Raw genomic sequence first — 250,582 nt, forward strand, 5'->3', positions numbered from 1 at the left:
ACTTAATACAAAGTAGAACGGAACCAAGACTGACTGAACAGAAGGGAACTAAATACAAACACAGATGAACATTGATAAACAGAACACTGGTACAGATGGAACAGATGATGATGATAATGATGATAATTAACTAAACACAGGTGATGCAGATTCACTAAATGACAGAAACCATGGAAACAGATGAGTGGCTGGAAAACAGAACAAATGAAGACATGTGACTAGTGACAACAAGACTCAGACAGAAACACAACTGTGACAATAGTATTCAGTAAATTATGAATAATATTATGGATAAAAGCTTCTGCCAAATATATATATATATAATTTTAATTATTAGCTATTTTTCTCTTTCTAAATATTAATGTGAACATTTATTTTACAATGTTCTTTATATGACCATTTGACTACAAAACACTGTACAACTTAAGTGACATTTCATAATAAAGGTGTAGGGTCAAAACTCTAGCATACAACCTTTTCCTCTTCAATGCAGTTAAGCTGGGTAAAAAATATCTGTCTTGGTTATAGTTACATCTCAGTGTTTGGCAGAAAATGTCTTCTACCCCCTCTAGCTACATTTTAATTATTTACTCCTAGCACACTTCACTCCCAAGACAGTGCGAATCTTGTGAGCCACACTCAATAATTAACAAAGTTCCACATTTCAAGTGCAAACACTCCAACATTTTCTTTCCTTTTTTTCCCCTCCAAGTTGCCATGTTAGCATGCTAACGGATATGCTGTATTAATATGTTGATGGAACTTTAGCACACTGTACTTTAAACGTGGATAGGAAGTAGAAGACACTAGAAGATGATGATCTGTGACATTTATGTAATTGACACCGACACTGGTTGAGTGTAACCGGCAGCCAAACTGAAGGTCAAAGTTTTATGCTGTGAGAACAATAAGTATTCTATATGGGCATATACAGTATGTAAGGGTTATGGACCCTATAGTTTGTATTTCCTTGTGTTTCATTCCAGTTTATTTATGTTCTAGTCACTAGTTTGTTTCTATATTTACTGATTGTGTTGTGCACCTGTTCCTTGTTATCCTGTGTATTTGGTGCTCTTGGTTTGTTCAGTTCTTTGTCTGGTGTCATTTATCTTGAAGGTTAGTTTTTATTCTGCTTGTGTAGTTCGCCTGCCGTAGTGTTTTGTTTTATTTAGTTTAATAAAGTAATACTTCTGCTAACAGATCCTTTACTTGCCTCATTGTGAAACCAACCCGTGACATCAAGTTGTTTTTAAACTTTTCACTCACATTCCACCATAGCTTAGTGTTAGAGCAAACTTGGTTAGTAATGTTTTGGTGTACTTATTTAGGTGATCAATAGCACGTCTATGCACGTCTCTGAGAAATCAGAGCTTTATCAACCAAAATACTGAGTAATTATAAAAAAAAATTCTGTCTATTTAAACACAATAGCCGCTTTTCCACAGTCGGGACAAACAGCAAGGAACAGTTCCAGTTACATTTCCACTTGAGCTTGGTTCGGCATGGCACAATTATAAACTGTTCGCTGTAATTGTCTTTGCTGGTAGAATGCGTGTAGTGATGGCAGATTGCAGTGTGTGAAAGGAAAAGAGAAGGGAATATGACGAGCAAACAGTTTAAACAGTGTGTCCCTCCATGCCCACGTTTCATAACGCCTGGCGATGGTCAGGATATGTGTGTTATCTGTTTTGGAGTGGAGTATGTTTAGGAGTTCAGCCCTCTAGGGGGCTGATTGCATTCCTTGTGATGATTTATCTTCTCTTTCTCAGCTTTGCTCTCGGCTGGCGCTCTTCATGAATGAGGAAAGTCAAGCTACCGAGCCTCGCGACTTGTGCGCCACGCTTGCAGCAAGCAGCTTAAAGCCGTGGGGATCTCAGATGGAGCTGCTTAAGGGGCGTGATGCAAGTTCCCCTCTCTTCTCCCCATAACTCTGCTGTCCCCCTGGCTTCTATCGTGGAACATGAGTATTCTGACGATATAGAAGGCGTGGAGTCAGTAGAGACAGATATTTGTAAAAGATCTGTTTCCTTCTCCATGCAGCAAAATGCCGTAAACGATGAGCTAGTGGAGCTTATGACTTGTGCTACAGTAAGACTGAGATCGAAGCTCGAGATCACAAGCAACCTCTTAGACGAGCGATATCTCTGAAGTCATGAGTGATCTGCTCCGGTGAGCCTTCCATTTCTTCCGGACCTGCAGGTGTCAGGTTTGTGGGAACATCCATACTCTGGTCTCTTGGCCCATTCTGCTTCAAATTATTCAAATGTAGAAGGGCTGGGTGAGTGGGGTTATGGGAGGATGCCTCGGTAGGAGAGGAATTTAGCAAATTATCTTTCCCCGGGGATATCCTCATCGAGGAAGACTCCCGTTTTGCCCTCTAAGCCATGTCAGATGACATTGAGGTTGGTGGGCAAAGCGTATGCGGCTGGTCAGACTGGCGGAGCTTTGCATACTATGTCAGTATTGCAATCTTACCAGGCAGATCTGCTTAAGGACCTGGAACACGGGAAGGATTATCCCCTGAGGTGGTCTATGAACTGCGGATTTAGCTCTCTGTGCTACAAGGCAGGCGGCCCATTCCCTTGGACAATCTATGGACGCTCTGGTGATAACGGAGGCTTAATTTGTTGGGCATCTAGGAGTATAACAAAGTGATCCTCCTAGATGCCCCCTCTCACCCTCTGGACTGTTCGGTGCTGCTGTTGAGGCGATAGTGAACAGGTTTAGAGAGGCGCGGACGCAATCGGCCACCTTTAGGAAATTCAATCCTCACCTGGTGCAGGCTCCTAGCACCGTCTGAGCCCTCGCCAGGGACGAGTTCCTGGAGAGAAGAGCGAAAGGCAAGTGTGGCTGTCCGAGGAGGGGTGAGCAGAGGTGCTGTAAAAGGAGTAAGCCGCACTCAGATAAAAGGGCTTTAAATACATCAGGAAAAGAGGAGAATTCTTAATTGGGGCTGCTATTTAAGTTTTGCCCTGTTTTCGTTCTTTTCTTCTTCTCGTTCCTTTCTGCCATATTTTTTATCCTTTTTATATCTCCTTCTTCCCCCTCTGAGGAGGGTGCTGGGGTATAAAGTTTAGGAGAATAAAGTTTTCCTCCCTACCCCTTTGAAGAGGGTTCAGAGGTGTACCAAACTGCTTTTTGATAAACGACAGGTGATATTTCTGTTTATGATGCAGAATTATTAGAATTCTGTTTATTTCCCTCCGAAGAGGGTGTGGGGTCGAGGAAGTTGTATAATCTCCTCTCGTTGCCCCTGTTGAGGGTGTTGGGTGGGCAGTGTGAGGGAAATACAGGGGTAATTCCCTTCAAGGGGTGCATATAATTGTTATTAGAGGAGAATAATAATGATAAAAAAGAGAGGATCGCTGGCATCAGGTTGAGCAGGCACCAGGTCGACCAGTTACTGGGTGTTTGGCGCCCTGATAATACATTGGAAAGTAGAGCTGACAGATGTTTGAGATAACCGTCTGTAATAATTACACTCTCTTACCTTCCCCAAGTATCTAGGTATTAAGTGAGGTTACGCTCCTTCCCATTGCAACGTTGTTCAGGGAGTTTCCACTCGCTGACTGACTTTTTAAGTTTCAGTGCCTAAGGTTCTAGATTATTTTTAGTCTCCAAGCATGCACTGGTCAGCATGGCATAGTTGGTGCTGACATTGTGTCAGCTGACGTGCCGTTGAGTATACCTTTGAAAGGGAACGTCTCAGGTTACGCGTGTAACCATGGTTCCCTGAGAAGGGATCAGGATGCCACGTAACGTTGCCATGCTTCTGACGTGCCAGTGCGTCTTCATTCAGACATTTGAAGGTGATGACGTGTTTTCATGTGCCCTTTTTATACACTGGGGAGCACCTTGTGACGGCATCACTGTATCGGCCATGATTGGCTAGTGGGTATATGTGCCTCAGATACCGGGTCCTGCGGGACGCGTCCTCATTGCGTCAGCTGATGCGACGTCTCGTTCCCTTCTCAGGGAACCACACTGAGACGTTCCGGCTCTTTTTTTAATTTCTTTGCCAATAGAGCGATTCTAAATTAAGTGAGTGATGTTGGAAGTCATAATGTAAATATTATAATCATTATAACAAAAGACAGCTACTTTCCATAATTTTAATGCAGCAGGACAATTTACATCCCTAAATTATGAATGATAACAAAGATAAACGAACAAACATGTTTTAGTAATCCCATTACAGTTATTGTTGTACAGTTATTAAAATACAATTACTCACATTACATGCTAAATTTTAATTAAACATAGATACAATTACATTTAAATTTGACATTCACCTATATTTTACCAAAATAAATATTTGACTTATGTTGACATACAAGCACACACTTACTTTATGAGGTTTTTGAAGTTTAATGTCTTCATTCAGTGACATTTAATAGCAGAAGAAAATACATTTAAATGCATTTATTAAACTGCTTCAAAGAAGATCAAAAGCTTGTGAGCATAGCATTTTATGCAGGGTGACACGTCAGGAACTTTGACAGATATTTTTATCCCCAGTGCATAACTTACATTGTACTGATATATTATTATCTTTAAATATTATACATTCAAATTCAGTTTTAGAAAATGCCTTTGTCTTATCTGCAGTTGCTTACCTGCAACTTCAAAAACATCATAAACTTCAAAAACATCATAAAGCAAGTGTGTGCGTTTATGTCAACATACATAAGTAAAATATTAGTGGTGAATGTCAAATTTAAATGTAATTGTATCTTTGTTTAATTACAATTTAGCATGTAATGCAAGTAATTGTATTTTAATAAGAATATATTTTAATAATAACTGTAATGGGATTACTAAAATATGTTCGTTTATATCATTTAGGGATGTAAATTGTCCTGCTGCATTAAAGTTATGGAAAATAGCTCTCTTTTGTTATAGTGATTATAATATTTACATTATGACTTCAAACACCACTCACTTAATTTAGAATCGCTTTATTGGCAAAGAAATAAAACAAATGAGCCGGAACGTCTTGGTATGGTTCCCTGAGAAGGGAACGAGACGTCGCGTCTAAACTAAGTGAACTGAACTTGTCCCCTTCCGGTCACCGTGGATAATAAAATTAGTTGTTGATAAAACATTTTTTTTATCAATGTTTAGTTGTTGAAGCCCTCTGGACGTAGACATGTAGCCCATAAAAGTTTCCAAACGCATAATAACTGCTGCCCCTCCACATTGAGTTTTAATGTATTCATTAAATGAAAAGTGATGCAACTAAAAACTAAAAAAAATTAGTTCACTCAACTACGAATCACATTGACCCAAATTCCTACCATAATATCAATCCAATACATTCATTCTGTTTTGGAGAGCGTGTGGCCTCTGTACATAACATGATGCTATCTTGCATCTCCTAAGTTAAGATACCTCTTCAGTTGTCTTAAATAATTTAGGAACCGAGACCAAGTTTTAGCACTTGTGAACGTTTATGCAAAACATGCATTCTTAATTGAATAAGAAATGAAATACATAATGCAAGTGAGTACAAATTTGTTCTTCACTTAAATACTTCACACTGGGAGAATAAATGGTAATCCAATTTAAAAAAAAATACTTTGCTGGGTTAGTAAACATCCTTCAACATGTATTGGTTTTGACAGAATTTTTCTTCGCATTCTGATTCTGACATTCCTGATTTGAATATTTTCAATAATTTTCTATTCTTGACTTGACTTTTCTATTCTATTTTTTTCCGTTATTTTGGCAATAGATGAACTGTTAAAGGCACATTATTTAACATTTTTGTAATAAAATATCCAAAAACTACTTGCACAGTGTGATTTATCTCATGCAGTTCCCAAGGATTTGTAAATAGAGAAATTCCAATTTTTAATAATGGCTCGTCGCTTGGCTCCGCGCTATCCTCAGTATCCTGTCTTTACCTCCAGGTGCCGCGGCTGCCGTGACTGGGGAGAGAGTAGAGCACAGCCTCGTGGGTACCCCCCGGCCTGCGAGGGGTGATTTGGGAATGTGGCAAGCAGGACGCGCCACATATCGGTGGCGAATGATAATGAGCGTCAGCTGCGCGCCGCACCGGCCTCACATCTCACGGAGGAGCTACGGAAGCATAAAAGGAAGAGCGACAACAGTGAAGGATGAGAGAGGACCAGGCCTTGACATTATTTTACTAAAAGTATAATTTACATAAACTTGCAGTATAATTAAACATGATTTAACTTGTTCCCCTGTGAAATCTTTAATGATATTTATAAGTAAAAGTTAGAACAACTTTTATATTGTTTGTAATATTTCAAGATGAACACTTACTGGAATGAAGCAACTTAGGTTTACTTGAATATCCATATTTTTTTGAAAAATGCATATGTGAGTATCAAATATGATACTTCAGGCTTTTGAGGAATGTTTATTTGTTGTTTAATTGTACATCTCTCAATCATTGGTTTTATGTTTTGTCCCCCAGTGCACTATTAAAATGACCATGATCATAAAATTAAGCATTTAAATATCATCTTACTAAAGCATATTATTGGGAGATATTTTTGATAATATCAGCAACTGTATAAACAGACAACATAATTTAGTAGTAATGACTTTAAGAAATACAGAAATCAGCATCAGAAATACAATTGTGAAAATACAACTTTGGCAGTGGTGTGTAATTCGGCCTCAATTATTTCTCAATTATAATAGTTTAGATCGTACTTATCTGACCGTTTCTATTTTGTTTATTTAAATGGGGAATTATCCAATTTAACGTCAGTAACTTATGGAGTGCCGCAAAGGTCTGTTTTAAGACCTCTGCTATTTTCAATATACATGCTCCCCCTTAGTGATATTATTAGAAAACATGGAATTAGTTTCCACTGTTCTGCTGTTGATACTTAGTTATATATGTCATCATGTCCAGATGAAATCCCTAAATTATCCAAGTTGACAGTGTGTTAAAGATATACAATATTGCATGACCAGTAATTTTCTTCTTCTAAATTTGGATAAGACTGAGTATTGGACCAAAATTATGCACACAGAATACAATTTGCATCTAGAAGGATGTACTGTTACTTTATCTTCTGCAGTTAAATACCTGGGTGTTACTGTATATTAGACAGCAACTTGTCTTTTAAAAATCATATTTCATATATTACAAAAACAGCCATCTTCCACCTCAGAAACACTGCTAAGCTACGGAACATGTTATCTGTTTGATCACGGTTTTGTTATCTGTTGCGGTTCTGATACAGAAAAGCTCATGGATTCATGACCTCTAGACTGGATTACTAATGGCCCAAGCCAAAAATGGCAAAATATTTAGTGGTCTTTGAATGGTCTTCATCATTTTAATCACAAATCACTGGTCAGGAAATTAGCAAGAATTGCACAAATACTGTAGATAAAGTAACTTCATTCAGCCTTCCCCAACTTGCAAACAGCTTTTTATAGGAAGAAGTGTCAGTAAATGTTAACGGCTTCAAACAGTTCATGAGTAGTTGAAAAAATGTCTCCCAGTTCGTTTTGAGTTTAAAGTAAGACCATATATTCACTATAGAGTTCAGGGGCCTCATTTATAACCGTTGCGTACGCACAAAACCGGCCCTGAAAGAGGCGTACGCCACTTCCGACGCATAATTTGTGATTTATAAAAACAAACTTGACGGAAAAATGTGCGCACCTGCACGCAAACTCTGACCCATGCGTACGAACGTTTTGGAGACGGAGCAGTTTGGCGACACCGATGGTGAGCTGGAGTTAAATGTCTTTTTGGTCACTTTTAGACAGAAAATCGAAATAAAATTATACATATACAGAAACATAATACAAATATAATTTCACTCACCAAGCCTATCACTTGAAGCCAGGGGCGTAATTTGTGGGGGGGTTGGGGGGGAGATAACCCCCCCAATATTTAAATCTATGCATTACAACCCCCCCACAACCCCCCCAATATTTATACCATGATCACATGAAAACCCCCCCAATGTTCAAACCAAATCTACGCCCTTGCTTGAAGCAAATATCAACACGCCAGCAAGCGCGTTGGGCCGTTTAGTGAAACTGACGCATATCTAACGGCAGATGAAGGAAAACCGTAAATCTTCATTATGAGTCCTAATCATAAATAGGCTACAGTGCATGTTCACAATAACAGTTTAAATAAAATAATGATTTAAACTATGTTTTAGCCTACTTCTGATATAAACATTTAGATTAAATATTCTCATCATTAATGACATTTACCGAAAAGTTAAAATAGATATATATTCAATAAATAGCCAATGCTTTTGAACACTTTTCCTTTGTGTTTTAATGTTTTAACTACAGAGATAATTGCTTATCATGATAATAGCAGATTGTGCAAATGCACAACAAGGTCTATCTGTTTCCATTACAAATATAAATCAATTAAAATACTATTTGGCCAGTGGAATAATCTAATGTGACGGCACATCCGTATTTCATATTTTCCTAATGTCTTGTACCGTTAAACATGTCATCACGTGGAAGAATAATCATATGCAAATTATATGCAGATGAGGATATGCATAGTAAAACTAGGCGTTGTAAGCTCCATATATGGTTATTTCGGGGAGGAGACGCATGTGCGCACAATCTTCCGCTGAGTGGGATTTATAAAGTGAATCCTGCTCAGGTTCTGGCGTACGCACGGTTTTATAAGTCTGAATTTTTTTTTGCGCACGCCATTTTTGGCTTTTGGGCGCACGTACACTTTTAGTAAGGATCCTACGCACAGTTTTATAAATGAGGCCCCAGATCTGGACTCTGACCTGGCCAAAACATGAGCCTGATGGACTTATTCTCAAGCTACTTGGTTGTCTTTTTAATTTAGGCTGGATTTAGATGACCCAACACATGTAAACGATGACGCCAACCCCTGCGAGGACTTCAGATGACGTCAACTCTGAATCAACATACACAACTGCAAAATTATCTATATGACTCATTAGGATCACAACGGTTAATAATTTATTTAATGAGCTCATTGTTTCTGTCTAAATTAATGCATGATGTTAGCTAACTTGTTTTTTACCTTAGAAGTGTAAATTTTTTTTACATATGGACAATACTTTTGACAGTGACTTATGATAACAGATTACTCTAAATTGTAATATATTTTCTGTAAAGGTGCTTTGAAACAATGTGTATTGTGAAAAGTGCTATATAAATAAATATGAATTGAATTAAAATGTAAAAAATTGCATAAATCGAGCAATTTGGGCATCTGTTTTTTTCCCTCCAAAAGTGGTTGCCTATATCATATTAAATAAGCCATAAAAGCCTGATGTATCAAATATAATACTAAAAAAAACACATATGCAAATTGTTTTAGATTTTTTCTAAAAGTTTAATAAACTGTTTCTTTAAAAAAAAAAAAAAAAAACTGACTATTATTTCATACATTTACCAATTATTTAAATTGTTAAAAGTTCCCCTAGTTACTCATGTGTTGTACCTTAATTATGTAACACTGTTAAATATAATTTATAACATAACCCTGTTGGCAAGAGTCTAATCAGCTGCTAAATCACACTGATCAGTTATCACAGAGGATGCTTAATAACTTGGTAGGAATCAGGTTATGACGTGCCGCAGGGCACAGTAGTGTCGGTGAGGGGGTCGCTCTATGAACTGGGCATCATAGGTGCCATCTTTCATCAGCTGGCATCTGCAAAATACATTATTAGCTTTTGTGGATGGTACTATGCTAACAAAGTTCAGAACACTGCATGTTGAACACACATCACTAATATATAGTTACATATAACCTGAGGGTGTGAGCTGACAATATCACATAAATATGGTTTGGAGTGAAATGAAGACTTCAGCAGTTTTGCAAGTGCTTTATGCCGTGTTGTTAGCAAGCCGATAAAATATGCACATACTGTATTTTGTTAGATGAGGCTTTGATGATCTATTTGAAGTGTCTATTAGAAACCATTTGCACGCTCATTAACGTTTGATGAGGAAATGCAAAATGGTGAGAAAGCAATTACGGATGTACATGCCCAAACTATACTGCTCTATTAGTTACATTTGTGATTAGTCTCCAGCCTAATAACTTAAAGTCACTGCAGTGAACCCTAAACCTCATATCATGCAAACAAAACAAACAAACACAAAGTAGAAGAAATAACAGTAACACTTTATAATAACAGCATGCTACGAATCATTAGTTAAGCATTAGTAAATAGTTAATTCATCATTTATAAAGCATTAATAGACATTAATAAATAGAAATACAGCTATAAATGCTTTAATCTTGATTTATATGCATATCTACAATGTGTTTAATAATTGTATTTTCATACTTTATTAACTATTTACAAACCTTATTTAGGAGTTGTCAGTGGTTCATAAGATAATTTAGCAAATGCAAGTAGATGATTAATAAACGATTTAAATGTACATTCATATACATCTTATTATTTAGTACGCACTTTATGGCGTGTAATATGCACACACTCCCCACCCCTAATCCTACCCAAAGGTTTTTTTGCACGCAAAAAACATTTTTGACATATGGTACGAGAAATTAGAATTTCGTGAGATCGTGTTGGGTCATCTAAAGTGAGGACTATTTATGCCTCGTAAAGCTTTTACAAAGGAGATTTGAAGGCACAGTTATCTTCTGTTTTAAAGTTAAAACTGAGGTAGTCTCGCGTTAACAGACCTTCAGACTAACGGCAGAAGGTCTGGACTCTATCGCAGCTTTTCTTGGCCAAGGGCCGTCCAAGAGGACGTTTGACTGACATGTAACGCAACCAATCACAGATCTTTTTTTTCCGCGTCATGTTCAGGGGCGTGGCAATATAATGTAGATATCCCTACAATAACACACCGGTGTGCATCTAATACATTATTCATTCACAACGTTGTGCAAGTTTACTGCAACAATGGAGCCGCGAACTTCACACACTTTTGAACATCCAGCGTTTAGTTGATCCTGGTATGCGCTCATTGTCACAGTTGTAAACACAAAGGCTTTATTCTTTCACGAGGGATTTTGGCATCATGGCATTTGTTTCCAGGCGGACTGATAAAGAACGCGACACACACGTCTCCCGGACATCCTGTAGAATTCAACAAATCCGATCGTGACTTCGAAACTCCTGAAATGTTTCCAGAAATGTGCCAACGGTCCGTGGGTGATACGTGGGTGTCAAAATCCACTTTTCTCGGGATATAATTTTTTGTCTAGTAATTTGAATGTTGTATTCGAAAGGAGATGCAAAGAAATAACACATTGCTGGGTGTTAGATTTCTTTGCTCTTGTTAGATTTCTTTCTTGTGAGTCATTTATTTGCTTTTAAAAGTCTTTTAAAATGTCAATGACGTAAAACCTACAATCAAATCTGAGATTTCTCAACGGCAATCGGGTGAAAGAGACAAATTTAGCCGTCTAGCTCCATAGACTCCCGTTCATTTTGCACTCGGGCGATCGCCCCCAGTGGAACTCTGGTGGAACTACAACCAAAATGCGGTACAATAGGACTTAATAGGGAGTGGCCAGGCTCTCCGTAGATGGGCTCTGGCCATATGTTAAAGCACAACACAAACATCGAGACATGAAACAGAGACAACACAGACAAAGCTGCCAGTGCGGAACCCTGACACAAATGGCTGTAAGCAATGGCTGCCATACAAAAACCATAAAACGTATGTATAATATCCCAATTTAAATAAGTGCAAAAGACTTTTACAGAAATCTTCAATAAACTTTTTAACAGAAACAGTTATTTCACATATATTTCCTGATAAAAAACAAAAAAAAAACAAAAAAAAAAACACTGTAAATAGTGAATCTCTTCAGTTAACTACATGCACGATTAACTTTGAGTATACGTCACTGCATCAGCAACTACACAGTTACTGTCTGTTAAAGGAACACTCCGACTTTTTGGGACTTTAGCCTATTCACCTTATCCCCCAGAGTTAGATAAATCCATACATACCTTTTTCATCTCCGTGCGTGCTATAAGTCTGTTTGACGCACCCACCGCTAGCCTAGCTTAGCACAAAGACTGGATGTAAATGGTTGCAGCTAGCATACTAATCCAAATAAGTGACCAAAATAACGCAAACATTTTCCTATTTACATGTTGTGATTTGTATAGTCACAGAGTCTACAAAAAACAAAGTCACATGAGACAGACATATTTTAACGGTATAAATCCTGGGAACTATATTCTCTGAAGGCGAAGCACTGCTACTTGGGCGGAGTGATAACCGCAGCACCTGAGACGCGCCGTTGTTTCTTCTGTCAACAAAACCAGCGTGACATCTCAGGTGCTGTGGTTATCACTCCGCCCAAGTAGCAGTGCTTCGCCTTCAGAAAATATAGTTCCCAGGATTTATACGGTTAAAATATGTCTGTGTCTCATGTGACTTTGTTTTTTGTACACTCTGTGACTATACAAATCACAACATGTAAATAGGAAAATGTTTGCGTTATTTTGGTCACTTATTTGGATTAGTATGCTAGCTGCAACCATTTACATCCAGTCTTTGTGCTAAGCTAGGCTAGCGGTTGGTGCGTCAAACAGACTTATAGCACGCACGGAGATGAAAAAGGTATGTATGGACTTATCTAAGTCTGGGGAATAAGGTGAATAGGCTAAAGTCCCAAAAAGTCGGAGTGTTCCTTTAAATAAAGCAACATGCAGCATAACATCAGTGTTTCTCTGTTCATCCTGGACTAAAGCACAGGTTCTACTCTTCAGCACAGTGACCCACAAAAAAAGACCATACAGAAACACTTTAAATCCAAACAGACCATTAAACACTAACAGATCTTTCAAGATCTCAGCATCTTCATTTATTATGATCCAGACTTCAGTTCTTCCATACCAACATTCTTATTGAGAATTAACAGAGGTTTAGAAGTTGATGTTTTATTGAAAAGAATGTAGTTTGATGTCACCATTTTGGTGATCAGTATTTGCTTTAGTTGGGCTCTTGACCCAGATTACTTTTTCTTTGGCTGCTTTAACTGTGTGTCTCTGAAACATATTTGTTATGGTAAGAATTCAAGATAAATTCTGATCAGATGATATTGGTCACTTTCAGTGATGATAGTCATGTAGTGGCCTGATTTATTGATACCACCTGAAGACTAATGTTTGATTAAGTCGTTAAATTTTTTTTTTAAATTTTGCATGCCAATATTGCTGCAGAAAATCCTGCAGTGCTGTGATACTCAGATAGATTTTATGAAGTCATTATACAGAAAATGTTTTGACAGGATCATATAGACTCACACAGACATCAATAATTGGTGTATGAATCGCAACCATGGTGACAATGCAAAACAATTCTGATCAACTCTGAACTACTATAAGTCACCATTGTTGAGATTCATGTGTTGATTCTTGATGTATCTATACTCCTAAAGAAAATAAACCAGCTCAAAACACTTTCTGTAATATATATATATATACAATCCGCCTTGCTTGATTTAAAGTTACTTTTAAATGCAAAAAAGATTTGCAGATTACAAAGGCAATGACAGTCCAAGATGAAGCTATTGAAATTGTTGATACTTACAAGTATTTGGGTATCTGGCTTGATAAAAGTTTTACTTTTAAAAAACACATTGAAGCTCTCGCTATAAACTTAAATTTACTTTGGCATTCTTATATAGATTAAAATCTTGCTTTTTTAGGACTGTAGGAAAAAGAATGGTTGCAGGACTATTCCTGTCTCAGATAGATTATGGAGATATCATCTATCAATTTGCTTGTCCATCTACTCTGTCAATACTAGACCCTCTTTATCATGCGGCTCTTATAAATTAATTTAATAATTTGTTACATTTATATAGCGCTTTATCTGAGACCTCAAAGCACTTTACATAGAAGGGGGGGGGGGGGGGGGGGTCATTACTAATGCTGGCTATCAGACACATCACTGCATCTTATACATATGGTAAATTGGCCGTCTCTTATATCGCGCAGGATGCGACATTGGCACATTTTTATTTATAAAGCGATTTTAGGTATCTTGCCGTCTTATATTTTTTTAAAATTTGTTCGTTCTCAAAGTACATATCAATTAAGATCTAGTGATGTGCTTTTTAAGGTACCAAGAATGAGGACGGAAGCAGGAAAGAGGGCACTGTCTTACTATGGTCCTTCGTCCTGGAATGACCTCCAGTCTAGACTTAAGATTGGTGCGTTAATTTCCTTAGCTGCTTTTAAAAAAAGAATATCTGATATGCGGACGGACATGTGCAATTGTTTTATTTAATGGTGGGTGGATATTGACTTCTAGCACTTATTTCGTTTGTTTATATATTAAAACCTCATTGCATGTTCACATGCAAATATTTTGTATATTTTTGCGTAATTCTGCTTTGTATTTTATATTGTAATGTATTGTCTTGTAACCTGTGATTGAACGTGCTACACAGGACTCCCTTGTAAAAGAGACTGTGTCTCAATGGGACTTTTCCTGTTTAAATAAAGGTTATAATAATATACATATTATATATATATATATATCACTGATTCTTGAGAGTCGGGACAAAACACGTTTTAAAAAACTTTTTTTTTAAATACACACTGTATCAATTATAGTTATACGTTTCTGCAGAGAAAGGTCTTAGCTATTTAACCATGTAAAGGAACAGGTTCTAAATAAAAACACATTTTAAACAAATTTACATGTTTCCCTTCAGAACTGGATTTGTGTCAACTCCGTCAGACACACTAAAAAGTAAACTATTTTAATTCTTCCAATCCAACAAGAATCTAAAGTTCGGAAGTACATTGTAATAGTGTTTAGTTACTCTGATATGTAAAAAAACACAATAAATAAACTTAAGTTGTGATTTCACACTATTCTGAAACCTCAGATTTCTAAATATTTGCATTTTCAAACTTTGATTTTAATTTCAATATTGTAAAAACAAATTCCTTAAATAAATAAAACATAAGAGGATGTAGATCAGATGGTCCTTTATTACAAAATCACATAAACTGAAGGAAGAATATTTTTTTCCCCAAAAAATTAACAAAAACATACAAAAACATACATCCAAACGTCGAAGATCTGACGGTGTTGACAAAAAACTGACGGTGTTGACGAAAAACTGACGGTGTTGACGAAAAATATGTGCATTGCTGATTAGTGAACAGATGTGCTCTTTAAACACTACTTCTAAAACTACTCCTTGTTATTAGAGTACTGAACTTACTGTAAAGCAAACTATAATAAACATATTGCACATACACCGTTTCAAACTGTTTTAAATTACACCGTCTTTCCCCCAAAAAAATAAGGGAAACCAGGGGCCGTGATAATTGTTTTTTGGCCATATCGCCCAGCCCTACACTGGCTTCTCATTTCTCTATCTCTGTCTCTACATATATAAATATATATATATATTAAAGTCCTGGCAAAGTTACACGTTACACAATAATAAGCAGACCACTGCCTGCCCATTCTCTACAAGTCAGATGCGTACGGTTAAATAATGTAATGCATGCTGTGTATGTGCATTTATGTGTAAATAAAACCCTGAAATAACAGTTTAACCCTTCACTATATTCACAAATAATATTATATTCGCACATTAAGAGGTTATTGGTGGATTTGTCAACTCCGTCATCTTACAGGTCAACTCCGTCAGACATAGAACCTGACGGAGTTGACGTCTGACGGAGTTGACGTAAGGGCATGTATTTTCCGCCAAAAAATGTATTGTACACTGGAGCTAGGTATTTTTTCCTCAGTTGCTAGCTGGCCCAATAACCTCACTAAAATTCTTAAATTCAATCCACTATGGTTTAAAAAAAAGTATCTTAACAGAAAGATGGTATTGACATGGTGCAGCTGTGACCATAGGAATATTGACATTGTTTGTCTAAAATATAAAAAAATGTACAAGGTACCAGAGCATGTGTGGTAGTACTGCATTCACCACAGGCAGGGAGATGAAAAGGGGTCCTCAGGGATATAGCTGACCATGCTATTTCCTGATTTAAAGAGCTTTATAAAAATATCTGACGGAGTTGACAGAAACCGAGGACACAACTTTAATAGGCAGATTTCTATGGAAAATATTGTTTGATGTTCACTTCATGCATTGTTTTTTATATTTATACCCCTTATTTTTTATTTGATGTATATGTTTTCACAATTGTAGAGCTTTTTTGATATTTTGAAGAAAAAAAAATGTAAATTATATGTATATAATTTATATATTTTTTTCTTCAAAATATCAGATTGGTATAATACTGATGTCACAATATTACAAGAGTCACGTGAAAAATTATGACATTAAACATACACTTGTATAAAACTAAAATCTCTCTATATACAGGTAAACTCGGAAAATTGTAATATTGTGCAAAAGTTAATTTATTCCAGTAATTCAACTTAAGAAGATGAAACTAATATATTATATATCCTTACATGCAAAGTGATGCCAGTCATTTGGCCGTTTTATCATTTATTAATTGTTGTTGTTAAATGTTGTTGTCTACAGAGCAGCATTAAATGCCGTTGTTGAGCTCATTCATTGAATTAGGTGCAATAGATGATGGAAACATAGACAATGTGCAGGGCTAGTGGTGCTTCAGGACCGGTTTGAGAACTACTAGTTCAGAGGATGGAATCCCCTGCCCTGGAGCCAGAACTGGAATGGTCTTATGTGCAGTAGGCCTAGAAAAAAATTAACTTGATTTGGTATGCTGTGCACCCAAAAGCAAACCTGAGAAACTTCCTGCATCTGGCAGAATCTGATTGTGCATCCTTTAGATCTATTGTCACAAACCAGTCCTAAACTGGATTTGCGACGCAATTTACTTCAGGGGGAGCATCTTGGAACTGTAGGTTCGAAAAGTCGGGTGCAGCCCCCCATCCTTTTTGGGCACAATAAAGAATCCAATGAGGAGGTTGTTCTTGGCCAGTTGTTAGATAGCGATCATCGAGTTTAGACTGCGTGGCCTGTGTCTTTTCGTCATGCCACTCTAGATTAAGCTTGGCCACAGCAAGAGTCACAAACTCAAGCACCACAACCTAAGTATCAGACACAGACATCATGAGTTCCAAGTTTTTTTTTATTTTTTTGTTTTTTTTAAGTGTGGGTGTGGAGAGAAAATTGTGAGAATGGAGCTAAAAAAGCCCATAACGACTTATTTTTCCCACACTCCTTAACATCGAAAGGAGAGTTTTAAAAACACACAAGGCCAGGGCATTTGCTTTCACCTTCATTTCATTTTTCATATCCTAATCCATAACAAACACCCTCTGAGAATAGATATCATCTAATATAAATGACTATGGTAATATGTGGCACCGAATGATACCCACAAAGATGTCAGCACAAATATATCTCAGTAAGGATTATGTACACCTGTAATAATCACTTCTTTAAAATCGTCTTTTATAGAGTATAAATGTGTTTGACATGCTTTGACAGTTTTCTGTGTGATGGACACCTAATACTATTCCATAGAAAGATGCAAATCTATTTTTTATCTGTCTGTCACTGCTGGGGAACATCGCAAGGCCTACATAAGGGACAGAAAGCTGGTTCAATTCTATACATGTGTTAGATAAATGATGGGCAGAGCCTCGTTAGGATTCATTGGTTGACAAAAGCCTATCTTATATCACCCCAAGTTCTCGTGACAGGATAAAATAACAGAATCAGCAAAGCTGTGGGCGCTGCTCCAGGAGTTTGGCTTTTTTTCTTCTTCTGGCCCGTTTCAAGCTGACATCAAAGCAATAGAGACAAGAGCCGTTATCTGGGTGACCAAAGGAAAAAAAAGGTGGCCAAATGGGGGGGTGGGGGGGGGGGGGGGATAGATATTAAATCATTAGCATACTCTTTTAAATGCTTGTAATAAACCCCAATCAAAATATTTTTTTATTAGAATTATAATAATAAATACGATATTTACATTTTCTGAAGAATATAAAACACGCTGCCACAATGCTTGGGTGTTCTGGGTGGTTGCCAAGCTTTTGGTGTTATGAATGTTGCTGTGGCGTTCAGGATGTTCTTTTTTTCCTTCGTGGTTACTAGGGTGTTCTTAGTGGTTTTTAGGTTGTGGCTTATTGATCCAACTAACAAAAGCTCTATGATGTTGTAGTGTTTACATACTGTGTGGTTTTGTCCTGTCCTGTCCATCAGTATACTATAAGTCTGTGTGATTGTTTTGCTTGATTTATTTTCTATCAGCTGAAAGTTTTATAGAGTATACAATTCTGTTATTGTCATGTAACTGCTTCGAGACTCGAAGGTGAGATCAAAATGCAGCTTTATTTATGGGCAACCCAAAGGCGTAATCCAAAGTACAGGCAAAGGGTCAAAACACAGGTAGTTGTGTTACCTGTTATCCGTTATCTTTTTATTACAGATATTTTGTTCCATTTCCCCAAGAAGTGATTATTTGTGCTCTTGAACACATGGGATGGAAACCATGCTTTATTCGTAAATGTTTTATTTGATATTATAACTTTTAATTTTTAAATCTGTTGGTCTAAATAGTTTTTTTCCCCTCAGGTAATTCATATTTATTAGTATTTTTGACTCAAAGGGATTTGTTTTAATAGTGCACAGTTTAAATACAGAATTATAAACTGAAATTACACGTTTTTGTGTTCAAGCATGGAGCTTTCATTTAATTTGGGATGGTTTAATGTCACTGTGGTAAAGTGAGGACAAATCTAAATCTGTGATATTCTCATTGAGGAGAATTTGTTGGAATGAGAGACAAAGAAAAGTTGACTGTATTATTTGCACGTCTCTTTATGATGTTAGACACCTCCCAAGTATATACACTGAGCCAAATCAATAGAACGGTGTCATGTTACTCTTGACACCGGCAGAACAGAAACGCTGGCCCTCATCTTGACATTACAACCAAGCACCTCCAGGCATAAAAATGAAGGCTGGTGTCTATAATTCAATGAACCAGACGCTGCCTGCACTGGCCCTACAGCCCTCGCTGACAATTAATAGGAGAGGCACGGCTCCCACCAGTGTGACAGATACGGAGGAAACAATACTGCAGGCCAAAAAATGAAATGGATTCAGAACATTCTGAATGACACATTCATGTGTGAAGCTCTGCAGTCTCTGAGCGTTTAGTTGGGACTTACATAAATTGTGGGTGTTTTTTCTTGCTTAGAAATGTAATGTTTTTTTAAATGTTTTTTTCTTTCTTTCTGGTAAACTCTCTTAAAATACTATTTACCTTGACACTAGTTTATTTAGTAATGGAAATTATTTAAATTTCATTTACACCACATTTCATATAATGCATTGTGTGTAATATCGTTGCTTGTAATGCAAATCACGGTGGTGGAAATTACATTTGAATAATTTTTGGTATGAATTGGCAAGATACACTATTTCGACAGTCCACTTTATACATTCTACTAACTATAAGTAACTTTGTAACTACATGTCATGACTAGTAGTTGACATATACTTGCAAAGTTACTTAAAGTCAGTACACTGTCTGTTGGGGGACCATCAAACTATAGTTTTAGCAGATATTAAGCAGACAGTCTACAGATACTCTAATGACTGCTAATTGACATGTAGTTGCAAAGTTACTTATAGTTATGTCTAAAGTGGACTGTTAAAAAGTGGCGTGCTACTTTGTCTTGCCCAGGTTAATTTCACAGATAGCATTTAATGTACACTGTACATAATGATTTTTCGAAGTTGTAAATAAAACAAAGATTATTGGAGTACATTTCACAAGAAAATACTATTTCAGTCTTTCTACTTCACTTCACAATTCCATGTTTAATTCATTGTGTTACTTGCTGTTTCTTTGTTATTCTGCATAAAATGAATTAGCAGTTTCCGAGTGAACACAATTATATATATATATATATATATTTTTTTTTTACATTAAAAGTACAGTTACAAAAGTACTGTAGGTATATACAGACTCACAAAGGTAAGTGAACCACAAGCAGTTTATTAGCACATTTGGAGACACAGGGAAGTATTCAGTTCAATAGTAAAGCAGCACTTGTGTGAACTAACTGGACTTAAATCTTGTTTTCTTAACCAGGTGAAGACGGAGACTGAAGGATACCAGGAGCCAACAGAGGAAACGAACAGGTGAGGAGCAGACACTGGAGAAACGCAGGATAACTCATTGGAGTAGAAAGGATGCGGGCAGGTGGGACTATTCTAAAACGAGGCCACTGTCTGATAGGTGAGTCCTCTTTTTAATGTGGAGTGAATTGGAGTAATAATGACTGACAGGTGTGGTTTATTATTAGACTGGAGAGTTCAATGGTCGTATGGAAGGAGCGGTGGAGCCTGGTGTACATATGACATTACCCTTCCCTCCACGGGCCGCTCCTGTGGACCGATACTCCCGACGCCATGGTCGACCTCTTACCCTTGGAGCAGGATGGTGTGGATGTGACTCATTGAAGGTGGAAAGCAAGGTAGGATCTAGAATATAATTTTAAGGTATCCAGGAACGTTCTCCTGGCCCGTAGCCCTCTCAGTCTACAAGGTACTCAAGATGATTTCTGTGGTGGTGGGAATCTAGGATCTTGATGTAGGAGGGTCTGCAACTGGCTCTGCGGAAGAGGGTGAGAGAAGAGGGATGGTAAGGTTTTGTTCTAGATAGATGAAATGTGGAATGAATTTGGTACAGAGGAGAGAGCTAAAGCTGGTATGTCACAGGATCTATCTGCCTTTGGATGGTGGCTGTGGCAGAACAGAATTCGTAAGCCACTTTATTATTATTTAAATTTAGTTTTTTCTTTAACCAATCAGAAGAGGATGATCGGTGTGACAAACTATTTAAGGAGGAAATGAAAGTGACATGAAAGGCGGAAGTGAACGGGTAACGGGAAGTGAAGTGTGCTGTTTGTGCGAGGAATGTGCCGTTTGTTCGAGGAATGTGCAGAAGTTGTGTGCTTCGGTATGAAAAGTGACTTCCCTGGGAGAGAAATACGACGGGAGTTTGCAGTGTCCTGGAGGTGTCCTGGGTTTATCTGGGTGCGGATGACGTGACGATGAAAATGAAAGTGAAACTGAGCGGCTCGGACGCTCTCTATCTCGGGTGCCGGGAGAGGTGCGTTGGCTTGGATTACTCTTCTTAACGTGTACATGGATTGTGCTGGAAACGAAGATCCTGTAGCCTACTTCTCAAAGACTCCTACGAAGACCAGCAGTATCGGGTACAGTCTTGGCACACCCACCGTACATGCACATGCTCACAACACACACAATCAGCCGAACTTTTCCCTTGACTGTCTCAGATTATAAAGTTGGACTTTCTTTCACCACTTATATTGTGACTGTCACATAAAATTTGCCGGTGTCACCGCCATTGTTCCCCTGAGTAAACCACGAGAGTTTCCCTCTTATAACGAGGAAAATGTATATTTCTTTATAGTTTATGCTGAATGTTTATTTTCTTTTATTTTTTGTCCCTCTTTCTTGTTTCTTTTCATGGTTGTGTGTTACCGTCACAACGGTGAACGTGAAATATTGTTTTGTTGCTTGAAGTAAATTGGGGCTGCATTCCTCCAATAAATGGTTATGAATCTGGAATCTGTTGGTTTCTATAAGTTTAATTTAAGTCTCCCTTTCCAAATGTCTTCTTCACATGTAGCTGATGGGTTTTTGTGAGAATTTACTTACTGCCAGGATTACATGCCTGGCTGGCGCCCGAACAAACCAAACTAAATCTAGAGAAATAAACATAAATGTTTATTAACGGGTCACCATCGCTACAGAAATGGCGCCCGAACAGGGACTTGAAATGTTAGTAGTAATCTGAAACTTAAATGGGGACTAAATTGAACTGAACCAACAGTAAAAAATCAGTGGAACAGATATTGATATGGGTCATTCAATTCAAATTCACGAAGTGACTATTTACTGATTTTTGGGCTTGAAGGAAGTTAATTTAGCTGAAACGGTGAATGTGAATTGAACTGAACTTTTGGGAAAAATTCAGTTTTTTTTTCTTTTGCTTTTTGCCTGTGATTCTGAATGCAAAGTGTGGACTCTTGTATGAATTTGAATTTCCGTCAGAGTGAACTTAAGCTTTGCATTAGTTATTTGCATTTTGACATTTGTGTACTGATCTGCTGAATTTTGAGGGTTAGTTTATTTTGACCTAGGTTTTTTTTTGTCAGTTAACGTATTTGATTTACAATTTGAATATTGTCAGTTTGTTATTTTGCCCTGAATCAATTAACATTTGTTATTTTCGCCAAGTTTGTTGCCCCCCCCCCCCCAACAAAAGACACACAGACAATTTTGTTTAATAATTATTATTATTTTTTTTCCCTCATACTGACATGGCCACCGGTCCACCCTCCCCCTCAACTTTTGTTGAGGTGGAAGTACCAGAAGTGGAAACCCCCCGCTGGCAGCCACAAATCCCTATCACTTCATATCCCTATATGCCCAGTCTTACCCATATTGATCAACATGGATCACGAGTGCAGTTTGTATCCTCCACCATGACTGGCAGCCCTCCAGTGCAACACCTTACCTGGGAACCACAATCAGATCCTATGCAGATTTGCACAACCCCTGAAACTTCATCTTCTGTGGGACGGCAGGAGTTACCACGTGAACTTCAAACACCCGGCAGAGGAATTCAGCTACTGACCAGACAAGTACAAGAAGACTTGGATACTCTCAAGCAATTCATCAAGCAACAGGAGAATGCAGTTTCAGAACTTAACCAGGAGGTGAAAGCTCAGTTTATTGAATATTCAACAAATTTTTCAACAACGGTGGTTAAAATGGAAGACCATCAACAACAATTACTGAAGAGTATCACTGACAACCAACACCAAATGAAAACTGAGATGGAGCAATGGTCCAAAACCATCAAGCGACTGATCTCAGAAGATTTAAGTAAAGTAGAGGCTTCGGTCGTGTCTGAAGTGCGGTTCCTGGTCCAACAGCTTCAAGCCGAAGTTCAGCAGGACTTTAAAGCCACATTCCAGAGTCTGAAAAACAGTCAAGAACAGTTCAACAAAGAATTTCATCAACACAAAAAACAAATGGATGCCTTTTGCAGTGATACTCAAGAATTTCAGTCAGACATGTCTGACCAACTACAAACCCAGGTTGAAAAGATGAAAGAGATGACTACTAACCAACAGGAAGTATCTCCAGCCGATGTTAAGTCATTACCAAGTTCTATACCAACTACTACTACCACTACATCTGTACCGCTAGCTAAAAGTGATCATCTACGACTTACCTTTCCCACTTTCGGAAAACCACATGATGATCCAGATCCGCTGAATTACTTAACTCGATGTCAAGATTTTCTGGCATTGCATCCTTTGCCAGATGTAGATCTACTAGCTACATTCCGTACAGTTTTGTATGGAACTGCTCGTGACTGGTGGGAAGTTGCGCGTACCTCTGTATTCACCTGGACTGAATTTGAAGCAGCTTTCCTCTCTGCATTTCTTTCCGAAGATTATGAGGACGAGTTGGCAGAAAGAGTTAGAGTAAGAACTCAAGGAGAAAAAGAACCCATCAGAGACTTTGCTTTTTAATACAGAGCCTTATGCAAGAGATGGAAGTCAACATTAACAGAGAATGAAATAGTAAAACTTATTTTGAAAAATATTAAACCTTACCTTGCCAGCCAGCTCCGTAGTCGAGTATCTACAGTGGAGGAATTAGTGAAGCTAGGGCATCAACTGGAGAAGGACAATGAACAGCAACTCCAATACGAGAACAATTTTCAACACAAACAACAGTCTATGTCACCCCGAGCACCTGTGGTTCGACAGATGGACAAGACACCTGTTCAGTGCTGGCGGTGTAAAGGACATCATCCTCCAGGAAACTGCCCTGGTTATGCATCTTCTAATCAATCATTTCAACAGTCACAGCCATCTCAAAGTAAGAGACCACATCAAAGTCCAAAACAAGGTGGTCAACCCTCCCATAATGCTGTCTCAATCGTAAAAACCGAACCAACAATGTCCCATGTTGCTAACAACCCACAATGTACAGTACCACAACAACTAGTTGTTCCTATTAATATTGGTGCCTGGAAAGGTAAGGCTATTTTAGACACCGGAGCCAGCTACACCCTCATTCATGAGAGTTTGTGGAGGGAACTTACACCTCAAGAGAGTCTTCATCCATGGACCTCAGGACCCCTCTATCTAGCGAATGGTGAGGCCGAAGTTCCACTGGGATGGGTCAATGTACTGATTTTGCTCCATAATCAGAGTTTTTCTTTGAGTGCTGCAGTCCTTACCTCAACATCTTTGACTTATGCAACAGTTTTAGGGTTGGATTTCATTTTTTTAAGTGGACTTCAACTCAACATTTCTGATGGGAAATATTTTTTTAAATGTGCACCTGAAGTGGAATACTTTTTCCAACCGGGACAAGCAAGCCTACCTGGAAGTAGAGTTCCATGTCCAAGGAAAAACAGGCAGTTCGAACGTTCTCAACAAAACCTTTCTCTACTGAGCGCTGTTCCTCCACCACAACTTCTAGTGGCATCACGAGAGACTGATTCTACAGAGGATCAAGCCTTAATTGACAAAGTGATTATAGAAGCAATCTTGTCTCACAGTGAAGAATTTAAGTTACGCCAGATCCTGGAATTGCACCCAACAGTGTGCACTCGTCAGCCAGGACGAACCGATGTTCTTCAACACTGCCTATACATGCGCCAACAGGTACCCATCAAACAACGACCGTATCGGCTCACCCCTGTAAAGCAAGCCATAGTTAAAGAACAGATCACAGACATGTTAAGTGCTGGCATCATAGAACCCTCTCATTCTGCATGGGCCTCCCCGGTTGTCTTAGTTCCTAAAAAGGATGGAACTCTACGATTCTGTGTGGACTATAGAAAGGTCAATGCCCTCACCGAGAGCGATGCTTATCCACTGCCTAACATCACAGAGATTCTAGAGTCACTCTCTGGTGCTTCAATTTTTTCCACCTTGGACCTTAAGAGTGGGTATTGGCAAGTCCCCATGGAACTGGAGAGCAAGCTAAAGACTGCTTTTGTTACATCTGGTGGGCTATATCATTTTAATGTTATGCCTTTCGGCCTAAAAAATGCACCGGCAACGTTCCAACGACTTATGGAGGTAGTCCTGAGAGAGTTGCTTGGAATCATGTGTTTTGTCTACATAGACGACATTATCATTTACTCGTCATCTATGGATCAACATTTCTCTGATATCCAGACCGTCTTGCAGAAACTGCAAACAGCTGGTTTAACCCTGAACCTGGAAAAATGTAAGTTCTGTCTTCGTGAGATCACCTTCCTTGGTCACGTAGTCAACAGTCAAGGTATTACTGCAGATCCCAGTAAGGTGGAAGCCATCCATACCTACCCAGTTCCTCGTAATCTCAAGGAGGTCCAGCGTTTTCTGGGATTAACTGGATGGTATCATCGATTCGTCCCAAACTTTTCAAGGATTGCTGAACCACTCAATACCTTGAAGAAAAAAGGTCAAGCTTTTCAATGGACATCACAATGTCAACACGCTTTTGATTATTTGAAAGTTTGTCTTACCACACCACCTATACTGGGACATCCCAACCTACAATTACCATTCACAGTGTATACTGATGCGAGTGACACTGGCCTAGGTGCTGTGTTGACCCAGCGGAAGGAGCAGGGCAATGAAGAAGTCATCGCTTACGCTAGTCGAATCTTAAATAAAGCAGAGATTAACTACTCCACCACAGAGAAAGAGTGCCTAGCAGTGGTGTGGGCACTTGACAAGTGGCAACACTACCTGGAACACCGGTTGTTCACCGTGGTTACGGATCATTCTTCATTGCAATGGGTAATGAATTCCACTAAAACAACTAGTCGACTCATTCGATGGGCTCTTCGACTGCAAAGATTTGATTTTGTGTTGGAATATCGAAAAGGAAAGTTGAACGTTGCTCCTGATGCACTGTCACGGATGTATCATTTACCTGAGTGTAATGTGTACACAAGCCAAAAGGAAGATCCAGAATTTCCCATCAGCCCTGAGCGCATCTGGGACGAACAACACCGTGATCCTGAAATCACAAAAATATTTCAAGTTTTGGCCAAAGATGAACTTACTGAGAAGGAACAGTATGCTGTGGTAGAAGACAAGTTATACCACGTTACTCACCTGACTGATGGTCAAATTCAATACCGTGTTGTCGTACCTCGCATCTTTATTCCCACCATTCTCCAATTCTATCACTCAAGCCCCCTCAGCGGACACCTTGGAATCTTTAAAACCTATAAAAGAGTACAAGATGTGGCCTACTGGCATGGTATGTGGACTGATGTCAAGAAGTATGTCAAGAGTTGTGTGAAATGTCAAACACTCAAGAGTGACAATAGGAAACCAGCAGGAAAACTCCAACCAATCCTTACGTCAAGACCTAATGAAATGCTTGGAGTAGACATAATGGGCCCATTACCAAGAAGCTCCAAACAACACGCATTCTTACTCGTCTTTGTTGATTATTTCTCACGATGGGTAGAGTTATTCCCCATGCGACAGGCTACTGCTCCAGTTATTGTTGAAATCCTGCGGAGAGAAGTGCTTACCCGATGGGGGGTGCCTGACTATGTTTTGTCAGACAGAGGATCACAGTTTGTTTCAGCTTTGTTCACTGAACTGTGTGAAAAATGGAGTATGACACACAAATTAACCACAGCTTACCATCCGCAGACTAACATGACGGAAAGAGTCAACCGTACTCTGAAGTCTATGATATCTGCTTTTGTGGAAGACAATCACAAAGGTTGGGATAACAACCTACCAGAACTCCGTTTCGCACTCAATACTGCCGTGCAGGAATCTATCGGAATGACCCCTGCTGAGCTTCACCTGGGTAGAAAAATTCATAGCCCGTTGGATAAACTGTTGCATGGACGCAACCTGTCGCCTTCTGCTCCTTCCTACGACATTGTCCATCAGTTGTCTCAACTCCAAAAGAAGGCCAAAGAAAACTGTAAAAAAGCACAAGTAAGACAATTGAGAAATTACAACAAAAACAGACGAGATGTAACTTTCCAAGAGAAAGACAGAGTATGGATCCGGAATTTTCCGCAATCTAATGCCCAGCGCAATTTCAGTGCCAAGTTGGCACCGAAGTGGAAAGGACCATACCGTATTATCCAACAGTTAGGTCCAGTAAACTACAGAGTTGCTCTAGAGTCCACAGGAGAGGATGTGCGTAATGTCCATGTGTGCAATTTGAAACCTTGTTTCCCTACTGCGGAGGAATTAGAGTTTCGCAACAAGGAGAAACTGCAAGAGATTTTTCAGGAGACCTCGGATGAGGAAGATTTCCTGGGATTTTAAGGTATCTCTTAGTCCAACAACTAGGAGTTGTTTTTTTCCCTGGGGAAGGGAGTGTGGCAGAACAGAATTCGTAAGCCACTTTATTATTATTTAAATTTAGTTTTTTCTTTAACCAATCAGAAGAGGATGATCGGTGTGACAAACTATTTAAGGAGGAAATGAAAGTGACATGAAAGGCGGAAGTGAACGGGTAACGGGAAGTGAAGTGTGCTGTTTGTGCGAGGAATGTGCCGTTTGTTCGAGGAATGTGCAGAAGTTGTGTGCTTCGGTATGAAAAGTGACTTCCCTGGGAGAGAAATACGACGGGAGTTTGCAGTGTCCTGGAGGTGTCCTGGGTTTATCTGGGTGCGGATGACGTGACGATGAAAATGAAAGTGAAACTGAGCGGCTCGGACGCTCTCTATCTCGGGTGCCGGGAGAGGTGCGTTGGCTTGGATTACTCTTCTTAACGTGTACATGGATTGTGCTGGAAACGAAGATCCTGTAGCCTACTTCTCAAAGACTCCTACGAAGACCAGCAGTATCGGGTACAGACTTGGCACACCCAGCGTACATGCACATGCTCACAACACACACAATCAGCCGAACTTTTCCCTTGACTGTCTCAGATTATAAAGTTGGACTTTCTTTCACCACTTATATTGTGACTGTCACATAAAATTTGCCGGTGTCACCGCCATTGTTCCCCTGAGTAAACCACGAGAGTTTCCCTCTTATAACGAGGAAAATGTATATTTCTTTATAGTTTATGCTGAATGTTTATTTTCTTTTATTTTTTGTCCCTCTTTCTTGTTTCTTTTCATGGTTGTGTGTTACCGTCACAACGGTGAACGTGAAATATTGTTTTGTTGCTTGAAGTAAATTGGGGCTGCATTCCTCCAATAAATGGTTATGAATCTGGAATCTGTTGGTTTCTATAAGTTTAATTTAAGTCTCCCTTTCCAAATGTCTTCTTCACATGTAGCTGATGGGTTTTTGTGAGAATTTACTTACTGCCAGGATTACATGCCTGGCTGGCGCCCGAACAAACCAAACTAAATCTAGAGAAATAAACATAAATGTTTATTAACGGGTCACCATCGCTACACATCGACCACATGGTTTAAAGAGAACGAGAGGGTTTGGGACTTAACTCACCATCATCTCCGACGGACAGTGCAATGCCAAAAGAGACAAAAGAGGGTTCTTTTCCAGAGGTTTAGATTGTGGCAGAGCACCCCAAATATGAAGTTGCTGGCTGACCCAGAGTCGAGGAGAGCTGATAATGAAACAGATACATCAGCAGTGTTTAGAGTAATTCGGGTTAATAAAGATGAGAAAGTAACAATAGGACTGGACACAAAACTCACCAGCGGATGTGGAGGGCGAATGGGACACACCGCTATGATGTGCAATACAAGCAGTGTCTCTTGGTCAGTCGACGGTGATGTTCTGCCAGGGACAGTTGAAGAGAGTCAACTTGCATGGCTTCAAGTCCTGCTTCTGGAGAGATTTTGGATGGTGAATATTGGCTGATTGGAGAGGACTGCAGAGTGGTAATTTCCTGGACGCAGGTGATGATATATGATGAGCAACACTGATGAAGAGTTGGATAAATCTTTCTAGACCCATGGTGTCATCAAAAGCAGAAAGATGCAGCCACAAGGAGGGCTCCAAACCTTGACGATAGGTTCCAGCCACTATTACTGCTAAAGTGCAAAACTTAGAGACTTAGAGAGCATAGTCAGTTAGAAGATAGAAGATTTCCCTCGTAATATATTCCCAAATATTATATAAATGCTCCCTCACAGTTAAGTTAAGTCACCAATAGGATGTCCAAATACTTCTTTGAAGTGAGAGAGGAAATTATCTAGCGACTGAGTTACTGGCTCATCTTGATTCCAAATTGATTGGGCCCACTTGAAGCGCTTTCCTGGTGAGGAGAGAAATTATGAATGATATCTTGGCTCGATCAGTGGGGAAGCAGTGTGTCTGCATCTCTATGGCTAGAGAACATTTACGAAGGAAAACACTGCAGTCCTCCGCTGATCCAAAGTAGGGCATTGGATTGACCATAGGACTGCTAACATAATGTGACGGCGTGGGTTAAGGAGAGCTAGCGGAAGTGTTGGTTGTTTTTGCATAGGTGAGTTCTCTCCGAATATTATCTATGAGCTCTTGAAACGAGTCTTGGAAGTGTTCAGTTCAATAGTAAAGCAGCACTTGCATGAAATAACTGGACTTGAATCTTGTTTCTACTTACCAGGTGCAGACGGAGACTGAAGGACACTAGGATGAGACAAGCCAACAGAGGATTCGATTCGGGCAAGTGACTCTGTATTCCCAGACAAAATGGTTCAGTGTGGTGAAAATTATGCCACAGCTTGTCATGTTTGTAAACTGACATAAATAATTTTCACAGAATAAATACTGAAATGGTTTATGTCTATTTGACTATTTGTTAAAATATTGTCATGGTTTTAAACATGTAATAATTCAGGATTTTATGATGAACTTCCATGGTATTAAAGTTACTAAAACTAAATGTGAAATAAAACTAAATGACAGCTAAATAGAAATATTAAACTAAAAACACAACTAATAAAAATGGCAAAAGCACTTAACAATATTACTAAAACAAAACCTAACCAGAGTTTTTGAATACTATTAATGTAGTGTTGTTTTGCATTTATACAGAGCTCTAGTATTTGTATTATTACAGCATTCTATGGCAGAGTAGTTTCAGCTAGGAAGCATCTGCATTGGCAAAAGAAGCCGTGTTTCATAATAAGCTCCCTTAAATAGCCTACTGGCCCCGTCAGGAAGCCTGGCTGTACACTCAAAACATGGTGATAACTTCAGACAGCTGAGTCCAGCTTTAAATTTTTGTTATGCCTGGTAAATTAGCATGCGGAGGTGGAGACCACCAAATACGGTTTAGGAAGGAAACGCTAAAAATAGACAGTCAGGCAGTAAACTCAGTCAAGGTCTCCAAGACCAGGGATTTAATACGCAAAACATCAAACGGTTGGGAACTTCACATGTCTTGAAAATGGGTTTGTTCCATTTGTAAGCTTTCTGGGCTTGAGTGGGCAGCGTTTGAAAGAAAATTATTAAAAACTAAGGTCATTTGTGACTTTATTCAGCCAGACTGTGATTTGTGATGGCAAATGGTTGGGAGGGTCCACTGGATTTAGGTAACTGTGGATTGTATGTGAGCTTTAGAATAGAAAACTGAAAGGCAGTGTAATGCTCAGAGTTGCTCACCTCAAAAAAGCTGGTTATTGAAAGTATGTGCTACTCACTCTTTTTAAGCTTGGTGGAATCATGTTTTTTTTAATGTTGTCTCTTATTTTCTGTCTTATTATGTAAGCAAATCAGCCTTGAGAGGAGAAACAATGCATTAATAAGGCTAAAAAGGCTTAAGGCCAAATCAAAGCATTACATTTGTATGTTAATACAATTGCATCTTTCACTTTTGATAATAACAGTAATTTTCTTGTTATCAGTGTAAATACACTCACTGACTTGGGTGTAGCATTTATTTTGTATCACACAAAATCAGTTCAGATGCTAATTCAGAGTCCAAATTAGCCTGGGAAAACCCAGACCACTCTCAGTTGTAACTGAGTAAGGGTCTGGCAAAGCTCCATAGACAATTCATTTCCACTGGGGCGTCACCAACGGACGTCGGATAGATCTAAAACCAATCAGAGCGATGAATGACATGACGTATGCGGAGCGACGGAGAAACATCTCGAGACTCTCAGCAATTCTCTGTTTGTGTTAACGAAAATGACCATTTTAAATCGCTTGAAACAGACGCGATAGCTGATTCGAACAAGTGATGTTGTGATGTTCCACGGCGGCATCCATGTCTGTAATGTACAAAATCTGCGTCACCGTCTCTGCTCTGTCGTCATCGTGTAAAACGTTTCTGATTGGTGCCGCGATTTCGGCGGATTGGAAATGGGTTTCAATGGGCTCTTTGCCAGACCCACTTGCAGAGCAAATCTAAATTTGCCGGAAGTGGTCTGGGTTTTCCCAGGCTAAGTCCAAATAGGACATCAGCTCAAGTTACAGTACATCCATTAAACCATATTAATATAAGCTCAACATCTCTGTATGGAGCCTGGCAGTCTAGGAAGTGCCTCCTCTGTGACTGCTTGGGATGTGCAAACTACATATTTTCAAACTGACTCAAGGTTACTTCAAAAAGTAATTAAATACATTTTCTTAACTGGAATTCTTAGGCTGGTTTCAGTTTTTTTTACTAAATAGCTAAAGAATAAAAAAAAAATAGCTAAATGGCGCTAAAGTTAAAAGAAGTAACTTTGCACTGGCTACTTAGAATCAGCTTACATCTTCCTATCAAATAAAAATGTCACATAAAAAATTCAATTCAGTTTAATTTATGTTATATAAACATACAAAAAACTTTCAGATTTGTATTTATTTATAAAGCTGGAAATGTAATCAGATCATGGGGACTACCTTACAAATAAGATTTTGTGCATCTTTTAGCAAAACGTTTGTCTTTCTGAGGCTTCAAATAAAGAGATAATAATATAGATTGCGCTTTCTCTGTGTTTGTTCTGTTTTTTCAAACACCAAACTTATTGACACCACTTCTTAAAATTAACTTTTGCATGTTTTTTTTATTCGATTTGGAATGCTTTCTTGAACTGAACGACGTGTCTGGTGTGCGATACGAGGCCTGTGAGTTGTAGTTGCGTGACTCCCTTGTCCGGTGTGCGACCGCCTAAGTTTTGAGAGGATTTGACTGAAGGGGGTCAAGTCAAGTCAAGTCAAGTCAAGTATGCTTTATTGTCAGTTCTTCCACATGTACAGTATTACATGCAGAGAATTGAAATTGCGTTACTCTCAGTCCCATGGTGCATACAAGTAACACTAACATAAAAGCCTAAAAATCTAGATCCAATATAAAAATATACGATATAACTATACAATAAGTAATAAAAGAAGCAGCGCAAGGCACATGGCAGGTAGAGTGCAAACCATACAAGTCACACACCAGATGAGAAGAGCAGTGCCACACCATGTCTTTGAACACATTAGCCGCGTCTCATTTCTAAGGCATGCGTCCTGTGGAGTTGGCATTTGTAGGCTGCATACGTCATTAAGTCTGCTTCATTTCAGCAAACTGACCACTTCATTCCAAAGTCATTAAGAAATTGCAACAATTATGCTTTACTAGGAATCACGGTCAATTTTACAATGGTTACTGTTCTGAAATAAGACATTCTTTATGACATAAGCAGCCCAAAAATGCGACCTCCGGAGGACGCAACCTTCGGAATGAGACCGCTCCAAAGAACGCCACTCACATAGTTTTACATTAAATCACATTATATTTGTTCCAAATTATTGTTAATAATTGTTACTAGAATAAGGTCATAGCCCTATATGCTTTGTATGGAAAGCTACAGTATAATAATATAGACCATGCTTTCACTTTCCGTTTGCTGTGTTTTTTCAAACACCTAACTTCAAACTCATTGACGACACTTTGTTCATTCTTGACGTGAACTTTTGCCTGTTTGGTGATTAGATTTAATGTTTTTTTGACAGCTATCTTGGACTGAATGAGATGTGCCCAGATATGCTAGACTCTGATTACCAAACTGATTTTTATTAGTGTCTCTTTTGACACTTCTCGCCCAGGAATTGAAACACCCGCACATGTACTCAAAGCAAAGTGATAAAGCGTATTTTTAAAGGGAAAGTCAACTCATTATAAAATGCACGTAACATACAATTTTTTTCCAGTGTCACTGGGGCCCTCCCTCAGCCCGGGGCCCTGGGCTTAAGCCCAGGTAAGCCCGTGCAGTAATGCGGCCCTGGTTGTGTGTGAAAATCTCAATAGTTCAGCAGTTTCTGAAATACTCAGGCCAACCCGTATGGCACCAACAACCATGCAATGTTCAAGAACGTGCCACGTTCTTAAATTACCTTTCTTCCCCATTCTGATGCTCAGTTTAAACTTCACTAGATTGTCTTGACAATGTCTACATGCCTAAATGCTTTGAGTTTCTGCCATGCAATTAGCTGATTAGATATTTGCGTTAAAGAGCAGTTCAACAGGTAATAAAGTGGTCAGTGAGTGCGTATAAACTACAGGTCAACAGTTTGGAATAAAATAAAAAAAATTCTCTTATGCTCACCAAGACTGCATTTATTTCATCAAAATGAATTGGTATGGTATGGTATGGTATGGTATGGCATAATAATAACAACAGGAATTAGAAAATTTATGGTCAGGTTTTTAGAATTTGTCCTTGAATAGGTGATGACGAAAACGTTTTGCGCACCTTGCACTTTATTTGTGGCCTCTGAACAATACAATCTTGTGAGCTTTTTGGCCAATTTTCTTGTGCTGATCTTTTTTTTTAAGATTTTTCTACGTTTCGTTTTTTTTGGATCTATGCACCGCAATAAGTTATTTAATGAATCTGTGTGGGACTAGTGTTTGGCGCTGCGCCTTTCCATCCCCTTGATCAAAATGAATTATGAAATGTTTCTTGAGCAGCAAATCAGCATGTTACAATGCTTTCTGAATCATGTGACACCAGAAGCTGGAGTAAAGCCAGCTTTTGCCATCACAGGAATAAGTTACATTTTAAAAAAGCTCTTTTAAATTGTAATATTTACAATATTACTGTTTTTACTTTACTTTTTATTACATAAATGCAGCCTGGGTGAGCTTAAGATTTATTTTACCATTGGTGTAGAAAATAAGATCCCTCACAAGAGATTAAAAATTCCTGAACTAGTGGATGAATAGTCGACTATCTGACCATTATGACCCAGCCCTAGAATGGCCGCTAACCCTGACCCCCATTCACTGAATAAGTGTAGGTCAGACAGATGGCTTTGAAAACCCCCACCACTCTCCCTCTCTCTCTCTCTCTCTCTCTCTGACTGATGAGTGTTGGCTCGGCATTAGATCTTCTACTCCATCTAAATGAGATCCTAATAAACATAGGAGGCTTTTTCCTGAAGAATTAGGGGCTGAGTGACAAGAAAACCCAAGGTCAAGCATCTTCCATCAAAAGGTCAACCCGAGAGAGTCCCTACTATTGCTGATCAGATGAGATGTGTGAGAAGCATCGGACAGGCGTGTGTCTGCATGTGTGTGTGTCAGGGATATGTCAGCCATAAAAACAGCGAGATAAAACACATCATTAGAGTGTGCCGGGCTGTAATGCTGTAAATATGGTGGCCACATAGGGAATTCTGACATGTTATTTGCTGCTTCAGACAAGTTGGTTAGGTGGTAATGGCCTGTGTAAGGAGGTGTGTGTTTATGAGTGTCTGCACGTTTACAGAGTATGGATGTGCTGTTTGATGTGCTTCCCAGAGGTCAGTCTCCTCACTGCCATTTCAATAGGATGTTTACTCCAGAGTGTTTCATATTGTAAATTAAAGTAATTACAAAAATGTCAACTCAGAAACCCTTGGATTAATACTCTATGCGCAACAGAAATAAACATTCCCCATATGAGCATTTTTGTTATTTCAGCATTTTACATAAATTACATGGTCTCATAAAGTATATGAATCCTTATCATTTTTTTGGAAAAAGTATTTCTGTCACTTAAATTGTTAAATTGCATATTCATTTGTTATTGCATTATAGTCAAAAACACATTGGTTTCATATTAAACTTGTTTGACAGACTGAATGTAAGTTTGTTGGTATTTCAAAATAAAAATTTAGATTTTTTTGAAAATGTTTCCTCCTATCCCAGCTTAGTATGCAGAGACAGGTATATGTTGATGCCCCTTAAAAGTGTAAAACATGCTTGTTGAGCATTTTGACCAACCCATCTCAGCAACATTGACTCAGCCAATGGTATGAGTTTGGGGGTGGGGCTACAGTATCTGAAGGTCTGACCTATGACTGAAAGTGGGATGACATTCTTTGATATTAATGTTGTTGCCCACAAAATAATATATATATATATATTTTTCCTTTTCCTTTTTATCATTTAAAAACCTGTTGTTCTAAACCTGTAGCTGAATAATATTTATTGTGAAAAACATAAAACAAATACATAAGAATGAGAATATAAAATCCAATTATTTAACGTAGCAAATAACAAAGATGTTGTTTTGTTGGAAATCAAACAGTTTCAGTTCGACTCCCGTTATTTTTTTGGGAAGTTAATGTTTGGTGACCAACATTCTTTAAATGTAACATTCTGTAAAAGAAATACATTCATACAGGTTCGGAAAGACACAAGGGAGAGTAAATGATGACAGCATTTTCATTTGCACACATGAGCTTTTTATCTTTATAGTTTTCTATCAATGCTCCTATGTTATTTCAAATATATTAGATAATATAAAGTTATTCTTTAACTGTGACAGGTATGACTTATAACATATAAAAAAAAAAGGTCATCTGAACAGGACTGCTTCGTTCATATGTTACAGTAATATATAGTTTATTATCATGTAATAACTATAAATAGTATTGTGAATATCATATTATGAAGCCCCAGATAAGGTGCCTGAACAGGACTACCATGTTTTTATTGTTACTTCAATATGTAGTTTATTAGAATGTAATAACCTTTATAACAATGTAATAAAGTCTATATACTTTTTTTTCAGGCAGAATCACTCATCACTATGGTCTGTTCATTACGCTTGTATCAGTGCTGAGTGAGTGAGTGAGTGTTGGACTGTCTGTGTAAAATCATTACACAAGCCCTCCAGCCATACATACAAACCCGCCAGTCCAGACACTTCTGTGGGAAGACCAAGAGACTCAGGCAGCTCTTTGATTCTTCTCTCCTGGATAACATTCTTTGAATGGTGCCCAAAGTAATGTTGGCTTTTTTCTATATTTTTTTCTTTTACCTTTAGTTACAGTCTTAGCTAAAAGAGCATTGCCTAAAACCAAGAGTCATGCTGTCAATGCTTACAATATGAACAACTGAAGTTATATACAGACTTACTTCAAAATACATGCTGTGTTCTTACACAGCAATATTTAAGATTCTGAACATGTCCAGCTGAAAGAATGAGTTTATTCACTGTTGTAAATTAAATAAACTGATGATACATTGATGAACAACATGGTTAATAATGGGGGGGGGGGGGGGGGGGGGGGGGGATTACTGTAAGCTGCTTCAAAACCCTTCAAGTATGGCATATATTAAGGCACAGATGTATTTTATTGTGGTTGTATTTATAGGACTGTTCTTCAATACAGTGCATAAATCCTACTGAGATTACTAACATTTATTTATTATTTACTCTTTCACGTACCTTTGCATGTGGTGTGTGCATGTGTGTGTGCGTGCCTGAATGCATGCATTTGTATGTGTGCGTGTATGAAAAAAAGTGTCCTAAATGAAAGCTGTGTAACCCAATGTCACAAAAAAGACTTGTATAGATGTATTATAGCTCATTTTTCAACTTTAAAGTGTTCGTTTCTTTCATTCGTGATTTTTCTGTTTTTTTTTATAAATAAAAATCAGTACATTTATTCTCGTTTTTGTTTTTTTTGTCTATTCTATTTACAATTTCACCACACATAATAATGTTCAATAACTGTAATTTGTTGAAAGCTAATATTTTTTTCTGAAAAAGATGACACCTTGCACATGAAGATAGCACATTGTTTTTGTGTCAAAAACAACTTTACAATTTTAACAAAAATTTTAGTTTTTTTTTAACCATTTTACAGTCAAAAAATCTAAATATGTGAAAAACACAAGCTATTTTAGCTTCAGGTTCTAAAGGTTTAAGGCTTTGCGCCCTTCATTGTATTTCATAGGGGACTTTTCATAATTTGCCGGTAAGGCGTTTTGTCAGTAAATAGTTGACACTGTGCCTTTGAGGACAGAACCACAACATGCCCACAGTCATGAAGTTTGAAGTCTCACAATAGTCATAAAGTTGAAAACATTTATATTGCAATGTTGCAAGGGGTCTGTAATTGCTACTACATTTTGATCAATATGAAACATCAACTGCAAATGATTTCAAACTAAAAGTAATTGGTCTCTTTATGTTTCTTGTTTTTTTTAAGGTGCACATTTTTTAAACATATAACTGGGTTTTGAGGACTATCTCGATGAATTACCGCACAGAGATACACCATAATATAAGAATGTGGTTTTCTTTCATCTCTGATAGGCCACCATCTTCTCTTTAATTTTAAAAACATTATATCTAGCCAAGATTCATACATAACTTTCTCCTTCACAGCAAATGCAAACATTATTAAGACCGAAGAGTATGAGCGTAAGTACACACACTCGCACTGCCTATCTGAATAATGGAATTATTAAATCATAATATAATGAATCATAATAATTATTAAATTAAATCATGAAGACACCAACAATAACATTCCACTGGAGGTCTTTGTCTTAATTCGGGGCAATACCCCAAGGGTCTACTTTTCACTTAAAGGGGTCATGACATGAGAAACCAAATTTGCCTTGATCTTTTGGTATATAAGAGGTCTTTGTGTCATTAAAACGTCCTGCAAGTTTCATAGCTTAAGACGTCCTCCCCATTATAAACGAATCATTTATTTAATCAAGCTCTAAATACAGCTCGTTCTAGATCCATGGTAAGAAGTGACGTCACGGTACGAAGTGACGTACCAGCGTTTGCATATAGACCGCCTCCAGGCACAAGACAGCTACGCTTAAAGCGCAAGACAAGTACGCTCACTTCGTATCGTTGTCGCGCCCGCGCGCCTCACAAGTGTTCAGTCGACGGAGAGCGAGTGGGTCTGTGTACAGGGAAATTACGATGCCGCAGATGTGCTGTTCCTGGCTGTGGACAAACAACATCTTTGAATACGCTGCGAAAGATCCAGTCGTCAGGGAAAAATGGATGCACTTTATTTTTTGCGGACGTCTCAGTCACGGCAGTGTTCTATACATTTAAGGATGACTGTTTTGAGCTTTGCCAGAAAACTGTTGCTCAAAGATAAGTCCGTGCCGTCTATTCTGGGCTCAACAACGACGACGCAAACTGTAAGTAATGTATTTAAAACTTTAAACTACTTTTTAAATACGCTGAAAGATCCAGTCATCAGGGAAAAATGGATGCACTTTATTTTTTGCGGACGTCCCAGTCACGGCAGTGTTCTATACATTTAAGGATGACTGTTTTGAGGAAAAAATCCCAATATGATGCTTGGCTTTGCCAGAAAACTGTTGCTCAAAGATAAGTCCGTGCCGATTATTCTGGGCTCAATAACGACGACGCAAACTTACTTTTTACCATGGCTAATATAAACACATTTGTATAAGAGAATCTTGAAAATATGTCGCCTTTCTAGTAGGCCTACATGTGATAGAAAATTAAAAATGTTGCCTTTATCAATGCTGCATCTTCAAAGATGGCCTGTCTGTGCATGCATTTTTGTCCGTGGTACACCCTATCATTTCATTGGAATTAGTTAAATAATGTTAAACTGTTAGCAAATGAAGCTATAGGATAATTATGCAACAATAATCCGTTTTCAAGTGTCTCGGGTTAATTTTTTTTTATTAATTCAAAATAGTTTCACTTTCCATGTGTACACGGGCTGATCCAGTCTTCGTTGTTGTGGTGATGGTTAATTTTCCTCTGATTCTGGCTCAAACATAATAAGGTTTTATCATTGCAAGAGCCATCGCTTCGCGTGAATCACCCGCTACTAAACAGTTGCGCCGAATCCGCAAACGTTCTGGCTGGGGGCGTTAATAATTGATGCATAGGCACTGACGTTAGCCAATCATAACAGTGGGCGTTAACACTGAACTCTTAAAGGGGAAACACCCCCAAAACAGACTGTTTGAACCAGAGGATGAGAAACAGGGTGGGAAAAGGTCATAAATCACTACATTTTAAAAGTTTTTTGTAAAAAAAACTATAGTAATACTATAATTGCACCTAAGGGAACATAATAATAAAATAAAAAAAACCATGTCATGACCCCTTTAAAAACAAAAATAATATTTTTATGCTACAAATGTAAATGAGTAACTCCACACATTTAATGTTAACAAATACATAAAAAAAAGATGGAATACATTTTACAAACATTGATTTCCAGATTCAAGTCAAGATTAATAAATTCATAAAAATTCAGTAAATGTGCTTAGATGAGATTTACACTAGTCATATCTATGGACGAGAGAGAAAAAAAGTCCTACCCCATCTTTATGGAGCTTATTAATGTGACAAAATGATTTGAATTTGAATTGTGTAAATTTGAATTATTTACAAGTGTAATAATTTAATTTTACACAAATCAAATTCAAATCATTTTGTCACATTATAAGCTCCATACATCAACTATAATTATTAATATGGAGTTTTTATATTTTGAAATCAGATTTTGAAAGGTTTTGCCATAGTGGTTTTGTGTATGCTCGCACGTTGAATTAGTTTAAGATCAATATATTTATTTCGGTCAGTTTGTTCCCAAAGGTCCCTTTACTGGCCACTGATGACCAGTCCTGTTTTTAATGACTTCTGACCACTGCTCTGACTCACCTGTGCCTCCTGATCTCTGAGCTATCAACACCAGATCCTCTAACACTTACAGCTCTGAGCTCACTTCACACCATCAGCAAACACTCATTCCAGTGCACCGCAAGCACACAAGTGTACGGAAAAGAACCATTTTCTTTCTTCTGTGAAACACACAAGGAGAAGTTGAGCAGAATAGCTTGATTTACATAGTCAACAGTGTTTTGTTCTACAGTTAATCACATATGTAATTTAAATGATCAAATTAACATAATGTTACCTATTCTCTTATACTCAAACTCTCTCTGATCAAGGTGGTCTAGGCTGATCATTTTGACAAGTACACATCAGTGGGAAGAATAGAGGCAGACATGAATAACCAGTATACATTTATTTTTGGACTATCTTCTCTATCACGATTATGTGCTCACGTAATGCTGCTGTCAGGAAAGCTTATTTGCATGTGTTTTTAAGCAATGGTGTTTAAAAAACAAGTGAATTTAAACCGCTGAAATGCTCAATTCAATGCGCTGTTTGTGCTCATGCACACTCAAAAAAATGAACTAGGAAGGTTGTGCACTTCACATAATATATTTATATTTAGTTTACTTATAATAATTGTGTTTGTTGACTTGAAATGTTTTTTTCTATTAAGGTCCACGTAATTATGTCTCATCTTAACAGTACAAAATCCTAACGTGTTGTCTAAACACAAACCATTTATGTTAAGTAAAAAAATCTTACATCCAGAGGGTGGCGGTATAATACGACGCCAACTGCCATTTTGCCCTAACTTAATTTGATTGTGTTCAATCTGCTTAAATATAAAATTTAAATTTACTTAATCCGTTTGTGTTGGATTACATGAATGATTTGTGTTGCATTAACTGAAACTGGGCGGTGCTTGTTAGTTCCCAGCATGCTTTGCATATGGTTAAATTAAGAGAGAATAAATGTTCAAATTAAGTGTTATTTTATGTTTTTTGAGAAAATTAGAAAAGGGGAAGACTTGATAGTGTGTAATTGTGTTTAATGTTCAAATACATTGGAATTATTAGAACCATTTAAATTACAGTGGGTTACCATTGTGGAGAAGAGTGGAGCATTTTGTTTGGCTGTGGACTGATTCAGTAACGTTTAACTGCTTTGGTTGAAGAAGCATGTAAATCTTAGCATTTACTAACATGTGCTACTGCTAGCAAATAGCTAGCTATATAGTCTATCGATTTAATTATGTGTCACTAAAATAAATGAAATATTAATGGATGATTGAAAATAAAAAACTCTTGAATCATGTCAGAAAACCTTAAAATTAGTTGGGCTGACACTATTAAATTAAGCTGTGCCAAACCACAGTAACTAAGTTGAATCAACCTTAATAAATTAAGTTGACCCAACGTAAGTACATTAAATTGGAATAACAGAATTGCATAATGCTGAAATAAAGCAAGTTAATCATGTGGAAATCCTTTCCATGATTTTATTATGTTCATTCAAAGAGTAATTTTTTTGAGTGCAGTTTGTGAGTACTAAACTAAGTTATTTTTGCCACATTATTGGGCTTGAACGGTCAAATACACACACTTGCGTGTCAAAATGCCTGTCTTTGCGAGTATCCTCGTAAACAAAGTCATTTATGTCTTAAATGAACGTAAACAGAAAGAAAGCACTGCAACAGTATATTAGATCAGTGCATTCGGTCTTAAAGTGACAGCAGCGTAATATACCTGCTGTTGTCTGTGTCATAATCAAACAAACAAAAGACAAAGAGAAAATCCCTCACTGCTCCTGAAGGAATACATTTTATAACTTTAATAAGAATACATTTGTATTTAATTTTCACAGTGAAGCCTATTCAGTTTTTTTTTTTTTGTTAGGCTACTTTACAATAGTATTTCTTAGTAGGGGTGTGTGTGTGTGTGTGTGGGGGGGGGGGGATTCACATATGACTCCAATTATATTTTCTATCGATTCGAATCAATTAATACATTTCAAAAATATTCTAAACGTCTGATAATGTTTTTACAGGAAAGAACTGCAGCACCCGAACAGTTTAGAGAGCGCACAGGTTTGCAACAGGGACAAATGAAGCTTACTTGACAACAATGGTTCCACATCAGTAGCTTATTTTAAATAATGTATAATTACCGTAGTCTGGCACGCATCAAGCTTTTTTGTACCTTTTTACACACTTGAAGTGCGTTCGACAAAGTGGACCCGCAAGCGTTTGCTGTGGTAGCAAACAAAATGAACATTGTAAAAGCAAATGAACATCCAGTATCTGAGGCTAAATCTCTAAATAGTGAGAATGCAACAGGTAAGCGCTTATTATATTTTTATAACTCTAAACGATCGGAACCAGCTGAAAATCACACATTTTGCTGATGCAAAAGACTCGCGTCAATATGAAAGGCTGAGCAGAGACGGCGTCTCAATCTTCACCGGGCTTGAGTAAGTTAAGAATGCGGTTACAATACGTGTACAATTTAAACTACCTTGTTAAAGAACTAAAGAGTTCTGCGACTCGCTTCTGAACTCTTTCCTCTCTTCATTAAAGCTTCAGTGAAGGGTTGCCAGATATCACAAAAAAAAGAGTAAAAAAAAAGTCCCTTATAAACGCAATATAATAAACAGACATGGCAAAAATTGTACATAAAAAAATGTAAACAAAATAAATAATATTACTAGTATAAAAAAACCTAAAAAAAATTAAATTAAATTAAACCTATGAGTTGTATTTAATATCAATAATTTGGGAACACAGGTGTTCTTATATATAATGAGATTCAAGGACAATAAAATAAATAAAATTCTAAAACAAGTTTAGAATCAAATCTAAAACCAAATCTATTCATACATTGAATCAAAATGATAGAGAATCGTGACCCAATAATTTATTTTAATTGAATCGTGAGATTCCAAATGATTTCCACTTCTATTATTTAGTGCTTGATGTTTTTCTTTTTTTCAGATAGGTTTCATTTGTAATTTTTCAATTTCATTTGTCTTTGTTCTATTGTAGTGTGTTGTGCTTGTAATTATTTAATTTTTCTTATTTTATCACTAACTGTTTGCTTGTCTTCTCTTCAGTAAGCTTAAGAGTTTAGGCTAGTGTTAGGTTTTTTTTTTGTAATATTGAAATTGGTGATGAGAATTCTGACATTTTAAAGGTATCAAATATTTTATATCATAAAAACCTTATTCAAAGCAAATGCAACTAGTGTTATATATTGTTGTTGTGAAATAAAACGATCTAGACATTTAGATATAAGATTCATATCTCCCACCCCAACATCACAGTACACAGTGTTCTTTATGCTGTCTCTGGCTTTTGTTAGGATGGAGCTGCCAGAACTGCATCAGGAAAATACACAATAACAAACTCATCTGTGCCCCAAAAAAGCAGCAAAAGCGGGAATGAGGTTTTTTTTTTCTTATTTCCCGTTTTGCCTCTGCATTCACCTGCGATTATGTCATGTTATGGCCACTCAGTTATTGGCATTCAGCTGAACTGAATTCATAAAACTAAATTTTATATATATATATAGGTTTAGAATACTAAAGTTAAGCAAAGTTATTTCATGGCGGAGATGCATTCAGGTGCATGGGCTGCTTATTGTTGCTGTCAATCATTTTCTGTAGCTACTGTGCAGCAGTTATAGTTTCTAACTTTGCATTATAAACATTATAAATATTTATAACATATACAATTTAATGGCTATACCAACTTAAAATTGCTTACAAAAACAAATAATGATAAGCTATATGCACAGTATTGTGCCAAAAACTATAAAACATTGACATTTTCCAAATTTGTCTTACAGAATCAGCCCGGTCTCACCCCAAAACGTCACATACTGACGGGTCTTGACCATACGTCAACATACGAAGGGTACCCCTATAACGTCAATATGAGACGCAGACATAAGCGCACCAGCAGCGCCTCCTAGCGGTACCCTAACTGTAGATTCAGAATTATTTCTCTTTTCCCCGGTATTGATTCACGGGACGAGACACCAGTTATCTTGCCAAGAAAAATCTTTTATTCTTATATGTCAGGAGAGAAACTTTGAGAAGATGTTGTATTCACGCCAGGTCTATGCGTTTCCGTGTTTCTCTGAAGTGGTACAGTGAAATTCAGCTTATATACATCACAGACAGACTTACAGCTTCCATTTAAGGTAACAAACATGTTGCTTTGAGCTTCTTAAAATTGGAACGTAGCCTATATGTCATCTTCAACATGTCACACTCCACTCCCATATTAAGAACTATCCTTGTTGTTTACATTGGTGATATGCTTGCATCAGTGGAAACTGTTGTACACTGTTACACACCCTCAGCAAAATATAGCTTCCCTCTGTCTGACATGTGATCCTCACATCATGCTATCTATAGTCTCTTCATGCATTCAAACACATGCATTTAAACTCCATAAGATAATACAACTGATCATGAATACCAATAAAGAATAATAATACAGATACACACTATTAATACTGAAATTATATTAAAAGATGAAATTTTAGATCTTCATTTCCCTCCACTGGAACTACGGCCGTAAGTTCCACACCATCAATCCCAGGTGGCCAACCTATAGAAGTGATAGTGAGGAGAAGAAATAGCAGACCAAGAAAAAGATAGAAAGGACAGAAGAATAGAAACAGAAAAGAAAAAACAACAACAAACACAACAAAAACAACAAAGACCCCTTCCCAGGTTATGTTCCCGCATACTATGTGTCATTTAACGTCTATGTGTACGCATTTAAAATGACCCCAAACAACTAAGAAAAGAAAAATTAATAAGTCTTCACCGATGCCTTGACTCGTTAAGTAAGTACTTAACTACTTCAAGTTCCCGGCTCCAAAATAATAAACTAAAATAAACGTTGATGTTAAAGGATCCTATCCCTCGGGTTGAAAATCAGTAAGCGGGTGTTCATTGTTTGTGAGGTTGTGTTTTGTAAGTAATGTAGTATGTAAAATCTCCTATTTTACACTGTATGTCCCATTCTTGGTTCTATCCATTTGGTTAGAAATAATCAATTTGACAGGTTTGGTACTTTTCCTTCCAGTAACACATATCATGAATTGTATTGCTAACATGAACACAAGAACTCCTACCATAGTCAAAACTATCCAATCCGACCATGATAAATTCCCTAGGATTCGTGTTAGTTTCCTCTCAGACATTAATTTAGCTACTCCATTTGCTACGATAACATGACCCATTGCTTGAATTCCCTCCTCTTGAGCTGCTTTTACACTCTTTTTAACTATTCTAATCATCTCAAAGAGTTCATAATTCCGTTCTTCTACTAAATCATTATTCCACCATTGTGGCTCCAACTGCAACAGTTGCACATGTGGAACATGAATCCCTCCCAAGTGAAGAGGATAGAGAATCTCAAGGCAAAATGGATCAGGAGGAATTGGACACAACTTCCCTCCGTATATCATATTTTCACTTATTCCATCATGTAATATACACCACTGTGCTTCTGACACCTGCCATGCACCTGTGGCTTGATCTAAAGGAACTACTTCCCAAACTGCAGAACCATTAAGAGATAGACTAAACATTGTAGAACATGAGCAAATTACCCACTCATGTTCCTCAACACAACAATCTGTGGTAGAAATCATTGGTGTGTCACCTTCAGCCCAATATCCATTCCTACCTAATCTAATTACTGAATTTCCTTGTCTAACCCCCATTGATTGGAATTGCCTGACTGTCATAATATTACGTTTCCCATATTGAGGCCATATCATAATCAAGGGTAACATCCCAGACCCTGACAACGAATTTTCATTAATAGCGATTTTAACTAATGGAATATGTTTAGCAGACGTTAAATTAAGTTGATTACCGAAAACCACTAACAAAGATTCTGTTATTCGCTCAGGAATTTGTCCCATTCGAATAACTTGAATATCCTTTACCATCTGATCCTTTAGATTCTGGGCTAAAAATAAACACGCCGCACGATGTGTCTCAAAATTAGATGATTTTGTTAATGCATCTGCCAATTCCTTCGCTGCGTTATTAAGATGCTGACCCGCTGCTATAATATGCAGAGAACCTTGAAGAGCCTCAGTGAGTCCTTTCCCAGTCATTGTTCCCACCCACTGAGTATACTCGCTTAGTTGATTAAGTTGAGCAGTATTACTAATTGAATTGACAGAACCAAATACCCCCGCTATGTCTCCCCATATACTTCTAGGTTTACGATATTTACTACTCAGAGGATTTTTAGAGGTATAATACTTAATTTCTTTTTCCAACCAACTCCTTATTTGTGTAAAATTACCACAATAAGACTGATCAAAAACAGTAAGAAGGGATTGCAAATTATAATTAATGCGTTGTCGCACCATATGGGCTTCATTTATCAAGGTTTTTGTTTCTTTTGCCAACAAAATACCATGAGCTGGTGCAATAGTTGTATTTGGGCATGTTGTAGCTTTGTTTGTCTTTTCCGCAGACAGATAAAAACACCTTCCAATTTCCCCAGTTTCTAGCTCAGTCTCACAATATTCATTCTCATCTTCTGAATGCCATACTCGTGCATAATTTCCCTTGAATCTTGTTGTTCTTGAGGAAGTATCCCACAGAAACCCTTCACATGGTACCACTATGGGATAAATACACCCTTGGGCCAATGAGTCCCATATTGTAAGCATGTGAGTACGATTCATAACGAAATTAATTTCCACATTAGTAGACGTTATGAGGTCTAACCCCACAACTTCGCATTGTTCTTTTGAACAAATATCTCGTCTTTGAGCACTACCAATATACCCCCCGTCTTTTACCGGCCAAATTACTCTGCTTTTGTAACATTGATGGTAAAAGTTACATCCTCCAAAGATGTCCTTACGATATTTAGCAAGGTCTTTATCATTATGTGGCACCCAATCCCATAATCCCCATCTGGAAATAAAGGGTAGAGTAAAATGTTGACCAGATTTCAGAGTTGCATTCCGAGTGATTCCTTGAACTCGAGGAGTCCATAAAGCTTGGCTTTCTTGATAAATGCCAAGTAAAATTAAAAATAAGCATACCATTGTCGTTGGGTATCGAGAATAACTTGCAACCATCTCTAATCAATGTCAATGGAATTGATTCCTGAAATGGAAGCAGAGAAATAATTAACATCACTTCTTTATTCCCAGTCTTTAAAACTAATGGATGAACATTGTTCAATTTCAGGCCATAAGCTATCATTATCATTTTGTTCATTCACTAGGCAAGGTTTAACTTGTGACCAATGATACCATCTATCTGTCCCTACACCCTTTCCTTTAAGGCAAACACTTGTATCAGTAGTTAAGAGTATCTCATATGGTCCCTCCCATCGAGGCTCTAAACCTTTCCTAAAAATTCGTTTGATCATAACAAAACTGCCTAACTCGGGAATGTGTGGAATATCAGTAGTGGTGTGTTTTTCATCCCATTGCTGTTGAGCTTCTCGCACTTTCTTATTATTGTCTTTAGTAGCTTTATCCAGCATTGCGAGATAGCGTCGTAACTTTTCTTGGAACAAAGTAGAGTCCCCTCCTGTTCCCACAGGTGGCGGAGCATCATGAGGTAGAACCATTGCTCTTCCGGTCATTAGTTCAAAAGGGGTTAGTCCTGTAACTCTGTTTGGAGTTGCTCTCAAGTTCCACAGAATAGCAGGTAATAACTTATGCCACCCTTGGCCAGTTTGCAGAATGGCTTTGGTAAGAGCGGTTTTCAACGATCGGTTCATTCTCTCGACCAGCCCCGAACTCTCCGGCCTGTAGGGGATGTGGAATTTCTGTTTAATCCCCATCAACTTCATTGCTTCCTTCATCAATTTCCCAGTGAAATGAGTTCCATTGTCAGAATCAAGTTCATATGGAAGACCCCAGCGAGGAAAAACTTCTTCCACCATTACTCGTGCTGTCGCTTCAGCAGTGCAAGTTTTTGTCGGGAATGCTTCCACCCACCTGGTAAATCTGTCCATGATTACAAGAATGTATTGATACCCTCCACTGGGTGATAAAGGTCCTGTGAAATCAATTTGGAGATGCGTCCATGGACCTGTTGGTCTGGGTGCATGTGACATTCGCACCTTTACAGATTTTCCCACATTTGCCTTCAGGCAGATCAAGCATCTCCTACAGTAATCATCAATGTCTCTCATCATTCGTGGCCACCACCAAGTCTCACTGATTTGAGCTTTCATTGCTTTTGCTCCAGCATGTACTTTACCATGATACAGCTGCATTAGTTCTCTTCTTGTTCCGATAGGCATCACCACTTGTCCTGTTGGAATTCTCCAGATACCTTGATCATCCTCTTTTGCTCCTGTTTTTATCCATTGTTCTTTTTCTTCATCTGTCTCCAGTTGATATGACAGAAGATGGAGCTCAGGATTATCTTTACTGTTTTCTTTTACCAAGGTAACAGGAGTAAGAGGAAGTAGAGCTGCTTCTCTAGCTGCTGCATCTGCTACCGTGTTCCCTTGACTTTCTTTGGACTTGTCAGATTGGTGTGATTTTACTTTGATCACGGCTGCTTCTCTGGGTAAGTGGCATGCTGCAATTAAGCGACGAATTATGGAAGCATGTTGTATTTCGCTCCCACTGCTAGTGATAAGTCCACGTCTTTTCCACAGGGCAAGGTAGTCATGGACCACGCCAAAAGCATAACGACTATCTGTATAGATGTTGACTCGATCTCCTTCCGATAGTTCAAAAGCTTCCGTAAGTGCTATAAGCTCAGCTACTTGTGCTGACAATTTCCCAGAAAGAGCTCCTTTCTTTACAACAGTTCCATCAACTTTTACTACAGCCCATCCAGTATGTCGTTTTCCATCGACATAGTAACTGGATCCATCGACCCATAACTCTTTGTCTGGGTTTTCAAGAGGGATTGGATTAACTGGACCAAGACTATCTTCTTCTACCTGTTTTTCACACTCATGTGGTATTCCCTCATGTGGTTCCAGCATCAAGGCCAATTTCTCTTGAGATCTTTCGTCAATAGGTATAGACCAGAAAGCCGACAGTACATCTAGTACCGTAAATATTTTAGCATTACCTGGAATATCATTCAAAATGGTGGCAGGATTGGCCACAATAGGATGCGGTTTTGGTGTTACACTGTTAAGTCTTGTGTAATCAATAGTTAGTCGCCATGAGTTATCGGATTTCCTGACAGGCCAGACAGGACTATTAGTGGTAGATGAAGTTTGTCTGATGATTCCTTCAGCTTCCAAGTCTGCCACTATCTCCTCCACGGCTTGTCTTGCTTCAGGTCGGATGGGGTATTGTTTATGAGGGGCATGTATCGGTCCTTCAATAACAATGGGATCAATGTTGGCTTTGCCACAATCCAATTTGTGTTTAGCCCAGACATCCGGATATACACTGCACAGAAGACCCCACACAACGTCTTTTCCCCAGTCTCTGATAATTGGTTTTGCTGTACCAACAGACCTTAGGTTACATGTGCGATCTTCGTGTGGTATTATCCCAGCTGTTGTAGCGATCTGACGACTGTCTGTGAATATGATCATGTTTAACAATGGAAGAATGTCCATGCCAATAAGGCTTTCTTGTGAATTTGGCCCCACCCAGAAAGATGTCCATAAGACTTCATCTTCATGTATTTGCAGAGGAACTTGAATACTTTTGTGAAATTTTGTGATACCTCCTCCAACTCCTTCAACTTCCATTGTTTCATCTGTTGTAGGTAAGTTCAAATCTGTTATTGAAATTGCTGCTCCTGTGTCAACCAAAATGTCACATGGGTGGCCCCCTATTAATGCATTGATGAAAAGGCGATTGTCTCTTTTCTTACCAAAACAGGGGGCCGCTGATTCCTATTGCGGACGCATAATCCCCTCAATGAGCTGACGGACTTGTGCTTCAGTCCACGTCTTCCCTTGAGAGGTTTCATCATGGTTTTTTACACTGGCCTGTTTAAATGATTGACCTTGACCTTCTGCTCCACCTCCTTTAGCCCAGCAATCTCTTCTGACGTGTCCAGGCTTTCCACAATGGAGGCAAACAATCATCTTTTTCCTTGTATCCATGTTGTATTGAGCTGTTGCCACTCCTCTTCGATATGGCTTGTTTCCTTCTTCTTTGTTTGATCTCATAGCCATTTCTAAGCGGCCAGCCCATTGCATAATTTGATCAAATGTCTCACCTGGATTGACTCCAAGTGATAAGGCTTGTTGGTATTTTGCGCTAAGTCCATCCACAAGTGTGTCAGTGAACTGTACATCATCTCTGTCAGGTTGTTTCTTGGCACAGAGAGCCCATCTCTCATAAGAATTCCACTTACGTAGAGCATATTCATCTGGAGATTCATCATCCTTTTGCTTAATCAATGTCACTAATGTGAAAGGAATTTTACCGCTGCCCAAGATTTCTTGGATTTCTTTTCGGAACTCATCTAATGCTTGCCAAAGACCCAGTGGTCGTCCCTGGCCATCAACCCACAAGTCTATCCATTGGGCTGTTGTGATCGATGCTGGCAAGCGTTCCCATCTGTCTCTTGGGATTTTTGCCTTTACAATGGTGTGTATGTCTTTTAATGTCATTTGATGAGCTTCGACTAATGAGTCTAATTCTCGCCAAAACTCTGTGTTTGGATCTTGTCTCTTCAGAGGAGGCAGGGCTGTGAGAATGGCTTGACGTTCTCCTGGTGTGAATGGTCTCTCTTCTGTCATCAGTTCAGATCCTTCCCTTTTAACAGCAGGTGAAGAAAATTTAGGTCCAATTTTGTCAACAGTGATCATGTCGTCATCTCTCGTCTCCTCACCCCAGTCCGATCCATAATTACGAGCTGGTGTACCTCGCAACATGTCTCTGTTTGGCTGAACTGATTTAGATCTCATTATTATTGGAGCGGCTTGTGCAGATGCAATATACATTTTGTCAACTGGACCTCCATTTGATCTCGAAGCTTGAGGCTGTATCAGAGGTTTAGATGAATCTATATATTGTTCAGGCAAAACTGGATAAATTGGGTTGTAAGGGGGCGGCGTTACAGTTGTTGCAGATTTCACTGGTGCTTGAGAATATTTCTTTTCAGCTTCAGTTATTATATTTGTCCAATCTGGATCAAATGAATCATTACTGGTTGTATTTTCTCCATCTGAACATTTAATGGACATAATTTTGTTCAATTTGTTATATGCTTCAATTTGAGGTTTCATGGCTTCGACAAGTGGAGTTGGGCACCCATCAATACCGCAACAAATTCCACCTTGTTTTAAAATCCAATGTGCGGCAAGGATTGGAAACACTTTTGACTTGATGGAGTCTTTCTGGGACTCAAACCAGCTTAACTGCACATCTATAGATGCGTTAATGTCCAATCCTTTCTTCAAAAACTTAGCTTGCTTTTTATTTTTCCTTTCCAGGTACCAAGCAGATATTGTTCTGCTATTATAGGCACTTGCCATTGCAGAGTATTTGTCACTCTGTGTCACTCTGTGTCTTGTATGCTCAAAACAGCAGGGCTATTTTTGTGTGCGTGGGTGTGTGTGTATGTGTGTGTGTGTATGTATGTATGTGTGTGTGTGTGTGTGTGTGTGTGAATTCCAGGGGAGGCCCTCTGCTGCTCTCCCTCTGCTTTTCTCCCTCTGCTTTTCTCCCTTTCCACCTGGCGTCTTTTACTCAAGAACAAAAAAAGGGAAAAAGGAAACAAAAAACAGAAACAAAAAGGTTAACTCTAATAATTTATGTTTTCTTTGTTTGCTTGTCTCAGATCAATTGATTGATTTGTTTTTCCTACATATAATTTTATTTTATTTTTAAAAGTTGCTCTCAGATCAGTCAACCTCCTCAAACACTGAACAGCTTCATTGTCAAAAATTAGAATGCATGCGATTCTAGCTCCTTTTACATTGATTCCCTTCTTCTAAGGGTTCAATCCTCTGCGTATTTAAACGTTTTAGGGTTTCTTTGTATCTCTATATACTGCACTGAGCTAACCCGGAGCACAGACCCGCCACTTTAAACCGCTATAAATCACCGCTTGTCACACTATCCTCGTCCCCTTCTGAAACGATTCTTCGGTGTGTTGAAATATGTAGAGAAAAATCTGCCCTCGGTTTTTACAGTCTCATCATATTCAACCACCTCCCAGTCATAACAAGCTAATTGCTAAATCGCCTTACAGCTAATTCTACAAATTTGACAAATGGCCTTTTTCTAACAAAGGTCCATTTTCTAAAGTCTTTTCAAAAATTAAAAAGACTTCCCCAGCTTCATTCAATATTTCAGAGGTTTACTGACCAGAGCAACTCAAATAAGTCACATCAAATTCAAATTATTTAATTATTTTCCTTTTTTCTGACACATATATATTCATTGGCAACACAACTGGTACTTTGAATCACACAGTTCTTTTAAGCAGTTTCAGTCAATGTCTAATCACCAGGCAGACTTATAATTATTTAGAATAAAATAAAGTCTTACCTGAAATGATGAGACAAATGCCCGATCAGCATCCTGTTCGTGACGCCAAAATGTAGATTCAGAATTATTTCTCTTTTCCCCGGTATTGATTCACGGGACGAGACACCAGTTATCTTGCCAAGAAAAATCTTTTATTCTTATATGTCAGGAGAGAAACTTTGAGAAGATGTTGTATTCACGCCAGGTCTATGCGTTTCCGTGTTTCTCTGAAGTGGTACAGTGAAATTCAGCTTATATACATCACAGACAGACTTACAGCTTCCATTTAAGGTAACAAACATGTTGCTTTGAGCTTCTTAAAATTGGAACGTAGCCTATATGTCATCTTCAACATGTCACACTCCACTCCCATATTAAGAACTATCCTTGTTGTTTACATTGGTGATATGCTTGCATCAGTGGAAACTGTTGTACACTGTTACACACCCTCAGCAAAATATAGCTTCCCTCTGTCTGACATGTGATCCTCACATCATGCTATCTATAGTCTCTTCATGCATTCAAACACATGCATTTAAACTCCATAAGATAATACAACTGATCATGAATACCAATAAAGAATAATAATACAGATACACACTATTAATACTGAAATTATATTAAAAGATGAAATTTTAGATCTTCACTAACGCATACCTAAACCCAACCATACCCGAATCGTCACACATGGACGTTAAAGGGTACCCTTTTCGTCGTATGTTGCCGTATGGTCAAGACCCGTCAGTATGTGACGTTTTGGGGTGAGACTGTGTTAACAGAATATATAGTTGGTTTTTATTTTTATAATATAATTTCTGATTGGATGAGCTATGCTGAAATCCTAAAAATATTGAAGTAAATACATCAAATACGTAAATACGTTTGTGAATGGGGATCGTTCTGACAGTACGCAGAAAATTCAAAGGAAAAAATTCTCAGTTTTAAGCCTATCATTGCCATGTAAATGTACTTTAAAGGAACACTCCACTTTTTTTGGAAATAGGCTCATTTTCCAACTCCCCTAGAGTTAAACAGTTGAGTTTTACCGTTTTCAAATCCATTCAGCCGATCTCCCGGTCTGGCGGAAGCACTTTTAGCATAGCTTAGCATAGATCATTGAATATGATTAGACCGTTAGCATCTCTCTAAAAAAATTACCAAAGAGTTTCGATATTTTTCCTATTTAAAACTTGACTTTTCTGTAGTTACATCGTGTATAAGACCGACAGAAAATGAAAAGTTGCGATTTTCTAGGCCAATATGACTAGGAACTATACTCTCATTCCTGCCTAATAATCAAGGAACTGCTGCCATACCAGCAGGCGCAATGATATTACAAACTTGGTGCCGGTCACGTTGGAAGTTACCTAGCTGGGGACTAATTTCAGGCGCTGTGTAATATCATTGGCCTGCTGGTACGGCAGAAAAGTTCCGAAACTCTTTGATCATTTTTTTTAGAGAGATGCTAACGGTCTAATCAGATTCAATGATCTATGCTAAGCTATGCTAAAAGTGCTACCGCCAGAACAGGAGATCGGCTGAATGGATTCGAAAATGGTAAAACTCAACTGTTTAACTCTAGGGGAGTTGGAAAATGAGCCTATTTCCAAAAAAAGTGGAGTGTTCCTTTAAGTGGCATACCTTAGTCCTCCATAATATTTAAGAACACTTCATACCCGTGGTGAAAGCACTGTAACACTGCCTCTCATGTCTTAATGGGGAATTGGAGCATTCTTGCATCATCTTTATGCCACTTTAAGTCCTTAAAATATGTCTTGCAGCACATTATGACTAAGAGAGAGTCTTCGACAGTGAATTTATTGTCTAATTTAACAGTTTAAGCATTCATATGTATCCCCAGCACTTCAAATCAAGCCTATTAAGAGCCTTCATTTCACAACTTTTGAAAACTGACCTCATAATTCTATAATAAGCAGAAACCTACTGGGGAGAAAAAAAATGAACAAAAGGAGCATACAAGTTCAGTATCAAATAATTATTTAGTTTGAAGGTACAGTCTATCTGGCTCTTACCAGTCACTCAATATCCATTCCAAATCAGATGTGCTTTCTTCTGTGTACTCAACAGCCTGAGGGAAAGTGGCATCGAGTTTCATCATTTCATCATACATAGTTTGTATCAATAAATAAAACTCCCACACCTGGACTTGGAAGTTTGGTGAGGAAATTGAGGCAGTGGCCACACCTGCCTCAAACTCAAACTCTGTAATAAATGAAGGTTCTTTGTCTCAGTTAGATTTCAGGAGATGCAACAAGGTTGAGGTGATTTATTGTTCTGTGCTTTAGTGGCAAGGCCTGAGGGTGGGCTGGAGCCAAGAATTACGGGTGAAATTTAATTGAGTTGGATGAGACGTTAAGGTAGCTCACTCTACAGGCCTGACGTATTGCCTCCTTGCTTAGAATCCTCAATTAAAACAGAACATCTGCACCTTGCATCCCACAGCAGAGAGCTTCTTGTGGCTTCTTATTGAGAGCTTCTTGAGTGAATCACAACATGTAAATAGGAAAATGTTGGCGTTATTTTGTCACTTATTGGGAGCAGTATGCTAGCTGGAGCCGTTTACCTCCAGTCTTTGTGCTAAACTAGGCTAGCGGTGGGTGCGTCAGACAGTTACGGCACGCACGGAGATGAAAAGGGTGTCTAACTCTGGGGGATACGGTGAATACGCTAAAGTCCCAAAAAGTCGGAATGTTCCTTTAACACTAGAACTCCCAAGACGGTCATTTTGACCGTTTTTAAATTTTACAGTGTAATAACTTTGTTAGAATAAAATCAATTTGTCTGTAGGACTCTGACTTTTCCTAAATATGTGTATATTTTATTCTGACACTGCAATTTTATTAAAATCACAAAACACAAAACAGTTCTGACTATTTCTACCTAGAATGGCCATAGCGGTCATTTTGACCGCACGCATGTATTGATACATAAATCCGCTACATTTCCCGCCTATTGGTACCCGTTGCATAGCTTAACTTATTTACAAACAGGGCTGTAGGCTAACGGTATGAAGCTTCGACGTTTCCTAACATTTTTGCATGTCTTTTCACGTGGTGAGTGCGGTGGGGGAAAATAAATTGACGCAACACTTTCCTCACATAGAGAGGCAGCACCTATCGGGGCAATCTTTCTTTTGTGCTTGTTTTAAGGGCGATAGCGTCATAACATGATGACAGGAATTAAAAGCTTCATTGGAAAATTTAAAAAGAAGGTTCCAATGTAGATATGACATGACGAAAATGACGTTCAGTGCGGCCATATGAACGTCAAAGTAACGGTCAAAATGGCCGCTATGGTCGTTCTAGTAGTTTTGGAATTCCGGTAGTTCTAGTGTTAAGGGATACAATTATTGACTATAGGGGGGCTTCAACAAGATATGTTGTTGTAGTTGCATCCGTTGGCTGTTCCATAGACTGAGTGAGAAGTTTTTTTCTAAAGAGAACTTCAACAGTAATGTCCTGTTTTAGTAAGTACCTCAGAGCCAGTCACCTGTCTGTGTCTGCTGTGAAGAGAACCACATGACCCCATCAGCAGGGCAACCCACCGGAGTGTGTGTGTGTGTGTGTGTGTGTGTGTGTGTGTGTGTGTGTGTGTAAGAGAGAGAGAAAGAGTGACATGTACTTACCTCTTAGAGACAGATTGATTCACGGGTCTTGCTTTGGAGTTTCTTTTGGTGCCAGGGTCAGATTTGGCTGCTAGGCAACAGCGATACCCCTGCCCCACAGAAGTTGACTTGAGAAAACACCAACAGCCCACCACAGATTGCCCTGATTATGTCAACATGTACATTTTTATAGTGATTTAAAAGTCATGCCGTTATTATGCATCACAATACTAATCATCACCATCAAACACATTGAGGATATGATAAAATATAACATAAAATACATACCGTTAAGAGCCATTGGATAACATAAATACATACAGTGGCAAAACAAGCATGTAAATATTACATAAATTATAGAAGAAATATTGATTTGATGGAGCGATAATGGAGTATTACTGTTTAAAGCACATACATATTCACACATTATAGAATGTTATAGCTATTCTGTCCTGTAAGCTCAGCCTGTTCTCACGTAAATGCGTCTCTATAGCACGCAGTGTGTTTATCGTGCAATTTATATGCGAAAATTAGTTTTTACGTGCATATGATACGCAGTTTTCGCGTGCACTTCATTGCATGTAATACACACGCACCCCACACCATTAATTCTACCCAAACGTATAATACACACACACCCCACACCACTACTAAACCTATCCTAACCAACCCATGCGTATCCTATGCATGTAAAAACAAATTTTTGCGTATAAATTACACGATAAACACACTGCGTGCTATAGAGACGCATTTAGTGTGATCGGGTTGGTAAGCTCAATGTATCATGCAAAGGAAAGGGATTCATTCAAACTACAGTAAAGTCTCACATAGCCAGATCTATATAGTCTATTATCTCAAATATACTTTATAATCAACCTGTCATAACCGTGTAATTTTAATAACCTCATCAGTGACATGATGATGGTGAATTGCACAGCTGGTACAAATATATCCACATCACTATCAGATGCTTTCTTAACCTCTGTTTTCTCACTGTCATTTTTGTTTATTTTGTCATTGAGAGGAATTTGTTAACAGTATATCATTGCAAATGTTTCTCCTATGAGTACATTGGTGTCTTGCATCACATTCAGCGAGCACGAGCAATAGATTGCTGGCAGCAGTTCACTTTACAGCCACCGGTGTCACTAATACAAATAGCCCCTTTAATAGAAAAATGTTATTTCAATTGTAATACTTTTAACCTAATATTACTGTATTACTAGCCTGGGTTTCCCCATACTGCCTTTGCGCAGCGCGATTTTATTCACGCTGAAAGGCAGTCTGGATACCATGGACCAGATTTTCGCCTCATCTAGGGAACCAATCACAGAACGGGGAGGGAGCAGCAAGACGATGACGACATGTCTGTGGAGTGTCCATATATACCTTCGACCCTCATGTTTATCTTGCACAAACGGCAATAGTCGCTGAACGTCATTGTTTACACAAAAATATCTTACCCATCGTCTTCTTCCTTGTCTAATTTCTGTCGCTCTACATACGTCATCTGGTATAATGGAAACGATTGGCTATGAGCTACGTACAGGCGCATTTGATAGACATTCTTAGCACCCAATAAACGGCGCCGGGCATTCATAAGCCACGCCTCAAATACGAGAAAATGTACATGTGGTTCCCAGACCCAAGTTTCAACGAGAATTGGGTCTGGCGTTAGCCAGGCTACTGTATTACAGTATTTTTGATCAAATAAATACAGCCTTGGTGAGCATAAGAGACTTATCTTACCAACCCAAAACTTCGGAAAGGTATTGTATACAAGTAATATGTCCAAGCAAGCGTATGTCACTAATTCAACAAATGTCACATTAAAACTAGCAACTAGCAGCTATTTCTGAGAGGTTACGAACGATTCAGTGACCCAACTTTGTTTTGTTACTTAATGAATGAGCATCTTTGATCGAATCGGTTGAATGAGTAATTCAATAACTCACTAATAAAGACTTGTTTAAATCATGAATTAATAAGCAGGTTTGAATAAATTGGTTGAATGAATTATTAATTGACTCACTCATTAAGACTCATAACGATGCAAAAAAGAATCACTGAAAAAAACCCACCACTACTGATCTAGTCTCACATAGACAGACCTTCAGACTGATGGCAGAAACTCCCAAAGTGTTTCTCATTTTGTGTGCCATATGCATCAGACGTTCAGCCAACAGTTCTTGGGCATGACGTCTGAGACTGAGATTACTACTGATCTAACACTATGACACAAACAGAGTCTGCATTGAAAGTCTCAGTGCTGTTGGTCTTATAATAGAACTCTTGGAATGCTAATCGACCTATCAGATTTGAAGTCCATAACTAACTGTTGCCTTAATTTATAAATAGTACACTGTCTGCTTGAAATGTCACTGGGTTGACTTTTTGGTCTATCCTCCAAGGAAATAATGCTGATATTGGTTTAGTAATCTCTTATTAATCACTTAGAGACAAATCTAGCGGTTTGAAGAGCTGACATTTGAATTGAGAATATCAGAAACACGGTTCTCTCTTACAGTAATTTGAACTGACCAGCATCAATAGAGAAGTCTTTACTTTGTACAAGGCAGTGATCTATAATTACTGTTTAAGCAAGAACAATCAATTTCTTTGGATATGGTACAGAGAGAAAGTGACTTGATCCTGTTTAAACAACAAAATGGAACAAGTCTGTCCATGTTGAAAACTATGTAGGTCGGTTATACTACTAGGCGTGGTCAAGTGGTCAAAGATCTCGGCTGGTAAAAGTAGGGTTGTAATCCATATACCATAAATTAGATCTGTTCCTGAGCAATACGCTTCACATAAAGATGTTTCAAGGGGACTGTTTCTATAAATGTGCCCTGTGAGCCACTCTGAATAAAAGCATCTGCTACATATCCCCAATGCAAAGGAATTATTGAATTATTCAGAATTCTGGTTCTTATATAAAGTCTGCAGATATACTCTCCAAATCAAACACTTTCTGTTCCAAAGCCTGAGTTTTAAAGCCTGACTGTGCATTGATGATGTCAAATGAGAGAGATGTTTGTAGAATTGTTAAGTCTTATGCAATTGATAAAACCTGCATGGAATCATGACATCAAATATTCTGTTTAGTTGGACAAATTACTTTTAAATTGGCTTCTTGACTCTTACATAGTCGTTATTGACTGAATTTCAGAGATAAATCTATCAGATCATGTAAACACTACTAATTATGATCATTTACATACAGTAATTGGTACATAATGTCACCTCACAGACTTTGAGATCTAAAATAATTCAATCTTTGTTTAGAAACAGAATGAAACCGGGCATTGAAGTGTCAAACCCGAAGCAGATAGTTCTAACCTTCATCCTTCCTACCTTGTATTTGTGTTTGAATACTAATCGATGAGTCAGTGTTGATCTTCTGTAAATGAACATCGATCGATGTGTTGATGGAAAGTTGATATAAGTGAACGTCTATAGAGCTGAGAAAGTCTGCTTATCTCCATTGCCAGATTGCTTTACAAAATGGTCTAGAAACTTCATGTGCCGATCAGTGCCTGTGAGCCTTTGAACAACACTTGATTCGTTTCATGGCAGTAGAATTCTGTCTTCATACGAATAATTTAGACCTCCCCAGTTGTCTGCAAAGCAATTCACTTTTAACATGCTTTGTGAAATGCCCGGGTTCACTCTGTTCCCTTTTAGTAATTCCAAAAATATTCGAAATGTAGAGCCGGTTCTTGTATTCTGTTATATTTTTGTTGTTGTATCATGTGTTATTGTTTTTTTGCGTGTTTTTTGTGCATTTTTTAGATAGTGTCATGTTCTTAGTAGTTCCAAAAAAGAAAAATGTCTTAGCTTTAGGAAAGAAGAATTGTCTACTTTCCTGCTCAATGTCATGCAGAGTTTAGCTCCAACCTGCCCCAAGATACCTGCCTTGTACTTTCGAGAAATCCCAAAGACATTGATTAACTGGTTGAGGTGTATTTAATTAGGGTTGGAGCTGAACTTTGCAGGACAGTAGCCCAGGATTGGATACCGCTTACGTAGAACAAGGGCCTGTCCCAATACCCATACCTGCGGTCTTGGCCAATTGAGATTATGTGCACTCTTCAGAAAATAAATCGCACGACTATCCCAGGTCAGAAAAATTCTCAAAAGCTTAGTGCCCTTTATGCAGACTAAATCTACACTACAGTATCTCTAATAAAGTTTCGGGTAAAATTAATAAATGAATCTAACCTTAATTTAAGGTTAAGTGTATTATATCATTCATCATGTTCAGAAACTCACATGCCCGAAATCATGAGAATTCAAAGAAAACTTTCCATGTGTAAATCAAATTAGGCATTACATATAAATTCATAGTAAATCATAGTGTTGTACATTTTAATGGTGCAGAAATGAGTATGTGTGTCTTGTAAAATGTTTGTAACTTAGAAGTGTCACAATCACTAAACATAGGGACTACTAAACACACATTTAGAAGTGTATTTTAAAGCGCAAAGTATTGAAAATCAAAATGTGTAAATAAATCTCTGTAACAACCAAAAAACACAAAAGACAAGTGGTCAAGTGCACTTGAAATCATATGATCCATTACTAGTCGACACCGGTCAGTTATCCCCCTGCTAGTGGATAACAACACTACACCAACTACACCATCTGATTCTTAAAAACATCTTTCTCCATTGATGGACCAACATTTAAATTACAAGCATTTCATTATATATTAGTAAAAATGTAACCAACTTAAAAGTATGCAATGCACTTTTGTATTAGTTGTTTCCCTGTCTTGCACGTCACATCACAGATCAAGATAGTTGCTAGTGAAGAGTTTGAAACTGGGTACATTCTTGTTGTCTATCAGCCAATCAACATAATGTCCTCCAGAGTAATTTGCTGCATTGAATTTACAGCTCATGTGATTGGCTCAATTTTTCCTATGGTACCAAGATGACAGCACTCTTCCATGCGGTCCTGGGTCAGCCGAGCAGCTGCCATTGAGTTAAATGGTAGTGCTAGCGGATATCTCCTTGACATGTCGACTAGTGGCAGAACTAATTGACTAGTCGACTAGGTTATGAGCCCCTGATGCATTTCTATCCCTCCTTTCTTTGAACCTCTGTGCTACTTTATCCCTTCCTCTGCTTCTTAACCTATTCATGCTGCGTTCTCTCTCTCTATCTGTCTTTCTCTCTCTCCCTCCTTTGGATTTCGAATCATGATCCCCTCTGCTGCAAAGAAAACTCCACCTACTCAGAGCTGCTAATGTAGTCACTGACAGTGCAAGCGCCCTCTCTCTCTCTCTCTCTCTCTCTCTCTCTCTCTCTCTCTCTCTCTCTCTCTCTCTCTCTCTCTCTCACTCTCTCTCTCTCTCTCTCTCTCTCTCTCTCTCAAACACTCACGCTCCCTCCACTCCGGTCCCACATAAATAAAAAGCGTCAGAAGGATGTGGGAGAAGAGAGATGTTGCTGCCAGTGGAAAAAGAACAATGTTGAGGCAACTCTCCCCTGTTTATCTTCAGCGCATGCTTCCAGTCTGGGGATTACAGGCACGTTCCCTCTGGATTTCTTGCCCACTGAAGGATGCTCTGTTCTGACGGCGCTCCTGCCGTACACACAGCGAGGACTACTGGACTTTTCTCACTGTTTCCACCTACCCGCCAGAGAGCCACTGATCTTGCCAGTCAGAGGAGCCCATGGAGTCCATCCCCATGGTAGATGGTCCACTCCACATTTGTGCTTGGCAATAGACAAAGAGGCAAAGAGATTAGAAACATTGGCAGCCGATCAACTCCATGGTTTTCTGACTTTATCAAGGCTGTGATTTTTGGCATCTGATAAAGAGGTAGGACTTCAAAATATATATTTGTCCCTCCTGATTTAGTGTTTTCCGGGCTTTTGACTGCACTTTTTGTACTTTCATTGCTCATGATGGTTCAGTAAATTTGCAATGTGGTATTTTGGGATTTTTTTTTTTCTCTGATGCACTTGAACATGACATTTTATGTATTAGATTTAAAATTAAAGTTTGAATATAATTTGTTATGATACCATCCACCTCTCATTATTCTGTAGCTGTTGTAGAAACTAAGATGACTCCAAAATGAAGGTCCTAACCGCCAAGATGAGCTTTATTGGGTTAGAAGAGACTTAAAGATGTGCAAGAACCCTAATTCGAGCATATATATGTGTTGCTTTAAACTCGCCGGGCAGATCCACATGGTGACTTCTTGCAATATTATGGACGCAGGTGATGTGTGATGCCTGCTGAGGTTGCTCATTACTCTGAGCCAAGAGACTGAGGCTACACATCGGCTGAAACCAGTGTTGTTGCTCTGCCAAAACATCTCAGTCACACTCACAAATGCCAAACACGCCGTGGCGTATTTCCCATCCACAATGGCAGGCTGTATATCTGGTTTCTGAAACAGAAAGATGTGTTGTATGGCAGAATCTTTGTCCTCAGGGAGTTGTTGCTGCATCTCGATGATTTGGTTTAGCCAGAAGGCACTTTTCTGCCACTTTGGTGTCCACGATGTTTTGGTGTTGTGCCATTCAGCCTATATCCACTCTCTCCTACCCACACATCTCTTCAAGCACCTTATCAAGTATTACATTTCCTTTTTTCTCCCACTTAAAAAGGTGCTTCTGGATGCCATAAGGTCATTCTGGCGATGTGTAGGCATCTTAAATGTGTACTTAGAGCCAAATGTGCCGTTGTTGTCTGCAGAGGCAAGATGTAGAAGGAGTCAGTTGTGCTGGAGATCTAATGAGTACTTGAGGGCAGGTTGACAGACTGTCTGGCCAGGGGATGGAAATATCCCTCTATAGATTTGAACAGAATTAATTGTCAGAGAAAAGGAAATTAGCTGCTTTTCTCGCCTGTTTGTGACTGCACGGATCTAAAGCCCAGCAATGGCAATTAAAAACGATTGAATATGAAGTATAAATATGACAAAACCATCATGTGTTTGCAACATTTGTACGTAGAATGTATAGTTGGAGAAGAAGATGACAGAATATAATTGTAAAATGCTCTTTAACTTTTCTTGGCATTACACCTTTCGTCATTTAAACTGCTTGTGTTACCAAATATAAGTGAGCAGGGATCATTTTAACACTTTTTTTTGGCTTATTTGTTTTTACATCAGACATCTTTGACATATTAGCAGTCATTTCTTGAGTCAAATAAATGCATAACTTAATCAAGTCGGATTCAATAAAACTAGAAGCACACAAATGTCAGTATTACATTCAACAGCGGTATGCGATTAAAATAAGAATAAATGAAAAAGTTCTGTAATGTGAATAGCACTTGACATAACTTGAGATTTTGAAGGACAGACTTTGATAGTGACTTAAGACTAAATAGAAACACATAGCATACGAGACAAACAAGGATTGATGGGAAATACATATTAAAATATGCCCATATAGATAATTAGACCTGAAAGTAACAGTTATTAATTGGAAAATAACATGAAATACGACAGTATTGAAAACCACATTCATCTGCACTTTAATATAAAAAGTTATGGCAAATGCATTCTGGGATGCCCTCTGACCATTCTTCATCTGTATTTTCACAGCTGATAAATTCATGCTGAAAGGAACATTGTAATATTTCTAACAAGTCAGGCCCAAAACATAATTTTTAACTTTTAGAGAGAGAACTAGTAATGATTTGATAAAAGGATAGTTCACCCAAAACTTAACGTTCTGTCATCTTTATGATGTTGTTGCAAGCTATGACTTTATTTCTTCTGTGGAACACAAATGAAGAAATGTTATACATATTTAATCATTAAAAGAAAAACCCTGCGGCATTTTATTTCTCAAAAATATTTTCTGTTACGTTTATTAAATGTTACAATTATCCCTGTTGTCCCCCAAGGCTCAGCTATACATTTCAGTCCCTGCTGCTTTCTTTAACTCGTGTGAAATGAGTTCCTGCTGAAATCCCTTATATTAGCCTAAGAGCTCTGTGCCACACAGCTCATCTGTGCAAGGGCTTCTATAGCGATTATTAATTCTGTTTGGGTGGGAGGCATGTATATCAACAGCAGACTCCACAGAGACAGGAAGCGGGAGGATTATTTTTGCACTCTAATTAGTCTACTACAAGCTCCAACTTAATTGGTGGCCCCTAGTTTGCATTTGATGTGTTGAGAAATGAAAAAAAGGCCTAAAAGGAGGGTGAGATGAAATGAATATGTAAAAAACGAAACAATCCGTCAACATTCTTTTTGAAGTGGTTCGGGGAAAGACCAGGCAGGATGTGAAGCCAGTAAAAGCTGGGTCTGTGCACTCAAATCAAGCAGGAATACTGTTTGAATAAATATGTAATCTGAGCCTACAGGACCATGATGCATTAAAAATGAGGACATATTTGGGATGCTCAGAAATGTGTACTGAATTTGGTTGCTGATGTCATTTGCGCTTCGATCCAGCTGAACGCACATGCGGACACACATATGTGTAGGTAGGCTACGTGTTTGTGTGTGTGTTATTGTTTGATTTTTTTTACTTGCAAGCACGGACTGTGTCTTGTACTCTATGTTGTGTCATGCTGATGCACTACACAAACTTGGGTTTCTTTTCAAATATTTATCAGCCTCCATCTCTCATTCAGTAAAAAACAGTGGTACAGTCCCTGGCCACCTATACAGGTGAAAGTGCGTGTGTGTGTGTGTGTGTGTGTGTGTGTGTGTGTGTGTGTGTGTGTGTGTGTGTGTGTGTGTGTGTGTGCGTGCCTGTGTGTACAGTGTGTACAGTGTGTGTGTGTGATTTTTGATGATCTGTTAAATAACTATATATTTTTTTATATTATTATCATCAGTGAGATAAACTATTGATGTGAAAAACATGCAATGATAATTACCCAATAATCATCCAATAAAAATACCTAAACATACTTAAAAAAGGCACATTTACATCTTTACAAGACACATGTATACATTTACTATATACTGGACATGTACTGAAAAAAAGACAAAAATTAAAGATCTCTATTAGTCTTTTTTACATCAATCTAACTAAATTTAGTAAGGTTTACACTTCAAACAAGGAAAACATATATGTATTTGCTAATTGTGTAAGAAAAATAAAGAAATATTATTTTTAAACAAGTATTTAGTTAAGAAATATAATAAAATATGTATAAATAAAATAAATAATATATCTTTTTTTTTTTTTTTTTGCAGTGTAAGGGGCAAATAACAAAACAACAATTACTATTGCTCCTGATCAATTTATATTGGTTACATATGTTGTATCGGTTCTAAAATATACAACCTTGAATTCATAGTGTCTTTGTATTTGGCCAATTAAAATATGATATCTGGCCAATAAAACCCGACAGTGAAGAATGACTTGCACTTATTACCTGTCAAATATTATAGGGATTGAAAGGCCAGTGGAGTGTCCTGTTCTTTACATCCCTTCTCACCCAAACCTCAAATTGATACGTTACCCTTCACATGAGGTCTTATGTTTGCCTTGGGATTTATTCAGGAGAACAACTTTTGACACATCAGTCCCCCAAAGCGGAGAGGAATGTGAATCCATTTTGACAGTCAAAACTGCCACATTTGTCTATTAAAATGCCTCTACTTCCTGTGAAAAGAAGTCCTCCCGCTCTCCCGTTTGGTTATTTAAATCCGTTATCTCGCACAAAGCTGTCCAGCTGCTCCACATGGGAGACTGAAACCCCTGTCAACCTCCCCGTCTGTGTCACAGAGTTGCTTGTTCCTTTCGGAAAGGCGTCACATGAAGAATCGCGACGAGCAGCGGAGACCGTGTGGGTGCAAACGCCTTCATTATTTGATTGCCATCTCATGTGTAAGGCCTGCTGAATTCTCAGCCATAATAAATGCGGCACGTGGGCCTCCGGCACGGCATTAAGTGCACAATAACTCCGCGTATCGTTTTGATGCAGACCTGCACAGCTGCGCGACTGAAATCGGGAGCTCCGGGACTCAGCTTAAGGGCGATCCTCCGTGACTGACACATAATGTAGAATGAGGGTCACCTTATTATACAGCCGACATCTGCTAGCCTCCAACTACAGGATTTGTTGGGGGAAAATGGTGCAAATGAGACAGGGGAGTTTGTAGGGGTCTCAACACCTCAATTAAGGTTTGAACCACCCCACGGGAAGTCAAAACAAAAGCTTGGAGAATCGTAAGGATGTTAAACTAACAAAATAGGTATAAGTACATCATACAAAAAATGTTAACTGTATTAATGGGGGCTAAAATACAGTTAGGGTTGCAGATTGAGCCCTGATAATTAACTCTAGAACACTGTACAAAATGTGGCGTTGATTAGTTATAACAACTTAAAATTTGTTGAGATAACTTAAATATCCAACTTAACTAAACTAAAGTTAACTAAACTTAATATTTTAAGTCAAGCATGAACACATACTTTTTAAAGTTGAAACAATGTTTGATTTTAGGTTGTGATAAATAATCGCAGCAATTTTTTTTTAGAGTGAAGATCCTTTTAACCCCTTATCAAAGCGCCCCCCTTTTTTTAATAGACATGAAAATGCACATTCCGAACTTAAATGGTTGTAATTCAAGAATACTTTGGAATATAGATGTAAGATTGGTCTTGTTTTTAAGAAGACATTTGGCAGATTTTTGTAGAAGTGAAATAAATTAAGACAGTTAAACAGAAAAAAAGTTATAGAAGTTTGAGTCTATGAAAATGTACAGGAACTCTCCACCAACCTGAAGTAGGCAAGCCACCTTTTTCCGACTGAGAACCATGACCTCGGATTTGGAGGTGCTGATTCTCATCCCAGCCGCTTCACACTCGGCTGCAAACCGTCCCAGTGCATGCTGAAGGTCCTGGTCTGATGGGGCCAACACAACAACATCATCTGCAAAGAGCAGAGACGAAATCGTGTTGTTCCCAAACCAGACACCCTCCGGCCCCTGGCTGCGCCTAGAAATTCTGTCCATAAAAATTATGAACAGAACCGGCGACAAAGGGCAGCCCTGCCGGAGTCCAACATGCACCGGGAAGAAGTCTGATTTACTGCCGGCAATGCGAACCAAGCTCCTGCTTCGATCGTACAGGGACCGGACAGCCCTTAGCAAAGGGCTGTTCTCCACCTCCATTGTCGAATATTATTCATATTTTATATAAAATATATATTTTCAAAACCTGGTGGACTCTAAAACTGCAAAAAAAAAATCAAAGGCAAAAATCTGAACAAGTTGTGTTTCAAATTTTAGGTTGATATCTCAAAAAATAAGCTTTCAGTGAGATTGTGTTTGGGTGCAGTACCAAACTTTTTCACTAGTTGAAATTACTGCCCATATAAGGGCGCCTCCATTTCCATATGTTGTTTGAGTGATCTGAACCATTATTTTTACAATTTGCATACAATTTATGAAGTAGACATCCTATTCAGAAGTAGTATTGGAAGTTTGGCAGATTTTGAAATTAATTCAACCTCTAAGAAACATAAAAAGAGCACGTATGTGCATTATACTGTAGCTTGCTGCCACGAATGGTGAATCACAAATGGTGAATCTATAATTTTTTTCTTTATATTTAAAGCATTTTTCAGACATTTTTTTTCTAAAACAATTGAATGGATGCTTTTGAACTCTTGGCATGAAAACAAACTGAGGTTTCTACCATCCTTTCATGATTTTTCATGTTCATCACTATTTCAAAATAAAGGTCTGAAAATATTCTTGTTGCAAATTTATATATTACGACTCCTCTGTAATGTATTTTAAAAATCAAAACTAGAGATTGTAAGCTAAGGTTTAGTATAGGATATTACTGTTTTAAATAATGGCCAATGCCAATATAAGGGGTTAAAAGGCTGTTGATCCCCCCTGTTAGTATTTTCTACATTTCAAAATATAAATAATTGATATTATTTATAATGTTTCAGTTGCACACACACACAGCACTTGGTTATAATGAGCTGATGGGAGCCCTTTGTAAGTACACAAATAATCAGGGGTTTATGCACATTTTCAAGTATGTTAATGTAGGCAGATGGATTATGGATAATATTGTCTGCGTGAGTGATGGTCATATTTACCTGCTGTATGGTCGGCTGCATTGACTAATGAGCTTCTGGAGTTAGATTTATTTAACCCTTTGTTCTGCAGGACTGAATGGTTGAAGAGATTTAACATCCAAACAATGGATTACACTTGCTAAACTGCTGCTGCTGTGTTTTGCTTCATGAACGCAATTTTGTCATCAGCAGTGTATGTGCAAAATCTGAATCTAAATTTAAACTATTAATCTAGCACCAATCCTTTTATTAAGTCAAATAAGTAGCATTTTTTATTTATAACCAATACTGTTGAATGCTTGATTCTGGTTGGTTGATGAACGTTGCAATTATATTTAATAAACGCAGTCACGTCTTGATCGCATTACAGTTATTTTACAGTAAGTCAAAGCTCCTTACAGCCTACAACAGCTAATGAACCAAAACCGATAAAGACGCTGACCAAGCAAATAAATATGGCGAACCCAATCTCCATGGTTTCGCTCAAAATTAGGTTTTATCTATGGAAAGCACACTCTCTTTCTCCGGTTCTCTCTCCCATACAAATGCAATTCAAAATCTTTTGAAAACACTGGATTCAGCACGTCGATAATGTAACCAGTCTGACAAAACAGTTACAATCTCTGCAGGAGTTTTAAAATATATTGTAATGTTATACAGTCAAATAGAATATTTTTTTACTGAACATTAGATAAATAGCTTTAAACATGCCAGTGTCCTCATGCCATGATCCATGATGGGTATTGGTTACACTACAGTATTTTGTATGTGTTTAAATTGGATTGCAAAACCATTTTGAAATAAAAATATATATATTTGCTCAAATACTTTGACTAGGTGGAACTTGATAGTCTGATTTAATGAAATGTGATTGCATGAAAAGCTTCAGAATCAATAGTCTTGGCTGTCAAATAAATAGCCACATCTCTATATATGCTTGCACGACTTTGATCTCCACACAGTTTGTCTATATAATTTGGGAATGTCTGAAACATATTGGAGTGACTGCTGTCTTGTGCACTTACATAGACCCATATCAATGTTCATCTGCACCTTCAGCCTCAGGTGTCCTGTCTAACTGCTAAAGCCTGTCAGATTTGTTGCTGAGAGGTTTTTTATTTTTTTCAACCAGAGAAAATGCGTACTAGCCAAATCTATAAATAACAAATCTGAAATACAGAGTGGTAGCAACATTGATTGCAAAAGTCTTCCTTACTGCAGCTGGGCTGAGTAAGGAAGCTGCCAATTTTTCCACATTACAATGGCACTCAATCAGACGTCTTCCTGGGGTTGACGCAGCTTTACTTTAAAGAACACAGAACAGATGCAAATGGCCTTTTCCCCTGGGACAAAATATCGGTATGTTTGAAGAAGATTTAAAATGCAGTTAATAATCCACTTTACTTCTGCAACCTGATGTTTTATCCATCTGAAAATGTCTGGATTGTGAAAAGTGGGCGTTGCCAAAATACAATATATTTTCAATGTATATAGTATATATATATGTACACAAACACACACAAACACTATATATATATAGCCTATGTACACACTATATAAATATATTGAAAATATATTGTATTTGAAGAACTAATTAATCATACACAAAAGGCCAAAACTGTGTTTAAAATGTCACCGCCTATTTACGTTTAAATACATGTTTTTAGACATTTTGTGGATTATCTTTTTTCAAGTGAAATTTAACTACAGTGTATTTTCTTAAAAAGTGCATAGCGCAATATTCTGAGTTTTTGCAGAACTATGCCACCTCTGGCGGCAAGCGAAACTGCAGCCAGAGATGTGCACGCACTAGACAAAAGTTTTCTTTTTTTTTATCTTACGTGGAGTTTGCGTTGGTGTTTGAAATGAACTACAAGCAGGTCTCTTACAATCCATCTTCTACGGAGAATGCCGGCGAATACACAAACCTGCCAGACACAGCTATGTGAGCGTGCCATGAACGCGCATGACGTCACGCCCAGTCTAAAATTCCGGCCCGAATCCCTCTTATTTATTTTACTTTACAGGATTATAGAGACAATCTCAGTGATCAGAGAAGGGCTCATTCAGCCCATCAGGCAATTGTTTAAGCATGTATGGGTTAGAAAACGGGTATTTTTTAACATGAAAAGTTGCTTAATGCACCTTTAAATAAATTATTTTCTAAAAATCTTTGTTTGTGTTCATCTGAAGAAAGAAAGTATATAATCAAATTGATCAAATTAAACTTTTATGATTTTTTTTACATTTAACTTTTTTAAATTTTTATATGTAGCCTATATATATATATATATATATATATATATATATATATATATATATAAAAATGTACACTCTAAAAAATGCCCGGTTGTTTTAACCCAAGTTTGGGTCAAATATGGACAAACCCAGCCGTTGGGTTACATTTTTAAATTGCATTTTAAATCCAATGTTTGGGTTTGTCCATGTTTGACCCAAAATTGGGTTAAAACAACCCAGCATTTTTTAGAGTGTATGTATGTATGTATGTATGTGTGTATGTATATATATATATATATATATATATATATATATATATATATATATATATATGTTATATTATCAAGCTTGTATGTTTATGTTCAGTTATTTCATTTTAATGGCAATGAAAATTACCTATTAATTGTCATTAAAGTGAAATTACTGAAGTTAAATATACGAGCTTGGTAAAAAATGCTCATTTTAGAAGAAAATTTCAGATGGCACTTAGAGGCTTTTGCAACTGAAGTCTTCATATATATATACAGTACAGGCTACATACCATGTACTACATTTCCCACTGACAAATCAGTCTTCCCATGAAAAAGCCAACCGTTACCGTTACCGCTGGGAATGCTTTAACTTCACACATGAGCGAATGACATTTCTGCACAAACCCGGAACATCAATGGGCTGACACGTATTCCTATGCGTTCTCGTCCCTAGATATTACAACACTCACTTTACGATGTCCTGCCCTATCACACAAACACATCTAGCCAAAATCCCGCCGTCTCCCCCCCAGGGTCTTCTCAGCCTAATGGAATGTAGTCTTCTCACACAGCAGCGCACTCACAGAGCAATTACGCCGACAGATTCATTTAAGGCCGGCCGCAAGCTCTGGCAGTGGACGTGAGGCCAGCTCTGACAGCGAACAGACAGCCCATTCACCCTTCATCAGCCTCGCCGGCTTTCTCACTGTACAATATCCCCCACAGGAAATGATCATTTCAGTCAGAAATAACAATAAGGACTGTATCAGATACTGGATGGACGTCACTGCATTGTCCTCGGCTGAAGAAATATGTTTGGCAGCTAGCACAAGGCGCTTTTTAGCCAATTTGAGGCTGTTTGGAGCCAGCTGGCAGGTTGAGTGTTGAGCTTTCAGTAGCTCTTTCGTTTGTCTTGCTCCTTCTTTTTTGTCGAGCCACAGATTCTGAACAAACAGATCCTCTGGGCCATAGCACAATGCTTCCCCAATGACACAACACGAAAGGTGGGAGAGAGCGGGAATTCAGGTTGAAAACTGCCCACCTTGAGTATCTTAAAAGAGACAGCCAAACTCCCCAGTGAATGGTGCTTTTTAAAGTCACTGGATTCTGATGGGCTGTCAGTGTTTTTACCATTTATCATCTGGAAAAGAAATGATCTGAAAGTGATTCCAACAATATTGGGTAACACTTATTTGGTTACACTTTATTTTAAGGTGTCATTGTTACAGTGTAATTATATATTTAAGTACTGAGGAATATTAAGCAACTACTTGTACTTACTATACAGTTAAGGTATAGGATTAGGAATTGGTTGAGGGTTGGATGTAATTATGCACAATTTACTGTTATTACTATGGTACGTACATGTAACATATGTAACAAGGACACTAAAATAAAGTGTTACCCTTTGTTTTAGTGTCCTTGTTACAGTACATGTAGATACTATAGTAAAAACGGTAGCATTTTAGGTTACACTTTATTTCGATAGTCCACTTTAGACATTTTACTAACTATAAGTAACTTTGCAACTACATGTAAACTAACTCTCATTTGAGTATTAGTAGGCTGTAGTTGCAAAGTTATTTTTAGTTAGTAGAATGTCTAAAGTGGACTATCGAAATAAAGTGTTACCGCACTTTATTTTACAGCCCTTTTTCCAATGTACATACTATGCACTTGTTATAGTAACTGCAATAACTGGATAATAGCAATACTAACCCTGAACCTACCCCTAAACCTAACCTTAACCCATGTACTTTAGTAGGTAAGTACACTGTAAGTACACTTACTGTAAAATAAAATGCAACCGTAATAACTATAAATTATGCAAACTTACCAACCCTAGTAAGTACTATAGTAAGTACTATTACTCAGAACTTAAATGTTTATTCACAGTGTAACATAGACACCTTAAAATAAATTGTAACCCTAATATTGTTCCTCTGAGCTTTATTGTTAGGTATGTCCCTATGTTCTCATAGAATTATGATTATGAAAACTTAGTCACTAAATTTGACCTCATTCCTTCTCCTTGAAATCCTGTCCTAAGCCAACCCGATGTTTGAAAACATGAAAAAACGAGAGCTTTTCTAATTGTCTAGTTTTCATGAGGATAGAAAAGCCAGTTTTTTACTCACCATAGAGCCTATTGCTGTTAGTGCAATTTCCACAGTCACCCATTTCAGTGATATCTGTCACGTTTTCATGTGTGGTATAAAAAAATCACTTACAGCATCTTCAGGTAATGCATTAGTATAATGCAATATCTGCTGCGAGAGTGTAATTCAATATTGCATAGAGACCAATATACCAGGGTGCCTTGACACCTACGTTGTATTAGGCCTTTCTCATCTGGATAATTATGTAACAATGCAATGAATAGGTCTGAGCATATTCATAATTACCCTGTGTAGCCTAGACTTGTAAATTTCCCTTGTAAGCACACTGATGTCTAAGGATTACTAATTCAGCCTGATGTTTCCTTTCCTTTTCATTGCTTATTGATTTCAAATTCATGACTCTGAAATTAAGGAACGGGTGCCTTTGAGTCCAATTAAACAAGCCTGGCATGGTCCTGGAATAAATGATTATGGCAAATAAGAGCATTTTCATGGGATCGGTGTATAGCAGTCATATCACCTCTGGAGGATAATGCTAGCAGGAAAGGAAACCCATAAATGCTCCTCTGAGTGTAAGATCGAGTGGCTGCATAATAATCACACAGTTGCTTTGAGAGACTAGCTGAAAAGCCATAAAATTTACACACACAGAAGAGGCACAGGGTTTTTTATTATTATATGAACTGACAGATTGGCTATTCATGTATCTGTAAGTGTATTGCGTTTTTTTTTTTGCTTTATTGTTTTGATTGTTTGTTTCTTTTCATTTTTTTTTCGAGTGTACAAGTACATAGTGTATAGTGTGTCATTTGGGACACAACTTGTGTACTCTGACTCTTTTGGCGTACTGTTTTTTCGCATAGGGTGAACTTCAGGGTAATTAGGACACTCTTTTGCCACTGAGATGACTTGTAAAAAGTGTCCCAATACTATAGTATAGGGAAGTGTTTGATTTCGGATGCAGTGATTGTCTTATTTGAAGGCTCACATTATGTTGGACTGACATTCATTATCTTGCACCCAGCGCAATTGACTTTGTACACCGATGTATGTATCATTCCTATTTTGCACCCGACGCACAGTGGACTTTTCCCTCCACAGACGCACGTCAGTAAATTAGGGAATGAACTTGCGCTCAGGGCGGTTCAGCGAAAAGAGGTGGTGCTATTTTGCAGTTTCAGAAAACAATTCCGCCTCAGACCAGGAAAAACCTAGTCTAAAGTCAGTGGCGCGTTATTCAGATGCTAGTTTAAGGGCGCATGCTTGGCCATAATGTAGCGTGTGCACAACGGGCATACACGTTGCTTCTCTCATCTACACAGACGCAGCAGTTCCCATTTTTGCAAATCATACATAATTACAAGGAAAAATATTACCACACGAGGGAAATCATTGTGGTGTCCATGAAGATGTGAAAAAATAGGCATAAACCTAGTTTACACATTTACACAAATTATTCATGCTAATTGTAGTAATGACAGATCAAACCTGTTTGACCAATAGTGGCAAGACACATATAAGCACATCTGTCAAAGTGGGTTGTTTGTCAAGAACCAGGAAACAAAATTCTGAAGACTGCGAAATCACCTTTAGCATCATGTACGTTGCGTGCGCCTGGCAAACCCGCCGTTATAATAGCAATCCGCCGTGGAACAAGCGCGCCTGCTCTTAAAGATAATGTGAGATGATGCCCTGATTGGTTTATTTCACGTTACGCCCAAACCACACCTATAAATAATGAAGCTACTTCAGACCAACCCATTTTAGATTTGCGTCGGGCGCAAGAGTCATTTATCCCGCCGGTATAATAGTAACAGCGCCCGGGATCCACCCACAAAGTTACTTGCGTTTCGCGTTTGATACTTGCGTTTTAAGTCGTTAAAATAGGGCCCAATATGTTATGCAGCTGTTGATTTATTTGGTCTTAGCATTTGAATAAAAAAACTGCAGAAATAAGTCTGTCTTGAATCAAAAGGTCTGGATCAGGGTTGTTATAGTTTAGAATTTTTCATTTAGTTCTTATTTATATTTTCTATTGTCTTTCCAGTTTAGTGTAGTTTTTGTTAGTTTTCACTATATCATTGTTAGTTAAATTTTTTTTCAGTTTGCTTGGTTTAGATTAGCGAATGGCGCGAATTGAGCGTCTGCCGCGTTACGCGCAAATGATTTTATAGTGCTTTTTGTGCATTCACGCGTTTGACGCGAATTCGCGTCTGCCGCCCGAGTTGAAAAATCTGAACTTCTGCGTCAATTCGTGCCGCGTTAACCAATCGGAGCCTGCTTGCTGCTGTCACGTGGTGAAGTGACGTGATAAACGGGGGAATGCCCGATGTCATTTTAAATGTTTGGCCTCAATAACTTATGTTTGGCCTTAATAAATGATTCTGTAATGACTAAATGCCCGCGCGAAAGAAGGAATGACATTGTTCAGATGTTAACTATGAATGTGACACGACACTGAACACTTGCAGTCATAGGCTACATTTGAAGATGAAGAAAAACTCATATAACGTTAATTAAAGAAGTCGTTTGACCTACGTTATAACGAGTCATTAATGTATTTTAACTTATGTTTCATATAATAGAGCCGAAGCTATAGATTGTGAATTTTAACATTTCTCGTGCCTGGATCTCACAACTCCGAAACGTCAGATACAAAAATTTAAATAGGCGCTATCTTTATAAACAAACCACAGATTTGAGCTTTAAACAACTACATTCTCGACTGAACAACTCTTAAAACTACATTTCGTGACACAATAACAGTAGTATATTTAAATTTCCCGCAGCACTTGCCACTCCCAGAAGAAGCGGATTTCGCCTCGGACACGCGTCAATTTCCCTCCAAACGCTTGCTTTGGTTCGCGAATGCATTCAAAATGTTCAAGCGTCAAACTAGACACGGCAGGTGCAAATTTGACGCGCTATTCGCGTCCGGTGTGAACGCACAGTAAGGGTTTACAAATTTAGTTTAGTTCGTTTTATTTTAATTTAGTTGTAGTTTTTATTTTCAGTTAACAAAATATATATATATATTTTTTTTTTACTTATTTTTTGTTAATGATAAAACATTTTATTTTATAAAAAGTACCTTTCAGATCAATTGTCCACAACTGCTTAATGTAATTATTACTCTATTAGATTTATTATTATTATTATTTTACATGTTATGTGTAAAATATAACAAAATCAAGTTGGGTTTATGCTTAAAATAAGAAAACAAATGATAATGGGTTTAGAAATAAACTTTATTATGTATTCTTATAAAACAAAAGCCCAGTATTTGGTATTATTCTGCAGGTTTCAGGCACCGAGGAGCCCCAGAGGTTGTGAGAATCTTTCTTTTCTGAATTATGTTGTCACATTTTGAAAATGATGTTTTTCTTTTATCCCTGATGTGCTTTCACAGCCTCCGTCTCTGTTTTTCTGGCTCTTGGCCTAAGCCTTTTGATTTCTTCTCATCTCCCTTCCTGTCCTTCGGAGGAGCTCACATTTTACTTTCTTCTTCCCTCTGTATTCTCTCTCTGTCCTGACGGTCTGTCTTTGTGAAGGATACCCTCTGTCCACTGTCTAATTTAGTTTATGTCTTCTTCACCTCGGCCCTCGCACTGGTCTGAAGGACCTCAGCTCAGGAAAATAACTTGCATAGCATTGCAAATCTTTTATCCTACACGGCTATTGAGATTTTAGAATAGCAGATTTACTGAAAATGATGATTCATGCATCTTAGTCAAATTCTGCATGTATTGTACATACTATAATAATGTATAGCAATGGTTCTTCACTGGTTTTGATTCATGACCTAGATTTGACAAGATATTATCAAGTGACAAACTGACACTGAAACTGTGAAAAAGTAACACAAATGTAATTGAACATGAAACGTTATTACAATTATTACAATTACATTATTACAATCGACTCTTTAAGCCAAACAATGTGCAAAATGATTATACATATATATCATATAATCAGCATATATCAACATCAGTTTATGAGAGTAGTACCACATGGCATTTTACAATCTTGCCTTGTCATAAAATTAATAATAAATCAAATATTACTTATTATTATTATTATTAATATACATTTTTATTTTATTATCTTCTCTTATTGTTTTAAAGTAATATTTATTTATTTTTACAATCATTTACAGTTTTTTTAATTATGCTTTTTAAGATGTCAAGGCATCTGAATATGCTTTCAGAGGAGATCAGACAAATTAATAATGATGACATATCATAAGAGCAAGAAGAAAGGAGTGATTTAATAAACCTGGCTTAATGGAAAGGTGTTACTGTACATTTCATCTGTGAGGACGTTTACATGACACCGTTTTCAACTTTTTGAGGGGGCTTGAAAACGCAGACTTTTGAAAAGTGTTTCAAAGTGCAAGTTTTAAGAAACGTGTTTTGTTACTTTTAGGGTACGTTCACACAATAACGTTGTACTGAAAACCGAAACGTTTTTCCTTTGCGTTTTTTTTTTTTGCGCACAGGCGACAACGTTGTCAAAATGATCCCCGTTGACACGGATCCACAAAAACGCTGTATTCTGGTGCCAGGCTAGTAATTGGCGATGTCTCTTTGTAAAGACACACTACGCGCCTATAGACTGAACACGTAATACACATGGAATATGTTTTTGTAGTTTACACAGAGACAATAACGGTATCATTTTCAATAACTTGTACTTCAAAAGTTTAAATGAACAGACAAAACAGAAAAAGTTTTCAGCTTTTAGTTGAAAACGGTGTCGTGTAAACAGCCCCTTAGTTTGTTATTATTTAAACAACTACTCCGCAAAGATCCTGCTTTTTTGGTTTTTCATCCTTTTCTGCAACCACGCTGGGACAAAAGGATATTGTGACATCATCAATCAAAGATGTCAGGTCTGATACCGCAGAAGAAGATTTAGCAGGATTTGTGTCATTCCACCCCGACCGGTAACATAGAATAAGGTCCATTCCCTTCGACAAGACACTTGATTGACTCTCCCATATCCCAGAATGCAGTGTGCGTTAATGACCGTGAAAGTCGGTGATAAGGGCAGATGGGATTTAAAAACGACCGCCCTGGTTCACACAGGTGTGCTAAACGCACACCCATTGTGCCCAGTTGCCATATAATTAGAATCCCCTCTCCTCTGTAATGTCATACTGGTTTTTCATTTGGCATCCATCTTTCCCCAGGAAAGAAAAGAAAAGAAAAGAAAAGAAAAGAAGTGGTGGAAGTGAAAAGAATTATGTGGAAGATAATTGAGGATAGTGTTAAAGAAAATACGAACTCCAGCAATTGAGAGGAAGGGGAAAAAACATTTCTGAAACGTTTCGGTGTCAGCTCTCTTTAGATTTATTGATGGTATTCTCCAGCCTTTCTTTAGTTAATTGGAAGTTTGTTGGTGTGCTCATGGAGCGGGTGAAGAAAGAAAACACATTTTTGGCAAAGGCTGACAGAATAGACAATGTGGAAGAAGAACTAATGCTGTCAAGGAGGAGAGTTTTCTCTTTCCACTACGTTATTTTTACATGCACACCTGCGAATGACGTACGGCACATAATTTAGCATTTCAATTAGGAATTGATCTGGTCTTTAGATATGTTAGTGTTACTTTGCTACAGCACACAGCTATGTGCAGAGATGTTCCGGCTGTGCATTGGGCTTAACGTGATTTGCACAAGTACAATATATTCCTGGAACAACATTTCTTTCATTTCAGCTCCCTCTGATTTTAGGGTTACAGTGCTGTGAAAAGTGTTTGAACCTATATGATTTTCTGTATTTGTGTATTAGCCTAAATTTTTATACTGAATTTCGCAACATGCTCATTGGGAAAACGTGCCTATACAGGACATATTATTCACTGCAGTTTCCAGTTAAAATAAACACTAGAGGCAGTAAACCACAGACTTCTATTCCTTTTCACACAAATTATGATTATAGAAGCAGATTATCGATTAAAATCAAGCGTAGCGTTAGTTCTGGCAGGTCACGTTAGTCAAGCTCGCATCAGTGACTCTCAGCTGATCCACATCTACAGTACCTATAGGAATGCGACGCCTATCACTGTATACATATATAAGTTCCTTCAGTATTATCAGCAGCTATCGCGTTTCTCAGGAGCGAATTACCCTCCTCCAATCCCCAGCTCCTCCTCTCATCCAGTCAGGATTTGGCTTTCTGATTCCCCTTGAATCAGAATAAATTCTCGAATTACGTTGTACTTTAAAATCTTGAATCAATGATATCTCCAATACATTCATGTTGGTTCTGTTCTGTTTACCCTAAGGGGGTTATTGCTGCTCTCCCTGCTCTTATCCATGCTAGGCTGCATGGATGCGCAGGGAGTTCTCGCCCAGAACAGAACCATACCGCCAATCCAAACTATATGCTAATTGTCAATCATATTTGACAATAGTGGTCCTGACAGAACAAGATTTGTAATCATTTTGGTATAACTTAACAACTCTTGATAACACTATCAGTTGGGTTTGGGGTAGGGTTCAACGTAGGTTGTATGTTATTTTCAAACACAATCGAGCATTAACCTTTTAGCGCCACTCACCGACCGCAAAAATGTCATTTTTGATAGTCAGAAAATAGCTTGTATGCTAGGCAGTGCATGGCAAACTGTTGGGAATTATCTAGACCAGTCAGATTGCCTCATGTCTCACCTTCCGTATAGGGTGACCACCTTTCCCGCATTTTGCGGGAGTCACAAAATTGGGAGCTTTGTCCCGCGTCATGCAAGACGTCAGCAGTGTCCCTCATTTGAATTTTCTGTATTCTTCCCTGAAATAACAATACAACAAGTCTATAATACTGAAAAATGCGATTGCCATTTTAAAATCCATTTGCACAGCCATTATGTTCTAGCTAGAGCGAGAAAATAATCAACCAATGCATTCAAAGGTTTTTCAAATGTGAATGGAGCAAAGGAACCAGTGTGGACCTCATCAAAAAAGCTACACCAGCCATGGACATCTTCTAGACATGTACTGGACAACATCCTGAACATCCAACAAAAAATACAAGTTCAAGGTGCACTGAATCCACATTCATTGTTTTGCATGGTCCAAAGGGAAATAAACAAGAAAAAATACATTTATTTTAGCATAAAATGTGATTTTTATCTACTATCCTGTTTTTCAGTCCATTATAGACTGAATAGGTCCTGTTGAGTAAATCACACTGTATCACTTGAACATTAATTCAAATTGAGTGCCAGTCACAATTAACAAATCTCATTTGGCGATTTAAAACAATTCCATCCAATGTGACGGCTTGAATAGGCTTTCCAGCTAATGTACATCAATACATAGTCCTGCAAAATCACATCTACTGTCCTGCAACAGAGAAATAACCGGGTGGTCACCCTACCCCACCATGTCATTTCAAACCTCTATTACTTTATTTGCACTGTGGAACACAAAAGAAGATATTTTGAAGAATGTCTAATATTTTGTTTCCCCATACAATAAAGTTCATTGGAATCCAGAGTCGTTTTGGACCCCGATGATTTTCATTATGTTTTGAGGCATTTATCAGTATACAAGATAAGGCATGATTCTAATTGTTATACGAATATGGTGCTTAATGAATTTGAAAAGGACAGATTGCTGCAACATTGTTTGTTGAAGTTAGCGATTCGTTTTCAGATTAATAACAAGACATTTTTGGCTTCATCGTAGCTGTGACCGAAATTAATGAACATTAGGTGCAAGGATATGTTATATTGTAAGAAATCCCAGCATGCTCAGTAGTTGAAAATAGCTTCGTAATAATTGCAGATATCAAGGGTGCCTTTGAAGTGCATAGAAATAGTTACATCAACAAATGACCTAACAAGATCCATCTGAGAAGTTTTACTCCCTGGATTCCAAAGGAGAAACACGGTCTTTACATTAGTGAGCTGTCGTCTTCTCTGCTCAGAATGTACAAACAGAGACGCTGTGCTCACCAGTTCAGTGGTATTACAGTATAGAAGTTATATTCTCGACAGTATTGTTTAGATTTAAAAAAATAATAATTTATTGATTAATCAGTGTAAAAGAGAAAAAATAACGATATTGTTTAAAACTAAAAATGGAAGACGCATACACACTGCAAACTGTAAGTGTTAAAACAGGCGTCCTTCTCGAGTATTAAAGGTCCTGTTCTTCGTGATCCCATTTTTTAAACCTTTAGCTAGTGTGTAATGTTGCTGTTAGAACATAAATAATACCTGTAAAATTATAAAGCTCAAAGTTCAATGCCAAGCGAGATATTTGACTTAACAGAAGTCCCCTTTCAAAGCCTACAGCGAACGGCCGGTTTGGAATACATCCCTCTACTTCCTGCTTTAATGACATCACTAGAACAGTTTTTTGACTAACCTCCGCACACAGGAATACACAAAAAAGGGGGCGTGTTCTTCTTGTGCTCCTAAAGAGAAGAGAACGAGTTGCGTTTGTAGAGTGTGTTTGTCGCCATGTCGTCGAGACGCTGTTATTTTCATCCCGGAGTCAAATCACCTTACGATAACACTGAGCGCATGCATCTCCACGTTATGGTAAGAGGCGTGACCTTTCCGGACAACGTGCGCTAAACTGCTGTCCAATCACAACACAGGAACCGCTGGCACAATCAGAACTCGTTACGTATTTCTGAAGGAGGGACTTCATAGAACAAGAAAGTCATCAGCCCGTTTTTAGGACAGTGAAAACAGCGTTATACAGATAAGTACATTTTGAACAGATGTTATATTGCACACTGTAAACACAATTAAAGCTTCAAAAACACAGGAAAAACGGGACCTTTGCATGTATAATGCACGCAGGTGATTTTGAATACATTTTTCCAGAAGTGGACAGTAACAAAGTACATTTACTTGAGTACTGTACTTAAGTACACTTTTTGAGTATCTGTACTTTACTTGAGTATTATGTTTTCTGGAAACTTTTACTTTAACTTTACTACATTTGAAAGACAAATATCGTACTTTTTACTCCACTACATTTCTGTCAAGGACCTTGAGTAGAAAGTAGTAACGTCAGCGATGATTTGGGTTGCAGGGGTTGCATTTTGGTTGCATTTTGGTTGGAAATGAAAGTCTGGTTGACGTCAGAACTCGACTGATGTTGGTTTCTGACGTAAACCGATTTTAAACCACAATACAATGTCTGTCCAACGTTGGAGATCAACGTCAATCTGACATTCGATTCTGGCATCAACCGGATTTTAATTTTCAACGTTGGGTTTGGTCTTCTAAATGTGAATTTTGTCATTGTTTTGGAGCACACTAGCTTATAGATAACAAGGCTAACATACTAAAAGCCAAAAAACTGGGAACAGCCATTTGGGTGTCCGAAACCATTGTGGACGTTATTGAGTGACTTATTCAATCCCACGACTGGAACTGTGAAATAAATGTGATATTGATATGAGGGCAGGCAGAGATTCAGAGGCATAAGGTACTGTAAATTGGCTATTACATGCAACAATAATAAAACAATGCATTGACATTCACTTTTATACTTAAGTACTTTTAAAAATGAGTACTTCTGTACTTTTACTTAAGTAAACATCGGTCTTTACAACTTTTACTTGTAACGGAGTAATATTTGACCAGTAATATCTGTACTTTTACTCAAGTAAGAAAGTTGTGTACTTTGTCCACCTCTGCATTTTTCATGTCGATATACAATGGTTACATAATGTTAAATCTAATTGTGGTATTGATATCTTTGTAAGACTGCCGACTCTATAGTGGCAAGGGAAACTAACTTTACCGCGCTCTGAGAGCCCCCTAGTGGTCAGGAGCATTTTCGTTGTTTTGAGGCTTGATTTCGTCGTGCACTACTGGGCCACAGTAGGAACGGGGATTGTTTTGATAACGTTCTCATCTGTTCAAAGAAAAAATCGTGTCAGTTTTTAGCGCATCGTTGTGTTGTGTTGTGTTTAGTATCTCAGTGTTCATTAAAGTCTCCTCGTTTTGACGTTCTGCGTCACACATCTTCTTTGTATGCTGGAATATATGTGATTGTTCTTACATCATAAACACATAATAATATTTGTATTTTCTCGATTTTTGCTTAAGTCATCAATTCAGATTTGCTCATCTGGTTTATAATATAGATCTGACTTTTCTTAAGCTTTTCTCTTTTTTTGGTCTTTGGAAGGCCATATGTTTGTTATGTAACAGAACACAGCTGTTCATGTCAATTTGCACAGCAATCTAAGCACAAGCTGTGAATTATAAGGTACAGTGTGAGGCAAATTCTATAGTAATTACAGATCACACTAGACTAGAGGCATCAAAGCAAATGTAATATGTTCACTAGCAGTTAAGAATTTGCTTGACGGCTCTCTTTCTGACTTCTAAAAATAAGTTACATCATAATTTTGTCATTTAAAATTGTTTCATTAGCACCATCTGCAAACAATATTCCACAGGTGTTTATCCATTGGAGCGCCAGCAACTTTTGGCTTAAACTGGCCAATTTTCTAAATCACAGTTTATCCGAACTTGTGCTTGTAAGTGAATTTTAAAAATGAGTGGCAAAGTCATCATTCTTGAATTGGAAGTTTCCCCGCATCTGTTTCATTAGCGAGTTTTCAGACAGATCTTGTTGCCAGTCAACAAAGCAAAGGCATTATATCACTGTCTCAGACCTGCGTGCTTTCCTGACAAGCAATTAACTGAAGGAATATTGTGTTGTCTGAATGGAAGTTGGGTGGTATTATGAAACAATGGCTCAGAAACACCCCTCATACATCTTACCTGTCAATCACTGCCCTGTTTGTTTGAATCTATTACTTATGAATATGTATTGCACGGCCCTCCAGTCATGTCATTCAAACATCGATTGATGGAAAATAAATAATCCCAGTTCTGTTTGAGTTAGGCGACCTTTGAACTTATGCGCATATATATATATATATATACCAACTTATATTATATTATAATATTTCAGGCTTGGTGATTTCATTTAAATATCAATATCTCTACATGGCAGAATGCAACCCACATGCATCATATTATTTTGTTTTGTGACTTCTTCTTAATTTGTATCATTTATATGAGTTTTTTTTTTTAATGTTTGCTTTCTCCTCCAGTTATTTTCCCAGCATGAGAATGTAATTTGTGAATCATTGGCTTCCAGATGATGTGTTATTGTGCTCCCACTCTGGAACGAGATAAAGCGGTACACCGGACAACCCGCATACGTAGTGACATTTATAAATGAGTGGTAACTCTATCTTTGAGGCTCAAATTAATTTTTGCTTCACTTTTAAATAAAAAAAAATGTATTCCATGTTAAGGCTGTGAGCCGCTTGGGCTGGTCGTAGCCACACTGCTTTTTAGTAGATTGGATATCTGAAGTTGGAAAGTGTTCATAAAAAAATTCTGCATACCAATAAGTTCCTGTTTTATTTGTGTGGTTATGGATTTGAGGAAAAATGCACCCCCCCCTGCTTCAGTTTAGCGTGGAGAGGCGTTGCATTTCCAGAAATCTTAGCTAACTAATCAAAACTTTTGGTACACAGCACTGTCTTTCAATGAAGTTAATTTCAAACTAATGCCAGAGAATGTCTAATAAGGGGAGAGCTTCCACTCTCAGTAAACTTCCGGCTTCTGAACTGGTTGCAGTTCCACTCTGGTTCCATATGAGGGTGCTCACAGGACGAGTGCAGAATGAATGGAGGTCTATGGAGCTATACCCCTCAAAATCCACTTTTCTCTGGATATATTTTTTTGTCTAGTAATTTAAATGTTGTATTCGAAAGGAGATGCAAAGAAATAGCACATTGCTGGGTGTTAGATTTTTTAGAGTCACTTATTTGCTTTAAAAAGTCTTTTAAAATTTCAATGACGTCATACGACCAGAGATACTGCTTTACGACAATCCTTCAGTCACTTTGGTGCTTTCACGCTCTGCACTTTCTTTCCCCTCGAGGCATCGACAACACAGCTGACAGGTAAATACACATGCTAGAAGAGTTTTTGCTAGTAGACATTCTGGTCCCGCTTCGGATCCCACGATGCCATCAAGCGGTATCTCTGGTCGTAATCAGTCCTTCACTGACCAATCAGCGTTTATTAGCAGAATGCTAGCGGGTTATGGGCAACAACAACTCAACCTGTAAGAAATTGAAAGGACATAAGTACTCGTTTATTAAACTTTCGACCTATAACCCATGCTGAACTTGCAAAACCTACAATCAAATCTGAGATTTCTCAACGGCAATCGGGTGAAAGAGACAAATTTAGACTCCCATTCATTTTGCACTCGGGAGATCGCCCCCAGTGGAACTCTGGTGGAACTACAACCAAGATTCGGTACAATAGGACTCAATAGGGAGTGGCCAGGCTCTCCGTAGATGGGCTCTGCTAATGCAATGAACGATGAATTTACACTGCCAAGTTTTAACCCTTTTCTTGCACAGTGGCAACATATAATATATGGTGTTTAATAAAAACTGATATTCAGAAAAATAAAAAGTATTTTTTTCGCTTCTTGTCTATATGTTTGTGTGTAAAGGGAGCATTTGCACTCCCTTCTTAAAAAAATATAATATAATAGTCACGCGGGGTCTGATGAAGATGAAGACAGACAACAGGATTATAAAATATAAACAAGGTTTATTAAACTAGAAGGCAGCAGGCGTGACAGTGTGCACTAACACACATAACAACTGACCACTGAAGCGTGCACAAGGAGGAACTTAAATACACAGTCAGGTGACAAACTAAATGATGAACAGCTGAGATGAATGGTTAGTGTCCATGGAAACAGATGAGTGGCGGAAAACAAAGACAAAGAAAACGTGAAACTATAAAGAACGGGTCCAGAACACTGACAATAATATAATTAATATAATATAATATAATATAATATAATATAATATAATATAATATAATGTAATGTAATGTAATGTAATGTAATGTAATATAAAACATTAAAAAACAAACTGGTCAAATCTGGAAAAAGCATTAAATGATATGGCAAATATTATATTTGTCGTTGTTACAGTTTGTTTGTTCACGTTTAGAGGTTTTTTTTTATCTCTTCTGTTCATGTCTGTTTCTAGGTTGGTTTTCAGTTTAGTTAATTAGCCCCTCTCATTTGCTGTCTATTTAAGTCCTGTGTTTAGTTAAGTTCTATGTCGTGTTCAGTTGGCTGCTCTTTTTCTGTTTCCTCTTCCTGATATTCTGTTTTGTGAAGATTCGAGTTGATTTCTAAATAAACACTGCTGCAACTAACGTGTGACTAAATTATATGCTGATCTTTTTGTATGTTTACGCAGTTTATTATTTTGCGTTGTAGTGCAAATGATCCCTGCATTTTGACAAAGGATGTAGTATACACTTTTGAAATTGATATTGATTTTACTGAGCCTATCACTTCTGATTGATTGAGGAGATGACCTGAAAAAACAGGATCGATTTAATTTGCCTCGGAGGCCTTTGGGCTTTGACCAACCAATCCGAATTCATCTCAGGTTGATGCTACATTCATCAGGTGTAATGATTGGAACATCTCCTCTGAAATGTGTTCTTCTGTTTTTTTGGGGAGAGTTTTGGGAGAGTTTTGGCGAGCATTTAATTAAATAAAAGGCTTTTCCTCCAGCACAGATGATGATGCTTATGATAGAGTTTTACATCAGCTGAAAAAGGCCCTAACACTTTCCATTGAGTGATAATGCATTAAAAAGGAGTGAATGTCATTTTGGTATCATTGATATACTATATCAACATCAATTTTCATTCTGAGATTTTGACATTTGACATTTTTCCTTAATGGACGCTAAACTATTTAAACCACCAAAGTGGAGAGAGGAACAATGTGTCATAATAACTGGGCTAAACTGGATTCCTACGATCACACAGCAGTTTCCTCCAAATGACATTTTAATGCCTCGTTGTCTTCTGTCATTATTTTGCTCATGCTGGCACTGTACATTAGATGTCCATCCCAGCAGGCCAATCACAGTATCTTCAGGCTGGTGTATTGAAGCTAATGTTGTGCTGGTTGGGCTGACCTGGCTGACCCTGTGATGGTCAGAACAGGAGTTTGCAGGGGGCAGGAGTGAAGTGCTGGTCCAGCAACACCCGCGGCACTTTATCAATCAACAGTGGCATCTATTCCAGCTGGTGCCACCTGGCCCACTCTGTCAGTGACAGCGGTTATTTCAAGACACTGCCAAAAGCAGGGGCTGGATTTAGCTGCTGGCGTGCACCAGGGTTCCGTCATGGGTCATTAGATTTTTGGAGTTGAGACTGTTTTCAAAATTATTATGAGGGGTGCTGGTGAGGGGTGAGGTATTTTTGTGTCTTTTAGAATTCTACATTCTTATTTCATTATATCACTGCTCATGGGAGCATATAAAGAGCTACATAGATTGGGCTTGCAAAGTTGGCACATGATCAAAGACATGATAAAAAATTACCTGGAATCCTTGGGTTCATGTCCCTGCCCTTCTTGCACAACACTATATTTTTGTCCAAATTTATTCAAAAATATGACAGAAAAAATCACTTCATATACTATGACTTGTATATGTATCTTCTAGGACATGTAGGCCTACATGTGTCATCTATATTAAAATAGATTTTTTATTTATATTTTAAGGGGTCATAAGGTCAAGCAGGGTGATAATACCGTCCTGACGTGATACATCACAAGTCTCTAAAAAGTTATATAATTTGACCGTTTTCATGACACAGCACGGTTAGTTCAGATTGTACAGTATATCATCATGTGGTGTGCCTCCCCAAAAAAACTGTATTTAAATGTATGAATAACAGATGATGATTTTTTTTTTTTTTTTGACATCACTGCTCTTCATATATTTAATTGCTGGTTTGTTATTTTGTGTCTACAGTGATTGTTTTGTGCAAGCATTGCTCTAATCATCGATGAATTCCTGCCATTAGACATTTATTACAGTAATCAGCACAATGTAAATACTGTAATTTTGTGATTGCGATCGATAATTAAACCAATTTATTCCATGTCTCCATCTCTCTTAAAGGAAGTTCAGTGAGCATGGGCAAGGTTAACAGCTTTTTGTGATTGCGATTACGCCGTTATAACCCTGTCACCCGATAAGGTAGTCCTGAGGGCCGTGCTCCCCATATGGCTCCGCAAATAACATCTTTTCCGCAAGGGTGGAATTATCAGGGTCCTAGTAGGCTCCAGGCAGACTGAATAAACAGCTGGTTGATAAGAAACCTCATTTAAACGACTGTCTTTCTCCCTTACCAGTGTACAGTTGGGGTGCTTCCCATTTCGCTGAAGCTTTATTCCAGATCAAACGTGCCAGGGTGCTGGGAACACCAGAAGCCAAAGGGAACGTATTCCTTTTATCCCACCAATTTATTTTAAGGTGATAACTTTGGTTGTTGAAGAAGAAAAGGCTGAAAACTGATGTACTTTGACAGATCAACCACGAAAAAAGGAAAGACTGCACAAGGCAATTTGTGTTTTTGGTTGTGAGGACCAACTACTGTTTGAAAAGGGGTTTATCTTGTGGTTGTTTAAGCCTGTTACCGATTGTTCACACTCAAACTGCAAAGACACCCCCTATGAAGACAATCCATTTGCACGCATTTCATTGCTAATTGGATTCAATTAACCCTAGCGCTTTTGGGCAGACTTATGTAGACCGTCGGAAATTGTTCGGTTTATAATCACTCAGTTTTGGACAAAATGGAGGTGGGATGGGGAGACTCACATGATTAATAAGACAGATGGAATGTTTTAGCACCAATTAAATTCCATTCAGGTCACTGCACATGTGAGTCAAATGGACACGGTAGGCTGACCAGATGCAGATGAGGTGTGACTTGTTTGGCAGACGGTGGTAGACATCATCTTGATCGTGCAAAATACACAATTAAAAAAAGCTCAAATATTTCAAAATAGTACATTAAAAAGTGTATAAATCACTCATTTTCTTAAGTAACACTGTCCAACAGCGACACCAGGTACAGTGGGAGTTGCGTGTCTCTTCCCTCCCCTGAACCCATTGAGTTTTAACAGACCCCCTAAAGTGTTCCGTGGGTTTGGTTAGGGGTAATTGAGAATGAATTGGGGGGTAAGTCATGTGAGAGGAGGAAATGCCTCCATCGCGCTATGATTGGATCTGATTGATAAGTGCAATAAATCCTGCCTTTTGTTTTCATGCACGTTCACAAATGAGCAAAATTATGCCATTGATGGAAACTCTAATTAAAAAGTAAGGAAACAACTCAGCCACTTAGATATCAGCTTTATGTCACATCACAATCAAACTTGAAAGGCTTGAAAATCAGCTTGATGAAATTAAAGGTACTGTGTCTGTGGCCAGTGTTTACCGAGCTTGATGATCCGAAAATAAGTTGACTATTAAAAAGAACAGCTGAACATCGTTTCACAAATAAAATGTATTGTTTAAATTGTCACTGCCTTTAGTTATTATTTTGGAATAAATAAAAAAATTCTTAACAAACACTAACTTGATGAGATTGATACATAGAACATTACATTGCTAATGTAAAAATACCAAATACTATTGTATTTGGTAAACTTGCATCATTACTCCAGTCTTCAGTGTCACATGATCCTTTAGAAATCATTTTAATATGCTGATTTGCTGCTCAAGAGGCATTTATTATTACCACCAATGTAAAAAAAAAAAAAAAACATTGTGCTGCTTAATAATTTAGAGATTGTGATTCTTCTAGAAATTCTGATGATTGGGGTTAATATTTATGAAATCATGTTTTCAAGACAAAGATAGTTTTTAAAGATAGATAAATTGTGATAAAAAAATATATATATATAAAACAAAACAACAAATATATATATACTGTTTAGAGTATCCTTTAATTTAAGCACAACATATTTGTTTATTGCATGTGTTGTTGTTTTTTAATCTAATAATTTTAGTTAATTTTCTTGAAGGGTTCCAATAATTTGAGTTGACTTATATACAGCAAAAAAACAATGCATTCATTAATTTAAAAAAAAATAAACCAATTAATTTGACATATTAATGTGTAATAATATTACCAATAAACATGAATATATTCTATAAGTTTTAAATTCCATATACTTCAACCATTTTCTTCTGGTGAAGCATATTGTGTTTCATAGGATGACATTTCGACTCATATTCCTTTAAAAGATCTCTCTGCAGTGGGTGAATAAGTCTTAAATCGTTTGAATAATGTTGGTATATGATTTCAAATTTTCCTGCAGGCACTTGTCTAAAAGTTGTATAGTGTATAAAAGTTAAGCTGGTTTGTGAAGTCTTCCACAATCTGAAGGTTGATTATTGTTGTCAACCTTGCAAGTTACTCATCCTCATATCATGATATAAAACATTTGTGGTTTAAAAATCACATAACTTCTAACTGATATATAAACCAACATATAACTGACATATATAACATCTTTAGCAGCACTAGACAACATTTTAGCGTCAAACAGAATTTCGATTTAGTTTTTCAAAAGCAGCGATTTTAGAATGATTTCATCAATAACTCCCTTGAATATATATATAATGTCTTTCATCTCAGCCCTTTCAATCTCCTTTAGTTTTGATGGATGTTTGTCTTTGAACGTATATTTGAGCTATCTTTTAGAGCAGGCTCTGGATGTTGTTGTACTGTCAAGCTGGTCTCAGCTTCATTGTCAGGATTTTTTATGCTTCTTTAAATCCATGTCTTTTCTGGTGAACATCAATGCCAGGTTATAATCTAAAAATAAGAATGACATGACAGGGTGAAAATCTTCAGGTAAAATGAATGTGCAATGAAAGTCACCTACTCTGTCTTGTCAGAGGAAAAGGAAAGAATAATAACAATAGTCTTATTTGAACAAGAGGAATTCACCAAAATGGATTATTTTATGAGGACACACATTGCAGTGAAACCATGTATTGTATAGAATAATTGAAGATAGGATATCTCGTATTCTTTTAATCAGTGTCAATATCTCTCAACAAAACCCTAAGTTCAATAAATTGGCGTACACAAACTCTAAAGTTCTTTGATTCACTCCTACACCCTCAGGCAAAGCCCCCATAGTTCCCCAATATAGCAAATAATCATATACAGAGCATATTCAAATTATGCACCTGTGCTTTCTTGATGCTTTGATAACAAACATGGAAGGAAATATAACAAGGTTTTTGATTTACTATTGACATAATGCAAATTTACTGTTGACAAGATATCAATTAATTTCGCACTGACTTTTACAAGGTATGACCTCACCACTTAGGTGTCAAATGCATATCCGGTGGAGGTATCTGTGCGGCACAGTCTCAAAATGTTTCAACATTTCAATAGAATCCCTCAAAACAACATCAATCTGCAAAACAGGTGTGGTCTCAAGCACACCTGATGCAAGTAATCAAGGGCTTCATTAGTTGCACCAGGTGTGCTTGAGCTAGAACACATACAAAAATCTGAACTGGCTAGGTTTGTTGAGTTTCACATTTGACTGCATGTTAGAAATATGGCTAGGTCAAGAGTAGATATCGTCGGCCTTCACAAACAAGGAACAGGATACAAAAATAGAGCGAAGGCACTAAATGTTCCTAGAGACAACGTTGGAAGCATAGTTCCCAAGTTCAAAGTTAAAGGAACAGCGGTTACACTACCTGGACGGGAAAGAAAAAGGAAGCTACAGTATCAATGGCTGCAACCAGATTTCTGAGAAGGCAGGTTTTAGAAAAACCCACGAGTGACTGCAAAAGACCTGCAGCAAGACTTAGGCCCCGTTTACACGATGGGAAAACGCAGATATTTCTCTGCGTTTTGGCCTGTCATTTACACGAAAACGCCGTTTTTATCCCAGAAAACGATCATTTCTAAAAACTCCGGCCAAAGTGGAGATTTCTGAAAACGCCGGTTATATGTTGTCGTGTCAACTGGGAGAAACGGGGTTTTAGGTTCTCTCATGTCGATTCTGAGGATTCTGATTGGCTTGCATGGCTTTATCCTTCTCCCTACACTGCCGCCCATAGGTTTAGCATAGTTATAAAGGCGCTCGACGGCGTATTTATGCGGGTTGTGTGCACGATGTTATTATTGAAAACGGAGGGGGAGAAATATTTGTTTCTCTAAATACCCGGCTATGTGTAAATGTGGCCTTGGTGGCAACAAGTCAAGTCAAGTCAAGTCAAGTCAAGTCAAGAATATTTGGTGGGATTTGAAGAAGGCTGTGGCAGCACGCAAACCCAAGACTATTACTGAACTGGAGACCATTGCTCATGAGGAATGGGCTAAGATTCCTCAGAAACACTGCCGAAAGCTGGTATCTGGTTATACATCTTGTTTGCAGCAGGTCATAACAGCAAAATGGTGTTCTACTAAGTACTAAAGATGTTTGCCATGAAGGGGTTAAATTATTTTGATTTTAGGGTTAATTATTTGCATTTTCAGTTGAATTTGGGGAAACCACTTGAAACATTTGTTGTGTTGAGCTATTTCAATTACTTTTGTTTGGTGTATTCATTGTACATTTTGCCAATAAACATGATTTGCAATGGGGGTAGAATCATTTTGATTACAACTCAGAGTTAACAAGGGTAATGAGAAACAGCTGGAAGCAATCAGGCATAATGAGTCCGGGCAATGGATTATGGGAAATGCAGTCTATAATGAGATCACAAAGACTGAAGGAGTGCCCTCTAGTGGCTTGCAGGCGTGACAACTTCAATTCGTACTTCAAAGTAACTATTTTACGTTTTGGTGAATCGGTGGCTAATTCATTCAAATTTTTACTATCTCATGTGTATTTTTTTACAATCTACTTGCATATTGATTGTTATATTTAGGGGTGGGGACTTTCATGCCTACATAAAAAAAATAAAAAAAATGTTTCAGATCACATGCACAAATTCATTCAAAAATCACCACCTCATAAAATAGTTGTTTTTCTCATGAGATTGGGTTCAAATATAGCAGTGGATACTTATCAAATAAAACATGTTTAAAATCACACTGCTTGTTCTCACATGGCTTGTATTCTATATTGTAAAATCTTGTATTCTATATTGTTAACCAGCATATCACCCTGTAGCCCAAGACCGGTTGTCCACTGAAGCTAAGCAGGGCTGAGCCTGGTTAGTGCCTGGATGGGAGACTCCTGGGAAATCCAGGTTGCTGCTTGTAGAGGTGTTAGTGAGGCCAGCAGGGGGTTCACCTTGTGGTCTGTGTGGGTCCTAACGCCCCAGTGTAGTGACGAGGACACTATACTGCCAAAGAGCGCCGTCCTTCGGATGAGACGTTAAACCAAGGTCCTGACTCTCTGTGGTCATTAAAAATCCCAGGATATCCTTTGAAAAAGAGTAGGGGTGTAACCCCGGCATCCTGGCCAAATTTGCCCAGTGGCCTCTGTCCATCATGGCCTCCTAATCATCCCCATATACTGAATGGCTTCATCTCTGTCTCCTCTCCACCAGTAAGCTGGTGTGTGGTGGGTGTCCTGGTGCAATATGGCTGCCGTTGCATCATCCAAGTGGATGCTGCACATTGGTGGTGGTTGAGGAGATTCCCCCCTTCTATGTAAAGTGCTTTGATGTCTCAGAAAAAGCGCTATATAAATGTAACAAATTATTATTATTAAAAATGGTTAATCATCATCTTTCTGAGTTTTAACTTGGTTTTCTTTATCAGTAATTAAATTCAAAGTGTTTTAAGCAGTGTAATGTACTTATCACAGCAGGTTGTGACTTTTGCACCTCTTAATAAATGTATTTTTTTAACTATTTTTTGTTAACTTTATTTTTTTAGCAGTACCCATCCAAAATCTCTGGCAAGTGATGCTTTAGAAGGTTAACATCTAAGTTTATCTGTCATATCTGTTACCTTTGGGCAATATTTCCAGTTTAGGAGGAAGATTGTTTGTGCCAGATTTAAATATGAAAACGCAAGCGACTGCAGGTGCGGAGGGCCGGTTCTACATTATTGTGAGGGAAATCTCTCATCCCTCCATGCTGTTGCCTCCACACTGAACTTACATGCAAATGAGCATCTGTAGAACCTTAGATAGAGAACATCCTATCTAAATCCAATTTGGCAAATGCGTATTTATCAAACGAGGCGAGAAGCGCACCTCTGTTTGCCAAGCCGGCAGTGGATCCCACTTCATAGCATCCTAACCCTGCCTGCTTGTGTGACATTTGGCGGGTAATCTATGCCATTATTGTTTCACCAAAGCTGAGTTTTATTCAGCACTGTGTGGCTCAACATGGTGTTTGCATAGTGCTTAGTGTTTTTTTTCAACAGGTATTAAGCACCTTGTACTGTCAGCATTAAACAAAGCAGGGAGAGTACTCCACTTTGCGTGTAAATTTTATGCAAATATTAGGATGAGATGAATTAGGGTGTAAAATCTATCATGAATGAAACTGTAATACCTGAGATGGTACAAATTGTGGGTTTCATGACTGTATTTGAGCGGCAAGTTCCCTGAAGGGAAAATTCAGAGGCTATTGACTTTGGGCCAGATGGGGCCAGCTAATTTTCTGCTTGATATCACCCACATTATTGCAAATGGCATCCTCCAAAAAACATACCGTTACTATTGCAAAGTGTGTTGATATTCTGAAACCTCAACAGATTTCCGTGTAATTTTCTTCTGAATGTGTGAAGGGGAGTCTGTGACATGGTAATCAGACACACATATTGCATTCAGGACACTGCTATCATACAGCACATCATCTTGGTCACTTTTTGATGTTCTCATGTTACATCGTGATTACAATGTAATGATAATGAAAAAGTGTTTGATATCAAGTACACGTGTAATTGCTGAAACATGCAAAGTATGCTGTCTGTTTTGTTCGTGAAAGAATCCTTGCAATCCTTTTATTATTTTGTTTTGCCCATTCACAGTTTATGTCATCTCTTATGTCTCCATATTTTCCTGCTCTGAATGTGTGAAATTACCCAGAGTTTTCTATGACCCTGGATACTTACACACAACAAAGCCTTTGACAGAACAAGCAGTGGGCCCACAGCACACTGAGGCTTGTTGATGTGAGTCCATATTATTCAAATGCCACAGCCCACTGGGATCTTGCTCTTGGCCTTGTTTTAATTCAACTCCCTTTGAGTTGCAAAGACCCTTTGTCTCCATAACACTTCGTTTGATTGGGGTATGGCCTATGGGGCATGTAAACCCCTCACTCGGGATGTGTGTTCCTCCCCAGCCTAGATGTCTTCCAATCGGATGCCTTTCTGTAGCTCCAGCCACCATTCTGTGGCCCAAAACTTGTTGACTTTCAAACAACTCCAGAGTTTTAATAAAGGACCTTAGTTGAGACAGCACCAGACTCTGTCTGCGTTTCATTACATGGCAGGACGACAGGGCCTCGGGTCTAACAGGGAAGGGTCGTGTGTACGAACAGGTGGGCTATTACTGCCTCGCGATCCCCCTGCGCTGGGTGGACGGCTACTAGGTCATCCAAGGCCAACATGGAGGCGGGAAAGAGTGAGTGTGGCTTTTTTTTTCTCTTTGGTTTTAATTATAGTGCAAGATCGGGTATAGTAGTCACCATCTGGTCAATTACTAGACATGGGTTGTGAGCTATGACTGGTTAAACATATTTGTGCTCGACACAGTATATAAATATAGTTAAAGGAGTGTCACAGCACTTAATTCAGAGGTATTTTGGCTTACTTTATACAGTATGCTACAGAAACAAAATGCAATAATGCAAAGGTCTTTTTTATTTATTTTGTCAGTAACTACAAGATGCTAAGCAAAGCTTGCAATCAAATTTAGTCAGTTCAAATGTACTCAGTGTAATAATACTCTTTGACAAACCATAATTTTTTTGTTTTTTATATTTTCTTACTATACTTAAACTCAGTGGCGGGCCGTGCATTTCACACCTACTGTAGGCCTTCAGTGATGTCCAACCTGAATTAATAACTTTTAATAGTGTAGCAGCGCACGCACATACTCTCTATAATTCTTGTGAAATTCCTGTTTTTATTTTTATTATGCGGTGAGTTCGGGAAAGGCCTGGTAGAGAGAAACGAGCAACTGAGTTTGTCTTTTGTCTTAGTGTACAGTGGTTCTTGCGTTCTGATTATAAATTCAGAAACGGATACTCCCTTTTTTTATCCTTCACTGGTTACAATAGTATTAATGTTTGAAAAAAGAAGTTGTTTCGATCATAAATTCACATGATAGTTATTGTATGCCTGCTAGATGGCCCCGGTGCAGTCAACTCAAAATCTGATTGGCTGATTAAATCTGACTGATTATCTGATTGCTTAAAGCAACAGTTTCATTGCCATTCATTCATTCATTCACAGGCGCCCGGACTATCGATTCTGAAGGCCTTGAGGCAGATATATTTGACCCTGGCAACACATGATGGCTGAAATATGATTGGATAAAAGTGCTAAAATAAATATACACTACTGGAAGCAGCGCAACCAAGAAAAGCTATGAAATTAAGATAATGGACTATTGGGAATAATTTAATACTTATTCATAAAAAATAATAATATTAAAGCTCAAGTCAGTGATTCTGGCCCTGACGGCCCGCCACTGCTTAAAATGTAGAAATACATACCGTACATACACGCATATGTTCAAAAATGGGATCAGTATGATTATTTTTTTTTTTTTTTGAAAGAAGGAGAGAAATCAATACTTTTATTCAGCGGGGATGCATTAAATTGATCAAATGTGGCAGTAAAGACTTACAAATGCTGCTCCATTAAACTTTCTATTCATCAATTAATCCTAATTGCTTCAATCTAATGATTTCTGAAGGATCATGTGATACTGAAGACCGGAGTAATGATGCTGAAAAGTCAGCGTTGACATCAAAGAAAAACGTTATATTTCAAAGTATATTAAAATAGAAAACAGTTTTCAAATTGTACAGTGTTTAGTGTATTTTTTAACAAATAAATTCAGCCAGGGTGTACATAAGATACTTCTTTTAAAAACATTTTGAAAGATTTACTGACAAATCTTACATTTTACGGTGTTTACTGATTTATGGATGGATGGATAGATGGATGGAACATGTTTTCAAAGAGATGACAAATGCTTCCCATATCTTTTATTGTTGATGTCAAAGATCCAATCTAACTTTGCTGTATTTTGGCACAAAGTCTTCCATCACTTGGCAGAAGCAGCTAATTAAGCAGATGCCAACACAGACTTTTTGTCTGACACTCTCTCGTCCTCAAATGCCACGAACTAAACTATGCAGGGTAAAATAAATAAATAAACGGTTTGTTTTAAGAATGTTTCTGTTTGTTTTTGTATGATCATTTCAATTTTGGTACAGTGTTGCTCACTACTTGATATCTGATGTCAGGTCGGTCCAGCAACCGCATAGATTGGCTCATATTACAAGAAACAGTGACTAGAGGACAGTGTGCACAGGCCAGTGGTTAGGGGAATTAATCAGAAAGGTCAGGAAATTTGGAATACAGCCGTTGTTTCGATTTGGCAGGACACAAGTGCAGCGGCCACTCAAGCTTGAAATGATGTTTCCTTCCAGAGCTAGATGTGTGCGTGTCCTATCCTCGCTCACTGTAGGTTAACAGCATTTTTTTTTCTCTATGTGAATGAATATCTCAGTTTTAGGAAGACTTCAGCATCTTCACGCCTGTTTTCTCTTTATTTCTTGAAGATTCATATCCTAACTGCGCCTCATGAATCGAGTGTACTCTGACTTTCTCTGAGGTGAAATTAATTGTCATGAGCTGAAATGACGCATATTTTGTGGTTTGTAAACATTGTTGGGTTTCATTATCTCTAGAGAATGAGCACAACATTATTAAGAAGGCAAATAACAGTCTCAAAATAAAAATCATAGCAACTTACTTCGTGACTCACACCTCATTGACTTTTGTCCCCAAAGCATTCAAACTTACATCATGAACCTATTCAGATTTCTGTTTTGTAATCCAGACTGTCTGTCAAACTTAAATAATAAGATCATCTCTTTTTTAATTTCAATGGACAATTTTTCTGTTTATCCTAAAGGCATAGTTCACCCAAAAACTCTGTAATTATATATTTACCCTCATGCCATTCTAAACCTATGGAAGCTTGTTTTCACAACTGGTTACATTTTTTTTTTGTGTGTGTAATTTAGAATTTATTACAGAGCCCCTAAACTATGGGACCTTTGCAAAAATAAAAAATATAAAGACTTTTGCATGCTCACAAGAAACTACTGCTTGTGCACAATAAACTTTTCGTGTGCGCACAGGATTTTTGTACAATTTACAATTACAATCGTTACAATTTCCGTTTTATGTATAGGCCCACTGTCTATAACATATTTTACTATGAAGAAAATGAGAGTATGGATGCAAATTAATTAATAAAGATCTATTTGCTCAAAATGTAGCTTTTGTTAGGGCAGTATATCACTGATATCACAGCCTTCTGTCCGCTTTAAAGCGTTCTCTGTGATGGCCGAGAAAACCACGCAGTGAATGGCCTGATGGCGCAAAATGGCTGTTTGCGTTGTCCTATTTGCCAATTTCAAGGGTCCATAAAAAATTGGCTGATACTGTAAACAAGTGCTCAAAATTTTGCTTTCGTAAGGGCACTGCGTCATATTTCAAGTGCTTAAGTCCATTTTAACTAATTTAACTCTGAAATAACCAAGAAACCGCGCTGTGAAATGGGCTCAGTGTGCATTGTCATATGCCAAGTTGAATGGTTCATGAAAAAACATTGGTACAGTAAAAAAAATATACACACTTTTAGCAATTATTTTGTGTTTTTGTCATTTTTGTTATTTGTTTTATATCTATATTTCACAAGTTAGTTAGCTTTTGTTTTTTGTTTGGTTAATGTTTGTTTTAGTTCAAGTAATACATTTTTTTTTTCATGTTTTAATTTTTAGTTAATGATAATAACCCTGGCCTTAATTGGAAAGTACTATATCTGAAATAAAATGAGTTCATGTTCAAGTTGTCATGTTTCCCTCTGGGCCCTCACTATTGTCAGGGGCTGTAAAAAAAAGTTTTTGAAAACGGATTGAAAACGATACCGTTATTGTCTCCGTGTAAACTACAAACAAAAAAAAAACGTGTGAAAATGGTAATGTCATATACGCATGCATATTACGTGTTCAGTCTATAGACGCGTAGTATTTCTTTACAAAGTGACATCGCCAACTACTGGCCAGGCAGCAGAATACAACGTTTTTAGTCGTTTTTGCGGATCCGTGTCAACGGGGATAGTTTGTGGACGATGTCATCAGAAATGTTGACTACTTTTTAAATGACTTTTCCAGGCAATCACAATTTTCAAATTCTCTCATATTTACCAGTTTTAATGACAGTAGGAATCCTGCACTCTGCTTGCATGCACACTGTGATGCTGTAACCTGTTGAGATATTAGCGCTAAAATAAAAACACTTACAGCTGTCTGAACAGACCAGGGATTTCTGAAATTCTGAAAAGAAGACAGAATAAATTAGACATATCTGAGTCCTTCAGGCAGGGATGTGAGAGGGGGGAAGTTTTGAGATTGGCGCGGCGAGGCAGAGTGACTCCATTGGCATGCGGGGCAGACGGAGTGATGGCCGGAGTGTTTGTGTGGCCATGCTGACTGAGAGCGCGTCTCAGGCTCTCCATCCACTCTGAATGCTGCGCTGAACGTCGGGCACATACTCTGGGGGTTTGCTTTTGCATCTCATTAGGAGCTCACAGACAGAATGAGAGAAGGAGACGACCAGCTGTGCCAGGAAAACAATCAACATGAACACTTGTTGGGCTAAAACACAAGTGGATCCATTATTTGTTATCCAGAAGGAGAGACTGCAGGTATTGTAGACACTGTAAATTGCAGTAGATCAGTCACATTGAATCCCCCCACCCCCTCCAAAAACATACATATATCCTTGTAGACTTGTTCTTTATACAACATCAAAATTACATGAAGTTTCCATTACAATAAATGTAAGGCTGCTGCAATAGTAAATATCAGTACTCTAGAAATACAGTATGTACTGTACTGTACTGTACTGTACTGTACTGTACTATACTATACTATACTATAAAAAAAAATCAATAAGTTGCTACAAACCAGTAGTACAGTCAGGCAAATATAGTTCTTATTACATGCAGGAAGAAATATTCATGGTCAATTATTATTATTATTATTATTTGTTAATGATGATAATATTCCATTTACTGATACAGTACATTATTTGTTAAAATTATTTAAAATCGAGAAATTACGGTAATGCACCTCAAGCATATCAAGGCTTATTGAGAATAGAATAGAATAGAATAGAATAGAATAGAATAGAAAATTACTTTAAAGGTGACCTATGCAGGTTTTTTATCTTAACCGAACAGCTTCGGAGTCGTTGGAATGGTTATATTACTTTTCTCGGGTTGAATGGTGGTCGTCTCACACCCCCCTATCGCATGTGAGCGGAAAAAACACACTTGCAACTTTGAGCCTGCGGGCCGCCGGGCGCGACGTCAGGAAGTATCGCATGATATCAGGTCTCGCGATGTAAAGAATTGCTTTACGGCAAAAAGAAATCTGTTAAAATTCTGTCATTATTGCGCTCCCTCACGCTGTTCGAACCCGAATGAAGACGACGTTTTAAAGAATCTCCCGTCTGCTTTGATGTCGTTGATCTACTAGCCTCCTGTATCTGAGAGTCGACAACAAGTTTTTCGACAGTGTTGTCAAATATCTATTCCGAAGCTGTAGGGGGAGCTATAGAGAAACCTGCAAGCAAAAAGCGAGAAATTCCCGAACCTGCATAGCCCTGCTTTAAATGACAAGCCTGCTTCTCCGTCAAACTACTTCAGCAATGATCCAGTATTATAAATTATTCAATGGATGTTTGGAAACAACTGTATAATAAAATTATTAGGGGTAATGAATATTTGTCCTTGCATCTGTTCAATATTGATGTAAACTGTAAAATGAAATGGGTTGCCCAGGGACATTTTTTTTCCTAAATATCCACCGAATGATGCACATACTGTAAACAATAATAATTTAAAAAATATCAACCCGATCTCACGGCAATTCGTACGAATTTTACGAGGTGGCTAATTCGTACCAATTCATACGACCTCACTCGTACGAATTTGTAAGTTTTTTGGTAAATCGTACATATTTTACGATTTGCCAAAATCGTATGAAGTCATACGAATGACCTACCCCTGACCCCGCCCCTAAACCTACCAATCACGTGGGTTTAGACAAATCGTACAAATTCGTACGAGTGAGGTCGTACAAATTCGTACGAATTAGCCACCTTTTAATCACTCGTACAAATTCGTACGAATTGGTCGTGAGATAGCGTTGAAAATATATATATTTATATATACAACTTTAAGAAGTAAGCCAATGTGTTTATGAGTTAAACTAGGTGTCGATGAATGTGTTTGAAACATCTGCTCTACTCAAACTGAATTCTGCTTCTACATCAACTCAAACACAACCCCAGAAAGTCAAAAATGAAGGATTTCGCGACCATAAAGAGTTTGGAAGAAACATTTACTACCAATGCACCAGAAATGTTAGATGCTATTTCCGTCTCTGTGATGCTGCCATGAGCTCTAGACAGGCTGTGCTCGTCTTTGAATGTGTGCCAGGCTTAAAGCACACCTGTCACTCTGCCTCCCTCCTGACTCTGCACTCTGGGGCCTTTCTACTTCATTTAGAGGCTCTGCCTCCACTCTGTGATTTGCAGTCACCCTGAACGCATAAGTCTTCTTGCTTGTTTATTCTCTGACAGTCAAGCAGGAGCCATTATCTTCACATTCGTACTTTCCGTCATTTATAAGTATGCTAAGCCCCTCTCTCAGCTGAAATAAAAGCAGCCATAAAAGCAAACTGAAATGGGATCCACCATAAAGAATGTCAAATTGGTTCAATAGATCCAGCAGTGTAAGTGTGTTCTCTGCACTAGTTAGAACCCAGATGTCCGAGCTGAATGTTCCTCGGTGACAATCCAGCATCATTGAGTCATCACAGAACTGAGCCAATGGCAATTTATTTGATTGGGATCGATACCCCTCCAGCCACTGCACTTATTTTCTTGTCGTCGATGGAGTTTGCCAAATGGTGGGCTGATAAACAGCTAGCAGCTTTTCAAATGTGCTGCCTCTGAAGTCTATTTAGATGCGCAGTTAACGTCCGCTGGACTTCATCAGAAGTTGTTTAGTTCTCAACTGGTGGGTCATGACCCAAAAAGGGGTTTTGATAGGTACTAAATGCAAATTATAAGATCCAGCTAACCACATAATCTTGAAAAGTTAGGGGCAGCAAATAGATATACTTTTTAAACCTTTAGTTAGTTCCAAACGAAGCCAAAAAAGAATCCGTTACAGAATCGAGTGACTCAGTGTTTTGTTCCTGAATGAATCAGTGTATTTGAAAGAATTGGTTAATTGAATAATTCAATGACTCTCTCATAAAGAAAGTCACTTGTTTTGTTCCTGAAGAAATCAGAATATTTGAAAAAATTGGTTAATTGAATGATTAAGGGACTCACTTAAAGACAGTCCCACTTATCTAATATCTGTTTTTGAACAAATTATCTAAATGAATGATTCAATGGTTCACTAAAATACGCTCACTAGTTTTGTCCCCAAATGAATCATTGTTTTTTAAAAATGTATTGAATGCATGGATGATTCAATGTCTCACTTATAATGACAGCCACCTTTTTCATTCTTGATATGAATCTGTATTCTTGACTGGATTAATTGATTGATTGATTGATTGAGTGAATTATTCAACAACACATTCATAAAGACAGTCACTTTTTTGTTTCTTCTTATCAGTGTTTTGAATAAATCAGCTTAGTTACAGATTCCACGACTCACTCATAAAAACAGACACATTTCATTCCTGAATGAATGTGTGTTTTTTAATTGTTTGATTGAACGATTCATTGAGTCAGCCATAAACCCTAACCCTTCACCTAAACCGCGAGAGACGTCAAAGCTTACACTATTCCTACATTGCGTTTCTTTTGGCATAAGTCAACATGCGTAGGCCATCTGCCGGAAGCTAGTTATTTTAGGTTTAAATATGTATATTTTTCTTACACAAACACATCGCTCACTCTTTTTTGGGCTTCAAAATCTCGTCCTCTATTCACTGCCATTAAAAAGCTTGGACGAGCCAGGACATTTTTTTAATATATCTCTAATTGTGTTTGTCTAAAATTAGAAAGTCATGTACACCTAGGATGGCTTGAGGGTGAGTAAATAATGGGTTTTATTTTTCACTTTTGGGTGAACTATCCCTTTAATAATGTACATTTAAAAGGCTACTTTTGTGTGATAAACAAATGTAAAAAAAATTATACAGAAGCAAAAGCATGAGAACCATAAACCAACGTAGCACAGTTTTTGCACTGCCTGTGTGGCTTTAGCAGACCTCCTTTATTAGAAAAAGCTGAGTTTAGTCAGTGCCAGTACTGAGGCTTTTCCCAAAGTTAGACAATGCTTCAGAAATCACCCAGAGCAAAGCGAGAAGCTTTTGAAGTGGATGCCGTTCTAATTTCATTCCAAAAGTGCCTGGCAACAAAAAAAAGGAGAGCAGAAATTGAGTTCCGTAAAGGCACAAAAGGTTTTGAATATGTGTGGAATGGCTGATAATGTTGTCATAATGAGGCACGGTTACGCTCTATAACAGGATTAGGCGCCGAAAAGTAAGAACGCAGCATTTTTCAAGGTACAAATACAGGGCAGCAACAGAAAGTTCACCCCTTTCGTCTACTGCACATCCTTTATCTCCAAGATCCCGGTGTGAAGACCTATATTTTAAACCTAGCATTGCCTGATTGATGTGGAAACCAGCTAGTTAAGTGAAAGAGCAATTATTGATAATGGTCTAATGATACATTATTTGAATAAAGCGGCACCTAATTCAATTCTTATGATTGTGTGATGATAAAGCGAGCGCAATTATGTTCAGAGGACTGGCTGAATTTAACCAAATCCATCAATTTTACAATGAGACTGTGGCTTTTTCTATTACTTCGGATCATAAGGACATTACAGTGGCAGATTCTTAAGCTTGCACATCTAAAAGCACATTTTGAAACTCCGACACTCAGGGACTGGAGAAAACATTCAAAGTCAAGGATCGCAAATTGTCTACAAGCTGGTCGGAGGCTGATTAGCTGCAGAAGCCATAAACAGTATGCTCTCTGAGAAGGTGCCAAGCTTGTTGATGCACATATGCATTATGCTTGATTAATCTGGGAATTGCTTTTCCCTCGACAGTTTAAAACAGGTCTGTCTGATAGAGACAAAAAAAAGTTTTCTGGCCCTTTCTTTCTCACTTCAGACAAAAATAAACAGGACCAGATGCTATTTATCAAGTGCTATCTATTTGCGAGATATTTATGTATTTCTACTTGACAGACAAACATGGATAGGGTTAGTAGTGTTATGGCTCAAGTTGACCGTAATTGAATCAATAAGCTCCTTTCCACCCTCAGTGGCTGGTTACTTTCTAATTATGAATTTAAGTTACATGCAATTGAGCAGAATATTTCTAAAACTATTATCAGGTCCAAAGATCCAACGAAATTGTACACTTAGCAGAGTTTACTGACCCATATAAAATAATGGCGCAAAGACCAATAAGGTTAACAAGAAATTAACTCAACAATCTGAGTTCACTGCTCACCTATTAAGGGGGTCATGTCGTGGTAAATTGAATATTCCTAGAATTTTCCCTGATCACACTCTAACTCTTAAAGGATAATTCCGGTATTTAACACCTTGAGTCTATATTGTAGTTTGTTTTGGATGAACAAGAGTGGTGGACAACATTTTTTTGACAATGGTTCCTCTCTCGAGTTTTTGACTATAATAGAATTGGCCATGGACCCATTTAACATTGGAGTCAATGGGCATGTCCGAAAATGTCATTAAAACAGCCAATAATGTTCGTTTACAAAACTGTTAAACTCACCGAGTGGTTAGTGGTGTTCGTTGATGATTATAAACAATATATCGTCGCAATATATGATTCCAATCCGTTTATTTTGCTATAGTGGAACTATTTTTTCAGACACTTCACAACCGTGTAACTTCCGCTCAATATTTGAATCTGAAGCGTTAGCACACTCCCGACCACTTGATGGCGATAACCGATGTTTATGTCTCGCGGGACACTCACGGTCACAGTCGAGTTCAACTTCATATTGCACTGGTCAGTGGTCACGTCTTTCAATATGGTTAGAATTTGTGCGGTCAAAAAATGCGGTAAAGTTCCTAAAAAAATTATTGTTTATTTCGCTTACTCTCCCGGAGCACAGTTGCTCTGCTCGCTAGTCTTATGAGAAACGGAAGCGAGCAAAAAGACTACATCGACCAAATTTAAACAGCTCCCTTTCCGTTTCCGTTAGCGCATTTATATTAACGTCGAGCACTCAGTCCTTCAACAGAATTCAATGGGATTTTACAAAATGACGAATAAAACATGACAGAAACTCTATTTCGCAACACTTTTTGTTTCTGGAACATCAACTAACATCACTAATCACTCGGTGAGTTGCACAGTTTTGTAAACGAACATTATTGGTTGTTTTAATGACATTTTCGGACATGCCCATTGACTCCAATGTTAAATGGGTCCATGGCCCATTCTTTTATAGTCAAAAACTCGAGAGAGGAACCATTGTCAAAAAAATGTTGTCCACCACTCTTGTTCATCCAAAACAAACTACAATATAGACTCAAGGTGTTAAATACCGGAATTATCCTTTAAACCTTTTTTTTTTTTTTTTTTTGGATATTCTGCATTCCATAAATACCACGGAAACATGTTAACAACATCAACATCAACAACAAAGGCTAATGAGGAATAAGAAGGATAGATATGAGTATTATTATTATATTTGAATTATATTATTTAATTATATTTATTATTAAAATACACATCAACTGTGGCGCTCATTACCTGATTTAATTGAATTTTGATGTTAGAATTGACTAATATTGAATGGATTTCTTAAATATTGCATATAAAAGTCCTTCCTTACTTTCTCAAATATTTTCGAAAATTCAGAAAAATAACTTTTAAATGGAATCCTGGCAAAGATGAAGCTCTAACATTATTATGCGGATACCTTGCATGAGAAAGTCCCATCCATCAATTTTGGTACATGTCATAAGCCGAAACTTTTTTGTAGCAAAAGTTGGGTTTGCTGGAGGAAAGAATGCAATATTAAGTTCAATATAATTTGTCTTCATCAGATTCACGCAAGACGTGAGGCTTTAGCAGCTGAAGATGGGAAATTCACTCCTGAACTAGCTGATGTTTGAGTCAAAATAATCATGCAGTTCAATTCTCAAGTAATGATCCCAAACTGTTTTTTCCTCATCTTTTTCTGTGTGGATGGGCGAAGCATCTGAAGATAGCATGTGGTTTATATTCTTGACACTTCTGCTCCACTGTTAGAATTGCCATGGTGCTTGTCTCATTAATTGTTTATATAGGTGCTGTAGCTGTTATGTTCTGTTCCCCTTTATGGTGCAAAGTGCATTAATATTTTGTTACGCTTTAGAGTTTGTGTCAGATGGATCACATCACACTTTTTTTTTCTATCATGAACATTGTAAGTTCAACAACTGGGACAAGCATTTATGTTTCTCGTTTGTTAAACACCCTGTTTTGCTAAATTGAATCCAACTAGATTTCTTTCTTTCTTTCTTCCCTCTTAGTTTTAGTTAACTATAATAACCCTGCAAAGAAAGTCAAACTGGTTTGGAATGACATGAGGTTGAATAAATAATGACAGATTTTTCATTTTTGGGTGAACTATTCCTGGAATGGTGATTTTGATGCTCAAGGTGTTGAACAATGGCTCCAAGGTGATTCATTGCAGTTATTTTGAGGCAAATTGGAAAACTAATGGGTTTCCAGAATTTTTAAACGATGTGATGAATGGATGGTTGATTGTTACAAAGTGTCTCCTGTAGAGATATTCTTCATACTTACTTTTTGATGAACACACATGCACAATAATATCTGTATGTCTCGATGGCGTATTAGTGCAGTGCAAGTGGCGAAACAAGACAGAAAGGTCACTTTGCCCTCGAGTTACAACATAAGAATTGGATTTTCCCATGTTAGAGCTTTTGTTAGGACTTCTGTACCATGATAGAGGAAGGTCAAACATGGTTCTTGGCTGATTACACCATGACTGTGCCATTAATCACGACTGCACCCAGCAGTGAAGTCCTATAGTTTGGAGAAGCACTGAGATAGAACCGAACTCTGGAGGACAGCGATGGAAGGGCAGCTCAGTTTCGCTGTGATTGACAGCTGGAACAACGGAGCAGATGGCAGCAGTTTAGAATAAAAACATCCGATGGAGAGAGGATGTACTGGGTAGTACTTTAAAGTGTCGCCCACCCTTCCTACTGTTCACGTTACTCTAGTGCAAGGAGACATGACTTAAAGATCTACTGAGGTGAACACGGCCACCTTTAGAAGAGTAGACAATAGAGACGCTACATCCACTCACATTCATTTGGATGTGGCTGTCACTCGACAGAGATGTCACTGCTTGGCATCTGTTGTCGTTTGTGTCTTCCATTCTCGGACCACCCGGTGGGAATACTGAGAGGTCCCTGACAGCACTAGTAGACAGAAAATAAGTGCAATGTCGGTTTTTAAGCGAGCAGTGGTGCATGAAATACGGTTTTAACCTTCCCTTTGAAACCTAAAGAAAGAATGCCACTCGAAGACTCTTAGGGAAAAAAGTTACATTTTATGTTGAGAAATGAAGGTTATATTTCTGTCCCGTCTATAATATGAAAGCTCTAACTGTTGTGAAATGCCAGTGAAGGGAGAATTGAGAATAAAAAGTAAAAGTAAAGTTTTAAACTACAGGCATGTCATAATGCATCGTTTGAAACATGTAGCACGGCCAGACTTTTAAGGGAGGTTTTCAAAAAGCCGTCTGTGAGGATAGACTTGGTACGTGGAGGGGGGAAGGGGGTTGGTAATTCACAATTCATATGAATTAGTATAATCTCATTTGTGCATTTTCGTACTATCTGCTTACGCCCCAGTAAGTTTTATAGTTTTTATGCTTACATGGACCTTACAAATTTAATTTTAAAGAACCTACATTTAACTTTGTCCCAGCCATTGATGAGAATTTCTGTAATTTATGACACAATGCTTCCCTACCATTGACAATTCAGGCAATCCGTGTTTTTACTATTATATAGTAGGGGGCGCTATCACATTTACATTTAATTACTTAGCAGACGTGTTTATTCAAATTGACTTACATTTGTAAGTTGCTTTGTAAGGAGAACAATAGAACCAATCAAACCAATAATAGGGTAATACTATGCAAGTGTTGTGACTAGTCACAGTTAGTCTATAGCAAGGTTCAAGTGTTAGTATTAATGGGTCAAGTGTTGACCAAAAAAGTGTCTTCAGTCAATTCTTGAAAATGGCTAAAGACTCGGGTTGAGTTTGGCAGGTCATTCCATCAGTTTGGGACAGTCCAGGTAAAGGTCTGTGAAAGTGCCTCTTTGGGATGGCACTGCAAGGTTCACTTCCAGAACACAAGCTTCTGGAGGGCACATAGGTCTGAAGTTATGAGTTTAGGTATAGGGGTGCAGAGCTAGTGGTTGTTCTGTAGGAAAAACATCAGTGCCTTAAATTTGATGCGAGCGGCGATTGGCAACCAGTGCAATTTTATGAGGAGAGGTGTGACGTATGCTCTCTTTGGCTTATTAAAGACCACTCTAGCTTCAGCATTCTGGATCAGCTGCAGACGTTTGACAGTTGATTCTGGAAGGCCTGCCAAGAGAGCATTACAATAGTCCAGTCTGGACTGAACAAGAGCTTGGACAGGGAGTTGTGTAGCATGCTCCGATAGGAAGGGCCTGATCCTCAAATCTGCAAATCTGCAGGACTCTGCAATTATAGCAATGTGGTCTATGAAGTATAACAGATCACCAATCACAACTCCAAGGTTCCTGACTGTCCTGGATGGAGTTATGGTTGATGATGGTCACATGGTTACGGATCTTCTTAAACAGTACAGCATCTCTGGATCCAACAATAAATTAATAATGGGGTAGATCAAGCCCGATCTGCTGTGACGTCACAATCATCATGCATTGTGGTCTGCATCTGCCTGAAGTGTACATGTTGAGTAGACTCATTCCCTCGGTCAAAATCGAGCGTCTGTCCAAAAACACTTCCCTCAGCAACTTGACAGTGGAACGCACTTTAAAACGGTTTCCCCCGAGGAGAAATGCTCAGGGAGTGTATGTCTAAAAGTGGAGTTAAACGCAGCCCAGAAGGAGCGGATAGTTGTTTGCACACAAGTAAGCTAACGTGATAACCAAACATTCACAAGCATATAAATCAAAACTGCCTAACATAACAGAGAAAAATGGATCACATTGTATGAACTAAATGTAAAATAGTGCAAAATCATAAAACTTAAAAAAATAAATCTGCTTCCAAGTCTGCATGTTAACTTCATTCTTACTGTTTCCTGTTAATTTAAATCATACAGTGTAAGCATACAGCTTATACTAAAAACCCTGCACTGCACAAAGGGAACACATCAGTTCTTATGACCCCCATGAAGGTTAAGCAGTGCTGTAAAACAATCTTATAAAAGGCGCATGATAGCCCCTCTCCATGCCACCGGTGGGGTTCATTAACGCGGCCTTCCAATGCATTCATTCATTTTTATTTTCCCCCTCACTTCACGCTTGTTTATTTGTTTTCCAATCCATTAGGTCAGCGGCCATGACAGCTTCTATTTTTGCCTTTGCTTCTCCAGCCTCACTTTACGGTGGCACCGTATATATGCTCCGGAGAGAGGAATATATTACTGGAAGCTATCTTCGTGTTGCCCTGGCCCTTGCGTCTAATCACATCAAAGGACAGCAGCACAAAGAGCCATTGATATGTGATCGTTATGATTCGTAGAGAGTGCCCTCGTCTAAGGGGGCGTATTTTCCACTTCACTCGCTGTAGGGTCTGATCTCTGCCAAACACAGAGGTACCATTGAGGGTCTCGATGTTCATGTGGAAGATGTTCTAAAGCATAAAATAAAAACCCTCGCAAGTGGAATATTTCCCTTAAATCTTTTCTGGAAACAATACATAATTTACAGTTTGAGGCAGACAGCTGTAGCTTGAAACAGTGTTTCCCACAGGATTTTGTGAAACTGTGGTGGGTGGGCCTCTATCCATATCGGGGGTCCGGGGGTTCCCCGTAAGAAAATTTTGTACGTTTATGTTAAATTCATCATTAAGGTGCACTTTGACAGTTCAAAATTAAGAGCTCCAACCCATATTTAGTGTGCAAGTTGAACACAGAAAAAAGTCTGTTTATTGACTTGAACTTTAAAGGGGACTTAAATCTCTTTTTAGTTGTGGTATACTGTCTCAGTACATTAAACTACAGTAATAATATATATATATATATATATATAAATATATACCGGTATATATTCATATGACAGTACTAGCCATATTTTGGGTTTTATTTTTGGAAAATGTAAAGGCCCTTTCACATCAAAAGAAGAAGAACATTTTAACACTCTTACTTCAGCAATAATAATAATAATAAAAGGAAACAAATGTGTTTATCTAAAATACTTGTTGCTTATTGGTTATGGTTGCACATTGAATGGCAGCATCAAATAAATTATAAATGTAAAAGTACATGTAAAAGTAATTTTATTACTTTACTAGTTACTTGAAAAAAGTTATCTGATTACATAACACACATTACTGGTAATGTGTTACTTCCAACACTGTTAATAAAAAGAGAAACATTATGAAATTGCTCCATTTTTTTTTTTTGTGATAATCTAAACAAATCAAATATTTTAGCATATATTGTGTGAAAATTATTTCTTTAAATTTAAAAACTTCGACTGTCCCACATTTGTGCCATCATTTCCATCTCCACCAACAATAGTAACAGTGTACCTGTGTAACCCGGAGTCACCAGTGTTAATATGAACAGTTATTAACAATCAAATTATGCAAAACGTGGAAAATATTATTGAACTGTGCATAGAATTTATAAACCGGAACATGGAATGTAAAATACAAAATATCTACTTTTATAATAATGAAGCATCAATTCCACCCCCATCATTTCACAACCACAAAATTATATTAAACAGTGTATTATTTGAGGTTGAATTGTTCATGACTTTAAAGATGAAAAAAAAGAATAATAATTAAACAAATAAAATATATAACAGTGAGATTGTGAAATTGTTTATTAGTTTATCCAAAGGGTCACAAGAGTGCACAGTAAAAACAAAACAAACAAAAAAACACCCAGAATGTTCTGCTGCTTAACAATTGTGTCTCTCTGTAAAAGAAAGGGAAACAAGTTGTATCAGCTGTCCAAGTTTTGATTGCAACAGCTTGTGCTTGCAACTCAAAATAAACACAAAATGAACGGTGTAAAATCAAGTGTTAAAGTCTATTACAGTAGCTTTCAGAAAATCTTCACGTTAGATTAGTATTTGGTTTTGTTGAGATGAATTGGATCATGTTGACAAGCCCTCGCCCAGCAGGGCACTCTCTCTCTCCATTCATAACCACCGCGCGACACTGATTGCGTGACACGCGACTCTGCTGGAAAGCAAGAACTAATTACCCAAAGAAGAAAAACATTTTCTCTGTAGTCAGAAAGATACTGTCAGCGGTGTCACACAGCCGCGTTAGATGTCAGTTTACTCTCTTGCGTCTTTGGGATGTGTACATTTCATAACCGAGACAGTGTCACCTTTTCCAGGCCGGTCTCAGGCTTGGCTTTTGATTTGGTCTGTGGGAAAGGTCTCACGACGATCTGGTCAGAGTGATGTTTGTCTTTTGTTTTCATCCGCTATGACTTTTGACATTTTCACATTTATTGGACATCAAAACAAGGATGTTTGCTTGCCTTCCGTGCCCCAACGTCGCAAAACAAAGGCTTTGGAGGATCTCTCAAAAGTTTGCGAACACATGCAGGCGTGGAAATGTCACTCCCCTCACACGCGGATCAAAGCTGAGAGGACGATGACACATGAAGGCATAATAATAAAGACGAGATAGAGTGAGAAGAACGCCTGCACCCTATCCATGCACCCCGACATCCTGGCCTTCTATCCCACAATCCATCACTGTGTCACAGGCTGGGCCACCCAGTACAGTGACAAATCTGCCTGTCAGGAGTACAGGGTCTGTCTTGACAGGCTGGCATTTTAACTACAAAGATTAATTTTGAAACTTACCAGCACTTTCTCCAGACAACATCTCTGATTAATACAGCAGGAAAAAGCTTATGACCCTATCAGAGTGCAAAGACTAGATGTTGTAAAACATCAATAAAAAAGAAACGGGCATAAGATGCACTGGAAGTATGTTGTTTGCAGACACAATAAAGTTTGTCTTCAAAATGAATTGACAGCTGAACTTATTATCTTTCATCATCCTTGTTGAGATTGTAAGAATTGGCTTACAACCATCAACATCTGACTTACCTGAAAAACTTAAAGCCCTGTTTAATCCATTGTACAGTACATAGGTTTTTTTTTTGTTTTGTCCTATTGTTTGTCATTTGTTTCTTTGTTCTCATTTTATTACTGACTGTTTACTTCAAAAATTGTCAGGGAACTTTTTATGTTAGGCTTAGATTTTGCTGAGGTATCTAAACTGGTATCAATAATTGTTCAATTTGCCTGGCATCTAAAGTTACAACCTTACCATAACAAACCTATTTCCGGCAAAAATAACAGTCCCACTTAATATTAAGTGTCTTCTAACTACTATCTACTAAGATTTAAATTAATAATTTGATATAACGCACACATTGTGCACATACATTTGCTGTCAATTGTCAATTATAAAAAATAAAAAATAATTGTGGTAATAAAAATAGACCTAACTGAACAATAACCATTTAAACGACTTAAAATACATATGTATAATAACAATGAGGCAATAGTAATTGGTTCAAAAAAGGATCAAAAGCAAGTAATCATATGGTTTTACTGAACATTACGTATTATAACAAATGCCTGCAGAGGGCGCCAATCATAAATACACATACATAGATGCCTCATTAGCCGCTGTTTCTATCTCAGCATCAGCATCTCCACTGCTACATCGGGTTCCTCCTTCTCTCCGGATCCACCTCAGTCCTCAGGCAGTCTGGCTCTCCCACAGACGCTCGCCGCCGCGACTCCACCTAGGTCGCCAATGCCAGCGATGTTGCTCGAGTCTGCTCTCCGTCTGCGCCCTGGGATCCATTGGCTCCGCCTCCGTCGGTAGTCACCAGGATTTTGTCAGCCACAGCAAAACAGGGCTCCTCCCTCCCTCGAGTCCAATGTGGGCTGTCATCCCTGCTGTGCCCCTTCCATAACCGCCACCGGGGTCTCGTCGTCGTACTGTCACCATCCCTCTGCCAACTATCGCCATCCTTTCATCATCTCCTGTCACCATCCCTTTGTCCGCCTCCTAAGCCTCTCCTCTCCACGCAAGGTCTCGCCTTCAGGAGGGAGCGTTCTGTTATATGTCAATTGGGTTTGGTATTTTCGTTTTCATGGCCTTTTAGTTTGTTTTCATTCATCACGTGCTCATTAGTCATAATTTTTCGACTAATTTTTCATTGTCAAAACGATCCGCATTCAAAACAACTAAAAACCCTGTATTCTGTGGCCAGGCCATTAGATGGCTATGGAAGACTATAGACTGAACACGTTACACACATGTGTATTACTTCATCGTCTTCAGAGGTTCGCGTTTTTGTTGTTTACACGGAGACCGTTTTCAAAAACTTGCACTTTGAAACCCGTTTTTAAAAGTTAGCATTTTCAGGCACCCAAAACGGCGTTTGTCATGTAAACGAACAGCTAAAACGCATAAAAAGTTTTACGTTTTTAGTTGAAAATGGTGTCGTGTAAACAGCCCCTAAGTTCCTCACCATTACTCGGTGTTTGTCCGGGCTCGTTTAAGTTAGCACTTGGCTGTATCTAGCCGTTGGATGTTTATTAAACTTAACATTTGAACTTATACTGATCTTCTTCATCTGTCTGTCTAAAAGCCTTGCTGACAGTTAAAGACACCTATAAAGTGGGACCAAAATATCATAATATCCAGTATATTGTTATTGTTAAATAAAATGACTCATATTAAGGAGTATGAATATTTTATGATTGCCCCCCCCCCCTATGATTCCCCTTGAAGAATACAGAATCAAATCATTAATCGAAGTCGAATCAAATAAAATTTCATTGTGAATCAAATTGAATCATTTTGAATTCCTGAATTGAACCGAAAACATATGAATCGTGAATCGATTCGATGCCCTGTCTACCCAAATATTCACACCCCTATGGCATGTCTAAAATTCTTGGCCATCTCTCAAATCAGAGGCTGGGTTAAAAGATAAGATATAATCTTTTTGGTTTAAATCATGGCTGGAAGCAGACAAACACTTTACTTTCACAGTGATAATTAGTGTCTGATTGGTGAAGGAAACTCCGTTTGAATAATTTTAAAGTAAAATGCTTTTTACAAATGCATATTTCTCATGTAATTATTTGGCTAAACTAAATTGTGAAGTATGAAATACAGTATCACCAACGAGTAGAAACCCAACATAACTTGTTCGAATATGAGAAGTACTTCAACGGACAAGCATAAAATATTGTTCCACAAGTAAGATGTCCATGCAGAAAATTGTTAGATGATCGGAGAAGAATTTGATGGAAATTCTGTAAACGCCTCCCCGGTCAAAAAAGTCCGGACACACCAAGTCCGGACACACCATTCATCCTCATCCACGTGACACTTACGTAATTCATCAGAGGAAGTGCAGAGGTCTAGTACTGTCAGTCACATTGTTGCATGCTGAAAATGAAAGAGTGGTAACCTCTATTGCTGCTCTATGACTGTCGCAGCCTCTGGATCGATGATAATCCAGCTAATTGAAACGGTCCGGTTCTCCCACGGATGACGGACTCTTGTAACCCTCGTCCAGCAGCAGAGAAAAGCCCAGCCGGTCATCTGCACTCGCTAAACTAAAGCTGTCAGCTGCCGGGCGGTGAGAGGCTTGACAGTGACCTCTCTTGATAGCACCATCGGTCCCTACACAAGCTCTTTGCTGAACCCATTTCCTCCACAGATACACGACACATTGACAAGTGAGCTGGAAACTCTCTGTGAATGATATTGCGGCAATTACACTTGACAGGGCTCAACAGACCTGGCCTTTCTACAGAACAGGTCACACAGGACCGTTATGTTCATAAGCCTGACCCGTATTCGGTGGACAACTTCTACCCTGCTAATCAATACTTTATGTTACTTTTTATCATTGTCATAGCTAATTGGACTTTTAGACATACTTTATGGGTCAATTTTTGACAATCCTATTTTGTCTGGATCCGTTAATTTATAAAAAAAAATACAATTCAAACATATTTTGCGCTGTAAACAATTATTGTGATTTTAACGGTAAAAGACTGGTGAAAAACTCTTAATTGGTTATCAGAAAGTTTCCGTACTATACACTGTAAATAACTGTGATGGATCTAACTGAACATTTAAATGTACAGTTTTTGGAAGTGAAAAAGAACAAGTGCAAATTTAGATTCCCACAATTCCCTGCGTGACACTTCACATTTGATGTATTTTTGTTGAAATAACTGTTTCTTCATAGTTTTCTTGTTTGTTTTTTTCTAATCAGTTATGTACATTTGGGTTTTATGTTACATTTAATGTTGTTAAATTAATGTTTATTGCATTTTTGAAAATTGCATGTGGTATCATGGTGGTGTTTAGTGTATGTGAATGACACTTTGCAGCTTCTATATATATATGAGTATATTTAAGTATTAACTTTCCTGTGGAAGAGCTGCTTGTGATGAGCTTTGATTTATCATGTGACTCTCATCATCACTGCGATTTGTGGTTGTCATTGAATTACAATGGTACAAAACCGATATTAATACTTCAATAGGTTTAAGATTTGTTTTCTTTTATGATGGGCACACTTATTTGTCATTGATTGGCCATATATTTTATGAAAGGCAAATGTTCCCCCCCACCAATGTCAAATGCTGTTCTGAAAGGGTCAGTATGCATGTAAATACAAACTGAAAGTAAGTCACTTGTTGGTGGTAACTGACAGCAATGCCACAGCACCTGAGACTCTATTTTGAAAATAATCAGAACATTCCTTTAAGGTTAATAGAAAAAGTGGACTGGTTTGGACAAAGCCTGTCAAAGACAGTGTTCAAATGAATGACTGCTACATGCGGACAAACAGACCTGGGACCTATTCAGGAGCCTGGCGCTCATAAATCCTAAAAATCGATAATATGTCAGCCCCGGGAAATCAGTATCAATGATTTCAGATGGAGACGGGGAGGAGGCTAGGACCTTCTGGAAGTAGAGAGCTTCACCTGTAAAAGGTGCACAGAAAAAAAAACATAAAAAACATCTCAGTGCATTGAGCAGCCCTACTTTAACCAATTACACAACATGGAATCTGAAGTGCCTTGAAATCCTGAAAGGGCTTTGTGTTTCATGCATATATATTGCCAATTCTTGGCACTCTTTAAAGGCTTTGGCCTAGTAGCCTGTCAAGCTTGAAGCTTCTGGGACCTTCCGTGGGTAAATGTCAACAAATAACATTTTGTCAATGTTTTAAACATTACTGAAATTCTAGGGAGCGCACTGTTGCCACCCTTGAGGCTGCGAGGATGTATTTTAAGCCGCGATAAAGCCTAATGCCTTGTATTCACTGTGCGCATATAGTTTCCAGGCATTCATTGCAGCGGACAGCTTTGGCATACACAAGTTAGCACTCGTTCAAAGACTCTGACCTGAAATGTTCCGTTCGCTTTAGTTCCACTGTGCACAAAGACTCGGTCTTCATCGTGCAGGGCGCTGTGAAAATCACCAGCGCATAATGGGACGCTGACGTAAAGAGGTGATTGTGTCAGTTTGCCGTGAAAGGTCATCGGAAAGGCCACATTAGTTGAGGGTGTCGTGTAAAGCTTTCCTGCAACGGCTGGGATTTTTGGAGTGAATAGAGCGAGATGATTTAAGGAAAGCTTCTTCATTTCCCTATGGGCCAGCAGTAATCTCCTGAGCCATATGATCGTGCGGAGAACGAAGCCTCCCAATTCGGTGGCTTCTATCAGTGACTGAGCATTCAGGCAAGATTACTCCACATTCAAAGCCTGCTTCTAACTTCTGAACTCTATAATTATCATGCCACACTGGTGTGGGTAGTGTGATTGCCATCAATATGCCTTTTCAAAATCAATGGCTCAAGAAACAACAGGGCTAGTTAGGCTTACTGTTACAAAAGACACTCTACGAACCTCAAAGGCTGGGCGTTATTTAAAGATTTTCTGCCATGATAATGAATTGCAAACACAATACATGCAATTTCTCATAAAACCACCTTCTTTTGTGAAAGAACAGATACTTGTGTATGTAATTATTGTGGATAGTCGCAGTTGGCAATTATATGATAGGAGTCAAGCAACCCTCTATATATTTCTAAGGTTAATATTAAAGACGATACAAAGTTTACTCCACATTTAACTTCTGTAATGTAGCGTTAGGGATGTAAGCCGAATATCTTAATTTAATGATGATGAACATATCTTTTTTTAAATGTTTCGTTAGACTGATTATCAAATAAAATGATAAAACAATATGTTTTATAACATTCATAATGGTGAGTCTTTAAAGCTATGAGTAAAGTGTGAACATGCGCAAGGTGTGATTTCAAGTTCAAAATGGATGACCATGTTTTTATTGTGTGTTTCTCTGATATATATATATATATATATACATATATATTCACTTTTTACAGGATAAGATTGGATAACAATTTTATCAATTATTTGCTATAGGGAAACTATGATTACACTAAAATTGGGCCTTTGAATTTGCTGATGCTGATGAATTACGCTTGATAAGTCCAGGGACGTTTATTATCACAGTTTAAAAGGAACGGCTCTGATTTCATGTTGTCTTTAATACTGAAGCTGAAATATGATGTTTCCGAGGTTAAAGCCAGCTTCTGTTACTTACGTTTTCAATCAATCACGGGGGGAAGAACAAGGGAAAAAAAGGGCATGCTCAGAAAGGGTGATTAACTTTCATTTAATTTGCATTTCTGCCAAATGGAATTTGCAGGAATGGACATCTGATACAAGGCAGTTTGAAAGCAGTACTGCTTTTATTTCCTATCAGGCCAATCAATTTCCGTCCCTGAGCGAATGACTATAACTCGCTCCATTATTTTTGGTTGTCAGATCTATATCCATTTCCTTTTTATTCTATATACCACTCTACATCCACGACACTGTTAAATCAAATCAAATATTTCTCCTTTGAAAAGGGAATTATAAGCAATCAGGGTTCGAATCGGTTTTGTTTGGTCGCCGTCATACCATATTCATCAAAAGGTCAGCACCGGAAATGAAGAGAGAACAGCGATTCCAGCTGACACTCATTGTCTCTGGCATTTTGCTTAGCTTGACTACCCATGGTTCACATACACCCAGTGCTTTTTGCTCATTGTCTGGCTTTCTTCTCCCAGTCTGCTGCTTTCTTTCAGTACAGTCCTACCTAATGACTTCCTATCAGCTGTATCAGAGCTGAATTTGGGCCTATCTGAGCTGCTAGGCATGTCCTGTGGAGAGCTTCCTCTTCACACAGTGCTTTGAGAGCTTTCCACATACCTTAATTAATGGGTGGGCGACCTATGAAAAGACTGAGGTATGAAGGCCGAGAGCTCCATTAAGAGTGGCAAAGAATTAAATTTTTTATTTCTTATGTATCCAACCGCCGAAGCTATGGCAAGCAACGTGAGGAGAGAGAGAGAGAGAGAGAGAGAGAGAGAGAGAGAGAGAGAGAGAGAGAGAGAGAGAGAGAGAGAGAGAGAGAGAGAGAGAGAGAGAGAGAGAGAGAGAGAGAGAGAGAGAGAGAGAGAGAGAGAGAGAGAGAGAGAGAGAGAGAGAGAGAGAGAGAGAGAGAGAGAGAGAGAGAGGGAGAGAGCAAGAAAAGGCTCTTTAAGAGTTAGAGAAGGCTATTAAATATATCCTGAGAGGGACACTCTCAGCCTCTAACTCAAGCCCTCCTTGTCTTTGACAAGCAATTTTGCAGTGAAATTCAGAAAAAATACCTAAAGGTTTCTGACAGAATGCAGAAAGCGAGAGAAAACTTGTAGGAAAGGAAAATCATATCTCATCTTGAACATCTCAAGAGTTTCAAGACACGAATGAAATGAAATGGAGAGCAAAAGAAGATCTCATGAGAAAATGACCCCAGTAGACTTGCATCTACGTAGCCCGGGAAGGGACGTGAAGAAGAAAAAAAGAGATTGGAGGGAAAAAAAAGATTTGTTTCAAAACTTTTGCATTCGCTCGCAAAACTTTTGCGTTCCCCCAAAGAAACTTTTTGTTCGCTAGCAAAACTTTTGCGTTCCCTCGAGAAACTTTGCGTTGGCTCGCAAAACTCTTTGCGTTCCCCTGGGAAACTCACACAGAACTCGCGATCGAACTCAAAGTTTCTCAGGGGAACGCAAACATTTTGCAAGCATGATCAATGTTCTGTTGTTGTATGGAAACGAGCTGTGTAAAAAAAAATAAAAAAAAATATAATAATAAAACTTCTCCTTTTCTGTTCCACTGAAGAAAGCAAGTCACACAGGTTTGGAACTATGTGAGGATGAGAAATATAGTTTTATTTTTTTGGATGAACTATTCCTTTAAAGCAGAAAATTAAAGTTCTTCAGTTAATTAACCGTGTGTAATTGGCTAGGCTTTTCCTTGTAACTGGTGGTGAATAATTATTTGTGTTCATTTGTTTCTTACACAAACAAGTCTCTTCTTATGAGTCATAAAGCATGAAAGTATCTATTAGCTATTAGTCACACACATGCGCTTTCCTACAGAAAAAGCAGCACTTGGTCCACCGAAATGAGCTCAATATAGTCTCTGTCTTCAATTACCATCACAAATATACTGTATGGTTCGGTGTCAATTTTGAAAGTCATTTTCATTTATGGAATTACTTCATTCTTACAATCATATGTGTGCCATTTTATACCTTTCAATCTTTCATAATGTAAAAAAGAAAAGAAAATAAGTTTAAAAAACATTTTAAATTATGAATTGCTCATACTTAAAGCTACACTGTGTAGGATTTTCTCCCATCTAGCGGTGAAATTGTATATGACTACCAACTGAATATTACTTTCTAGCCCCTCCTATTCCGAGGGTGTTTTAACTCCTACGGTGGCCGTATTATTTAAAATCTGCTGGCAGTCGCGAGTAATCTCCCCCTCGCATTTGTCACGGTGTCACTGAGTGTAAAAACGCGAAAGGCGAAACTTGAATTTCCAGGTATGTCCCTCTTTGGCTAATGTATTTTCAAGATGGATGCGCAACATGGCTTCCGCCATTAGAGCGGCTCTTTCGTACAGTATGTATTCTAAATGGCAGATTCTACGCTTACGAGAATTGATTAGTTGGTAGAAGTAATTACACTTTAATGAGCACATATAATTTTGAAAGAACAAAGTGTTTTTTGCTAAGAATCAACTTACAAAAATACACAGCTTTTATAACCAAAAAGATTTTCCTAAAAAAAGAATACATTGTACAAGGCATATTTGCATATTAGATGTAGGGAAGCATAAATTGAATTTGTATTCCTTACATATAATACTGAAATGAATCAATGAATGAACGATGAATGCTGATGAATTATGCTTGATAAGTTCATGGATGTTCATTAAGACAGTTTGAAAAGATCAGCTTTGATTTTCATGTTGGTTTTATGAAATATGTTTCTGTGATTAAAGCCAGCTTCTGTTACTTACGTTTTTAATCAATCACAGGGAACGAACAAAAGAAAAAGGGTGATTTTGATGTAGTTGTGATCATCATACAATGCAAATGCATTTCACGCAATGACAAATACCTGTACTGATATGCAATATAATGATTACAGAAAAAAGCCAAACACTGCCTTTTTTTTTTACACTGTCAGCTTGTTCTGCCTGTGTGACTTTACGACTGTCGCATATGAGGAGGAAAAATGATGAGTCAACAGCAGTTATAACTCAACGACATGCAGACCTGCCCCTGCGTTTTCATCCAGATTTTTCCAAACATCAAAATTTCTGGTTACATTCCTTTCTCAAAATAATAGGTACCCGAATGCTACAATTTAGATTTTTTGAAACTTTTATTACAGACAACATCCAGTATTTGTCTTGTTTGCATATATACCCACTAGCTGCCTCGTTGCAGTGATTCAGCCTGTCTGAGATGAGAATAACACTTGTCTCTGTTGGACAGCTAAATGGAGATGCCACAATTATCAGGCAATAAAAGACTTGAAAGACTCTAGACAGTGTTGTTCATCAAAAGGCTAGACTTGTTGTGATGTTTTAGTTTGGGAATCTTCTACACTATTTAGGGTACACAAGGAGTCGATATTCTTTTTGTTTCTCCCGAGGGTAAAAACATGCGAGACAATGTTTTTTTCTTATCTCAGGTGAGTCATTATTAGGAAACATCAGCTTGTATTGTGGCACAGCATTCAATGCACCTTATTTAATGGCTTTTGCCTCCACTGGCTTTGAGAAAATTGTGTGATCAAATCAATACTAAAGTTTCTGACAGCGGTATGGTTTACCAAATGATTAAGCACGGGGAATTTCTAAGGAGGAAACTCTACAGACTCAGTCTTGACTTAACGAAGAGTCCCGAGTGAGTTTCCTAATAGTCAACATGTCAGCGGGACTTTATTAAACCACTAAGACGGTGGCGTCAACGCCAAGCAAACAGTTGTAAGATGCCTCTGGTTGTTTGAGTGGCAGCTTGATGATCCTAATGGTGATGTTTAAGTGACTTCCTATCTGGGACGGCATGGTTTTGTTCAACACTCCCTGGACATGCCGGTGGGAGAGGCAGTTTTGAGGGAATAAGACCGGTTTTGATCTGCATGGGACTGGAACGGAGCAACAACTATCAGCATCAGGCCGGGCTGGAGCTGCAGCACTACTGAGGCGGTGGAGAGACAGCTAATGAGGCCACCAGAGAAATAGGCAAAAAAAAAAGAGCTGAAACTTCACTGCCTCGTCTCACTCGCACATGCCAGTCTAGGCCAGTTTAAGGTGGAGCCTGCCTAAATAAAACCAAAGCTGCTTTATTATTATTTGTCCTTACAGACCCTATGAAATCAACAACACAAGCTCATTGGAAAAACGTACCTGTGCTGAAAACGCAAAATACGTACCAATACGCACATCACTGCAGTTTCCAACATAAATGAACACTAGAGGCAGTAAAACAGCAAGCACTTTTGACCGATTTGACACACAATTATGATTACAGGGGCAGATTATGGATTAATAAAGACTTGTTTTCACGCGACTCCTTGCACAATTATGGTATGACCTCAAAACATCACTTAACCAGCTCCATATATTCGGCTTTTCTGCCATGCTTAAGCTTGCTCGGAAGCTTAGGTTTATTGTAGGTCTATGTTATTTTTAAATGGAGCATTAAGCTTTTCCCGCCACTCACCGGACATTTCAATTCAGAACTGCGGTGATATGTACAAACCCCACGCAATAAAATGTTGTTATATTAGCGTTCATCTGAAAAAACGAAACACGCTTTTAGCGCCAGTCACTGGACATTTCCCTTTGAAACTGTCACGAAATGTACACGACAAAACATATTTTGTGTTTTTTTTAAATGTTGCCACAGGTACGTTTTTCTAATGAGCCAAGGCTGGAAATCAAGCCTATGTTGGCTTTTAGCCTATCTGTATGATAGTATACTCTTCTAAGTTGATCAAATTGACTTTTAAGGAGGTGCGTATTGCCATCGTGACTCATGTCCATTCAGTTCATGGGTCAATTTCTGAACCAATCACCTGAACCATAAATATCATGTGACTATCACACTGGAGCTACAGAAAAATGAAGGGTATGCGCGTGACGTCACCGTCGGCCAAAGTGACTGCGGTCACGCCCTCTGAGTGGCAGAAACATTGAGCGGCAGCATTGGTTTTCAGCATGAATGCAGCAAAAAACACACAAAATACATCTAAAATGATATGCCTAAATATAACATCTATATAAGTGATCGCCCGGATTTAGACCTATACCTATATTCTATTTATATAAAGGCTTCACAGACAAATTTGCTTTATGTATTTCCCCAGCGTCGAAATCAGGCACATATAAATGTCAGGAAACACGATTTTGGGTTGCATGTCAAAATCCATGGATCACTGGATCTTTGTTAAGTTGTAGGAACACTATATTGAGTCCAACCTCTAGTTTAAACTTATAATCCCTCGTTTTACTCGCGCTTTCGCAGTTTCCCTTATTAAATTCAGTCATGCAGCAGCTCTTCTGCCACTCAGGCCGGCTGAGGGGGCGTGTTCCGGCGGGAAAGTGATGTCAGCGCATACCCTCTATACTGGTTAACTACATGTTTTGTGTGTGTGTGTGTGTGTGTGTGTGTGTGTGTGTGTGTGTGTGTGTGTGTGTGTGTGTCTGTGTGTGTGTGTGTGTGTGTGTGTGTGTGTGTGTGTGTGTGTGTGGCATCAGCTTTCATTTACAAAAAAACAACAACATTTTTGACACTGCACAAAAACGTTAATCATTGCACACTTGTAATGCTCATAAGCTTTAGTATTAAATAAAAAAACGTAGAAATAAAAATAATTAAGATGTGTATACTCACATGTATTCTAGGTGAAAAGAAAATACGTTATTACTTTTCACCTGATGGTTACACCATGTAATTTATTAGTGATATTTCACTCAAAAAAATAAAATTATGCCTCATTTACTCACCCCCATGTCATTCCAAATCTGCATTAATTTTTTTTACTTCTGTGAAACACAAAAGAAGATATTGTTTAAACAATTGTTTCAACAGTTTTTGTCCATACAACGAAAGTCAATGGAGACATTTTTTTTAATATATCATCTTTTGTGTTCCTCAAAAGAAAGAAAGGAATAGAAGTGACTGACTTGTTTTGACATAACAGTGTAATCTAAGGGGTAAAGCTCAGGTTATAATCAAAAGGTCGTGAGATCAAACGTGATCCTGAACAATGACTGTGCTGTTTTTATTGTGTTGTGTTGCCAAAAATCACTCTTTTCACTCATGAAAACAGTCTATCTGTCATGAATCTTTGTGGTATGTTTTCTGAAAGGTCCAGTCTTTCAGTAATGCTTGAAAGCTTAAAGTTTAGAAGCAGCTGGAATTCGCTCTGCAGTTCTGCGTTCAACCAGAATAAGAATAAGCCTGTAGGTTGGACTTCCAGCTGTTTCCAAACCCTGCTATGTAAAGCCTATTAAAGCTAGCTCACTTCACAGCTAAGTCTGGGAAATAGCTTTGTAAGAAAAAAAAAAACATTTTTGACACTGCAAAAAAAAAAAAAAAAGGCCCCCTTTAATCCTTACACAATATTAATGCTCATGAAACCTTGGCTATTTCATCTGGGTTTTTTTTTTTTTTTTTAGCTTTTATTGCTAGGACTACTGTTAACTTTTAAAAGCTAACAAATATAGATAGAGTCATACAGAGAGACAGTATTTGGACACTTAACGTCCCCATGAAATCATAATTAAAGTTGTTTGGCTTTTAGTATGAATAAGCCTTATCTATATGCTAGTGTGCTCCGAAACAAGGACAATTTGCATTTAAGACATAAGCATTAAAAACTAAATGCCAATATGGATCAATGATTTTGATGTCATCACTCTGCTCTTCAGCTTCTCATCAGATTTCCTGTCCAATCAAATGATCTCTAGAATCTAAAGCGTTCCGCCCCCTACATTATAAATAGACGCTGAAGTGGCTCACTTGTTCACACGTTTACTATTTTCTACATGATGAATGGCACATGGTGCACTATAGGGCAGGGGTATTCAATTAAATTTCCAAGAGGTCCGGTCTCTATATTTCCAGACAATGCTTTTATTGAACAGTTATACATTTCCATTGGGGCAGCTGTACTACTTTGTAAAAGAAAAAAATCCTAAACACTCAAAATACGTCAACACATTGAATAATGCTGTATTCTGAAGGTTATTACAGAGGGGTTTGTTATTAATATAATTTGCCTGATTTCTAGCCTATAGCACTTTATTTTCCCTAAAAACACGGAGAACATTTAAAAAAAAAAGATGGAGTGATAAGTTCAAATTGACATAATAATTTGTTGAAGCCACATGTGGTTGGAACATGGTAATGTGCTTTAAGGCCATGACACACCAACGCTATCTCACGACCAATTCGTACAAATTTGTACGAGTGATTAACAGGTGGCTAATTCGTACGAATTTGTATGACCTCACTTGTACGAATTCGTACGATTTGTCTAAACCCACGTGATGGGTAGGTTTAGGGGCGGGGCAATTTAGCAACTCGTAAAATATGTACGATTTAGCAAAAATCGCAAAAATTCGTACAAATGAGGTCGTATTAATTGGTACGAATTAGCCACCTCCTAAAATTCGTACGAATTGCCGTGAGATCGGGTTGGACACACCAAGTCATTGTCAGCTGCATCTGGGCCAAAAAGCTGGGCTTAAACATTCCACAAAGACTATAGGGAACTGCCAACTACTACCTGCGTTCTGCACCTGTGTGTAAGGAAATCTATTTTAATAGTCTATATTTGTCATTCAAAAAGGGAAACCGTAATTAGGACTGAAGATATACAAACTGTAAACGAAACGGAGCTTAATTACCATTTTGAATATCAATCATGCTGATCACTTTCTTCATTCCAGGCGGCTCATATTATTATTACAATATTCGCATATTGGAATGCTCAGCTAAGATGATGTAAAATTGGAACAGCCTTCTGTCTGTGCCGTTTTGAGGACGTTGCTCTCTTTCATCACTTTTGCTTTTATTGTCGTGCACTCATTGAGCAAAAATTGAACAACAGAATTGAACTCTCACCGAGGTGAGCCCGACGAAAGCTGACATGTGGAACACACCACAAAAACTAGCCCGACACACGCACACCAACGGCCCGAAGTTGGCCAAAGGCTGTCGCGGCGCTTACTCGGAAATCTGACCTTAAGCATCCACTGAAAAACACCAGTCATTGCAAAAAGAGTTCAACGAAGTTATAGAAAAGCTCATTCTTACGTTTTCAGATCTTATGCATGTCTAAGTCCATCTTTGATGAAATGGTTTTTCAAGTGTGTTTTTTTTTCAAGGTCCACTGATACGCTGCAGTAGATTAACTATCTGTTTGACCTTTATATATAAGCTTTGATTCATCCACTCAGCCTCTGTCTCACAAGATTAAGCATTTCAATGCACAGTAAGGTCAAGCTTTCTATTGCGTTTGTGCCAGACGCAAAGCAACAACACTGGGGACGCGGCCTGGTGGGAGATCTATGTCTTCAGCAAATGAATGTGGATTCTCTTCTGCTGTCCCTAAGTGTTCCTTCAAGGGCCTGTCAGGTTGGTGGAAAATCTCCCGCTCTGCTCTCCCAACCAAATTAAGTTGAAGCAAAGAGGGACCCTCTAGAGTGACAAGAAGATGGAACTGTAACTGCCTTAAAGGGCAGTGGTGGAGAAGTACACTGACGTGCGTCGTGTGCCACTGAATGCACAAAGAGTTATTGGCAGGGAGAGTGACACTCAATGAGTGTGTGTGTTTTGTTCTTGAAGACAACACTCCCTCATTGCCTATGGGTGGTCTGGAAGTGAAGTCCACTGGCTATTAGGACGAAAAACTCATCTTACAAGTCATATGTCATCTCAAGGCATACCTTCTCAATGTCACACCCCCACCAGAATAAAGTGCCGAAACTGCTCCACCTTGAGTCCTTCCAGCACAGTAAACCCTGATGTACAATGAACACAAAAATAAACCATTTAATTTAGTTATTTAATTTGTCATGGCAAGTTCTCATCACTTATAGCAAGTAGTGTTATAATATGTGATATATCAGCACCAATGTAGTTATTTATTGTTGTGTGTTTTTCAGTACTCGTTTGCATTGTGATAATCTGAGGTATTTATTCTATTTAGTGGTATTGATATCGTTTGTTGTAAAAGGTTGAGTTGTATTATGGCAAATGCTACTTTGCAAGTTGATGGATGGATGGATAGATGGATGGATGGATGGGTGGGTGGGTGGATATAATCATTAGTGTTATTAAAGAGAAACTTTAAATTAGCATTAGATGACAGCAAAGGTAAATATATTTTTACATTTTTTTTTTATATCTTGACCGATATATTGATTGGTAAGTGATAATACCAATATACTGTATACCTGATAATACCTTGATAATATCGATATATCGTGCATTAAATCTATTAAACTATAATATAATAACATGAATAACACACATAATAAAATAACAGTTAACAGAAAAGCTTTCCATCCAATTAAACACAAAGCATTTAGGCATCTGAAAATGCTCTGCCCAATCTCAGTAATTCTTAGCTTAGCTATTATTGTTTTGAGCCAGTTCAACTGAAATTAAGTGAAAACAAACACCATTTTAAATGTCAAATAGAGCTTACTTACAACCAGTTAACTGTAATGAAACAGTTAAATGTACAATATGTATGAATTTTGTAATAAAAGATCCAAAAATCACTTGCACAGATATATTTCCTACGGTTGTGTACTTACAATATCCCAAAAGTTCCCAAAGATTTTTAATTTCAGAGAAACTCCAATTCCAAGCCTGTCAATGACGTAATATCCGCGTTATCCCTGGTTTTCGGCCGCTCTTTCTGCCATAGTAACCATGGCGACAGACGTGGACAACTGCGTTGTGCGTAACGTGTAGCTGCAACATTATGGACCATGACAAGCAGACTTTGGGGAAAAAAGGAGAACTAAAACAAGGATCAATATCAGCGTGCCGTTTTCGAGGTGCCGAGAGCTCGACGTCCGCGACTAACTTCGACTTGACAGAGACGCCGCTCTTACATGTACTTTATTAGACAGGTGAGCAAATATACATAAAACTAATCAATATTGTATAGTTCAACATGATGAAATGATGAATATATTCTAATGTTGATCTAACTTACTGCTAGTCTCATACAGCCAACAAACTAACACATAGAATAACATTATAACTTTCAACACACTCAAATGCAGTTTAGTGTGATAGTGTAACGTTAGACCAAGTGAAACAGCGCTGCGTTACCTCACAAGTTTAATTTGTCTAATAAACTGACCTGTGTGAGTAATATTTCTGCACTTGCGGGTAGTTCGGTAGAATGAAATGTCCATATTCCTTTATATCCGTGGGACTCGCGTGTAGCGCTGATATCTGTCTCTCATTAGCAATCGTGCCCTGCTTCATACCACAGTCATGATAAAAACATAAATGTAGTCACTCATCCATAAACATTATTAGATCCATCGGCTTGATGAGAAGTTCCCTTATTTTGCAGGAAATTTTGAGTCATCAAACTACGCCTTCGTTATTGTAAGAGGTTAGCGACCCCTAGCGGTGAAAAAAATTACATATTGTATCTTTAAGTGTACAGACCTGTTTTCAATCCTGTCACACTTGTAATGAAAGTTTGCATCATATTCATGGCTTGCCATGAGGAACAACAATCACAGTCAGGCAACTCCTCTAGGAGACACAAGAAAACAAATAATCTCCCTGTTAGCTGTAAAGTAGAATAAACATAAGCATGCATTAGAGCATTAAAACATAACAGTAAGATCGAGGTTGTTTCACTTAGAATTAACACGTTTTGTTCTGGCTAAGTGCAAATGTTACAAACCCACAGATAATTTCTAATGCAGAAAGGTCGACAGTGTGTGTACTACCTGTCAGCCTCCAGACAGTTTGTCAGGTTTCTGAACTGAACCTTTTTGGGATTGACATTTTATGCAAAACCGGCATTACAAATGAAACGTCCAGCACACAAGCTCAAGAGTGGTCCAGGTTTACCGTCATGATGGATGTGCAATGATTTGGCACTTGGCAGCTCAATTGTGACATGTAGGACTACCATTACCTCCTTACAGCAAACTGCAATTATCACTATTGCATTCATGCAATACAAACATACGTTGACTCATGACCACTTTGACATCCCTACGTGCTGCTCACAAATGATTCCTTTTACAATGAAAAAAAAAAAGTCAAGCGTTTTCTGTCAGGCAGCATAACCGTTGCTCTGTTCGCTTTGATCTATCTGTTTGTCTGTCAGTTTGAAAGTCACCTGCTGTCGAAATATTTGGAACCGTAGACAGAAATAACAAATGGGATAGGAAAAGAAAATTCATGCCGGTTAGACTGTCTAGTCTTTCGTCGGAAAATAAAGGAGAGCACTTTGTAAAGAGGGAAAGTAGTATTGACCAAGTGTAGGGCCCTATAAACGATAGAGAATTCAGAGTTGTAGACGGGTACAAACAACAGATGATTGCCAAAACGCCTTTGCTAGGAGAAGATAAAAAGACGGCAGAGATGTGAAAATGAATCTGAAAAGCATCGATTTTCCCTTGATTGCTTTTTTTGTTTTGCGATTCAGCCTCGTTTTGACACGGCGGAGTTCGAGGAGGCCGTGTTTGTCGCTGTTTGCAAATGTGCAAGCGTGGTTCAAGGACGGGCCAGAGGATATGAGAGTTTAACTGTAATTATGTGGAAATTGTATTAGTGTAATAATCGACCTTGGGGCTCCGTCTTCCGTTGTGCGCAATGTCACCTTCCTCGTCCCAGGAAACTAATTCACTCAGCAGAAAGATGAGCAGTCTCGGTCGTGTCATGTGTACCATTAATAGATTATACTGTAGTAGTATTCATGTCCAGGCTGGTATTACGAATGTATTGCTTTGTGCATGTACTGGCAAATTAGTCAAAGTACCCTAACGATCTTGATGAAGCATACAACGAGTTTGCCTTCTTGAAATAAAGCAGTTTAATGGAAATCCTCAAATTAATTTTATTACACAGACGGTCTTTGCAAAGGCTCATGTACTTGAAGAGGCCAATGTCAATGGAATATATAAATCTTAACACGTTAATGCATGTGATTAATTGTTTTATACAATTATACACAATGCATACCATGCGGCAACCTTCCGGTCTCATATGGTCTCACAACTGTGAGGAGGTGATTTTTTTTATTTTATAACTCATCCATTTAAATTATATTAATCCTTAAAGTTCTGCATAATTAAGGTCGTGGCCACTTGAGTGACAGGTGGATTTTTCTGCTGTCTGTTAGCCGTCACATCATCTCATCTAATTCCAGCCGCTGAACTTGGCATCTCTGCCATGTTTGTGCTGTTTTCAGGATCATTTCATTCGATAATATAATAATATAGCTTGCTGTGCGGATAAACAGACTGGCCAAGAAGTCTGGGCTCCATTTATTTCCGGTGAGTGAAATTCCAATATAATTGTATAAATTTATTTTAAATAATTGATTTATTATTTATAATTTTATTTAAAACTTTACTACACTCCAGAATCCGACAGCCTGTGATTAGCTGTAGGCTGAAACTATAGACCATAGACCGTTGTCATATAATGTTACTCCTGCATTTCATAAATAGCGTTACATTTACAAACACAGGCAATATTGGTAATATTTGTTTTAATTGGTGATATGTCCTCAAAAATGTGTGTAGGAAATAAGCCTGTAATTAACATAGACTGTATAAAACCAGGCACCTCAACTCCACCCACATCCTGTCTCTTTTCCCATTTTTGGTTATCCGGGAGTGACACGCTGCCAAGATGGCGACGGCTGGCTCCTCCCACTTTGGGCATCAAACATGCTCTTCAAAAACCTATGTCCATTGTTTTATACAGTCTAGGGTAAATACTTGCAAAAAGTAAAGGATTCGAATTAACATACATCCTACAAATATATTTATGATACAATTGAGTGCATAGTTCAGGTTTTATTTTACCATAAAATGGCTTTTTAGATAAGTTTTCAGAATTTACAAGAAGGGTGAAATCAGCTAAACTGGTTTATTTTTTGATCAGAGGTTTCCAGTCTTGTTCATGGAGGGCCAATATCCTGCAGAGTTTAGCTCCAATCCTAATTAGACACTGAACCAGCTAATCAAGGTCTTCAGAATTACTAACTTCCCTCAAGTGTGTTGAGGCAGATTGGAGCTAAACTCTGCATTGGCCCTCCAGGAGCAAAATTGGACCTCCTCATTTTAAGGAGATAAAATTTTACCCAGATTCACCCTAATGAAAAGATACTGGGTACAGCCATTGATGACATCCAACATTTACAACACACACAAAGCATCAAATTGTGCAGTAACAGTATAAATAGTGCAACGTTCACAGAATCTAAGTTGCCTTTCATTTAATTCCAGAATGACTAATGTCTTGTGATTTAGGCCAACAAAACTCTTTCCATAAATCCAACAGTTGTTCTAACTAACACTTTTTAGTTAACTTTACTTTACTTAACTTAATTGTAAAAATCTAGTAATCTGTAGTATTCACATACTATTTCTTGATGTAGAATCCTTACTCAGAAACCCCAAGATAAGATTACTTGATTGGTTTGAGTACCATTTTGTGAACTGAAGAAAGAAAAAAAATAATCTGAGGGGGGGGTGGGGGGGTGGGGGGGGTGGGGGGTAATTCCTCATAGACTTTTCACTCATTTCCTCCACTTCTGTTGTTATCTTTCTCTAGTTTCATACACTCATTTCCTCCACTTATTCAGTTATCTTTCTCTTGTTGCATTCACTCATTTCCTCTACTTCTGCGGTTTCGCTAGTTGCATTCACTCATTTCCTATAAAGTCATCTTACATGTTGAATTGTCAATACAACTGAAAATTTGAGACATCATCACATAAGCTGACTTCATGAATTGATGTTGATTTTCATAAAATGTTTTTGTTTGAACTCACCATTATGGTGATTAGTGTTCCCTTTAGTTGGGCACTTAGAACTCCATCTTATCTTCCTTTTGATGTAGCGATGCAACAAGAAATCACAGTTAGTTGGTTTCAAAGGAAGGGAAGTGATAAATTGGTTGCTTTTAAAAGGTACCTAACTTCTAACTAAATCATTAACTAGTCTGTTTTACATGTCGAATAATGATCTCTCACAATTGTATTGCTAACACTTAAAGGTGCATAGCGCAATATTCTGATTTTTTGCAGAACTATGCCACCTCTGGCGGCAAGCGAAACTGCAGCCAGAGATGTGCACACGCATGGACATGGATGTGCATGGACCACACGCACACGCACGCTTGCATGAGCACGAGCTCTTCATAACCAAAGGAGCATCAGCCGCAAATCTTTTGTTTACAATCATAATGTCTTCAGAGGTAATAAAGTTATAAATCCCGTTTGAGCCCTAGAGCAGACCGGAGATCTCTCCATTTGTTGAAAGCCTTCCCTATGTTTACTCTCGTCTTATTCCGACGCCTGTCTGAGTCCAATTTGGCCCTTTTGGTTGCACTAGACAAAAGTTTTCTTTTTTTATCTTACGTGTGGAGTTTGCGTTGGTGTTTGAAATGAACTACAAGCAGGTCTCTTACAATCCATCTTCTACGGAGAATGCCGGCAAATACACAAACCTGCCAGACACAGCTATGTGAGCGTGCCGTGAACGCGCATGACGTCACGCCCAGTCTAAAATTCCGGCCCGAATCCAACCCGATCTCACGGCAATTCGTACGAATTTTACGAGGTGGCTAATTCGTACCAATTCATACGACCTCACTCGTACGAATTTGTACGTTTTTTGCTAAATCGTACATATTTTACGATTTGCCAAAATCGTATGAATTCATACGAATGACCTACTCCTGACCCCGCCCCTAAACCCAACCGTCACGTGGGTTTAGACAAATCGTACAAATTCGTACGAGTGAGGTCGTACAAATTCGTACGAATTAGCCACCTTTTAATCACTCGTACAAATTCGTACGAATTGGTCGTGAGATAGCGTTGCCCGAATCCCTCTTATTTATTTTACTTTATAGGATTATAGAGACAATCTCAGTGATCAGAGAAGGGCTCATTCAGCCCATCAGGCAATTGTTTAAGCATGTATGGGTTAGAAAACGGGTATTTTTAACATGAAAAGTTGCTTAATGCACCTTTAAGTTATAAACACCTTGTGAAACTTTTAACTGGGTTGATGTAATCCCTCTATTGTAAGAATTTCTTGCAATTGACCATGCTTGAGTCAAACACAGACAACATTCAGCATGCAAAACACAACAACCTCACCCTAACCCTAACCCTAACAAGTCAAGAGTAAATCTAATGTAAATGATCAAGAACACTCTATAGTTATTTTTTAGTTACTAGATCTCTCATGTAAGTGAACTATACTAACTAAGCAGTCAGTACAACATACTACTATTTCACTTTACTTCGTTTTTTAAGGCAACCGCTTTGGGTTATTTTTTTTAGGTAAGTTTACCTAATTCGATTTTACAGTGTTCTACTACATTGTTTTTGTGAATGTTATGCAAACTCGCACAGGAATAGAGAATTAATTAATTCCAACTTATATTACTGATAAGTGGCTTTTGAACATCTTGCCATTGAATCTTATTGTTGTGATGCGTTAGATATAAACCCCCCCACGCATAGAGGGCTTTTAGATGTGTTGAAGTATCCAGGGGAAACTTTCACAGCACACTGAATTCTTCAGTATTACCACGTTTCAGAGAGGACGAGTAAAAGAAAGAGAGGAGAGTGTTATTATGGCTCAGAAATAAAAGCTGTTAAAAATGCCCTTTAGGACAAATCCACTTGAAAGCTGAATTCCTAATGTGCTTATGTCCAAGGTTACTGAGGGCTTCTTTAATTGATGCATCATCATTTATGAAATGTCTGTTCCAGGTTGTTAGTTTGCTGTTTGGGGGCGGTTCTAACTGTCATCCCTTACGTGATGTTTATGGCTGTGCTGTAATTGGTTATGTCACGTGGTGTTCTAGACAGCGGGAAAGTATTGCCAGTGGCTTTAAGAAGTGGCCTGGAAATGAAGGACCTTTTAAGCCCTCAGGAAGAAAATATCACTTCTGTCACCCCCGATTTTGTCCAAATACATTTCATGTGCCAAGACAAGAAAAACAAAAGCAGCAGACCCACATTGAACATTCTGTGAAGTCAACCTTAAATCAAAACCGACCTCATTTACTTGCTTAATGCATGTTCCCAATTATTTTGTGCATGAAACAATTTTAATTTTGGGGTACACTTTTTGGTAATACTTTATTTTACAGTGTCCTTGTTACATATGTTACATGTACTTACCACAGTAACAGTAAATTATGCATAATTGCATGCAATTAACCCTCAACCAGATCCTAATCCTACACTCTAAAAAATGCTGTGTTGTTTCAACCCAATTTTGGGTAAAATATGGACAAACCTAAACGTTGGGTTAAAAATCTAATTAAAAAATGTAACCCAACGACTGGGTTTGTCCATATTTGACCCAAAACATTTTTTAGAGTGTACCCTAACCCTATACATGTAGTTGCTTAATATTACTCAGTACTTAAATATATAATTACACTGTAACAACGACACCTTAAAATAAAGTGTAACCCACTTTTTTAAAAGTTATTTTGTTACAGTGTAATAACACACATAAGTACTGAGTAATATCAATGAACTGCATATAGGTTAAGGTTAGGTTTAGAGTTACTTGCTTGTAATCTTGCAGAATGTACATGTAATGTGTAACTATGACATTAAAATAAATGGTAGCACTTTATTTTACAATACTGTTCCAACTGTACATAAATTGTAATTCCATTATAGTTATTACAATAACTGGGTAATGATTACTAACCCTGAACCTAAAGCTAACCTTAACCCATGTAGTTACCATATATTACACATTACTTTCTTAGGTAAGTACACTGTAAGTATACGTCCTGTAAAACAAAGTGCAACCAAATCAATTATTATTCTAAATGTAAAAAAAAGTTGAAGATTGAATATTCCGTATTCCTAATCAAGACCTGCCGTCATTACTGCCCTCGTAATATCTTTCTTTCTTTCTTTCTTTCTTTCTTTCTTTCTTTCTTTCTTTCTTTCTTTCTTTCTTTCTTTCTTTCTTTCTTTCTTTCTTTCTTTCTTTCTTTCTTTCTTTCTTTCTTTCTTTCTTTCTAGATCTTTTTTACTAGCAAAAACAAAACAAAAATGTTTCTTAATTTTCAGCAATGGAAAATGATTGACATATTTTATACTGTGGAACAGCTGTGCAGCTCAGTGAATTCAGAACTTTTATGTGAAAAGAAAACGATTCCAGCAGCAAAGAGTTAGACAACTCGCTTGGATCCACTCATAACATGTAATCACCATTCAGCCTCAAACTCCACCAACTCCCGTTTCCTTCCTGAAGAAGATGCCAATGTACCCGTGCAGGCGGCCAAGTACAATCTGCTCAGCCTTTTGAGGCTCGGTGCAGTCATAATCAATGTTTTGTCAGCAAAATAAACACAAATCAATCTTGCAGAAGGTGATTAAAGCCATCAGAGAGAATGAGGCTCTCTCCTGTATCACTCAAGCTTGTGTGATTCAAAGTCTTTAAAGGCCATCAACAGAGGAGATCTGTAGTCTGTCTTCAGGCCCAATCAAGCTCTGATTCTCCTGGTGTGTAATAGAGTCTAATTACAACCCTTGGAGGCAATGTGGGAATTTTACAGTGCTGCTCGTGGTGGGAGGTTATAAAGAATGTAGAGAGAGAAAGGAAGAATAAAGATGATGAAATCAAGTGTTACTAGTAATTAGACCCACACTGAAACGGCACACATTTTCTGCACTGATTGTCTGAGAACCCCGTTTAAAATACATATAGATTTACCTTGTATCTAAACATTTAAACAAAACTCATTCAAAATGCAATTAAAGTGTGAATTAAAATGAACAAACTTGCAAAGAGTCGAGTTTCGTGGACTGCTTGGCTGTGTCCGAAATCACTCTGTATGCCCTCATTCACTGTTCCCTACATTAGTCCGTTGATATAGTTCACTTGAGAGAGTGAATGAAAACGAGTGAGTGAATTTGTGCGCTAGAAGGGCTGTCACTTTTGCATAGTTTTTGCCAAAATGGCAAAGACTGTTGTGGAAACTATGCAACATTATCATATTCAATTTCATAATCAAAATCAAAATAAATTTATATCTGTATGACATAAGACTAGCGGTTTGGAAATGGATGGATGGATAATTCAGCTGCGGGTGGAATCTTCATGTCAGACGCGTGAATTAATTTGGCGCACGACTTTAACAGTGGATTATGGATATTCTCTAACCGTTGAGTGTACATCAGTTGTAGGCTACACTCGTTATTGCGGTGCATTATGGGATTTAATGAGTGCACTCAATAATGTCCACTGTGGTTTCGGGTGCCACAAATGGCTGTCTCCTTTTAAATAGCGCCCTATTTAGGGGTGTAGAGGGTGATTTCGGACACAGCCAATATGTTGTTGTGGTGCCATCAGGTAATCAGTGTTGTCATGGCATCATCTTCTTCAGCTCCAGAGTTATCAGTCATGTGGCATTTATGGCTCAGATGACTGGTTTAAAAAAAGCCAATAAGCCAAGATGGCAGATTTCAAATCGTATACTTCCAGTGGAGCCTGGCCCAAGACAAGCAACTGTCAATGGGATGTTTGTGAATACTAGTGGATAGCTTTTTCCATGTATTATAGATAAGCTCTTGCATCAGCTTTTTAAATATTGTAAATATGTGGTAACACTTTATTTTGATGGTCCCTTGAACGTTCTGTTGACTATAATCTTTGCAAGTACATGTTCACTAACTCTCATTAGAGTATTAGTAGACTGGGTGCAATGTTACTTATAGTCAACAGAATGTGTTAAAGGGACCATCAAAATAAAGTGAAACCAACTATTTTTTATAGTATTTGCACCTTAGGCGATATTACATTTGGTTTAGTTTTAATCAACTGTTTTATTACAGAGTTCAGAAACCTGCTGTTCACATTTATTACCTCTGAGCTGTACTTGGTTACGTTGGTTTTACTTAACGAACTAAACCCTAAAATAAACAAAACTGTATTGTGGGTGGTTTAATGAATAAAATGCAGGTTTTTGTGCTTGTAAACTGTGCGACTGTGCAGTGAGCTGAAGTGTAAATGGACTAAGGACCACATGCCCCAGGGAAAGCCCTATGGCATTTAGGCAACATAATATCTTTCCTGTCTTTATCCACCAACGTCAGTCCTGTTTACACACTGCCTGCTTCTCCAGGGTCTTTGTTAACATTTCAACTCCTTCCCTAGCCAGCCCTCAATTACCTATTGAATGCTTATAGATGTGGCAGTCGGTTCTTTTGACATGGCCAGGTTTGTCAGACCACTGCCAAGCAAATTTGATGCCAGAGATGCTATTTGCTTAGCGATCGATTGGCCCTTTTCAACTATATCGTGCTCCCCAGGCTCCATTCGATGTCCGCACAGAAGTCAGATGTTGGGATAATGGTGTGTCAAAATATGTAGGCCCGGATATATGCGTGTGAGTGAGAGTGAGTACATATGGTTGGGGCAGATGGTATGTTAAAACTCTGTTCCAAAACCTAGTAAATTTTTTAAGGCATCTTAGGCATGCTTTTGGCACAAAAGCTGTTCCAAATGTTAGGCAGCATGTTACTGCCTTCTATTTTAGCAAAATTAGGCAGAAATAAATGTATCCTTTCTACAAAAGCAACAATAGCAACATACTAATGCTAAACTCTACGCTTAAAGGTTGAGTTTCCAGTGCGTTTATCGTTCTAAATCAGTCACCTGGTTAATGAACAGATTTATTCACAAATTATTCACCGATACCAGTGCCTTTGTTATTTGTTGACTTGGTTTTGTAAATTAGGGTTTATCTTTTTGGCTTTAGCTTACTTTGAATGAAACAAAATGACAATAAAAAGCTCTGAAAAGATGCATGAAGCAAAGTTGGGTATAGTGAGTGCTCAAATATGTGTTCAGCCATCCGTACATGCATGAGTAAAGTCCAAAACCTGGGGGGTGATCCCTCGTCCTTATAACGATCAAGTCAATAAAACATGTTTTTGACCCACTGAACAGTTAAACAATAGTTACAGTGCCAAGGAACATTTAACAGCGGCTTCACTCGCGTCGGATGGGTGGATTTTTCAAGCCCTCCCCTTTATCCTCTCTCCCAAGACGACTTGCCCGCAGACGCTGCCTTGTCTTGCAATGCCAGACTGGTCATGTTGATCATTCACAGCTTCTGAGGAACAATCAGCACTTCGACCCAGAAAAGCGGCTTTGCATAATGACAGCAATATGTTTTGCCCAAAACTGTGGGAGGAATGCTTGATGCAATGGCAGGCGTTTTTGATTAACAGAGGCTAATAGCATTTCAACCCTGCAGGGTTATTTTGATAGAACGGCCGAGTTTGTGTCCTCAGCCGTGCTGATATGAAATCTGTCATCTTAATGCCCGTTCTATGCGAGGCAGTTTTGCCCCGTATCGAAACACAGACATCAGATCTGATAACTGTTTTACTCAAAGTAGCTGCATGAATGGTTCCTCAACTTTGCAGAAGTTGTCCTAGGGAATTCAAATGTTAAACAGTGTCACAATTCTTCTTGGTAGCGCTCGACTGCGGATCAGTAGACGTTTGTCATAAAGTGTTTGTGGCTGCATCAACCCAGGCTCATTGGAAAAACATGCCTGAGGCGACATTTCTGCAAAATTACATTACGTTGCTTCTTGCACATTTCGCGACATGAAATGTTCAGTGAGTGGTGCTTAAAGTTTTATTATTATACACAGATGAGTGTGAATGTAACAATGTTTTATTACTTCGGTTGTGGTATGTTTTGCAGCAGTTTGGAAAATAAATGTCTGGTGAGTGGAGCTTGAATGGTTAATGCTTTATTGCGTAAGGAAATAATATACCACTTACACTTAAACCTAGCCTGAACCAAAAAAGAAGAAAATGTATGCATGGTTGGGGTATGGGGGATGCATTTGCTGAAGCAATTTGGTTACACTTTATTTCGATAGTCCACTTTATTAAACATTCTAACTATAAGTAACTTTTCACCTACATGTCAACTAACTCTCATTAGATTATTAGTAGAGTGTAGTAGACTGTTAGTAGACTGTTAGGTTAGGGTTCGAGTTAGGAGAATAAGTTCACTTGTTGTTGCCAAGTTACTTATAGTCAGTAGAATGTCTGTTGGGGGACCAACAAAATAAAGTGTTTTCAAATATTAAGCAGACAGTCTACTAATATTCTAATGACAGTTAGTTGACATGTAGTTGCAAAGTTACTTGTAGTTAGTAGAATGTCTAAAGTGGACTATCGAAATGAAGTGTTAGCTGACATTTTTACTCGCTTCTACAAGTTTTTAAGCTCTTTTATCAGGTGTTGTGACTCGTGTTTTGTGGGACTTGCCTGAGCGCTCTGCATCATAAGTGCACTGCTGTACCAGGTGAGCTACCGATCAGGTTTACTATGTCAGAAAAGACACATGGAGCTGGTTATGTTATGTAAAAGTCAAAATGTTCAAGTTTACAAATCATGCAAAATGTTTTGAGGTATCATAGTATTCTGCAAAGAACAGCATAATTTTTATTTATTTTTTATTAATCTATTAATGCACCTGTAATCATGATTCGTTTGAAAAGAAAGATGTTGCTGTTTTACTGCCACTAGTTTTGGTTTCAGCTGGAAACTGAAGTGAATAGGTATGTTTTTCTAATGAGCCTTTTGTGCTGCTACACGCACACAACAGCACAAACAGGACTAATGTGTGCCCACTGCGGTACCGCTGCGGTAATGGAAAGAGGCCGATTTCATTATGCTTAATAAGTGAGCTCCCTTACTGGTAAACACTGTTTTTTTGTTCCCCTGGTCCCCTTAATTATCATGTTCAGTACACTTTCTGGCCCCCAGTCGTCCCTGCTTTTACCGCATATCGACGTTCTTGTGTGTTTCTTGTCAAGTTTAACACCGCAGCTCACCGCACTGTCACACCCATAGTCTGGCAGTGAAGTAAACCATTCTGACACAAGCTGATGTGATTTAGATAATGTAATATCTGGTAATACATTTACTTGTTCTTTATATAAACACTTCCTGACACTTTACATAACAATTGTACTAAACTGCAGCTGTGGTCCTGTGGAAATTGTTCGGTTTTAGAGAATAACTGAGATGTGAAACCAAATGCACCAAATATTACAGAAGAATAATTTCTCACATTTAGTTGTTGAGATGGAAATCATGGCCTAGTGCTACTATTAAACCACAAAGATCTATAAATTAATGTTTAAAATAAATGTTGCAGTCTACATTCAGCATGAATAGTGAATAGTTGCTGGCCTATTTAGTTCATGACAGTCAATGTTCTACAGCAAAATGCACAAGATACATTTACTTGTACTCAATATAAACACTTCTTGACACTTTACGAAACAATTGAACCATTGCTAATTGTTCCATATAAACTCCATCTCAGTTGGTCCTCTGAGTTTAGTTTGGAGTATGAAGTGTGATTTGCATATAGTGTACATGAACGCAGAACGCTACAGTTTTACTTCGAACACCTGGTTTAAAATGGAAAGTGTATTAATATCATTAGTAAATTCTTCAGAAACTCTGCTGTATGATAAAATATATTATTATTTTGGAGATAAAGGGTATCACTTGCTAGTTTGTAGTTCTTAAACGCCCTATTGAAAATGAGAGCTGTTGTTTCAGTGCGATTTTATGATTTTGTCAAGTCAAGTCAGGTCAAGTCAACTTTATTTATATAGAGCTTTATACAGTACAGATTGTTTCAATGCAGCTTTACAGTGACAACAGGGAAATTATGCATTGCGGCTGTTGTTCAGCTGATGTCAGTTCGGTGTTGATTTAGTTCCATCATAAAGATAGTAAAGATCAATTATTCAATTATTAGTTCATTTCATATATAAAGCAGTTCTGCAAAAAAATATGTCATCGACGAAGTTCTCATTCAAAAGAGTCAGTACAGCTAAGTCAGTGCAGTCCAACTAAGGAAGCCAGAGGTGACAGAGGCTAGCAACCCAAAATCCAGCAGGTGACAGAATGGAGAATAAAACCCTGGGAGAAACCAGGCTCTGTCGCGGAGCCGATTCTCCTCTGGTCAACAAACAAAAACAGTGTGATTATGATTCAGGCTCCATCACAAGTCAGAATTCGGATCCTGATCGGTATTCAAATATTCATCTTCAACCTTTTGTTGGAAGATCTGATTCATCACGCCGGAATGGAGCCGAAGCTGGTCATAGGTTCTGTGCGTGGGACATGTCTGGATCTTGTGGTCTTTGCTGAGGATCTGTGACGATGGCTGTCATGTCGACAAGGGTTTCGCAAGGGGTTTGTCAAGTCGACACGGTCTCTGCTGACATTCAGGGCTGGGGTTTGGATGTGTCTAGGTGCAGGTCCGCCTTCTAATCTGGATATGGACCGGATCGGGCAGACTAGGTTAACCTCAGGATAAGGATGAGACCGACAGACTAATATTAGCGTAGATGCCATTCTTCTTATGATATAACAAGTACATTGGGTGTTAGAGATATAAGTGTTCCAGGTTCCAGTTGACATATTAATTTATATAGTAATTTACATAGTAATTTATGCAGCCTAACACTCATTTGATTGATTTGAATAATAGAAATTGGTAATGTGTTATGTGTATGCTAGGTTAAAGTGATGTGTTTTTAGTTTAGATCTAAACTGACAGAGTGTGTCTGCTTCCCAAACAAGGCTAGGGAGACTAGACCAGAGTTTGTGTGAAAAAGAAAAGAAAAAGGATCTACCGCCTGCAGTTGATTTTGATATTCTAGGTATTATCCACTGGCCAGAATTTTGAGATTGCAATAGATGTGAAGGACTATAATGCGTTAGGAGGTCGCTCAAGTACTGAGGAGCTAAACCATTTAGTGCTTGGTAAGTAATTAGCAATATTTTAATTTATGCATTTATACAATGTTTAATAGGGAGCCAATGCAGTGTTGACAGAACTAGGCAGTGGTGGGCCGTCAGGGCCAGCAAGGCCTTCTCTGCTGGCCTAAACACTATGAGAATCACTGACTTGCACTTTAATATATATTTTTTTATGAATGAGTATTAAATTATTCCCAATAGTCCGTTCTCATAATTTCATAGCTTTTCTCTTGGTTGCGCTGCTTCCAGTAGTGTATATTTATTTTAGTGCTTTTATCCAATCATATTTCAGTCATCATGTGTTGCCAGGGTCAAATATATCTGCTTCGAGGCCTTCAGAATCGATAGTGCGGGCGCCTGTAGCTTAAATGAATGGCAATGAAACTGTTGCTTTAACCAATCAGATAATCGGTCAGATTTAATAAGCCAATCAGATTTCGAGTTGATTGCACCGGGGCCATCTAGCAGGCACACAATAACGTAAGCATTTTCACGCCCTTTGATTGGATGGTCAGAGCGTGTACTATTATTACTGGTAGTCAGAGCTAGCTAACCGCATCTGTAGCGAACTGTGTAAACTAAAATACCTGTAGATTTAATAGTTTTTAAACCCACAAGATAATGTTTATTTCCTTCCTCGACCACCAGCAGGTTCAAACCTACCGGAAAAAATCCCTTATTCAGCTTACGCAGAGTCACGGCACTCTATCGATCTGTCCGGGTAAAAACAGAACAGACTGTAATGTAAAGTTATGCCAGGACTGATTTTGAAGGCAAAAGTCCCGCTGATATCAATGATATCGTTCAAAAATCTGTGTGAGAGCTTGTGTCCGCTGTAACGTTACACATCGTCTTGTTTTGCGGTGTTTTCCCTGTTTAACGTTACTGCTTCTGTCGAGCAGACACTCTCGTCTCAGCACTAAAGCGAATTAAAACTTATGCCAGAAATACGACGGGACAGACTCGACTTTCAGCACATTAGCCTCGATGGCGATAGAAAAGGTTGTTGGGACTGAAAAGCACAGACAACCTGTAACTTTACAACCAAGTAATTCAAGTCTTTTTGAGGAAAGAAATTAGGATGGATTTTGTGTAAAAAAATCAGTTTTGGAGAGTATAATGCATTTTTTGCCCCTGTTTTTGTCCGTGCTGAATATGATTTTCTTCCTAATTTTTCTTGTAAATTTATGATCGAAACAACTTCTTTTTTTCAAACATTAATACTATAGCCATTGAAGTATAAGACAGGGATGAGGATCCGTTTCTGAATTTATAATCGGAACGCAAGAACCACTGTAACTTACACAAAAGCCGAACTCAATTGCTTGTTTCTCTCTACCCGGTCTTTCGCGAACTCACCGCATTAACCCTATAACTGCCGGTGCAAAATAAAAACAGGAATTTCACAACAATTATAGAGAGTATGTGCGTGCGCTGCTACACTATTAAAAGTTATTAATTCAGGGTGGACATCACTGAAGGCCTAGGTGTGAAATGCACGGCCCGCCACTGGAACTAGGCTAATATGGTCATTCGTCCTGATTCTAGTAAGAACTGCTGCGTTTTGCACCAGCTGGAGTTTTTATTTATTTATTATTAAGTGTGCAGGGAAACCACCCAGTAGAGCATTACAATAGTCTTGAGGTCATGAACACATGAACTAACCTTTCTGCATTTATCATTGCGAGCATAATTTAGATATATTTTTCAGATGGAAAAATTTGGTTTTATAGATGCTAGAAATGTGGCTTTCAAATGAAATATTGCTATAAAAGAGCACCCCCAGGTTCCTAACTGATGACAAAGACTTGATAGACTTGAAGTGTTAGACAGTATTCCAGGGTATTACGTGTGGATGTTTTTGGTCCAATAATTCAATTTTTTATTTATTTTTTCAAACATGACTATTAGCGTGAATATTATAATTTATTTTTCTGAATAAAGCGATAGGAAATTACTATTCATAAAATGTTTGATATCAACTATGCATTATGTTAAATTTGTGAATAGATGTTTCATCAGGGTGCAAAGAAATATAGAGATAAGTATCATCAGCGCAACAGTGAAAACCAATGCCATGCTTCCTAATGAAATCTCCCAAGGGTGGAATGTACAGGGTGAAAAGCAACGGTCATAGTACTAAGCCTTGCGGTACACCATACTGAACTTGTGGTCGATTTGATACCTCTTCATTTGCTGCTACAAATTGATAACGTTCAGATAAGTAAGATTTGAACCATGCCCATGCAATTCCACTAATGCCAACATTTTCAAGTCTATTCAAAATAATGTTGTGGTCGATAGTATCAAATGCAGCACTAAAATAGAGAGATAATAGAGAGAGACACTACAACCATAATCGGATGATAAGAGGTTGGGAGATTTTGGTTCTTTTAGTCTTGATGTCAAAGCAGGAGCGATATGAAATCCTTAGTATTTTTTTTTTATATCACAATTAAAATACAAGTTGCAGTTTTTGTAAACAATTGACACAATATAATTTTTTGACCAAATAGTAAACCTAGACATTGGTTCCACTTACTGATACAGAGAAAACACATCTGTTTCTTCACTTGCTTTGCTCCAGTTCTATTTACTTTTGTTGTATTGCCTCTGCCCCTCAGAGGACCTCTTGGCTTCCTGGTTTTGAAGGCGATAGTTGTTTTTTGGGAGTAGATAATATTATTCAGACTGCCAGTACTATTGTTGGCAGTCATTCAGCAGGTTTCCATAATATGTAGTGGAAAATATGTCATATTAACTGTAAATTGATTTACTTGATAATAGGTGAGTGACAAAACTCATACAAAATAAGTATAATCAGGACATTGTTTGTTTTTTCTGTTGAGTGCATCTATTTTGTGGTTAAGCGATATCTGGTGCTGGTGATGAGTATTTACAAGTAAAATCTAGGAGTCACCTCCACCAAAACAACTGTATGCAGAAGGTTTGGTGGTGAATTTATTCGACACAACCACAACATTATTCAGCAAGGTTACATGGAAATGGTCCCTCTAAACCCTGATTCAGAATTCTGACTCTAATTGGTTGTTTTCGAACCCTTGACAAAGAATGTGACGCTAACAACAACTACCTGAATAAATTCAAGCCCAAACATCCCAAACATAATTCTTTGTCACCGCAGTAAGGGAAAACACAGTATGAATACATTTATGGTAATGCTTTGTACCCTAACACACACTATAGTCCAGCACACGTTAGCAATGAACATGCTGATTAATCGTCCTGGGGATTCTGCATATTGATCGCGCATGTGGTCTTGGTTTCACGCTCCCCATGGTACGTCCTGCTAATGCTGAACTGGCCAGTTAAAGGAAGCGACCTAAACAATGATTACTATTATTCATCAGTCTGATGACTTCATGCCTGCAGAAAATGCTGCGTAGGAAGGGCTTTGTGGCAATTTTATCCCTCATAGTCAGCCCGGCAGTAACATCAAGTAGAAAATTAAATGCATTCCCAATTCCCATGGCTGCATGCTGAAACTCACACACACACAAAAAGAGGGTGAGGGGCTGTCCTAAAATAAAAACCCCAGACATCAACCCCCTAACTTCCCCCATGTGTCTCCTAGTGCTATATCTGGCTACAAACCAGGGGGCAGTTACTCAGGCAAACGGTAGCAGAGACTCAGTCGCTGTTCTCCGTGGTTCTGCTGCAGATACCAGACTAAGAGTCCAGGAAATTCCTGCAGACTCTGGGGCAGGGATTTTGGCTTGCGCGTCCGCTATTGGAAAAGCTGACAGTGTCGGAAGAGGGGATTGTAACTGCCTGAAGTCGGAAAAAGAAAGAGAGCGAGAGACAGAGAAAATAGGCCTCATGCCATCTTTAAGTGGTGTCTCGGTCTACTTTTATCCGCCTGTCACACCCTGTGTGCACTAGCTTGGACTTCAGATTGAGAGCCATGGTCAGGATGGTAAGTTTTAAACTCATTGTTTCTGACTTTGTGCTTTGTGCGAGGAAACGCATGTGACTTCCTGGCAGCAGAAAGACAGGGTTGCGATTAATGTGAACTGCTACTTCATTTTTTGGGAAGTTTTCTGTCTGCGCTGGAGCAGTTGGGGTTGCTGCGTTATTTTTGTATCTTTCTCTGTCTCCCTTCCATTCAGTCCCATTGTATTGGAATATTCTGGCAGTGCGTTGGGCTCTCCAAATAGAAGTCTTGTATTTTGGAAGCCAAAAAGTTTGTGTTCCGATTGCAGACAAAGAGTTTTCCCGCTTCTCTCTTTCTCTTTTTCTCCTGTCCAGATGCTACCGCTGCTCTATTTCCCCATCTCACTGCCTCCACACATTTGGTTTCAATTACTTTGGCCCTCTGGGAAACATGCTACTATAAATAAGTAACAACGGGGTTCGCTGTGGAAAGATTGCAGAGATACCGACAGGGTTCGCGGTGCTGTTTTACGCTCACGCTCCTCTGACGAAAGGACACTTTTAGAAAGGTGATTGTTGTGATTCTCTGTGAGGATGCCAGGTTGGAGTGGGAATGGCAGATAAGGAGGAAAAGAGGGGGCAGGACTTTGGCTGGAGAGTGAAGGAAACAGCTGTGAAGGTTATGGGACGTTAGGTTACAGTTTGCCCTTTAGTGTCCGAGTCAAAAACAGCTTCCCCCCGCCCCAGACGTGATCATAGGCCTCTGAGAATTTGAACCAGTCTGAGATTAGCCTATGGAAGCTTTTTAAGATTCCACTAAGGTTTGTGGTAGAGAAGCGAACAGAATGTGGAAGCCTGGAAAAGGAAATGAAAAGATCCTTCTGTAGATTTTTGTTTTGAACTGTCGCAGCCGTGCAACTAAACACTGTGTAACTAAAGATTCTTAATGGTAGCTGAGCAACATTGCCAATTAGGCGCATTAATATAGAATTCAACTGATGTGTGCACACAGATGTGCGTGTATTGGCTTTATACAGCAACTTCAAATGGGGCTCATCCATCATATTTATAATGTAATAGCCCACTGTTTTAAGTCTTTTGTTTTTAACTCAAGTGATGCCAGACTTATGTTCTATGAGTAATCGTTCCATAATAATAAATTAAAATAAAATAATCAAAAGTAAAATGAAGAAACTTTCTTTTGTAAAATAATAAATTAATTGCATTGTCATGTGTGCATATGTAGGATAGGACAGACAGCACTAACTTTTCTATATCCGTACCTTTGCTGTAAGATAAAAACTTAATTCCTGTATGTATACGATCTAAACACTATCCATACTATTTGAGAAGGATTGCTACTATGCATTTTGTTACGTCCTAGGGCATAATTATTATTAAAATTTAAATTTTGTTCGGCTGCTTTAAACTTTGGTGGGTGAGGAAGTCCCATATTGTTGAAAAATATGGATTTTGATTTGATCAAATTTACGCTGTCTCCTACGTTGGAAGAATTCAATCGTTGTAGAAAGAATGTTCAGCTTGTATTAGCTGACTTTTAGAATATAACGGTTTCTAGAGCAGCACAGAAACGGGTGATAAAAGATTAATTATATAAGAAATTAGTAGAGGTACCTGTCTTCCTAGAACCGATATTAGAGCATGTGGTTATACATCTAATATCGCTCATATTAGAGCGATAATAGCACCATTGCACACATAATACTAATTAAGCCCTGGGATGTAACAATATAGCCAAACATGAATATTGTTTACTTATCATTTTAAGTTTTAAGAGACGTACTTGAGGATTTCCTGCCATATTCACTTGGTCATCAGCTCCATTTTTCAGTCATTAACCTAGAAAATGAGAAGAACTAGTTTGGACTCATTTTAAATTTAGTGACATGTAGCACTGAAATCAAGCTGAGTAAATCCATGTTGCACGATTCCAATTTCAGTTACCCGACTGAGTTCTCATTTACTAAAAGCACATTTTATTTCCCAACAAGTCAATTTTAATCAGAGCAGATATTACCTGTGGAGTGCAACAACATTAGCTAAAACACCAGTTTACCTTGGCAAACAGTGAGGCTAATGAGCCATATTTACATTGGATGCTTTGCAAAAGTACTCAAATTGGCAAGCAATTCATTTGTCCAATAAAATTAAAACACTAAAGGATGTTTCACATGAGTTTACGCAAAACATTTGCTTTAATGATGAGACATGTGCCTTGCAATCGGCCTCTACCTGTGAATCATTAAAATAACAAGCACATTTTCTGAACCCCCACAGTCATGGGTTCATTATACTGCTTCTGGATCTGTTGTTAAGGACAGTTGTGAAAATGAAGAGTAAAGTTAAATTAGGGGAAGGGTATGAATCAAACTAACCCAGAGTTCAGTTGCATTTTTTTCCCCTTGTCCATTACAATTGTTGCTTGCCAGGTTGTACGATATGACCGTAGTGAGACTGTGCCAAGTCTCCTGTACGCCAGACTGTACGACTGTCTGTCATCTCAGAATATATCAGATCCATTTTAATGCTCATTCTTCAAAGCAAACTCAACATCATTTTCATGGTATAATTATTATAATGGTCAAGCAACCTATTTAAACGAGTGTTTCTGAGATAAAAAAAATAGTGGCTGAACTTAAGTTACCGGTAACACTTTACTTGAAGGGGTGTGCATAAGACTGATATGACACCTTCATAATCATGAAATGACACGTGTCATTAATATATGAAGGAAGTTTTATGCATGTTTATGACTACTGTCATTAAGTGTCATTCCAGCCTGTTCTCACGCAAATGCGTCTCTATAGCACGCAGTGTGTTTATCGTGCAATTTATACGCGAAAATGAGTTTTTACGTGGATATGATACGCAGTTTTGCGCGTGCATATGATACGCGCTTAATTGCGTGATACACACGCACCCCACACCACTAATCCTACCCAAGCGTATAATACACACGCACCCTACCCCACCCTAAACCCAACCATGTGCTATCCATGCGTATACTATGCACGTAAAAACTCATTTTCGCGTATATATTACACGATAAACACACTGCGTGCTATATAGACGCATTTGGTGAGATCGGGTTGGTCATTCGCTCAATTAACACACCCCTTCAAGTAAAGTGTTACCAACTTACCAAAGTTTCTGACAATTGCAAGACCCACAACTGTATATTGACATTTAAAAGACAATTTAAATGTTAGGGGTCAGTAAGAATATTATTATTATTATTATTATTATTTTTTATGAAATTTAAACTTTTATTCAGCAAGGACACATTCAATTAAATTGATAGTGAAGACATTTATAAAAAAAAGTTATATTCATCAAAAGAATCCTAAAAAAAGTACACTATAAAAAATGCTGGGTTGTTTCAACCCAATTTTGGGTAAAATATGGACAAACCCAAACGTTGGGTTAAAAATGTCATGTAAAAATGTAACCCAACGGCTGGGTTTGTCCATATTTTACCCAAAATTGGGTTGAAACAACTCATTTTGTATGAGTGTATCATAATTAACACACAAAAATGTAAGCAGCACAACAATTTCCAACATTGATAATAATAAGAAATGTTTCTCGAGCAGCAAATCAGCATATTAGTAATGATGCTGAAGATTCATTTAAATTTGTAAAAGGCCTAATAATTCACAGTATTACTGTTTTTATTGTATTCTTAATTAAACAAATGCAGCCTTTGGTGAGCAAAATTCACTTTTTTGTTTTAAAAAGGATTCTGTAAAATATTTGGTACATGCATCTGTATATTACATTTGGATTACCGTATATGTCTCCACAGGCTTCTTTAACTTTTATGTTGATTCTAAAATTTGAATGAACCTGTAGTCACAAAAAAAAAAAAAAACTTTTAGCTTGGAGTTAGCAAAAAAAGATAGAAGCAACTTTATAAGCCATTGGGTAATGTTCTGCCTCTCTTTATAACCTCAAATAAACAAGACTGAGTGGTCTCTTAAACCCAATATTGATATGGTTATGATGATATTTTGCAGGGATCACAACAAAGTCTACCGTAAAGGCAAAATCACAAGACTGTACAGATGACTGCTTTATAGCTCAGAGGAAACAAGCGGCCTCATGAGTCTCTGTGACAAAATCGCTGTGACGCTGAGTGTACAAACAGACAAATACACTTTGTGCTTTTTAAAAACCAAAGTAGATTTTTGTGTTTGCTTTTGGCTCTAAGCGACGTAGAGGAATGGATGAGGGCATGAGAGCGGTGCTCCTGCAACTCTTCCAGTGAGCTGCCAATAAATGCAGGCACCGGGGAGGGAGGCTAAACTACAAGCAGGTGTTTCATATTCTGCGGCTTTCTGACAATCCTCCCTTTTTTTTCTAGAGCCAACAGTAAAGCATCATCCTCTTTAAAATCTCATGCGCTGCAACCTGCCAGACTCACAAAAAGAACAAAGGGAACATATGACATTTGTTATAAAAGCAGGATTTAGTCTTAAATCCTGAGCCTCGGTGCTCCACACTGAGCCTTGAAAACAACTGTTAGTGTAGAATTCAAGATGTGCCCTGCAGACCTGTGTTTTGTGATCTCAGCATATTTAAAGCTTCATTTATTGTCTTAATGCATTTCACTGGTCTTATTGTTACATATTTTTTGCATGTATTTATTTTCTCATAATAAGACATTTTGTAAGACGTATAATAAGACGCTAATAGTGTGGTTCAATTTGTTGATGTTAACTATAGTTAACATGAACTCACAATGAAAAATACTTCAACAGCATTTCGTAATCTTAATTTATGTTAATTTCAGCATTAAGAAATCCAAAACTGGTCTGTTAATATGTTAATATTACTTAATTGACCTGAATTAATATGAAATGTAATGAACAGTTGTATTTCTATGTAAACAGAGATGAATAAATACTGTATATGTAATGTATTTTTGTGTTCAGTATCTGATTTACAGTAGAAAATTTGATTTTTTTTAGCTGCTTTCTCATTTTACTTTAAATACTTAAAAAAATATCAATATTATACATATTTGTTTTCCTGCTAAATTTCACGAATTCAAATAAACATAATTTCATTTGCATCTATTTTCACACGTAACATTACAAATACATTTTGTTTTTTTAATGATTTCCTTTTTGGAACGACCCAACAATATGGCAGCGATTATTGTTCTCTCTTTGAAGCGCCCTGCAAAGGCATTATCTATGCCAGTTGGAATGCACTGTTTATGTGTTTCTGAGCAATATGAAGAACGGGGAGTGTGTGTTCTGTTCTGTTGTGAATTTGAAGAGTTCCTGTTATGTTGAAGTTTTAGTGTGTAGAGAGTGGAGCTTACAATTAACTGCAAGAGATTAAGTTTGATTGCTTTCAAATATATCTAATTGTATATTGATTCCTCAATTCAATTCCTTTTTTTTGGGTAGAGTTTAGTTATTAATAATGTTAAAGGGATAGTTCACCCAAAAAGGAAAATTCTGTCATCACTTACTCACCCTCAAGTTGTTCCAAACATGTATACATTTCGTTCGTCTGCTGAACACAAAAGAAGATATTTTGAAGAAAATGGGTAACCAAACGGTTGGACCCCATTGACTTCCATTGTAGAAAAAAAAAAAAAAAGTCAATGGGTCAATGGGGTCCATAAACTGTTTGGTTACTGACATTCTTCAAAATATCTTCTTTTGTGTTCGGCAGATGAAAAACATTCACAGGTTTGGAACTTGAGGGTGAGTAAATGATGACCGAATTTTCCTTTTTGGGTGAACTATCCCTTTAAGAAAATGTTTAACGTTAAGAAAACTGTTTCTAGTACTGCATTAAATTAATTTATCTATTTTAAATGCAGAGAATGTAATAAAGAAAATATGTGTAAAGGTGTATAGGTGGAGACCATACTAAACTTAATTTCAAATCGTTTCAATGTTGTAAAGAAAGGTTTGGATAAATTACAGTAATATTCTCAGAGTGGCTTAGTGTTTGCTCTTGAGGTTTTTAGATCAATAGTTCTTGATCTTTAACTGTAAGTCCTTTTCCACCTTATTTTGTTACCAGTCCCTGTTACGATACGGCTAACATCTGTAGTGTTTGCCGCTGACAAGGGTAGGACACTAACACTTCAGTTCACAGATGAGTAAGTTGCCATCTCAGCTTCTCCCCGAGGAACCAGCAGTGTAGAATAGTGCTTTAACTTCACCTGACCTGTCCTTCAGCAACTCCATTTACAGTTGTGTGAGCCCAGGCATATCTTCAGAAACAGGGAAGACACTGAGCTTTGTATTTAAGTCTTCCTTTAATTAGAGGCTACGTTTTTTTTGTGGACGGTAAAAGCCTGCCAGTTGTTTTCAGCATACCAAGGACATTTTGCAGAAATGTAATTGAGCTTCCAAGATGATTATGAAATTTTTAATGCAGTTTTATTACTACACTGAACATTCAACATCAAGGTTAAACTGGACTGGAACATATGCAATGATAGTTTCTGCAGTGCTGTAATTGCATCGTGTGATCTGTTCAAAGATATATTACAAATGCAATTCACACATGCAAAGGCTTGAATACAGGAGCATGCCTTTTCATTTCTGACAGGATTATACAAATGTAAGCTGAAGAAGTTAAAAGAATGAAATGCTTGAAAATTAAAGCTTAAGTAGTTTGGCATAACTTCATATAAGTGGAGTGCACAAGCCGCCTCTGAATCTTACTTGTGAGTCGCAAGAACCAAAATGAGGCTTACCGTGATTACATGGTCAAGTACGTACACAACTACGGTATGTCAAAATGTCCATCTTCATTTTGTTTCAGTTAAACACAGTTAAACACAGGCCGTTTTGGAACGTAAATAAAATAGTTGAGAAAGATAACGCAAGTTGTGTAACAGTATTGGATCCGTGCAAAAACTCTTAAAGTGACAGTAGTCTAATATTCTTGTTTCTGTTTGTCATGTTAATCTAAGAACAAAAGACAGAAAATCTCTCTCTGCTCTTGACTTGAATTGTAAGCATTAATCTATATTATTATTTTACAATGAAGTCTGTAGTAATTTCTGTAGTATTTCTTACCTGAATAATAACCTACTGTTAGACCAATCTGAAAAACTTAAAGCAGTGTTTATTTCATAGCTCTCTTTATACTATTGCATTTATTTGTGCTGTTGTTTTTTTTTTTTTTGTTCTCATTTTATTACTGACATTTTACATGTGGTTTATTTCTTAAAAAATACGGTAATACTTTGCATCGAAGAAAAGTATTTCTTCAATATATATAATGTATAATGTTTAAGTGTAAACACATTCAAGGTGGAATCCCAATACTGTATGTTATTAATTTGTCGTTACACCACATGACACTAAATTTCAGTAAATGTGGATCATTTAGATGAACTTAAAGGGTGTTGGTCTGGTTTTGGTCTTGACTCTGTCTCGCCCTGCATTGTGTTGGTCTTGTCTTGGTCTCAACCCCTCAAAGCTTTAGTCTTGTCTTGGTCTTCTTGACTTGGTCTCGGTTTACTGTAGGTGCATGACTACAACACTAAATCAAATATGGTTCTTGATCTAACCGTATTTATTGTTTGAATGACACAATTTGAAAGCTTTGACTTTTTCATTTGAGAAGTAACAAATCACAAAGCTTATTGTGATTTATCGGATGGGAGGGGAGCTACAAACAACCCCGACAGCAACATAGTGTTGGCCACATCTGGTACACGTGGATTCCACATGGTCCAGATGTGGACAGGATCTGAGCCGACACTATGTTGCTGTCTGGGAATGTTTAGTGAAGTTTTGTTGACGCATCAACTGAAAGCAACATCGACTAAAAGATTGATTCTTGGGATTTAAGAAGTGATATTGGTTCACCAATATGAAAATCTGTTAAAATTGAGGTCAATCGAATTGAAACTTTACTTGAAAATGGAATAAAATATGTTTCAAAACCACATGCAACATAAACACAAAGAGTACATTTCTAAGAAAGTTATATTTCTTTATTGTGGTCACTCTTATACTGTATGTCACTGACCCATAAACCAATTTTTTTTTATTAAAAAAATAGCTTTGTTTATTTTACTCAAATGTAGGGAGCAGTTTTCTTCCTGCTGGTTAAAGTAATGCACAACGGTTTGCATTGCCCCTCTGCAGAGGAGTATTAGCAAATGAATTATGCTGTTTTTCCTCACCGAGTCCCATTAATCACTTCACCACTTCTTATTTAGGTTAAATCTTTGAAAGCCTCAGAAACCCCATTCATACAGATACGCTGAACATCAGAATAGCCGAAGGACGTGCAATTATTTATGTGCATATTGTGAAAATATCACAATCAATAATGCAAAGAGGTTTTTATCCTTAATTATGGAGACACCAGATCATTGTCATCAATTATTTTCAATAAATGGTGCGTAAGCTTGCCTGTCCTAGGAAGAAAATATTGCATTTTACCTGTTATTTTTATTTCTTTTTTAAAAAGCAATATATTATTATAAATGTTATATTCATCCGAGATAATCAATGGAATGTTCTTGAGCTTGTGTTAACCACAGACTTTGTTTTAAGCATTTAACCAAAAACCCATATTTAAAAAAAAAAAAAAAACATTGACTTGAGGACGATGGAACCAGAAAATATAAATGCTCTTTTCTGTGGTTTGGCCATAAAACCTCTCCAATGCCTCATGGGATAGTAAAGTGTTCATTAAGTGTGCACTCCAGAATCTCGGCAGAAGTAGTAGATTACTGTTTTTTCCAAACCGGTGTATTTGGACGCTTACTATTTAGTAAGGAAATGTTCGATTTCGGATGTAGGACGGTTTGGGAGTCACACCTGTAAGTTTCTAACATATGTGAATACCTCATGTAAAACAGATTAATCCAATATAATTTCATATTACATAATTTTTTTATACATAAAAACTGAACCCTTGCAGTATTACTGATTATTCTTCACCCTTCTGTGTTCTGAATCAGTCACCTACTGTCACTTACTCATGTGAAACTGGTAGAAATGTCTTGGCTAGAGATAAAATGTAGGTTTTAGAGGTCAGTGCAAAAAACATAGCAAACTTTTCCACTGACTGGGTCAAACTCATATCAGAACATCCAACACTCATGCTGGCTGAGCAGAGATACACTTCCAGTCCACTGATTTCCCTTTATTGACCTCCATTTATTTTGTAACCAGCGTAGATGGTTGTCTGAGTGAATGGTTTCATTATAAATAGGGCAAAAGTGACAGACTATCCCAAAGGCACTGTCTCTCGAAGCATAATCTTCCATTGTTCTGTATTGCAGTGTCTTCGGACACACTTATTCCTCCATTTATATTTACAATACTAGGGTCAATGAGATATAAATATTTTCAAAATCTACATTAAAACACATATATTTGTATTCATGTTGATTTCATATGGTACCATATGATATACATATATTCATATGATATACATATTTCACATATATATATGTTTATTTATTTCAAGATCAAAAGTATTTTTTTAACAAATATAATGAAATCATTGTTTCATAAATATCAGTACGTTTTTGGTGAGATGCACCACATCACATTGTACAACCTGAACTAAACTTGTCCGGTTGTAAAAATATCAAATTATGTGACATTAATTAATATTGCTTACTGACCCTTTCTTACCTGCTCGCTGTGATATTTATATAATTTACTGTTGTGTTCTGCATGTTTCTACATTTTTCTACATTCACATGACTTTGTTGATCACACCAACAAAAATAGGGGGGGGGGGGAAGTAGCGTATTAAATTTTATGTACGAATTGCATTTTCTATGTACTTTTGAGTACATTAGGACACAAAAAGTGTCATTATTGAGCCCTAAATCATGTTTCAATGCCTCTAACAAAATCCTCAATTAACGTTTTATTTGTGTCTTCTTGCAGATGACCCAGGAACAGTGCCCTCATAGGAACAATGTCCAGAGTACTGAAAAACCGCAACTGTATAAAGTGGGGATCTACGGCTGGCGGAAACGTTGCCTTTACTTCTTTGTCCTCCTCCTCATGATCCTCATAGTGGTCAACCTCGCTCTCACCATCTGGATCCTCAAAGTTATGAACTTCACCATAGTAAGTTCAGTCTTTTACTCTGGGCTTCATAACTGCTGCTGGGCATCGATTCTTTGAACGACTTAGAATTGGTGGACCGCTATGATGGAGAGCCGTTATTTCTGCTCACTTCTGTGTGTTTTCTGAGCTTCAGCCAGGCTGCTTTCATTCGCCTCTCAGTGGTCGATCTGTTAAGGTTTCCGCACGTAGAGTCAGTTCTCTGAGGCCAACTGCCTTCCCTCCCTTCATGTGTTTACTGATCTTTTCAACTTTCTCCTACTGTGCTTTGGGTCCTGATTAATTGGATGTACAGCAGGGCCCGATCAAAGGAGGGGCCTGAGGGCAGAACTGTCACAGGACCCCAAACCCACCCAGCGACAAAACGCCCTCTGTAAACAAACTCTCCTAACTTTCATGTAACATTTGTACGGTTTTTAAACTTTGTAGGATTTATATCCTTCCATGATTGGTACTGGTGGATGCAGAGGAACTGGAAATCTGTTGCTGTCTGTTCATGTTTGCTAATTAAAAACATTTGGACTGGAAAACATTTTACATAAGATTGTTTTGGAAGTACATAACTTTTTCAATAATTACATTTGTTGTTTTATGTGCGTACATTAAAGCTACATTGTGTAGGATTTTCTCCCATCTAGCGGTGAAATTGTATATGACCACGAACTGAATATTACTTTCTAGCCCCTCCCATTCCGAGGGAGTTTTAACTCCTACGGTGGCCGTATTATTTCAAATCTGCCGGCAGTCGCGAGTAATCTCCCCTCGCATTCGTCACGGTGCCACTGAGTGTAAAAACGCGAAAGGCAAAGCTTGAATTTCCAGGTATGTCCCTCTTTGGCTGATGTATTTTCAAGATGGAGGTGCAACATGGCTTCCGCCATTTGAGCGACTCGCTCGTATGTATTAAAAAAAAGCCAGATTCTACGCTTACGAGAATACTTGATTAGTTGGTAGAAAAAATTATACATTAATGAACACATATAATTTTGAAAGAACAAAGTTATTTTTTTTGCTAAGAATCAACAAATTACACAGTGTAGCTTTAAATGAGCTGGAATGTGGAGTCTGAATATAAGGACATGACAGGATGATTGACAGGCCAGTTCATGGTGACAAGATGCACAAAGCTGTCCATGTTTGTCCCAAAAATTGCCTTCCCTGTAACTTCTCTCTAATGAGAGTTAGCAGACATGTAGGTGCAATGTTACTTATAGTCAACAGAATGTGTTAAAGGGACCATCAAAATAAAGTGAAACCGCCTTCTCTTCTGCTACACACTCAAAAATATATACTTTGTCATATTTGGCCATTTTTGGGACATACTATATATACTGCTTTGTGCATTCTGTCACCGTAAACTGGCCTGTCCTATTTATGCCAAACTTTTGACCAGTAGTGTATATGAAGACATTGAACTGAGGTAAAATATATATAAATATATAAATGTATTTAAGTTTTTGCATAGAGCTCCTTACTTGTTTCACAGATTCTATTTATCAAAGATATCTTTGCCTCTTGCCTGCCTTAAACAGTCCTCCTCTGCTCTTTTGTAGAGATGGTATATTTCACTGACGGGTAATATTTTATACTTGTTGAGCATCGATGATAATTAAATTCCACCCCACAAAGAATGTTAATGACTTCATTTTAGTTAACCGTCCCATCCGGGACGCAGTCTGATAGATTCCGTCATATTAAACGAAATTTTGACTCGAATTAAACCCCTTTCATTTAGATGTTACCACAGGAAGCATATATTTAGGTTACCTGACAAAACATTTTCACAGTGCATGCCTGGGGCCTGATCCCTAACTGTGACTAAAATGATTTTGCAATGCAGATTTATGCAGATGAAATATGATGTTTATGTGGGGTGATACGTTCAACTCATGCTTCTCGTTTTCGTCAAGATTCTTAGCCTTCCTGTAAAAGGAGTGTTAGACCGGAGTAAGATGGTGTGAAGGGCATCGGGCTCTCAAGGGACCTGTGGAGATCAGGTCCGTGAAGAGTGCAGATGCAGATGAGCAGCTGGATGTTTTGCTGATTTATGTCACCTCAGATTGCAGGATGCCCCATGTGTCAGGGCTGGAACGGAATTAAATATTTAGTGTCCTCAGATGCCAAAGGACGGTGCATATCAATGTTGACATCACGGGAGAATGCGTTAGAAATTGAGATCGCACGTCCTTGTCTCTTTACACACAATATTCATTCTCTAGACAAAATGTAATTAGCATTATATCAATTTAATTTGATTAATATAGTACCATGCAGAAGTCTTAATGTCTTCATTTCATTGCTATTTGGCAGTGAATGCCCATTTCAGGACTAATGAGGCATGTTTTACATCTCAGAGGTGATTTTATAATATTTTTTTACACGTCTCTGCGCTCAGTCAATGCTGAGATTCCAGCTTGGTCTCCTCAGTGTTCAAGCGGTGAAGTGTACACATACATTTTTGTATGTATTTATGTTTGGATAGACACTTTTCTATCACTGTGCTGACAAGCATTTAAAACGTAACCCATTTTACACACGAATGTCAGAGACGTACAAATCTTTATGAATATTTTGAAGACTGCTCGGTTCTAAAATTACCAGATTGGAATCCAATCTCATGTAATGGAGACATTTTGTCCAAATAAATACTATCGAATTGTAAAATGCATTTATTAACAAATGTAACAATATTAATCAAATATTAAACAACTTTTTTCAACATTGATCATAAAACAAATTTTTTAAATGTTTCTTGCGCACAAAATCAGTATATTAGAATGATTTCTGAAGGATCATGTGACACTGAAGACTGGTGTTTTGGCTGCTGACAGTTCACCTTTGCCATCACAGGAATAAATTACATTTTAAAATGTTAACAGAAAACTGTTATTTTAAGTTGTAGTACTGTTTTTTACTGTATTTTTGATCAAACAAATGCAGCCTTAGTGAGCATAAGAGACTTATTTCAAACCATGCTACAATCACGCCGATACTAATACGATTATATTGGCTTTTCAGACCTGGGGCTGTTTTAACAGCATTGTTCTATGCATCCCATGGGTTCAGTTATCAGAGTACGAGAAGACTCTAATGGGGGGTGGGAGGGTTGGACACTAACATGCATGAAACAAAAAGAAAAGCAATTGCATCTTCACATTTCTTTTGAGGCAAAAACAAAACAAACACACACACACACACACACACACACACACACACACACACACACACACACACACACACACACACACACACACACACACACAATTAGGCTGCAGGATTTCAGAGTGTTCCTCGTAGATCCTCTGATTCTGGCAGCTCTATTTATATCAATACAACTGTTAGCTTGTGCTGCCTGCTCTCATTCAAGCGCCGCCTCGTTGACACCCTCCGAAGCTATTATGGAAATGTGTGTCATGACTAACTCTGCCATTTTGTAACGGCCCCACCAACAGCCTGTCACAAGGGTTTTCTGTGAGGCACGGGTCAACCGTGAACATGAATCAGTGAGCTCTAGAGAACTCGCTCACATTGCAGCCATCTTGGCCTGGGGCGGATACTCACACACCAGAATTAATTGATCTCTTGGGGGGAAACAATAAGTGTCAGTTCAAAAGCTGGTGTGGAGAGTCTCTAAATGACCAAGTGATGATGTGATGATGTCCCTGTCCTTTCCCTGGAGGCCTGCCCTCCGATGTCAGTACTTTGAGCTCTGAGTACGGGAGGAAAGTTTTGCCTTATCGAGTGTTTAGTCAGACCTGCCTGTTTCAGTAAAGCCATGTATCATTTCACTGCCACGTGAATGTTTCTGCTTGAACTCAGTGTGATTTGTTTTTTAATCATTCAGATGGCTTATGATCCGATTGAAAAGAATTCAAAAGAACAAAACTTTCTGAATTACCATAGTCTTGATTCGAAAGATCCTGATATGGTCTGTGCTTATTTTCAGCAGCTTAGTGATATCATATTTTTATTAATTTGATTCAGTTTAGTGAATAATAATTTTAGAAAAACAGCATCAATGTATAAATGACACTTTAAAACACAATTTTTCTGAGAATCAAAAAATACATTGTGAAAAAAATATACATACAAAAATATACATTTTTTTTTATGAACAAATGGCTCTTATTAGCCATGCAATGTGACCAGTGTAGTCTGATTTATGAACGAATCACTGTTATGTGCCGGTTCTTTTTGGTCAATAAAAACACGCAACATGACCTGAGTAGTCTGATTCATAAATGACTTAATGAGTCGGTTCTTTTTAGTGAATCAAAAAACCATTCAGTGTGACCAGAGAAGTCAGTAGAAAGTCAATCATGAACGAATCACTGTTATGAGCCACTGTTATGTTATGTAATTTTTACTAAGTCAAAAACACACAGTGTGACCAATGCAGTCTGATTCATTAAAAAATGACTGTTATGAGCAAGTTCCTTTTAGTTTATTAAAAACATGCAGTGCGACAGTGATTCAATATGGAACAACCGTTATGAGACGTTCTTTTTAGTAAAAAAAAAATGAAAATAGTAACATTTTCTTAGCAACATGCTATTTACACTAAGTGAAAATAGAGATAGATTCTATTTACACTATGTACAAATAGCATTTCTTTGCAATATGTGTAGCTATGCTATACTTTTTGCAGATGAAAGACACTATTTGCACTTTGTAAATTAAACTGTATGCAAAAGAGTATGTAAATTGTAAATGTAAATTCAACTGTAAGTAAATTATTATATTTATTACAATTATTGGTAACACTTTATTCTGATAGTCCACTTTAGACATTCTACTAACCATAAGTAACTTTGCAGCAACATGTCAACTAACTGTCATTAGAGTATTAGTAGATTGTCTGCTTAATATTTGCTGACACTTTATTTTGTTGGTCCCCCAACACATCGGTTCCCAACAGGGGGTCGCAGCCCACAAGGTTATTTTCCCCAGGTTTTTTTTCTTTTTCTTAAAATTCGTATTTGAAGGTGCGGCAACTATAGTTGCCGGTGGGCAAATATGTTGTATGCACCCCCTCAATGTAAAATATGAATAGGAGGAGAACATTTGGCATCATGGAAGTGGTGTTAGTGAGATTCTTAAATCTTAAAACACAACAAACAATAAATCCATTTGTCTTAACCCTTGTGCGCTGTTCGGGGTCTTTTTGACCCACATTTATAACTTTCATTCATGGATAACATGGATAATTTGACACGGTTTAGTGTAAGATTTTTGCACATCTTTTGGAAAATGCAGTTTTTAAAGTAACAAATTATCACTTTAACCAGTAGATGGCTATTTGCTATTTGACTAACTGAAAGACATATTTTCACAACATTTTCCAGTTGTATTCATATACATATTATGAATTAATAATAATATGTAGATATGAATCTAACTGGAAAAATTTGTGAAAAGATGTCTTTTAGAGCTCTGCAACCATCTACTGGTTAAAGTGATATATTTTTTTACTTTTAAAACGGAATTTTCCGAAATATGGGCAAAAATCTTACACTAAACCATGTCAAATTATCCATGTTATCTTAATGAATGACATTTAGAAATGTGGGTCTTTTATAAGGTGAATTTGACATAAAAAAAAAATGTCAAATGTTTTTTTTTATATCTTAAAATATTTTTCTATATATTAAAAATATTTTTTTTACATTTATTTATATACATTTTGTGGAGTAAAAATGTCCAAATGTGAAGTAAAAACATTAATAAACTGAGTAAAATGACATTGTGAAAACAAAAACAAAAAACTTTTTTTTTTTTTACAATATTAGCCTACATTTTGTTGCCTGGGGTCTCTAAGACTCCAAACAGCCCGACTGTAAACCACAAACGAAACACGCACAAGGGTTAAAGTGGTGGAACATAGTTCAGAACAAAGTGCAGCCATACCAGGGCATTGTGTATCAAAAAGTTAAATGAAAATAAATAAATAAATACAAATAAATAGAATGAAGAAAAAAATATATCTATATAACAAACAAAAAAACAAATAACAAAATGGCAAATAACAAAAATAACAGTGCATACAGATGTCATTTAAAGGGTTAAGTTATGTTTATGCACTAAACAAGACCAATAACCTTTATTTATTAACCTATTAACACAGTATAATCCATTTTCCCATGATATATGTACTTACAAGGCATTTGCCCACCGGCAACTATAGTTGCCGCTTGGACTTTTGACTAAGTATACAAAAAACTATAGATCTCTTGTAAGATTTGTTTTGTTTGGATGATTCTAGAGACCTTCATGATTATGTAGATATATATATGTCAACAAAAAAAAATCGTATTATTAGCATGAAAATGACCTTTCTTTGGGAGGGTTTGCCTTTGCCATGCTTCCTGGAAGTAGGGATAGGAAGTTGACAGCCTCATGTGACAGGAAGGAAGTGAATACCTTTTTTTTCTTCTTGAAATCCTTTACTTGGTTGTTTGCTTGCATGTCATTGAGACATTAAACATGGATAACATCTAGAAAAATACTTACAAAAGGAAAATGACAACTATACACTGCGGCAATAGTTGCCGGTGGGCTTAAATGGGTAAAGGAGAACTCCGGTCAATTTTAACATTGAGCTCAATTTTTAGTAAATTTGGAGTGCTGTCAATACAGAGAACAATGACAAAAATCGGTGTTGCCTACACCGTGTTATCCTCTTTTTAAAATTTGCACCCTATTGACTTGAATGGGGCACGTTTTAAACCTGCTTTTATTTCTCTTATCATCCTTGATGTGTCATACAAGTGCCCAGCCATGTTGAGTGATTCCTTCAGAGTGAACACGAGTGAATCTGACTACAGTAGATGTGAAAGATATTAATAAAAATGATGTTATATCAGCCAGCGCACATACCTGTATTTACTTCCTGTTTTCGGTCGAAGTCCAAGGTAGTCGATTGTCGAGTTGACGCGCATAGTGCAAATTTTAAAAAGAGGATAACACGGTGTAGGCAACACCGATTTTTGTCATTGTTCTCTGTATTGACAGCACTCCAAATTTACTAAAAATTGAGCTCAATGTTAAAATTGACCGGAGTTCTCCTTTAATAAACTCAAGTTTATTATCGCTCGCTATAGCGCCAAAAGCGTCAAAAATAAAGCCTCACATTGATAAAGCCTCACAAATAACATGCAAGTATTGAGGCCCCAGACAACAGTCATTTAGTAATAGCCTATATTATTTTTTTTTTACCTACACACCAGTGTGAATATTTTTGTTATTGCATTTCAAATAGGGCCAATTTATAGGCTACTCCTAGGCTTATGTTTTTCAATTACAATGGGTCTACTGATGTTTTTGTTATTGTATTTTCAATATTATAGGCTAATATTTGTGCATAAACATATATGGTTATAGTAAACATACCGTTTGTTTGAAAACAACATATTTTGTCATCCTTGCTGCAAGCTTACAAGAGCGATAATATCATTAAATGTGAAGGGGGGCCCTAAAATATTTTCTTGGGAAAAAGGGGGTCTCAGACAAAAAAAGGTTGGGAACCACTGCCCCAACAGACATTCTATTGACTATAAGTAACTTGGCAACTACAAGTCGACTTATTCCCCTAACCCAAACCATAAGTCTACTCACAGTCTACTACAGTCTACTAATACTCGAATGAGAGTTAGTTGGAATGTAGTTGAAAAGTTACTTATAATTAGTAGAATGTCTAAAGTGGACTATCGAAATAAAGTGTAACCAACTTGGTAAATGGATGCCGCAATATAGCCATCCAGACACCTACACCTAACCGATAAACACTTTATTAATGAACACACGTTAGACACTTTATTTCCACTTTTCAAATATTTTATTATTTTAATTTAAAATAATTGCCTTTCCGATCGTATATGTGATGGGAAAAGGGAATAGATTGATTTCGGCAAAAAGCAGATTCAAACCTTGGGTCGCTTCGCGTCAAATCTGTCTGCCGTGCACCTTACCCCTACACTATTGCCGCTGTCAACAATCCAGCATCTTCTGCAATTTTGCCTGGCCCAACCAGACGTCAGTGGGCGGAGTTAGTGTAAATAGCCTCTGCACAAAACACTTTGTGTAAATAGATACTCCTAAAAAGGCATACCAAAAATAAATCAGAATTTAAATCAACAGCTTGCGAATTGCATTCAAATTGAATCTAGCCCTATAATTTCAAATGAAAAGTGAGAACTTTCTATGTACTTCCCTTGCATTTGTCCTCCTGTTCCTGTATGGCACTGCACTCTGTATTTTTCTCCCAGTAAAAAGCTAACGTAAGCTGGAAAAGAATGACTCCAACACAATAAAAAGCGAACAAATCCAACATGCTGTGCCAAAGCCACAGGCTTTTCCAGGGCCCACGAGGATAAAAACATAATTTGCTAGACCTGACACATTAAGCAATGGCGTACTTGGGTTAATAGAATGCAGGAACATTTTCAACCTGCCGACAAACATGAGCTGCCACTGTGGCACCTCAACGCCATCCATAAACTGCAAATAACACTGAGGCTGTAGCTGCTGCACATTCACAACCTCTATAGCCCTCCCCTACAGGGCTAGATAAGAAGCGCACGCACAACATCCCATAAAGCTCTTTTTACAGTGCAGTCATCAATGCGGTAGTTCGAAAATGCTCATGTGCTGCTTTTACATATACTGTAAACTCTCTGGACACAGTAATTGAACATTTAATAGCTCTTACAAATCACTAATTAGCTTTATGCAAGCAGATATTATCTTTTTAAAGCTTATTTAGCAGGATTCATATGTTATGGGTCATCTGAAGCCAAAAATAATATGCCCTGCCCTGTAATAATAATGAATGAAAATGAATGTAGTGGAAATGGCAGTACAAAACGCTGATATACTGATATGAGAAAATAACTATGAGCAGAGCCTCTGTGAAGATCTGATTGCTAAATGGGCGTTTTGGGCTCCTACGCTCTTGAAAATAAAGCTTCTTTATTGATATTTATGGTTACATGAAGAACCTTTAACATCCATTAAACTTTTCCATTCCACAAAATGTTCTTTATAGTGGAAAAAAAAGGTTCTTGATTATTAAAATGCTCTTCACTAGAACTGTTCATTGAACGGTTCTTTGAGAAACCAAAAATGGTTCTTTTATGGCATCACTGTTAAAAACAGCTTTTTCTGTACCCTTGTTTTTAGGGCAGGGCAGGGCAGGGCAGGGCAGGGCAGGGCAGGGCAGGGTGAAACTATGGACCAACCTTTTTGGGTTTTAAGCTGGCAGTGGATTAGGCCGTGTGTCCACCAAAGCGTTTTTAGCCAGCTGAAAACGCTAGGCGCTCTGCTGAAAACGCCTAGCTGTGGGCGCTTGGGAGCATTTTGGCAGCGCAGCGTTTTTTTCAGTTGAAAACTTGAGACGCTTCATTGCTGTGATACAGAATATCCGCGGCACAGTTATTGTTCAGTTAGCTATGCTGGTTGATGGCGTTGTACAGAAAGAATGTTGTGACAGTTGGTCGATGTGGTATTTGTCCCGCCCCTCCTCCACTGTGATTGGTTGGTTGGGTAAAAAGTGACAGTAATGAGCTGACAGTAATTTAGTGTTACCTAAAGTTGAAAATTCTCCAACTCTTGGCAACCTGTCAAAAAAAGCAGAGCGCTCAGCGCGTCAGCGTGAAAAACAATTGAAAAAATACGCCAGCCGCGTGAAAAAACGCTTTGGTGGACACAAGGCCTTAGAAAAGACAACATTGTCCCAATTTGGACAGACCAGGGAGGGTGAAATAGAGACAACTGACTGAATTATGTCAGCCAGTAATAGCACTCGAGGTTATTTGATAATTCACAAAAGGATATCAATTTTTTAAGCCTACATCATAAACCACTACTCTGGCACTATATGAACACTGGAGTATTTCTGTTCTGTCTCTCCTTATCTATTAAGTCCTCATGAAATCAAAATGAGCGTTTTATGGCTTTTAGTCCATGTCTAGTAGCGTTGATGGCATATGCTTGTGTACATCTAAAACCTGACAAATTTTTTACAGAAATATGCATTTACACGTACAGTCTTTCTCTTCCTGGAAAACAGATCACAGTGTATTTTGCAAAAAGACTCAGCTAAATTATTATATTAACTATGTCTAATGTAAATGGAAATATTTTTGTTTTTGAATGTCTTTTATACAACCCCATCTCACGGCAATTCGTACGGATTTTACAGGGTGGCTAATTCGTACCAATTCATACGACCTCACTCGTAACGAATTTGTAAGATTTTTGCTAAATCATACATATTTTACGAGTTGCCAAATTCGTATGAATTCGTACGAATTGGCCATCTTTTAATCACTCGTACAAATTTGTGCGAATTGGTCCTGATATAGCGTTGCTTTTAAGTAGATTATTCACAGCTCAACTGGCACAAATGCAAATGTAAGAGCATACACATTGTTTTAAAGTTTGAGGTCAGTAGTTTTTGAAAGTTTGCTCACCAAGGCTGCATTTATTTGATAAAAAATACAGTAAAAACAGTAATATTACACTAAAAAAAATGCTGGGTTGTTTCAACCCAATTTTGGGTCAAATATGGACAAACCCAGCCGTTGGGTTAAATTTTTTAATTACATTTAACCCAACGTTTGGGGTTTGTCCATATTCGACCCAAATTTGGGTTGAAACAACCCAGCATTTTTTAGAGTGTATGTTATGTAATACAATTTAAAACAACTGTTTTCTATTTTAATAGAAAAGCTTTTCAGCAGCCATTATCAGTGACACGTGAGCCTTCAGAAATAATTATAATATGCTGATCAAAAAAATTATTCTTAGTATCAATGTTGACAACAGTTACTTTTTCAAGTAATACAAGTGATTTTGCATTTTCTTCAGCCTGGAGATTATTCATTTCACTTTTGGTGTGAAAGCGCCTTTACATTTGCCAAAATAAAACTTTTTGTTTGTGAGAAAAAGAAATGCAAAAATGACATAACACTACTTTCCATATAAAGTAATGCAGTTTGTTTATTTTTTTTTAGGGAATAACACAATATTGGAATGCATTACTTTTAAAGTAACTTTCCCCAACACTACATATTTTCATGTCTTTACTATTACTACATCACATCATGTATTTGATGAACTTTGAAAGATAATGATACAAAGATATATATTTTTTATGGCAGGTTTAATACAATTGGTTTCTTTGCATTTGTAAATACAATTTAATATGACAGTGCTTCCAGGTTTCCTCTGTGTTAAAATCATAGTGTGTCCACTTCCCTAGAGGAAGTTGCATAAGATATTAGTTTTATAAGCAGATGAAAGTGCAGCACATTCAATAGAGTCTGATTTGTTTTTGTCCATTTTGTTTGCCTGAAAGAGAAAAGGACAGATTGGGAGATAGAGAAATAGCATACAAAACAATACTTCTTTCGAGAAGCTTGTTGACTTTATTCGGAATGAATTGATCCGATTTGCATCTAAAGAGCTCAGGCGCCACATTGCTGGATTCAGTGCATTTTCATTCAGAGCAGTTTCATTCATTTTTTCGCAGTATCGCCGCCGATGGTTTTCGAAAAAATATCCCACTCAGCAGCAGCATGAAAAGGTCAGGCGTGGGAGCAAAAGGGAAATGTTACAGATTTTACTCCCCTGACTAAAGTAATTAATTGTTTGGGAGCTAAATGGAAATGAGGAGGTTGAACAACCCAGTGTAGCATTCGAGTTTCACAACGACGGCTATGGGTGGAATGTCAAGAGTGTTTGTCATAATGGCAGACCAGATGCAGTGCAAATGAACAATCCTCAGTGAGACTATCAGATGACTTACAACATCTGTTTACATATGACAATCGTTTCATTTCGGACACTTTACACAATTAACGTTCATGTCCAGGTACACATTTCTGTAAATTGCAATTGCAGAGTTTGAGAAGTTTGTTTACTCATCAAATAACTTGGATTACAAAATATAACCTCTTCTTTTCTTATACAAATGCAAAGTAATTCTTTTAACCTGAGAAGAATAGGGAGATTCGAGTTTCTCTGATATTGAAACTCTGTAGAGAATGGGAGGTATAGGGCCCTATTTTAACGGTCTAAAGCGCAAGTGCGCTTAGGCCGTGTCCGAATCCACTTTTGCTAGTTTGACGACGGGAAAAATGGTCGGCGCGCACGGCTCGTGGTCTAAAAGGGTTGTCCCTATTCACTTAATAAGTAATGGGTGTGTTTTGGGCGTAACAACCAGAGTCTCATCTCCCATACCCTTTAAAAGCCAGTTGTGCTTGCGCCAAGGGGGATTCGCTATTTACATGACGGAATTTACAAGCGGAAAAACTAAACGCGTCTCCAGAGAGCAAACGGATCTGCTCATGCGTGAGGTTAAAGCGCGCAAGCAGATCATCTATAGAACAAGCCGGATTACACCATATCTTTATGTGCACAATATTAATCTTTTACATTGTAATCATTTTATTTTTAATAAATGGCGCAGTCTATTTCTGTTGCCTCAATTTTCGCCCGAACACACCTCGTTTTCAGACCAGCGCACAAATGGTCATGGGCCATGGGCGCACAAATTAGTGCAAATGCATTTGCTATTTAAACAACGTGGCGGAGGACTTGAAAATGATAACTGCGTCGGGCTAAAACTAGCAAAAAACACTTGCATCGCGCTTGGTGCTGCATTGCGCTGTGTCTAAGGTAGGGCCCATAGAATCCATTAGTGTTGGCAGGGCATTTCAATAATGTCTTCTTACATTACACACTCTAATAGGCTGCTAGTGGCTTCACTTTAAAATTAAAATTCTGTCATCATTTACTCACCCTCAAGTTGTTTCAAACCTGTATTCATTTATTTCTTCTGCTGAACACAAAGAAAGATATTTTGAAGAATGTCAGTAACCAAACAGTAGTCTGTACCCATTGACTTCCATAGTATTTTTTTTTCCTACTATGGAAGTCAATGGGTACAGACTACTGTTTGGTTACTGACATTCTTCAAAATATCTTTCTTTGTGTTCAGCAGAAGAAATAAATGATTCCATGATTGAAACAACTTGAGGGTGAGTAAATGATGACAGAATTTTAATTTTAAAGTGAACTATCCCTTTAAGTAGCTTTCGAGATTTAAAGAACAAAGAAAATATCAGATACTGTAGATACTCGGCACTCCACTTTTAATGGCAGAAGTTTGAATCCTTTTTCACATGGATACTAGAATTCCATGTCATTCAGTGTTAAATGTATTGTGCCAAACCACAGAACAATGGAAATTCTGTCATCATTTACATACCCTCAAGTCATTCAAAACTTGACTTTCTTTCTTGTGTCAACACAAAAGAATACATTTTGGATAATAAACTGGTTTATTTTCATCATGCAAAGGCAATAAATGACAACTGAGGCTTTCAGATTGCTCATCTCAAACGAGTCTTAAGTGAACACAACCACAAGCCATGTGCTCAAACAAGAAACGAACACGCAGCCAATGAGAGCTCTTCAATGAGAGCAAGCGTGTCCTTTGAAAAACACGACCGTGCTACATAGCACAAGACACAAAACATGACAACATGAAACGCATCTAATGAAAAACATGAGCCATGTGCTACACAGCACAAGACAACAAGAAAGCACGTGGACGATATAAACACACTTCACGCTTACAATGACAAGACTGCATGAGTGTCAGGGCTCAAGAAACGAAAAATAAGAAAACAAGAAACCAGACTGACGTGACAGAACCCTGACAGAACTATTAAACCTCACATTGTGCTAGCATTAGCATTATTTAACACCTTCCTTAAAATGTTAACCTTATTTTTATGCTTGTGTACTCTGAGTTTTTTTTTCCTCTTAGATGTTACTATAATGATATGCTCTTGCACTCTCCCTCTAGTCAAAAATAAGAGAGTGATGCAACTGACTTCTTTTGTTCTATCACAGGCCAACATTAGCAGGCGGGGCCGTTAGCCTGTCTCTACGGACAAACAGAAGCACAGAGGGTAAAGCGCAATGCCTTTTTGTCTCTTGCAGAATACAATTCCATTGATCAAGTCTTTATTTGTACCCCCGAAAAAGATTATGCATTATGAAAAGCATAAAAAAATTGATAGGTCGGCTAGAGGAGCTGGGGTAGGTCAGAATGCCTTTGAAATGTGGATCAAAGCCGGTGGGAGACTCCCGGGGGAAGAGGCAGTTAACCCCTATGTGCTGAGACCAACCTGGGAAATCTTGAGAAAGGATTCTCTGTGAGCCTGTCACAAGTGGTGGGCTATTTTTGGTTTTCATGAAATACATTAAAATGATTCAAAATGATGCAAAATGTGTGCAGCAAAGCCATTATCTTTTTGTATCTGTGACAAAATTATCGGCTTCTGTATTCAGATCTAAGTGTCTCAAAACTAATTCTAATGCCCATTTGAGATGTAATGTTATCTACATACCAGATATGCCATGTGTGACTAATTATAATTTGTCATTATTTTTTTAATTGCAAACTTTATATAAGATTTGTAATATTTCTTCAGATTCCTTCAGATTAGTTTACCATAATTTTCTGTAGGGTACATCGTTACACCAGTAGTCGTCATTAAGTTACATTATTTTTGTGACACATTTCTGTAGAAGTCTTTGAATTATTCACTCGATTTGTAAAAAAAAAAAAAAAACACTGTAGTTTTTATAAGAAACAGGAAACAGGGATTTGTTCACGGAAATAAAACATGATACGTGCAGCCTACAGTGAAAAAAAAATGGGTTACACTTTTGTAAAGGGTTAAGAAATGTTGGTCACATTTTAGATTAGTGTCCAATTTTCACTACTAACTAACTATTAACTATGACTTTTGCGTCAATAGACTTCAAATTACTGCTCATTAATAGTTGGTAAGGTAGTTGTTACAGTTAGGTATTGGGTAGGAGTTTGGTGGGATTAGGGATGTAGAATAAGGTTGTGCAGAATAAGGCATTAATATGTGCTTTAGAAGTACTAATAAACAGCCAATATTCTAATAATATGCATGCTAATAAGCAACTACTTAATAGTGAGAACCAGAGCCTTAACTAAAGATCTGGGCCGACACTATGTTGATGTCTTGGCTGGGTGCGACCTCAGAAGTAAACTGACGCATCAAGGGAACTTTTATTGTTTCACAGGTAAGGTACAAAGTGTTTCACTGCCTTGTGTCCTTTGCTGCCAACCCAGATATCCAGATATCAGAAAAAGATACCACCCCAGTGATCTTGCTCGGAAGGTTTAAACATTGACATACATTTTTTTTAATTGGAGACAATTATTATTATTTTTTAGATGCACACAATAAAATGAGACTGCAACAAACCTGTGTTTTCTAGTTTTTCACTAAGTTTTGAAAACATTTTTCCTTTCTGATGAGGTATTCACCTTCGGGCACATCTCTTATGGTGCATTCACACCGGATGCGAATAGCGAATGAGGCGTAGAGTGCGGCGCGGTAGGCGCGAATGGCGCGAATTGAGCGTCTGGCACGTTAAGCGTGTTACGCGCAAATTATTTTATGTAGTGCTTTCTGTGCATTCACGCGTTTGACGCGAATTCGCGTCTGCCGCCCGAGTTGAAAAATCTGAACTTCTGCGTCAATTCGCGCCGCGTTAACCAATCGGAGCATGCTTGCTGCTGTCACGTGGTGAAGTGACGTGATAAACGGGGGAAGGCCCGATTTTCAGATTATAATGTCATTTTAAATGTTTGGCCTCAATAACTTATGTTTGGCCTCAATAAATTATGTAATGACTAAATGCCTGTGTGAAAGAAGGAATGATATTGTTCAGATGTTAACTATGAATGTGACACGACACTGAACACTTTTGCAGTCATAGGGTACATTTCTGAATGAGAAGAAGAAAAACTCACATAACGTTAATTAAAGTCGTTTGACCTACGTTATAACGAGTCATTAATGTATTTTAACTTATACAATTATGTTTCATATAATAGAACCGAAGCTATAGATTGTGAATTTAAACATTTCTCGTTTACCAGCGGCAAACGTCTGGAGGACTAGCCGAGGTAAGGCTGTTCCATTTCGTGACACAATAACAGTAGTATTTTTAAATTTCCCACCTAGTACTTGCCTCTCCAGAAGAAGCGGATTTCGCCTCGGACGCGCGTCAATTTCGCTCCAAACGCTTGCTTTTTGTCCATTTCGCTTTGGTTCGCTAATGCATTCAAAATGTTCAAGCGTCAAACTAGACGAGGCAAATTTGACGCGCTATTCGCATCCGGTGTGAACGCACAGTAATAATGTCTACATTGTGTTTCTGATTATGTAGTGGCTATGGTACGGTATTATAATATGCTATTGTAGTCTATTATTAAATATGAATTAAATACCTTTACATCAAAGCAGTATGCTAAAAGTAAACTTAAAGGAACACTCCACTTTTTTTGGAAATAGGCTAATTTTCCTCGTTTTACCGTTTTCGAATCCATTCAGCTGATGGTTGGCTGTATCACTTTTAGCATAGCTTAGCATAGATCATTAAATCTGATTAGACCGTTAGCGTCTCTCTAAAAAAAATGACCAAAGAGTTTCGATATTTTTCCGTCGTGTACTAAGACCGACAGAAAATGAAAAGTTTCGATTTTCTAGGACGATATGACTAGGAACTATACTCTCATTCCTGCGTAATAATCAAGGAACTGTGCTGCCGTACCAGCAGGCGCAATGATAATGTTTGTTCATCTATTATTATGGTGGCGACAGCAGCATCCAGACAAATGTTAATACTTGGATGTACTGTAGTATGCTTTAACTGTCCTCCGTTTCCATCTGGAACCATCTAAACACTCTTAACTCCGGTTATGACAGCACCGAGCAGTTTTAAACCTAGGGGTTTACAGTGGCCACTCAGGCAGCATTGATATAAAGTAAACAGTAAGAGTGACATTCAAAGAGTAGATGTTATTATGATTATTATTTCTGGCCCAAAGGGCATAGTGACTTTATTTTTACTTACCGTTCAAGGGGTGAAAGCACTTTTGCCATTAAAGTGGTCTCCCACAGCACTTTTGTCACTAGCTTTTCACTTGCTCTAGACAAAACGGTGCAACGATTTTCCATTTAAAATAATAAAAAATTAAAAGCTGCTTGTCTGCAGTTTGAAACTCTTATGTGAGCTTTTGATATATATCCGACACACTCTCATACAGTGTACACTGCCAGAGTTTGGGTTCACTAAGATATTTTATTATGCAAGGATGTATTAAATTTATCAAATTGACAGTAAAGACATTCAGAATGTTACAAAAGATTTTGCTAAAACTTTACTTGAAATGTATTCATAAAGCATGTTATAATGCTTAATATATTTTCATAAATAATTGTAACCACAGTTCAAATCGATTGTATTTGCAGATTTCTCGTTACATCTTAAATTGGTTGTTTGCCATGTGTTTTAATGCTTTACTTTCTAAAGGTATAACAATTATTTGATTCTGTATTTGATTGTAATATTATAAGATAATGTGCATTCAAAGGCTTCAAATAAATTATCAAGATTTCTATTTCAAACTCAGACTGTTATTTGGAACTTTATATTGGAAATATATATTTTAAATTGTAATAATATTGCTGTTTTTACTGTACTTTGATCAAATAAATGCAGCCTTGGTGAGCATTAGAGACTTCTTTCAAAAACATTCAAACTTTTGAGCAGGCATATTATATGGTGTATATTATACCATAAAAAAAGTGTTACTTATTTTATATATTATTATATATGCCTATTTAATAATATATAAAATAAGACCTGCACCCGGTAACACTTTATTTTGACGGTCCCTTTTGAACATTCTGTTAACTAAGTAACTGTGCAAATACATGTCAACTAACTCTCATTAGAATATTAGTAGACTGTCTTCTTTATATCTGCTAACTCTTTATTGTGATGCTCCTCCAACAGACACTCTACTGACTATAAGTAACTTTGCAACTACATGCCAACTTATTCTAACCCTAACCCTACCAGTCTACTAATGCTCTACTAACACTCTAATGATAGTTAGACATGAAGGGGCAATGTTACTTATAGACAACAGAATGTGTTAAAGGGACCATCCAAATAAAGTGAAACCGAAACATTTATCATGGCATTGTTAGTCTGATCCACATCAGTATACAGTAGACACACTTGGTGTTTTTCACCTTCGCAGGGCACGCAGAATGTGACGACCCAGAAATATAAAGATGAAAGCATTTAGTTGACAGCCACTGAGTTACACCCCCTAGTGTGTGGAGGAATCTTTTAAAGACCTTGAAGTGGACACTCCTCTTTAATGTTGTTCCTTGAAAACAAGGCTATTCAATCTCCTCATGGCCTGATTCAATAAAGCTGCCTGCAGTGTGGTGAGAGAGCCGTAAATTTGCCACCCACGGAATTTTAAAAGATCCTGATCGTCCGTCCTAGATCGAAAGGGGAGAAAGACCTTATCGTACGTGTCTTTGGCGAGCGGACACCTTAGTCAATGTTCTTTCCGCCAGAGAATGGAGGACTGCCGACCACATCCGAACACAAGCAGGACATTGTGTCTCATCAGCGGCCTTGTCACTCAGAGTCCACACGATTGCTTTCTGCAGTTTGAGAGACTCGAGCGAGACCAAGCTCACCTGCTGGTTTGAGCTTGGTCAGTCAGCAATAATTTGCATCAGGTTTGAAAATAGACCTTAAATCTGTGCGCAGCTGATGGTCAGTCGAATAATTCACAACCCAGATGATCATGAGTGTCGGTAAGAAGATTGAACTTCTGTGAGGCTTTCAGATAAAAGCCCAGCCGAGCTCTGTTGACTTTGCAAAATATGTTCACAGTTCTTTGATATTAAAAATGTGTGTTCTGCAATCGCTTGATTTAGCGCTTCTATAGGCAGCCTGAGACGGATCAGTAAAGTCGTGATATGAACTCTATAGGAAATCTATGAGGGCTGACAGTGATTGGTGGTGATGGGGCTCTGGGGAAGCATTAATGAAGCCTCACTCATCTACTGTATGTGGGTCAGATCAGATGAATCCCTCGTGTTTATTCACCTGGCTAATTAAAACAACATGATCAATGGGGGAAAAAAGTGCCTCTACCTAAACTTTTACCAAACTCCAAAAACATACCTATAGCTTATACAATGTATTGCGGTTTGCAGCTGAAATGAACAGTGGAGGCACTAACACACCGACTTTTTTAATTACTGTGGGAGATTATCAATGTGCATATTTCCTTGCTCAATGTTACGACCTCAAAACACTTTTACCGTAGTGCATGATTTGTAAATTAATAATTGTTGATATTTTCATTGCATATCCTCTATACAATGATTGTTCTGATGTAGTAAACTTCCTCAGTAGCTCACCTGGTACAGCATTGTAATTGTGATGTGCTTCAGAAAATGCATTTTTATGTCACGTTTGCTTTTATTAACCCTATTGGAACGGTTTAGAGTACGATATATTATACGTATTTCCAAACGGGACAGAGCAATAACGTTTTAGCTCCAGTCATTGGACATTTCATGAATTTCTGCAATACGTACAGTACAATAAACTTTCCCAGATTCACATTCATATGTTTCTGATAAAACTGAACGTGCTTTAAACGCCACCCACTGGACAGTTCACTTTGAAAGAGTTGCATAATGTGCGTTTTGCAGCAATTGACCCTTCGCTGGGAGCTTGATTGACAGGTGATCTGACCCATCATACTTCACCATTCGCCATTTTGTCCGGCAAAGCAGTCAGGAGAGTTAGTATTGACATGGGAGGATTTGAACTTGAAAAACGGCGTGTACTGACGCCTTTCCGCGTTTAAAACAACATTCCTTCTGATGGTCATTCATGTTTATTTGATGCTATAAATAAACTGGAAGGAAGAGATGATCGGTTCACGAGCAGCTTTAACTGATGCTCTACAGCGATCTGTCAGACACATTAAAGAGCCACAAAACGGTATTTATTGTTTATATATCTTTAAAAAAAATGCCCACATTTTAAAGGTTAGACTTTGTTTAACCCTCAGGGTTTTTTTTTTACATAGCAGCAACATAAACTTAAAATACTTCGTCATTTATGGTCATACAGACTTAAGAAATATGAAAAAATAATCTGTGAGATGTCCACTTACAATCAAAACAAAAAGTTGTCCTTTTGTAAAATAAAGAAAAAAACAGGGTTGCTTTCTGCCTCTCCTCATTTTTTTCTTTGTGAATTGTGAATTGTGAGTTTATATCTCACAATTCTGACTTTATAACTCACAATTCTGACTTTATAACACGCAAATGCAACTTTATAACACACAATTGGGACTTTATATCACGCAATTGTGAGAAAAAAAGTTGCAATTACCTTTTTATTTTATTTTTATTCTGTGCCGGAAACAAGATTCCATAGGTTTGAGATGACGTGAACCTCACAAAATAAATAAATGCATGGACATGAAAAATGTATTAAAGTCAAAACTTTTTCATAGTCTTATCTGTATATTATATCTTACCGATTCTGCTAAGACAAAATAATCAAGATGACAACAGTTTTGTTTGAGTAGAACAAGAGAGAACGAGTGCACGGTGTGATATGAGAGACATGAAAGTAGCGCCAGTTTCAGTTACTTGGATAAACACACTGATTTACTGTTTTGTCTAGGACGATCGCAAATATTCTGAAATATCTGACTTCTAAATGCCACTTCTAAATTCATTTGGATGAGCTATTCCTTTAAATGGAACAAACATCTGAGTCTCCCCCACTTCCATGTGTTCTTCACATTCTTTCCATTTCTCCCTGCACTCCTGAGAAATGTCACGTTCCTATGATAGATGATCTAAAGGCGGCTTCTACGACTTTGAAGAACTCGATCAGATCTCGAGATGGAGCCTCCAGCAAGCCGAGAGGCAATTCCATCGATATGCATCTGAGGGTACACATGGGCTACAGCAGGGATATGGCTATCACCTGTGATCCAAGCGAAATAGGCTTCCCATGTTTTTAGGTTGAGTCCGAGAGGGTGCAACTTCTTATCTTCTCTTTGAGAAAACAATTTACCTGACACCAAGATACAAAGAAGTAGCACTTGTTCTTAAATAAACAACCTCTAAATTATTGAATTTCTTTCTTTCTTTATTTCTAAATTCTGTTTAATTTGGGCCGGACAAAACAACATTGGATTACCCTGCGTTGGAGCAGTCGTCATTAATTTCCTCCTGACTGCTCTCCTCACTGTCCTCTTTTCTTTCGAACATGGTAGATGATGATGTTTTTTATTTTGATTTATTTATTAACATTAAAGACACAGACAACAGCAGGATTATTAGGCTGCTGTCACTTTAAGACCGAATACATGGACCGAATATACTGACACACATCCGGTTTCTTTCTCAACTGTTCACTTATGACATAACAGAGAGAATATTTGTCGTGAATAATTTTGTGTGTATATGTCCGTTCCAGCGCAAGTAAACGTGAAAGAAGAATCAATAAGGTGTTCGAGCACTGTCTGAATCACGTCTCTCTCTCTCTCTCTCACTCTCTCTCTCTCTCTCTCTCTCTCTCTCTCTCTCTCTCTCTCTCTCTCTCTCTCTCTCTCTCTCTCTCTCTCTCATCACGTTGGTTGTTGTACATATCGCGACAGTTCAGAAATTCAAATGTCCAACGACTGGCGCTAAAAGGTCAATGCTCTATCACATCTGAAAATAACGTAACACATACACTAAACCTTAACCTAAACCTAACCGATAGGGTTAACAAAAGCAAACGTGAAATAAAATCACATTTGTTGAGCAACCATACCATTTTAGTTTGCTTCTCCAATGTTTTATCATGACTTTTGTCCTGTGTTTCATGGGAAAGTGCAGTGCTGTACCAAGTGAGCTACCAATGAAGTTTACTATGTCATAAAAACTATGCAGCTGTTTATGTAATGCAAATCTCAAAAAAAATTATTCATTTACAAATAATGCATTATGGTAAAACTGTTTTGAGGTCATAACATATTGTACAAATAAGTGTGAAAATACGTATTTATTCATTGATAATGTGCCCCTGTAATTATAATTTGTTTGAAAAGGAACACAAATAATATTTTACTGCCTCTAATGTTCATTTCTGCTGGAAACTGCAGGGAATTGTACGTACGTGTACGCTTTTGGAGTTTGGCTAAAATATAGGTAGAGTAGAGGCACTTTTTTTCTCCCCAATGAGCCAAAGTTTGAAAAGAGGACATTTTGAAGTTTGAATCTTTTTTTTTTTACTTTAATATCTTCTCTTCTGCGGCCTGCATAAAATCACAGGATGAGGAAAGTGATACCAACCTACAACTATGCATTATTTATGATCACACATCCTCCATTAGATTAAACCGAGAGTGGATTGGCATGGAATTAAATGTTGTAATCCCTCAGCATATTTAAATGCTGCTTCTTAATCTGAACAGGATTCAGACCACATTCATTTCCATGGAAACACTGACACCTAGCTTTGCATGTGTCACGTCATCTTAGATATTTTTCTGCTTGGATACACAATTTCTTATTGGCAGCATCTTTCCTTCACCATACATGCAAAGCAACTCATATAGTTTATACAAATTGGCACGGTGTAGCATCATCCACACTAGGTTGCTGTGAAGTGAATGCTGCTGCCTGTAATATAATTAAATGTAACATAAAAAGTATTTTTTAACAAAGCAAAGACAAATTAGCTAAAAGTAACAGGTAAAACAGACAGCATTAGAAACATTATTTGCATTGCAAAGGTGGTGTGTTTTGAAAATGTCATTTTTCACTGGTGGCATTTTGCCGACTTACTGAACGCAATTACACTGAAAAAATCCAAATCGATTTGGACACCAATTAACCCTGCTAATTTACTCTGTGAATATTTTCCCCTACGAATGAAACAGTAGTGTTCAGGGTGACCAAAAAGCCTCCCGTATGAGCAATTACGGCTCTTTATTTGTTCTTTATTTCTCTCCTCCGGTAAAAAGGGAAAGAATGCAATCCGTTGACGTCTCTCTAATAATTGTTCACCCTCTTGCTCTGACTTTCATGATTCATAGCGATTTTGAAACAAAGATGCATTTGAATCTCTCAGTGGTGAGTCTTTTTAGGGCGCCGTGTTCTGTGGAGAGGTCGCAGTGCTCTGCAGAGCTCACTGGGTGTTGACGTGCGCTGTGTCAATGGCATCAAAGCGTGCACATCAAGTAAGTGCGGAGCCTTGTGTGACTGTAATGCAAATGAGTGTCCGTTCCAGATAGAATCACAGGCTTTCAGTATCACATCTGTCAACAAGGGTGTTCTGGTGATGTAGGCTAATGTGTTGTCCTCATTCATTCAAATGTGGACTTTAATGGTATGGTTTAGACTACATTATATTTTTGTCTGTTACGATAGTCACTGTGTCAGACAAGAAACACGCCAGACTACATGTTGCTTTACGACCAATCTTTGCTTGCCGTCTTTAATGTTAGCGAAAAGGCGGAACTAGCGACTGACTTCCGGAAACAAGAGCGTAAACAAACGGCTACCGAAGCAACATGTTAGCTTAATGCTAATTGCAGTACTCACCGGGTTGCTGAAGCACCTCCGCTATCTTTCGTCAGCATTTATCTTGTTTCACTCATGTGTCGTAGTTCATGTCTGGAGTATTATAGCCATAGTTCCACAAAACCTTTCCTCCATTACATAATTCCAACTAGCAGCACCAATATCACCTGTCTTTCATTCCGCCATGCTTGAAAGCTGTGTACTAAAGAGCTTCTGTCCTCCTATTGGTCCAAAAAAAAAAAAAAGCTAGTCTTTCTGTCTTGACACTGAAGCATTGGCTGTCTTCCACTATGACACGCTATGGCTACCAGATGAAACAATTGATTCTTGCGTCCCGACACCCATTGTCGTTTACGAATCACCACAACACCCTTCGTCAAACGGATCGTGCCAAAATTGGGCTGATATTGTTTAGTCTAAACCCGGCATAAGGGACAATACAATATTGTTATTTCTTAATTATCATGTTGCTCCAAACCTGAATGCTGCAAGAGAAGATTTTTGGAAGAATCTTTAAAGTAAGCATGAAACGGAAGTTGCAATAGTCTTTTCTTCCCTGTTGTGATGTATATCCGTGATGTATATGTGAAACAGCTTCTGGAGCAAGAAAATGTAGGACTGTCCATCGGGGATTAATTGGATCATTATTGTTTGCTATTGCTGTGATTTCATGTGAGTGACAGGTTGCCCTGACCTCGATTGAATCAGTAAACATCGTCAGAGAAGAGAAGAGATGTCACAGATGGATGGTTAGATAGATGTATGTACTGTATGTATGTATGTATGTATGTATGGATGGATGGATGGATGGATGGATGGATGGATGGATGGATGGATGGATGGATGGATGGATGGATGGATGGATGGATGGATGGATGGATGGATGGATGGATGGATGGATGGATGGATGGATGGATGGATGGATATAGATAGATATCGTGATATCGTAGATATCAACGAACTCGTGATATGGCTTAGTGCTTTTATAAAATTGCAAAGGTCGTGATTTACAAAAATATATGTGCTGTGTTTTTCTGACTGAAGCATGGCACTGAATTGTACGGTGGCCAAAAGAGCTCAATGCGCTGCAAATTAAGAAAACACACGCAAATAGAAAAACACCCGCATATTAAGAAAACATCTTCATCAGTTTCACAACACAACACATCTGTGCTCCAAATACTCACAACACAACCAAATACAGAAACGCGCTGCAAAACTTCACAACACAACCAAATACAGAAATGCGCTGCAACCACAGAAAACAACGGAAATGTTTCCAGGGGACCCCAATAAGAGACAAACCCAGCTGGAAAGTGCTCACAGCTCAAAGTGTACTTTATTTTATTTCTTTTCATTTGTATAATTTTTTTTTGCAAAACATACAGAGATTTTTATGACATACAACTTTGTATACAATATACAAAATGTATTAACAATATATTCAATGTCATCAGAATACTAATGAGAAAAGAACAATGAGCTGAAAACTAAAATAAATAAATAAATGAATAAAAAACAGAGAAAAAAAAGAACGATTTTAATCTATACATCAGTTACATTGCACAAATGTTGTCACGTTATGTTTAAATATGTTTTTATAAGAAATGTTAGGTAATGCAGTGTCCAAAGATGAGACACTCACACACAGATATATAATACATATTTTAAAAACTTTTTTGTATAAAATGTACATTTATTTGTTACAGTTAACAGCAATAATGAGATATTTCTAGTAAGAACAGCTATTCAGCTGATGGACACTATGCTGCGTTGTCATGGGAACATCCCAGGTGAAAATAATGAGGAAATTACATTGTCTTTCGTTTCTCCGGCTAACGGCTACATAATGGCACACGAGTGCCCTGCTCACTCCAAAGTCCCCATTTCAAGGGCTATGCCGTCTGCCGAAGGAAGTAGGGCATAGGGATGCTCACGAGCAATAAGCACGTCCCAGCTGGGTTCGTCTCTTATTGGGGTCCCCTGGAAACATTTCCGTTGCGTTCTGTACTATTTGCAGCGTGTTTCTGTATTTGGTTGTGTTGTGAACAGCTTATTTTCTGACAGCATTTCCAGCATCACAGAGCGGCAATAAGATTGCATTTTAAAGCGCAAATCACATTTTTCTATCTGAAAAAATCGCAATTTGTGCAGCTCTAGTTTACATGATCACGAATGAGATGTTGAGATAGCTTTGGTAATGGAAGCCATCATTTAGATATAAATGAGATAGCTTTGGTGGAGGAAGCTATCTCATGGCTTTACAACCTTGGCAACAGAATGACTTTTAAATTGTGGGGAATGAAGATGGTTGGGTTGTAATGTCACTATATGGTGGAGACTGGGCTCATGAATATTAATTAGCTTGCGCTGACATTGCTTGGTAACTTCATAGACCATCCAGTCATGTTAGCTAATTAAGATTCAAGAGCTAAACCTTCACCTTCTACTGTTTCGAAACTGCTATCCTGTGCAGTGTGCAGATGTGCTTGAGTTGTACAGCCTTGCATACTTTCTGTGTTTTTCTTTTGGCATTGAGATGCATTTAGCCAGTTTTATGCTTGCTCTGATATTTTTTTCTCTCGTCATTACCTTTTTGAATAATAATGAATAAATAATCAAGAGATTATGTAGGAGAGCGCATCTCTGAGGTGTCAAAACTCAAATGTCAATAAGTCAACATAATAATCGTAGTTCATCATAATAATCACGAACTCAAATGTAGCACTGCTGTAGAACACGGGTTCTGAAATTGGGCTCTGGAAAATTTAATAGTAAACGGTGTAACATAATAATAACAATAATAAAATAAGTAAAAATTAGCTGAATTTACATTAGTACTGTTTAACAGGGTTTGTCTTTTAAAGACTGGCTGGAAATCATATTACCCCTTAAACCCATAAGATTACGGGATGTTATTCGCTACCATTCCCCTCATTCATTTTTTAGAGTTAGAACATCAACCTTCTTAATATTCCTCAGTCTATTCATTATGAACAATGTAGAAGTAATACAATAAAATAATTTCTGTTTTAAAAAAAAAAAAATGTCTTCGTGTATAGGGTCGCTAGCGACCCGGGTATGTAATGTAAGTATATTTTTTTCTGTGCAAAAACAATTGAATCTCTGAAACAATTGAATGACTCAGTAAGTGCAATTCACCTTTATTCCTCCAGTTGTCTATGTCTGATGCACAATGATGACGTGATGTATCGCTCATAATTACCGCAGGCATAAACAAAAGAATAGACAAGTTTAATCAGCAAAACTTGAAATGGCTCAGCGAATTACTGCAGAGCAAGTATTGTACACAAACAAATTTTAGTGTCACTGTCAATTGATGGTGGATCTGGTGAAGAAGCTGTAAGCGATCAAAATATTGATTTTGAAGACGTTAAAAATGATACCTTTGAGAATATGGTTGGGATCGCGAATGAGCCAGATGCTGAATGTCCTGAGGACAGTGATGATGGTATAAAACACCTGCTCAAATGGAACCCTTCCAACTTCCAAAAGGTAGAAATATGGTTTATTTTATTCTTCTGTAAGTGTTATTAAAATATCAGGAGAGTTCTATACTATTGAGGCAGTTAGAGATCCATCCATGTTAAATATAGATCCAGGTCGCTAAAGACCCGAATATGTAATAATGATTGACGAAACATCAATTATTTTATTATATTGATAGCCTGATGAGTCAAATTCACAAGTGAAACGAATATCATTGATCATCTTCTAACAAGGCCACATATAAATGTCTGGGTAGATTAATTGATAGGCAAACAATCAATTCTCATAATCAACATGTTGGATGCAGGATAAATCTGATTTTGACAAGGGCCAAATTGGTATGGCAAAGCAACTGGTTAGTGTATCTCTGACATGGCAATATTTATGTGTTGCTCCTGGTCAGCAGTGGTGAGAATTTACCAACCTTGGCCCAATAAGGGATGAACATAAACTGGCGACTGGGTGTTGACAAGTTCAGCGATGTGCATGTGCAGCGAAGGCTATCCCTTAATGTTAGTAATGGGAGGAATGTGTCACAGTCGTATGGGTGTGTGTGTGTGTACCCGCAGACCAATCAGAGTGTCTATGATGACCCCTGTCCACCTTTGAAAGCGCCTACAATGGGCATGCTATCATCGGAACCGGGCCTTGGAGCAGTGGAATTAGATTGCCCTGTCCGATGAGTCACCTTTTCTTTTAAATCACATGGACGGCCGTGTATGTGTGCGCTGTTTTAACTGGGGGAGTGATGGCAACAAGCTGGAAAAGGGAGTGTGATGCTCTGGGCAATGTTCTGCTGGGAAACCGGCCATTCATGTGGGCGTAAATTTGACACGTACCACCTACATAAACATTATTGCAGGCCTGGTACACCCCTTCATGACAATGGTGTTCCTTAGTGGAAGTGGCCTCTTTCAGCAGGATAAAGCACATGCCACACATGACGAGTTCAAGGTGTTGCCCTGGCCTTCAAATTCCCCAGATCTCAATCCAGTTGAGCATCTGTAAGATGTGCTGGACCAACAAGTTTGATCCATTGCGGCTCCACCTTGAAACCTACAGGACTTGAAAGTGCCAAAACGTCTTGGTGCCAGAAACAACAGGACACTTTCAGGGGTCTTGCAGAGTCCATGCCTCGGGGGGTCGGCGCTGTTTTGGCAGCATGCGGAGGTGTATGTATCATGTGCAATCATATTTCATGTACAATACTTTATACGTGAAAATATACCGTTGCTTTTATATTTTAGAAAAGGGGTTCCATCATAGCCCAAGGGGAAATTATCACACTTGGAGGTCTGGAACCTAGAAGTAATTTGTCTGCTAATTCCACAATACCTTTCTCCCTTCTTTCTTTCCTTTTAAAGCACTCTAAACTGTCCCTCCCCTCAATGTCAAAGCATCAGATAAAGGAGATTGTTTTTTCACCCGACCCCTCTTTGCAATTCTTGTCTCCTCTTTCTCTCCTCTCTCACACATTCTCTTCCACAATAAATATCAAACAGCCAGTGCAGTGACACTGGTGGTGGAAATCAATTTACTCCTTGATGCTGCATAAACTGTGGCACGCCAGAGGAGGTTTGTTGATTCCCGCATGGTACCGTGCGGAAACACACCTGAGAGTTTTCGGCCTTTCTGTCAGCTGCTGCAAACATGCCTGAATAATTCATCGTATTCTTTGCCTTTCCTCTGCCCATATCCGCCACTCCTTCGATTCTTCTTTGATTCGTGTAGAGAAAGACCTGGAAATATTCACCATCATATGGCGCCTAATCTCATTCTCCTTCCTTCCCCTTCTCCAGTATCTTTACTTAGTTTGCATTCTATCACCACAAAAGACAAGTTTTACTTCCAACCTGCCCTAAATCTCTTCTACTGAAAAAATAATAAGTAATGTGGGATTTTTGGATCTGGTTTTGGAACATGATAGTCGGTTACAAGCTGCTAATTAGCATGATTGTAATGTTAATTTGGTCAACTATCTTTTTATTTGGTTTTAGTCCTTTATCCCCTATCCTGTTTTTTTTTGTTTTTTTTGGTTAGTTGGGTTTTAGTTGACTAAAATTCTGGAAATGTTATCATTATTTGATTCTCTTCTTCCCCTTTTATACACTCTAAAAAATGCTGGGTTGTTTCAACTCAATTTTGGGTAAAATATGGACAAACCCAAGCGTTGGGTTAAAAATGTAATGTAAAAATGTAACCCAACGGCTGTGTTTGTCCATATTTACCCAGAATTGGGTTGAAACAACCCAGCATTTTTTAGAGTGTATAGGCGACTAAGGTACCAAATATTAAACACTGCGATTCCACACACTGACTTTGATTCCTTTAAATCCTATCCACATGCTAATGTGTCTTCTCAATCCAAACAGACCTGCAAATTGCAACAGCATGACTCAAAGAGTTTGTTACAGACTTTCATAGAAGTCAGACATAATACAACTCATTCCCCATATTTGCTCACGTTAATGGCAGTTGTGCAAAGAAAATGGCCGGCGGACCAAAGCAGGGTACAATTGTGACAGGCACTTTGATCCTTTGATGTGAACGTTATTAAATATGGTGATACGAGCATGTGAGGGATAGGAAGTGGCAAAAGATTCCTCACCAAAGGCTTCACACTTCAAAGCAAACAGTCTATGTATGTTTACTGTAAGAGTAATGTTAAAATAGCAAGCTGAGCTATTGGGACCCTGTATCAAAACACATTTGCATGCATTTAATGCTTAGTGCAGGCCCGGAGTGGCCATCGGGAGAATTGGGAGAATTCCCGTAAGGCCGCCCTAAGATTGGGCTGGCGGGAACCTTCCACTTGGTTCGACATAAACACAGTTTCACATGGGACGTGGAAAGCAAAAATCCCTAGTTCATTTTCAATGAGAGGCAAACAAAATCGTCAAATCTCGGGAGGTTTTAGCGGCAAAGACGATGTAAAAGCAGTGCTCGTACACCCGAAAGCCTGTCACTTGCACATGGAGCTCTTCGTAGTTGTTATAAATATTTTAAATATTATTATATGGTGTAAATATATATTACGCTCGCAGTAAGGTTGGCCACATGACCTCTCCCCTGCTTTCTCTCCATGCGTCAAATGCATGTTACAGTATTGGGTGACTGATAAATGAAGTAACTACAGTATCACACATCTTTACTTTGTATATAAAACAGCGCATCAGTTTATGCTATGCATGAAAAAAACTTTTGTTTTCTTGTCACTTGGCAGAGATTATGCATACTCTCTCTCTCACACGTGCACACCCGGAGAGAAAGAGTGAATCCGCATAAGCCTATCTACCATGTACAGAACAGATAATAGTTGTAAAATACAAGTTTAGGTGCTACGTTTAAATGTGTTCTTTCTTGTTTGTTCCTGACAAACTAATGTTTTTAAAATCAAAGTAAATGGTTGACATTTTTTTTACAATATCATGGTTTTTATACAGTAGGGTAACCTAACATGACATTTTAGTCTAATCCACATGGATGTTCAAATACGCGCAATGTGAGTACAGGCCAGCGGGGGAGTGAGGAGGGGGACAATCACACCTGTACAAGGCAACCATGCCTAGTGTGTGTGAGTACACCCCTAAGGGAAGTGCGATGTCTACAATAAATATGGCAACACTAATTTCACATTTCAATTTGGGCACATTAGTGAAATTTGGGCAGATTTTATTTTCTATTGTCAATAGTAAACCAAACACCTTTTTTTGTTGGTCAACGCGGCGAATGACCTGTTGTGACATCTGAGCGGGGAATTCTTTCATTGATTTCTTATTGAAATTATGGAGTTCACGAAAAGTGCTGAAGGTTTGTTGAATCTGCTTGCTTTGTTAAAGTTGTCCTTGTCAATGGAAGGTGAAATATTTGTTATTATATTACTTGATTTGTTACTTGATGTTCTTCTGGGATTTCTGTTGAAGAGATTTTTTGAAAAAACAAATCTGGATTTGGTGTTATTTTTTAAAAAACAAGGGGTGTGTTTGGTGGGATGGGGTATCAGAATAATGAATTTTTCACTGAAATTTTCTGCAAACTGCCTAAAACTTGTTCTGACATGACAACCACTGTTTTATAAATCTCATTGACTTCATATAAAGCACTGTAGAAAAAAAAGAAGGTTAAACAATGTTTTTGTTTTCTTATTTTCCAGACACTGGAAAAGATGCTGTAGATTTATTGAGAAGCACAATCATGCAAAATATTAATGCTTGTTTTCATAAAACATACATTGAATTAATTGTATTATTTTTTTTTTTTACCTCATCTACATTTATTTAAGCATAAATGTAAAAAAAAAGTTTTTGAGAGGTTTTATATTAATTGATAAAGAAGTCTTGCTTTAAATTTAGCTTTTTAAAATGTAATTTTTATTTTTATTTAAATATTATTTAACAAATGTTTACAATTTGTTACTGGACAAAAATACAGACTAAGATATATTTGTTTAAGACAAAGATTCATTCATTCATTGCAGTGAGGCAAATTCGAATTACAGTACATCATTACTTCCAAATGACTTCAACGAAAGTCGCAACGAAAACTCATAAGCATCTTTTTTTCATTCATGTCATTAACCTGTTGTATTTCTCTCTCTCCCTTTCTTTTCCTCTCCACCTCTTTCTGCAGGATGGCATGGGTCACCTGCGTATCACAGAAAGAGGCCTGAAACTGGAGGGCGATTCGGAATTCCTTCAGCCGCTGTATGCCAAAGAAATCCAGTCCAGACCAGTAAGTGCACATCAGGGCCTGTCAGCATGGTGTCTGCGCGATAGCAAGGAGGACATACATTCTCTCTCACACACAATGTCCGGCGTAATAATATCAGTGAGGCTGCAGTGGATGGATGGCTTGATAATGTGTAGGGCGCTGGCGTTATCTCATCTGTCTAGCACGAGTGAGACTAGAGAGAGTGAAAGACAGAGTGATAGAAAGAAACAGACAGAGGAGATGAGGTGAGGTGAATAGCAATGGCCTGATGGGACTGGTGATGAGAGGAAACTCCCATCCACTGCAGTAGGAATAAAAGACTCATGGTATGCATGCATGGTAAAAATAAACTATGCAATACAGAAAATGTGGAGGGAAGCGCTTTTGAGTACAACATTTTTGGGGTCAGGGACACGTTAACTTTTCCGATAGGATTTTTCTCCATCTCTGGTAGGATCGCAATCATGATGATAAGTGTGTTCATTAATTATTAGGGGTGCAACGGATGAAATTGATTCCTCTTTCGCATTTACTTGCACTTGAACGACACATACACACAAATTTATGTCAAAATACCCGTCTCGACAAGTAATTTCTTATGTCATAAATGAACAGTTGAAAAAGAAACCGGATATGTGTCAGTATTTGGTCCGTGCATTCGGTCTTAAAGTGACAGCAGCCTAATATCTAAATAATCAAAATTGTATTTATTTATAATCTATTTAAACTTTTTTAATTTACATAAAAATTATTGCGCTGAAATAAAACAAATTAATATTGATTAAATATTTTAATTTATATTCATTTAAAAACTCATGGCATTGCACCATACCAGCACAGATTCATTTGGATAGGAAATGGTTTGTGAATATTGTGCAGGTTTTGGTACTAAAATAGCATGCGAAAAGTGCCATGAATTAATCCGAGATTTTTCATTAAAAAAAAAATAATTTATAATATAATAATATATATATATATATATATATATATATATATATATATATATATATATATATATATTAAAATGTACAGATGCTTTCATTCAAAGCAATTTGCAGAAGATGCAATGCAGGAACATTCCCATGAAGTGCCACAGGCACAGAACTGTAACCACAGTAACTCACCAGCTGTTGCCACATTTCTATTTCACAGCAACCTGGAGATGCATCTACCAACCAATTGATCCGCTAGTGCTGAACTGACTGCTGCCACATACTGAAGCATACAAAATGTTTAATGGAATTAATTTTTTTAAGTATAGGATATCAAATAATCTACAATAATTATATCAGATTCATGAAATAGAAATTAAAGGGATGGTTCGGAGTAATTTCAACCTAGGGTCCTTTGCCCCATGACCTCGAGCCAATATCTCTAAATAAGCTTTAATTTTAAAGCTACACTGTGTAGGATTTTCTCCCATCTAGCGGTGAAATTGTATATGATTACCAACTGAATATTACTTTCTAGCCCCTCCCATTCCGAGGGCGCTTTAACTCCTACGGTGGCCGTATTATTTCAAATCTGCCGGCAGTCGCGAGTAATCTCCCCCTCGCATTCGTCACGGTGCCACTGAGTGTAAAAACGCGAAAGGCGAAGCTTGAATTTCCAGGTATGTCCCTCTTTGGCTAATCTATTTTCAAGATGGAGGCGTAACATGGCTTCCGCCATTCGACCAGCTCACCCGTATGTAATAAATGGCAGATTCTACGCTTACGGGAATACTTGATTAGTTGGTAGAAGTAATTATACATTAATGAGCACATATAATTGTGAAAGAACAAAGTGTTTTTTGCTAAGAATCAACTTAAAAAATTACACAGTGTAGCTTTAATAATGTTCGACCAAGGGAAAACAAGCTTATGGGGGGTGTTTGGCTCGAGGTAATTGGTGCAAAACCCTAGGTTGAAATTACTCCGAACCATCCCTTTAAACGTTTACTACTATTCTTCTTCATTATTTCACACTCTCTTTTTGTGATGATGCCTTCAAATGTAATATTCCAAACCTTTTGTTTATTTTTTCGATGTACGTTAGATGGTACATTTTAGATGTTTTATTCAGGAGGTCACAGCGTATGAATAATTGAACACCTGTTGCATTCCTGATGTTTCTCTGTGTAAACAACTCTCTACCAGTATCATCATATGATGAATCTGGTTCACATTTATATTACATTGAGACTTTAATGTCAAAATGAAATCAGAATTGACCTTGTTTACTTTGTCATTGCACATTTTTATTTGTATTCTGTACGAATCACAAAAAAATGTTTCTTCTTTAAAAACTTGCTCAGCCTTTAATTTTCCTTTTCGGCTGATGTCACAAATCTTTCCAACTTTTTCTAACCCCGCCTCTTTAACCACCTGGTCTTTTTTTTCTCGTTGCATTTTTTAAATATGTCAGATTTTTTTGTAAAACATATTTTGTAATATATTCAATCACGTATACAGTAGTGTTATAAATTATATATAACCAGGGCTTGACTTTAACACTCACCAACTGCGTGTGGACTTCAGCAGTGGCGTGTAACACAGTCACTCTTTTAGCAAGTTTGGCGGGTTCAATTGTATATATAATAAATACATTTTTCCATTGTAGTCTTTTAAAAAGGCATCTGAAATATCTGAAACATTTTTTTGCAAATGAGATTTATACATCACCTGAGAACTGAATAAATAAGCTTCACATTTATGAATGGTTGTTAGGATAGGAAAATATTTGGCCGAGATGAAATTATTTGAAAATCTGGAAACTGAGGGTGCAGAAAAAAATCGAAATATTTAGAAAATCTCCTTTAAAGTTGTCCAAGTTCACGATTGTGCTGCATTCACTCACAAAAATGTTTTTTATATATATTTACAGTATGAAATGTACAAAATATCTTCATGGAACATGATCTTTACTTAATATCCTAATGATTTTTGGCATAAAAGAAAATTGATAATTTTGACCCATACAATGTATTGTTCGCTATTTCCACAAATGTACTCGTGCGACTTGTGACTGGTTTTGTGGTCAAAACCCGCCTCTCCTCACTCACTAATTGTATTGCTCTGAATGAATATTGTTGCTGTTACATGGCTTGAATTTTGCCGTGGGATTGCACGTATTGCACATATTTGTGCGTGAGCATAAAGCCTCTTCTCAGTACAAAATTGTGTTACAGTATTTATCGCTGCTTGTTGCGCTTAAACAGTCAAATACACACAAAGTAATGTCAAAATGCCGGTCTTGGCGAGTATTAACGTATGTTTTTATGTGAGCGTAAACAGTTGTGTAACAGTATAATGGGTCAGTATGTCAGGTCTTAAAGTGACAGCAGCCTAATATACCTACAGCCAAATTTTGAGATTATATTAAAAATATCTATATGGCAGTTTTTCCCCATGATGTCAAAATAGTGGACAATGAAAATGCTGAGTGGCTAGTAACTTTGGAAAACCACTAGTCACAGTGGCTGGCGAGCGAAAATGTTAATGTCAAGCCAACAACATAAAAAAAAATAAAAAAAAAAACTTTAGAATTCAAGATGTAAATATGTATTTTCCTGATTAAAATTGTCTTTAATGACAAGGAATTTAATGAAAGATTAGTGCATATCATAGAAAATATAGCTTGTGCTCCTCTTAATTAGCCTCACACAACTGCAGGCTTTTTTTTCTGTTTCTGACCTATTTTTTGCAGATGCTCTCACAATAATGAAGAGCATCTAAAAAGAAAGCATTTTACACTTGAGTTAAAACAGAGCAGCAAAACTAAAATGCATAATTTAAATGAACGTATCTCTAGCTTTTAATGTGCAACACAATAGTATCTTTATTTAAAGAGTTAACTGGAGCATGAAATATTGTTCTAGATTAAGACAGATATCTTTTTTTTTTTTTTTACTATTTTCAGCTGTATGCAGATGGATGCCTTGCATTTTATTTTATCTTTTTTATCTATACTTGGAGCAGACCATCTGCCCAACACTTAAATCAACCCAGACATGCATGCTGTGTTAATTTTTGATCGGCCCCTAAGCATAGAGAGAAATCTTTACCAAGTGTTTGCACAGTGCCCTGCCTGGGAGAGACTTCACACATGCTTAATATTGTGCACTCACAGGCAAACGTGTAACACTGCAAAATTATTTTTAACGAGAATTGTTGTCTTATTTTCCTGATACAATATTTAAACAGCCTCAACGCAAGACACATTCACCTGATAAGCATGACTACATAAAATATGAAGACTTGTTTTCAGAGAATGTACTGTATCTTGATTGTGTGTATTTTGCACTGACAGATTTTTTCAGTAGTGTTAAGCAGAATAACAATTGAACACACACACACATATATATATATGAGAGAGAGAGAGAGAGAGAGAGAGAGAGAGAGAGAGAGAGAGAGCTAGTGTTCAGGTAGAAATAGCTCTTTAAAGGTGCAGTAAGCAATTTCTGATAAACACTGTTGAAAGTGGATCGGACCGATCACCACAACAAAACTTGTAGCCAATCAGCGGCAGGGGGTGTATCCACTCATGATGGAGGAGATTTGAAGAAACACTATTGAAGAAGAGACGGCTGAGAGACATTACATTCCTTGTCGTAAGTGCGTCATCTTCGCTTTATTTTTCACAAAGCATTATTTTGCTTTGCTTCTGCTATGATAAAGAGACATCTACTCTTGCATTACATGTTTGAGAATTTTGGGGGCAGAGCAATGGTTTGTTTGTTTGAATTGATTTAAAAAATCAACAGTGTTCAACAATGATTCTCAGAAATCGCTTACTGTGCCTTTAACGTAACAATTGCAGGTTACCACGTTTTACAGTGTGGAAGACAATTTATAATTTTCTCTTCTTTTTTTCTTTTTTTTGCATTACAAGTAAAAAAGTTGAATTTGTTAATTTATTATTTATTTATTTTTTATCTTTTAACTCTTCTTTTTAATGTCAGGGAAGCCCATTGTTCCTGCAGTCTTCTAAGAACGTGTCTATCAACATCCTCAACGAGAAGAAGCAATTAGTATCTCAACTCGTTGCAGGTAAGCACACAAATACAAACACACTTAAGCTAAGAATTGTTTAAAAACCCTCATGCAACCCCTTTGTGCTAATTTCAATGGTCTTGCTCCCCCAAGATTTTGCAGACTATAAATCGGAATGAAGATTTCTCGCCCCATCTCTGTGGGCGTTTATATTAGGGTAGATAGCATGAAATGAAATATTCACTGAACTCAGGGGGCGACTATATGGGCCAATCCGCTCACAGGAGGAAAATGAATCCAGGCAGCTATAATGTTAGATTTTATGGGACAGATGGTTAAATGACTATTTTGAAAGAGTTAAAGGGTTATTTGATAGCCAGATTGTTATAGTCTCATCCTTCTCATGATGTAGCCTTTATAACTGTGACTAGAGACTTCATTACAGCGCAGTAATTGCATGTGCACGGATGCATGTACTATTAAGTCCTGGTTAATAGCGTAATAGTAAGGCTATATTTTAATGAAAGTCATTTTGCCTTAAATGGACTAGTTAAGTGACTTTCACTTGAGTTATGCCGCTAGAACAACTGTATACAAAACAAAAGTAAGTGGAAGTGTAAGAACAAGTATATGTTTCATTCATTTAATTTTAATGTGTATTGTATGCTAGCTGGTCAGAAAAGTAATTAAGTAAATTACAAGATTGAATGTGACAAATGGTAAATATTTTAATTGCTTGCTGCTTGTTTGCAGTAGTATATATTTTAGAGATGTAACGGTACACAGACGTCACGGTTCGGTACGTAGATCGGTTTTGTGGTCACTGTTCGATATGAGTTCGGTACAACAGGAAAACGCAACAAATCCAAATAGCAAAATACAGTTTGTTTGGCACTCAGTCCCCCTGAGGTAGTTGGTACAGTACAGCCTCCTTTAGTGTATTAAGCACTAAGCAGTAAACAGAATGCACTCTTGCATTGGTCATATTGTTTTATTGACTTGACTATATTGGGGTGAAGCACAGGCGAAGCACTGCTACTTGGGCGCAGAGATATCACGCAATACCTGAACCAATCACAACGCGTGACATCTCTGCGCCCAAGTAGCAGTGCTTCGCCCGTGCTTCACCCCAATATAGTTCCAAGTCAATATCTGCCTAGGAAATCACCTAGTCTCACTCTGCATTGCTATTTGTACTCGTTGTGAATGCGCAGGCCAAAATAAGTAATTTGTTTTTTATCACTTTTACTCACAACATGCTATCCGGCAACAAAGGGTTCCATTCATTATGCTAAGCTAGGCTAGCGATGACGCTGCCAGACTAAGACAATAGACATGCACTGAGACAAAAATGCGTTTGCCCACCTATCTAACTGTAGGGGAAACGGTGAATAACCCCTATTTCAAAAAACGGTGGCGTGTTCCTTTAAAAAGCGTCTCAAAAATGTATAAAAACTCAAGCTACTAGCAAGCTCTTGCGTGTAGGGTTTGAAATTAACTGTTTCACTTACCGGCCAATTTTGCTACAAATTTTTTTAGTTACCAGCCATTCAAAACTTTTACTAGCCAAAAAACAAAACAAAACAAAACAAAACGAACCAGATTAGGTACGTAACAGCTTATATATTATTGTTATTATTATACAATTTGGATTTCATGCATTAATTTCTTATTCAAACTAAATCCTGCCATCCAGCCATCTCCTCCCTTCCTCTTTTACCAAAAATGTATTTTAGGTGGACAGATCAATACAATACAATACAGAACTAAGAAAGCAAACAGCGTTGCATAACCGTGCACGCCCCCTTCTGGATTGGAGTTTGGATCGCCTGTGTTCACCGAACTGTGACGTCCATTACATGACAGTTCGGGGCGAATACATGTACCGTTACACCCCTAATAAATATATAATAATAATTTGAGCTAGATTATTTGGGGACACGTGGAAAATGTTCTTCATAAACTGTAAAAAAATATATTTTTTTGTCAGGTTCTCATGGAGTTCATGCACGGGGCAAAATGCTGGAGGTAAAATCAAGTGCAGGAAAACTGCTCTTCTCTGCGGACGACCATGAGGTGGTAGTTGGTGCAGAGAGATTACGAGTTATGGGTGAGTGAACATTTAAATTATTACACATTTGAGGGTATTAAACTTTTTTATGCTCACAAAAGCCTTAGCCCTGTTCCCATCACAGAGTTGTTTGGCACAGTCAACAAAGAGAGAGCTGAAGTGCTAACTGAGCCTCACAGAACTGATTTTAAGCACAGACTGGCATGATACATTGTCCTTCTTGTACGAATTGTGTTGGTAATTGATCCAGTGGTATAATTCGATAAGTATCCTGAGCTTTGATGTCAAAGTCCATTTCACACATTTAACCCTTATGTGCTGTTGGGGCTGTTTTCAGCCACTATGGGGTATTTTTGAGTCTTATTTTGGCCATAACTTTTTCCGTGTTTCAGCAAATGGAATGATTTTTGGTGACAAAGCTTATTTTTACACATATTTTAGGAAAATGCTTTGAAAATTTTCAAAAACTTAACAGTACACTCTGGGCAAATTCACTACCCTTTCGTTATGTTCGTGGCTGAAAACAGCCACTACTTTAAACTGCTGTAAAAATTGATCAGATAAATATTTTTTTGCCATTTTTTTTTCATAAATCTATTAATCAACATCAGTCCTGTTCAAAACTACTAAATGTTTTTAAAAAAATCAAGATTTTAACTCTTTAATTGCCAAATTCATAAATTATGACACTGATTTGGGAGGGGAAAAAACACAAAATTACTTATTTTCAATATAAAATGTGATTGTGGACTGGATTTTTTTTTACCTTTTATCACAGTCTTGGACATGTCAAAGATTAGAAACAACATTGGTTTTGATGCATTGTTAGTTTTTGTGCAGCATCAGATTTTAACTTTTTCTCCCTCATTTACTGTTCGTGGCTGTTTTTGCCCCATTGACTTCCATTATAACCACATTTTTTGATTGCAAAGCCATGACACCATAAAATCATGCATTTTTGATTGTTGGTGGTTTTCCCTGTTGGGAAGAGGTAAAATTTGTAATTTTTACTGTTGATAACCAGGTGGCACCATTAACCCTTTAGATAGGCCTGTGCAAAAAAAAGCTTAGTTTCTGGCTTTTACATGGAGTTATATGGAGTATAATAGCATAATAAAGTGTGTGTGTGTGTGTGTGTGTGTGTGTGTGTGTGTGTGTGTGTGTGTGTGTGTGTGTGTGTGTGTGTGTGTGTGTGTGTGTGTGTGTGTGTGTGTGTGTGTGTGTGTGTGTGTGTGTGTGTGTGTGTGTGTGTGTGAGAGAGAGAACTCACCTTGATGCGTCTGAGAAAATCAAAATATGCACCTCAGAACTACATGGAGTAAACAAAAACAAAGTAAGTGTATTTATGCATCTGCCTTTTGATAATGAGAAATGCAGACTAAACAAAAACAAAGCAAGTGGATTTGAACACTTGCATGCAAGCCTGCTGGTCATTTGATGGTGAGAAGAGCAGGCAACATGAGAAAGGGCTTGACTTGTAGTGAAGTTTTAGAGATGATCATGCAGCCCGACCCCTCCAGCGAGCTGCAGGATGTATTGTCTTCTCCCTCTGACACCACAGACTCAGGAGAGGCAGATCCTGATTTGGATGTGGCACCCTCATCATCCTCTCTAGCTTCCACTGAAGGCGAGGAGGATTCGGAGGATCCTGGGTCTGGGTGGATTGGGAGAAACGGCGAAGTGTGGTTTTCCACCAACGCGGAGACAACTCCCTTTCTTCAGCCTGCCAGAGGCGTGACTCCAGGGCCGACGAGATGATTGACCTCATTGTCAGCATGACCAACCTCCAAAACGCAGAGCTCTGCTGATTTCTTGAATCTTGAGAGGGACATGGTGGCTCTAAAAATCGCACGACCACTGCGATCATCCCACAGGCAACGTGTGGACTCCCCTCTGGACCTGTAGACGCCGGCCAAAATCAGTAGCCCCATGTATGCACGGAGATCTGTGGAGTCCACCCCGGTCCAGTTTCTCATTGTGCGGTGCCCGTAAAAAACAGATTGAACACAGAATCGATGTTATGGACCCTTGCGATGGCATAGCGCGTCGGCCATGAAGTCATGCCTCTGGCAGGCTGAAGAAAGGGAGTTGTCTCCGCGTTGGTGGAAAACCACACTTCGCCATTTCTCCCAATCCACCCAGACCCAGGATCCTCCGAATCCTCCTCGCCTTCAGTGGAAGCTAGAGAGGATGATGAGGGTGCCACATCCAAATCAGGATCTGCCTCTCCTGAGTCTGTGGTGAGAGGGAGAAGACGATACATCCAGCAGCTCGCTGGAGGGGTCGGGCTGCATGATCATCTCTAAAACTTCACTACAAGTCAAGCCCTTTCTCATGTTGCCTGCTCTTCTCACCATCAAATGACCAGCAGGCTTGCATGCAAGTGTTCAAATCCACTTGCTTTGTTTTTGTTTAGTCTGCATTTCTCACCATCAAAAGGCAGCAGATGCATAAATACACTTACTTTGTTTTTGTTTACTCCATGTAGTTCTGAGGTGCATATTTTGATTTTCTCAGACGCATCAAGATGAGTTCTCTCTCTCTCTCTCTCTCACACACACACACACACACACACACACACACACACACACACACACACACACACACACACACACACACACACACACACACACACACACACACACACACACACACACACTTTATTATGCTATTATACTCCATATAACTCCATGTAAAAGCCAGAAACTAAGCTTTTTTTTGCACAGGCCTATATAAAGGGTTAATGGTGCCACCTGGTTATCAACAGTAAAAATTACAAATTTTACCTCTTCCCAACAGGGAAAACCACCAACAATCAAAAATGCATGATTTTATGGTGTCATGGCTTTGCAATCAAAAAATGTGGTTATAATGGAAGTCAATGGGGCAAAAACAGCCACGAACAGTAAATGAGGGAGAAAAAGTAAAAATCTGATGCTGCACAAAAACTAACAATGCATCAAAACCAATGTTGTTTCTAATCTTTGACATGTCCAAGACTGTGATAAAAGGTAAAAAAAAATCCAGTCCACAATCACATTTTATATTGAAAATAAGTAATTTTGTGTTTTTTCCCCTCCCAAATCAGTGACATAATTTATGAATTTGGCAATTAAAGAGTTAAAATCTTGATTTTTTTAAAAACATTTAGTAGTTTTGAACAGGACTGATGTTGATTAATAGATTTATGAAAAAAAAATGGCAAAAAAATATTTATCTGATCAATTTTTACAGCAGTTTAAAGTAGTGGCTGTTTTCAGCCACGAACATAACGAAAGGATGGGAATTTGAACAATGCACAAGGGTTAAGAACCCTCCAAAGGCAATGGCAAAGCAACTACTACAATATAATGAAACATTGACATGTATTTGTTGCTTTCAAAAATAAATTCAATATTTGCAATAATAGTGTCTAACACACAGGTTTTCAAACTGGGGTCTGAGGACAAGGAGGTTTGGGAGGGGATTCTACACATGCATTTCTTTAGCGCTGTTGAAGTTACATGTTAAAGTAATCATTGATTTTTGACACAACTACTGAATGATATTGTTGTTTTAATCAAAATGTTATTCCGTTGATTTTTATTTTATTGCTGTATAGTGGATAGAAAGTAAAACATTTCCAGATATTATTTTAACAGTTTTGGCTTTAGTACAGAGACAACATAACATCTTTATTATTATGATTATTATGATTATTATTAAAGGCATATTGGCCCATTTATTCTCTAGTCCTATTAGGATGTGGAATTCTAATCGTTTTGAAAAGGCCTCTCAGTTTCTGGTCACATTTGGCATGAAAACAAGAAGCACTTGGCAGTGCTTCCCAACATTAAAACCCCAGATGGGGAGAATATATATATTTATGTTTTCCCTCCCCCATTTATCTTCTTTTTTTTATGATTTATTTTGGGAGGTGAAAAAAAAATCCTGGACTTTTCAAGGTTGCTTTGTGCTGTATTTGATCATGGAGCTTTGCTTGTCTCAAGGGTAGAGCTAAACTTCCTTTAAAGTGATTACTCAAGCCTGTGTACATCCATTTTCCCCCAATGATTTTCCCTAAGCCACAGTTCATTACCTTACATCCACTCAAACTCAGCAACGGACTGCAGCGAGAACAGCAGTATTTAGAACTGGATGTTTCTCTTTCGGATTTTATCTCAAGTGTTCCTGGGGTGATGCCAGGCATCTGAATTAGTTTGGTGGACCACACAGGGACGATGTGCACGTTTTAAGGTCAGGAAAATCCTGCTACTCTAATACTGAGATAAATGCCTGTCTCCTTTTACGAGTCTATAGCTTAGAAACAATCTTAAGAGCTCCTGCCATGTAATAGATCTACGCTCTAATGTCATGACAGCTGAGAGTGAGTCTAGGGTAAACACAAATTCAATTGCCATTAGAACACATCTGATCAACTCAGAATACAACTTTACACCTGTCAGTCCAAGCAAGACTCAACAAATACCAGTGTTCACTCTAACATTTGTTCTTCGACAAAACCTCTTTATATTAGGCAGATCTTGCAGGGCTTGACATCTACTTTTTTCCCCAAGAAAATGGAAAATTTAAGCACGCATAAAGAACTTTATTGCAATGCAAATTGATAAAAGAATGTGTTTTTCCTTAAAGGGATACTTCACCTCTGGAAAGATGAATGTGTATTTAAAATGGGTAATTTATGTAGTAGAAATGTGAAATTATTTTTGAATTTGGAGTCTTCTAGACTGAGAAAAGCCAGAAAATGTATTTTTGCCTCATGTGGATGAAAGACAACAACACCCAGAATGCATTTGCTTTGCTGCCCTACGAGGCCACTCCCAAGCCACGCCTTGTAAGAGTGTAGTTAAATAACTAGGCTAGGCTACTAGTTGACTCGAAACTTAAAAGACGCCGTTTTATCGTGAGTCTCCGTGGCAAGTCTGCCCGGGATTGTCCGGAATTGGCCCAAAATGTCCAGGATTCGGCTTTTGTGTTCTACAGTCGCCATTCATTATGTTTCCTGTGGCGAGCAGGACGAGACTGACGGCCGTGGGAGAACGACGCGAGGCTGGTGGCGTGATTACTGATGAGCGGCACCTGTGAGACGCACCGGTCTCGTATCTCTCAGGGAGGAGTGTGAATTTTCTTAGCAATGCTAAAACGCACATCAACCGATCACTTGTTTAGCGTTCATGTAAACACTACATTCAGATTCACCAATCGGAATGAATTCAGTTAGATTTAAATAAAAGGTGTGCATGTACACAATGAATGGCAACTACAGAAAGCAAAAGCCGAATCCCAGACATTTTGGACGATCTCGACGGCCGGACATGTCCGGGAAAAAGGATGTATGGTAACCCCTACTACTCAGCTTTCTCCACAGAACAAGAGCCTGTTAGCTTAGCTTCCTAAAAAAGATGGCTGACACTATTTGTACATTCTGTGAGTGAGATCTATGGGTGGGTTGAAAACATGCGGAACTAGCTACTACTACTGGCTGTAGTCTCTAGCCTCTGGTCAAAAAATCCTCATATGACGCAAAATGACGATTTTTGCGTCATCTGAGAATTTTTTACAGACAAAAAATACGTAAATCTCTCGTCTCAGGGGGACATTAATGGAGGGAAGCATGGTAATTCGAAAATACTACAGGTTTTCTACTGATACAAAGCTTAATGCTAAATGCTGAAGTATCCCTTTAATTAAAAGAGATACTGTACAATGAGACATAGCAAAATTATTTTATTTATTTGAATTCAAAAAAGTAAACCAGGTTTTTAATTATTTCAGCTCCAAACAGTGTTTTAATGTAATAATTATGGGATTATGTATATATTTAAACATTGAATTAAAGGGCTTTGAATTGTAGGACTTTTAATTATAAACAAGCCTGAAATAAACCTGGACTTATTTTTTAAATGTCTTGACCGCTCCACTTCAGGGGGGACTACCCTCACTGGCTTGAGCCCTTGGGTGTCAGGACCTCTTCTCCGCAGCCTTCTCGGAGATAATGACGGTCCTCAGATCCATCTTACCCCTCGAAGACTTTGGCTGAGAGCGCCCTCCCTGTCCCCAGCCTTTCTGTGGGGGAACACAGGAGGCTACGCTCTGCTTCTGGGTGGCACAGTGTGAGGAGCTGGCTTTGGAAGTTTGGGATTGCTTCCGCTCAGCAGCCCCGGAGACATGAGAGCGACGGGGGAGGAGCTTCTGGAAAGCGGCCGCCCGCTTGGCTGCCTCCTGGAACCTCTCGGCGACTGAAAATACAGCGTCGCCGAAGGTGACGGGGCGCATCCATAAGAAAATTCTTGTCCTTCTCTTTAATATTGCTTAGGTTGAGCCACAGATGCCTCTCAGTGGCCACCAGGGCTGCCATAGAGCGGCCGATGGATTTAGCCGTCTCCTTGGTGGCCCTAAGAGATAAATCTGTGGCTCGACGTAGTTCGCAAACATCAGGACCAATTCCCCCGCCCTCGTCCATGTCTCCGGAAGGCATGCTGCAGCCTGACCAGTGGCTGAGTAAGCTTTTCCCACTAGCGAAGATGTGGTTCTGACTGGCTTAGTGGGTAATGCCGGGCCCTTTAGGGAAGATGCCGCCTCGGGGGAGAGATAGCTTGCGAGCGTCTCTTCCACTTTTGGCATCACCCCATAACCGTGCTCTTTATAATTCGATACAGAGGAATAGTTTGATGTTTGTGCACTATACACTCTGTTTGAAACGGTGTGGAGATCAGGGAAAAACTGTAGGCCCCGGCGTTGAGGTTGTGACCATGATGGCAGGAACTGTTCGTCCAGCTTGCTTTTGGAACGAACGTCCTGCTTATCTGCTGGCCAATACTCAGTCTTTCAACTGCTCTTGTCACAACCTCAACGTTGACGTGATTGGTTACAAGGTAGTTTGTGACGTCAGAAACACCAGTGATTTCAAACCGCGTTTTTGAGTCTTTGGTTCACTGCAGTTTTAAGGAGAAAATACTCAGCAATGGTGTTGACTGATGAATTTGCACATAGTTTGTCTTAAAGCATATTAAAAACACCCCATAGACATAAACAACATTAAAATCTTAATTTTCACAGGGGGACTTTACGTGTGTATAAAAACTTTTATTCAGTTTAATGAAAATAAAAGTTTCTATTTTACTTGACATTTACATTTAAATTTTTAGAGGTTGAAACCAGTTTAATAAAGCCTGGTTAAAAAATTTACAATAGGAAACCAACATTAATACAAAGAGTATTTTTACATTTATTACACTTTTATCCAGAGCGACTTTTCATTCACATCCACATTTTATCCGTTTCCATTGCCACACTCATGTAGTAAGCTACAGGAAGGAAGGGTAAATTGACAAGAACTTGACATATTCATTTATTTATTTATTGTCTATTGTGGATACTCTTATATGTTATTAGCCCATTCTTGTCAATTCGTATAGCATGCAGAAAGATAGAATTCACCCCAATTAAGTACTATTTTCTTAATTGTTCTTTGAACAATAAGTTATTTGAGATGCTAGTACAGTGTAAAAAGTGGTAAACTACAATTGTTACAATAAAGAGCTATTTCTACCTGATCTTACCTTTTAAATTTAGTTTTGTTGGTGTGACCTAATATATATTTGTTGATTCAGTTGTGTTTAATAAAAAAAAAGTTACCATTTGCAGCACATCTTTTAGGTTACCATTTTTTTCCAATACTGTGCATTTTCTAAAGAACTAGAGATGAATGTTCCTTGTGGGACTTAAGATTCTGCTATGCCATGAAGGCCTTTTTTTTTTTGCTTCTAATTAGAGGCTTTACTTTTAACAGCGTATCCACAAATAAATGCAAACGCATATACAGTCACTAAATGGGATGAATCATAGTTTCATAAAACAAACCAACCTTAAAGTCTTCCAGGACATGAAGAGCTCGCTGTGAAAACTTTTCTTTTCATTCACTCGCTGACTTTTCTTTCATGTGCTCGTCTCAGTGCTGAGGAGAATCATTCCCAGCTGGAGACATTCGATTACAGTATTTTGCAACTCTTTTATGATAAGCAGTGCTTCATCTGATGAGAGACTGCCATAGTATAAGTGTCGGCCCTGATATAAAAGAATACAGAGCAGGGAAGGAAATTCAAAATGTCTCACGAGGGGCGGGGGAGCTGCGAAATTCTGTTCGTATTTTGTTCAGCTCCACAGGAAGAGCAATAAGAGCAAATTAGGACAGACCCTGCAACATCTGCTCAGGCGCGTTGCCTTATTTCAATATGAGCTACTGGAAAGACCTTGACTATTTTACTAAGGTAGTAGGTTTGTTTTTTGTGCTTTTACACTATACAAAATTCAAGAAAATGTCACCTAACCACGAACACTGAAATGCCAAGCATTCGAATTTACTAATGAAAGGCTGCAATATTTTCCTGTAAGACTGAAAAGAAAGAGTTATTTATATCTGAAACAATGATATGGCCTCCGTGCTGATGTTGCCCCAGGAGCGTTATATTAGTCGGAGCTGAATGTTATTCTTCATTAATTTTAACAATCAGATGTTAAAGAGGGGAAAGCAATTTGCTTGGGTACCAAAGTCACTCCCGAGAGATGCTATGTCAAGCTTCGAGTCTCATAATGTATGAGTAATTAGGCAATTTTACATTAAAATGTTAGATGGTTTTTAAAAATTGCCTTATGTAGCTGTTCGTTTATTCCCTTCTTTCGTGTAATCTTTTTTATGGTTTCTGGGGGCATAAAGAAATATTAAGGTTGAGACGCAGCAGAGAAATAATATGGCGTGAATAAAATGTCTGTTCAAGCTCATTGTGGAGGCCAGACATAATCTGTTGATTTCTTTGTTGGATTTTTAGTAACACTTTGGGCCCTATTTTAACGATCTGAAACGCAAGTGTCAAAGCGCAAAGCGCAAGTAACTTTGTGTGCGGATCCCGGCGCTGTTGCTATTTTCCCGGCGGGATAAATGACTATTGCGCCTGGCGCAAATCTAAAAGGGGTTGGTCTGAAGTAGCTTCATTATTCATAGGTGTGGTTTGGGCGTAACGTGAAATAAACCAATCAGAGTGTCCTCTCACATTCCCTTTAAGAGCCGGTGTGCTTGTTCCATGGCGGATCGCTATTATAACGGCGGATTTGCCAGGCGCAAGCCAGGAGCGGTTCACAGCCGATGAGGCCGACGTTCTCGTCAGGACCGTAAAATACAGAGAAGTGACATTGGGGATGATGTGAGCAACCCACCCAAATTAGCTTCGGTTAAACAGGCGTATAATTTGGGTGAATGTGTAGCCTAATCTAGATTTTTTTTTTTTAAATCTAGATAGATCTTTTTCCACATCTTCACGGACACAACAATGATTTCCCTCGTGTGTTAATATTTTTCCTTGTAATAATGTATGATTTGCAAAAATGAAAACTGCTACGTCTGTTTATATTAGAGAATCAAAGTGGATGCGCGTTAACACGCTACATTATAGCCAAGCACGCGCCCTTAAAATACCATATCACTAACGCGCAACGCGCCACTGTCTTTAGACTGTTTTTTTTCCTGGTCAGTGGCGCAATTGCTTTCTAAAACTGGAAAATAGCACCAGGGCAGTTTTGCGCCGGAACACGCCTCCTCTTTGCACTGAACCGCCCCCGCGAGCGCAAGTTCATTCCCTAATTTACCGACGTGCGTCTGTGGAGGGAAAAGTCCGCTGTGCGCGGGTGCAAAATAGGAATGATACATAGTTAATTCATTAGCTAACAGTAACTAATGAGCACAAATATTTTTAATGCATGTATTCATTTTTGTAAATGTTAGTTAATGAAAATATGTGTACATTATCCCGCTTATTGCACGGCGACTTGCCACGTAAGTAAATAACTAGACATGAAATATTGATCTGAGTTGAAATATTTTATTAGGTCTTTAAAGGCAATGCTTCCGCGGAGAGAGCAGTTCCTAGCATGGCAAGTTCAAACTAGACGGACATTTAAGAGATACGGTATACAGTCATACCACTTATTACACAGCATTTCGCTACAGAAATAATTATGGAGATAAGAGATATTGTACGCGTTTACGTCACAGGCATGCGCCAGTACAGGAAAATAACAAAACATTATCAAACTAAAATATAGTATTAATTTCATTGAAGAAAAAAAAAATCTGTCATTTTTTAGCGACACGCGAAGAGCATCGAGGGTTAAAGCAGCAGCTTTACCGTATTAAACATGAAAAACAGTGTCTCTTTCTCTTTCAGTGCTTCACATTGCCACCTAGCCGCCTGAAGTGCATACTGCATCGAATTTCACACACTTTTGCTTCACCATATGCATGCAGATTCTTTGCGCTTTCTCTTCAGATCGTTTCCGAGCAAACCTATCCTTAGTGAGCATTTGTTGAATTCTGTTCAATTGACTGGTAACACATTATGTTGAATATAAGTAACGTTGCACTTACATATCTACTAACTGTCATTAGAGTGTTAGTAGACTGGTAGGGTTAGGGTTAGAATAATTTGACATGTACTTGTAAAGTTACTTATAGTCAGTAGAATGTCGTTGGGTAGCATCACAATAAAGAGTTAGCAGATATTAAGCAGACAGCCTAATAATACTCTAATGAGAGTTGAAAGGTTACTTCTAATCAACAGAATGATTAAAAGGGACCATCAAAATTAATAAAGTGTTACCTATAAACAGTCAAAATATTCACCACCAAGGGGGCAGGAATGTGTAGAACTTGTAAATGTTGGGAATTTTGTGGAATTCTGCAACGCTGAGATTTCTGTACAGCTCCGAGGTCACGGGTTTTACTTTTTGCTCATTCCTTATCCGTTACCTGCCATTTAGCTTTTACAGTAATTGTAAATAATTCCAATAGGATCTTTAGGCTCATCCCTTGGTTACACGAATATAATCAAAAAAAGCCCAAGCTGCACAATCGCTTGAAACCATATCATTCGCCCATTTCCCTAAAGTCTTACTGGAAAATGACTGTGGAGCATCAGTGATGTTGAGAACCTGAGATGAGACATAGCAGCGCTCCGCTGTGATAATCGAAACGGGCCGTGACAGCGAATTTGCTGAATATGTCAGATTGTGCTTGTAGATCTTCCTCACCAGTATATGTTCAGTTAACAGCAGTCCGTGGGATAATGATATTAGCAGTTGGATTCTTTGCTTTAATTATAATTAACACATGTTGATTATTATAAAATATATAAAATAATAAAAACAAGATAATATTTTTGTCTAATAAAGAATATTCAATTAACTGCAATTATCGCAGCATACAATTAATGTTGCCTGTAATTAAAGCTGTTAATTGAATCTATAGACAAATTCGATTCGCACCTTCTCGACGGGCTTCCATCTCAATGCATTTGCTGGGGCGATGGAGATTAACAGTCTGTGAAATGTGGTACAGGAGGATCCTTTACAGAGGAAATATGGCCCCTACATTTCACTGTTTTATTATGGCTGAATGGAAAATTTGCTGTGCTGAGTGACCATTGGAATTCTGTCAGATGACCATGGTAAGCGGATGATAAAGAGTCTATAAAAGCAGGTAAATTATGGTTAAAGCTCCGCTGTACCCACACACACACATACACACAGAGAAATCATTCAGCTTGTCTCTGGTCACCAAGCAAGATTAGATTTTCACATTGAGTACTGCATATTGGTGCTGTGTGTCTCACGTCATGTCTTGTTACCTGAAACCTCATGGCATTATGAGCACGCAAACATACCAAGCATCATTCTTGCAATTTTGTGATATTTATAAGGGGTTTGATATATGGTTCTTTTTATACAATTTTCTTGGAATTTTCAATAGGAGCTGTATTAGCTGAGGCTACTCACTATTTTGATCATTTAGCCTTACAACAATCATTTCTTCTGTGAGATTCAATGTGAAGTGGAGTACATTTAGTGGTACACATTGAATGAGTATGATGTCTACATGTACACATTACACAAATGCAATAAATGTTGAACACGAACTTCTCCATTCTTTACAGAATCAGAGAGAATAGCTAACTTAAAGTTACTGCTATGAGTTTGACCAATCGCTTTCAGTAGCGAAACAATAGTTTTCAAAACCGCGTTGCACCAATTGAACACACTTCATTGTGCGTCATAGTGTGCACTTAGGAAGTCTGAATCAGTTTGTTTGCACGGTTCATGTAAATCACTGGTCAAATAAATGATTCATAATTCAAATAAATGATTCAATGACTCTTTGAAGTTTAAGCGTTTTTTTAGGGAAAACATTTGGTTAAAGGAATAGTTCAACCAAAAAAAAAAAAAAACAGTCATTATTTACTCGTCCTCATGTCATTCCAATCCCACAAGACTGTGGTTAATTGTTGAAAGAGAAAAGTAAGTTGTTTTTAATGAAACCTGAATCAGTCCCACAGAATAATTTGCTCTCATTGAATACTTAAATAATATAATATGATCGTTTAAAAAAAAAAGATAGTTTTTATGGTAGAAGGACTGACAGTATTTTAAATTTCAAATTACTGCCCTAATACATATAATACATTATACTCTGTATAATGATTTGCTGAAGAAATTGCATCTTAGTCACAGCACCACTCTCTGTACATTTTCATTAATTTGATTAAGGATACACTCCATTTCTCTTATATAAACCTATGTGCTCAAAGCCTCTGTAAACATTTCTTCTCTCCCCGAGGCTGGTCTTCTTTTCTCTTTTGCCCAATGCACACAGTCTTATAGTCCAGAGCGTCACGCTCACTGTAGCGATGACAGATTGCCCTATTGCAGAGGATGATGTTATCTCCCTAACGGAGGGTCTGTTCATCTATGTGATGATGATGCATTCTTGTGTTTGATGTTGCCTCAATTAACACACTATCCATGCAAAAACTGGACAGGCTTTGTGGAGGTAAACACCTGGGGCCTTTATTTAGGGTTGCCATTTTATTTAAAATCCCTGGATTTCAAAACGAACTTTTGGAGCGACCCTTGATAATGAACTGCTTAGATAGTTGTTTGTTTTTCGCACGCTTCTGAGATACAAATGCCACGGCTGTCTCTCAAATGCCTAGTCTGGCGCTTAGAACTGGCGCCAAGATGCACTGAGCTGTGGTGCTCATGCAAGAGATGCAGGTGTAAATCTGGGTATTTTTATGAATATCTAATAAAAATAAAAAAATTTACACTATAAAATAAGGTAGATATTATTTACACTATATGTAATAGAAGGTTGATTTCATTTCTACCACTACAGTATTTACGCTTAAATATGTGTGTGTAAATAGAAGTAATATGCTATTTGTACTATCTGTAAATTGACTTGTTGGTCTATGTACACATGTGCCAGGTGGAAAATTGAGGGATGCGTTTTCTGTCATCTCTTCATGAGAATCAGCAAGCAACACATGTTGAGCCGATGCATTTTGATTCGTGTATGGTTCTTATGGTGTCATTATTCAAAGGTTGTGCGGGTGTATATATTGGATCTGTGCATGTTTTTACATTGTACTTATATTTAGAAAATTCCTGTATGTAATTACAGCTGTATTTAATTTCTGTAATTACTTAATATAATTACACTGTTGACCCCTTAATCCACCCTTAAACCTACCCACACCACCAAACATGTCCTAACCTTACCCGTATCCCACCACAATAGCAGCAAAAGTGTTTTGCAATACAATGAGTACATTGTAGTTAAAGACACCTAGGCCTGATATAAAGTGTGGCCCTAAATTAAAATATATTTTAAAAAGTTACTAAGAAAATACAAAATTGTAATAATCTTGCACAGAAACGTTGGTCTGATTCTATCGTGCTATTGGCTGCAGACAGATAGCTGCGATTTCGCCTCATTTGGCCACCTACAGCGGTGCTCCACTGACACAGTTGCCTGCGTTGCCGTTAACGGATGGTGCCCGGTTGTCTCCATTAATCAGCGGTAACAAGCTGTTGTGCTCTGACCGCACTCTGAGCATTATACAGTCATACCACCCTGCAGTTCTGCCAGTGATTTACTCACGTTCATGTGGAGTCCGTCTAGTCAATGCACAACACATCTCTGCTGGGTACAAACCCATCCAACCCAAACATCCAGCTGTAAGCGGCAACACTACAGTAGCATTTTAGGATTAAAAAGCCTTGTCAATGTGGCCCACTTTAAATTGATGAATTTAAGCTAACTACTATGTAATAACATTTGCTTTAATCATTTGATACACAGAGGTGTAAAGAGTACATAGAAACCATACTTGAGTAAAAGTACAGATACCTCACAGCGAAAATTACCAAATTCCCCAATTCAAATTGACCAATTCCAATACGACTTTACGTTTAGATAGGCTATCTGATTTTAACAGTACTTAAGTACTTTACTTGTACTGAATAGGCTCGTGGATACACTAGCTCTCAACACCTAAAAGCTAGTCACACAAGATTTGAGCATGCAATATTTTTTTCGGACACTGCAACGGTCGTGATATGACTTCACGCTCTGCAACATCTTTTTTTATAAACGTTACTTCAAAATATAACAAATAGTAATACACTCAAAATGGAAAAAAAAATCTTACATTTACTCGACTCGACTGCAAAAATATAATTTTCTTTTAATTCATCCAAGAGGTCACGGCGTGACGTAAAGATATTTTATTGGTCACAAGTCTTGACGTGATGCGAATTCGCAGCTCAGAGTTCACCGAACTGCGAAATGCAAAACCTTTCGTATGGGCTTGCGTTTTCCGGTCTGACGCATTCTCATGCGTTTGAATGGAAGTCAATGGAATGAAACGTGCAGTCTGACCGCCCCTTAAGAGACATGGCAGTGAAAAACAAGAAACAGTGTATTTGTGAGGAGAGCAGTCATGTTTATTTTCTAAAATCATCTCAATAGTGGAATAAACAAAGGTCGACACAACAGCCTCCTAAACGTCTACAAACACTCAAGTCTTAGTTAAGCTCAAGTACTCAAACCAATATCCTTAAAAAATGTCTCTTCAATATAAAGGATAAATAAAATGATGTTAAGTAAAATTGAATAGTCAAAGCCTCCACAGGCCACAGGCTGCAGCCATGTCCTCGTCTCGTATATACAGTATGAAACACCTGCGATCTGCGATTATTCCAACTCATTCTCATCCTTGGGCGTCATATACTGACGCTTTTGACAAATCGTCTACATCCAACGCACATGGCACCCTTTATCGTCAATATGACACGCACTGAGCTTTGTTCGGTTATGGTTGGGTTTAGGTGTAGGGTTAGGGTTAGACCGCTAGGAGGCGCCTTATGGCCCATATCTATCTGTGTCTCATATTGACGCTAAAGGGTGCCATGTGCGTTGGATGTAGACGATTTGTCATAAGCGTCAGTATATGACGCCCAAGGATGAGATCGGGAAGCCTTTTTGACAAGTTTTGGTGGTTAAGGGTAAAACACTCAAGATATAACACCTTCAATGCCCTGTAGATGGTGATATAACTACTTTTGTAGCAGAAATAAACTGGTGCAGAAAAATGTAGGTGCCATGCAAAATGTAACGAGTTATTGCATTACTCATTACAAATGTATTGGAGTAAAGAGTACTTTTTTGTGACATTTCTCTAATCCTGTTCCCCATCATTTCCTGTCATTCCTCTCGACAGTAAAAAATAACTTCATAGTGTATCTGTTCAGAGTATCACTGTTACTTGCACACTGCAAAAAAATACTTAAGGACCCACTATACTCACAGTGAAGTTCTTTTTCATTCTTCATTTAGGGGTGAAACTAAGTTCGAAATATGTGAGCAGTGATACAATGTTAGCGAACATCCAACGCCCCCCAAACTAAACAGGACACAAACTGGACAAACTAAAGAGAAACATTAATGAACTTATACGGTATACAGACAATGGTGAGGTGCACACACCTGAACAGAATGACTCATCAAATTAGTTACTATGACAACAAAAGGAAAGAGGAGACTGAATAGAAATAAACAGAAGTCCGTGAAAAAGAAACCAAGACAAATAACAGAATATGTGTTACACTAACATACTAAAGTACATATAAAGTACTTGATTATAATTTGACCTGTAAAGCTATTTGATATTACATTTAAAGTTAATATACAGTATTTAAATGTACTAAAGTACAACTTTATCCTTATAAATGTGTAATTACGAATATATTTAAATACATGACGTACGCGTTTCAACAGAATTAACATTAATGTGTATTTTAATTTAACCATAAATGTTTGTCAATACTCTTGGCAATGCATCTTGATCATATATTAAAGACAACATAAGTATAAATTGTACATTACTGTAAAAAAGTCCTACTTATGTGGGTCAAAAAAAGCTATTAAAAATTAAATTTATTTGTAAATAATATGCAATTAAGTGTCTGAAACATTAAATGAAGTTTGAATATATTTTTAAAGTATATTATATCTGTAATAAGTACTGTTTTTACCAAAATATACTGAAGTGTACTTTTTTTACAAGGGTTGCCTCTGAAGTAATCTTGTTTGGATACTGCTACTGGAAAAACTCTGACTAAAACAATGATTTGACAGTGTATTTTGAAAGTGTGCCAACTTTTCAGGCAGCAGTCGCTCAGCGGAAAGATTTTCTTTGATCGGACACACTCCAAAGCATTTTACGTGGTGCCACAACTGACAGGTTCATAAGTAAACAAAGCATCTTTTCAGAGAGAGCACCTTCCGGCGGACGGGTCAGATTCTATTGTGGTTCCTGTGCCAATGGACAAATCCATTAAGTGAATCTTTACGAGTGCCCAGAACACTTGAGCACTGGCCCATAACTCCGGGATTGATCAAATGTGACACGGAGGGAAGAGGAAAGTCGCAGCCAATGAAATAGAGACACAATGATAAAATCATTTGAGATGGGGACGGTATGTGGAAGTTAAAGCGAAACTCGAATGGCTTTATCGATTATCCCCTCAATCTGTTTATGAAGTTTATTTTGCAGGGTGTCAGCAGGGACTAGCAGCTGCAGGTTTGTTTGGAAGAATTAGCCCGTGATTATCTAGGGTTTGTCCAAGTCATTGAAAGCATTGGCTTTAATGAGGTGGGGGATTGAAAAAATGATATATCAATACCTCCCCGGGTGGTTTATCGAGCTGATGTTGTTGGAGTTTGCAGCTAATTTGGCTATAACAGTCTGAAAATAATGTAACGCTAATGGAGCCGAAAACCCGGATGCTAATGAACAGTCAATGTAAAAATACTCCTGGGATTATTTATATTATTTCCCTTATCCATTAAATGTACTTGTATATTATGTACACAGATTTCATTAGGCTTGTGTAAAGAATATTTATGCCATGGTACTTCAATGTACCATTTATTGCAGTGGAAGGTGCTGAAATATTCAGGTCATGTATTTGTTTTTAAAACCCTTACAGAAATGTTCATCAGTATTTACGAAGTCCCGTTGTAAGTATTGCTTTTCTTTGTTATTATTTATGTGGTATGTAAAGCAAACTTCATTATTACTATACAGTTCATACCAGTAACGCTCAATGCTACGTCTATACTGATGTATCGGGTCTCCCTTGGGAGCCCAGTCACATTCGGGTAATTTGAAAACGGACCAATGATGATTGGGGAGTGAGATTTGCATGTCAAGCCACTCCCCCGGACATAAGCTGGCTGGCAACTCACTCATTCAGCTTTTTGCTTCGGAGCCAGGCGGTTGTCTTTACTTGCTCTTCCAATTCCCTTCACTAGAGAGGAGATGTTCTTCCGTTGGAGAAAAGGTGCATTCATCTGTGTTTTGCCCCACGAGTGCACAGATGAGTGCAACAATTTTGCCTCTGGGGGCTTCAACACAATAGAGAAGATTCCCTAAAAGAGCAAAACACGGGTGACATTGCCTCTTTTTCAAGATGGAATTCCACCTGTGTTTTTCTGAATGTCTGGATTGGTTAATAAGCAGGGTGATCTGAGGATTTTAGTGGAAGCTCTCCTGCCGGGCCAGTCCCCATGGGCCTCCCACTCACATAGCGAGCTGTGGAGCTTCCCGATGAGTCTGTGGGTCCTTCTCACGGGGGACCCAATGTCTCATTTGGAGCTCCTGCGGAGGATCAGATGTCGATCACTGCATCGGAGGGTGGGATTGAATCCTCTGGGGATGAAGACTCAGTAGTGCTGCCCCCTTCTAGGAGAGTGGTGAAGGTTGAGTCGTACCCAGAGTTAATGGCCATGCTTTCCCGGGCCGCTGCGAGCATTGGGCTTGAGTGGAATGCTCCACCCTGCCCTGCAATCTTACGGTTGGACAATTGGTGTGTTTCACAGCATTGTCCTGCCGGAGTACCTTTCTTCCCAGAGGTACATGAGGAGGTCACAAAGTCGTGGAAGTCATCTTTTACTGCCCAAAGCTGCTTCACTGCTTCCTCCACTCTTACTACCCTCTATGGTGGGGAAGCCAAAGGGTACACAGAGATTCCTCAGGTGGAGCGTGCAATTGCGGTGCATTTATCCCCCGGGTGATCCAGCTGATTTGGAGTCGATTTGGGGATGCACAGATATACCTTTTTATCTCCCAGGAATCCTCCCACTATCCGCTCTTTTTCTTTCTGAACGAGACACAGCTGGCCCTGGGGCCTACACAAATATGACCCTTATAGAAATGTATGGAAAACAATGAACTCTCAAATATAACCTAAAAGTTCAATGTCTGATATATACATAGTTCAGACATGAAACTCCAACCGATTTGCTGATTGGTTCTTTCACCAGCCAATCAGACGTATTTCCAAATCCACGTAACCATATATATCGTACCTGCAATCGGCACGCTGCACAATGTGAAAGTTTTCCCTCCTCCTCCCCAGTGCCACCTGTAGATGTCTACTACAGGGGTTCTACCATTTATTGCAGCAGTCTTTTCCTTGTTTGTTATTTTTAACTAAGCTGAACACATTATTGTATTTCCTCAGCAGCAGTAGTAGTAGTAGCAGTAGCAGCAGCAGCGTAGCAGATCTCATCCGACAAAATCAAGTCATGTATATTTCATGCCCCATGCCAACAAATGCTGGTTAAATTTAATCCGAGGGGTGTCATGACTAAAGTCTGATTCAAATGCATTTTCTCTTTAGCTGTCCTCTGGTGCATATTACTGAAAAGATCCACAATATGTTTTTGCTTTTAGTACAAAGGATTAAGGAGAACTGTAGAAAGTTGATAATTCATATTTGGCGGCTCAAGCTAAGCGATTTTCAGATTGTTGATAGCGATTGGCATTTGGTAATTGTCTGCCATGAGCGTAATCCCCCCGGTCACAACAGAAGCAACAAGTGTCATGTTTCATCAGTGGCTTTGTGTGGATGCTCAGAAAATCTCTTGTATAATTCTGCCTTTGGATTGGCTTTCAGGTGGATATAGAAGCGTTTCTGTCTATTAATTATAAGTCGATTATTTACACAATGACAGAAAAATTAACAGGAAATAAAATAAAGAGCCTAAGTTAGCCATGGCTCAAAAATGGAAGTAGGATCAATTTGAGTTAGTGTTTATTCTTGCAATTCTGGTGATGCTACTGGCACAGAAATTGCTAGCACACTTAATCTTTAAAGGGTAAATCTGCATGGTCATTCAGTAGGTAAAATATCAACGGTATGTTTTGCATCTTTAAGACATGTACATGTATGATGTTGTGTGCTCTTGTATTGCATGGTTTGTGTTTGTAATGCATTAATGCATTTTATAGTGACTCATACAATATAACCTTTGCTGTAAAGCGACCTTGAGCTCTGTAAAAGTGTTATAAATATAAGCTAGCAACTTTAATTAGCATCTTTGAACACCAGCACTTTTTCCGCAAACCAGTGAATTATGTGGTGTGGGAAGTGTCGCATCTACAAGCCACATATTATTTGTTAATAATATGTTAATTATTTTTTATTATTAACTAATATGTGACCCTCCCTGGATCACAAAACCAGTCACAAGTCGCACGGGTATATGTGTGGCTATAGCCAACAATACATTGTATGGGTCAAAATTATCGATTTTTCTTTAATGCCAAAAATCATTAGGATATTAAGTAAAGATCATGTTCAATGAAGATATTTTGTAAATTTCCAACCGTAAATATATAAAACATTTATTTGTGAGTGAATCCAGCACAATCATGAATATAAATGGACAACTTTAAAGGTTATTTTCTCAATGTTTAGATTTTTTTGCACCCTCAGATTTCAGATTTTTTTAAATTCTTGTTTCTCAGCCAAATATTGTCCTATCCTAACAAAACATACATCGATGGAAAGCTTAATTTAAATTTAAATTGCATTGACCCATGTGACTGGTTTTGTGGTCCAGGGTCACATATGTTAATTTGTTAATTATTTATATGCACAATTATTTGTTATATTTATATGCACAGCCACATACTGTATTATTTGTTAATTTGCTCTGTCTAACTGCAAAAAGTGAAAAAGTGAAGCAGATATTCTGTTGAAATGTTTCAGCCATCGGTGCAAAATTATCCGATGTGTAGAGTGATAAAAACTGAATGAAATAGTTTTGCAGAAACTAAAGCTGAAATGCGAGAATCAGTGAGATTTGTTCTTGTGTGTCAAGTACAGTTGAGCTTTTATTGACCATATTTGATGTGCTCTGTATGTGCGTTTATATGTGAATAATAGCCTAATTACTGTTCATCATATAAATCAATCATGTCTCTTCAGAAGATTTGGATTAAATCTTACCAGAAAACTCCCAAGTTAAAGAGAAGCATCTCCATAGCATGAAGCTGTGGCTGCCACCATCGTGCTTCATGGCAGGGATGTTAAGTTTCTGATAAAAAAAGTGTCTGTCTTGCCAAACTGATGGCCAAAAGCTTCATTCTTGTCTCTCCAGATAAAGCCTTCTTCCAGCTGGCTTCATAGTCTGCACATACCCAGACAGCAGTTTTTATATGCAGAGCCTCTCCATTCTCCTTCAGCTGAGATCACGTTCTGCCTTAGAAATCTTCTTGTAACTATACATGATTTGAGCTTTTCAATTTCTGACTTCTAACTTCTTCTTGATATAAGCTGACCCATAATACTGACCCAACGTGAATTGGACTTTCCATATTAATAGCACAGTCCATTTGAACATTTTGTTTAACATTTATGACTTCTAAAGTAAATTGGCAGCACCAGTGAACGGTGTCACATTTAAAGGGGGTGAATACTTATAAAGGAGCGATCTGTTGTTTCTTTTTTGGTAAACTTTTTGATTCAACTTTTTTGAACAAAAAAAGTCATGAAAAAGTCCCAGCCGGCATTTAATATTTGTCCAATTTTCTATATTTCTGTGCATGACTTGCAGCCATGAGTGCCTCTCTGCAAACAAAACTTCTTATAAGCCCCTAAATGAATCCACTGGTGACCACTGAGGTTTTCGTAATCTACTTGCCATTCATAAGGCCCATATATCTGCATGCCATCTCGAAGTGTTGTCTTCTAAAGCTGCCACCATAATCTATGTTATTGTCAGAGAGGAGTAGGTATTTCGATTCGCAGAAGAGTATCATTTTCATACAGTATAGATGATAAACTTGTTTTTCATTTTCTGCAAAACCCCAAGGCCTTCAGGTATGGCCGTTTTGTTGCTGTGCCTTGGAGTGATTCCCGACCTTGATGGAATCTGCCGTGGCCCGCCTCCAGCTATTCTCCATGAACAAGCCCACCCAATGTGCCACAGGAGAGATGTGTATCTGATCACATATGTAGCCCGTCCTGCTTCCTCTATTACTCCAAAGGCGATGTTATCACAGCCACATGGCATGTTGATGTATATACCATTAAGAGACATAGTTCTTCACACACCTCATTTACGTTGAATTCTACTATACTTTTCAGTATTAGCCGAAAAAAACATTATTTCTCTAAGAGCTCGTCTATATATTTAGTAGTAGTAATAGTAACACTTAACACTTTTTTTTCAAAGTAATGCATTTATTCATCAAGAACACACTAAACTGATCAAAAGTAAAGACATTTATGTAAAAAAATAATTATATTTCAAATTTAGCAAATTTAGCTTAACTTAAATATTCATAATCAATCATAACTTGTAAGAATTATGAATATTTGGTCAAAATATAAATCGTAAAATAAACTTTGTTGCAAGCAGAGAATCAGAACCAAATATGTATTGTGCGCAAGTTAAATAACTTACGTCTAACTAACTAACTAACAAGAAAGTGACAAGATAAAACCGTAAAGAGGGAATGAAGCTATGGAAAAGATTAATCTAATTGTGAAAAGAACCATCAGCTTATTATTTTCAGAGCATCTCATTACATGTATACTTGCATGGCCTTTGCAGTGAAAGCATTTTGTTAAGTTCCTGAAGAAGGCTTCTGATGGTTCCATGAGTTTCAAACGATTTATTCCGTGTTGAATGAAGAAATGGCGATGAACTTGCATGGTTTGTATGACTCTGTTCTGCTAGAAAGTTCTCTTTGTCTCTATGAGCACATGGCTGGAGTGCAGATTGTGGCCTGCAACCAGGAGATGGGAGGACGTCGCAAGAGTTAATATTTGTCTATTAAGTAGTAAAGTTGCAGTTTTCTTCTGAGTTGGAATGTTGGAATTCGGAGTCTGACTCTGTTGGGAGAGTGAAGGCGTAGCAGGCTGTGGTCAAGGCCTGCCGGCACCCATTGGCCCCGGTGGGGGTCCCCATAGACATCAACTCGATGAAGCAGCAGTACATAGTGGCCAGAAAAAGAAGAGGGAGGGTCACTGTGAATTTGTCTCTAATAAAGCCTGAGAAAAGTCCCACCTCTCTGGGTTTGCTAGACCAATGAGAAAGGTGGAATTTCCAACCGAGGTTGGCAATTTATGGATCTTTTGTTTCAAGTGTGCTCATTTGCATGTGCAGCTGGATTGATTGCTGATGAAGAAACTATGAAAGATTCTTGTGATACTAATATGTTGCGCAGCTATTGACATGTCATATAGCCTACACGATAATTTCGATCTTCAAAGTACCGATTTATAGAGATCAAACATTGTATAGGTGAGGTTGACCTTTGACCGTTGGTTCGAACAAGAGACCAAAAGTGTTTGTTGATTTTCATCCTTACACATGTTTTTCACAGTGATGCTGGTGTAATACAGTAACTATTGATTTCACAGTGATTGTACTGGTGTTTGAACAGATGCTCTGATGTTTGTTTTCTGATGTTTGAATTCATCCAATTAGCAAAATCATATTTGTGACTCTAAATCTGTCCCCTGCGGTGAGCTGTACTAAGATGAAACATCTCCTTATTGGAATAAAACACAAGCAGAGAACCCTGTTTTGCCCCCCTCCTGATATTTTGGAACAGTTGCTCTCACAACCTACATGTGGGCAACAGATCTTACACCTCCCGGAGCAGCCATTAAGCCAAATGGTAGCACTCCCCCCTGAGATAGGCCTTGAAGCAACCTTTTTAGAAACACTTCAGCCTCCTAGGATGCACTGTAATTTGAGAGCATCGCCACGGGAAACATCGGAGCTGTACATACACTCCTAAAGCACTCAAGCCATGCTATTCTGTTAGTCATGGTCCTTTTGGTGTCAAAAAGTTTTCGTGTTCTTCAGATCGTCCTTTAGAGTCTACAAGAGGAAAATCACACTTACTGTAATATGATACTGCTGCACATGTGTTGAGCTGTAGGTGTAGTTTGCAAAATGACTCCAAATTAGCATTAGCATTCCAAGGAGCACCTCCACAATCCTTACCGAAGACTATTGATCGAATTTGAGGCTGTAACCCGTGACGTAACTGCTTCAGCAAAGCCTAGTGAAAAGGTTTTCGGTGGCTCAACTTTAGGTCACATCCGCAGGGACACAGCCAGACTGTATGGATCAATACAGGAGCTTCACAGATTATGTCCATTGATTTTAGCATGTGGACCGTTGCTTCGTTCAGAGCATGACTGAGATTGTACATGTCGGATTGTGTTTGCAGGAGCGGAGGGTGCAGTGTTCAGTAACTCAGTGGAGACCCCGCATGTGAGGGCCGAGCCCTTCAAAGAGTTACGGTAAGACAGTTAAAAAAATATGATGTCATTATTGATTTCTGGATTCTGATTAGGTGTTCCATCCAAGGTGGTTTCATTTTCTCTAACTACACTGTAATTACATATTACAAATATTTCAGTTTTAAAATAATGTAATGATGTTCAGTTGTTCACTTTATAGGCTATTATTATTTTTTGTATTGTTAATAATTAATTAACAGTTTATGACGTGAAAGACATGTTCTATTGGTTTTAAAATGCACTAGCCTATATAGTAACCTATACATATTTTAAATTAACATTGTCCGAAGTATAATCATGAACTAATAGAGACCCAATTTCAAGTGAGACCCGATTTTTCATGACACCGGAAGCCATTTATTATAGCTTATAAAGTTTTAAATAAGAAGAAGAATATTTGTGTAAGTCATTATGGCTTTTTTATTTAGGGTTTATTTAGACAGTTTGGAAAGTAGAAAGTGAAACAAATCTTGGTGTAAACTAAATTTGGTGAGGAGAAAAAAAATGTCAATAGGCTAGGAAAAATAAACTTCAAGATATTCTCTAAAAAAATCTTCATTTCTCACACAATTTTGTTTCTCAAGTAAATGTATCTTGTTTAAAGTGTGTGTGTTCAATTGTGGACGATGTTCAAATTATGGCAGATACAGATAAGTTGATAATTACTTTCATGTTATGGCTGATTCATAATTGGCTGATATACCATTTAGTCTAAATAAGTAAACAATATATACCATTTAGCCCTAATAAGTTAACAATATACACCATTTAATCCTAATATAGGCTATATACAGTATATATAATATACATAATTTAATCCTAATATATATATCATTTAGTCCTAATAAGTAAACAATATACATAATTTAATCCTAATATATATATAATTTAGCCCTAATAAGTAAACAATATACATAATTTAATCCTAATATATATATCATTTAGTCCTAATAAGTAAACAATATACACCATTTAATCCTAATATATATATATATATATATATATATATATATATATATATATATATATATCATTTAGTCCTAATAAGTAAACAATATATACCATTTAGCCCTAATAAGTAAACAATATACACCATTTAATACTAATATATATCTCATTTAGTCCTAATAAGTAAACAATATACACCATTTAATCCTAATATATATATATAATTTAGTCATAATAAGTAAACAATATATACAATTTCGTCTAAATAAGTAAACAATACAACCTAAAATGTACAACTTTACATTAACAATGTACTTTAGCTGAGCAGTACATGACAGCAAATATATTCTAAATAATTACATGTATTTGTTTTTCTGAATAAATAAAAACCGGGGAAATTATTAAATATCCAATCCAAACAATATTGGCTGATAGTGTTTAAAAAAATGTAATATTAGCATAGAACCAACATGGTACTGATAGCACATCCTTGGTTTAAGTATTTGTTTTATTTTTCACTGAGGTAAAAACTACTGATTACTAAAATCAAAATGCTATTTTGCTGTGTTTGTGTGTGTTTGTGCTTGAATCTAAATCCATGACACTGATGAAAATTATGAACCATTTAAGAACACTTTAGGTATCTCGCTTTTGCGGCTTTTTTTTCTTCTTCTTTGAAATATGCTGTTTATAGATCTGCATCTGCTAGCATTATCAAAATCATTAACAGCAAGCCCTTCACTAAAGTACAGCTGCAGAAGACGCCACATCGGGAGCCGTGCTACGGAGCTGCATAGGGAGATGATTGCACGTCGATTGCAATTTCCCACACAGAGCGTAATGATCAAAGATTGCGGGGAAAAATGATTCTTTTCCAGCAAGCACTACACATGTCTCTGTTGAAAGCTACAAAGGAAGGAAATAAAGCATGACATTTGTGCAAATTCCACTTACCCCTAAATTTAGGTTTTTAGCATATGCGTCTGGTTGACAGCAGATTATAGAGCACCTCTGTAAGCCGTTTCCGACAGCAGAGAGGAAGGGGGGGGGGGGGGGGCACAATTTGGATTACCGTCTTTTAAATGCATCACTATCGGTTGTAAAGACAGTCGCATGGAAATTCGGAAACCTATACACTGCTTATTTAAGAAACACCCAAATGGATGTTTTGGTGCAGACAGTTGTCATGATATTTCAATACTATCTTGTCTAAGGTACTCGTAAAACAAACAGGATGTCAGTGCTCTGTGATTTTAATGGTTTGCAATTGCCTTGAATAGAGTTGATGTCCTTTTCTAAGCTTTCGAAGGCAGTCTAAATCCAGACAAATGTTCTCTATTATTGCAGGCTTTTTTAAATTCAATCAGATACATTGTTCCACGGTTATTATTGGTCAGTGTTATGGTGGGAGAAGATAAGAGTTATACATTAGACCGATGTCGTTGTCGTGTAATAGTGGTTTGGATAAAATTCCATCCTCCTCCAACACGCCGCTTCCAAAGATCAGGCATTACGAGAGTTCTTGAGGGGATAATCGCTCTTGCTCTTTGCTCTGAAAGCTTTGAGCAATTACAGCCATTTTAAGTGTTATTTTCTGCCTTTGTCGCCAAATGTCACAACAAAATATGTCCCTGGTCTCTGCGTAGTTTCTGATGCCTCTTTGGAGAAAGTGCTGGCGCTGTGAAGTACAGTTTACCCGTGGTGAAGCTACTCATTAAGGCCAGGGCTCGATCCAAGTAATGTTGTATACATGCAGACAAAGGAAGATCAATGTGCGTGTCGCTGGCACCTCCTCTCTTGGACGGACGTGCTTTTCTGTCCTGATCGATGCCTGGATGCTCATCAAAATCTAATTAAAGTAGATTCTCATTAACTAAAACAAACACGTGAAGTGCAATGCCAATACCCCAAGCAGTAGGCGAACATGAACGGTAGAGCATTGGCAACTGGGTCAGAAATGGCAGGGAATGCACATTTAGCAGGAAATAATGAGCAATAAATGGCCTGTGGGGAGACGGGCTCCTCCTGAACGGCCCCGCGCACACACAAACACATTACTGGCCCATTCCTGTCTGTTCTGCTGATGGAGCAAGCTGAAGTAAAGCCACAAGCACAGACAGGTGTTGTGGCTTATCAAGCTTTCCGTGATGAACAAGGACAACACACCGACAGCCGTCAATCAAAATGAGGGGTGAAATCTCCCTGAATACCTCTTAACAGGACTGTGTTTAAAGGGATAGTTCACCCCAAAATTTTGAATTTTGTCATCACTTACTCACCCTAAAGTTGATCTAACTCTGTCTGAGGACACAAAAGAAGATATTTTGAAGAATGTTGGTAATCAAACATTTGACGGTAAAAATACTATGGAACTCAATGGCTACCGTTAACTGTCTGGTTACCAACATTCTTCAAGATATCTTCTTGTGTTTAACACAAGAAAGAAACTCATACAGGTTTGGAACAACAGGAAGGTGAGTAAATGATGAAAGAATTTTACACTTGAAATATCCCTTTAAATAGTTCAGGAGAAAGTGTAACAGACAAAAAATTGTCTGGAGAATTAATGGAGTTTGTAATGTTTTATCATTAAAGAGAAAGTTAAAAAAAAAAAAATCATGTTGTTCCAAAGTCTTTCCTTCATCTTCAGAACACAAATGAAGATTTTTTTTAAAATATCTAATATTAAACTAATATTAAAAGTCAGCATAAACAAATATTAAACGTAATAAAGACGTTAAATTTTTTTAACTGAATATGAATCCATTGATTTAATCCATGTTTTCTGAAGAGACATGTCACATTAAATGATGAACAGATATAATTTAGGCTTTTATTTATTATAATTAATATAATATAATACAATAATTTTTCTACCCGCAACCCTACAGTACACTGTAAAAAAAGTAAGATTCAACTCGTTTTTTAAAAGTCAGTTTAATGTAATTTAAGCTGAAATGACTTAAACATCCAAGTTAATTGTACCTTAAAATGTAAGGCAATTTAAAAAAATGTGTATAGTGTACGGAGGATAGGTGGTTTAGAGAATGGATGGATAATACTTCTAAAAATTACTTTTTGTAAAATCTGTTCAATGCTTTAATCATTTTCCATGTTTCTTCATTTGTGGGCTTGTCTTAGTAAACTATACTATTGATATATGCAAATCATGTGATTTAATCAGCATATCATGTTTTAATTGGGAGCCTTAATTATATCCTCAACTACCTTTGAGGGAAAGCAGAGGTAAAATATGTAATCCTCTGATGATAACCTGAGTGAAAGAGAAATATTTTTCTCTTTTTTAAATATTTTTTTAAATAGTATGTCTAAAATGTCCCTATTACTTGACAGAAAAAAATTGTAAATTGTGAAAAAGCATCTGCTGGCACTGTAGATGCTATAACTACCAGCAATGGAAAATCTGAGACTCATTCATGAAAAACACAAGTCTTAAAAAAAAAGTATTTCATTGGCTCTCTGTCACAAAAACCAACCCAAAAGCCCAAAAGCTATATATATATTTATATATATATAAAAGATATTAAGGGCGTAATGGCCTATATGTATTTGTCCCGAACCGTCACGGTTTCTGTGCATACAGTCAGAGGATGAATACAGTCACAGGTGGTCACAGGTGATCCACACTCCAATCCAGAAGGGGGCGTACGCGGTAATGCAACGCTGTTTGTTAACCTCCACAACAGGAAAAAGAGCGGAAGAAGACGAGATGATCTATGCACCAACACAAAACAAGATTTCAGATGGCACACAAGAGCTTGCTAGTATAGCCCATGCACTCAGTTCGCTTTCAGTCAGTCACGTTCGATGCAAATCAGTGCAAATACCGCATGCCAATATGCATTGGCTCGTTTAGTTTACACTCAAAGGTGATTGGGCTCTCAGGTTAGATCCCAATTCGTCAGTTCCGTTCTGACGTAACGTCTCCGTTCCCTTCTTCAGGGACCGGGGGTTATATACGTAACCGAGACGTTCCGATTATTGTTTGGGTCATGCTCCACTAACTTCAAGGAAAATAAACTAAGATAGCATAAAACTGCATCCTGTTGTTTTCTTTATTTTGCAAAAACACAATGTTTTGTTTTTATTTTGAGTGTACAGAAATAAAAATAGACCCTTGACAGTTTCGAATTATGTCTATGACCTGAATGACCATAAATGACGGATTATTAAAAAAAAAAAAATTCCACATATATAATGATGGATGTAGTGGGCAGACGGCATCATCCAGATGTGACAATCACCATAACTAGGTAGAAAAGGAAGTACAAAAACTAATCTTAGCACAAGGTTTATTTTTCATTATTCTATTTTGTACTTCTATAACACAAGAGATACTTTTCAGTTTTGTAGCCAAAAAACTTTTTTTATCAGCCCTAAAAAAAAAAAAAAAAGACTATGCAAGAGTGAATTCTGTTCACTGCTTATTGCTTAATACACTAAAGGAGGCTGTACTGTACCAACTACCTCAGGGGGACTAAATAACTCTAGGTGGAACAAACTGTAATTTGCACTACTGTCTGCTCAAAATAAATAAAAAGAAACCTCGCATTGGGGATTTGTTTCTGTTTGCTGCTGTACTGAACTCAAATCGAACCGTGACCCCAAAACCGAGGTACGTACCGAACCGTGACTTCCTAAACCTGTAGTCTGGAACAATGCTTAAACAAGCATAAGCTGCTTTTAGACCGACAGGACTAGACTCAATCGCAGCTTTCATTGGCCAAGGACCGTCCCAAGATGAGGTCTGACCATTATGCAAGTCAATCAATCACAGTTAGTTTTGTACAGACCAGTGTGCATCTAATAAATTATTCATTCAAGAACATTGAGCAAGTTTACTTCAAAAATGGTGCCGCAAACTTCACATACTGTTTCACATTTTGGCCCAATGGTCCGTGGGCATGACGTCTGAGACTACTTTAAGCTGGTCTTAGCTGCTTTAAGGTGGACTATCTCAGCTGGTATAGATAAAAAGCCACAAAACCTCTCTAAAATCAGCCAAGAAACCAGCTTGACCAAGCTGGGGGACCAGCTAACACCACCAAGCCAACAGATCAGTGCCTGATTCTTTTTTGGAGGAATCTTAAAAGCATGAAATGGACATTTATTTCTAATTGTCTGTTGCCTTTTACATAGGTTCTGGCCTGGGTCCTGCGATAGTCAAACAAGTGCCATTGAGGTAAATGAGAATGCTTACAGATAGCTATTCCTGGGTATTTTCAAATCTTCTTGTATTTGCTGACAGTGCCTTTTTAATTATTTACACGGCAAAGACTTGGCATGACACTTGATCCCTGAGTTTTGTGATTTTAATCTTCGAGTCGAGACTCTCGGACATCATCAATATTTGAAGTTTTTTGAGTTTTTGACTGATGCTTTCAGATATGACGTTTTTCATATACTAGCATCTTTCATGACTGAATATGAAACGAAACTTTGACCCTTTGTTTTATTGTTTTGCATGACGTGCCCTCCATCCGGGCTGAAGTCAAATTCACTCCCTTTTTCATTAGACTGAAAGGCTTGGCAGGTAGCAATTTGGAATTGTGTGACTTTCAGCACAAAACGTTTTTGTCTTTGTAATTCTACGTTGTCGATACGGATTTAACATTTTATTATTCAATTCCTTTCCCCTAATGCAAGAGTGAGAAATAATCACACTTTTAAGACACTGGACTGTGGCAGGTACAGGCTGACTGTGGAAAATTTGCAGTCCATAAAAGTTGGGAAGGCAGTGAGTATAAATGGAGAAAGAGCCATACAGTGAAACAATAGGCCATAAAACACATTTTATAGTGTGCATGTAATATAACAAGAGCGCTTCTGTGGTATCTCTTATCTTTTCTGTTCAACAGCCATGTCCGCTCTACTTTCGCAGCTTAAGGAGGCGGTAATTATTTAAAGATATACGCATGGAATCAAGCTCGCTGCTCATGACCCGTTGGTCATCACTCCAGTCCGAGTTGAAAAGAGCCCAGAACTGTCTTGCTGAGCCCCATTGAGGCCTGTATTTCTGGGGGTAATTGGGTGGATGCTGTGCACCATGCACAGGGTCACAGCACCCTTGGGTCCTTTCATTATCATTGAATAAATGTAGTGCGAATAATCAGCTTAGCCAATGGTGGGCTGGAAAAATGTAACAGCAAGTTTGAAATAGTCCTCAGTGAGAGTGTAAGGCTGTAAAAACTAAATGTATGTAAATTAGTGGCACTGCTGAAAACTGATGGAGCCACCTCTCCCACCTGTCTGCATTGTTGTTTTGTGTTTTGTATGAGGTTTGCTGGTTCGTACAGGACTGAGAGAAGCACACTATGACTAAAATGCATAAAACTTGTAACTTGTAAAATGCCACCATGCTATAAAAACACAACTAACAATAACATTATGCGTTGTTAGGAAAGTAAATAGGCTTAATACCATTTAAAAGGGAGAATAAAACATTTTGTTGTTTATGTGAAAATCTGTGCGTCCAGTCAAAAACTGTAGTATTTTGGCGTAAATTCAATATGGCGAGATATTACAGATTCCAACGTGGACATGAACGGAAACCATTAACAAAATAAATTATGAAAAATATGCACCAGCCAAGCAAATGCCTTTGAGTTGAATGGGAATGCTAATCGCTAACACTAACCAATGCTTTAGGTATTTACATTTGCCACATACTTCTATGAAAAGATGCATTTTGTGTGGTCAGAAATATTATTTAACATCACTAAATCAAGCAGAATGCATAGGTGGCACCAACAAATTTAAGGTAGCTCCTTAAGGTAGCATCTGCAGGTTTATAGAGTAGCATTGTTAGCGCCATGCTACTGTTTAAGCTACTGTACAGGTTTATTTGAGCTGCATTTGTAGGCTATATGGGCTGTATTCCCTTGGCTGAGTAAAACACATGCAGGTTGTGTTGCCTCTGTTCTATTTCTCTCAAACCCAGAGGGGGTAAATTAGATTTTCCCTTTGTTTTTCTCCCTGCGACAAATTAGACAACTTCCTTTTATCCCTGGTAGGGGCGACTGCCGTGCACCAACCTAATGTCACCTAATCTGCTTAAATTTCCTATTTGACAGCACCTGTGTTTCTGCTCCACCTCCCTGTGAATACCGATATCACGCAGATGCTGACTGTTTGAAATTCAAAAGGTTGAATGCCGGGGTCAGGATAATGAAGGATGCTTTCATGTTTCATCAAGCTAATGATCCTAATTTTACTTTGATTTGTAACGTTTAAACTCCTAAATAGCTTTCATATGAGGCGTAACCACCTTAAAAACTTTTAATGCATCCATCTAGGCTATTTTTGAAAAAGCGATTTTTCAATTAAATCTCTACTGAGCTAGGTCTCATCACCTCCCCTATTGTTATTAGTAATTTGCATCAGATTGGCCCTTCACATCTTTTCACTTCTTACTTTCGCTTCGCCTACTAACATGCTAATCAGATCTCTTATACAGCTCATTAACTAGCAGGTCATTGTGTTGTATCATGTGGGTTTTTCATAAAAAGCCCTTTTCAAAAGCGTTTGTTATTTTTTTTAAGAAATTATTTTTATCTCTTGCAATTTAAATATAATATACAGACATGCTATTTTATTATTATAAAATAAAAACATATTTTATGAATATAGCTAAACAGTAATTATTATATATTAGAATTGTTTTATTACATGCCTTATTGTAAAACAATAATTTTGTTAAAATTGAATTAAAAAAAAAAAAATTTTACGAACAAAATGTAACGATACAGTAGCCACAAGAATACTACACAAAAATAAAAATAAAACACGTACACTAGACAAAAGACATATCTTGACATTACATTGACTTGACATATTTTGATATGACAAAACATTTAACAACAGATATAAAGGTTGAGACTTGTTGCATACAGGTTAACTGAAATTACAGGAGTTCAAAAAAATGGCGGGGGCGGGGGGGGGGGGGTAGGGTTAATGAGTGTGTGGAGATAGTTGTGTGTTAGTTTGTGTGTGTGTGTGTGTGTGTGGGTGTATATAAGGAAAAATGTAGGTTTGTAGTTTGGCCGGTAATGTAGAAGCTGGATCAGCTCGGAGGGTTGCAGAGAAGAGAGAGAGAGAGAGAAAGAGAGCGAAAGAGAGAGAGAGAGAGAGAAAGAGAAGAAGAAAAAAACCTTTTAAATAATATTTTTTTATTACTGAATAAACAAATAATAATTTTTATTATTATTTTTATTATTATAAAATATTTTTTTATGACTGAATAAAAAAACTGCCTGGGCACTCATAGAATTAAATTTCTATTAAAATATAATAACAAAAAATATAAATATAATTAGATATTATAAATATATTTATAAAAAAAAAATTAACATATTTTTATCATTGTGTATTTTAAATACTCTACTGTTTCATCTTGCATTACATAAAGGAACCGTATGTAAGACATGTATTTCAATTAATAATAAAAATGGCCCTGATATGTCAGTAGACATTAAGAAATCATGTTCATTACAAATTTATATCACTGACAACAGTAGTCCGGCTAGGATATTGTCATTTAAAAGTGAAGTTGCAGCCCTCAACTGATGTTGATGTTGTCATGTTGTGTTTTGGCCTGATGCGCCACCCTCCACCTATCTACCAATCACGAAGTCAGTAGTGTTTCGGCATCCGGGTTGCCAGCTCTGCTCCATTGGAAGCTACTTGTAGCAGCCTATCTGGCAACCTTGAGTCAGGGGGGAGGGGGAGGGGATACACCGCTCTACAGTAATTTGAAAGTGATTGCAGTACCAGTTTTGGCCACAATCTTACATATGGTTCCTCTAATGAATGTACCAACTAAATGTCCAACCAAAAAAAGTTTTCGAACAAAAGAGAAATTGGGAATTTTGTTCATTAATTATACAATATCTGTTGGGCAAAACAATTGTTTACTCACAATTGTGGGTATGTCGACACAAAGGCCGTATTTACTGTAAACCTGGTACTAAGTACCACTAGATACAGGTGTAAACGGGGTCTAAACCGTTTTGAGCTTGTCCACTTTCTGCCACTTCAAGAGGTAGTTGAAAGTTGAAAACGCAAACGAAACGAAAGTTGATGACTGGATTGCTTTCGTATAGTGTAAACGGTCATGTGGTCAAATGCATTCGAACAGCCACAAAAGACCGCTTACTCTCCGCTACTGACCTAATGCGCAAACATTATGGGAAGCGTGCTAGACAGACGGGAATTAAACTTTGTCAGATGGAGACCCAAATTTGAATGAAGACGAAAAATGATCTCTCACCATTCATGATTTCTAACATGGTCTCACAGCTTTCGGCGTGGTCTTGCAAATGTCTGAGCAGAAATGAAAGCTGGAGCCCGATGGAGATTCTCCATTGTCTCTGTGCGCATTCATATGTAAATTGCGCACGCTTTTTTTGTCCATTAGATCGAAAGATATGAAAAAAACAACGCATTCTCATCCTTGGGCGTCATATGTTGACACTTTTGACATTTCGTCTACATCCAACGCACATGGCACCCTTTAGCGTCAATATGACACGCACAGAGCTTTGTTCGGTTATGGTTGGGTTTAGGTCTGGGTTAGGGTTAGGGTTAGACCGCTAGGAGGCGCCTTCTGGCCCATATCTATCTGCGTCTCATATTGACGCTAAAGGGTGCCATGTGCGTTGGATGTAGACGATATGTCAAAAGCGTCAGTATATGACGCCTTGGAATAAGATCGGGCTGGAAAAAACACATACATGTACCCATCTATAGACCATCCCTTCAAAGACATCAGGGCAGAAGTGGTTGAAAGTGGACAAAAGAAACGGATTAAAACACCAGGTGTAAACGGGAATGTGTCCGTCGTCTACTTGTGATCCGATCGACCAAAACGCATCTTAATACCAGGCGTAAACCGGGCCAAAAGGCCAAAGTGTGTTAAATAAATGTATATTTTAGAAATAATGGTGGAAATGTTATATTTTTAGTTTTGTTTTGATCCCTTTGTAGTAAATGTCTATGCAGAAATTGACTCCAAAAAGAATAACAAACACTCCACTACATATAATTCCCAAAGTGTCTTGATTAACATCTGAATGTTGAACTGAATGTCCCATAATTCTTATACTATACACTCTGGATATTCTCACAAATCATTCAATTACATTTGGTGATAAAAATGAGATGGCATAAATTGCATTGCCTCCAGGGAATCATGAACTTTGAAGCACTAAAGTTTCATCAGCTTCACTGCTGTAACATTTTGGGCCATTTTGATCTGATTTGAAGGTCTATTTTGTGATATCTTCTGCTCAGGCTGGAGTCTCCCACACGTTCGCTTTACATGGAGGCGCCGAAAGGAGTGAAAATAGAAGCCGACGCAGGGGATTTCCAAGCGACCTGTAGGAGCGATTTACGCCTGGAGTCAAAAGACGGAGAGGTAACTGTCCTTCTTTCTGTACTGGGAGTCCTGGTGCTGTAGTTATTGTACTCTGTGTTGTGACACCTCCATCTGCTATTAATTGTCATCAAAACAAGCTCTCCATCTACTGTATCCATATGTCTCCTTCTCATCTTCAAAGGGAAGCAGACGTTTAGTTAAACATTCATGCTGTAGTACAATATGTGTGTCAGCTATCTAACTCAAACATCTGTGCTTTTATTGTACAGACTGGTAATGTGTTGATAAATGAGCTGTTGGTGGTCTTTTAAGAGATACAGTTGGAATCTGTTTACGGGGTTTTTAAATTAATCAAACTAATATGCAATATATGTTCTATGAAAACTAAGTTAAAAGTTCAATTCCAAAGACCTACACACACTGCAAGAATGGTTTTGCCCGATTAGGGAATGATTTCAAAAGTGGAGATAGTTATTAAGGCATGAAAAAGTCATAATTAGGGGAGAGCGCAAATAACTGTAATCTACGGAGGTCCATTTTCAGCTTCAGACTAAATTAATAAAGTGGTTATGACTTTATTTGTCATAATTGCAACTTTATATCTCACGGCTGCAAAATTATTTCTCATAATTGGGACTTTATATTTCACAGTGTGACATTATTTTAAATTTTATTTCATAATTACCTGTTTTATGAAGCTGAAATGTGCTTCCGCGTGCCTGGTATGTATGGAAGCACAATTAAAAAAAAAAATCATTCTTGCAAATTGACAGACAATTTCAGACATAGATATTAAAAAAAATGTTTGAATGAGTAAAAATAAAACCTAATTTTGTTATTTTTTTGTTTCATTTTCATTATAATTCCATAAGAGTGAACATGTTAGCATGCATAATGCACTTTGAAAATATATTTATTTGCATAAAATATAATTTTTTCTTGATTGCTCTCTGATATCACTATACAGCCCATCTTTCAGAGTTGTAAAATATGTTTAGTGTTTGAGGAGGTTGTGCCCCTTGACTAAAATAACCATGCGCAGATAAAATATAATTATTATTTACAGTGCATAACTTTTTTCGTTCGATTTCAATTTGTATACTTCTATATTAATTGTATCAAGTTATAAATTACATTGGACCAGCTAATATCTGCTAATATGCCAAAGCCGTGGAGGAAAAATTTCAGAGCTTTACCAGAAATATTTTTGAATAAATGATCAAAGTGTCACAATTATCCATGCTCTTGCAAAAAAGAAAGAAAGAAAGAATATGAACTAATGCAGAAATTTCTAAAAGAGTGATGGGGGACATGTCCCCCATTTATAATAATTGCTACGCCCCTGGGTTTTGCCATTTGACTTGCAGATTGCTAGATAAACGAGTCCCAGTGAGGTCAAGGGACCGAGCTTGAATCAGCTCTCATAGTTTCAGGTTATGCTTTCTTGACTTTCTCCCGTCTGTCGCATATTCCACTCCAGTACCCCTCAGCACTTTCATTTGTCGCTCTTTTTTTACCAGACACCTCCGCCGGCCCGACTGCCCCCTTGACAGTTCCACCACAATTAGACTGGAGGTTTGCACATTAGCCACCACAGAAGGGGGGGGAAAGCCCTCCCTCACTCGAATTTGCTCGGTAGCAGATGTCTGGGGAAGTCAGCTGAGACCCCTGCTTAAAAAGTGTTTCAGGTCATTTGACGGGAATGCTTCCTTGAGGCTGTCAGTAATGACTCCTCTTACCTTTTTATACCTTGACTAGCTCCTCTCCCAGCCTTGGTGATACATGCTTTCTCAAGGGTCCCATGAAATATAGAAAGTGAGAAATGAGAAAGGAGCAGCTCGGGTAAAGGGCTAAAATTGTGTCTAAGCGAGACTTACTGGAGTGCTTATGTCACTGAAACTGCTACGATTGGTTGGATGTAGGAGGTTAGAGGACTTGGCTTGGATGAACAGGCTGCGAGATGAAATATTTTGTTCAATAAAATGGCAATGCTGGACTTTTTGGGCCTACAATTTGAGAGTTCTAAAGAGAAAAATAAACATGGAACTATTATAAAAGGCACTTTTGTGAATATGGTACACTAAACATAAAATTAATGTAGCGTGAAATGTATCTAGGTGTAAACACATCAAATTTCCTTATCTCTCTTAAAGGACAAGTTAGGTATTTTACACTTAAAGCCCTGTTTTCAGATCGTTTCTCATGAAATAGAACGGTTAAGATTGAAATTTGGACACATGCTGCTGGCCCGAGAATTTTCGGTTTCTGTGGTAACCCCACCTCCTCAATGGCTATAGGTGCAATGGAAATATCCTTCCTAGAACGCATTAAACTTTCGTTTTAAAAAGACGTGAAACTCACCGAGTGGTCAGGGGTGTTCACTATTATGCTCACACAAACATCGCTGCAAAAGATACTTTCCAACAGGTTTTATTGTAGTTTTTGTCCAACTCCATTGACTTGTTTTGGATGTGCTTTGAGGTACGGTATTAGAAAAACTACGATAAAACCTGTTGGAAAGCATCTTTTGCAGCGATTTTTGTGTGCTACCACAGAAACCGAAAATTCTCGGGCCAGCAGCATGTGTCCAAATTTCAATCTGAACCGTTGTATTTCATGAGAAACTATCTGAAAACAGGGCTTTAAGTGTTAAATACCGAACTTGTCCTTTAAAAAAGGTCTTGACCTTCTCTGCTGTATCCAACAATTAAAGTTATACAGTAACAATGTCATAAAATCATGTCGACACACTACCAGTAAAAAGTTTTGAATATTTACGGGTTTTTTTCTGATTTTGAAAGAAGTCTCTAATTCTCACCTAGGCTTATTTGATTAGAAATACAGTATAATAACCTCGCAAAAACAGTTTTCAACATTGATAATAATAAGGATCATAACTAACAATTTAGTATCAATTATAGTTCATAATAATTGGGCAGCAAATCAGCATATCACAATGATTTCTGAAAGACTATGTGACACTGAAGACTCGAGTAATGATGCTGATCTTTTAGCTTTGTGTCACAGTAATAATTGTTTTAAATTGTAATATAATACTTTTTTACTGTATTTTGATCAAATAAATGGAGCCTTGGTAAGGACTTCTTAATTTAAAAAAATCTTAATTATTCCAAACTTTTAACATTATGATAATTATATTCACTGTAGTAAAATATTTAAACATATTGTCTAATTTTATTAACAAAAACTGTAATTTTAATCCGTGTTTTTTATATTTAGACCTAGCCTGGTCCTACCAGACTCCCGTACATTTCATTTGTACAGAGAGTCCGGCCTCTCTCCATTGACAAGCGTTAACTTCCTTGTCAGGTACTCCGTTGAAGTTTACAACTATTGGATCTGCCCAGAGCCACTCTGGATCTGCCATAACCAATCGCTAACGTTTGGTCGTGGCGAAACTTCAACTCAAACTAGCGCACAACCTCAACGTCGTCATTCTCAGCCACTCCCTCTGTTCGCTGATTGGACCGGTAAAAAATTGTCCAGAGAAAACCCGCGAATATACCACAAACCCAGACGGCATACTGAAGGAAAATAAAAATTGAGCAGAAATACGTAGGAGGGCGGAGCCAGGCTAATTTAGACCAACATAAGGTCCCAAAGTAGCTTTTTTGATGTTGATTTAAATGTTTATTGCTATAAAATAACAAATTCATACTTTTAGACATGTCCCAAGTTTTAGTAAGAGGCTTTAAAAAGTAATATTAAAACAAAGAATGTACAATAACGGCCTCTGAGGTTGACAATAAAGGACCTACATTGTACCTTGTTCATGGAAAGTGGCATAAACCGATTGAAGGTATGTTTATTTAAAATATCTATAATGTGAAACAATGAAATAAACTTCAGATCCTCTCGTTTCTCTCTCTTTAGATCACCTTGGATGCCAGGAAAATCAAGCTCCTACGTCTGCCGGAGGGAAAAGCCGCCTCCCCCTCTGGAACTAGACAGACTGTCTTTGAGGTGTGTGTCTGTCCCAACGGAAAACTCTTCTTATCACAAGCAGGAACTGGCTCCACTTGCCAGATCAGCAGCAACTTATGCCTCTAGATACACACAAACTCACTTCCACACACACACACACTACATTACACTCATACGTACAGAGGACTCGTTCCTCTTGAAGAATCCAACGTTGACAAGAACCGAAAAGGATTTCCTCAAGATTCGTGAAAATACTTTGTAAAACAATGTTCGAAACCAGAAACTTTCAAGGTGATCACCAGAAAACCACTCGACACATCATTAAAGTCGCGCATACCTCGCTTTTTCCTCATTAGCGTCCTCTTTTTCAATCAGAATCAATATGTGTTTTGCTGAGGAAAGCACGGTGGGTGCTTTATCTTGCATACGCCACATAAATGCGACAGCGTTCTTTCGTTTTGAGGTCAAAACTATTTGTAACATCTCATTTTGTATTATTACTCAAGTCCTACATTGACAGTCCTCCATGTGGGACGTCTCTCATGATGGTGATCACCTGAACCAAAACTGTGCTTGCACTGGGATGGAACCCATGCACCCACTCTGTTCAAAAAGGAGAACAGCGCCTGTGCCTTAATACAATGCACTCGTGGCAAGAAGCACACCCCACTGACTTTTATTTAGACAAGGAGACATGCATTTAAGTTACTTGCTTTTTGCTCCCACAGATCAACTTTTTTTAATTGCATAAAAAATGTTGAGAAACCCAGTGACCCCAAACTCACACGTTGTGCGCTGATTTCCGCTTTAATTTGGAAAGGTGAAGAGAACATTTCTGATTTTTTGTTTCAAATGCTTTTGTTTTTGGCTTGGCACGGAATGAAGAAAAGTTGAGTTTGGGAGAAACACTTTCTTGATGTGTGGATGTTTTTACTGTTTTTTGTGTGTGTTTGTTAAGCCTGACTTTTGTTCTTTCTCTATAATTGAACACTAAAATGTGCTAAACAAACCAAGACGCCCAAACCAAAAAGCAAAGCTGTCATGTAAAACAAAGCTGTTGAAAATGAATTGAAAGTTCACACTTCCCAATTCCCAAGACTGAAAGAGGAATTGGCTCATTTTGTTGTTTGTTTTTATACTGTACATACACTACCGTTCAGAAGTTTGGGTTTTTTGGTCCCACTTTATATTAAGGGTCTTTAACTGCTATATGTACTAATATTTAAATTAATAATTTGATACAATGCACTTATTCTGTACACACGTTTTGACATTGTACTTATATATATATATATATTTTAAATACCCGCATGTAATTAAATCTATAATTACACATTTGACCTTTTCCTTACATCGTAACGCACCCTTAAACTTACCCATACCACCAAACTCATCCCTAACCTTACCTGTAACCCACCTCAATAGCAGCAAAAGTGTTACGCAATAAAACATAAAAACAAAAAGTACATTGAAAGTGCACATACTGTAAAATAAAGTGATAATTGTTAGGTACAGTGTACTTCCCAACGAAAATACTGAGTAATATAAGGTAACAACATGGGTTAAGGTTAGGTTTAGGGGTAGGTTCAGGGTTAGTACCAGTTATTACCCAGTTAGTCTCTTTACTACAATAAGTGCATAGTATGTATATGCCAAACAGGACAGTAAAATAAAGGGTATCACTAGTAATAACAGTCAATTATGCATAATTACAGGTAACTAGCCCTAAACCAAACCCTTACCGTAACTCTATAATACTGTAAGTGCATGTAGTTAATTAATATTACATATTTGAGTTAGTACAATGTAACTACATCACTTGTCTTAGTTACACTGTAATTACACATTCAATTATTGATATACTTACCATAAGGAAAGGATTGGGGTTTGGTTTGGTTTTGGGTTACTTGCATGTAATTATGCTTAATTTATAGTTATTACTATAGTAACTACATGTAATATACACAACAATGACACTGTAAAATAAAGTGTAAGCAAATTATGTTTTGATGGAAGTACATGGTAGTTAAAGACGGACTAATATAAAGTGTGACCTAATGTAACTGTTTACAACTATTCATAATATCATACAACGCATTAGAAGAGGCATTGCAAAGCATAGTGAATGCATTAAAACATAATTTTATAATGCATTATAATAAAAGGCTTCAAATAAAGTGTTACCAAAAAAAAATCTTACTGACCCTTACTGAAGTTTTGAACGGTAGCATGTATACAATATAGTATACACCATATGCCAGAATGCAAATGGAAAAGACACATTCGCTGCGTCCGAAATCGAATACTTCCCTTCTATGTAGTATGCGAAAACGAGTAGTATGTCCGAATTCATAGTATTCAAAATCAGACTACATAAAGTCCCCAGAAGACCTATACTTCCGGAGAGATTCTGAAGTGTGCATTCGCTGGACACTTTACTATCCCATGAGGCCACGGGAGAGGATTTATGAATGGAAGTGAAGCGACGCTGGTAGTTCACATGACGGTGACAACATGGCGAATGTACAGCAGTACATACTACCCATATTCACACTATATAACACATACTTTTTTGAACAAAGTACAAAGTACATTCGATTTCAAATGTAGTACCTACTCAGACAGTACACGATTTCGGACGCATTGATTGTTCTTAATGTAGATCTCAACTGACCCTATATGAAACACTGAATCTTGTCTCTTGTATAATTACATTTCACACTCCAATGGGTTATATTCCACTGAAATATGAAGAAGAAAAAAAACTGTGAGTGGTTCTCACTGTAATTCATTGCCACTTGCCCACTATGTCTGAAGCAATGAGGAGTGACAGCTGTGATCATTGCGTTTAAATTAACATCCAATTAACATACTCAATTCTATGGGTGGTGAAAGGAGACAGGAACACAGGGAACTCTGTAGGGTACAACACAGCATCACAGAAGGGCTTAATCATATTCATTCTCTTTTGATTTTTCAGGAGAATTTGAAATTTGATAGTGTGTGTGTGTGTGTTTGTGTGTGCTTGATTGCTATTGTAATAAACTCTTGCTTGACACTAAAAGACGGACACCAGTGACATAACTGAATAAGGTTAGAGCAAAAACATTACGTATATGTTACGTTTGTTTGTAGAACAAGAACGACTCAACTAAAAGCGGGACTTTAGGACAGATACTTCTGTTGTTTGGTGTGCTCCTTATATTGTTTGATGAATTTTTGTGCTGAATAAAGGTTTTAATCTACAGCCATTTGAGTGTTCAGGAAAAGATATAGCATTTAGTTTCCTCTCTTCTCCCAGACGTTACTTCAGAACGACGTGTATGTACGATTTTGTACGAGGAGCACAAAATGTTTCATATATTTTTTGATAATAAAACAACACATCAGCTCTTGCGTAACCTAGCTTTCAATGTGTGACAGCTATACCGGATGAGTCTCCCACGTGTATACATTTGTGTAAATAAAATTGAGAATTTGATTACATAAATAGCTAATATTACAAGACTAAATGCCTTCAGTTGAAGCTGGGGCTCACTTATTTTGGTTTTCTTCAAAATGGTGTGCAGAATTGAATGTTTGTTTGGCCACTTTGCAGAAATTCAATGACATTAAACTTTTGTTTGACATTTTGTGATGACTGGAAACTCATTGAACTTGTCTGTGTTTTTTTTTTTTTTTTTTTTTGAGGTAACAATGATGAAAATCCTCGCATATTCTATGCAAAGCATACATGGTTGTTGAGAGAAATTTATTGATGCAAAGAAATGTCAGCTGTCTATATTAAATTTATTAAACTTAATGTATACGGTTTGTATTTATGAATTGATTTGCAACCTAAACTGAACCAATAAACTTGAGAAAAGAAAATATGGATAAGGGCACAATTTCTCTAAGTTGAACACTTATTAACATTTGCTATAGGAATCTTGGTTACGATATCGATGTTGTTACAGTGTAATTACACACATAAGTGCTGAGTAATATTAATTAACCATGCATTTATATAGGGTAAAAGTTAGAGTTTAGGTTAGGGTTAACTTATGCATAAAGTTAATATATAATACATTTTACATACACCTTCAAATAAACTGTTACTGTAATCATAAAATGGAAATATCATTTACACAGTTTTCTGGAACACTTAATTCTGGTTGGTCAATATATATATAATACAGTATATATATATAGTAGTAGTATGTTCGTAGTAGTTTAGTAGTAGTATAGTAGTTCATATCACATATTTTAGTAATCATAATAGATTAGGTATCATTCGAAAGTTTACAAACTCAAAATTCATCCTGTGAAAACTGTTTTGAAATTGGACGATTGAGAGGCGAGCAAGATCTTTTAAGCGAGCAGCTACTTCTACTACTCTGTTGTTCTCTTGTGCTCCGCTCCGCATCTCAAGATAACGTTGGATAAAAAATAAAAAATTAAAAAACTTGCGTGTTTTTGTAGTTTACACAGGACTGGCGGGAAATGCACATTGATGTACCTTTATTCTGTTATGTGGTTTATTTTGATAGGTGAACTGTCTCTGTCTCTGTAGTGTTAAGAGAAGGAGAGCTATGGGCTATGGGTGATTTTTAAAGGGAAAGACTAAATAATAAAACAAAACGCTATTTTTCTGCACTAAACTAGTACATTTTGCAAAGATATATTCAGAGATTATAGACAAGATGTTATAGAATAATAATTCAATGAAAACCCAATTTTGACAAAAAACTGACATTCGATCTATTTTTAGACCTTACTGAAAACGTACCAGCGCGACATCCGACGGGTTTTCCCAGATCGCATCACATATATATATATATATATATATATATATAGCCTATATATAGTATACACACTAGAGACCAGGATATTTAAACTTATATTAATATTTTTGGGGCCATTTTTATCTTTCTATTAGCGAAAATACATGATTGTCTTAATCACCATGGTTGAGTTTATTTTGCGATAATGATCACTGACTGGACACCCTTACATATTTTATTTTATTTTATATGATAATGTCTTGGTGAATGAAGTAAAATATTTCTCAGAACATTGTAAAATCATTATCTAATGTCGGTAGTCCACATTAGACATTCTACTAACAGTAACTTTGCAACTAACTGTCATTAGAGTATTAGTAGACTGTAAGGTTAGATTGTTAAAGTATTACCAGTTTTTGCATTTTTACAAAGCATTTTTTCATGACTCCTGGTAATATTGGAAAATTAGCTGTGTTAGGATGACAACTGTTAACATGTTCAATGTTGAAGGCCAGCAACCATGGCAACCCAACAGAGGAAATGATTTCATGAGTGGCACTAATGGCTAGAATGGATTATGGAATAGATAGGATACCTGCTCATTATACACAGCAGCATGTCAATGACGACTCAAAGACTTGAAAAGGTAATACAGTTCCAAAACTATTCTTAGCTCACTGCAATCCAACTGAATTACACCCAGATACAGATGCAGACCGTGTTATACCTCAATGACTACAGGTGCCACCCACTTTGAAGAAAGTAATAATTAAGGGGACGTTTTTATCCAAAGCAAATTACAGTACGTCTATTCCTGAGACTGTTTCCCTGCTGCTTTGCTTTTGCTTGTTTCTTTGCAGGGCTTAAATCGGCAACTTTCCACTTCCAAGCGTCAGACACTACGCTATACCGCCCACATTCCATACTGTGCTGAATGAAAACTTTCTGTTTGACTTTTAAAGAAAAAGTCTTTTTTTGGGGGGGGGGGGGGGTATGCTACCAAGCTATGCAGACCAAGCTATCTCAAGAGTCAACAGCGAAGAGAAAAGCGCTTCAGAATTCTTCCCTGACAACCATGGTTGCATCAGTGAACCCCACCCGAACCTCGGCATATTCAACCGATAATTATTGTAGCCGCAATGCATTATTCATGAATATTTATCACGCATGATAGGAGGTTCTAATTGTGACTTAGACCTCACATGAATCCCATGTAGGTATTTCCAGAAGTGCATTATTGTTATAATTGTCGCATGTGTAGCTAAATCCATTATTATTGTAACATGTATTCCATGCTTTTGCACTGACCGGCTGTTTAGAGTGGATTTTCTTTCAGGTCACTTGGAAGGTTTCTTTACAGCACTTTGGCCTAATTTGTCACTAATTAAGTAGTCCTCCACAGAAGTGACAGCCCAGTTTAAAAGTTAATTAAATGTAATGGCTCGGTCAAGTTTCTCCTGAATTGTTCGATATGCTCCTGCACATGATTACACAAAACAGCAAGTCATTATGTTTAAAGTGAATATTTGACTGTGTATGATCAAAGCCACTTTGGCCAGCTCTAATACAGGAGATCTGTTCGGAGAACTGTTTCTGAAATATCACACAGCATGTTTTAAGGAATATTCTGCAGAATATACTGTAGTACTTTATATTTTTATGTATTGTACATACATTTGAAGAAGAAAAAAAATCCAGTATACAACAGACCATACTGCAAAAAATACTGTATTCCACAATGTGCTCGAGCATCAATTTCCAGTGTGATAGATTAACTGTCATCAATATAAATTATTTTTTAATGATAGTTATTTATAGTCATGCAATATCTATTATTGACTCATTATTTGATAATTGTGTTTACATTTTAAAATTTAGCAGATGCTTTTATGCAAAGTGACTTGCAAATGAGGAACATCAAAAGATATTGGCATAATATTTATTTATTCATACTGTATATAATACAAATGTGAAATTTAGTTTTTAGAATTAAATACATTTAGACATGTTAAACAAAATTATTTTACTGATATTTTCAGGTACACGCAGGGCCTAAAACTAACTTTTTGCCAGTGACTTAACAAAATGTACCATCCATAATTAGTTTTTTACCAGCCATGAAACTGCAAAAACAGGCAGTTATGACACCAAAATGTAATATGCCTGTGAAAATTCTCAATTTTCAGGTACAGAAATGTAATAAAGTATTAAAATGTTTAAAAAGAAAAGAAAAAAAATGACGGATTAATCCTTATTTAAGTAACAAAGGTTATTCAGTCAAGAGTGAGTTTTTTTCCTCAATTGTGTCTGTCTTTGTTGTTTGATTAACATTAAGTAGGCCTTCACAGATGGCAGTAATCATTTAATCATTAGGCTGCTGTCACTTTAAGAGCTAATGCTGCGTTCCAGACGAGGTTGGACATGGGAATATCCCAAATTAAATGTCCCACTTCAGACCTCAGTGAGTTGTGAGCTCCAGGCAATCAGACATTACGTTCACATGTTGACAACATGATGTCCCCACGACACAACGAGAGCATATCATGGTTTTGTGTCAGTTATGGCAAAAACAGAACAAAAACAACGTAAAATTGCTTTGAAAACAGTTGAGGAAAAGCAAAAACGAAGGAAGTAAACTTAATGTCTAATGTTTTTTACGTTTATCTTGGTCGCGCTGAGGTGGGGTTTGATCAATGTACGTACCCCGAGTTCACAGATCGAATGTCTGACTTTGAGTAGTGTTCCAGACGTTATTTCCAACAACAAGGTGGGAAAAATCCATATTACGAGCTGTCTGGAACGCAGCACAATATGAGCTACTGATACACATACGTTTTCTTTCTCAACTGTTTATGTTCACTTAAGACATAACCGACAATGTTTATGAGGATATTCACCAATTCAGGCATTTTTAAAGGGATAGTTCGCCCAAAAATGAAAATTCTGTCAGTAATTACTCACCCTCATGTTGTTCCAACCCCGTAAGACTTTCGTTTATCTTCGGAACACAAATTAAGATATTTTTGATGAAATCTGCGAGATGTCTCACTCCACCATAGGCTTCTTAAGGGATTGAAACTTGCCAGCCCAGAAAGTTATTAAAAACATCGTTAATATAGTCCAAGTGACTACAGTGGCTCAACCATATGTTTATCAAGCGACGAGAATACTTTTGTGCGCAAAAAACAAACAAAACTAACGACTTTATTCCACTATTCATTATATTCTCCTTTGGCCTGAGCGTGTTTATGTAGTATAACTGCGCAGCGCTTCTGTGTTGCACGTCACCACGTAGGCTCACTATTGGCCGACGCTGGTCATGAGTGTGATGCGTGTGACGTACAACACAGACGCGCTGCACAGATATACTTCGTAAACACACTCAGGCCAAAGGAGAATATAATGAATAGTGGAATAAAGTCGTTAGTTTTGTTTGTTTTTTGCACACAAAAAGTATTCTCGTCGCTTGATAAACATATGGTTGAGCCAGTGTAGTCACTTGGACTATTTTAACGATGTTTTTAATAACTTTCTGGGCCGGCAAGTTTCCAATCCCTGGAGTGAGACATTTCGCAGATTTCATCAAAAATATCTTAATTTGTGTTCTGAAGATGAACGAAAGTTTTACGGGGTTGGAACAACATGAGGGTGAGTAATTACTGACAGAATTTTCATTTTTGGGCGAACTATCCCTTTAAGAGCAAGAAGACTTGAAAGAAAGTTCAATTCCGTATACTTCGAATGCTTGTGCACAGAAATCTTCCCACACAGTTCTTACTACCTTGCATTGCTAGAATTCATACAAATATTACTTGCCAACTGGCAATGGATACCATTTGAAATACTCGCCAATGCTGGTTTTTACTCGTATTTGACGCTTGGTGAGTGTTCATTTTAGGCCCTGGATACAGATACAGTAACTAAAAATGAAAATAGTTATTCACTCTCATGTTGTTCCAAATAACTTCTTCATTCTGCAGAATACAAAAGAAAATATTTTGAAGAATGTTTGGGACTTTCATTGTATGGATGGAAAATTTTGTCATTTTGTGCTTTTGTAAGATTTTCTAGGAAGTGATTTATATGGAAATGTCATTTTCAGCAAAAAGTAAGCATGAAGGTCCTCCCCAATATTGTATGTACATATTTTATGTTGCAGATGAGACAAAGTTTTACACCAAAACATAAAATAGTTACGAACTGTCATGAGAGTGTGTTAAAAAAACAAAAAAAACTAATTATTGTGTAATTTTTTTTTGTTTGGAATGACATAAGGATGAGTAAATGATGAAATAATTTAGATATATTTGATAAACTCTTCTTTTAAGCAAATGTTTGATGATGTTGTAGAGCCTATTGCGTTTAAATGCGCTGATTTAAGAAGTAAAATCAAGCTCAAGAACAGCACTGCGACACTGAAAGCTTAGTAAACAAATGACTCATTGCTGTCACAATGTAGCAATTAATGTCAACCCTCCGTCCTTTACCATTATTAGCTCTGTGGATGTTTTGCTCAACTCCTCCGGCTGCCATGACAGACTTTTGGAGTATACTTTTAGACCGCTTTACTTGTGACATATATTAATGAAGGCTAATGCTGCTTGAATTTAAATTGTATTGGTGCACTGCCTGTTCGTCCATTTAGTGTCAACACAATATTTTATTTTCAAGCAACTCATTTCCCAATGGATTTAAATGTTTGTATAATATCCACAGCCTTTCGCAAAGATGGCTTGTGAAGATAAATAGGTCTCTTGATGAAGACAGATACTGCTGCTAGTAAGATTCAGGGGATGCAGAGTTCCTTAAAGAAACTAACAGACCTTAAATGTTTTATGAAAAAATATGTAATGTTTATATCAAGAATCGTGTGGTTCTTATGGGAGATTGCCTCAAATAGATTTTCGGAAGAACTGCCAGACAACAGAAGCTTTGACTACTGTCCATATTTTTCTTTTCATAAGATCACTGAATAGTCATTCAACATCCACATGAGCCACTTAGCCCTTCAAACCTCAAACAAGGCCATCCATTAGTGCTTATTTATTGTGTGTTTATTTGGCTACTTATCTCAAGTACTGTATTTTGGCGGTTGCCCGCCAGAATAAGACATATTTCCTCCTCTCAATGCTACTGTTAAGGGCTGATCGCAACTCAGTGATGAATAATGTCATGACAGGTATTGGTTTAAGTTTCTTATGCTTGTCATGTTGAAATTCCGTCCGCCTTTAGAGATACACTTTAAACGAAGTGAGACTTTTATATTTCAAACTGCACAAACTGATACTATTATGGGGTCATGACATTAGAAATAAAATTTCGAAGGTCCTTCGTCAGATCTGGATACGGCCTGGATCTGGCAGGTAGCGGGAAAATCTCGGGATAAACAAAGACACTAAAATTAGCATAGATGCCATTCTTCTTATGATGTAACGAGTACATCAGGATTTAAAGGGATACTCCACTTTTTACAACTCCCCCAGAGTTAAACAGTTGAGTTTTACCGTTTTCGAATCCATTCAGCCGAACTCCGGTTCTGACGGTACCACTTTTAGCATAGCTTAGCATAGATCATTGATTCTAATGGGTCCAGTAGCATTTCTTTCAAAATGACCAACGAGTTTCAATATTTTTCCTATTTAAAACTTGACTCTTCTGTAGTTAAACCGTGTACTAAGTTGAAAATGAAAAGTTGCAATTTTCCAAGCCTATATGGCTAGGAACTACTCTCATTCCGGCGTAAGAATCAAGGAACTGTGCGGCCGTACCATGGGTGCAGCAGGCGTAATGATATGACGAAGCACTTGCCGTCAACAAACCAACGTGACAACCTTCTTGCACAGGGAGCGTGCCTTATAGCATGGAGACATTTGTGAGAGACGATTTAGATTATGTTTACTTTGGTGTTGATCCCAAACCGTATTTATTTGGAAACCTAATTTGCCGCCTAAAAACTACACAAACTTAGTCCCGGTCATGTTGGAAGTTACCGAGCTGGGGACTATTTTCAGGTGCTTCGTCATATCATTACGCCTGCTGCACCCATGGTACGGCCGCACAGTTCCTTGATTCTTACGCCGGAATGAGAGTAGTTCCTAGCCATATAGGCTTTTCCGTCGATCTTAGTACACGGTTTAACTACAGAAGAGTCAAGTTTTAAATAGGAAAAATATTGAAACTCGTTGGTCATTTTGAAACAAATGATACTGGACTCATCAGAATCAATGAACCCGTCAGACCCGGAGTTCGGCTGAATGGATTCGAAAACGGTAAAACTCAACTGTTTAACTCTGGGGCAGTTGTAAAATGAGCCTATTTCCAAAAAAAAGTGGAGTATCCCTTTAAGGGAAGTGTTCCCAGTTCCGGCTGACCTAATATATGCAGCCTAACATTGAGTTCTATAATGTCTATAAGTCTATAATGCATTATGTGAATGCTAGGTCAAAGAGATGTGTCTTTAATCTAGCTTTGAACTGACAGAGTGTGTCTGCTTCCCGGACAATGGTAGGAAGACTGTCCCAAAGTTTTGGTGCTAAATAGGAAAAGGATCTACCGCCAGCAGTCGATTTTGATATTCTAGGTATTATTAACTGGCCGGAATTTTGAGATCGCAATAGACGTGAAGGACTATAATGCGTGGTCTGAATAATAGTAATAGAGTTCTTCCATTATTAACCCTTAGGAGATTTTGATATATTTGTAAATAATTACAGAATTGTATTTTTTTTGTGTGAGAATTTTAGTACAAACCAGGGACAATTTATATAAGAGACATGCCACTTCCTCAATCGTCAATACAACTATATGGAAAACCCGTAACGGCAAAGATGGCGGTTGTATGCACATGTCCCGCCCCTCCCGCTGGAAAGCCAATCATCTGCTTTTAACAGTCAAGCCGGGAAACATTTAAGCCTATCGTCTGGTTCCACTGACGCATGCGCACAGTTGAGGTTTTGCCTGTTGGTGTCGTGAACCCTTGCGCATGCGTAGTAAAAGTATAACCTGTGGGGGAAAAGGCGTTTTAAACCTTATTTTGGGTCAAAGTCATCAAAATTTTTCAGCGATTTTTATCATATTTTACGGCTGTTTCTATACATGCAGTTTTTATGTCCCGGTGACCAGTGAAAGTGCAGTTCTGACTCTCTGCCCATTCATTTAGATAGGAGGAGCCTGGTCTTGTTAGTCCGAAATAGCTGCCCGGAGGCGTTGCCAAGATGGCGGCCGAGTGGCACGACTTGCCTAAAAGGACTTTGCACAAACACAATTAAATAACCCAATAACCCAGTTTCTGTTGCCATTGCCTGTAAAATGTCCTGTTGCTGCAACATGAAATTTGGTTTAATAATGAATAAAATAAACAGTTAGAAGCATTATGCTACCATGACAATGCACTGCAGTTTCTTCATCAAATAATCAACAATGTGTTGGATTCAGACTGATAGGCTATTAGCTGGTTTGAAAAGGAAGCGAAAGAAAAACACACGGCTGCCATGTAATTTATTTGTTTCACTCCTCAGTTACCATAGAGACATGTTGACTTCAAATAGAAAAGAAATGGACAAATATAATTACAGAGCATCTTGGAGAGATTTTAGACATAACTTCGTCACTCGTAACTGCCAAAGGCATCTTTATACTGCTATTGTGACTGTACATTTTTATAGCATGCACTCTTGCAGAATGGAGCAGGGAGCCAATCTACAACATAGTTTGCTCTTCAAATCAGATGCTTCAAGGCTCAATGGAGCATCAATTAAGCGGAGCAGCGGCTTTATCATCCATATGTTTTATGTTTATTTCATCATCCAGACTTTGAGATTCAAATTTAAGCCGAGCTCAGCGTAGGTGCAACATTTCCAGGAAGAATTACACTTCATCAGAAAGTCATTTTCTCACCCCTACTCGGTTTCATCTCTGTTTAATACCAAAGTAATCAAGAAGTTATAGAGGAAGGAGCTTGTGAAGGACAGAGCTGTTGCTGCTTGATGATACTGTTTATTCAGCCTCTTCAAATTTTCTTGAGTGTATTAACAGGGGGTGCAAAGACTTTTGCACAGTATGCAATGTCACCGTTTCTAGGCCAGACATCTTTTTTGGCCACTGCTAATGTGAAATATATCAAAGTATGGAAGCTTGTTTCCGCCACAGAATAAAACATTTTAAAAGATCATTTTTATCTCGCAATTGCAGGTTTATATCTCGCAATTCTGACTTTATTACACTCAATTGTGAATTTATATCTCGCAATTCTGACATCTTTTCTCAGCATATAAACTCGCAATTGCGAGAAAAAACTACTAGCCTATAAAGTTATTGCCAACTATAAAGTCCAATTCTAAGGAAAAAAAGACAAAAAGTTTTTTTTCCTCAGAATTGTGTTTATCTCTCACAATTCTGACTTCATAACACGCAATTGCGACTTTATATCATGCAATTCTGACTTTAAATCTTCCAATTGCGTGTTATAAAAGTTATAAAAGAGATAAACTCACAATTCTGAGGAAAAAAAATGTTTTTGTCTTTTTTTCCTTAGAATTGGACTTTATAGTTGGCAATAACTTTATTGTGAGATATAAACAAGCAATTCTGAGAAAAAAAAGTAAATCTCACAATTCTTACTGAATAACACGCAATTGCGACTTTATACCACTCAATTCTGAGATAAAAAGAGATGTAAACTCGCAATTGTGAGAAAAAAAAAAAAGTCTGAATGGTTAGATAAAAAGTCACAATTACCTTTTTTATTCTGTGGCAGAAAAAAAACTTCCATAATAAAGACTATTACATACTCAACATGGATTTAAACTTCCATTTTAATATACCCCTAGTTTCACAGACAATGCTTAAGCCTAGTCCCAGACTAAAATGCTAATGTTTTAGTTCAAATGTGTGTTTGAGCGGTTTTAACTGAAAGCAACTTGCACTGGCATACCTTAACAAATTTGTTATAAGATAGCCTATGTTTTGTCTCAAGATGCACACCAATGTTTTTTCTAGGGCAGGTTTATAAAAGCTTAAGGCCTAACCCTGGCTTAATCTAAACCCTGTCTGTGAAACCAGGCCATGGAGTCTTAAAAAAATGTACAATTGGTTTCCAATTGTAAACTAAACTGAAGTTTGAAATATTGGTGTTTGCGTTGAAATATGGGTGTTTGGTCTTTATATTATATATACAGTATATTTTATAAATGCATTAGGAATGCATAAAATTTAAAATTTGGTTTTATAAAGGGTTAACACATCACTTATTACAAACTTGTAACATGTTTATGAAGGATACCATCAAATTGGTGTGCTATGCATAATTATCTTTTTTTCATGATCCCACTAAGACTATTTTTCAGCATTGCCTTTACCTTTTTAATTGAAAACTTGTTTTTATGCAGATTACTCTTATTTACAGCCTTATTAACCCCAGTAATTACAATAAAGATGTAAATACTTAATTCGTACAGATGCACTTCACACCATTGAATGAAGTGAGAGCACATCAAAGCAAATTAGTGGATGGCAGGCCAAGTTATTAAATCAATTTAGCGTGCATGCCGTGCAGGATGCGAACTGTGAAATCACTCAACTTAACGCAGTCATCGCAGATTAATTTCATTATCATATATTTCACATCAGACCAAATGTCTGGATAAACAGGTGTCATGTTTCAGATCATCAGACACCAAACCGATGCGTTTGCATCCTCATGCCAGCCGATCCCTGGGGGGTAACTGGAAAAAAATACAGACAAACATTCATGTTTCACCGATGGTGTCATTCATCTTTTGCAGTTAAACAAGCCATCATAATTTTCTAATGATAACAAATTGGCCTCGTGTACGAATCATACCGTTTGAAATATGACAATGTATCAGCTTTTTTTTAAGGTTTAGCAACGTGATTGTTATGGTACCACACAATTCTGACTTTTTTTCTCTCAGAATAAAAATAAAATCATTATTATTGTAAAAAAAAAAATATTTGTAATATTATTTTTAGTTCGTGGTGGAAACGAGTTTCCATAGATATTTGACGTGTATATTTTGTTCATGCTATATTTAATTTAGTCAGGTAGGTACTTAAAGTACAAAATATAATCTAAGTAGTTTTAACTGATAATGTTTAGAAAAATATATTTTAGAATAAATTTATATTGTGAGCTGTCTGTGGATGGAATCAATTTGACATGAGACCGGCTACAAAGTAAAGCATAAACTATCTTATTTAGCAGCAAATATTCAGACCTGCATTTGAATGGTGACCATGAATTTCAATGGCATCTACTTCAGATGCAGTTGAGATATTTAATTTAGAATGTTTTGTAACCTTCATGTGTAATATTGTTGCAAAACTTAAGGAAGCGTTGGAGAAAAGGGTAAGTGAGAAAAACTTTTTTTATTTCATAATTGTGACTTTATATCTCACAATGTGAGTTTATTTCTTATTTTAAACTTTATCTCACAATCAACGTTTTTACTCTGAGGGCTTCCATAAATAACAGTTTGCGAAATAGCACAAGATATGTAATAATTCATTAAGCCTGAAGTTAGTTTGCCATCGACACCACTGGACAATCTACAAAAATAAAAGACATAGAGACTGTATCTATGAGCACCAGAAAGCAGTATGATGAATAACCTGCGATATCAAAGGCCTTTAACACAAGTTAGCATGTGTGTGTGAAGTTCTCTCGATAGGAGACATGAAAGTGCTGGATCTTAGGCCTCCAACCAGTGAGCCTCCATGTGGCCTGCCATTAGGGGGCAGAATTTGATTGATCAAAAACACAGTTAAATAAGACGTGTGACTAGTAGTGTATCATGTAAAGACTTAAAATATCCAGTTAATCTAATAAATAATGAACGAATATCTCTGCCCATTCCTGGAGAGTAAATTCTGGGAAGGTTTAGCTGTTGTTTGTACTCGGGTTATAAGAACATGGAACAGAGTAAAATGTCTGGTAGCAGGCCGTTTGCTTCCATGCACTGGAAATCTCCAGAATTGATTGATATTATCTAAGGGACTGTTCGTTATTTATTTATGGGGCCACCGGAGGAGTTTTGAGATCTATAATCAAAAAAGACTTGACCCTCCCTTCGCCAGCAAAAAAATTTTCTATGACCCTCCAAAATGATTGTGAAAAAAGGGATGACCCTCCCCGATCATTTATTGATTACTTCTGTACTGGTTTGCGCTTGGCAAAGATTTTCAGATATCTTTATGCCTAGACCTACACCAAACGTTCATTAAAAGACTCCTGCACACCCGCCTTTTTCAAACTGGCGCAGCGCTGACTCGCGATAGAAACTGCATGATTTGATTTGTTAAACATGAGGATTATCCGTATGGCATGGCCGCTCACTCTAACGTTAACCTAGATAATTGTTCGCTATTCTTAGGCGCATAACCAAGTGTGTGTGCGCAGTGTGGAGCGCGCACTGCATGACATGGAGGCGCCGATGCGATTTGCATTTTCCTATCAACAGTGGAAACAACTTAAAATACTCTTTTTCTGGCCATACAGAAAATAATAATGCATCAGTCACAATAATTTTATTTGTGTAAACTCACAATAACAAGAAAACGTTTTGCTTTTGTAAAATAAAATAAAACAATCAGGGCGCGCTTTCATGGTCTCCGTGAACTGTAGCGCGTCAAAAAAAGAAAGAAGCAGAAACATATCGTAGGATATAGCATACTAGCCTCAAATATATGAGAAAAATATCTATATAAAGCTTGATATGTCCACTTTTAAACGAAAAAAAATCTAATCGAAAGCAAATATCATCTGATTATGTAATCCGTATGAAAGATGCATTTCTCTTAGGCGCACTTTACAGCGGAGATGTATGGAGACATGTTTGCAGCGGACACTGATTTAAAAAAATAGTTTATTAATAAACAATTAAAATGCATCGTTATTTTTAAAGACATTATTATCATTAGCCTGCTTTTGCGGCAAGATTACATGCGCTTGAGCCCAGAATGGGCTATATCCCTCCATGCAGTATTTAAGCAGAAATTAACGTGCGACGTAGTCAAATATTTAGTAGGCTATATGGCAACTATACATTTACTATATTTGACATTATTTAATTAGTAATAAGTATCCAGCTCTTTACATTAAATTTGTTGAATTAACAATTAGTTAATGAACTAATAAAATAATAGAACAAAGATTAAATTAAGATGCTAACTATAATTCTATTTAACATGACTTGTTCCACCACGCAAATGACTGTTT

At 37.7% G+C, this 250,582-nt stretch overlaps 1 protein-coding gene across 4 annotated transcripts; it reads left to right on the forward strand.

The window, feature by feature from the left end:
- Positions 1 to 30,240: 30,240 nt before the first annotated feature.
- Positions 30,241 to 237,445, forward strand: sgcd (sarcoglycan, delta (dystrophin-associated glycoprotein)). 4 transcript variants are annotated; one of them, XM_079585263.1, is made up of 8 exons: positions 30,241 to 30,315; positions 155,306 to 155,491; positions 187,165 to 187,266; positions 192,188 to 192,275; positions 194,209 to 194,328; positions 218,223 to 218,295; positions 229,555 to 229,678; positions 233,534 to 237,445. In XM_079585263.1, the coding sequence occupies exons 2-8, from the start codon at positions 155,306 to 155,308 to the stop codon at positions 233,708 to 233,710; spliced, it is 870 nt and encodes a 289-aa protein (XP_079441389.1). In that variant the 5' UTR covers positions 30,241 to 30,315; the 3' UTR covers positions 233,711 to 237,445. The 4 variants fall into 4 exon arrangements, with proteins under 4 accessions (XP_079441389.1, XP_079441390.1, XP_079441387.1 ...); XM_079585264.1 differs by lacking the exon at positions 30,241 to 30,315 and adding an exon at positions 61,287 to 61,706; XM_079585261.1 differs by lacking the exon at positions 30,241 to 30,315 and adding an exon at positions 94,818 to 94,996 and having other exon boundaries at positions 233,534 to 237,216.
- The last annotated feature ends 13,137 nt before the right edge of the window (positions 237,446 to 250,582 follow it).

The sequence above is a fragment of the Phoxinus phoxinus genome (assembly GCF_949152265.1).
Source record: "Phoxinus phoxinus genome assembly, chromosome: 17".
In the NCBI taxonomy this organism is placed as follows: Eukaryota; Metazoa; Chordata; class Actinopteri; order Cypriniformes; family Leuciscidae; genus Phoxinus; species Phoxinus phoxinus.

Excerpts from the sequence above, each read along its gene's own strand:
- sgcd (XM_079585261.1), top strand. The coding sequence starts at position 94,859 with ATGGCAGGACGACAGGGCCTCGGGTCTAACAGGGAAGGGTCGTGTGTA. Across the intron at positions 94,997-155,305 it reads CAACATGGAGGCGGGAAAGA|ATGACCCAGGAACAGTGCCC; the intron begins GTGAGTGTGGCT and ends GTCTTCTTGCAG. Across the intron at positions 155,492-187,164 it reads AAGTTATGAACTTCACCATA|GATGGCATGGGTCACCTGCG; the intron begins GTAAGTTCAGTC and ends CTCTTTCTGCAG.